The sequence below is a fragment of the Eptesicus fuscus genome, chromosome 8 (genome assembly GCF_027574615.1).
Source record: "Eptesicus fuscus isolate TK198812 chromosome 8, DD_ASM_mEF_20220401, whole genome shotgun sequence".
In the NCBI taxonomy this organism is placed as follows: Eukaryota; Metazoa; Chordata; class Mammalia; order Chiroptera; family Vespertilionidae; genus Eptesicus; species Eptesicus fuscus.
In genome coordinates this window covers 17,826,856-18,115,213 of record NC_072480.1, presented here as the reverse complement: position 1 = coordinate 18,115,213, position 288,358 = coordinate 17,826,856, and the positions used below count along the sequence as shown (strand labels likewise).

The 288,358-nt window shown below is 42.0% G+C and overlaps 3 protein-coding genes and 1 pseudogene across 6 annotated transcripts; 1 reads left to right on the top strand and 3 right to left on the bottom strand.

Annotated features, from left to right (window-relative positions):
• Positions 1-1,739: 1,739 nt before the first annotated feature.
• Positions 1,740-2,063, bottom strand: LOC103289730 (small integral membrane protein 15-like). Its single transcript, XM_054720280.1, has one exon. It carries the CDS (start codon positions 2,061-2,063, stop codon positions 1,740-1,742), a length of 324 nt encoding a protein of 107 aa, XP_054576255.1.
• A 63,566-nt stretch (positions 2,064-65,629) lies between these two features.
• GTF2F2 (general transcription factor IIF subunit 2) lies at positions 65,630-266,947 on the top strand. Of its 4 annotated transcripts, XR_008556732.1 has the most exons (10): positions 65,630-65,879; positions 89,322-89,395; positions 93,615-93,633; positions 95,182-95,326; positions 142,892-142,973; positions 201,391-201,490; positions 216,907-217,050; positions 244,077-244,321; positions 254,489-254,578; positions 254,759-254,858. XR_008556732.1 is itself a non-coding variant. In XM_008145558.3 (8 exons), the coding sequence occupies exons 1-8, from the start codon at positions 65,814-65,816 to the stop codon at positions 244,194-244,196; spliced, it is 750 nt and encodes a 249-aa protein (XP_008143780.1). In that variant the 5' UTR covers positions 65,630-65,813; the 3' UTR covers positions 244,197-244,629. The 4 variants fall into 4 exon arrangements, 1 of the variants encoding a protein (XP_008143780.1); XR_008556733.1 differs by lacking the exons at positions 254,489-254,578; positions 254,759-254,858 and adding an exon at positions 266,538-266,947; XR_003619086.2 differs by lacking the exons at positions 254,489-254,578; positions 254,759-254,858 and adding an exon at positions 264,462-264,744.
• On the bottom strand, positions 106,181-106,533 carry LOC103289691 (transcription elongation factor SPT4-A-like; annotated as a pseudogene).
• KCTD4 (potassium channel tetramerization domain containing 4) lies at positions 127,581-128,580 on the bottom strand. Its single transcript, XM_008145557.3, has one exon. It carries the CDS (start codon positions 128,501-128,503, stop codon positions 127,724-127,726), a length of 780 nt encoding a protein of 259 aa, XP_008143779.1. The 5' UTR covers positions 128,504-128,580; the 3' UTR covers positions 127,581-127,723.
• Positions 266,948-288,358: the final 21,411 nt, after the last annotated feature.

The window sequence follows — 288,358 nt, the reverse complement described above, 5'->3', positions numbered from 1 at the left end:
GTTCAATTCTGGTCAGGACTCATGTGCATTCGATCCCTGGTAGGGAGTGTGCAGGAGGTAGCCAGTAGATGTTCTGCTTTCACACCGATGTTTCCCTTTCCCCCTTTCCCTTCCTTTCTCTCTAAAAATCAATAAAAATATATATTTTTAAAGGATATGACTGCCCTAGGCAGTCTGGCTCAATGGATAGCGTGTTGGCCTGAGGATTAAAGAGTCCCAGGTTCAATTCTGATCAAGGACACATACATTAGTTGCAGGCTCAATACCGGGCCCTAGCTGGGGCTTGTGTGGGAGGCAACCAATCAATGTGTCTCTCTCACATTGATGTTTCTCTGTCTTTCCCCCTCCCTTCCGCTCTCTCTAAAAATCAATGAAAAAATATCCTCAGGTGAGGATTAACAAAAAATAAATAAATAAATAAACTATATGACTGCAAGTATGTAACACGATACCTATTTTTCTTCTCTTTCTAGATTTAATCAAGGTCTCTGTTCACAAACACCCAAGCACTATGGCAACTGAATATTATCAGCAGCAAATTATGCAATCCCCTGCCAATGTTTCCTAAGTAATTCGTTATATGGGGCACTGATTTCCTGAGTAAACTCTGCCCCCCACATTTTGATTCAAGGGCTACTTATTCGGTTGACAAGTATTTATGGAGTTATTGGTATGTGCTTGGCACTGCACTAGATGGCGGTGGGCATAGAGCAGTGAGTAAGATCAATAAGTAAGGCGAACAAGGCCCCACTCTTCTCAAAGCTTATCTTCTAGCTGAAGAGAAACATACTACACAGCCAATTACATATGTGAATAGTATTTCTATTGTGATAATATACACATAACAGAACTTGTTTAAGCTACTGTACGGTGTCTCCTATTACAGCAGCCTATACAGTAAGTGCAGAGTTAAACATTCTTTTCCTTGAAAAAAATTTGGCATTTTAATTCTCACTGTGAACTTGTTTGATCAAAAATTACAGGACATCACTACATGAGTTCAAACAATGAGATAAAAACTAAAAGTGGTAGCTACATAATCAGCAAATTATCAGCTAAGGCATTTCAACTACTTCACATTTCTTCTTAGCACGAGTAAGAATAAACTGGTTCCAAAGTACTACGAGGGTTGGCATTTTTACCGCAAGCTTTAAATCACAGTGTTACTCTATTCAACAAGCCATCTCTAAGTAAATGGCCGTGTTCATAAGCACAAAAATTGTTGGTAGGTGGTACTCTATATAATCAAGATGAGAGAACTTTTTATAAAATTAGGTTTTACAAAAGGCAGAATGTCTGATAATTACCAGTCTCTCAAAGGCTAGAATGAGAAAAATGTAGAAAACGAAGTACTCACTGATTAATAATATTTTGTTTTGAGAAAGTCAGAAATGATTCTAAGACATAAGCGACACTGATAAAAGATGTAATTAAAATACTGTATCTCTTTTTAAGGTAAAGCACACTTTTCACCTCAGGACAGTTCTCATTTTTACATTCTTAGTTTCCTTTGTCCAGAACAGGACCCCTTTTTGAGCCCGTATTTAAATAGAGTTCATAATCTGAAGTCATTTTTTTTTCTCCACAGGATGTTTTAAGCTGCAAAATGGCAAATGACTAAGTCAGTTATAAAGCATTTTTAGCATAATAAAAGCCAATTTCAGTCTAAAAGTTGCTACAGTAGCGGTCAGAACTAACATGATTCTTCCATATGCTCAGGCTTCGTTTATTAAACACCGTCATAAATCCAGAAAGGAAACCTTACAGGGTCCTTCCAAAGCTGCGTAATTTCCCAAATGAGTTTCCTCTGGTTGAGGAGCCTGTTCATTCCTGCAGTCCTTTTGCAGTCGTTTCGTTTTTGCAATATTTTCTTGGCGTTTTTTGTTTTGTTTTTTTTTTGCTCCTTTTCCCCTGGCCTCAATCACCTTGGCCAGTTTCCAGGCCAGGACAGCACTTGCTAGAAACAATGGAGTAAGGGCCGAAATAACTGCTGTAAGGAAGCCACCTGGGTCCTTTGCAGCCCGTTCGGCAGCACTCCCAGCCCAGGCCTTTCTGTCCCACATCTCCGTGGCGGTGGTAGGAAAGGGACTTAGGCTGGAGCTGTGACCTCTAACTTTGCCAATTACAGTTTCAGATGGATGACCCCTGCTTGGTTGTCTTCGTTAGCTCCCCTACGCACTTGGAGAGAAGGTTTAAATTCTATATGCTCCCGTGAGCCTCCCACACTTGCAGGAATAAATGTTACCCTCTTTGCTTCCTTTGGGGGTTCACGGGGCTGGGTCTCCGGCCAGCGCCGCCCCGACGCTGCAGCTGCAGGCGCTCCACCGCCTCCGCATCCCACCTCTTCCTGGGGGTTCCCCTCGCGTTCTTCCCTCGTCCCCCACACGGTCCCTGGGCCCCCATTCGCCGACCCTCCCAGGCTAGTGCGGGCCCCGCGGGACTCCCGGGGATCAGGGGGAGGCCCAGCCACACCTCGCGGCCCCGCTGCCAGGCGCCAGGGCCGAACCCCAACCCTCCCCAGCCTCCCGCGCATCGCGCCCAGGACCTTGGACGGGGACCCCCAACTCCCAGCTCACCCCAGAGGGAAACATTTTAGTGAGCATGAAGTACACCCACAGTGTTGTAACCATCACCATCATCCATCTCCACAAGTCCTCTCACCTCGCAACACTGAAACTCTGTACCCTTCCCTCGTCCCCCGCCCCCGGGGACCACCGTTCTGCTTCCTGTCTGTGGACTGGACTCCACGTGTGTAAGTGTGTCTTCTTGTGACGGACTTTTTTCTCTTATCATAATGTCCTCAAGGTTCATCCATGTTGCAGCATGTGGTGACAGGGTTTCCTTCCTTCTTAAGAAGGAACAATATCTTATTGTGTGTATATAGACTGTATTTTTATTTATCATTTATCAGTGGGTATCTGGGTTGCTTTCACTTTTTGGATAATATTTTAAAATATTTTTCCTCTGCTTTTTTAAAAACAGGTTTAGGATTCCACACTAGACTTACAGAGCTGGTAAAAACTGGCAAATTATTTCTCCTACATAACTTCCACTACACATTCACAAATAGTAAATGCATGTTGTTGTTGTTGTTGTGTTTTGTTTTGTTTTTTTTTTTTAAAACATCTTTTTAAAATATATTTTTATTGATTTCAGAGAGGAAGGGAGAGGGACAGTGAGATAGAAGCATCAATGATGAGAGAGAATCATTGATCGGCTGCCTCCTGCACGCCCCCTACTGGTGGTCGAGCCTATAACCTGGGCACGTGCCCTTGACAGGAATGGAACCCGGGACCCTTCAGTCCGCAGGCCCAGGCTCCATCCACTGAATCAAACCAGCCAGGGCTGTAAATGTATGTTTAATCCCCGCCCCCCCCTTTTTTTTTTAAATGTGAACCAGAGTTTTCTCTCTCTAGCTATGTCCTTTCCTCTTCTTGCTTTCTCCCTACTGAAATGGTGAGGCTATGTTCTTTGCCCCAGAGGAGGTATGGCAGTGAAAAGCTTTTCTGGGGGTTCCTCTGGCTGCTCTAGTCCCATAGCCTAGGTCAGTGGTTGGCAAACTGCGGCTCGTGAGCCACATGTGGCTCTCTGGCCCCTTGAGTTTTTAGCAAAGGCCAGCTTAGGAGTGCCCTAATTAAGTTAATAACAATGTACCTACCTATATAGATTAAGTTTTAAAATTTTGGCTCTCAAAAGAAATTTCAATCGTTGTACTGTTGATATTTGGCTCTGTTGACTAATGAGTTTGCTGACCACTGGCCTAGGTGATTAAGGAAATAGAACCAGATAGGACTCCAGATATCTGGACAAACAGCTTCCTGGGCAGATATCACTAAAGACAAAGTGGTCACTCCCAGTACCCTCCTTCCCTCCTTTTCCTCTCTAACTATAGAAGCTTAATGCTACAGAACGACAGAACCCTTTGGGACCCCAAATTGACTGAAATTATATTTCTATCACCATGGTTGAATGAGATCTTGAAGTATAAATCAAGTTATATTTCTTTTTTAAATATTTATATTGATTTCAGAGAGGAATGGAGAGGGAGAGAGAGATAGAAACATCAATAATGAGAAAGAATCATTGATGGGCTGCCTCCTGCACGTCCCACACTGGGGATAGAGCCTACAACTCAGGCATGTGCCCTGACTGGGAATAGAACCATGACCTCCTGGTTCCTGGGTCAATGCTCAACCACTGAGCAATGCCAGCTGGGTTACGTTATATTTCTTGATCACCTGAGCTGTAGACTGAGATCTCTACTCCTATGAACAATGAATGATTTAATTACAATGTATTCTGTACTGTGATTGGAGGACTGGTTTCTGTGATAGCCTATGACACAGATCTGACCCTGTTGGGGGGAAGGGGATGGCATGTAATCAGATTAGACTTGCTCAAATTTGAGTTGAGATATTAAGAATGAATATGAAGCATGTTGACAAAGGATGTCAGCCAAGGAGTCATGTCTTTCCTCCAGTGCTGGTAGCCCCAACCTTCCCATGTCCTCTCCCCCCAAAAAATATTCCTACCATTGCTTTGTTACCAGGAAAATTGTCGAGCACATGTCCATGTGATAAATAATTCTTATTAGTATTCTTTTATTTCCATCGCCATTTATTCCCCCTTATACCCTCTTCCATCTCCACCACCTCCTTTATTAGTATTAAGATGCCTACAGCTCCATGTGGATGTCTTCATTTTCTAGTAGTTTTACATTTCAAATTCTCTAGATGTTTTAAGATGCTATTTTGATCTTTGCAGCATATCTACTAAACATCTGAGCATTCTTCACACAATGCAAACATATCAGCTCATATCTTTTTTCTCTTGTAGTATTCATATTCAATTCTAGCAAGTATCCTTCATCATACAGCCATCATGCTGAGAAGCAAATAAAGGAAAAATAGTTTTCCCACATCATTAATTACTCCATTTTTAAGCAGACACAAACACTTTCTCTCTTTGGCTTTGGAACAGCTAGTAGGCTGCCAGCTGGGACTCCTGGGGGCTTTAAGAGCCTTAATCACCAGAATGAGCTTTGTTCTTAAGGAAAATAAGGTTAAATTAAAGGCACATTCAGGTATTTCCCCCCTGGTTAGAATAGGCACAATTGGTGATTTATTTTCATGCACCCACCACTGATTTTACTATAATTTTAGTAAAATTTTATTGAAATACAAGCAAATTATAATTTAACTATTTAAACTGAATCTATTTTCTGAGCTCCAAACTCATATCCAGTTACTGTACTTACTACATTCCTTTTAAATATCTCATGGGATCTAAAGGGGGGGGGGAGTGTTTTGGATTCACAATGCTTCTGATACCAAATGGGTGGTTTTTTTCCCACACCAAGAAATTTTCTAATTCTCTGTGGACACTGACTAGGTGTTCTACAATTCATTTTTTTAAAAATATACTTTTATTGATTTCAGAGAGGAACTGAGCCCGCAACCTGGGCATGGGCCCTGACTAGGAATCAAACTGTGACCTTCTGGTTCATAGGTCGACGCTCAACCACTGAGCCACGCTGGCCGGGCTACAATTAATTTTAATTCTGACATGATCTACCTGGAGGTAGTGTTAGATGCCACAAGTTAAGGGCTCAGTCCCACAAGACTGCCCCCACTCAGAGACCAATCACAAGTCCCAGGTTGCCAACTGGTTGTAAATCAAAGGGTCTCACCACGCCCTTTCTGGGTTTGATGATTTGCTAGAAGGGTTCACAAAACTCAGGGAAACATGTTCATTACCATTACCAGTTTATTATAAAGGACACAACTCAGGGATAGCCAAGTAGAAGAGATGGGTAGGGCAAGGTATGGGGGGAGGGACTACTATGTGTGCAGAGCCCCATGCTCTCTCTGGATGTGCCACCCTCCCATCACCTCCACGTTTTCTCCACCTTGGAAACTCTCTAAACCCTGTGTTTTAGGGTTTTTATGGAGGCTTCATTACATAGGCATGACTGATTGGTTCGTTGGCCTTTGGTGATTAAGTCAATTTCAGCTCCTCTCCTCTCTCCAGAGGCCAGAGTGTATGTATGGACAATGGGGAGGAGAGGAGGAGAAGGGAAAACAGGGACTAGAAGTTGCACCCTCTAGTCACATGGTCACTTCCTCTAGTGACCAGCCCCATCCTCTAAGAGCCATCTCCCTAGAATAAAGTAAGGTATGGTTGGAAAGGGCATATTATGAATAAAAGATGCTCCTCTCGCCCCTATCACTCAGAAAGTTGCAATGGTTTTAGAAGCTCTATGCCAGGAACTGGGGACAGAGACCAAATGTATACTCCTAATTATGTCACAGCATCTCAAGGTAATCATGTCCAAAAACTGAAATCTCGACCTTCTTCCCTAAATTAATGATTATTATCGATATCATCTATTTGCTATTTCCAAACCCTGGAAGACATTTACACATGCTTACTTTCCTGCCTAGAATGTTTCTCCCCACTCCTTACCTGACTGGCTTCTACTTACCTTTCAGACTTGAGCTTAAATATCACTTTGTCAAAAAGGTCTTCCCTGACGCTCTCCCAGTCTAAATGAGATTCTCTCATAATTCCTACAGTTCTCCTTCATAGCACATCACAGTTTTTAATAATGTGTTCGATGATTGCTTGTGTGTTGCCTGGCTCCCCCACTGGTGTGCATGAAGAAGCTGGATTCCTGACTCTTCTTATGAGCACCCAGCAGAGTGCCTGCCATATATAGTGGGTGCTCATGTTTGTTGAATGTACGAATGAACTGTCTATACCTGTGTTTCTTAAAATGAGCTCCTTAGAAATTGTTCTTCTTGATAATAATATATATTTCCTGACAGAAGGGTTTGCAATTAAATAAATGTAATAAATGGATTAAACAAAGTTAAAAGGTTTCTGTACTGTAGGATATCTCAGAACCTACAATTTGCTAAGGATCACTGTGACTACATTACTCAAGAGGGGAAATGGCCCTGATCTTTGTGGCTCAGTTGGTTGAGTGTCACCCCATATGAGAGATTGCTAGTTTGATTCCCGGTCAGGGCATATACCTGGGTTGCAGGCTCCATCCCCAGTAGGGGCTGTGCAGGAGGCAACTGATCAGTGTTTCTACCCTCTCCCTTCCTCTCTCTCTAAAATCAATAAAAACATATTTTTTAAAAAAGAGGGGAAATGAATATGAGTTTTTGCAAACAAGTTAAATCATAGAGCCCTTACATCACAGTATCTTTCAAGATGAGTGTTCTATGAACCATATTAGGAGACATTCTAATAAACCGTAATTATTTGGCATTTAACTTAATAAATGCTCCATATTATATAGAAGGTGGAGCAAAAGTAGGTTTATAGTTGTGAATATGCAAAACATAAAGTTTACTCTTGTATTATTATTTATTTAATTGTATTATTTTCCATATGAACAACTGTAAACCTACTCTTGCCCCACCCTGTATATTAATTTTGCGGTCACTATTTAAGCCTTCTATAAATATTATTTTATTTACCTTCTTTTGAGACTATTTTTTAGAGCTGTTTTAGATTTCCAACAAAATTGAGAGGAAGGTACAGAGATTTCCCATAAACCTTCAGCCCCCACACATGCATAGCCTCCCTCATATCCCCGACCAGAGGGTACATTTGTCACAGTTGATGAACGACATTGATTAACACAACATAATCACCCAAAGTCCTTAGTTTACCTTAGGTTTTACTCTTGGGTTTGTACATTCTATGTGTTTGGACAAATGTATAATGACATATGCAATTAAGGCTCCTTCATGTCTTTGCATGACTTGACAGCTCATTTCTTTTTAGTGCTAAAATAATATTTCATTATCTGGAAGTACCACAGTTTATTTACCCATTCACCCTACTGAAGGACATCCTCACTGCTTCCAAGACTCAGCAGTTATGAATAAAGTTACTATAAACATCCATGTGCAAGTCTTTGTGTGGACGTAAGTTTTCAATTCCTTTGGATAGATGAGTGCAATTGCCAAATTGTCTGGCAAAAGTATGTTTAGTTTTGTAGAAACTGCCAAACTATCTTCCAAAGTGGTTTATACCAAATTTGCATTTCCATCAGCAGTGAACTTTCAGAAGGAACTCTCATTTCTATTACTCAGCATTCTCACCAGCATTTCATGTTGTCTCTGTTTAAGATTTTGGCTCTTCTAATAGGTGTGTATATTTCATTTGTTTTACAGAAAATTCCTAGATATTATGTAATTTATGAAACATCCAACAGCTTATAAGAGGCAGAATTTAAATCTTGTCACTTAGACTGCAAAGCCTGAGGTCTTAGCTATGCAACCACACAGACTCTCAGTTACATCCTGCAGAATCTTCCACGTCATCTGCACACATGTACTCTGTCAGGGAGACAGATGCAGCTCCACGTGCAATACGCAGCATGTCTGATGTGAAAGCTTTCTTGTGTTCTTCTTCTTCTTCTTCTCTTTTCATGCAATTAGTAGTTTTCCATTGCTGTGTAACAAATTACCACAAACTTAGCAGCTTAAAACAACCCTCATACATAAGCTCACAGTCCTATAGTTCAGAAGTCCAGACAGGCTTGATCGAGTTCTCTGCTCAGGTTTTTATATGGCTGATATCAAGATGCTGGCCTAGCTGCGTTCCTTTCTGTCAGTAGCAAAAAAGTTACTTCCACGCTCATTCAGGTTGTTGGCCCAATTCGGTTCTTTGTGGCAGTTGAACTCAGGTCCCTCTGTCAGCCAGGAGTTGCTCTCCCTTCTAGAAGCTGCCTGCATTTCTTGCCATGTAGCCCCTTCCATCTCCCACGAAGAACCTTCTTCATGTTAAATTCCAGTTGCATTTTAAGTCTCAGACATCCTGTTTCTGATCTCTAGACATAGATTTAAAGGGTTTGTATGATGAGGTCAGGCCCATCTGGATAAAATTTCTGTAACTTAAGGTCAACTGATCTGGGATCTTAATTCCACCTTCAAAATCTCTTCACAGCAGTACCTAGAGTATTGTTTGATTTACTAACAGGGAGAAGGTGTGTGTACACCAGAGGCTGGTGTCTTGGGAGTCGTCTTAGATTTCTGCCTATCACAGTGCATGCAAACTATTTCTTCCATAGATTATAAGCCATACAAAGGCAGGGACCTCATAGTTGTTTCCTCTGTATCATTCATATCAGTACTTAGCATAGAGAAGGCACTTATCATTTTTTAAAATCCTCAGCTGAGGATATGTGTGTGTTTTTAAAATAGGTTTTTATTGATTTTTTTTTTTTTTTTTGAGAGAGAAAGAGAGGAAGGGAGAGGGATAGAGAGATAGAAACATTGATGAGAGAAACATCATTGATTGGCTTCCTCCTGCACACCCCCTTCTGGGGATCAAGCCTGAAACCTGGGCATGTGCCCCGACTGGGAATTGAGCCGTGATCTCTTGGTTCCTGGGTCGACACTCAACCACAGGGCCATACTGGCCAGGCTGAGGATATGTCTTTATGGTTTGTTTTGTTTTGTTATGTTTTGTTTTGTTTTTCAGAGAAAGAGGAAAGGAGAAGGGGAGAGAGAAAAAAACATCGATGTGGGAGAGAAACATCAGTGGGTTGTCTCCCATATGTGCCCCGACTGAGAATCAAACCTACAAGCTTGGGTATGTTCCCTGACCAGGAATTGAACCCATGATCTTTCAGTGCACTGAGCCACACCAGCTAGGGCTCACTTAACACTTCTTGATGGTTAGTTACCATCACCATGTTACCAGTATGCCAATTTTGCATAGGATCCTCATTGAAAATTTTTGTCCTTAAGCTTTCATTAATTTAGTTTGCTGTAAGTCATACTGTTCAAAATAATTTAGGAAAGTTGAGTTCTAAGATACAGATTCAACTTTTTTTTCAGTAATTTCTGTGAAGCTTGGTGTCAATACTCTAGGAAATTGGAGGAGAGTTTTAAAACTTGATGAATTTTACAGAATGTAACTGTGGACCAAGACCTAGGAAATTCCATAATTTCTTCCCTTGGCTATTTTAGAGTGAAAATGTCAGAAAAGAAGTGTACTGGTAACCTTGAGTACATTCATTACAAATTTCTTAAGTTCATGAATATGTGCTAAGTAGGAAGAAGAGTGCACTATGTACTTCCTTGATAACTTTCTGTCCATGAAATCTGGTGCCTACAATGGATACTACCATATGCAAATTGATGGATGTTGCTCTGTTGTGACCAGGTGGGTCATATCTCTGAAACCTCTCTCAGAGTACTTTTCATGAAAAGAGGCAATGTCAATAATAGCTCCCCTATTTGGCACATGTTGGACCATCAGTACCCTACAGTGACTTTCCAACTGAATTTGGAAAAAGTGAAGTGAGACAATCTGATAGTAAATTTTTTAAAACTTAGACTGTCACATTTTTATACTTGCAACTTGTGACTATAGGCCAGGCCTAGCCATGCTCTACTCTTTGTTACAAAAATTTAGAGAGGAAATGTAGGCATGAAACCTCAATGAGAATAGCTTTCAATTGTGACTAAGCTAAAATGACTAGGATAGATAAGGAGGTAAGAAGGGACAAAAGGAACTCTGAAGATTTTATTACAAGTGAATTACAGCTATCTAGATCCTTAGAGGTCTAGAAGCTCAGTTTTTATGTTGAACAAAATGGGCTATTTCTACTTCCACTCCTTCACATTTCTTTGGCCTCCTCATACCTCTCCTTTTTTTTTTTTTTTCAGGTAAAATACACTATTTAAAATTAAATTTATTGGGGTGACATTGGTTAATAGGATCATATATGTTTCAAGTATACATTTCTCTGATACAAAATCTGTATATTGCACTGTGCCCACCACCAAGAGTCAAACCATCTTCCATCACCATATATTAGGCACATACCTCTCCTTTGCACCTGCCACGCTGACCTAGTTCCACCTCCTCCTTTCACCGACACAGCACCAGAAGCCCACTGTGCTTTCCCACAAAGAATAGAGGTCCACCTGGGCCTAGAACCAAGTTTCCAGATTCTCAGCTCTGTGGGCATGGCCTTGTACCAGGTCTCGTGTTGTCCTTGAACTATGTTCACTTTCTTTCACAGCAGCATTTGCTCAGATTGAAACCCAGGTGGACATCTTCAGTTTCATCTTGATTCTTGGGGACTCCCATCCATTTCTATCCTGCAGAGGAATGACAAAACATTAACATTTAGTAGGTGAGTGGAAGAAGAGGAGTTCATGCAAATCACTAAATGAGAATAAACAGCTAGAGGGAAAGCAATTAAAAAAATTTTAAGCCTTTGGGAGAAGAGAGAATTGTACGGAGAGAGTGATCACAATGACAAATGCTACATTGATTACAAGCAAAATATGTGTCCATTACATTTAGAAATTGCAGCATTACTTTTAGGAAAAAGAAATCACAAGGAAATTAGAAAATACTTTGAGATGAATGAAAATGAAAACAATTTTGAGCTTGTAAATTTGCTTAGATGGAAATTTATAGCTATAAGTGCCTTTTAAAAAGAAACCTAATAATCTAAACTTTCACCTTAAGGCACTGGAAAAAGAAGAGCAATTAAACCCAAAGCAAGCTGAGAAAAGAGATAATAAGAATTAGAGCAGAAAATAATGAAATAGAAAAATAATGGATCTCTTACCCTTTGGGACAGCATGGATGGATCTGGAAAATGTTATACTAAGTGAAATAAGCCAGTTAGAGAAAGATAAATATCACATGTTCTCACTTATTTGTAGAATCTAATGAACAAAATGAACTGACCAACAAAATAAGACCAGAAGCATGGAGGCATGGAACAGACTGACATACCTCATTGTGGGGTTGGGGGGATGAGAATAGATAAACCAAAGAACTAATATACTTATATGCATAGCCCATGGACACGGGCAACAGGGTAGTGAAGACATGGGGGAGGGGAGGGGCTGGGAGGGTGTAGAGTGGGGGAAATGAGAGATATCTGTAATACTATCAACAATAAAAAATATATTTAAAAAAAGAAAACATTTATTGAGCACCTGTTAGGGACCAGGTGCTTTAGATACTGGGGATATACCAGTGAGCAAAACAGTCAAAATCTCTATCCTCCAAATTTATAAGAACAGAAGCAGATCAGTGGTTGTCTAGGACAGGGGTGGAGTGGAAATTAACTGCAAAGGGGCACAAGGAAACTTTTTGGGGTGATAATAAATTCTAAACATAATGATGATTGAACAATTCTATAAATTTACCATGTTTAAAAGAACCCATATTCTGCCCTGACCGGTTTGGCTCAGTGGATAGAGCGTTGGCCTGCGGACTCAAGGGTCCCAGGTTAGATTCTGGTCAAGGGCATGTACCTTGGTTGCGGGCACATCCCCAGTAGGGGAGTGTGCAGGAGGCAGCTGATTGATGTTTCCCTCTCATCGATGTTTCTAACTCTCTATCCCTCTCCCTTCCTCTCTGTAAAAAATCAATAAAAATATATATATATATATTTTAAAAACCCATACTCTAATGGTGGAACAGACAACAAATAATAAAGAAGTAAAATATATACTATGTTTGTGGTAATAAATAAATGCTGCAGGGAAAGGGAATGGAGAGGGAGAAGGAGCTGCAAGGTTTTTTTTTTCCCATTTCTAAATCATTTTTATTTTTCAATTAAGTTGACATACATTATTATATTAGTTTCAGGTGTACACTGTGATTAGACATTACATAACTTACTAAGTGATCATCCAGATAAATCTCACACCCATCTGACACCATACATAATTTTTAGAATATTGTTGACTACATTCCCTATGCTGCACTTTACATCCCCATGACTATTCTGTAACAACCAATTTGTACTTCTTAATATCTTCACCTTTTTCATCCATCCCTCCAACTCCCCTACCATCTGGCAACCATCAAAATGTTCTCTGTATCTGTGAGTCTGTTTCTGTTCTGCTTATTCACTTATTTTTGTTTTTCAGATTCAGAGATGAATACTTTGAGATGTATTTATTGCCACTTTATTGTTCACATTTTTTATCTCTCCTTTTTCTTCTTCTTAAAGAAGACCCTTTAACATTTCATATAATACTGTTTGGGGGTGGTGAACTAATTTAGCTTTTTCTTGTGTGGGAAGCTCTTTATCTGTCCATTGAGTCTAAATGATAGCTTTTTAAAAATTTTTACTTTATTGTTGACAGTATTACAGTTGTATCCCATTTTCTCCCCTTTTGTACCCTCCACCCAACCCTCACCCACCCCAGGCCTATTGTCTCTGTACATGGGTTATGCATATGTGCATATATGTTCTTTGGTTAATTTCTCCCTGTTCCCTCCCAACTCCCCTCCACCACCACCACCACCACCACCACCACCACCATCACTGAAGTCTGTTATTCTGTTCCATGCATCCATACTTCTGGCCCTATTTTGTTCGTCAGTTAATTTTGTTCTTTAGATTCCACTTATAAGTGAGATCATGTGATATTTATCTTTCTCTAACTGGCTTATTTCACTTAGCATAATAATCTCCAGGTCCATCCAGGCTGTCTCAAAGGGTAAGAGATCCTTCTTTTTTATAGCTGCATAGTATTCCATTGTGTAAATGTACCACAGCTTTTTTATCCACTCATATGATGGGCACTTGAGCTGTTTCCAGATCTTAGCTATTATAAACAACTAGAGGCCCGTTGCACGAAGATTCATGCAATAGGCCTTCCTTTCCCTGGCTGCCGGCACCAGTTTTCCTCTGGCACCTGGGACCCAGGCCTTCACTCTGGCCACTGCCTTCCATCTTTGCTCCGGCCAGCCGGAGTCTTAGCTCAGGCTGGAGCCTTCAGTCTTCTCCGCTCCGGCCCGAGCACCGCTCCTGTAGCTCCCTCCGCCCCCCGCCTTCCCCTCATAGCAGATGTCCCACCCCGCCCAGCAGCTCTGCACCTGCATATGCAAATTAACCACCATCTTTGATGGGTTAATTTGCATAATCACTCCTGATTGGCTGGTGGTCGTCACAGAGGTATGGTCAATTTGCATATTTCTCTTTTATTAGTGTAGATACTGCTAAGAACACAGGAATGCATGTATTCTTTCTGATTGGTATTTTGAGTTTCTTAGGATATATCCCCCGAGGTGGGATCACTGGGTCCAATGTACCAGTCTGCATTCCCACCAGCAGTGCACTAAGGTTTCTTTTTCTCTACATCCTTGCCAGCACTTATTGGTTGATTTGTTGATGGCAGCCATTCTGACAGGTGTGAGGTAAAACCTCAGTGTTGTTTTAATTTGCATCTCTCTGATGATTAGTGACTTTAGTGGCATGTTTTCATGTGTCCATTAGCCATCTGTATGTCTTCTTTGGAGAAGTGTCTATTCAGGTCCTTTCCCATTTTTTTTTAATTGGATTGTTTGTCTTCCTAGTGTTGAGTTATATGAATTCTTGTATATTTTGGAAATTAAATCCTAATCAGATGTATCATTGGCGAATATGTTTTCCCATACAGTAGGTTCCCTTTTCATTTTGATGATGGTTTCTTTTGCTGTAAAGAAGCTTTTTGGTTTGATGTAGTCCCATTTATTAATGTTTCCTTTGTTTCCCTTGCCCTAGGTCCGTGGTTGGCAAACTGCGGCTCGCGAGCCACATGCGGCTCTTTGTCCCCTTGAGTGTGGCTCTCCCACAAAATACCATGGCCTGGGCGAGTCTATTTTGAAGGAGTGGCATTAGAAGAAGTTTAAGTTTAAAAAATTTGGCTCTCAAAAGAAATTTTCAATCGTTGTACTGTTGATATTTGGCTCTGTTGACTAATGCATTTGCCAACCACTGCCCTAGGTGATGTATTGGTGAAAATACTACTCTATGAGATGCCTAAGATTTTGCTGCCTATGTTTTCTTCTAGAATTTTTATGGTTTCTTGACTTACATTTAAGTCTTTTACTCATTTTGAGTTTATCCTTGTGTATGGTATAAGTTGGTGGTAAGTATGGTCTACTTTCATTTTTTTGCATGTACCTGTCCAATTTTCCCAAAACCATTTATTGAAGAGATTATCTTTACTCCATTCTATGCCCTTACCTTCTCTGTCAAATATAATTGGCCATATTGGCATGGGTCAATTCCTGGGGTCTCTGTTCTGTTCCATTGGTCTATATGCCTATTATTGTGCCAGTACCAGGTTGTTTTGATTACAATGCCTTTGTAGAATGGTTTGATATCTGGTACTGTAATCCCTCCAACTTTGTTCTTTTTTCTCAAGATTGCTGCAGATATTTGGGGTCTTTTTTTTTTTTTTTTTTTTTGGTTCCATATAAATTTTTGGAATATTTGTTGTAGATCTGTGAAATATGCCGTTGCTATTTTAATAGGGATTGTTGAATCTGTAGATTGCTTTGGGTAGTATGGACATTTTAATGGTGTTAATTCTTCCAATACATGAACACAATATATACTTCTACTTTCTTGTGTCTTCCTCTATTTCCTTTTCAATGTCCTGTAGTTTTCTGAGCACAGGTCTTTTATCTCCTTGGTTAAGTTTATTCCCAGGTATCTTTTTTGTTTTTGTTGCAATGGTAAATGGGATTGTTTTTTTAGTTTCTCTTTCCGAGGGTTTATTATTGGTGTATAAAAATGCCATTGGTTCCTGGGTGTTAATTTTGCTACTTTGCTGAATTTGTTTACTAAATCTAGCAGTTTTTTGGTGGATTCTTTAAGATTTTCTATGTACAATATAGTGTCATCTGCAAATAATGAGAGTTTTACTTCCTCCTTTCCAACTTGGATGCCTTTTATTTTTTCTTCTTGTCTGATCACTGTGGCTAAGACTCCCAGTACTATGTTGAATAAGAGTGGTGAGAGCAGAAATCCCTTCTTGTTCCTGATATTAAGGGAAACACTTTTAGTTTTTGCCTACTGAGCATGATGTTGGCTGTAGGTTTGTCATATATGGCCATTGTTACATTGAGGTAAGATCCCTTTATTCCCACTCTGCTGAGAGTTTTAATCATAAGTGTGTGAATTTTGTCAGATGCTTTTTCTGTGTCTATTGCTATGATCATATGATTTTTGAGAAGAATAAAAGTGGAAGAAAAGGAAATATGAAAGGACAGAGGTTAAGGAAAGAAAATAAGCATAAAGAATAGGGGAAGGAAAATAGTATAAAAGAAAAGAGGAAAAGTGTCTATTTAGGTCCTTTGCCCATTTTTTTAATTGGATTATTTATCTTCCTTTTGTTAAGTTGTATGAGTTCCTTGTAAATGTTGGAGATTAAACCCTTAGCGGAGATAACATTGGCAAACATGTTCTCCCATGCAGTGGGCTTTCTTGTTGTTTTGTTGATGTTTTCTTTTGCCGTGCAGAAGCTTTTTATTTTGATGTAGTCCCATTTGTTTATTTTCTCTTTCGTTTCCATTGCCCTAGGAGCTGTATCGGTAAAGATATTGCTACGACAAATGTCTGCTATTTTGTTGACTATGCCTTCTTCTAAGATTTTTATGGTTTCCCATCTTACGTTTAAGTCCTTTATCCATTTTGAGTTTATTTTAGTGTGTGGTGTAAGTTGGTGGTCTAGTTTCATTTTTTTGCAAGTATCTGTCCATTTTTCCCAACACCATTTATTGAAGAGACTGTCTTGTCTCCATTGTATGCTTTTGCCTCCTTTGTCAAATATTAATTGAGCATACTGGCTTGTGTCGATTTCTGGGTTCTCTGTTCTGTTCCACTGGTCTATATGTCTGTTCTTGTGCCAGTACCAGGCAGTTTTGAGAACAGTGGCTTTGTACTATAGCTTGATATCTGGTACTGTGATCCCTCCAACATTGTTCTTCTTTCTCAAGATTGCTGCAGCTATTTGGGGTCTCTTTTTATTCCAAATGAATTTTTGGAGAATTTGTTCTAGGTCTTTGAAGTATGCCATTGGTATTTTAATGGGGATTGCATTGAATTTATAGATTGCTTTGGGTAATATGGACATTTTAATGATATTGATTCTTTTCGAAAGAGGACATTCAGAAAGCCAAGAGACATATGAAAACATGCTCAAAGTCACTAATCATCTGAGAGATGCAAATCAAAACAACAATGAGGTGCCATCTCACACCAGTCAGAACGGCTATCATCAACAAATCAAAAAATGACAAGTGCTGGAAAGGATACGGAAAAAAAGGAACCCTTTTTCACTGTTGGTGGGAATGCAGACTGGTGCAGCCACTGTGGAGAACAGTATGGAGTTTCCTCAAAAAATTAAAAATAAAACTGCCATTTGATCCAGTAATCCCACTTCTAGGAATGTATCCCAAGAAAACAGAAACACCAATCAGAAAGGATACATGCACCCCTATGTTCATAGCAGCACAATTTACAATAGCTAAGTTTTGGAAATAGCCTAAGTGTCCATCAGCAGATGAGTGGATTAGAAAACTGTGATACATCTACACAATGGAATACTATGCTGCTGTAAAAAAGAAGGAATTCTTACCATTTGCAACAGCATGGATGGATCTGGAGAGCATTATGCAAAGTGAAATAAACCAGTCAGTGAAAGATAAATACCACATGATCTCACTCATTTATGGATAATAAAAAACATTACAAACTGTTGAACAAAAATAGACAGAGGCAAAGAAGCATTGAACAGACTGTCAAACTACCGCGGGAAGGCAGGGGAGGGTTGGGGATGGGGTGGATAAGAGATAAAATGAAGGACTTGTATGCATGCATATAAGCACAACAAACAGACACAAGACACTGGGGGCGGGGGGACGAGGGCAAGTGCCAGGGGGTAGGGGAGGCCGGGGGAGGGGAAGATCATGGGGGAGCGGGGGAAGGAGACATATGTACTACTATTTATAATACCTTAAACAATAAAATTAAATTAAAAAAAGAAAAGAGGAAAAGAATAATTATGAAAAGAAAAATAGAGAAGAAAGCATATAGAGAAACAATAAGAAAAGGAAAAGTGAAGAGAAAGAAGAAAAAATAGGATAAGAAACGGGAAGGGGAAAATTAGATCTATGAAAGAGAAAAGAGAGACTAAAATAATAACCAATCAATAAAGAAGATACAGAAAAGAAAAAAAAAAGTAAAGTGGCGCTTGTCTCTGCAGAGTTAGTACCTCCGGAGAGCTCCCTTTCGATCCTGCTCTTCTGATGACTGAGGCTGACTGTTTTGTCTGCCAATTCTGGACTTCCAGGGAGGCACCTGGGTAATAGCCACTGTCAGAAACTGTTCGTCGTTGGCCGTCAGCATGACCAAGTAGAGTGTATCCTAAGAATGTAAGAACAGGACAATACTCAACTTCTATCAGCGGGTGCCTGGAATATGCTAAGTGCTCAGTATCAGTTACTTATTGGCCATTAAAGATGGTGGGAGTCTAAACTAGTACAATGATTTTTAAAAAAACAATTTCACATTATCTTGTCAAAGTGAATATCTGCATAACCTCCAACTCAGCAATTCCACTCCTATAAGTATATCCTAAAGATTCTTACTTATGTGCATTTATAGACACATATGAGAGTATTTTCAGTGGCTTTCTTTGAAACAGCAAAAAAGGAAATGGGGCGGGGGGGGGGGGAGAGTAACTTAAATGTCCATGCATAGGATAATGGATAAATGACTCATGTTATAATTACAGTGGACTGCTCTCCAGCAGTGGGGTTATAAGTAAGAAAGTGGGAATTGAAGATGGAAGAGGAAAAGTAATTTGCACCATCAAATGTGCCTAGTGTACTGTAGTTTGCAAATGAATAGGGAAAAAAAAAAGAAAAGGCAAGGATTTATTATAAGGATTTGGTGTTATTTCATGGACTACATGAACAGGAATGTGGCTGGGATATGCTTCAGAAAGGAACTAAAATTAAGGCCTGTGAAGCTTCCAAGTCAACTTCTCCGTCTCTCCTCTCTGATCCTCCATATGGACTTGTTTTACTCCTCTCTCTCCATGGACTTGTTTCTTCTGCATCCCCTGAGGGTTCACAGCGGAAATGGCTGCTTCACAGCTGTCACATTTATAAGTGGCAGTTCCAGCCACATAATGAGCATGATCTAATTATCCCAGTTTAAAATTTCCAGGAAATAAAATCTTACAGGTTGCCAAGCACTAGCCCTAAAAACTGTGGGTGCCATGATACAAATACAGCTGCCAGAGATCCATTCCTGAGACCTGGGGATCAGGGTGGCAATTCCCAGAGTGAAGAATCCTTGCGAGGTGGGCAGGTATCTATTTGCAGATGACCAATGCAAGAACGAAACTGGCATTCAGGTATAGGACCAAGGATATGGGCTATGACTCCCCAATCTGGTTTTCCAAGCACAGTCATTTTATCTATAGCCGCAAACAAACAATACATCATTTCAAGTGCAACTTAAAAGACCCAGAGAGTTTTCCAGGTAGAGTGGCAGGGCAGTCTAGTCAGAGGAAACAACATGGTTAGAAATAAGGAGGCGCAAAATGGGCCTCCTAGATGAGGGGTGCAGGGCCCTGATGGTGATTACTGCGCTGATTCCATATTGAGATCCCACACGGGGGTGGAGGGTGGGGAGCAGGCAGAGATCAGATGGTGAAAGACTTTGTATGCCAGACATTTGAACATAATTTTGAACATAGAGGGAGCCATGGAAGGTTCTAGAGCACAGGATTGCCATGTGTCATCTACAGTTAAGAAAAGAAATGCGAAGGTAGAAGCATTTGCATAGTCACTCATGTTAAGCTATTAAAAACAAACATAGTTACTGATGGAAATTAGTCTTGAATTTATTCTGGCTTTTACTTAATTTGTACTTATTGGCAAATACCTCCTAGATAAATCAGAGAAGTTGTTAAGCAATCCTTGCCCGGGACCAGCAAATAATGCAGTTTACGCACAGATTCCTCCTCCTCACCACCTGCAAAACAGAAGGCGAAACACGGCACCTCCACTCGCAGTGTGGCTGGAGAACATTGCAAATCAAGTCCATGGAGAAGGTTCATTGTGTCTCCCGGGAGAACGCAGCACACTGAGAATTCAAGGCAGATGGCTGATGGGCGGTGAGTAGGAAATGCTCTCACTGAAGTGACATGAATGAGCCAGACTTTAAGTGCACTGCTCTACGTGTGCTGCACTTCTGTCCGAACACCAGCCGTCAGCCTAACCCGTGGATGAAGGTAGCCTGTCTTCTCTACGCTGCTCATCTTTTCACACTGACGTTCGAGCCAGCATCTACTTTCAATACGTTTTTGTATTTCCCCCTTGACTTTGACTAGTTAATTACATTCCTTTAGTGATAGTACTACCTATGCGTATATGAATTCTTCTGATTGTCCATTTTTATTTCAACTAATACCATAACAACTCTTGTATGACGGTTGCTGGAGTAAAACTTGAGTGCATTGTGCAGTTCTAAGTAGCTGGTGTGTGGTCATGGTTCACCAAAGGGAAGACCATAGGAGCCAGAACAACACATTGCTGGCCAGTGGACCAATAAGGCAATGGAGACCCCTTTATGCACAGCTTTGCCACGTCTGCATGTAGAAGGCTGGAGAGCATCTCTCCCTTTCTCTTTCTCTGGCATTGCCTCCTGTCACAGGCAGGAAGGCAGTTTAGGTCCCTTTATGTAGTGAGGAAGTCCTGAGACACAGATGAATTTTACCACAGAAATAATAACAGACGCCCTTCCTTCCTTGCTGAGTTATTGCAAAGATCTGATGAGCGTAGTTGAAATTCCTGTTTAAGCTGTAAAGGCAAAGCTGCACCTGTCACAGCCTTGCCTGAAACTTTCCAATGTCTCCCTCAGGGCCTTGGAATGAAGTCTAGAGTCTGTGCACGGCTTAGAGGTGACCGGGCTCACCCCTGCAGGTATAACCTGTTTCTCAGCCACCTGCACTCTAGGCTTCACCGTTTGGACCCTTCACAGGCCAGGGACCCCATGGGTCTTTGTTCAAGCCAGTCCTTGTCTGCAACCTCCTTCTCTGCTCCTCCATTCACCTCTGTATGGGCAGGTCCTCCTCCTAAATGCTCCCTCCCTTAGCCACCTGTGCTTTCCCAAGGCAGCATTTCTCAACGGCACCACTGACATTTGCTATTGTACAGGTGAATGTCCTGTCCTGTACACGGCAGGATGTTTAGCTGCATCGATGGCCTCTATCAATTAGGCGTCAGCAGTATCCACCTCTAACTCTGACAACCAAAAATGTCTCCCAACACTACCCAATGTCTGGTGGGGAGCAAACTTGCACCAGTTGAAAACCACCACTCTAAGGTATTGCTTATATTGGGCCAATTATATACTCCAGACACATTCGGATGCTGAAGAAATAAAAGAAGAGGAGGGGTAGCGGCGGGGGACGGCGGGAGAGGGAAGGGGGAAAAGAGCTTTCTTTATTAGCAAATAATGGTCTGACCTCGTATTAGAGCCACCATAACACTAGTAAGAGAAAACACTTGATCTTGCTAATTAAAGTTATCCTGTTCTCTTCTGTTTGAAAGCCATCTCTTTCGTTGTGTGAAGTGTGAAAAGGTCTTCTGTGAGACTTGATTTCATGTTTACTCAAGAATAGCAGCTGCTTACAAAAGTTCATTTGGGGTAAATTATAAGTTTGCCTCTGAGTACATAAACATCCTAAAAGTTTATTTTGTTTTGTGTCTCTGGAGAAATAAGTGGGACTGAATGAGCTGAGAGTTGGTAAGTTTGCAAATAGGAAGGGCTGGGCAGTGTGGAGAGAGGAGGGAAGGGGACTCTATTTCTGGCCCTCCCTCTGCCTAGATCCATTTACAAATTACTGCCTAAGCAAGACGGTGTTAAATCCAGCAGTTTTCTAAGGTCACTTAAACATTTCCCAGTATTTACCCAAAGAAGAGAGGGATATCTCCTACTCTGAAATCTCCCCAAAACCTTCCTGGTTGTTGAAAACCTCTCTCCCCCCCACAACGTGGGGGAAGAAGACAAGCCCTCTGCTTTCTTCCTCCTCTGCCTATCCTTTCGGAGCCAACTGGCATTTTCTGGAAAGGATCCCCTCCTGTTATCTCCTCCTTCTTCCTGCATTCCCTGTTTCCCTTCCCATAAGGGCAGAAGGGCGCAATGAGAGAAGCATACTCACTGATGAAGAAGCGACAAGAGGAGTTGATTCAAAAGTACTACTTCACTCATTCCTCAGGCAATCCTTAGTTATCCTTGCTTGTGTTCCCTGCCGGCAGGCTTGTGCTTGCATTGTTGACCACTGGATCCGCAGTACTTAGCATGATGCTCCGTAACAAATTGCTTGGAATGCAATGACTAAAAATGACACACATTTTATTATCTCTTGGTTTCCATGGATCAGGAGTCCTGGCACAGCACAGCTCAGAGTCTCATAAAGTTATAATTAAGGTGTCATTGCCAGGGATGGGGTCTCACTGAGGCTCCGGGTCCTCTTCTAACTTGCCACGGTTGTTGGCAGAATTCATTTCCTTGCAGTTACAGAATTCATGGTGGCTTCCTTCAAGGCCAGCAAGAGAATCTTTCTGACACTTTCAAGGCTATCATGTGATCCAGAACCACCCAGAATAATTTCCCTTTTGATTAACTCAAAATCAACTGATGAATAAAGTTTCTTAACGTTTGCCATAACACACAGCCTCATCACAGGAGTCACACCCGTCACATTCACAGATCCTGTCCAAATTCAAAGGGAGGCATTTTTACAAGGGCATGAGTTGTTGGGGAGTCACCTTAGGATTTTGCCCACCACAGCACCCAAAAATATTGGTTGAGTGAATGCATGAAAGAAAGAAGGAATGCATCCATTTGTCTTCACAATAATCCTGGGGTGTTGATAGTACCTCTGTAATTTGTAGGGATAGACATTCAATCTAGACATTCAAGAGACAGCGAATGACTGAAGTCTGTCTGAGTCTCTCTTAAACCTCAGTCCTGCCACCAAGTTTCTGCCAGAGCCCTGGCACAACAGGTCTGGCCCCTCGGTTCCGGCGAGAGCAGGATGTGAGGTGGAGGCAGAGGTCCACCGGGCCAGGTCATTTTCCTCCTTCACACAGGTGGAGTCTGCAGGCACTGCCACTCAACAGGCTCCCGAGGTGAGTCCCAGCTATGCCAGGGCTTCTGAGCACTGAGGGAGAGCAAGGAGCAGCTTGCTCCGACCTGGGGGTTTTGCCTTCAGATCCATGCCTAGACCTCGGCACCAGCAGGTTCTCTCTTCTCCAACACTTTCCCAAGATGGAGATGGGAAAGCTGGTGAGCCATGTGTTGTTCACTCCTCCCTTTCAGAGGCTTAGTAAGCTGTGCCCCTTGCTCTGGTGGGAATGGGGTGGGAAGAGTGTTTTCCAGACCACAGAGAGGCAAGAGTCCTCGGAATCTCTACGAAAGATTATGAGGCGAGTATGGACAATGATCATGTTGTAATTAAGTAAAAAATAACTTGTGGGTGAATAGCAGTAAATTAGGCTCCCCATTTGATCTGCTTCCCAATCACCTCTTCACTATGCACCAGCTAGTCTACACCTTGTCTGGGTCTGGCCACAGTGGCCTCTTTTTCCTCTCTGCCCCTTAGTTTTTCCTATCTTATCTATAACCTTTAATAAGCAATATACTTTTCCTCTGCCTTTGCGTTGATAGACTTACATTTTTATCACATATTACATATTAAAATCCCTCCATTATAGTGTAATATGCATAATACATAAGCAATCATATCCCATTATAATTTCACAGCATGCCAGGCATCAATCCAAGGTGCAAGATGTTTGTTTGTCTATTTTCATAATTCACTTTCGGCTTTAATTACAATGAAGCAATAAAGGAGAGAGATGAATACATTGATCTTGTGCCTGGCATCCTTGTCCTTCACTGCATGTTGACTATTCTCTTTGAAATGCAAGCATTTCCCCTTCTCAGCTGCTGTTCCTCCGTCTACTGAGAGCATCCAAAACAAGTTATCTGCAGCCTTATGAATATCTAGCTCATTCTGTCCCACTTCTCCTGAGTCACAAAACAACACAAACCTCTGGAATATTTATGTGCTCAGAGGCAAACTTATAATTTACCAAGAGTGAAAGACTTTTGTGAGCAGCTGCTATTTGTGAGTAAATATGAAATCAAATTTCAGAGAGGAACTTTTTTTACATTTCACACAAAGAAACCTGCTAACTGCTACTTACATAACGCCAGACGAAATGTAAAAGGACTTCCGGGATACAGCCAGCTTGTCCAAAACAAGCTTTTATTGATGAAACGTGAACATTTGGAATCAGAGAGTCTGTTTGTCTCATTCCCAAAACGTGCTTCCACAACCACTTCATCCTATCGATTCTCATTCCAACAACCAACGTGGCTAATTAAAATCGAAAGGGAGAACTGCCTGCACAAAAGCATGGAGGCAGGGTGAAACCTTTCGTTTGTGGAAATGAAAGCAGTTCAGCACAGCGTGAGCAGGGGCAGAGTGGAGTTGTGGGACCGGAAAGACAGTGGAGGCATGATCATCAAACACCTTTCGTGAAGAAGTGTGTGCTTTCTCCCTCTCCCAGGGTTCCTCTGAAGGGAGTGCCCTCTGTTAGGAGTTGAATGGTGCCCCTCCCAATATGTCCATATCCTAACCCCCGGATTCTGTGAATGTGACCTTATTTGAAAAGAGTGCCTTTGCTGATGTAACTGATTTAGGAATCTTGAGATGAGACCACACTGGGTAATCCAGGTGGGCCCTAGATGTAACTGATTTAGGAATCTTGAGATGAGACCATACTGGGTAATCCAGGTGGGCCCTAGATCCAATGACAAGCATCCTTATAAGTGACCACAGAGGAGAAAGCCACATGAAGAGGGAAGCAGAGATTCCGAGTGATATGTCACAAGCCAAGGAGGCAGGCAACCACAAAAGGCGGACGAAGCAAGGACTGGACTCTTCCTCCAGAACCTTCGGAGGAAGCGTGGCCCCGCCAATGCCTTGTTTTCAGTCTTCTGGCCTCCAGACTGTGAAAGAACACATTTCTGTTGACCTAAGGCTTAGAATCTAAGCCACCTGGTGTGCGGTCATTGGTTACTACAGCGCTAGGAAACAGACACACCCTTCCGCAGTCTGCTCTTCAGTCACCTGCTACCCACCTTTCCGACGTCACCAGCCAGGTAGTCAGCCCTTCCGGCTCTCAGCTGGCCCAGGCTTTCACAGCAGCTGCCACACTTCCCATGTTGCTTTTCCCATTGCTCTTGTTCCACCTTCTGGCTGTCCGTGGTCTTCTTTTCAGCACAGTTACGCAATGCCTCAACCCTCCAGGGATTGTCTACGAGGATTCCCAGACCCCTTTCCATAGACGCAACCAAAACCTCGAGACCTGTCCTCACATTTAAATGGTTCCCTCCCACCCCTTTACCTGCTCACGTGGGTTTTGAAGTGAGACTAAAAACAGATTTAGATTTGTTACCTGAAACCGTACCTAGAGCGAGCCTTCTGATATGCTTTCTTACCCACCAGGGGCAACCTGGCCTCACCTTCTTCACTCTTGCCATCCGAAATCGGCTCTCCTGGCTTCTCCGCGCTGTGTTGAAACAACTCGTGAAAGCTGTACAGCTGCCTTCCTGGGAGAAAGCCCAGAACTAATCAACTCAGAAAGTCTCTAATAAGAGGTTAAATGCATAATTTGAGGCCCGACTGACACAAACAGAAGGGGATTTTATGAACTCTAGGAAATGTACATTCGCTTCCAAAATCCCTTTCTACTTGCACTGCAGCTGGGTTGACCTCCCTCTCTTTCCCCATCCCAGGCTCATTGTCACTGGCTTCTCGGCCTTCTTCTGAGAGACCCCCTCCCAGGCGCCAACTTCAGATTCTCCCCTCTGTGGTGCAGCAGGGTCAGTTCTGTCTCAGGGCTTGTTCTGAAATGTAAGCTCACCAACAGCCATCCTTCCTGGGGAGTTACTCACCTGAACGGCCCAGAGGGGAACCACTCATCACCTGAGCAGCTCATTCACGCCTTCCATTCAAACACGTGCAGTTCTTTCCTTGATAGATCAAGAGAAAAAAATTTCTCCATCTCCAGGAACTTATATGTCTTTTATAATCGGGGGGAGGGGGAAACCTTTTCAAAAAATTAGACAATGCCTGTGAAAGTGTAATGTGTATCATACCCAGACAGAAATAAGTATGGTTTCGACATAGCCTGACTGTTGATAAAATTATGGTATCAGAACAATCATTTAGGAAGTTTGCCAAGATCTGTCAGTGTTTGAATATGCTTTCTCCTAGACCTGGAAATCCTCCTTCTAAGGCTCTATGCCATCCTATATAATAAAAGCCTAATATGCTAAGTGTCCAACCATTCGTTTGACCTTTAGACCAGTCATTATGATGCACACTGACCACCAGGGGGCAGATGCTCTGACCTGTAGGTTAGCTTGCTGCTGGGGTCCAGCCAATCAGGACTGGGTGAGACAGGCTGGACACGCCTGGAGCCCTCCCACAGTCCCTCCCTGGCCCCTCCCTGGCCCTGATCATGCACTGGTGGGGTACCTCAGCCCCAGCCTGGCCTGCACCCTCTTGCAATCTGGGACCCGTTGGGGGATGTCAGAGAGCCAATTTCGGCCTGATCCCAACAGGCCAGGCCAAGGGACCCCACCAGTGCATGAATCCATGCACCGGGCCTCTAGTATCATATACTCGATGAATATTAGTTTCTCCTTCTCCTCCCTGATTTATATTTTAGGTCTATGTGCCAGTTGGTACACCCTCGGGGAATGCCTATTATCCTGCCAACTATTTTCCACTGTAGATTAATAAGTTGAAATTTGAGTTTGGTGAATTTTGATTAGAATGAGTCAGCTCCCCAAAGCCATAGGACACTGCAATGTTGTATTAGTTTCCTGGGGCCATTATAACAAATTACCACAAACTTGGATGGCTTAGAACATTTATTCTCTCACAGTTCTAGAACTTGAAGTCTAAAATCAATGCGTCAGCAAGGACATGCTCTCTCAAGGCTCTAAGGAAGGATCCTTTCTTGCCTTTTCCTAACTCCTAGTGGTTCCTAGCAACCCTTGGCATTCTTCAAACCCTTGGCTTGAAGATGAATCACTGCTCCATCATCACATGGCATTCTCCCCGTATGTTTGTGTCCGAATATCATTAAATACATCCACAAATCATCATTAAATATGCCACTATAGACTTATTAGCATGCTTACAAACAAAGGAGCAATAAACAAGGAATTCCTTTCTCTAGGCCAGGCGTCCTCAAAATAAGATATGTGCAGTGTGCATAGGAATTTGTTCATAGTTTTTTTTTAAACTATAGTCCGGCCCTCCAACGGTCTGAAGGACAGTGAACTGGCCCCCTGTTTAAAAAGTTTGAGGATCCCTGCTCTAGACCAAGCATGTGAGATGATAGGAGATGATAAAGTTCTGGAATAAACCCAACCAAACTGACCTCTCCTTTAGAAACAATAGGCATAGCATTTCGCTGACATGAAAGAATGTTTACAAAACATTGTTTAGTGTTTGTTCTCCTGTGTCATAGCTGTAAATTCACTCCCACTACACTCAGATCTATAAAAATATAGTTATTTCACTGTGTCCTATTAATATATGTGGTCTAAGGAACTCTCACCCACTGTCAATGTGATATAAAATAAAAAGATTGGAGGAAAAAATTGAAAAATAAATCAAAAGACAAAACATCTCCAGATTATAGACTTTTCCTCCTTTGTATGAGTTAAGTATTCATTATCTCATTCCTGTGGTTTGAGTTTTCCTCTTGTTTGCTTTAGATGTAATGTTTTATGGCAAGTATATTTGTATTTAATACTTCATATTTGATCGATGATGAGATTTTTCTTACACACTCTGGGAGCCAGCTACTTTGTTATTTGCATTGCAAAAGAGGAAATCAAAGCATAGAGACCCTGGTGCCTCAGCTGGAGTAGGGCTCTCACCACTGGCATAACAATGACCTCTAGTGTCTTGAAAACTCAGCCAAATATTTCTTCTTGATAGACTCCCAAGGTCAATGTTAAAGATTGGTGCTTTCTTACAATAGTATATCTTACCATTTAACATTATAGATTCTTTGGAATTAAAGGAGAGTTAGGGGACGTGGCAACCAGTTGCAAATATCTGCTTCTAGATTGAATCTTGGCATGGACAAATTAACTGTAAAGATATTCCTGGAACAACCAGGGGAAACTGAATGTCAACTGAGGGTTAGATAATATGAAAGCATTATTACTAAGTTTAAGGTGGTGATTATTTCAACCACGTAGGAAAATATTTCTAAACTTTCAGCAATACATACTGAAATAAAAGAAAAAAATTTAAGCAACATTTTGAGGTTCTAAAAGTCAAATTGTTAACAGCAGTTATTTATATTGAAGGGGTTGGAGAAGAGGCATTTTTTACTTTCTACGTTACCCATTTGTTCAAATTTTTTGCAATACATGTAATATGTATATTTAAAACTACATCCTCAAGAAACACCCACCCAATAAATTTAATTTTAAAAGAAGAAGAAAGGAAGAAACACCCAACTAAATCCTGGCTTCTGCACTTCAAAAATGTTAAAGTTATGAAAGACAAAGACAGACTGAGGAACTGTTCTAGTTAAGGGACACTAAATTGGCTTGATAACTAAATACAACTTGTTGAAAAAAAATACTGTGTGTATAGAGAAAGACAGAGAAAGGAGATAAAGTGAATGTGGTAAAATATTAACAATAGGGGAATCTGGGTAAAGAGTACAAAGAGTTCTTTATACTATTCCTACAATTTTCTGTAATAAAAAGTTACCTCCAAAATCCATTCTCAACGTTCAGAAGAGATTGGAAAAGTTGCTTCCTCATCTGTTAATAGAAATAAATAATAGTACTTTTATCGCTTGGTTTTAGGGTAAATAATTAGATAATATAGGTAAAGGGTTGCAAAACAAAATTTGCATGTTGCTAAACAAAAATTGAACTGTCAAGTTCCCAAATAGTTGAGAATAGAATCCTCTAGCTAGGTAAGTACAAATGGATTTATTAAGGCGTATAAAGAGCTCACAAAACTGTTGGGGGTGGAGGCGAGAAAAAAACAACTCAGAAATCTGGACTAACAAACCAAAACCACACTAACCAAAGAATTGGTCCGCCCAGATGGCTGGCTGCTGCCCCTGCCACTACTATAGCTGCAGACTCAAAAAGCCACAAGCACAGCTGCTGCCTTACTAGACTGCCTCCACCATCATCCAAACCAGCCAAGAGATGCACATAGCTTGCTTCTTTCTCCACAGTCTTCATCCAAGTCAGCATTTCACATGTGTTCATCTAATCAGGGAAGCCTAAAATATATCTATTAGCTATACAGGAATTTTCCACTGCAAGAGAGGTCAGTGCCCCTAACCCCCAAGTTGTTCAACCATAGGGTCAACTATAGGTCCTAACAGCAAAGAATTCTGGGGAATGTAGTTTGTACTTTCCCAGGCTTTGCAGGGTAGATGCTCATGTCAGCAGGTGGTGGGAATGGGTGTGGAGTGTCAATATCTTCAAACAGTCCACAACTGTAGCTATTCAACCTCTGAACTTTCTTATACGTAAATTTCTGACCAACAAAATACCTGCTTAACCTAAATCTCTCCTCCCTAAAATGTGGCCCAATGCCACATGAGTCCCTGCATCTATCTCTAGGGCGTTTTTATTCATCTTCTAGATTAATCACATTCTGACTTGATACCCTGCAACCTGTGGACTAAATTAAAATTTAACCAAAACACATGTAAAATAATAGGAAAAAATTGCCCTGTCCGGTTGGTTCAGTGGTTAAACATTGTCCCTTTGATTGAAGGGTCATGGGTTTGATTTTGGTCAATGAGATGTGCCTCAGTTTCAAGCTTAATCGCTGGCCCTGGTTGGAGCATGTGCAGGAGGCAACCAACCCATTGATGTTTCTCTCTCTGTCTCTTCCTCTCTCCCGTCCACTCTCTCTAAAAAAAAAAATGGAAAAAATATCCTTGGGTGAGGATTAATAATAATAGAAAAAATTGGCAGGGAGAGAGAAAATAGGGAACAGGGCAGGGCAGGAGAGGAAAAACCATGTTAAACATATAAAAATATATACCTCACAGAAATAGTTAGATACTATTGGCTGAATGCTTAGTGGCCATATGCTAAAATAAGTACTTTGACAAAGGCCAGAGCAAAAATAAATATGGCCTTCATAGGATGGACTTCCAGGTTATGTGAATGAATCTGAAATGTTATTACAATGTTTAAATTATTGTTATAAATTTTAGTGGCCTACTTAAAGTTATTCTAGTGCAAAAAACATTCTCAGCCCCTGGGTTACTCTCATGGTCACAATACTGCATATTAGCAATACTAAATCACCACTCATTTTCAACTGAGGTTGAAAGAGTAACAAGACTCTTTTTCTAGCTCTGCCAATAGTCTTTGGCTGATGGGGAAATTACCACTGCAGTATAAAGATTTTCTTCTTCTCTAATCACAATTGACTAAAATAAAGACTTACCTTCAACTACTGGTCTTGAAGATCGGCAGGTGGTGATAATGCAGTTTCACTGAAGCAGTCTCGCAGACCGAAGCTCTGTGCACTGCCTAGAAATGCTTTCTGCACATTTTACAGGTAGACTTAAGACTGCGGTAGTGATTTGTGCTCTTCTGCTTCCAATATTTTAGCATGCACTTTCAGCTTTAATCACTTGAGAAAATTTTGTCTTTACATCTTGGAAGTAGAAATTTTTTTTTAATTTTTTATTTATGGATTTAGAGAGAGAGAGAAGAGAAACATCATTCATTGGTTGATTCTTGTATGTGCCTTGACCAGGGATTGAACCCCAAACTTTGGCATATCAAGATGATGCTGTAACCAACTGAACCACCCAGCCAGGGCTAAAAAATTTTTTAAAGTTACTAAATAATCTGTTTATTTCAACATCATGTGTATTCATAAGACAAGAGGGTAGGAAGCTAGCTATTTTTATTCTAGAAATGGTTTTTATTATAGGACTTACTGATAAATCATGGGAGATCTTACAAACTTTTGCAAAGTTGGTTAGCTTGCTATAATAAGCCATTTTTTATTTTGGAAAATTTCAAGCATACATATATGAAGCAAATAGAACGGTGTAATGAAGTCCCATGTAGCTATCACCCAGTTTTAACAATTCTCCACATTCTGTCATTCTTGTCTTAAATCCAACACTCACATCTCTACCCACTCCCCACCCACCCCCCATCTGAGTTAAGTTGCATTATTAAATTAGTGCATGACTGGTTGCCTAGCTATCATCCAAATGAAAGTATCTGAGAATTGGATCTGGTTTGCTATGTTGTTTTTATCCTTGGTCACCTTCACAAATTTAACTATTTACCCAAAGTAATCCATCTTCTTTGTGGCCATTGCTTAAATTTCATGACTTAAAAGAGTAAAGGGATTCTATAACTATCCTAACCTGAGTTTGTAAATGCCAAAGTTGTAGATAGGTCATAAAATCCACCTACTGGTGCCTTGACCAGTGTGGCTTAGTTGGTTGAGCGTCATCTCAGTGCATAGAAAGGTCTCCAGTTCAATTCTCAGGTCAGGGCACATGCCCAGGTTTTGGGTTTCTCTCTCACATCTCTCTCTCTCTCTCTCTCTTTTTTTTTTTTTAATGAATCTTTATTGTTCAGATTACAATTGTTTCTCCTTTTTCCCCACATATCTCCCCACCACCCAGTTCCTACCTCCCCTCTGCCCTTACCCGCCCCCCCCCCACTGTCCTTATCCATAGGTGTATGATTTTTGTCCAGACTCTTCCCATACTCCCCACACAGACACCCCTTTCCCCCTGAGAATTATCAATCCACTCCCATTCTATGCCTGATTCTATTAAGTTCACCAGTTTATTCTGTTCCTCAGATTTTTAATTCACTTGACTTTTAGATTCACTTGTTGATAGATATGTATTTGTTGTTCATAATTTTTATCTTTCTTCTTCTTTTTCCTCTTTTTAAAGAATACCTTTCAGCATTTCATATAATACTGGTTTGGTGGTGATGAACTCCTTTAGCTTTTTCTTATCTGTGAAGCTCTTTATCTGCCCTTCAATTCTGAATGATAACTTTGCTGGGTAGAGTAGTCTTGGTTGTAGGTTCCTGCTATTCATCACTTTGAATATTTCTTGCCACTCCCGTCTGGCCTGCATGGTTTCTGTTGAGAAATTAGCTGATAATCGTATGGGAGCTCCCTTGTAGGTAACTAACTGTTTTTCTCTTGCTGCTTGTAAGATTCTCTCTTTGTCTTTTGCTCTTGGCATTTTAATTATGATGTGTCTTGGTGTGGTCCTCTTTGGATTCCTTTTGTTTGGGGTTCTGTGCGCTTCCTGGACTTGTAAGTCTATTTCTTTCATCAGGTGGGGGAAGTTTTCGTTCATTATTTCTTCAAATAGGTTTTCAGCATCTTGCTCTCTCTCTTCTTCTGGTACCCCCATAATTCTGATGTTGGTTCTCTTGAAGTTGTCCCAGAGGCTTCTTACACTATCTTCAACTTTCTGAATTCTCTTCTCTTCATGCTTCTCTGGAGGAGTGTCCTTGGCCTCTTTGTATTTCAAATCTTTGAGTTGATTCTTGCAATCCTCTAGACTGCTTTTGGGTCTCTGTATAATATTTTTTATCTCAGTCAGTGTATGTTTAATTTCTAGTTGGTCCTCATGGAATTTATCGGCCTTTTCCATGAAATTCTTGAAAAACCTTATAACCGTGGTTTTGAACTCTATGTCCAGTCGCTTGTTCTCCTCCATTTCTTTGGTTTGTGATCTGTTTCCTTGCCTTCTCATATTCTCTGCTTCCCTAAGTTGGTAGGGTAGTTTTGTGTACTAGGTGTCCTATTGGTTCAACGGGTCAGCCTCCCAGTTACCTGAGGTGGACACTCTTGGTGTACCCTTGTGTACTGTGTGTCCCCCAGCAGGAGCTACAGCAAGGGCTAGTTTTCTCCTCCTTTGCTTGGGCGGTTTTGGAGCAGTCTGACTGGAGCTGCAGTTAGTTTGGTTGGGCTGCTCCAGAACAGGCCATTTATATGCAAAAGCCGCTGTGTGGAGCCTGGGTGGGTTTGTAGAATGTGCGGGGCGGGTCTCAGGGCTGGGCGGGGTCCCAGGGCGTCACTAGGCTGGGGCGTGGCCAACGGCAATGGCTGCCGTCAGCCATCTCTGCCTTTCCACGTTTCCAAGTCCCTGCGTCCAGCGCTCCAGCGCAGTAAACAATGATTGCTGGGCGCACCTCTGCAAAAAAGTCACTCTCACTTTCCGACCCGATGGCCGAGAGTCCAGCTTCTCCCCGTAGGCGTCTGGGTCCCCCGAGTGTCCCCAGAAACTGGCTTTCAGAGTGATCAGGAGCTTGTCTCCCTGCGGGTTGAAGAAAAGCTGCGCACCCAGCCGCCCGCCGCCGGCCCGATTCGTGTGCCTCCGTACCTCAGCTTTTCAGTGATTGTGCTCCTTTCTCTTCTTAGTTGTAAATCTTCCACTCAGCCAGCTTTCTCGTGGTTCTGGGTGGTAGACGTTTTTGTCTTTTAGTTGTATTTTTGAAATTGTTGTGTGAGGCAGCAGATTAGTTGTTTAACTATGCCGCCATCTTGGTTCCTCTCCTAGTCTTAAATTCCTGGAAGTAGAAATTTTCCAGTGGGCAGTATAATCTGCTTGACTAATGAAAACAAAACATGGCTTGGACACTTCTGTTTTCTCCGCCACTTTCTTCTCTTCTTCATACTTTTCCTATTCTTTAGTACATATGGATTGTGAATAAGTTTCATACTCCACATAATTTTGGAGGTTTTGTTGCTTTATATCATTTTGAGGTGGCGAAGTTGATATTCTACTTTAAAATAAAAATACAGCCTTATAAAATGTGAAAAAAATCTCTAATAGAACTTTTAAAAAGTAAAAATAAACCCATGGCCTAAACTTAATTAAACACACAAAAATTTATATAAATTATTTTTTAAAAATCTTTATTGTCGAGAGTATTACAGATGTCCCCCTTTTTCACCCTATTGCCACCTTCCACCTGCTCCCACCCCACCCCATTGCAGATCTTCACCACCCAATTGTTTGTGTCCATAGGTAATGCAAATATTCATATAAGTTCTTTGGTTAATCTCTTCCCACCCCCTTCCCTCTGAGATTCATCAGTCTGTTCCATGTTTCCATGCCTCTGGTTCTATTTTATTCATCAGTTTATTCATTAGATTCCTTGTTCATTTATTTTTATATTCTGTTGATAGATATGTATTTATTGCCATTTTATTGTTTATATTTCTTCTTTTTCTTCTCCTCCTACTCCTCCTCCCCTCTTCCTCCTCCTTCTTCTTCAACAATACCCTTCTAATGACTCTTGTAATCTGAGCTCCCTGTGCAGTCTGAAGAAGGTATTGCAGGCAGAACCAGCCATGTACTGATGATGATAAAAGCCTCTGGTAGCAATAAACAATGTCCTTTAAAAAAAAAATACCCTTCAACATTTCATGTGATACTGGTTTGCTGGTGATGAGCTTCTTTAGCTTTTTCTTGTCTGTTTATCTGACCTTCATTTCTAAATAGCTTTGCTGGGTAGAGTAATCTTGGTTATAGGTCCTTGCTATTCATCACTTTGAATATTTCTTGCCACTTGCTTCTGGCCTGCAAAGTTTCTGTTGAGAAATCAGCTAATAGTCGTATGGATGCTCCCTTGTAGTTAACTAATTGCTTTTCTCTTGCTGCTTTTAAGATTCTCTGTCTTTAACCTTTGGGATTTTAATTATGATGTGTCTTGATGTAGGCATCTTTGGGTTCATCTTGTCTGAGAGTCTGAACTTTCTGGGCTTGTAAGTCTATTTCTTTTACCAGGTAGGGGAAGTTTTCTGTCATTATTTCTTCAAATAGGTTTTCAGTATCTTTCTCTCTCTCTTCTCCTTCTGGCATCCCCATGATGTGAATGTTGATACACTTAAAGTTGTCCCAGAGGCTCCTTACACTAACTTTATCTTTTTGGATTCTTTCTTCTTTTTTACTGTTCTGATTGGGTGTTTTTTGCTTCCTCATATTCTAAATCACTTATTTGATTCTTGGCATCCTCTACTCTACTGTTGATTCCCTGTAAATTATTCTTCATTTCAGTTAGTGCAACCTTCATTTCTGACTGGTCCTTTTTCATGTCTTCGATGGTCTCACTAATTTCCTTGAAATTCTCACTAAGAAGCTGGAAATTCTCACGAAGCCCCTTGAGGCTCTCATTAAGATCCTTGAGCAACCTTATAATTATTGTTCTGAACTCTTTATTTAGTAGTTTGCTTACTTCCACTTCATTTAGTTCTTTTTCTGGAGGTTTCTTCTGTTCTTTCATTTGTGATATGTTTCTTTGTCTCCACATTTTGGCTGCTTCGCTGTGTTTGTTTCTATGTATTAGATAGAGCTGCTCTGTCTCCTGGACTTGGTAGAGTGGCCTTGTGTAGTAGGTGTTCTGTAGGGCCTAATGGCTCAGCCTTCTTGGTCATCTGTGCTGGGCACTCTAATGGGCCCCTGTGTGGGCTGTGTGCACTGTCTTATTGTAGGTGAGCCTTGATTGCACTGGGAGGAATTGACCCTCAGGCCAATTGACTGTGAGGACCAGGGCGACCACAGGAGAAGAGCTGCCTGTGCAGGAAACATTCCTATGGAGCAGGACTTGCTTCATCGGAGCTTTGGTGCTCACTGAGTCTGCCTCTTGAGTGTATCACTTGTGGATGTGTAGAATTGTAATCTGACATGGCTTACCTAAAATACACTAAGAACCCTTAGAATTCAATAATACAAGACGAACAACCAAATAAAAATGAACAAAATACTTGGACACGTCACAAAAGAAGAGATATGGATGGCAAATATGTACATGAAAAGATGCTCAACATCATTAGTCATTAGAAAATGCAAATTAAAACCACAATGAAATATCATCATCACTCATCCACTAGCATGGCTTAAAGACTGATCATACCAAGGATCTTGCAAGGATATAAATCAATTGGAACTCCCAAACAATGTTGATAGAAATATAAAATGTAACAACCACATTGGAAAACAGTTGGACAGTTTCTTAAAAAGTTAAACATACACCTACCATATAACCCAGCCATTCTAAATCTAGGTATTTATCCAAGAGAAATAAAAGTGTGTATTCATATAAAGATTGTACACAAATTCAGAGTGCTTTATTTCTAATATCAGCCAGTGAATGGGTCAAGAAACTGCACTATAAGCATATAATGAAATACTACTCAGCAATATTACAGAGCAAATTATTAATATATACAATATGGATGAATCTCAAAATAATTATAGTGGGTGAAAGAAGCAAGGCAAAAAAAGTATACATTGTGTGATTCCACCACACAATAAAATATATAAACATATAAATTTGATATATTTTATTTATATAAAATACTAGAAAGTACAAATTAATCTGTAGGGACAGAATGCAGACCAATTTTGCCAGGGCACTGGGGTGGGGACAGGGAGGACTGGATCACAAAGGAGCATGAGGAAACATTTGAGGATGATAGAATTGTTCATTATCTTGAGAGTGGGCTTGGTTTTACAAGTGTATACATATGAAAAAAATAATTAAATTGTACATTTAAATGAGTATGTTAATTGCACCTCAATAAAACTGTTTTTTTTTTTTTAAGTTGATTGGGTTCTCTGTGTATGCAAGTTGATTCAAAGCTTATTGTGTTGAATTTTTCCTAGGAATTTTCTTCCTAGAGAAGATTACTCATTATTTGTATGTTGTCCAACCCTAAATTTATCATTATTTCAATAATCAATATTCCTTTAAATATTTAGAAACCACTTATACAACTAATAAAGTCATAATTTTGTAAATGTCTTCTTCCCAAGTGTTCAAACATTAGTTTGCAAATTCAGTCAATTAAATTCTTTGCAAGCCCTAGCTGGTTTGGCTCAGTGGATAGAGTGTTGGCCTATGGACTGAAGGGTCCCAGGTTCGATTCCAGTCAAGGGTACATGCCCAAGTTGTGGGCTCAGTCCCCAGTTTGGGGCATGGAGGAGGCAGCCAATCAAAGATTCTCTCATCATTGATGTTTCTATCTCTCTCTCCCTCTCCCTTCCTCTCTGAAATAAATAAAAATATAAAAAATAAATTCTTTGCAAGTCTAATGTCTTAGATTTCTTTAAAATGCAGTAATTACTATTTGCTGTTATTTTTAATCCCCACTGGAGAATATTTTTCCATTGATTTTGTGAGAGAGTGGAAGGGAGGGAAAGGCAGAGAAACATCTATGTGAGAGAGAACATTGATTGGTTGCCTCCCACATGTGCCCCAACCAGGGCTAGGATGAAAGAAATTTGCAACCCAGATATATGTCCTTGACCAGGAATCGAACCCGCAACCCTTCAGTGCTGGGCAGGTGCTCTAACCACTAAGCACACTGGCCAGGGCAATGCAGTAATTAATTTAAAGGCAAGCAAAATACTTACATAATATTTCAATGATCAGAAAACTTATCAGAACACTCATAGTAAACAAAATAAGAAGTACTAACACTTTAAATTTACTTTTTCATTATATCTGTTTCTTCATATATGCTTATTTAGCCTTCTCCATACCTACAACTTATTTATTTTTATTTCTTCCCAGGGACACAGTTTTAATTATTTAACCCAAAGAAGCTATGTTTATTCTCAGACAGGCCAAGCTTGTGGATTCAGGTTGACCACTGGCATTTCAGGACCGGGAACACGATGCCTAGGAGCCTCTACCAGGATGATTCTTTCAGCCCATCACCCAATCAGTTAGATCTCTTTTTATAGGCCATTCATTAGGAATTTTACTCATTGGCCCTGACCAAACAGAAGGGTGTGATGTCTTCAGTCCCAGTCTTATTTTGGAAGTGCTTGTCCTGAATGTCTTCTCTAGAACACAGCCTAAATAGCCTATTTCACAACTGCTTGTTTTGAAACAGGACCTGATTTGGTTTGATTATTGTTTAGCCTTTAGTCAAAGTGTTTCACTAAAACTCAGAGAAGCAGAAAGTAGAATGCTGGTTGCCAGGGACTGGGGAGGGAGAAACTGGCAGCTGCTGTTTAATGGGTAGAGAGCTTCAGTCAGGCATGATGAAAAAGTTCTAGCAATCTGCTGCATAGCATTGTACAGATAGTTAACAGTACTGTACACTTAAAGATCCAAGTTGGTAGATTTAAAAAAGTGTTAGAGAATATGTGGGAGGTTTTTAAATAAATTTTATTCACTTTTTTTCATTAACACTAAATTAAGACATAAAAATAATAGCGACAGGCAGTATCGGGAGGTCTGTTCTCTGTGGATATACCTTTTTACAGAACAGAAACTTCGGACTCCTGCTTGGATGGTATACACAGCTGCTGGCATCTGAGAGTGGGACCACTCCTTGGGGTGCTGCCATGCCACTGGGAAACTTTCCCTTCTGGTCTGAATCTTCACCCCTGACCCCTGCTGAGCCTGATGTCCTCTAACCCAGAGCCTCCGCCCTTGCTATTTCTCTAGAGAATTCCCGTCGCCATCAGGGAGAAGAGGGGTGAGATTGAGTGCTGGCAGGATGGGTGTAGGAGACAATCTGCAACAGGTTTCCACCTGGTTTGTCAACAGGTTTTTAACACATTTCAAGGGGTTCAGCTTGCTCATCACCCCTTCCGCAAGCCCTGATGCCCTTTTGGCAAATCATTCGCCTATTGTGGGTTATCTGTGGCCAACACTGTCAGATACCTACTCCGTATCTAGTGCCTTCTCGTTCCTTGCTAACAGTATATCAATCACCTTCTAGATAACCAGGTGCCTCAAGTGAAGTACTTACTTTCCCAGCCTCCCTCGTAGCCATGAGAGACCACATATAACCACTTTCGTTGTAGGCAGAAATCTGCTGAGAGACTTAGAATAAAAAAGGACAGATGGGAATGCCATGCAGCTTCCCCTTTATCTATTCTTTCTTTGAGGCAGATGTAATACATTATCTGAAGCTGCAGGGACCAACTTGTGACCGTGAGGCAAACAAAAGTCAACAAGCCAAAGATTGCTGAACAGAAAGATAGAGCCTGGCATAGGTGAGCGGCTGAACTAATGCTGCCAACTACTTTCCTCCAGGCCTCTTGTGATACGAGAAAAAGAAACCCTCCTCTATTTGAAGCCTCTGCTTGTTCTATATCTGGTTGCTTGCAGCTGAGTACATGCCTACCTGATGCACAGGCCTCTTTGCCCAAGCACTGAGATAGCTTCCACTCTCCATGCAGCTGAGTCCGTTTCCAATCTTTCAGCTCTTCTTTAGCTTCCAAAATGGTGCTGAACGCTTTCCTTATTTGTTGTCTCCTCCACTATTCTGTTTGTACTTTTTAAAAAAATACATGTAGCATCCTTTTAGTGGGGATTTGGGGGAAGAAGCAGTAGGAAATAAATGTGCAGTTAAGCTACGGTGTTTGACTAGAAGTCCTGCAATAATCTTGCTGCTCTTAGTCTTCCCCTGCAGGTCACTTTCTAGTTTGGGAAATCTCTCTCAGTTGCAAATCCTACCATGGTATTCATCTGCTTAAGTCCATTTGTTTTTGTTACATAAGAGCAACAGGGCCCTGGCTGGGTAGCTCAGTTGGTTAGAATGTCTTCCCCATAAGCCAAGGTTGCGGGTTCGATGTCCGTTCAGGTAAAAGAAGCACTGTTTAAAGAGATTTGTGCAAAACGGGAGAGGAGTGGAGCCAAATAGAGATGAATGAGGGAAACATGATGTGAGTAATAAGCTTGTTCTTTCTGCCTGGCATGAAATATCTGGACAGAGTGAGGTTTCTTTTTAGGGAGGAGTGAGAGATAGTAACGGTGTTGTGATGGCCACTGTGCTGTGTTACCCACAGACAGCCTTCAACAAATCAGCCCCTTCAAGCACTACCTGAGCTGCACAGGCAAAGGGTATGCTCCTCCCTGGGCAGCCCGCACCCAGTGACCGATGAAGAGTGTCTCAGTCAGCTTGGGCTGCTGTAACAAAGTACCTCAGACTGGGTGACTTAAACTACACACATTTACCTTCTTACGGTTCTGAAAGCTGGAAGTCCGAGTTCAGGGTGCCAGCACGGTTGGATTTTTGGGCTCTCTTCCTGACTTGCAGGTGGCCACCTTCTCACTGTATCCTCACATGGTGAAGAGAGAAAGTTCTGGTCTTTTCTCCTTCTTACGAGGACACACTAATTTTACCATGGGGTCTCATCCTCCTGACCACATCTAAACCTAATCACTGTTCAAAGGCCTCGCCTCCAAATATCAGCACATTAGGGGTTAGGGCTTCAACATATGAATTTGGGGAGGCACAAAACATTCAGTCCATTACAGAGGGGGAAAAGGCCTGGCCATTTTAGCCCTGTTTAGGACAATCCTGAAGGGCTGTTCTAGCTTCAGAGCTCACAGTAGGGCTGGCTGAGGCTGTTGTTGGGTCTGCATCCATTCACAACTCAACTTCTCCTTCTAGTCATCCTACTTCCTTCCATGGGGGCTGATCTTAAGGGCTCCTTAATAAATATGCTCGTGCTAAACTCCTAAAGTTGGCGAGGTTCCCTGGAACAGTATCTTACCTCTGCGTTGCAATTTACAAGTAGATTTTGACCACAGGTTCTCATTACCTTCTTTAATCCTCACAAACAACACTGTGACAGATCACTATTTTTCTGTTTTAAGGATAAGAAAACTGAGGGTCAGAGAGGTCACTAGCCAAGGGCAAGGAACAAGGCTGGAATTTAATTGTGGTCTCTGGACTTTAACCTTTAGCAGGGTAACTCTGAAAAAAAAAAAAAAAAAAGCAAAGAAACAAACAACAAAGCGGGCCTGTGCCACAGGCCTGGTCAGAGAATTTGGTGCCCAGAGTCTGACCACTCAGGCCTCTATTTTCTAACAAAATGGCACTGTGTTTTCTGAGAATATTCTTATTTAGATGCCTACATGTTCACAAGTTACACTCAAAAGCCAGAGACACTCAAAACATTAAAGAGACGGCAAAATTTTTAAATGGTAGCTTCCTAACAAGTTTTCAGGTGTTCTCTCTGGGAAGGTAGCAGGCGAAGCTGCTGTAATTTTCTCGAAGCAATATGGCACCTAGGCCACAGAGATACAAATAGTATCCTTAGCAACCACCCCAAATCGAGTTGCTAGAAGATGAAATCTTAGACTCTGTTCATGCAGCAGATCACACGGGGTCAGGTCCTGTTTATTTCTCTAGCAGAAACCACCTATCTCTAGGATTTTAATTGCATCCTTAAGGTCAGTGAGAGAGCAGTTACTAATAAGCATGTAGTGAACAGAAAACATTCAGCTAGCTTCTTTGAAGCCTATACTTTTATAAAATATGCTTCAGAAGCCAAGCTCACACACACACACACACACACACACACACACACACACACACACACACAGTCTTTAGGGCTTCAAACACTGCCTTCTCTTCATTACAATTCTAAACTCACAAACCGAGCTCATTATGTGAATGTTTGCTTTGGGAGGATTTTTCAGTTACATCGGTAATTGACCATTATTTGTTTGCCTCATCCAGCATTACTTTCAACAATCTGGCCTCCCAAAAGACCACATTACTGAGCAATCTTGGAGTCCATCTGAAACTAAAAGATATAAATCAATGTTACCCCTTTTCATTAAAGCAGCCTTGCTGGGGGAGCAGGTGGTGACTGGTCATATAACCAATTGCTGAGTCCTTGACAGATGGGGCTTTAAATTACATTCTCTGTTGCCTTTCTGAACTCTATTTCACTTATTTATTTAACAAATGTGTATTGATGTATTCTTGAGATGAATATGTGTCAGACACTCATTAAGATTTAAAAGCACTGATACACAGCAGCATAGTCAGTTTAACAAAAATTACTCCAACAAATAATCTAAGCCGTGTTGTTTGATCACATTCATGTAAATTGACAGGACTAGCGATGTTACAGCAGAGTAGCACCCTGTTTCTCCTGTGCATGAGAAGAGTAACACTATTTAGACGGGTCAAAAAGGGGGCAATTTTATAAAATCGACAAAGTATCTTGTCTCACAAATCAATTTTCAATTTTTAAAAGGAATCACTTTGGAAATATGACCTCTCAGGGAAAGGAAATGACATTTTAAAATAATAGCTTTAGCTTTTTCTTTACTAGCTGCTAAATGAAGGAGCTAGACCAAAGGCAGGCAGCCCGAGGCACCTGGGAACTGAATAGGAATGGAGGTTAGTTTTGTACTCGCCTCTTTCATCTTATTCTCCTTTTTTTCTGTCCTTTTATTCTCCTCCCCGTTTTCACTTTTCCTGCCCAAGGGCCTATTAATGGAATTTTAAAGATGAAAAGGTTTCTGGTTCTTGGCTGGTGGTGAATATAAGCTAGTTTTGGCTTTCTCATTGTGCATGAACCTTCCCGCTCTTTCTGGCATGCCCCATGGGTCATAGTTAGAGATACAACTTCAGAAGACACAACAGTGGATGCTTGACATGCTATCAGAATCTCGCTGTTTCCAAAATACTGTGAAATTGCACAGTGATTTTGGGGGCAATTTTGAAAGTCAAGTCAAAGAACTAATTTATCAAGGCAATTTGTAGCAAGCTGTCAGTGGCAGCAGTGGGTGTTTTAATGTATGTGCACACACTTCTACTCCAATTTTAGGTAAGTAGAGTTCTAACCTTGGGGGAGTTTTCCCTCCAGTTTCTCTGGCACCTGTCTTCCTATGCACTTGCATGATGGTAGGAGAAAAGCCAGAGAAAATTTTTTCTACCTATCAAGGAATTGCTTTAAAAAATATAAAACCTTTCAGCTGAGAGGGAATTGAAAGGTTGTGATGTACAATATATGGAAAGGTTCTTCTTCACTACAATGAATATTCAAGGAATATCTATTGCATTAATGACTGTGTGAATTAACCATCCTCACTCCCACCCTCATTCTCAGTGTTTCCTGTGCATATAAATCACCTGGGAGGTTGTTAAAATACAGAGTCTAATTCAGTAGGTCTAGGGGAAGGCTCTAATTCTGCATTTCTTTACTGGCTGCTAAAAGCTCTCAAATGATCAGATATTGTTAGTCTGGGGACTACACTTTGAATAGCCAGGTTCTAAACCACAAATTTCAAAATTCTCATTAGTATTTCCATCTTAAAACATACACAAACTGAATTTTCCTATGGTAGTGGCTATAATTGGTCCTGTTGTATTACAGATGAGTATTTGGGAACTGTATACTAAATAAACTAGTTTATCCAGTTACAAAGAGGCATGATTAAGAGGATGTTGTTTTTCTTATTATTTTAAATTTATTTTTCAATTACAGTTGAAAAACAATATTATATTAGTTTCAGGCATACAACAAAGTGATTAGACATTTATATAAATTCTGAAGTAATCGCCAGATAAGTCTAGTACCCATCTGACACCATATGTAGTTATTACAATACTAGAGGCCTGGTGCATGGGATTCATGCACTGGTGGGAGGCATGGCCTGCAGGGATCGCCTGCTGTGGGAGTGCCGCTCATCCTGGTCAGCTGAGCGGCTGTGGACCCGCCCTCTGAGTGGCTGCTCGCTGGTCCAGCATCTTCCTTCTAGCTGGAGCACTCGACTCTCCAGGGGACCCAGTCAGGGCCAGGCCCAGGGACAATAGCTCTGAGAGGCGGCGGAGTAGGCCTCAGTCCTGCAGTGGCCACGAACCTACCTCCCAACCTCTGGGGTCAGCTCTGCGAGCCTGGCGGCAGTGCTGCACAGCCTGCGGGCGTCCAGAGGAGGCGGCAGGGAGCAAGAAGAAGGAGCCTGGGTCAAGGAGGCGACAATCACAGTCAGGTTCCTACCCATCGGCCCCCGGGATTCACAACAGGAGCAGCCACTCATCCTGGTCAGCCAAGCAGCGCTTCCACTGTGGTAGTGCACTGACCACCAGGGGGCAGCTCCTGCATTGAGCGTCTGCCCCCTGGTGTTCAGTGTGTATCATAGCGACTGGTCGACCTGTCATTCTGGTTGTTCCACCGTTTGGTTGCTGGGCTTTTATTATATAGGACTAGAGGCCTGGTGCCTGAATTTGTGCACCAGTGGGGTCCCTCAGCCAGAATCATAGTCTACGGCAACAGCTGAAATTGCTTAAGAAGATAGATGATAACAATAATAGCTTGTTCTAGCATTCTTAAACATAAGTATCATAGTTTTCGTTTTTCTTGCCTGGTGGAATTTGAATAACACATAAAAGGTTATATAAATTCAAATAGTACTATAGCAGGTGCAACATATTTGCTCTAGTCTGCCTCTTCACACAAGAAGATATTGATTAAATCTGTCTGCATATGGAGAGGAATTATTATCCTAGCATTTGTTTCTCTACCACCTGTCAAACCCACCACCACAACCAATACAGAAAATCAGGACTTTAAGGTACACTTTGTAAATCATCAGTAACCCACACTTTATGCTGAAAGAGAGAGAGAGAGAGAGAGAGAGAGAGAGAGAGAGAGATGTTTTAGTCATTGAGGGAAGAGATTCTGGGAAGAGCTTAACAGTTAAGGAAGATAATGAATAAGCTGAGTATAAAGATTCACAGTAATTATCTTATTTAAAAGATGTTAGGAGACAAGGAAAAAATCTATTGAAAACAAATTTGTGTTAGAGTTAAATAAAATATGTTCAATTATAACTACTGTAAGTCTAACAATTTTTCATCGGGGCTATTAATGGCTATTGGATTAATGGCCATTGGATTCATGATTTACAAAGAGGATGTTTGACTCCAAGGAAAGTAATTAACATCCCTTTAACAACAAAAGATTCATTGCTCAATGTCTCTGAAAGCTAGAAGGAATTGTAAAAGAATCAATGTAACTAAATCAATTTTAATCAATAAACATGATACATCACATAAACAAAATGAAGGATAGCCCTGGCCTTTTTGTTCAGTGGTTAGAGCATTGGCCCACAGACCAAAGGGTTGCGGGTTTGATTTCTGACCAAGGACACATACCTGAATTGTGGGTTTGATCCTCGTCCTCAGTCAGGGCTGTGGTCAGAGTGCATCTGGGTATGGGCATGGAAGGCAACCAATTGATGTGTCTCTCTCATATCCATATTTCTCCTTTCTCTTTTTTTCACTCTCTCCCCCCTCCATCCTTTCCTTCTACTTTTTAAAAATCAATGGAAAAAATATCCTCCAATGAGGATTAACAACAACAAAAAGGATAAAAATCACACAATCATATCAATAGACACAGAAAAAGCATTTGACAAAATCCATCACCACTTTTTGATAAAAACTCTCAGGAAAGTGGAAACAAAGGGATCATACCTCAACATAATAAAGGCCATATATGACAAACCTACAGCCAACATCATAATCCATGGGCAAAAACTAAAACCATTTCCCCTAAGAACAGGAACAAGATAGGGATCTATCACCACTTTCACCACTCTTATTCAACATAGTACTGGGAGTCCTAGCCACAGCAATCAGACAAGATGAATAAATAAAAGGCATCCAAATTAGAAAGGGGGAAGTAAAACTCTCATTATTCACAGATAACATGATATTGTACATAGAAAATCCTAAAGACTCCACCAAGAAGCTACTAGACTTAATAAATGAATTTGGCAAGGTAGCAGGATACAAAATCAACCTCCACAAGTGGATGGTGTTTTTATACACCAATAATGAACTCTCAGAAAGAGAAACTAAAAAAAGAATCCCATTTACCATTGCAACAAAATATTAAGATACCTAGGAAGAAACTTAACCAAGATGGTAAAAGATCTGTACTTGGAAAACTATAGGACATTGAAAAAAGAAATAGAGGAAGATACAAACAAATGGAAATGTATACCGTGTTCATGGATTGGAAGATTAACATCATTAAAATGTCTATACTACCCAAAGCAATCAATAGATTCAATGCAATCTCTATTAAACTACCAATGGCATACTTCACATAACTAGAATAAATACTCCAAAAATTTATATGGAACCATAAAAGACCCCAAATAGCTGCAGCAATCTTGAGAAAGAAGAACAAAGTTGGAGGGATCACAATATCGGATATCAAACTATACTACAAAACCATTATAATCAAAACAGCCAGGTTCTGGCACAAGAACAGACATATAGACCAATGGAATAGAACAGAGACCCCAGAAATTGGCCCACACCATTTCAGTCAATTAATATTTGATAAAGGAGGCAAGAACATACAATGGAGTAAAGACAGGCTCTTTAACAAATGGTGTTGGGAAAACTGGACAGACACATGCAACAAGCTGAAACTAGACCACCAACTTACACCATACACAAAAATAAACTCAAAATTTATTAAAAACTTAAACGTAAGGCATGAAACCATAAACATCTTAGAAGAAAACATAGGCAGTAAAATATCACATAGCAGATTTTTTTCTGATACACCTCCTAGGGCAAAGGAAACTAAGGAGAAAATTAACAAGTGGGACTACATCAAAATAAAAAGCTTCTGCACAGCAAAAGAAACCACCATCCAAAATGAAAAGGGAATACACTGTATAGGTGAACATATTTGTCAATGATGTATCTGATAAGGGTTAATATCCAAAATATATAAGGAACTCATTTAACTTAACAAAAGGAAGACAAATAATCCAATTAAAATATGGGCAAAGGACCTGAATAGACACTTCTCCAAAGAGGACATACAGATGGCCAAGCGGCATATTCACCTCACACCTACCAGAATGGCTACCATCAGTAAATCAACAAACAACATGTGTTGTTGAGGATGTGGAGAAAAGGGAAGCCTACTACACTGCTGATGGGAGAGCAAACTGGTGCAGCCACTGTGGAAAATAGTATGGAGTTACCTCAAAAAATAAAAAATGGAACTGCTGTTTGACCCAGCACTAATTCAGACCCTGGACATTGACACCTCACTGGGTTGCCACCAAGTGGGGTTAAACTGGGCTGGGTCAGAGTTTATGGGAGTGCCGCTGGGGATAGATCCCAAGAATCCCTAAGCACTAATCAAAAAGAATGTAGGCACCCCTATGTTCATATCACAGTTATATAGAATAGCTAAAATCTGGAAATAGTCCATCAGTAGTGAGTGGATTAAAAAGCTGTGGTACATTTACACAATGGAATACCATGCAGCTGTAAAAAAAGAAGGATCTCTTACCCTTTGAGACAGCATGGAGGGACCTGGAGATTATTATGCTAAGTGAAATAAGTCAGTTAGAGAAAGACACATATCACATGATCTCACTTATATGTGAAATCTAGTGAACAGAATATACTGACAAACAAAATAGGTCCAGAGGCATGGATCCATGGAACAGAATGACAGATCTCAGAGGGGAGGGTGATGGAGGGTACGGAAAGAGATTAACCAAAGAACATATAGGCATATACTAGTATGCATAACCCATGGACACAGACAATAGTGTGGGGAAGGCCTGGGGGGAAAGGGAAGGGGGGAAATCGAGGACATCTGTAATGCTGTCAACAATAAAAATAAATAAATAAGATCAGTTTTAATATATTATTTACATAATGTTTTTTGGATTCAAAAAATAGGCAAATTCTGATTATCTTATTAATGACAGGAACAAAAGAATATAAAATAAGTAACTGCTATTGGCTTCCTCTTCTGCCATAGTTGAATCTGAGTCTTGAAGCCAGATAAATAAATTGCAATGGAGAAATATCACTAACTATTGTCTCCTCGCAGGAGTCATTCCATTTTGATCAGTTCTGTCCCCCAAGTATAGTTTTAGTTTATTGGTCCTGAGGCATTACAGAGATGTGTCCACATGGGGCAGCTGGTTACAGAGCAGAGTTGTGACCCAGCCCAGTATATCCCCACTTGGTGGCAACCAGTGAGATGTCAATGTCCAGGATCTGAATTTGTGTGCAAACTGACTAGGGTTACCGGACACTTGATTCTCTTAGTCTGGCAATCACAGTAGAAAAACAGTAGTTTTCTTTCTGGATGCCTGACAACAAGCAAATGCTGTAGAAATCTATTATACCTAGGAATAAAGACAATTAGGCTCAACTAATTGCTAATTTGGGGGCTCCAATTTTAATGGGGTGTAGAAACTATTCTTGATGGGTGATCAAAGGATGTAGTAGAAAAAATAAAGCAAAAAAACTCTATGGCTTGCTCTGGTTGGTGTGGCTCAGTTGGTTGGAGCATCGTCTGATGCATAGAAAGGTCTTGGGTTCAGTTCCTGGTCAGGGCACATGCCCAGGTTGTAGGTTCAATCCCCGGCCAGAGCACATGCAGGAGGCAGCAGATCAATGTTTCACTCTCCCTCTCTTCCTATCTCTTCTTCTCTCTCTAAAAATAAATAAGAACATATCCTTGGGTGAGGATTAAAAAATAAAGAAGACTATGGGTTTGGGTTTGAGATATAAACAGCATGTGAGCCTGGGAGTCAGAATATTGCAGCTAGATTGAGACCTGATCTTCCTGGGGTACTCTTCCTGTGTTAAAGATGTAGTTTTGAATTTAAGTACTCATTGACCCAGCCTTTACATGATGAAAACCTCACACTGCCCCCGCTCCAGATTGTGCCAGAATCAAGTTTTTATCTTCTAGTTCATGGGAATGATGTTGGGAAAGTTTTTCCAAAGAAAGAATGATAGAATTTGAATATAACAGTTTTTCAATCTCTAATGAATTACTTGGTCTATGAAATAATTATCAATTAATCACACAATCACAAAAAGAAAGAAAACCAGGTGTGATATGTATCATGCTGGAAGTTCTTAAGAGCACATATGAAGTAAATAGTCTTTACCTCCATCCAAATCAAACCTGAGTCTGGTCATGTCTTGAGATCTAAATACCAATTTGTATAGAATGAAAGAGAGGGAGAACATCATAAATGACACCTTGGGGATCCAATTAGCAAAATCCAGAATGTAGAAAACTGTACAGGACAACTAATCTGGTTTTTTTAACCATGAGGGAGAAAGAGAACAAAGAGATATCTCAAACAATCACAATGTATGAGATGTATTTAAATCCCAATTTATATATATAAAAGGCTAAGTGTCCATCCATCCATCCATCCGACCAGTAATTATGATGTGCACTGACCACCAGGGGGCAGACACTCAATGCAGGAGCTGCCATGACACGCATTGGCCATTTAAAAATGAACGGCACAATGGACCTGGCTTCCCCAAGTGGGACACAGGCCCTGCCACCACCCCAGAGCGACACCCCACCAAATCACAGCCAACACTGCCAAGACCCAGTGGCGCAAAATGTGGCCCACAGCCCAGCCCAGCCTGGAAACGGTGGCTGTGGGCGCCAGGTAATGATGTCACGTAGCAATGCTGGCCTTCCTCTCCCTAGCGACTAGCCTCCTTGCAATTCAGGAGCCCGACTTGCTTTATGGCCAGGTGCAAACATTTTACACTGTAACCAAATGTTTGGGAAGCGTTTTCACGTGCCTCATCTCATTTGATCTTCACAGAAGATCCTGGAGTAGGTAGATAGGAGACTCATTAGAATCCTATTTTCTTGTCATTACCTGGAAAAATGGAGATTTAGAAAGTTTAGAAACTTGACCCGACTGAAAAGAAGTAAGAAATGGTGGACCTTTAAAATGACTTCAGGTTTTCTCACTGCACAGAAATAGTCAAACACTGCTGCAGTTAAATATTTTACCCTTTGTTCTCCCTGTGTGATCTACAATAATAACCTGCTTCATGTTGATATTTACTGCTGTGTTGCTGACAATTACCTGAAAGAGAAGTTGTGGTGCTTCACTGGGCTGGAAAAAGTTTAGCTAAATCAGAAAGCAGGTTTAATTAAGCAAGTTTATTCTATATCTATAAAAGGCTAAGTTGACTTGTGCATGTGTGATACATATAAAGCTCTCACTGGTGCCAATCGCACATGTGTGTTTCAATCTGTCATTGTCAATCTTGAATCAGGACACTAGTCCAGACTATAATTTTATTTTTAATTTAAGTGTTTTTAAAAATAGTGGTATATACATAATAATATAAACTTTACCATTTTATCCATTTTTAACTCTACAATTCAGTGGCATCAAGTGCGTCCACATTGTTGTACAACTGTCACCACCAGGCATCTCCAGAACTCTTTCACTTACAAAACTGAAACTCTGTGCTCATTAAATAACAACTCCCCATTCCCTTCACCCCCTATCCCCTAGCAACCACCACTCTCTTTTTTCTACCAGGCTTTTATGAATTTGGCTACTCTAAAAATTTCATGTAAATGGAATCACACAATTTGTCCTTCTGTGCCTGGCTTATTTCATTTAGCATAATGTCCTAAGGTTCATTCATATTGTAGCATGTGTCAGAATTTCATCCCTTTTTAAGTCTGAATAATATTTCATTTTATGTATATACCACATTTTGCTTATCCTCATCCATCAATGGACACTTGAGTTGCTTCCACCTTTTGGCTATTACGAGTAATGCTGCAATGAAAACAATTTTTTTTCAAGCTTTGGCCAAAGTGATGGGTAATCCTTTCCCCTTTCTCTTCTCCTGCTGGCTGGAAAATGAGACCTTGAGGTCTGCCATGCAGATAAGAATAACACCCCAGAGATGGTGAAATAATAAGATGGAAGGACTCTAGGCCCCCAACAACTTCTTGGAACAGAGCCATCATCAACTCATGAGAGAAGTAAAAATTGCATTTACAAAGCTATAGCATGAGCTTTACTTATAGAAAGGAGTCTTAAACTCATCTCTTATTCTACCATTTGATACAAGAGGCATTTCCTTGCTTTAGTTAATATTTTCACTTAACCCTCATGCAAAAACTAACCTGCCCCTGGGGTTTGTATATTTAGGTAAGAAGTCTGATCTATTAATATGGAAACTTCTAGCTCTTGCTCTTAGCAGTAATGTGGACATAATTCCTCATTGATATTCAGCATGTATAACTTCTCTGGCTTTGAAATCTGAACACTAGTGAAGAGCCATCTGTTTAATATGGTATTTTAGGACTTACTGATATTTGTGATTTTTATCTGGGCACTTAGATCAAGATTTCAGTGCTGCTTCCTAACTATAATTTTGTTTAATATATTAACTATGATATAAATATTTGGTAAATCACATATGAAAACAAATTGGATTTTATTACAGCAATGACAAATTTAAATTTCCTTATATTTTATTTAACACATTATTCCCAGAGTAATCCCTAATGGGTAATTAAACAGAGAGTTGTTAGGGTTTGGGCTGGTGATGGAGGCTGTGAAAGAATTCACAACTAAGAGAAAGATGCAGAGAGAAAATTTATTTTACTTTCCAAGGGAGGAAAGGGCTGGTGTATTGCTAGTCAATACAGGGTAGAAAATAAAGAGTGGCTTGCATTTTTAAAGAGCAATTGGTTGTTGTTGCTAGGTGATAAGGAAGGGAGGGGGATTATGTTGAAATTGAGCAGGTACCCCTGGAATTGTCTTGAAAAGTTACAGTTTGTTTGCTTTCTAGGAGACAGGCAGATGTCCTAAGGAGGTGTCTTATTAGTATTTCCCCTGGCCTGCAAAACATGCTTAGAACAAAAGTTATAAAGAGTTCAAAAGAGGCTTGTCTGAAAGGGGAGTGATAAGGGAACTTTCTACTAAGTAGAGACTCCTTGGTGTGAATTATCCTTGAGTTGTGAAAACAGTAGGAAGGAGGGGGATGCAAGAATGTAGGCTTGAGAGTAGTATATCTTGTTCTGCAGTTTGAACAGAAGAGCCAACAATCTTGGGGTTTACTTACCAGGTGCTTTTCATAAATTGTGGAAGGCCACAGCAAAGAAAAAGAGGTCTTTTTCTGTCCTTACAAGAGTGAAGGCTTTTTGCAGGACACAGTTAACCATATGTTACATCAGACACAAGGCACTTACCAAAAGCAATTCAACTGAATTATGTCACCCATCAGACAAAGTATATGCAGTCTTATCTGATCTCCCAGAAGAAGCAATGCTGTATGTATGTTATGTTTTGTTTTATTTTATTTTTTAAATTGTTACAAGAGTTTAATTGAGCCAAAACTGATGACATATTCTGGGAAGCAAGATCTCAAATGCCCCTGTTTTATTTTCTTGTTCTGAATTATCACTTGGTAGATAGTATTTTGCAATACAGCAAGGAATCACAAAACCTTGTCAATTCTGCCTCCTAAATCTATATGTTTCCAGTTCATCCACTTCTCTTCATCTCTATTACCATGTTCCTAATCCAAACCACTATCCTCTCCCAATTGGATTAGTGCAATAATGTCTGAGCTAGCATTTTGATTTCCATTCTGGACCCTTCTAATCATTTTTTTTCCATACAGCAGCTAAAGGGATCTTTTTAAAAATGTAAATCTGTTCTAGCTGGTTTGCCTCAGTGGATAAAGCATTGGACTGTGGACTGAAGGGTCCCAGGTTAGATTCTGATCAAGGGCACATGCCCGGGTTGTGGGCTAGATATCCAGTGTGGAGCATGCAGGAGGCAGCCAATCAATGATTCTCATTATTGATGTTTCTATATCTCTCTCTCCCTCTCCCTTTATCTCTGAAATCAATAAAAAGAAACATTTTTAATGTAAATCTGATTATTTCATACTCAAGCTTAAAACTCTTCTCTAAGTTTACATTTGCTCTGAACAAGGCTTCCAAGGCCCTTCATGGTCTGGCCTCCCATACCTTCTCCAACTGGCGGCACTGTCACTACTTCCCCACATACTCACTGTACTCTGCCCACTCACATCCTCTCAGTTCCACAGACACCAACCCACAAGGTTCTTATCTCTTTGGGGTTTGCAGATGCTACTCCCTCTTTCCAGAACACTAATGCTTCAATAAGTTATATTAAGCACAAAGGTAATAAAAACTCATCATGCCCTAATTATTTTACTATATTACCTATGCTCTTGATGCTATGTACATCTAATATATCTACATGGCGAAATTACTATACAATGGCTATGTACACATCTCTTCCAATTCTGTGTTTGGTGATGTCATGTTGAAATGGGTACCTTGAAATGGGCTATGGTAGAAGTACATACACCACATTCACCACAGAAAATGGCAAACACTACAAGGCAGAGCTTTTTTCGGGGAGGGGAGGGGAGGGGAGGGAGGGGTATGGTGTTAGGAAAGCCAATTATTAAATGTTTACCAGCACTTTACTGACTATAATAAATCTTTTGTGCTTCCTTTTAATTATTTGACTTAATATAATTAATGCAGTTACCACATAGTTAAATATATAACTAGTGTTAAATCCTTTTAATTTGTTTATCATTTATTCATATAAGAACTCTATGAGGTAGGTATAATAATCCCATTTTATAAGCAAGGAAATAGGTACAGAGATGTTAAAATAATTAGGCCAGTATTCAGCAGAGCTAGGACTTAAAAAATTGTTGGACTCCAAAGCTCACTCTTTCTATAGTAAACAATATGAAAATTTTAGGGGGAATTTTTCTGTTTGTGTATGGCTGAGGAAACAAGGAATCTCCCATGGAAAGCAGACATTCTATGAAAGAAAGAACTATTGGGGTGAATGGAAAGGAAGGAAGAATTGAGAAATGGGGTGTTATAGCTCTGGTGTGATGTCAAAGCAAATTCATCTGCCTATAACATCACCAACGTAGGTGAAATCTAATTAATTACCACACTGCCATATTCACTTGTAATTTGTGGATGAAAATCTTTATGTTAGGAACCAATAATTAGTAAGTCTGGATTACTAACAAGGCCTTTTTTAAAAATAATTTTTTATTTTTATTGATTTCAGAGAAGAAGGAAGAGGGAGGGGAGATAGAAACATTGTTACAGAGAACCGGGATAAATCAAGCAATGCTTGGAGAGTGTGGAGTTACATTTATTACGTGCGGGTCCAGAGGAAAATGTCTCCCAAATTCTGGGCCCCAACATGGAGGAATTTTCCCTATTTATATGTTTTTACCTTCTTTGTCTCCCAAATATGGGGTGTTTCCAGCCCCTTTTGCAAGTTCTTAAAGAGCCCCTATGTGCTGGGGCCTTGAGACCTCAACCAAAGGCCTGGCCTGGCGCCAGCACTGATAATTTTGTCTGGGGAAGGTTTAATGGCCTCTCTGAAGTGGGAGTAGTCTTATTTTCCTTATTATTTAAGCAAGCAAGCATTTACAGAAGCCAAATGGCCGGGTTAAAATTTCAAACAGCAGTTTTTATATAAGATGGATGCTTCATTCCCCACTGGTTTTATGTACATGAGTCAAATCATTGACTCTTGGTCATTGTCAGGGAGGGAGTTATATTTACCCCTGAGGACTATAATCTTAATTTTCTGCCTAATAAAGTTAGTGGGCCTGCTTATAAGATAAGGGCCCGGAACAAAAAAATGAAAAAGGATCGCAAGTCAAATTTATAGAAAATATTCCTTTACTAACTTTTGGTTGAGAATATGTTTGTATATTTTCAGAAAACAACTCGGAGACCATGTGGATTCCTGCAACAGAGAGGAATTGACAGGAGCGCTCCAGCCATGAAGACAGAAGAGAAACAGTCCAGAGACGGAAGACGCTGACCATGCCTTGCCATACTAGCAGTCAGCAGATGTGCGTCACTGCAGATTGCCCAGGACCAAACCAGAGAAGGTCGGACCTGCATTACCACCATTTGTCCACCATCCAGAACTGAAATATCATTGCTGTTATGTACACATAAACAACTGTTGGACATAGAAATCGGGACTCAAAAGAACTGTTGGCCCAGAAAGAAACTCACTATAGACTGATTCATTTGTCTCTCAGCATAACCATTATTGCTTGTCTCATTTTCAGTTCCTACAAGTGTATTCCTAGTATCACATGAGCTCACTCATCTAAGGGAAATGATGAACAACATAGACTGAAGAACAAGAACAGCATTGATCAGACTGTCAGACCTCAGAGGGAAGGTAGGGGAGGGTGGGGACAAGGGAGATAGATCAACCAAAGGACTTGTGTGCTTGCATATGAGCCTAACCAGTGATCACGGACAACAGGGGGATGGGGGCATGCGTGTGGGTGGGGGTTGGGGGGGGGGTTGGGGGGGGGGGGCGGTTGATGACAAATATGTGATACCTTAGTCAATAAAGTAATTTTTAAAAAAAGATAAGGGCCCGGAATGAGGGCCAGGAATAATCTTTAGAGAGTCCGAAAAGTCCTGGACTCTCTATTTTTCCTGGGCTGTCTTAAGCCGGGTGTGATGAAACCACGTTGGGATTCCGTTGACCTTGACTGCCGTGGAGGTGGTCCTTTCCAGGTAGGAGTCAGTCCTTAGGTGGCAAATTTCTTTACCCAAACAGAGTCACCAGGGTGGAAGGGATGAACTGAATCAGAAGTTGGTACAGGCAGAGCGTCTCAGATGTGCTTCTGGATTGCTTCCTGGGTAGACTGTAAATCCTGTAAGAACTTGAATAAAGACTGGTTATGGATTTCAGCTTTTCTAGATTGGGTAGGTCAGGGTTTGGAAGAGTCACTAGAATCTGTAGAGGCCCCACTGGTTTTAGGGCAGCCTCCCGGGCAGCTTCATCTGTGGCCTGGTTCCCCCTTGCTTCTGTGGAGACCCCTTACCTTGTAAATAGCACTATGTACTTGAGCCATTGTAAATGCGTAGTTGCTATCAGTATAAATAGTTACAGATTTTTCTTTTGTCCACCAGAGAGCCTGAAACTGGGTGACTCGAGTGTTTGACATTCAGCACTCCAGTGTGTTCCAGAGTAAAGCCTCGAACTCATGTGGGGCAGTTAGGATTAGTTCCTGCCCTAGGGTTAACTTATTTGCTTTTTCGATAAGCATAGGTGTGGCTGCTACCGCCTGGAGGCAAGTATGTTACCCAAATGCAAAGGGGTCAAGTCTTTTGGACAAATAGGCTACTGGCCTTTTCTAAGGGCTGAGACTTTGACTGAGTACCTCTTTGGCTATGCCCCTTCTCTTAAATACTTAGTTACATCTGGTAGCTCTAGTTGGCCCATCATCCTTCCTCTGCTCATGTCTGTCTAACTGTCTAATATATTACTTCAAGGATCCTGGCTCTGAATTTTTTTAGGGAAAATGGACTTTGAATTTCTTCTGTAGCTGCTTTGTGCTGAGGAGGGATGAAGTTTTCTCTCAGAGCCAAGAGATCCTTGCTCTCTGTCAGAGGGATGATGAGGCCTGGGCACAGGAGGAGGTGGGCTTGTGACCTGGCAGAGACAAACTGTAACAAATGGTCCGGTGGAAGGGAAAGAAAACATTTCAGTTTTAATAATCTCTATTGAAATAGAATTTTTCTCCTCAAAATTACCTCTATGTTTATTAAAAGAGCCAAATCAAGACCAATTTACCTATTGTATTTAATTTGGCCTGATTGTTTGCATAAACACAACAAGAATGATAACTAACTACCTTTGCCAGAATTTCATGATTGAATCTTAATGTGCCCCGTAGGGCCAGGAAGCGAAGCCATCCAGCTGCCGTCCAGCCTGCCTGTAGTATCTGCTGAGTTAGGTGAATCCCTCACCTGCAGCGACTCCACCTGGGCCCACGCCCTAGGTTTTAAGGCCCATCTCAGTAGCCCTTCTACTTGTCGTGGCCTAGAGTGCATGGGGGTTCTGCAGGGACTCAGAGGTGTCTTTATTGCTCCCCTTCTACTCTGACCAACCACCAGTGATGGTAGGGCATGGGCCTGACGCTCCAGCGCCAGCCATTTTCAGGGCTCCCAAGCAGGATACCAGGCTTTTCCTTGGCACTCTCATTGGCTTCAAGTCTTCAGAGTTCAGACAGGGCTCTTTAAAACATGATACTCCAGTTAAAGTTTCCGGTCAATAAAACCACTGTTAGAAACCGGTCTTATTGAATTTATGCAAAGAAATGTATTGCCATGATTTATTAAGCATTGCCAAATTTCAGAGGAATTATATAAGGAGAAAAATATACTGATCTGCTTTAAGATCTTCTGATTTTCCTTGTCAGTCCTTTCTATGGATTCTTCAGAGTAATATAACTGTTTTCAAATGGCAAGAAGAAATTCAAAATGTGTCTATATTCAAGTAGACAATTACAGCTGTCCCTGTAGTAGGGTTCCCCCTACTTGACTTGTCCTTAACATTTCATATGGTCTCTGGGAGGGGTGACACGCCCTCTCAGAAAGGACTAAGGGAGCTTTATTCCTTTACAGGGTCTTACATGGCACAGGACCTCACGGCGTCTGTAATTCCTATAACAAAGGGCTGGTACTCACCACTTCCCTCTGTTCCACACAGGCCTTCCCCAGTTTCCTAAAGTTGAGGTTTGTGCCACACCTGACATGGGCATGGTCACACGGGCCTGCAAGACAATATACAGGCTGCCAACTGTCTTTTAATAGAGACCAAAACCAGATGGGTATTTTCCTTGCCCATTTGGGCACCTGCTCTTTTGGCAACTGCATTCAAATCTGTAAGGTTAATGCAATATTATTAACACAATGAAGTACAATATTGGCACTGTGGCCACCTTAGGTAGCCAAATCTTCTGCTACCATATAAGACACATGGTAGGGCTATACAAATATCTTAGAGAGGTGACTAAAGTCTATTCTTGACCTTCCCACACAAAGCAAAATTGTCCTTGTCTCTCTGGAGTCATGTCCATGAAGACGCAGGCATCATCTAAGTCTATTATACAGTTTTCTGCAGGCCACTGTCAGGGCTGTGCATGGTGGCCAGTTCTTCTTTCTAGCCACAAACACAGCCTGTCTAATTTCCCTAAAATTTATTCCGGCATGGCAGAAAGTTGTTTTGCTGTAAACAGGCAGCTTAACCCCTACATAACTGGGCTTGGACATCTGCCTAGAAAGCTGTAATCTATAAGTTTAACATGTGGCCTTAGGTCCTTCCAACCCAACAGGGTCTCTGCCATCCCTCAGGCAGACTCCTCCTCTTTTGGAGAATCTCAAAGTCCTGAAGGCTCCCCGGTCCAGGGAGAGTGCCTTTCCTTTGCTCTTTGACTTTAAGCTGCCAGTCCAAAACAGCCAGAGTTGCAGTTAGAAACAGCTTTGCATATTGCAAAGCGCTTCTGTGGCAGTGGCTTGGGTATTAGGCCCCTTGTCTTCCCGCCAGTCCCCTTTGTGGCAGAGCAGCGACCAGGCCTCTCCCAAGGGAGTGCACTGGGAAGGGATCTCAGCCCCTCCTCTTCCAGCAGCAACAGGTACTGAACCCTTTCAGTACATTTGCAAACAGGGAGCTTCCACTAGCTCTATCTGCTGCTTTCACAGATCCCGGGCTCACGGCTCTATTCCTGGGGCTGCCGGAAGGCCAGTAGCAGTCACTGGCTTCCAGTTTAACTGTTGTAGCCAGCAAGCCAAAGGCCTAAGTCTTTTTTTTTTTTTTTTTTTTGCGGGATGGGAGTAACTTTATTAAGATCGGCTTCCAGGGTCCAGGTGAGGCCATGTGTCCCTGGATCCGGGTGAGGCTGGGTCCCGGGTCCGGGTGAGGCCACGCGCCCCTGGGTCTGGGAGAGGCCACGCACCCCTGGGTCCGGGTGAGGCCATGTGTCCCTGGATCCGGGTGAGGCCTCGCGCACCTGGCTCCGGGTGAGGCCACGCGCCCCTGGGTCTGGGAGAGGCCACGCGCCCCTGGGTCTGGGAGAGGCCACGCGCCCCCGGGTCCGGGTGAGGCCGCGTGCCCCTGAGTCCGGGTGAAGCCGTGCCCCTGGGTCCGGCCAAGACCAAACCAGAGGGAGTCGGACCTCCGTTACCACAATTTGTCCACCATCCAGAGCTGAGGGGTCAGTGCTGGCATGTACACATAAGGAACTGTTGGACATTGAAATTGGGTCTCTAAAGAACTGTTGGTCCAGAAAGAAACTCACTACAGACTGATTCATTTGCCTGTCAGCATAACTATTATTGCTTGTCTCATATTCAGTTCTTATAAGTATATCTCTAGTGACACATGATCTCGCTCATCTAGGGGAAATGATGAACAGCATAGACTGATGAACAAGAACAGGACCAGAAACAAGGAGGCATCGATCGGACTATCGGGCCTCAGAGGGAAGATAGGGGAGGTTGCGGGGAGGGGGAAGAGATCAACCAAAGGACTTGTGTGCATGCATGTGAGCCTATCTAACGGTTGAGTTCAACAGGGGGTTGGGGCATCCGTGGGGAGGGGTGTGGGATGGGAGTGGGGGGGTGAGGACAAATATGTGACACCTTGATCAATAAATAAATTTAAAAATTTTTCATAATAAAAAGGTATGAATACCCTCAAAAAAAAAAAAAAAAAAAAGATCAGCTTCCAGCCTCAATTTTGTTCGCCCAGCCCTGACCCTGGTCACGCCCCCCCCCCTCCCCCGCCACCCTCCTCCTCGTCGTCGTCCTCCAGGTCAAGGCCGGGGTTGCCACAGATCTCGTGCTGCAGCACCCCGCCTAGCAGGGGCACGGCCTCCTCGTCTTCCTCAGGGGGTGGTGGCGGTGGGGGGGTGGGGAACGAGGCGCCAGGGGCTGGTTCTGGGAGTACCAGGGGCTGCGCCCGCATGCTCTCGGCACCCTCCGTTCCTCCTGAAAGGCCTAAGTCTTATATTGCTTGTTGTAAAATGCTCATTACTCACTGGGCAGCAGCGGGGCAGCTCTAGTGTCAGGTAAATGTCTGCTGTCCACCGCTTTTCTCACTGCTGCAACTTCTTCCAGGGCGGTTGCAGGCAGCTCGGGCATCCAGCCCCCCTTCTTTTACCTGGCTCTCTGGGGGGCTGAGTCTGCCTAGCAACCAGTTTTAAATCACCAGGGCAGCTGCAGACTTCAGCTCCGTTCCTCCTCCGCTTGGCTCCTGGGAGGTTAGTTTTTTTTAATGTATTAATTATGCTTGCAGAAAACTTGCGACCTTGAATCTAGTGAAGTTCTGATAAGACCCCTACGCCAGCAGAGTGATCTGCAGCCAATAAAAATTAAAAAAAAAAACCTATCTCTCCCTGCTTCATAATTAACTGCCGACCCCCCACCCCTTTCTTTTTCTGGATTAACCATTTACTCTGTCCTGAAACAAGGCAAATGGTCTGAGATCCTGTATAATTAGGCTTTTTACATTTAAGGATACTTTTTTCTTTCTGTAACCGTTGTTTTCCCTCATAGATGTTTACTCCAAGCCCCTAGAGGATCTTAAATCCTCCTCCTTTACTACCTTGATTTCTCCGACCACCCCTCACCCCCACCCCATCCTGTCTCCCAGTCCAGTTGCTTGTCTCCCTTTCCGATTGTTAGTCAGAGGAAGACAATTCCTACAGAGGGGAGAAATAGAAACAGTGGGAGTTTCAGAGAAAACTACAGACTACCGCTGTAGTAGTCCTCCCTTTCGAAGGCTGAGGTTCAACCTGTGGAGAAAAATGACTCTTAGCCTGGAAAGATAGTGGATGAGGATAAGGGTGTGTAGGAAATTTCTTGCGAACTGAAAGTCTGGATGGCTTCCTGAAAGAAAAGATCTTTAATCCAGTTACAGATACTATTAGAATCAGGATGAGAGAGGAAGGGAAAGACCAGGTTATGTCCTCTATGAGGATCCTAATAAATAACTGAAAACAGCAAGTCAAACAAAATATACAACCACGAAGACAACAGACCACACAAGACACACAACCAGGGTTAACGGGGTCCATAGACAGTTAATAATAACTTCAGCCTTAGTTCTGCCTCAGGTGGCTCAGGTTGGACTATGATGTCACAGGCAGGGACAGGGCCTGTAAATCTCTCCGCCCTGCAGAGCTGTAAGCACTGCCCCTGGAAGTCTCCAACCACCAAAAGAGATAAGAAAGCCATAAATAAAAGTTCTTTGTTCTTTGAAATGTCACAAATTTATACCTTTAAATTAACCCTAGGACTTTAAGATTTCAATTTAATACAGCAAATTCACAAATCTGAGCAAACTGAAACCCTTACTTATACAAACATAGAGATAAATTTTTATTAGCTAAGTGGGCTGATTCCCTCTCTGACTGAGAGCAAAAAGACTCTGAGAAAAAGAAATTTCGCAGCTGCTAAAGACTTTTGCATTCCGTCACAGCAGGTCCGCCCTATCTTTAAATAAACAAATTAAACAATAGAAAGAGATAACAAATACTCTCCTGTATACAGCCAGAAGGCACAAAGTGGCTTTCGGTTCACACAGACCAGTTAAGGAGCAGATAATTATGCCAAGACAGACAAACATCCTACTCACTCTCTCAGTAGAGTAGCCCAGACTGGAGCTAAGCAGATAAACGAAACAATGCCCAACTCCCCAGACAGGCTTGGGGCACTCCAGGCACCCATGCCCCAGAATCTGGAGGAGTTAAGACTGCGTCCAGTCCCCCTTCTCGGTAGCAAATTGGCTAGTCCCACACAAACAAACAGCAGAGTGAACTCAGAATTCCTTAATCGAATCTGAATTCATTCACCTCCAAAGTCCCACATTTATATACTAGCTATTCCGAGTTTTTTACTTCTACCAGATATTTACCCAGAGTTTAAACAGTCCACCTGATTCCTTGTCCTCCTAACCAAACGGGGTCTCGGCTAGTCCCCGAGGAAGTCCTTGACTTCCGGGGAGGTGATCAAGCTCCCTCTTCCACTCACTTGGAGTGGGCTGAACTGACAGAGCCCCTACCTTACCAATTCTGTCGACAGGTCCAAGTGTCCGCCCAGTCTCTCCAGATGCCAGCCAGGTCCTGGGCTGAGGTCCGGGAGCGCCCGGAGTCCCCCGGTTCAATTCTGCTAAATCAGCAGAGCGGCACCTCCTGGAGGCCTATCCGGCTCCCCCGGGCCCCAAACCCGGTCCTCTCACCAGAGGCTAAAAAGCCAAGCATGGGTTGGTTTTCCCAGAATCTCAGGGAACCAATAATGTTACAGAGAACCAGAATAAATCAAGCAATGCTCGGAGAGTTTGGAGTTACATTTATTACGTGCGGGTCCAGAGGAAAATGTCTCCCAAATTCTGGGCCCCAACATGGAGGAATGTTCCCTATTTATATGTTTTTACCTTATTTGTCTCCCAAATATGGGGTGTTTCTGGCCCCTTTTGCAAGTTCTTAAAGAGCCCCTATGTGCTGGGGCCTTGAGACCTCAACCAAAGGCCTGGCCTGGCGCCAGCACTGATAATTTTGTCTGGGGAAGGTTTAATGGCCTCTCTGAAGTGGGAGTAGTCTTATTTTCCTTATTATTTAAGCAAGCAAGCATTTACAGAAGCCAAATGGCCGGGTTAAAATTTCAAACAGCAGTTTTTATATAAGATGGATGCTTCAACATCAGTGATGAGAGAGAACTACTGATTGGCTGCCTCTTGCAGGCCCCCTACTGGGGACTGAGCCCGCAACCCAGGCATGTTCCCTGACTGGAATCAAACCTGGGACCCCTCAGTCCACAGGCCAACACTTTATCCACTGAGCCAAACAGACCAGGATATAACAAGGCCTTTTGGGTGGTATTGTCCTGAAGGTAATAGTTCCACTTGCTAGAATGTTTCTGAATGAATGTGAAAAAAGACAATATCTGGCCCCGAGAGGCACTGGGTCCATGTGTAATAGTCAAGGACAAAATTTGAGAGTGGATTCAGCTACCTGTTAATATCATTCTAATTCTTTCAACTTACTTGTAACATCTCCTCTAATGGCTTTGCTGCTTATAACCCTAATGGTTACATGATAGAATTGTGATGTTCTGAATTTACTAGGCATATGGGGGAATTCTAGCTGTAAGGCAAATGACAAAGAGAACATTTTCTGCTAAAATTTATCTCATGCCTCAGACCTTGGAGTCTGACCTGGTTTTAATAAACTCTATCAACGTGGGATTAGAACAATGATTCTCAGATTTTGATGTGCCTAAAAAATACCAGGTCGCTTGCTTAAATGTCAGTTTCCTGACCCACTTCCAGACATTCTGATTTTGTTCATGTGGATTGGGCAGTAGGTGTCTGAATTTTTAGCACATCCCTCAGAGGATCCTAATGAGCTTGTCTAGGGACCAGAAGCTGAAAACATCCATCTTGAATGAAGCATGTTTGGTGGTGGTTGGGGGATTTGTTTCTGCTGCAGCTGGTCTAGAAGACGCACAAAGAGAATATAGTTCTGCCTATTAAGCAGGTAGGGCTGTCTTGAGGTTTGAACCAGAATTCAAACCATAAGTAAAGGTGGGGTCATAGGTTGGTCTAAGCCAGTGATTTTCAACCTTTTTCATCTCGTAGCACACATAAACTAATTACTAACATTCTGTGACACACCAAAAAAGTATATTACATTTTTGTTGCTCTGACAAAAAAAAAAGTAGGTATAATTTTGACTGATTAAAAAAATGATAGTAGTAGTAATTAGCTACCCTTAAAAAAAAACAACCCAGGAACCTATACTTCTATATAAGGATTTCTGTTACCTTGAAGGAGGTGTGCTATTCTCCAAAAGAACTACTTAAGTTTTATAATTCACTAGAGGCCCCGTGCACGAATTCGTGCATTAGTGGGGTCCCTCGGCCTGGCCTGCGGGATCGGGCTAAAACCGGCTATCTGACATCCCCTGATGGATCCCTGATTGTGAGAGGGCGCCGGCCAGGCCGAGGGACCCCACCAGTGCACGATCGGGCCCGGGGAGGGATGTGGTAGGTTAGCCAGCTGAGGAGGGACCGAGGGAGGATTCCAGGGCATGTCTGGCTTGTCTTGCTCAGTTCTGATCAGCCGGACCCCAGCAGCAAGCTAACCTACTGGTCGGAGCATCTGCCCCCTGGTGGTCAGTGCACATCATAGCAACTGGTCGACTGGTTGATGGTCTGCCCCCTGGTGGTCAGTACACATCGTAGTGAGCGGTTGAGCGGCCTTAGCATATCATTAGCATATTACGCTTTGATTGGTTGAACAGATGACCAGACAACTGGACACTTAGCATATTAGGCTTTTATTATATAGGATATGAGCAAAAATCCAGGGAACATGTGTACGAATGGATATTAAAGGTGTGGGATCATGGTGGAAAAAAAACATAAAATTGTATCAGGCTGAAATTATCAATGTCTGGCATATTATAGGCCCTTAGGAGGGGCCGGGTCTGGCTGCAGTATCTGTTACACTATCAAGTCTCCAGAGTAAGTCTGTGAATCTGATTCAAATAGCCCATGTCCTTCTTTTCTCTCACAGCTTGTAAGTATCCCTCCTTAAGCAGGAAGGGGGCTTGAAAAGCACAGATAGGGGAAGTGTGTTCTTTATTCAACAGTGGGTGAGGGCTAGGTACTCAATACATTGTGAGATTTTTCCTTCTTTTCTATATAATCATTTTTCAATACTCACCTCTTCTTTTCTTTGTCCATCTCTTCTTTAGCTATTGTGTTTTCCCCCAATCCCTGTAAAGACACACACACACACACACACACACACACACACACACACACACAAAACCCATAGATCAAGGCCAAGGTTCTAATTCTTTACTCTAAAGTTCATTACCAGGGTGCTCCAGACTAGTTTAATTTCCTTCTTGCCTGGTCTCATATTTAAATTTATTCCTTGTATATGATCAAAGCTTAAAGCAGCTCTCATCACACACTTGTCCTTTATACATTTTAAGGCCCTCTCCCAAGCTGTGGCACAAGAATGCAACCTTTCTTTTCAACACATGCATCGTCTTCCATCTTTCCTATTAGTTTATCCAGCTGGTCTCAGAGGCCTACTGGCTTTTACTGGCCATATACTCACAGACATAGAATTTCTTCAATTATGTGCATGGATCAGATGCATGATTCAATACATTACTTGCCATTCTTGCAATATCTTATTGTTTGTTTTTCTTCAGGAAATATTCATTCAGCCAAAGCCTATTGAAATCTGTCAATAGCACTGTGCTAGATGTTGTGGATATAAAACAAATAAAGCACTATTTCAGCCTAGGAGGTGCTCATAGTCTAGAAAGAAAAGGCAGCATGTAAACATGTATATTATAATGTGATGTCAAGTAAAATGAACTTCCGCTGGAGGAGTTGATAGAAGGCCTCAGGGGATGTGACACTTCTATTTGTCTTGAAACCTAAGTGGGAGTTGGCCCATCAGAGGATGGGGAGAGAGTTAGGGTAAGGGCAGAATAGAACATCAGAGTAAAAAGGATCCAGTGTGCAGAGGCTCTGAAAAAAAATTGAGGAAGATACAGACATTTTTGGGGAGATCTAATGGGATCAGTGTAGTTGGATGTGTGTTGGACTGAATAGTAGTGATCAAATTGAGAGGACCTGTGTAGAAAGGATTGAATGTTATTCTAGAGGCAAGAAGAGAGAGAGGAAACTGTTTAAGCAGGGGAGTTTAACAATCAGGTTTGTCTCTTTCAAGTCTATTGTCACTAATCTAATTTCATGGACTCTGGGTTTTGGAGTCTTGAGTGTCCTCTGTTTACTTAATCAGAGTTGCTCAGGGTAGCCTCTCAGTTGAGATACTGCTTTTTCTTCAGGTCTAGAAACAGCATGTTTTCAGTGTACCCAAGGGCTACTTGGTTTGATGCCAGTGCCCACTTGTGCTAATTCACATAATTTATTTATTACTACAACACTGTCCTCCAAATGCTGTTTCTCCTTGGCCAGGTTGCACATGTATTGACAGCCTGTGTCTCTTTGAGCTCTATTTTTCTGTCTTGCCACTTTTCCTCTTGCAGTTCTGTTGGCTAGTCTTGAAATGCATTGCCGACCTTATTTTGTCCCGTCCCCTCCAGTAGCCACGCCCACTCAAAAAAGTTGCCGACAGGAAGTTTGTCTGCACCCGCGAGCCGTACTGACGGTGGAAGTGCGCAAGCGCAGTTCCCGGCTCCCAGCGGCGTGTTCCTCTTTCCCGGGGTTTCCACCTTCCTGGTAGGTGGGCGCCGAAGCGTCGGCCTCTCACCTCGGCTCGCGTCGTGCTCCGGCCACTCGCCCCCAGCCCCCAGCCCCCCAGCCTCCAGCCCCCGGAGCCCTGCGGTGGGTCGCACTCCTCTCCCGGCAGCAGACCCATGGCCGAGCGTGGGGAACTCGACCTGACCGGCGCCAAGCAGAACACCGGCGTGTGGCTGGTCAAGGTAAGGCTCGCGCGGCTCTGGCTTGCGCTCCTCCCGGTGGGAGTAGTTGAAGTTACGTGAGACCGCCCCACCTCGTGCACCTTTTAAAGGTCTTCATGGTCATCCTCACAGATCCTGAGAGGCATGACTCAGTGCTGAGCTCGCTTTCAGGCAAGGAGGTTAGTTTAGGGAACTACCGTGTCTTCAGCCGGAGCCCGAACGTGCCTGGAATGGGTTTCCATTCCCCACGACCTGGGTTTTCTGGGGCTCTGTCCCGGGGTCCCGATTTGAGCGGTGCGTTTTACCCGAGACTGGAGAATTTCTACATCTTCTTTTGGTGAAACTGATGTTGGTCATAAACCTGTCAAGGAAGTCGAGAGTGTCTGCTTCCTGTAGAATTTCTCTGCCGGAAAGGAGAACGGCTCTCTGCGTGCCCTCACAGTGTTCTGCTGGGTCGCTGGCCCCTGCCGCAGTTCTCCGGAGAGCCGAGGGCGCGCTGAGCTCACGGAGGGAGAGCCACTGGATTTGAGTGTTCTTTCAGAGCACGGCTGGGTCTCCTCAAACAGACCGTCAAGAAAAGTTTTTTGTACCCTGACCGGTTTGGCTCAGTGGATAGAGCGTTGGCCTGCGGACTCAAGGGTCCCAGGTTCGATTCCGGTCAAGGGCATGTACCTTGGTTGCGGGCACATCCCCAGTAGGAGGTGTGCAGGAGGCAGCTGATCGATGTTTCTCTCTCACCGATGTTTCTAACTCTCCGTCCCTTTCCTCTCTGTAAAATTCAATAAAAATATATTAAAAAAAAGAAGAAAGAAAAGTTTTTTGTAAAGAGAGCAATCTTGATTAGCTCTTAGTGAGCACAGTATTTGTGCTTTACTTTTTCATATCGGTGAGTGTTGTTTCTTACGAGAATTTCATAAGATATATGTATGTCCAAAATGTGATTACGGGTCTTTGAACCTCTAGTAAAATGGTTTGTTAAATTTTAAAAAACTTTTATCATACGGCTGGGTTATCAAGTAGATCCGAGAGGCCCTTCCTGTCCACCTTTCTAAAATAGCTCGTTTGCCAGCATGTCATAACCTGGTATTCTTCAAAGCACTTTTCACTTCTGAAGTGATTCTGTGTTCTTGTGTTCAGTGTTGGTCACCTCCCTCTCCCTGCGCTTGCACACCTCCGCACATTCCATGAGCACAGGATCCTTGCCTGCCACGCCCAGAATTATGTTACATGATGATTGCCCAACAGATAGGTGATGAATGGAGGGATGATGCCTTACTTTTCAACTCTAGCCTTAGTCTCTGGCACTCATTTGACTTACCACAGCTACCTCAGTAAGACTTGAAAATATGGAATAAATGAGCAATTCTCTCTCCTGGGTGCTAAAGGGAGAAGAAACATTAGGGAGGAGATCTCTCTTGAAGATTGAAAAGAAAGAGTTTGAAAATAATATGGTAGAACTGGAGGTGGTACATTTATGATTGGAGCACAGTAAATGCTCAGTAAATGTTTACCTTCAGGATTTGGATGGGTGGACAGAGGCATAGCATAGGATACCATGGAGAGTGGAACAGAGATGCAATACTGAAATTAACGTGGTGTGACCTGGAAAACAGATTATTATGCCTAGAGCAGAGGGGCTGTGTGAAAAAGGTTGGGACCACATACTTATATTGTGAAATGGGAATATCTTTAGTCCATAGGAAGTGAGGAACCTTTTGGAGTGTTTTGAGTAAGGCAGGGATGCAAGTGATTCAGAAAAAACATTAAGCTTGAGGGGAAGATAAACAGACAAAATTAGAAAATTATCATAGGACTAGAGGCCCGGTGCACAACATTTGTGTACTGGGGGGGGGGGGGGGGTTGGGGGGAAGGAGGTCCCTCAGCCTGGCCTGCACTCTCTCTCAGTCCAGGACCCCTCAGGAGATGTCCGCCTTCCAGCTTAGGCCCCGCTCATAGTGACTGGTTCTGTCATTTGGTTGATTTGCATATTAGGGTTTTATTATATAGGATAATAGGTATGTGATAATGAATTCTGAGAAGTTAGGGAAACTTTTTCAGTAAGTTGTTAGGATCTGGTGATTGACTAAACGAGAATATGAAAGAATGTAATGAATCTAAAATGAAAAAGTTAAAAAAATTTAGTGATCTCATAGTCATATAGCCATTTGAATACATTTCGTCTCTTTAAAAAGAACTCAAGCCAGTGATTTGTTCTTGTTTTATAAAGGTAGTCGTAATGTTTCATTGTTTATTGTTTGCATTATCATTGTTTCCTCATATCAACTTGGCATACAGTATTTCTTTTTCTAATCTTATGTATCAAAGAAGATTTGTTCAGTGGTTAGAGTGTCGGCCCTCTGGCTGAAGGGTTTTGGGTTTGATTCTGGTCGAGGTCACGTACCTCAGTTGCAGGCTTGATCCCCAGCTCTGGTCAGGGTACATGTGGGAGGCAACCAATTGTGATGTGTCTCTCTCACATTGTTGTTTCTCTCTCTCTCTGTCTCTTGCCCTCCTTGCACACTCTAAAAATCAATGGAAAAGAAATAGCCTACGGTGAGAATTAACAATAAAAAAGAAAATACATAACAGGTTTGCAAATCTTTCCAGGGTGTTGTGAAAGGACTTTCTTGCCAGTTCTTGTCCTCTTTCAACCTTATCTCTGAAAGAAGACAAGAATTGCTAGCAAGCACTTTTTCTTCAAAAATCCATTCTTCTTCTACCTTTATTTGACAACTCTTATGTCTGCTTTAGTTTAAGGAGTTCCTAGTTTGTACTTGTTTCATTTCCACTGGTGTAACATCCAGTGTGATTTTCATGCCCATATCTTGAGCATACTGGATTTTCATCTCTGAATTATAGGAATAAATTATGTGAGTGAATCAAATTGTAATGGTGAATTTCATTTTCAGCTTCCTTTGTGTGATATTAAAATATAATACTTGTTTAGAAAGTGAATAGAACCATATACCACTTTCCAGTCTTTTCTCTATACCAGCGATTTTCAACTGGTGTGCTGCAAGAATTTTTAAAAACTTGCAATACCTGACTATTTAGTCAGGGCACTGACCTCTTTTTCCCTTAAAAGATTATCATATAAAAAAAATGACAACAGCCAATACAACAATAACTGTTTGGTGTTAATGCCCTGTCTTGAACCATAAATATATAGGTCATATAATAGAGTTGCATATTAAGCTTGAGTCTGATTGGTTAATTCTTGGTACCAGATTAATAGAAGTATAGGCATCTGATTTTTTAAAAAATCACTTTGGAGCAAAAGGATAGGTAATTACTATTATTATTTTTTTGTAAATCAAGATTATACCTTTTTTTTTTTTGTCAGATCGGCAAAAAGTATATATTTTAGTGTGCTGCAGAATTTTAGTAATTAGTTTATGTGTGCCATAAGATAAAAAAGGTTGAAAATTGCTGTGCTATACACATTAATATTTCTCATTATAAATAACACCTGAGTTCTGATCTTTCAGGATCATTTGTTGCAAAATAGGTGAGTTACAGCGTGGGGAGTGGGGCAGCAGCTTGAAAGGCACCTGAGACAAACGGGAGGAACGGAATTGTTTGGTGAATCAATTCTGGGTGAGAACTGGAGACTGGAGGGGCAGCTTTCTCCCTGACAGAAGTGCTAGCAGAAGCCATTGTTCCTTTGATGAGCCCTTCCCCTCCAAAGCCAGCAGATGGGGAGCCATATCTGAGACTTCATCAACCTGGCTCACACTGTTGGCCCCACCCACCCAATTTCCAGTCCCATCCAAACTGTTTCTAGTGGCTTTTCCATACCAATGGCCTGTCTTGGCTCATGCTTCCGATTTTCCTAAAATCTCATCAATAGGCAGCATCTGGCCTCAGTGAGCCCTGTACATCTCACTAAGTGGCCCCAGGCTTGGCACTAGCAGAGGCCGGCCTTGGTTCGTAGCTTGGCCTCATCTGGGCATCTCCAAGCCCAGCACAAGAAGCAGCTGTCTGCAGAACACTTTGTAGCTCAGGCCAGGTGGCCCTGGGCAGAACCCAGGTAGTAGCTGACCTTGACCTGCACCTCCCGGGAGGCCCCAGAGCCAGCATACCCAATGGACAGCTTCAGACCATGTTGAAGCACCACCACCCAACCACCTCCACAAGCAACATACTCAAGGGGCAGACTCAGCAGACACCAGAGCCCTGCAGAAGTAAGTCCTGCTCTGCATGGTGGTCCCTGCACAGCTGATCTCCACAGTGGTCAGAGGTTGGTGGTTCGTGGTCATCGCCAGCCCTTGAGGTGTGCTCTGACCCCTCCACCTCCACCTCCCGTTGAGCTTTACACTCTCCTGTTGTACTTGAGCCTTTATTGCTGTTGGTACATCAATGGGAGGGATTTACCCAGGGATATACTATATTATTCCTCTTCCACATTTGTGTCTGAGCAGCTAAAGAAAAACTCAAGTACCCAGCTCAGGTGATCGGGGAGGCTGTGCCACCGACCCTACAGGTCACTTACTTTGTTAGTTCATGCTACCAAGCCTGTGAGACGTAGCAGCTCTACTTAATACATAGAAACAAACACAGGGAGGTTGCCCAAATGAAAGAACAGAACAGAACTCCAGAAAAGAACTAAACAAAATGAAAACAAGCAATCTACTAGATGCAGAGCTTAAAACACTGGTTATAACATTGCTCAATGAACTCACTCGACAGCATAAAAAAGGACCAGTCAGAAATGAAGGATACACTAACTGAAATAAAGAATAACTTACAAGGAATCAACAGCAGGAAGCAGGACTGCAGCCACCTAATCACAGGAGTAACATCATACCACCTTTGCCATATTGTATTGAATAGAAAAAAGCAAGCAGAGGAGATTATACAATGGTATGAATATCGGGGGCGGGTCGGGGGGGCATCTTAGAGTCTCCCTGCCACATTCAGTAAGCACTCTGAGTGTTAGCTGCTCTCCTTATTTTTCTGATGGAATGAGAAGGAGATGGAGGAGAGAAAGGGTAGAAATTTTTGTTGTGGTTAATCCTCACCTGAAGACATCTTTTCCATTGATTTTTAGAGAGAATGAGAGGAAGGGAGGGGGAGAAGAGAGAGAGAGAAAGAGAAAAACATCCATGTGAGAGACACACATCAATTGGTTGCCTCCTGCATAAGCCCCGACTGGAGCCAGGGATTGAACCTGCAACCCAGGTACGTGCCCTTGACTGGGAATTGAACCTGAGACCCTTTGGTGTGTGGGCTGACACTAACCATTGAGCTCATAGGCAGGGTGAGAAAGGGTAGAATTGAAAGAAAGATGTTTAAACTACAGGGAAAGAAATTCGTGTACAAGTGGAAGCCATATTTTATGTAATGTTTTAAGAGGGGAAAGCAAAGTAAAAGGCCCCAACTGTGGCTAAGTGGTATTAGAGGTTCTCGGTTTTTGTTTTCTATAATCCTCACTTGAGGACATGCTTATTAGAGAGAGGAAGGGAGACACACACACACACACACACACACACACACACACACACACACATTGATCAGTTGCCCTCCTACATTCCTCCTACTGTGGATCAAACCCACAACCCAGGTATGTGCCCCGACCGGGAATTGAACTGGCAACACTGGTGCCTGGACAACCCTCAGCCAACTGAGCCACTTCAGTTGGGCGAGGTTCTCTTTTGATTGCTGTCTTTCCTCAGTGGAAGAGGAAATCAGGTTATTAGCACAGAGGGAGCAGGAAAGGAAGAGGTTTATAGGTTTGACAAGAACATGTGATCATCTGCAGTGGGAGAGTGAATTGATTAGGGAGATGGAATTAAATTGCCAGGCATCTTAAAGGGCTTACTTGATGTTAGTAGTCATATATTTCAGGTGAGACTATTTAGCATGATTGTGAGTTTTTCTTTAGCTCCTCAGATACAAATAGAATATAGTAAATTCAGATAATCTATAATAATAAAAGTGTAATATGCTAATTAGACCAGATGTCCTTCCGGACATCCTTCTGGACTAAGCAGGGGCTGCAGCCGCCCGCAGTTTCGAGGTAGGAATCCAGGCAGCTGGCCCCGGCTGCGAAGGCCCACTCTTGCACGAATTTCGTGCATCTGGCATCTAGTAAATAGATAAATGAATTAATGAGATAAGTAGTAGTACACATTGGCTTTAATCAGGATTAAGGTTCTGCCAGGCCAGTATGATGGAGATAGGAGCAATGGAATTATAATGATGAACTATGAAATGTAGATCCTCTAACGAAAGAAGTGAGGATAAGCAGTGTAAAGACATTAAGAGTTAGTGATTTGAAGTGATGGAAGGATTGTTGGAGTCAAAGTACTGAGGAGAGAGCCAGGAAGTTAGGAAATGGTGGTCAGAATGGTTGCTTGAATATACAGGTTGTGGAAGGTATAGTAGGTGTACCAGTTAATAATTAGGATTTTTTTCAATAGATGGAGTTACACAAATGTTGATATATATATGTGATTTGATATGTATGCTATTTTGTTATATTGACAACAAGCTTTAAAACTTAATATGTCATATTTGCTGAAGGTGTTAACATCATACATATTTTTACACTTAAAAATGTCGAATTACTTGCCAAAAAAAGCATTTGTGGGAAGTTATAATTCATTATTTTATTTTGAAGAAAAGTGCTGCTGAATACTTCGGGAAGCTTATGGTGAACATGCTCCATCTCAAGATACTTGTGAACACTGGTTTAAACACTTTAAAAGTGATGATTTTGATATGAAAGACAAAGAACATCCAGGTCAACTGAAAAAGTTTGAAGATCAACAATTACAAGCATTATTGGATGAAGATGTGTGTCAAACTCAAAAACAACTTGCAGAAAGATTAAACGTTGCTCAGCAAATAATTTCTGATCGTTTACAAGCAATGGGAAAGATTTTTTTTTTTAAATATATTTTATTGATTTTTTACAGAGAGGAAGAGAGAGAGACAGAGAGCTAGAAACATCGATCAGCTGCCTCTTGCACACCCCCTACTGGGGATGTGCCCGAAACCAAGGTACATGCCCTTGACCGGTATCGAACCTGGGACCCTTCAGTCCGCAGGCCAACGCTCTATCCACTGAGCCAAACCGGTTTCGGCAATGGGAAAGATTTTAAAGGAAGGAAAATGGGTGCCACATCAACTGAACGAAAGACAAATGGAAAACCGAAAAGTCATCAGTAAAATGTTGCTTCAGTGGCATGAAAGAAAGTCTTTTTTGCATTGAATTGTGACTGGCGATGAAAAGTGGATTTATTTTGAGAATCCCAAGTGCACAAAATCATGAGTTGATCCAGATCAACCATCATCATCGACTGCAAGGCCAAATCACTTTGGAAAGAAGACAGTGCTCTGTGTTTGGTGGGATCAGGAAAGTGTGGTGTATTATGAGCTTCTAAAACCAGGTGAAATCGTTAATACTGATCGCTACCGACAACAAATAATCAATTTGAACCACACTTTGATCGTGAAACAACCAGAATGTTCCAGAAGACACAGGAAAGTAATTTTGCTTCATGATGACGCACCATCACACACTTCAAAACCAGTTAAAGACACGTTAAAAGATCTTGCCTGGGAAGTATTAACTCACCCGCTGTATTCACCAGGCCTTGCTCCTTCAGATTACCACTTGTTCTGATCGATGGCACATGCACTTTCTGAGCAGCACTTCAAAATGTACGAAGAAGTGGAAAATTGGGTCTGAATGGTTTGCCTCAAAACAAGAAAAGTTCTATTGGGACAGTATCCACAAATTACCTAAAAGATGGGGAAATGTGTAGCTAGCGATGGACATTACTTTGAATAAAGCACTTTTGATGTTTCTCTTGAAATTATCGTGTCTTCTTTGATTACAAAATCCGCATTAACTGGTACACCTGGTACTGTTATTGAGGAAATCTTAGGGCATCTTTATTATAAAAACCCTTTGGCTGTGATGCTGTCATGGCGGAACAACCAAAGACTGGTAACCAGGAGGCTGCATGTGCAGCAAGGCCCGTGGGTGGGCAGGGACTTGACTCTGGATCCGCATCCCGCCCAGCGTGGTGGGAGTCAGTCTGGGTCTTGCGCGATATTGCGTGCTGGGCCTCTAGTCTAAATATAAGGCTCATTTGAACTAATAACTTGAAATATGATGAAGAAAAGACACCATCTTTCCCCTAAAACCTTTATTAGGGAATAGAGCTTGTGAGTGATTGGTAGGGTTGCTGCTTTCTGCAGAAGATAGTTTTCTCTTTGCGTTAGAGTAATTGACATGAAGATTCCCTGGAAATCAAAGGTTACTTAAAAATCAAAGACAAACCAAGAAGCAAAAGCTAACATTAGGCAGTATTTCAAGATAGAGGCCATAGGTAATAATTTACATAGTCCAAGAATTCAAGGTTTTATTTGATATTGTAACAGTATTTGTGCAGATCAATTTTAGATCTTGTATTTAGTTTTGACAGGTAATGTGTACATCTCTTCTTTGACTAACCAGTACCCACTTATTGTCACATTTTTGCTGGGGATTTTTGACAAGCAGGACTGTTCTTCAGGAGCTACTTCAGCCATCTTGCTATGCAAGGGGAAGGCTGTCAAAGAAGTGAATCTACATGGGGGAGAGAAGAAGTAAGAGATGGTGAAAGAGTCCTGGTGACATCTTTTGAGCCCTTAATCAAGCCACCTTAAAGCTATTCTTTAAGAGTTATCAGTTATCTGGTCAATAAGTCCTCTATATGTTTTAATGAATTTTCTTCTCACCCATAATTAAAGGAGACCAAATAGGTAGATACAGTTACCATAAGGAGTTTGTCATAGTCCTCTAAGCTTGTATGAATACGTGCAGTATAGTTACATTTTTAAGATGTGCAATCTTCAAAACCCCCTTTCCCTTAGACCTTTTACATATTCGTCTTTAGTGGTATAAGGAAGAGGACACCAGACCAATCTGGAGTCAAGTTTTGATACTAGCTAACTGTGTTATTTCAACACTCTGAGTTTCATTTTTCTTATCTATAGAATGAGGAGAATGATAGTAGATTTTGTGGGGTGATTGAAGGGTTAATTGGGATAATGGATGTAAAATGTCTAGCATGGTATCTGACACTGTTGACTTCCTTCCCCCTTCCTCCTTTCCAAACTTTTAGTATTTTGTGTGGCACATAGCAGTTGTTTAATAAATTTTATTATAAAGAATGCATATGTAATTAAACAAATGAGGGTCTCCATTTGACCCTTTTATTTCTGAATTTTTGCTATATACAAAGCACTGCAATTTGTTGGACTAATAGTCAAGTGGTTCTTTTTGCAAATTAAATCTTGCTAAATAGGTTTTTTACCCCCTTCTAGCTTTGGAAGCTCTCTCTGATTCCTTTATACATTCATGTTCATATTATCATTCTAGGATTTTTGTGGGAAATAATGATACTTGACACTCATTGAGTACATGCTTTGTGTAAGGGCATTGTGCTTCATACTTTATATATAACTAGAGGCCCAGTGCATGATATTTTTGCACTGGGGGGGGGGGGGGTGTCCCTCAGCCTAGCCTGCACACTCTCATAATCCAGGACTGCTGGCTCCTAAGCGCTTGCCTGCCTGCCTGCCTGCCTGCCTGATTGCCCCTAACCGCTTCTGCCTGCCAGCCTGATCACCCCCTAACTGCTCCCCTGCTGGCCTGATCAACACCTAACTGCTCCCCTGCCGGCCCTATTGCCCCCAACTGCCCTCCCCTGCCAGCCCGGTGGCCCCCAACTGCCTTCCCTTGCTGGCCTGGCCTGGTGGTCCTCAACTGCCCTCCCTGCTGGCTTGGTCGCCCACAACTGCCCTCCCCTGCCAGCCCGGTCACCCACAACTGCTCTTCCCTGCCGGCTATCTTGTGGCGGCCATTTTGTGATGACATGTGGTGGCCATCTTGTGATGATGCAAGGGCGAGACACCACCTAGGCTTTTATTAGTATAGCTATCTCACTCTTCACAACAAGATAACTGTAAAGGTATGTAATGATTCCAGAGTTCAAACTAGTTCTTAGAAAAAATTAGCTAAGGTACACAGTAGGGCTTTAACATATATTTTCTTTTTACAGTTTTTTTTTTTATTTCAAGAAAAATTTTATTTTATTTTCATTTTTTTATTAAGGTATTATATGTGTACATATCTTACCATTGCCCCCCCCCAACCCCACTCCCATACATGCCCTCACCCCCCAGTGTTTTGCGTCCATTGGTTATGCTTATATGCATGCATACAAGTCCTTCGGTTGATCTCTTATCTCCCCCACCTCTCCCTAACCTTCCCGCTGTAATTTGACAGTGTGTTTGATGCTTTACTGCCTCTATATCTATCTTTTTGTTCATCAGTTTATAATGTTCTTTATTATCCATAAATGAGTGAGATCATGTGGTATTTTTCTTTCATTGACTGGCTTATTTCACTCAGCATAATGTTCTCCAGTTCCATCCAGGTTGCTGCAAATGGTAAGAATTCCTTCTTTTTTATGGCAGCATAGTATTCCATTGTGTAGATGTACCATAGTTTTCTGATCCAGTCATCTGCTGACAGGCACCTAGGCTGTTGTAAATTGTGCTGCTATGAACATAGGGGTGCATATATCCTTTCTGATTGGTGTTCCCAGTTTCTTAGGATATATTCCTAGGAGTGGGATTACTGGGTCAAATGGGAGTTCCATTTTTAGTTTTTTGAGGAAACTCCATACTGTTCTCCACAGTGGCTGCACCAGTCTGCATTCCCACCAGCAGTGCACGAGGGTTCCTTTTTCTCCGCATCCTCGCCAACACTTGTCCTTTGTTGATTTATTGATAATAGCCATTCTGACAGGTGTGAGATGGTACCGCATTGTCGTTTTTATTTGCATCTCTCGGATAATTAGTGACTTTGAGCATGTTTTCATGTGTCTCTTGGCCTTCCTTCTGTCTTCTTTCGAAAGATTCTATTTAGGTCCGTTGCCCATTTTTTTTATTGGATCATTTATCTTCCTTTTATTAAATTGTATAAGTTGCCTGTAGATGTTGGGAGATTAAACCTTCATCAGTGATAACATTTGCAAATATGTTCTCCCATACAGTGGGCTTTCTTGTTGTTTTGTTGGTGGTTTCTTTTGCTGTGAAAAAGCTTTTTATTTTTATGTAGTCCCATTTGTTTATTTTCTCTTTAGCTTCCATTGCCCTAGGGGCAGTATCATTGAAAAAGTTCTTTTGGCATATGTCTGAGATTTTGCTGCCTGTGGATTCCTCTAGTATTTCTATGGTTTCCCGTCTTATATTTAAGTCCTGTATTCATTTGGAGTTTATTTTTGTGTATGGTGTAAGTTGGTGATCTAGTTTTATTTTTTTTGCATGTATCTGTCCAATTTCCCCAACACCATTTATTGAAGAGACTGTCTTGACTCCATTGTGTGTTCATGCCTTCTTTGTCAAATATTAATTGAGCATAGTGGTTTGGGTCAATATCTGGATTCTCAATTCTATTCCATTGGTCTGTATGTCTCTTCTTGTGCCAATACCAGGCTGTTTTTAGAACAGTGGCTTTATAATACAGCTTGAAATCTGGTATTGAGATCCCTCCTACTTTATTCTTCTTTCTCAGGATTGCTGTGGCTATTCGGGGTCTTTTTTTTTTTTTTCCAGATGAATTTTTGGAGAGTTCTTTCTAGGTTTTTGAAATATGCTGTTGGTATTTTAATGGGGAGTGCATTGAATCTATAGATTGCTTTGGGTAGTATGGACATTTTAATGATGTTGATTCTACCAATCCATGAACATGGTATGTTCTTCCATCTGTTTACGTCTTCCTCTATCTCTTTTTTCAGTGTCCTGTAGTTTTCCGTGTATAGGTCTTTTACCTCCTTGGTTAAGTTTATTCCTAGGTATCTTAATTTTTTTGGTGTGATGGTAAATGGGATTGCTTTTTTAGTCTCTCTTTCTGTAAGTTCACTATTGGTGTATAGAAATGCAATAGATTTCTTGGCGTTAATTTTGTATCCTGCTACATTGCCGAATTCATTTATTAAGTCTAGTAGTTTTTTGATGAAGTCTTTGGGGTTTTCTATGTACAATATCATGTCATCTGCAAATAAGGACAGCTTTACTTCTTCTTTTCCAATTTGGATGCCTTTTATTTCTTCTTCTTGTCTGATCGCAATGGCTAATACTTCCAGTACTATGTCAAACAGGAGTGGTGAGAGTGGGAATCCCTGTCTTGTTCCTGTTCTTAGGGAAAATGATTTTAGTTTTTGCCCATTGAGTATGATGTTAGCTGTGGGTTTATCATATATAGCTTTTATTATGTTGAGGTATGATCCTTCTATTCCCACCTTATTGAGACTTTTTACCAAGAAAGGGTGTTGGATTTTTGTCAAATGCTTTTTCTGCATCAATTGATATGACTATGTGATTTTTATCTCTCAATTTGTTTGTGTGATGTATCACGCTTATTGATTTGCGGATATCGTACCATCCTTGTATTCCTGGGATAAGTCCTACTTGGTCATGGTGTATGATCTTCCTGATGTACTGCTGGATCCGATTTGCTAGAATTTTGTTGAGGATTTTGGCATCTATGTTCATGAGGGATATTGGCCTGTAATTCTCTTTCATTGTGTTGTCTTTATCTGGTTTTGGTATTAGGGTGATGCTGGCTTCATAGAAGGAGCTTGAAAGTGTTCCTTCCTCTTGAATTTTTTGGAATAGTCTGAGGAGGATAGGTTTTAGTTCTTCCTTGAATGTTTGGTAAAACTCCCCTGTGAAGCCATCTGGCCCTGGGCTTTTGTTTGCCGGTAGCTTTTTGATGACTGCTTCAATTTCTTCCATAGTTATTGGCCTATTGAGCTGTTTAGATCAGTGATGGCGAACCTATGACACGCACGTCAGCACTTACACGCATAGCCATTTCTGATGACACGCGGCCGCATGCCAAGGATGAAACATTTGCTGCTCCTGAGGATGAAACATTTGCGACTAGAGTCTTGGAGTTAGTTTTTTCATTAAAGTGACACACTACCTGAGTTATGCTCAGTTTTTTGGCGAAGTTTGACACACCAAGCTCAAAAGGTTGCCCATCACTGGTTTAGATTCTTCCTGATTGAGTTTTGGAAGGTTATATTTTTCTAGGAATATGTCCATTTCCTCCAAGTTGTCCCGTTTGTTGGAATAAAGTTGTTCGTAGTATTTTTTTTAACAATCCTTTGTATTTCTGGGGGGTCTGTTGTTATTTCACCTCTTTTATTTCTGATTTTGTTTATTTGGGTCCTCTCTCTCTGCTTCTTGGTGAGCCTGGCTAGAGGTTCATTAATCTTGTTTATCCTTTCAAAGAACCAGCTCTTGTTTTTTTTTTTTTTGTTTGTTTGTTTTTGTTTTTTGATCTTTTGTATTGTTTTTTTGGTCTCTATGTCGTTTATCTCCGCTCTGAGCTTTATTATTTCCTTCCTTCTGCTTACACTGGGCTTTTCTTGTTGCTCTCTTTCTAACTCTTTGAGTTGTAGGGTTAGGTAGTTTATTACCATTGTTTGTTGTTTTTTGCAGTAGGTTTGTAGAGCTATGAACTTCCCTCTCAAGACTGCTTTCACTGTGTCCCATAGATTTTGGATTGTTGTGTTTTCATTGTCTTTTGTTGCCATGATGATTTTTATTTCTTCCTTGATCTCTCTGGTAACCCAGTCATTGTTTAATAGCATGCTGTTTAGTCTCCATGTGCTTGATTTCTTTTGATTGTTTTTATTGTAGTTGATTTCCAGTTTTATGCCACTGTGATCTGAGAAGATGCTTGATATGATTTCTATTTTCTTGAATTTGAAGAGACTTTGCCTATGTCCCTACATATGGTCTATCTTTGAAAATGACCCATGTGCACTTGAGAAGAATGTATAATATGTGGCTTTGGGGTGAAATGGTCTGAAGATGTCAATTAATTCCATCTTGTCTAATGTGTCATTTAAGATGATGTTTCTTTTCTGATTTTTTGTTTAGAGGATTTGTCCAATGTTGATAGTGGGGTATTAAAGTCTCCTACTATGAGTGTATTGCTGTCAATCTCTCCCTTGATATCCTCCAGGAGTTTTTGTATGTATTTTGGTGCTCTTGTATTGGGTGTGTATATGTTTAACAGAGTTATTTCTTCTTGTTGGATTGCTCCCTTTAGTATTATGAAGTGGCCTTCCTTATTTCTTGTTATATCCTTCACTTTGAGATCTAATTTGTCAGATATAAGTATTGCTACCCCAGCTTTTTTTTCATTTCCATTCGCCTGGAAAACCTTTTTCCATCCCTTCACCCTCAGTCTGTGTGCGTCTTTTTTTCTGAGGTGGGTTTCTTGTAGACAGCAGATATATGGGTCTTGTTTTCTTATCCAATCCGTTACCTTGTGTCTTTTGATTGGGGCATTTAATCCATTTACATTTAAAGTTATTATTGATGGGTACTGATTTGTCACCATTTTTATTCTTTACCCCTGTGTTCCTTGTTCGCTTCCTATTTTTTTCTTTTCTTTTCTTTTTTACAACAGACCCTTTAGCATTTCTTGCGTTGCTGGTTTGGTGGTGATAAATTCCCTTAGTCCTTTTTTGTCTGTGAAGCTCCTGATCTCACCTTCAATTTTGATTGATAACCTTGCTGGGTACAGTATTCTTGGATTCAGACCCTTCCTTTGCATGACTTTGTATATTTCATTCCATTCCCTTCTGGCCTGATGAGTTTCTGTTGAGAAATCAGTTGCTAGTCTGATGGGGGTTCCTTTGTATGTAACTGTCTGTCTCTCTCTGGCCGCTTTTAAGATTCTTACTTTGTCGTTGGTGTTTGCCAATTTAATTATAATGTGCCTTGGCGTCGGTCTTTTGGGGTTCATTTTGCTTGGGACTCTGTGAGCTTCTTGGATTTGTGTGGGTTTTTTCTTCCGTATATCAGGGAAGTTTTCTGTCAATATTTCTTCAAACAGGTTTTCTATTCCTTGTTCAGTTTCCTCTCCTTTTGGAACCCCTATTATACGGATGTTGTTTTGTTTCGTGTTGTCCCAAAGTTCCCTTAGGCTCTCCTGCTTTTTAATTTTTTTTTCTAGAAGCTTCTCTAATTGGGTATTTTTTCCCACCTTGTCTTCTAGTGCACTTCCTCTGCTTCTTCTAGTCTACTCTTGATGCATTCTATTGAGTTCTTTACAGCAGCACTGTCATTTTTCATTTCTTCTTGGTTCTTCTTCATTTCCTTTTGGTTCTTACTCATGTTGTCGAATTTGTCTTCCATTCTTTTCAGCCACCTTAAGACCATTTCTCTGAATTCTTTCTCTGACAGGTTGCTTGCCTTCATTTTGTTTACTTCGTTTTCTGGTGATGCCTGCTTTTCTTTTCCTATGCAGGCTGTTTCTTTGTCTACCCATGGTCTCTCTTCTCTGGATGTCTGGTTATGTAGTTCTCTCTCTCCTGTGTTGATTTAAAGGCACAAAATACAACACAACCAGGTACAATGCACAAGGCACTAAAGAGAAATATATTCACAATATTAATAACCTCCAATAAAGGTGACCACCAGAGAAAGGCAAATTAGAGAATAGGAGAGAAAGAAGAGAAAAAAAAAGAGAAAGAAAATGAAAGAAAGGAATGCAAAAAGGAAAAAAAGTAAGAGAGAAAAGAAAGAGAATACGAAAGAAGAGGGGAACAAACTGTTTATGTGGGGAGAAAACTCCAATAGAATAGCCACTAATCCCAACAAATACCAGCAACAAGTACATGGAGATGAATACAAACTAAAAACAACTAATACCAAGCAAGGCAAGGGAAAACAGAAGCAAAAAACGAACAAAAGCAAAACAAACAAAAAAGAATAAGCAAAACAATCTCACAAGCATAAAAATCGATATAATCAACTATCAAGCAAACAATAACAAAAGGAGAGAGAGAAAAACAATTTTTTGGATAGTGAAGACAGAGAAGAGAGAAGTGTGTATGGACTTGGAGCAGGGGATTGGAAATTAGATAGATAAGGAGAGTGAAATTTTAACAGGGGGTAAACAGAAAGAATAGGGAAAATCTAAAGCAGGAAAAGGGTAAGAGAAACAGGACACCAAAAGGGAAAAAGTTAGGAAGAGAGTGATGGTATAAATGTAGAGTTGAGATAGAGTAAAAGGATGCAAAAGGAAAGATGAAAATAGAATGTAGAACACTAATCCCAAATTAAAATAAAAAGAAAATAAAATGACACTTTAAAAAAAAGTAAAATAGTAGTAGTAATAATACTGATTGAAAATAAAAATGTAATAATTAAAAATGTAATATCAAGTGAGAAAAAAAATAGTTTCTTAAGTAAAAGATGAAGAAAAATTTAAAAAAAATTAAAAAATAAAATGTGCAGTAGTGAAGGTCATTCACTTCCTCTATTGTTCTGTTTGGCACGCCTGTTTCCCAGTCAGGACAGTGTTGCAGATCTCTGCATTCCACTGCTCCTCAGTGTTGTAAGCCAGTCCTGATTTTTAAGCAGGTGGTGTCTTAATTTCTCGTATTCCTTTATTTTTTATTACACAAGAGTCAATTTGTGATTCAGCCCCTGGGTGGTAGTGTTTCTGGATTGACTTCCGGGTCTATATGTGGCCTCTCTAGCCTGTGTTTAGAGCCTTCTTTTCCTGTGGCACTCAATACCAGTTTGTGGGAGTCGGCTGCCTTAGAGCTGGCTCTCCAACGGTCATTCCCCCCTCCAATCCCCAGGTTCCAGAAAAACAACTTTCCCCTGCAGTCTCCCAGGGTGTCCCCAACTGGGTGATCCTATGTATTGGGCTTAGTAATCAGAAGCAAGGATTTGAAGAGGAAAAAGCCCAAGTGTGCGAACAACGGGGCTGCAGGCTAGTCTGTGCAGTCCCCCTTTCCTTCTAGGGTCCAAGCAGCCGGCACACTTTTAAGATTTTTAGGCTTTCCTTTTGTGTCAGAACAAAATGGGTTGCTTTTTGGAGATCCCTTCTGTTAGCAGCTCTGAGGACCCCCTTTCACATTCACAGATCACGCCAGCCCCAACAGCCACGGATTTTTCTAGGCGCAGACTTTCCCCGGTCCTCCAGCTCCCACAGTGCGCGCGTTTCTCTCTCCCGTAGGGACCAGAGACCTCACCTTATCCCAGGCGAAATCTGACCTTTCCGTGGTGGAGTGTAGAGCTCCTCTGAATCCGCATGTTTGCACCAAGTGGGGACCGGTGTTCTGGGACTCGCAGCTGTTTGGTGGTTGCCTCAGTTGTAGCTTTTCAAGCTTCCGACAAGATCCACTTTCCCCTTCAAGATGGCGAAGTCTCCATGTCTGAGCCGGTCACTCTGAGAGGGAACCCATTTGCAGTGGGGGCTGCCCAGTCAGGAGAACCCCGTCCAGCAGTCCCCCACCTTCTCCTGGAGTTTAGCTGTCCCTTAACTCGCCAACAAATACTCCCTGTGAGACCCTCTGCTGTTCTTTCTTTCTGCTCCGTGACAAGGCTCGGGACCCGTTTGTCTATTCCGTTGCCATTTTTCTATTCTCCCTCTCAAGAAAAATTTTAAATATAGTAATATTGCATGCAATAAACCTTAATATCTCAAGAAAAATGATTTTAAATATGATAATATTACATGCAATAAACACAATTATTCAAGAAAAAGGACCTTACATTTAATAATATTACATGCAATAAACATTAATATTTCAAAAATAAAAGGATTTTAAGTATAATAATATTATCAAAACTACTAACATAGTATGATATCTCAACAGTTGTAGGAAATATTAAAAATCTGCAAAAACAGGATTACTTCTATTATATTCTTGAATGTTTTTCCCCCTCTGGCTCTATTTTTGTTCATCAGTTTATGTTTTTCATTATATTCCACAAATAAGTGAGATCATATGATATTTATCTTTCTCCAACTGGGTTATTTCTCTTAGCATGATGCTTTTAAAGTCTATTTTGTTGGATATTAGTATTGCTATTCCAGCTTTTTTTTTTCTTTTCCATTTGCGTGGAAAATTTTTTTCCATCCCTTCACTTTCATCCTGTGTGTGTCTTTTGTTTTGAGGTGTGTCTCTTGTAGACAGTATAGAGTTGGGTCATGTTTTTGTATCCATTCAGCTACCCTGCACCTTTTGATTGGAACATTTAATCCATTTACATTTAGGGTTATTATTGAGAGGTACTTATTCATAGCCATTTTAATTCTGTATGGCTAGGTTTCTCTTTCTGTTTCTTCTTCTCAGCAATCCCTTATAGCAGTCCTTTTAGCATTTCTTGTAATGCTGGATTGGTGGTGAGGAACTCCTTTAGCCTTTTGTTTTGTCTGGGAAGCTCTTATTTGACCGTCTGTTTTGAATGATAGCCTTGCTGGATATAGTAATGTTGGTCTTATATCCTTGCTTTCCATTACCTTGAGTACTTCATGCCATTGCCTTCTGGCCTGTTGAGTTTCTGATGAGAAATCAGGTGTCAGCCTTACGGGGACTCCTTTGTAGGTAACAGTTTTCTTTTATCTTGCTGCCTTTAAGATAGATTCTCTCTTTGGCTTTAATTTTTGGCATTCTAATTATGATGTGTCTGGGTGTGGGTCTGTTTTTGTTCTTCTTGTTTGGGATTCTCTGTGCCTCCTGAACTTGTGTGACTTTTTCCTTTACCAGGTTAGGGAAGTTTTCTGCAATTATTTCTTCAAACACCTTTATTCCTTTCTGCCTATTCTAATATTGTTATGTTTCACATTGTCCCACAGCTCCCTTAAGCTGTCCTCCTGTTTTTTAATTGTTTTTTATTTTGGTTCTGTAATTGAGTAATATTTTCAACTCTGTCTTCTAATTCAGTGATTCGATCCTCAATTGCCCCTAATCTGCTGTGTATTCCTTCCAATGTGTTATTTGTGTTATGTCATTCTTTATCTCAGACTGTTCTTTTTTTGTAGTTACTATATCTTTTTTCAGACTGTTTAGCATTTTTAACATCATTACTCTGAACTCTGTTTTAGACAAATTTCTTATCTCTGCTTCATTTTTCTCTTCTTTTGGAGAATTTGTTAGTTCTTTCATTTGGGGTTGTTTCTTTGTTTCCTAATTTTGGTTGTCTGTTTGGGTTTGTTGTAGGTAGATTCTCTATACCAGGTGTCCTCAAACTACGGCCCGCGGGCCACATGCAGGTGTTTTTGCCGTTTTGTTTTTTTACTTCAAAATAAGATATGTGCAGTGTGCATAGGAATTTGTTCATAGTTTTTTTTTTTAAACTATAGTTTGGCCCTCCAACGGTCTGAGGGACAGTGAACTGGCCCCCTGTTTAAAAAGTTTGAGGACCCCTTCTCTATACCTCTCAATCTCTAGTGGAGGACAGTGTTAAAGGCGGTTTCTGACTAATTGGATCAGGCAAAGACTCAAAGCCTCCAGAGACTGCCTCTGTCTACAGCCTAATAGGATTCTGGCTTGAATTGCCCCCAGGCAATCATCCTCAGGTGTAGTGAGAGCTTTTTCAACAGGGTGGGGCAGTTGCTTCTGCCTGGAGGCTAATTGTTACTTTTAGTCTCATAAGTGGCTTCAGGGCAAGGTGTTTTCCAATAGGGTGTGTCGACTGTCTTCCCCCCAGGCAAGGCAGATGTCTATGTGAGAAAGATGTCCTCCGCTGTGTGAGGGAATGACTCAGCCCAGGAAACTAGGGGTGTGTGCCTTCTGAGCTCTATCCCCTGAGTCCCCAATCCTGGGTTCTGCTCTCACAGCTCCACAGGGAATTTTGTGCATTGGCCCTTTAAGAGGGTGCCTGAACTTTCAGCTGCCACTCCCTGGCAGACAGCACCTCACTGCTTTTCACTGCTAGATGTTATGTGGGTACCCTCCTCAGTTTGGTGCTCTCTGCTGGGGAGCCCACTTTGGGATTAGATCCCAGAGTTCTCAGTGGCACCCCCCACAGCTGAGATATCTCTCCAGGACTTCAGTTGCTGTCTGTGAGTGCCCAGCCAGCCCTTTTGCACCTCTGCCCCTCCTACCAGTCTCTATGCGGTCTCCACTTTCAGTCCTTGGGAATCAGGGCTCTCTCCTGTGAGTTTTCCATTTATTATTCAGGAAGCTTTTCTGTATTTCAGTTGTAATTCCAGCTTGTTCCTGGGAGCATGTTTGTGCAACATCCTCCTACTCTGCTGCCATTTTTTTTTTTTTTTTTTGAGAGAGAGAGAGAGAGACCTTTTTTGACAGAGAGGAAGGGAGAGGGATAGAGTTAGAAACATCAATGAGAGAGAAACATTGATCAGCTGCCTCCTGCACACACCCTACTGGGTATGTGCCCGCAACCAAGGTACATGCCCTTGACCAGAATCGAACCTGGGACCCCTGAGTCCGCAGGCCAATGCTCTATCTACTGAGCCAAACCGGTCAGGGCTCTGCTGCCATTTTTAATCTAATGTATATTTTCTTAACTATTTTGAGAATTAAAACGCTTCTGATTGCATATATCTAATTACAGACACAATATAGTGTATTGGTTACATAGGTGCTGAAACCAGACTGACTGGGTTTGAATTTTGGCTCCATCATTTGCTAATTATATAACTTTGGCTAAATTACATAATCCCTGTGTGCCTCAGATCCATCATCTGACAAATGGGGTTTATCAATAGTATATACCTCAGAGATATGAGGATTAAATGCATAAATATATGGAAAGTGCTTGTAACAGTGTCAGGAAAGTAGTATTATGTTAATGTTAGCTATTATGTCTAATAATTTCCTTTATTTCAGCAGATCCTTCATATTAGTCAGAATTACAGTCTTACACATGATGAAACTTAACTTTTGAAATTATCTTAAACTCAGCTGTGTCCTAAATAATGTTATGTCAGAATGTTATGCTTCTTCGAGAAGTCTTTTCTGGTAGCTTTTCTCATCTCCAAACTTCAGCTTAGTTGGGACATGAGTTAATACTTCATTATTGTGAAGTTCTTTGATCTGTGTTAGTTTTGTGTCACCAACTTGATTGACTTCAAGTTCTTTGAGAACTAAAATCATTTCTTACATATCTTAATATCCTTACAGTGCAAAACATATAATGAGAGCTTGATATTAATGATTATTACAGGCAGAAAGTAAAATAGAAGCAGTATATCCTATCTAATAAAGAGGGAATATGGAAATTGACTGTCACTCTGCAACGAAGATGGCGGTTGGGCCGGGGCGCAGGCATTTTGCCCCACCCTGCCCGCGGAGGGCCTCTGGGCCTGCTTTGTCGCCGCTGCCACGGGGGCCGGAGGAGCAGAGACACAAACCTGCAGGGGGGCCCGGCACCCATCAGCGCCAAGCCCCGTGGCAGCACCGGGGCCACTGGGGCCAGAGGAGCAGAGACACAAGCCCGCAGGGGGGCCCAGCACCCAGCAGCCCCAAGCCCCGTGGCAGCGGTGGCGCTGGGGCCACAGCGGAGACAGAAACCTGCAGGAAACTTGTGGAAAGGGAGATAAACTATCGTAACTTTATCTTCCTTTCCACAAGATGAGAAAACTGACCCTGATTTATTTAGTGACATGGCCCACACCTTTCTACAAGCACAGGGTATGTTATGACCACTCCCAGGAAGGTCTGGTCAGAATACTGTCTCCAGGGAATAATGCTACTGTGGCAAGTCATCTAAGAGAGGAAACAAGCTTTTGTTGGGTTTATTCTGAAGGTCAGAGAACATCCACCCCAACATATGCCGTGTTTTTATATTGATGATCTTGAGCTGCAGATGCTTGAAAAACAGCAAATGCATGCAGAGGCTTTCACTGAAGTCTCCTGATCTGCCTAAAATCAGACCCCCCAAAAGGAGCTTAAATGTCATAGGTCCCCTCGATGGGAAAAGTGTCATCAGCCAGTGAATACTGACGCCTGTCACAGTACCGGAGAGTAGAAGTTGACATCACACCCAAACTTTGTTACAAACTATTTCCCCCACCCCCATTCATCTTTCCTAAAAATCATTTACTCTCCTCTAAGAGGCCTACATCTCCCGTCCCCTTTCCCTAGGAGGAAGGTATTTAAATCTGCATACTAAGCCACCTTGGGGAGTTACTCATTTTTCCCTGGGATCTCCCACATATACACAAGGTACACATGTTAATGAACTTTTGTTTTTCTCTTGGTAATCTGTCTTTCATTACAAGGGCCTCCGCTAAGAACTCAGAAGGGTAGAGGAAAACTATTTTTCCTCCTCCATATTTGTATCTTGGGAAATCAAGTCCCAGGCTGAACAGTGAGGTTGGCTCAAGTGCCAAGCAGTCCCGGCTGAGGGGAGGGAAGCTTCTAGGGGGAAATCAATGATACTGGCATCAAAATAGGACATGGCACATGCATGGTTGCTGGTGGGAATTTAAAGTGGTTCATCATTTTTTTTTTTTTTAAATATATTTTATTGAATTTTTACAGAGAGGAAGGGAGAGGGATAGAGAGCTAGAAACATCGATGAGAGAGAATCATCGACCAGCTGCCTCCTGCACACCCCCCACCAGGGATGTGCCCGCAGCCAATGTACATGCCCTTGACCGGAATCGAACCTGGGACCTTTCAGTCCGCAGGCCGACGCTCTATCCATTGAGCCAAACCGGTTTTGGCATGGTTCATCATTTTTGGAGGATTTGGCAAAATCGATAGAAATGTTCAAAGTATATCCAAGAGTCTTCTAGGAATCTCATCTGCTGGGATAAAGCATGAGTGCATAAGCCCTGGTCAGAACCCAGGATGCTACTGTGGGTTCCCCTTCCATGATAGGAAAACCTGCTAACAACCTGCATTTTTAGGACAAGGTAGCATCTATCTATACTAATAAAAGGGTAATATGCTAATTAGACTGAACATCTTCCGGATGACCTTCCAGACAAAGCCATGGTGGCAGGGCTGAGGCAGAGGCGGTTAGAGGCGATCAGGCAGGCAGGGGGGAAGCAATTAGCGGGATCAGGCCAGCAGGGGAGAGCAGTTAGGGGGATCAGATCGGCAGGCAGGTGAGCGGTTAGGAGCTAGCAGTCCTAAGGGGTCCCAGATTGGAGAGGGTACAGGCCGGGCAGAGGGACCCCCGTCCCTGTGCACGAATTTTGTGCACCGGGCCTCTAGTGTTACGTTTTTAAAGATTTGTTAGTAGTACGGAATGACTTGGAGAGTATCGTGCTAAGTGAAATAAGTCAGAGAAAGACAAGTATCACATGATCACACGCATATATGGAATCTAAGTAACAAAATAAACTGATGAACGGAGTAGATCCAGAGAACATGGAAGAATGGAATAGAGTGTGGAATTTCAGAGGGAAGGTGGGTGAGGGTGGGTGGGTAGGAGGTAATAAACCAAAGACCTTGAATACATATATGCATAACCCATGGACACATAATAGGAGCTAAAGGCCTGGGTGGGGAACGGGCGGCGGGGAGGGGGCAGGCTGGAGGAGGTCAATGGAGGAGAAAAGGGCACATATGTAATACTTTCAACAATAAAGAATTATTAAAAAAAAAAGATTTGTTAGTGTCCAAAACATAGTCTAATTAGTATTTTACTTTGTTTTAGGTTCCTAAATATTTGTCACAGCAGTGGGCTAAAGCCCCTGGAAGAGGTGAAGTCGGGAAACTGCGGATTGCCAAGTAAGTTGTTTATATATTTTTGACATATTAAAAAGCTGTTTAAAAATTTTTCATAAGTACTTTTAAATGGAATTACAGTCCTAGCTGGTTTTGCTAACTGGATAGAGCATCAACCTGTGGTTTGAAGGTTGTCGGGTTTGATTCTGGTCAAGGACACATGACCAGGTTGTGAGCTCGATCCCCAGTAGGGGGCTTGCAGGAGGCAGCCGATCAATGATTCTATCTCATCATTGATGTTTCTATCTCTCTATTCCTCTCCCTCCCTGTTTGAAACAAATAAAAATATATTTTTAAAAATTGTCATTCTTTGGAATTGGGTTTGAAATTTATTTTAAAAAAAGTGGAATTTCAGTCCTTTTCAGAATTTTACCTGGAAAATGAGAAGTAATGAGCATGTCAAAGTTAGTCAAGAGATGGTTAGATGCCCTGTAGGGAGCCATGTGTGCATACACAAACACACTTGCACTGCCCCCCTACTGACAGGTGTAAATATAAAGTCAAATTTATTGGGAAAACTTACTGGCAGTAAAGCAGCAGAGTATGCAGTTCTCTCATCTCTCCATCCTTTCCACATCCTGTGAGGAGGTGTACTTTTTATTTATTTATTTTTTACTTTTATTTATTTATTAGTGGCCCAGTGCACGAAATCGTGCACATTGAAAGGAAATTAATTAGAAGAAATATTTTAATATCGCTGTTGGTCCTTTCTCTATAACAGAAGTGTCAACCAAATTCACGATCAACAGTGACAGATCGAAACGCGTACGCTTGGCGGCAGCAAGAGCTTTATATGTATTGCTCATGCGCTAGTCAACTTAGCCTTTTGTAGATATAGAATAAACTTGCTTAATTATACCTGCTTTCTGATTTAGCTAAACTTTTTCCAGCCCAGTGAAGCACCCCAACTTCTCTTTCAGGTAATTGTCAGCAACACAGCAGTAAATATCAACACGAAGCAGTGTAGATCATGCAAGGAGAACACAGGGTAAAATATTTAACTGCAGCAGTGTTTGACTATATTTTGTGCAGTGAGAAAACCTGAAGTCATTTTCAAGGTCCACCATTTCTTCTTTTCAGTCGGGTCAAGTTTCTAAGCTTTCTAAATCTCTGTTTTCCAAAAAGAAAATAGGATTCCACCAAGTCTCCTATCTACCTACTCCAGGATTTCTGTGAGGATCAAATGAGATGAGGCATGGGAAAACACTTCACAGACATTTGGTTACAGTGTGAAATGTTTGCACTTGGCTATAAAGCAAGTCATGTTCCTGGGCTGAAGAAACTGCAAGGAGGCTAGTACTAGGGAGAGAAAGCTGGGTGTTGCTATGTGATGTCATTACCCGGACACACAATTAGCATATTAGCCTTTTATATAGATTTTTTTTTACCATGAATATTGCATTTCTGAAACCTCTGTATAAAGAAAATATCTGTTTGAGGAATGTAAAATTGTTTTTTTGGTGTGGAGAGGAGGGGTCTGTTATGAGAAATAGAGAAAAATGAACCAAGGTTCTGGGAAAGCTAGGCAAACCCTAAGTACTATTTTGATTATTAAAGTAAAATGTTAAAGATATCATGGTAAATAAGTAATAATGGGTGTGCTGCAGTTTTTCTTTATCAACCATTGCTTGATAGAAAAGTCCTAGCCAGTTTGGTACAGTGGTTAGAGTGTCAGCCCATGGACTGAAGGGTTGTGGGTTCGATTCTGGTCAAGGTCACATACCTCGGTTGCAGTCTCCATCTCTGATGCCAGTCAGTGCACATGTGGGAGGCAACCAATGGATATGTCTCTCTCACTTTGATGTTTCTCTCTCTCTTGTCTCTCCCCCCTCCCTTCAACTCTCTTTAAAAAAATCAAAGGGAAAAAATATCCTTGGGCGAGAATTAACAATAGGAACAAAAAAAAAAAAAAAAGAAAAGAATATTCCAAGCTCTTTTTCTCTCTTAGTTTAAAGCTGATGGTTTACATAGTTGCATCTAATATATTAACAAGTGTGTGCCCTTAATATTAACAAGTGTGTGTGTGTTATTTCATGTAGTACCAGTTTGATTGTATCAGCTGGCATTATTGACCCCTCTAGGGGTCACCCAAAGCCCCATACAGATAGAATATTTTGTGCGTGTTTTTCTCTCTCTTCCTAGGGTACATGACCAGTACTTCTATTCCTTGTTTTTCTCATTCCAGTCTTTAAGTTCTCCTAAAAATAAGATCCTCAGTAGAGGTGACTTGAAATGCTGTATTCAAATCAGTTTCCTCAACGGTAGTTGAAGAAAAAGTAAACCACCAGAATTTCTTATAAGAGAACCTTGTGGCTGAAGAGGGGTTCCTGCCCATTGGCCTGGGGTTTGCAGCAGGAGCAGCCGCTCATCCTGGTCAGCCAAGCAGCGCTCCCACTGTGGTAGCGCACTGACCACCAGGGGGCAGTTCCTGCATTGAGAGTCTGCCCCCTGGTGGTCAGTATGCGTCATAGTGACTGGTCATTCCACTGTTCAGTCACTGGGCTTTTATTATATAGGATTTTAGTATAAACTTAAGGATCCCAGTTTTATTCAGTGGGCTATGGTTTGTTATCATCATCATTTATTCTGATGTTCAAATGGTCCAAAATTTAGCCAGTGGAAACTTTTTCTAGTTGGCTCCTGTGCAACCCTTGCATTCTACCATAATCCAGTTCAAGCTTTCTTTACTTTTTACCTGGGTTTTTGCATTAGCCTCAAGTCAATTCAGTAAACGTTATGCAAGTACTGGACCTTCTGCATCTTTGCCTTTGCTTTGCCTACAGTGCCTCTCTCTTAAAAGTAGCTAAATTAAATGCCTCTAGAAGCCAAGTTCTGGAGTGATAGGGAAGGGACTGTAGTGAATTCAGGGCCTGTCTATCTGTATTTACTGAGAGCTGAATTAGGGGTACATTGTTGCCAAACCTTTCAAATATTTAAGAGGAGCTGGAAATTCATATTCATATGTGAAATCTTAAAATTTCTTCACCTGTATTCTAGATACTTCTCCAACAAAAAGTAGATTGACATTGCATTATAATTCATTAAAGACTCTGAGAAGTCCCCCAGTAAAATCTGTCTTAAGATTCTGGACACCTTAGTCTGGCCTAAGAGGCTCTTTACCACTTGACTCCAGCCTACGCATTGATGTTTGGAAGAATGTATTAGATAACTTCTCATTTCTAGTGTTCAGATGGATTATTCTCTTAGCCTGGAATGCTCCCATGCTCTTGACCTCATCCCTCACTCAGTTCATCTGATCCTGGCACATTGTGGCTCTCTTAATTAAATGTTAATAGCTTTTAGACAGAGACATTATACTTAATATTTTGCATATAGTAAGAATTTAATACATGTTTTTTAAAATTGGGCTATTATGTAAAGTCTACATTGATTCCAGATTTGTAAAAAAGACATTTAAAAACATGTCATTCAAACACATAAATAGTCTGGAAGGATATTTATTGTACCAAGATGTTAACAGTGGAATTATGGCTATCTTAAAACTTCTTTTGACTTGTCTGTATATTTATGTTTGGGGTTGTTTTTTTAATATGTTTTTATTGATTTTTAATAGAGAGGGAGAGAGAGATAGAAACATTGATGAGAGAGAAACATCATCAGTTGGCTGCCTCATGCATGCCCCCTATTGGGGATCAAGCCTGCAACCTGGGCATGTGCCCTGACCTGGAATCGAATCTCTGACCTCTTTGTGCATGGCTTGATGCTCAACCACTGAGCCACACAGGCCAGGCCATATATTGTTTTTATAGTGTAGAAAATTGCTTATAATTTTAAAGTATTATTAAATTTAATTTTGATCTTTAAGATTTTGTTAGGTAAATGAAATATCTTCAGCTAGACAAAATAAATAGTAACAACATATATCTGTATTAAACATATATTCACATGCTGCTGAATGCTAAAAAATGTTCAGAAATAAAGATAAGAATTGTAATCAGATCATTATTTGGATAACATTATTAGGGCAGGTTGTAATAGTATGAAGTGACACAAACTTCTAATAAAATACTCATATGGGTTAATGAGACTTGTTTTTCTTATAGAATTACAGATAGGATAGTTAGGAGAGCCATGGGTAAATATTAAGCTCTGTAAATATAATAGTTTATGGAAATATGCAGTAGTGTTATTTCTTTAAATTTTCAGCATAAATTTGGAAGAAAAAACATGAATTAAAATTTTTTCCTTTTTTCTCTTTAAGGAATCAAGGAAGGACTGAGGTAAGATTATTTCTGTTTAAACTTTATTTAAAACATGAGTTTATTTTACTATGCATTAGTAATAGCAAAGAGAGGGTGGTGTTTGTATTCTGGAAAACTCCACATCAAACTAGTAGCTAATGGTCAGGAACACATCTAGACTAATAAAAGCCTAGGTGGCCCTCGTGCACTACGTTGTCACAAGATGGCCACGCGCTGAGCAGAGGCGGGGCCCGGCGGAGGAGGCAGGTCACGGAGGAGGCAGGTCGCGGCAGGGGAGGGCAGTTGGGGGCAGTTGGGGGCGATCAGGATGGCAGGGGAGCAGTTAGGTGTCAATCAGGCTGGCAGGGGAGTGGTTAGGGGATGATCAGGCTGGCAGGTAGAAGTGGTTAGGGGCAATCAGGCGGGCAGGCAGGCGAGAGGTTAGGAGCCAGTGGTCCTGGATTGTGAGAGGGATGTCCCAGATTGGAGAGGGTGCAGGCCAGGCTGAGGGACATCCCCTCCCCCCATGCACGAATTTCATGCATCGGGTCACTAGTAGTATAAATGCCACTTGTGTGTGAATGAATGGGCTCCTTTTTAGTTGTTCCTTCCTAACATTTTTCTACTTTGACCTAAAATATGCCCTCTCTCAGTGTTTACGGAAGTTAGTATTACTTCAGTAATATTTTAACATTATTTCATTGTGGCAGAGGCATTTGATTTGGATCTTTGAGGGCTTTAGATTTTGACCCATTAAGTCCAGGACATAATTTTCAGTACCTATCACACAGCAGAGAGATATTTAATAAATACTGCATAATATTCCTCCGTGGTTGGGAGATCAGTATTTTGTTTATAAATCCCTTCGATGTAATATTTGATACTCTTTTGGTGAGATCTAGTATGTAGTAAAAATCATTCTGAAAGAATGCATACTATGTCTTTTTCCTAAACCTCAACATTAAATTATCCTTGTCAGTATTCAGTTGTACTTATTAAAGTATTCAAAAATAAAACAGCACCATGTAATCACAGTAGTTAGTTATTAAGACCTAAAAAGGAAATGTGCATGGCTTTTTTTTTCCCTCTGCTTATGGGAATGTTTAAGCTTTCTAAGTAACTCACTTTTCCCCCTTCACAATTGCTTTCTTAATTTACTTTAAATATTCACTCATTCAGCAAATACTGTTTTCCTTCTCTGTGCTAGGCACTGTCTAGGAGATGTATATATTTTAAGGATATAAATATAACAAGGCATGGTCTCTTGACCTCAGAGAACTTAGGGGTAAACATTATATTCCTATTTTAGAAATAGAATTTCTTCAGCCATAGACCAGAGAAAATATTTGAAAGCTATTTGTATTTATAATGGTAGATTAGCTCCATTACTCTGACAAATGGGAATAGTCTCTTTTTATGACTAAGTATTAAAATTTTGGATGAAGTTTAAAAAATGCTTAAATGACTGGAAGAAATTCACATTTAAAAAAATTATTTGACTTACCAGAATTTCTGTACTTTTTTTTTTTTTTGTACTTTTGAATACAAAAGTCTATTGTAATAAGCTTTACTTAATGTGTCTATTAGGTGTCATTTACTTTGAATGAGGATCTTGCAAATATTCATGATATTGGTGGAAAACCAGCTTCAGTAAGCGCTCCTAGAGAACATCCATTTGTCTTGCAAAGTGTTGGAGGACAAACTTTAACAGTGTTTACTGAGAGCTCATCAGGTAAGTGAGAATAGAATTATTTAAAGTGATTCCTGTACATGTTGAATAGATTTTCTGTCTCAACATGCACTCTAAGGTCATTACCAAGGCTGTTCCACCTATTGTTCTACCTCTGTTATTCATATCATGCTATTTCTCTTTACCATGATTGATGAATTTTGGCTGCTACTTGAACTGTTTAATTTCCACTTGGGGCATAAAGAAATAGAACAAAGCAGATGGAAAAGTGTGGTACATCAAGCTGTCTTCTAGGATGTTGAAGAAACAGTATTTTGAGTTTTGCCAAGATAAGGTCATCCTTGCCTGTTTTGGTAAATTGATATTCAGCAGTTATAACTTTTTAAAAAATATATATTTTATTGATTTTTTACAGAGAGGAAGGGAGAGGGATAAAGAGTTAGAAAAACATCGATGAGAGAGAAACATCGATCACCTGCCTCCTGCATACCCCCTACTAGGGATGTGCCCACAACCAAGGTACATGCCCTTTATCGGAATTGAACCTGGGACCCTTCAGTCCACAGGCCGACGCTCTATCCACTGAGCCAAACCGGTTAGGGCTATAACTTTTTTTTTTTTTTTTTTAATGCTGCTTGAAATTAGGGAATATTTTAGTCTTAATTTTTGCTCTTGTATGCTTTCTATGCTAAGAGGGCCTGTGAAATGCAGAGATTAACTTTTTAAAATTGGTACTGACTTCCAGGAAGCTCTGTGTAAAATATAGTTCAATTTTGTGTGTTTGGTATGAGATATTTTATCAGTTCAGTGACTCAGGAGCAAGTGTTTCAGCTTGTTAGTTTAATACAGAGGGAACTTTTTTGCAGCAAATGTATATGAATATATGTTTATTTTCATAGTTTCTTGGTTTTTAACCTTCACTGAATCTAGAATATTGCTATTGAAGCAGCAAGCCACCTATTTAGTGGAGCTGATTTCTCATATGTATCAAAAAGTTTTTTAGTGATATAAAAGAAATGATCCATGATTTTGTTGTATCTTCATTAAACATTACAAAGAAAGCTGTACAAATTATGGTATATTAAGAACGTCATTGTTTTAAAAAAGGAATATGCTCAGATAAAATTTTTGTAGTGTCTTGGTTTACTAATAACTGCATAAATTGAATTTTCAAAATTATTCTTGTTCTTTTTTTCCCTTTGGACATAGAATCTAAAAAATTGTAAATTAAAACTTTTCAGTAATGTGATTTAACATAAAAGAACTGTTTTATTGCATTATTCTGATGCTATTGTAATTTGTAATGTAGTATTATGGGAAGTAGAAAATATTAAACATGCATTTTCTGTCCTGGCTGGTGTGGCTTAGTTGGTTGAGCATCTTCCCATGCACCAAAAGGTCACTGGTTCACTTAGGGCACATACCCAGATTGTGGATTCAGGTTAGTTCCTGGGTTGGGGTATGTGCAAGAGGCAGCTCATTGATGTTTCTCACATTGATGTCTCTCTCTCTTTCTGTCTCCCTCAGTTCCTCTCTCCCTCCTTCTCTTTCTCTCCCTTCTTCTCTTCCTCTCCCTTTGCTCTCTCTAAAATCAATAAAGACAGGTTTTTTAAAAACAGGCATTTTCTCATGGAGAAGATTTGACCATTCAGTAGATGTTTATTGTATGCAACATTGTGCAGGGCATAGCATAGGCACCTCCAGGGAATCTAAAATTTGTCTTGTGATTGATGGGATTTAGTAAGACCCATTTAACCTGCAAGATTTTCTCTACCTTTGTGATTATCCTGGAATGGAAGAGACATGGAACCAAGATGGTAAAAAGGAGGTGGAGCCTTGAGGAAAGTTTGAGTTAGTGGAGCTTGATTTTCCCCTGTAAATAAGGTGCTCGGTTTCAGAATTTTTACATCTTGTTGTATTGCTAGTTTTTCCAAAGCATCATTTATTGCGGGTCCACAAAAGGTAGTAATTTAGAAAGCTAAGTTTTGTTATCCTCAGAATTAATCTTCCATTGTTAGTTAATCTTATAAACCCTTTGTGTTACACTCTTTTTGAACATTTTTTGTTCACATTTCTGGTTACAGTATACTTCAAAGTGAATATGGTATAAGGCAGCGGTCGCCAACCTTGCGGACCTCATGGACCACCATTGGTCTGCGGACCACCGGTTGGCGACCGCTGGTATAAGGATTATCTTGCCAAGAATGGAAAGGGATCAAGATTGTCATCCTTCTTCTGGAGTTTGGACAATATGTTCTGCTTTGTAGAACTGTGCTAACCCAAATACAGGTCTAAGTTGCTATTTGATGGTATACACTATCAGGGAATTTTTTGCTTCTTAATCTCATTAATCATTTCTGTTTTGTGTCACTGTTATTTGACACTCTTTGTACTTTTCTGTGCTTTAATTTCCATATTAGTGAAATGAAAATAACAATGATTTACATTTATGTATAAATATAAGTATATTTAAAACACAAGACAATACAGTATTTAATAAATGCTCAATAACTATTACTACTAATAACAGATATTATTTTTAAACACTTTAGGTTACAAGGTTATTTTAAGGCATGTGCATGTTCTATTTGGGTATATATCACTTGATAAAATCCAGCCAATAGAGATTTTTATATTCAGTGTTTTTGATTGGATGACCGAGAAAAAATCTCTAGAGTTATTTTTTTTTTTTCCTGAGGAGTCTTACATTGTTTGCTATTTCTGTTCATTAAGGCATCAGTTCTACAAATGAGTTCCATGGCTCTGTGAATGCTATGACATATTTAAAATCCTAGGTACATATGTATATCTGCATGTTTTTCTTCAGGATAGGACCATAACTCTCATTGGAGTTTCAGAGAGGTCTGTGACCCAAAAAAAGCTTCAGAGCCACCACTTAGTGTTACTTTTGTTGGTCATGAACCTGTCAAAGTATAAATAACTGAGCCATTTTACATTAAGTGTTTATTTTACAGTGAAATATACATGAGGTAGGCATTATCTTAAATATTTTTAAGTTTTCCCTCAAGCATACAACTGTATTTGCTTATAAAAATTTCTTGTTAGGTTGTTCATTTCTTTTTAATAGTGCAACAGGTCTATAAAACAGAATTTTCTAAGAAGAATTAAAATCTAAGTACATTGTATTGTGTTTTTATTTCAATAAGAGAAATTTTATTTAGGAAGTCACAGAGGTAGAAGAAGTAAGTGGCAGAAGAAATGGGCTCAGGAAACAAGTTACAGAGGTGAAAAGTGGCCCTTAGAGCTTAGGAGAGAGAGGGGCAAAGGTAACAGGCCTGGGGGAAGGGGGAGGGAGGGGGAGAAAGGCGCAGTTGTGCTCTAGGAAGGAGAGTTCCCATTGTGTTCAGTTTAATTTTAACCTTTTGCACTCGATGTCGAGTGTGACTCGACACCGTTAGCATTAGAATAAAGGAATCAAGAAAAAAGCAAGCAAGTGCAAAGGGTTAATAACTTCATTCCTTCTGTTATCATACTGGGCTGGTTTTTGAGAGGCCCCTTTTGAACCAGTTTTTCTAATGACTGAATTCTACGCATTTGAGTGTCTTTGGGGGATGGGATTAGAAGGGGATGTTGGTTTGTTTTACAGTGCTTTCTTAATGAAAACAATCTACCATATTTCATGAGCATTTTATGAATACAACTAATTTGTGTCTAATTTGAGTATGCCTATTTGAAAGAACATTTTTTTTGTGTTTTTTTTTTTTTAATCCTCACCCGAGGATATGTTTTTTCATTGATTTTAGAGAGCAAGAGGAAGGGAGGGAGAGGGGGAGAGAAACATCAATCAATTGTCTCCCATACATGCCCTGAGCAGGAATTGTACCACAATCTAGGTATGTGCCTTGACCAGTAATTGAACCCACAACCTTTTGATGTATGGGACAACACTCAAACGAACTGAGCCACCCAGCCAGGGTGACATGTTTTATTTTTAAGGGCTATTTTGAGTTAGCCCTCTTCTACCTCCACATTTCTCTGTGAAATTCTAAATAATTTATTTCTCTATTAAATATTTTCATTATTACCTAGTACCCATATCTTTTTAACCTTAGCTAGGTGGAAATGATTCATGTGTTTGGCCTTTATTTTTTCTCCCCTTGGGTCTTCAGTTTAGTATTTTTATCTACTGTTTATTGGTAACTAGATAACTTCTTTTGGGGGAGGAGGGGTCCTTTTCACCTGTTTGTTCAAACTTAGGTTTTCTTATAATTGCCAGTTCTGGACTAAGAGTTGTTCCTTCTTTCCAACAAATATTTTTAACTACAGGCCCGATGCATGAAATTCGTGCAAGGGGCTCGGCCCTCGCAGCCCCGGTTTCATCCGGAAGGATGTCTGGTCTAATTAGCATATTATGCTTTTATTATTATAGACTAGAGGCCTGGTGCATGAAATTCATGCATGGGAAAGGTCCCTAGGCCTGGCTGGCTATCAGGGCCGATCTGTGGGGAAATGGGGGGGAGGGGGGGAAGAGGGACCCTCTCTAGAAGAGGGACCCGCTGGCATCTGCCTTGGATGGCCTGGCACTGCCCACTTGCCGGCCCCGTCACCACCACTGGTCACCTCCCTCTGTGGGGTGACTGGCAGGGCGATTGGGGGCCCCCATTGGCACCCGCCTTGGCTGGCCTCTGGCCTGCAGGCTTGGAGCAGCTTCTGCGTTGAGCGTCTGCCCCCAGGTGGGTCAGTGCACATCATAGCAACTGGTCGTTGCACCGGTTGATTGATTTGCATATTAGGCTTTTATTATATAGGACTAGGGGCCGTGTGCACGAAATTCATGCACTGGGGGTGGGGGTCCCTCAGCCCAACCTGCCCCCTCTCACATACTGGGAGCCCTCAGGGGATGTCCGACTGACGGCGGGCCTAAGCCGCAGTCTGGCCTCCCTTTGTGGGAGGCAACCGGGCTGATCAGGGGAAGGCACCAGCCCCATCACCCCACTGCTGCAGCCACTGCCAGTCACCACAGCCACTGCCAGTCACCACAGCCACCAAGGTGTTTTCATCAACACTGACTCCAGTCCCTTCACCAAGAAAAAATGACAACTTTCTTTAGGCATTTTCAAGATGTGTCTTTTATAGGATATGCATTTCTTTCTTTCTTTCTTTTTTTATCCTCACCTGAGTATATGTTTCCATTGACTTTTAGAGAATGTGGAAGAGAAAGGGAAAGACAGAGAGAAACATCAAAGTGAGAGGAACACTTTGATTGGTTGCCTCCTGCATGAGTCCTGATCTGGGCCCCGGCCAGGGAGGAGCCTGCAACATAGGTACATGCCCTTGATCAGAATCGAACCCAGACCCTGCTGTCGGCAGGCTGAGGCTCTATCCACTGAGTCAAACCGGCTAGGGCAGGATATGTCATTTCTTAGCCTTCCAGCAGCAGACCTTCATTTTTTTCTCCAGAAGTGTGGTGGAAAAACCTAGATCACCTTTTTGGATTCTTATTACCCAAGTTACTAAGAATATTACAAGTGGCATACAGGGAGCTTAGCCAATGTGCAGTCAGAAAAGGTGTTTCCTCTAGAGTTCACACCAGTCAACGGCTGGCCCTGCCCAGGCCTAAAGCCTCTGGCTGAAGTTTTAGGCCTGGGCAGGGGCCCTCCAGCTCCCTCTGATCTCTGGCTCCGCCCCTGCCCAGGCCTGCCCTGGGCAGGAGCGGACCCCCAGATCCCTGCGATCGATTGCAGGCTCTGCTCCTGCCCAAGGCGGAGGCTTTCAGCCTTGGGCAGGAGCGGACCCCCAGCTCCCTGCGATGGATCGCAGGAGCGGACCCCCAGCTCCCTGCGATGGATCACAGGTGTGGACCCCCAGCTCCCTGCAATCGATCGCAGGCTCCGCTCCTGCCCAAGGCTGAAAGCCTCTGCCAGGTTTCGGCCTTGGGCAGGAGCAGACCCCCAGCTCCCTGTGATCCATTGCAGGAGCGGACCCCCAGCTCCCTGCGATCCATCGCAGGCTCCGCTCCTGCACCCTCGTTCTGATTGCAGGCTTGGCCCTGCCCAGGAGCCCCCTGGCTCAGGCCCTTCCCAGGCTGCTCTGGGCCCACCTGGCCTTACCTCACAGTGACCTGGGTGCCAGGATGTTCCTGGGAAACAGGCGCTGGGTGCCTATGTATGCAAATTAACCACCATCTTTTTAAGGTTAATTTGCATACTCACTCTGATTGGCTATGGGTGTAGCGAAGGTATGGTCAATTTACATGTTTGTCTATTATTAGGTAAGATGCTAGGCCCAGTATAATACTACATGTGCCTTGGTTGCGGGCTCCTCCCCAACCCCGGCCCTAGTCAGGGCTTATGCAGGAGGCAATCAGTTGGTGTGTTTCTCTTATATCAATATTTCTCTCTGTCTTTTCCACTCTCTCTAAAAATCAATGGAAAAATATATTCTGCCGAAACTGGTTTGGCTCAGTGGTTGGAGCGTCGGTCTGCGGACTGAGGGGTCCCAGGTTCGATTCCGGTCAGGGGCATGTGCATTGGTTGCGGGCACATCCCCGGTGGGGGGTGTGCGGGAGGCAGCTGGTCGATGTTTCTCTCTCATTGATGTTTCTAGCTCTCTATTCCTCTCCCTTCCTCTCTGTAAAAAATCAGTAAAATATATTTTTTTAAAAAAAAAGAAAAAAATATCTTCTGGTGAGGTTTAAAATAAATAAATAAGAATAGTGTTTTAAAAAAACCTAATTGCTATAGAAAGTACTCTAGTGGAGTTATGTACAAAGAGAAAAAAAGTATGCTCTTTGCCTGAAAAAACAGGGAACGGCTTCAAAAGTGGAGATAAAATTTGAGCTGGACCTGAAGTATATGAATAAGTGTGCATGAATAGAAGGAAAGAAAGTGAAGATAAAATTCATTTTTCTCACCTTCAAGTATCCTATTCTTCACTTTGCTTTCTCACCTTTCATACTCTGTCATATCTATCTAAAATCTAGTAAATAGTTCCAGTTAGATCTAAGGCGGAAACCTCAGTTGTGGACTTCATAATTTAGTTTAGAGATGAATAGGTTTGAACTGATACAAGGGGAGTGCCGGTCTTGAGATAGAAGTAATTTTGACAGCTTTTGGTGATGAGTTGATTGTGGGGAGTTGGAAGAGTGAGAAGTCTTGAATGGTTTCCAAACTTTTTTGGCTTGAACATTTGGATGAATAAGAGACCACTGCTAAGGTAGAAAATATTGGGGAAAATGGGCAGAGTAAGAACTGACAGAAACATAGTGACCTTTTGCTGTTAGTTTTCCTTATATTTGACCACTCTGTAGCTGTTAATTAATTTAAAAAATTGATTTTTTTGCAGGCCCTCTTTTATTTAGACTTGAGATACTCTAGTAACCAAAATTTCAGCCTTCATGGTATTTTCATTTTAATAACAGCAACAAACAAATATAATAAGTAAGTTCTGTCACCGATAATAAGGTGTAAGTTCTCTGGAATAAAAGAGGGAAGTGGGATCAGGAGTATTAGGGTAGAGCTTGCAATTTTTAATAGTCTGGTTAGCTTGGGCCCGTATTGAGAAGATGGGGTATAAACAGTGTCTTGAACACCTTTAAAAGAGTTAGCCATGTGGAATTAGCCAACTAGAAGTTTTCAAGACAGAGGTAACACATTTGCCCTAAAGGGGAAGCAAGCCTGGCATGCTCTAGGAGTAGCAATGAGGTCGGTGTGGGTGGGATAGATGGGCAAGGGAAAGAGTAAGGAGTAGCTATTAGGCTGGAGAGAGGAAGGGGGTTGGTGGTGGCAGATCAGGAAGGAATTTGTAAATCGTTGTAAGGATTTTGGATCTTACTTTGACTGAAATGGGGAGCCACTGGAGGGTTTTGAACAGAATAGTGATTTGACCTGATTTACATTATAAAGGCTCACTCTGGCTGGCCCATGACAAGAATTGATTGGAGACTATTGCAGTAATCCAGGGGAGAGAAGACAGAACCTGACCAGGGTGGTAGCAATGACAAGCCTAGTCTCTCGTCTGATGTCCAGTACCATCTTCAGCTGATTTAACAAACAATCCACTTGGATTTCTTTATCAACTAAATCCTGAAGATATGAAATCAAATTCATTTCTTTATTCTTTTATTCTCCATCTGTCCATATTTTTGTCTATAATACATTCTCTTGGCCATAATAATTATTAATCTCCTCTTATGCTCACATGTAGTCAGTTGCCTCATTTGGTGATTTCTGTAGTAGAAATCACACATACACATTTCTTTATCCCATTTAACCCAAACAGTCCTTTGAAAACTTCACCATTCTCTCCACCCTCTTCTAGTTCATTCTGCTGGAATCCCTTATTTTTTACAGTAGTTTCCTGATACCTGTCTGCTTTTCCTCTTGATTTTCTTCACCCAGAGATTTGTTAACCTTTTACAGTCATAATCATTCCCTTTACTGCTCTAATCTTTGTTGGTTCTTCCTTCATCTGGACTAGTATGGCACTAAGGTTTGCATACTTATTTTGTCCCTTGATTAAACCTTGTGGGCAGGGCACCCTGCCTCATGCTTGTCTCCACAGTGTCTAGTACAGGACTGGCATATAATGATGGGCTTGTTAAAGCAAACATGTGTCGAAATATTTTATTTTCTCCTAAGAATTACTAGTACTCTAAAGGTATTTTTTAAGAGTGGTTTTTAAGTAGGGTGACTTGTTAGTGACAAAAGGATGGGTTTTCATCCTTCAGAGTTAATATCCTTTTCTTATGACATTTGAGGTTCAAAAGTGAGTATTAAATGCCTTTGTTCCCCACTTTACTTCTTGCTCATTACATATATATTTTTTTGGTATAGGTGATCTTTTTATCTTATCTTTCTCTTTGCTAATCAGATGAGTTCAGCACTGTGTGCTGTGACACTTGGTTAGCCACTGTGCACATTATAATCTATACTTATAATAGGGTAATATGCAGATTGGTCGGGATGCCATCACATAACGACCAAACAGCAGGAGGGTGGGGCAGCAGGCGGAGAGCTACAGGGGGGCGGGGCAGCAAGCTACGTGCGTGCGGCGGAGAGCTACGAGCGGAGATGGGCTGGGTGGCCAGCTGAGGCAAGCGGAAGCAAGCTACTTGTGCACGGATTCATGCGCAGGGCCACTAGTAAGATATATTCCCCAGATAACATAGTTGCTGAGCTAATTGGAAGTATGTGAGAATTTATTTGGTGGTGGCCTGCCTTATTTACTTGCAAGCTTGAACTTGGCAACATATACCAATATACATATGCCTTAGAATGTGTTTATTTGTATTTGAAGAAAAATGTATATATGGAAATGTTCTTTGAAGATGCTGAATTACCAGTCATTTTGAAAACTAAACTGATACCATAGAATTTATAATCTGCCTTGTATGTTATTGTTCAGTAAGTGTGGTAAATGAAGCATAAATAAAGGTAATGTTTTCATTTTAACTTGAATTTTTGAGTGCTTATGGGAAATATTAGCTTGGTGCATATCCCCCATTTGTTGAGAATGGAATATTATGTATACAATTTTCAGAGGTTGGAATTAAGCTTTATGTGTATGTGTGTGTGCTTGTTAGCATTCAAACTATAGCCATTTTCTTTGTCGAATTTTCTTATTGCTTTTAAACTTGAATTACAGTGTGTTGCCTAAATTATCACCATATGCATATTACTAATTGCCTTGCAATAGGACAGGGAGGTTTTATTTAGCCTTATATCTATCATAATTGTAATTATTTTATATCACTTTAGTACAGTACTTCTCAAACTTTTTGGTCTCACGGCCCCTTTATACATTACATGTTAATATAAATAACATTTTAATTTAAAAAAATCCATAAACCTGTTTTCCAAAAAGAATTAGTGGGAAGAGTGGCATTTTGCAAATCTCATGAATGTCTAACTCAGCTATTTTCAACTACTGAGCCACAAGAATTTTTAAAACATGCAATACCTGACTAGCCAGGAATATTGACTTCTTTTCCCTTAGATTGTCAAATAAAAACATGACAACAGTCTGCAGGCCGATGCTCTATCCACTGAGCCAAACCGGCTAGGGCACAATTGAGTATTTTAATTAAAATAGTTTTAACTTTGTGGACACCCAAATGATCTTGAGGACCCCTCCATAGACCATGCTCTGAGGAATGCTGATTTAGTGTGCTGCAATGAGAAAAGTTGCAGGTCCCATTTTCAGGTATCTTGTGATGTGCTGAAGTTTTTTTTATTGGCTATATCTGAATGGAGACATCTTCTTCCTCTACTGCTTCTTAGGGCAGCACCATTCATAGCAATGGATTGCATGCCTGTTTTAGTGCTTGTTGTTGGTTATATTAAGAGTTTAGTACATATTTTTAATTGGATTTGAGCCTCTGTTAAACTATATTCTTTAAGTATTTATTACACTTTTATGTTGGTGTATAATCTGCCTTCATATGTACTGTATATTATTCTCCCCACAATCTGAAGAGGACATCACTTTTAAATTAAATCTCCATTATGTAGGTGAGAGAATAAAAGTTCTAAGAGATTGTGTGACTAGCCCCACTGTATTTCCTTATATTTTGAAATAAATTTTTAAAACAAGCTCCTTTTTTTTTTTTCATGGGCTTTGGGTTCATGTTTATTGGAATTTGATAGAGTCCTGGCCATGGGCAAGGAGGCAGCCAGAGGTGTGGGTAGGAAAAAAACATCCTACTCTACACTCAATTCACTCTATTAATCCACCAACCCACACCACTCCCACCCCCACTAGTAGTCCAAAGAAGGTAAAATGGCCCAGGAACACGCTGTGCTGCTCTCTCATCAGGCTGTTGAGCCTCAGAATTGGAGAGTGAGGAGAATTTGAAGTTCTGTCCATTTAGTTTCAGAACAATAAATAAGCAGAGGCAGGAAGCCGTGGCAAAGACACTGGCAGCCTTGCATCTTGCTAGGCCTTTATAGCTGTGTCTCTGGATTTGTAGGCCACTCCTCGACTTTTCAGCTCCCTCACGATTCCTGGGGTCAGGCAACCAGTGATTAACACTGCATATACACCAGGCTTACAGTTACTGACTCCCTGCCACTTGGAGACCCAGCTGTCCTCTGGACTCATCATTGCAATGATTCCATCAAAGGAAGAGCTGGTGCAGTCATATACCATCTCTGGTTACCCTTCATCTGAAGGGATGCATCACAATTGTCACAACCATCATATTCAAACTGGTCTGTAGTCTGGACCAGCGAACACAACAAACAAGCTCGCAGATGCCGCAGGTCCTTGGGCACCGTCTCCAGAGCCATCCTCTCAGCAGGAACAAAACAGCGGAATGCTCACAAGCTCTGTAATATAGGTAACAGAATTGCTGCTATGTCTGCCTGAGTAAATGCCTGCTTACTGAGCTCTGATGAATTCTTTGACAACTCCAGGTTCTCTCTCACCTCCCTGCACTTCCATGGCAGCCAACTCTAAATCCCATCCAGGCTTTCCAACTCTCCCAGTGAATTACATGTAAAGGCTCCTGTGGAAGGAATAAGGAAGCTCTATTTTTTGCTTTCTGAGTAACAGCCATGCTACTGAACATTTGGAATCATAACAGTTTCTGACGATCTTATGTTTGTGAGAAATAACAACTGAAACAAAAATGTATGACGTTAGTGTTTTGTCTATTTCCTGAACCTGCCACCAAGGTTTGTGGCTGACTATAGAGATTCATCTTTCAAGTGTTACTGTCAACTGCCTAAGCCATGTCTACTCTCTGAAAAATTAAGCCTAATAGTAGAAAATGCTTCTTATTCAGTGGCTGGAAAGAGTGAAAGGCATGTTTTATATGCTTTCATATTTGGGTATGCATGCATAAATATGTGGTTGGTGTGTATAGCTTTAGTAATCTGGGGATAGGGTGAGAAGGAGAAAATTTAAAAATTGGAATGTAAGGATGTTTATAATGAAATATTTCAGTCCTCTGGAAGTGGAGAGAATAGTGTAACCTTTGGCCAATAGCCATATTTTATAATGGTTGACATTTGCCATATTTTTTTTAAGGAAATAAAACACGTTACACAGTTGACATCCATTTCCTTTTTCTGGTCCCACCTCCACCTCACTTTTCAGAGGTAATCATTGTACTGGAGTTAGTGTTTATTATTGTGACTCATTGTAAAGAGTCTGCAATTGCCTACAACAAAAACTTTACAATTTAACAGTAAGAAACCAACAGCATTTTTAGAGATGGTTTAAGCAGAATGTCATCCAAATTTCTAGCAATTAAGGAAATTCAGTGCTTAGATTGAATAGAGATTTTTTTAGGATAAGCTATGTTTTGACAAGCCTTTTTGTTTGTTTCTTTAGTACCTGAATTTTTTTAATTTCCTGAATTTTAACATAAATTATGTGATCAAATGTAATTATTGAGAAACTTTAAAATTCAGTCCCATGTTTTCTGGTGAGAAAAACTGATTGATCAGTGAAGAGTATGAGGTTGAAAGAAGATGTTTGAATTCTGTTTTAGCCTTGGCACCATGCGTTTTCTATTTTGGTAATGTAGTCCTATATCTGCAGTGTAAAAATCACACCGGTAGCGTATGAATTAGATAATATTTATAGTACTACTAGAGGCCTGGTGCATGACATTCGTGCACTGGGGGAGGGGGGAGTTCCTCCACCCGGCTTACACCCTCTCGCAGTCCGGGACCCCTCGGGGGATGTCCGCCTGCTGACTTAGGCCCGCTTTGGCTGGCGGACATCCCCTGAGGGGTCCTTAGCCCTGCCTTGGAGGCGGGAGAGCCTCCCGCCACCACTGCTGTGCTCACCAGCTGTGAGCCTGGCTTCTGGCTGAACACACTGACCACCAGGGAGCAGCTCCTGTGTTGAGCGTCTGCCCCCTGGTGGTCAGTGCATGTCATAGCGACCAGTCGTTCCGCAGTTCAGTCGATTTGCATATTAGGGTTTTATTATATAGGATTCCTCCAAAGAATTGATACGTAATTTATAAAAAGAATATTGGCACATTTGTTTTTCGCTTTAGTCATTGCTATCTGTTTATTTTTTTTTTAAATATATTTTATTGATTTTTTTACAGAGAGGAAGGGAGAGGGTTAGAGAGTTAGAAACATCGATGAGAGAGAAACATCGATCAGCTGCCTCCTGCAACACCCCCTACTGGGGATGTGCCCGCAACCAAGGTACATGCCCTTGACCGGAATCGAACCCGGGACCCTTCAGTCCGCAGGCCGACGCTCTATCCACTGAGCCAAACCGGTTTCGGCCCGTTTATTAATATAACCTAAATTTCCACTTTCAGTGCTCATGATTTCCACTTAAATATTATTGCTGAAAATTTACTGAAGTTTCTAATAACTTTATTTTGGAACTCTATTTTCTGTATACCCTTGTGTATGATTTTTATGGAGAATGTCAGAAAGAACGTTAAGCCCTAACTGGTTTGGCTCAGTGAATAGAGCATTGACCTGTGGACTGAAAGGTGGCGGGTTCAATTTTGATCAAGGGCACATGCCCGGGTTGCGGGCTTGATCCCAGTAGGGGACATGCAGAAGGCAGCTTATCAATGATTCTCTGTCACCATTGATGTTTCTATCTCTCCCTTCTCTCTGAAATCAATAAAAATATGTTAAAAAAAAAAAAAAGAATCAGCCCTGGCTGGTTTGGCTCAGTGGATAGAGCATCGGCCTGCGGACTGAAGGGTCCCAGGTTTGATTCTGGTTAAGGGCATGTACCTTGGTTGTGGGCACATCCCCAGTAGGGGGTGTGCAGGAGGCAGCTGATCGATGTTTCTCTCTCATCAATGTTTCTAACTCTCTATCCTTCTTCCTTCCTCTCTGTAAAAAATCAATAAAATATATTTAAAAGAAAAGAATCATTAAGTAATTTTTAACTTTATTGTATGTTGTATTTGCCTATTCCTAAAATCTGTGATGCTCAGCTTTTATTATCAAACCTGTCTGTTTCCTGTTATGTAAAGCAGTTGAAAATAATTTAGGATGTTTTCATCATACCTGGAAGAAATAACAGGCTGTACAAACACGTTTCTTTTTTTTCCATTTTGATCTTCTATAGCTTCCAGGTTATAAAGCTGGTTATTTGTTTTGATTCATGTATACTAAGATCTTTGATAGAACCTGGCTTTTTTTACAAACCAAACTCAGCTTAGTAAAACCAATTTTACAGTGTAAACTACTTACTTGGGATATTAAAATGAAGTCATTGAAAAAATTTTAATTTTTAAAAACTCATTTTCTTTGGCTTTTCCAAATAATTTTATGGCTTTGTGGATGTGTTTTGTTTTGTTTTGTTTTGTTTATAAAGAAAGAAAAAACCTCACTCAAGGTTTTGGTTGCACACAGGCATTGTACCTTCGGTAGTGCTTTGGGCATACGTGTATTGTTCTTATATCAGAATTTGAAAGGGAGAAAATGCTATGTAACTGATTTTTCTTTTTCTGCCACATAGCTTCTTATTACAGAAATACAAGACACTTTACTTTGTTGGCTTTATATTTTTGTTGCTTGAAATCTTATTTTGTTGATATGGTGATAGTACCAGTATAATAATTCCCTGTGGAAAAAAGAAGCCAACACTTTAAAATTGGTTCATTACTTTAAAAAGCAACACATACCTCTTCTCCCACAGCCTCACTGGTCCCACTTTTGGGGGCCACCCAGTGCTGACAAAAGGTTCTGCAATGAAAGCTACATCACAGCAGCTACCAAGATGAATTTGAAGCCTACATTTCAACTGTATTCTTATGCCTTGTGTCATTTTATGTTTTTGTAACATTTGGTTTGGAAGAATTAAAGAAACTTTTTATGCAGACATATAAATTTACAACGTTCACATCTTACCATTAAGCAGTTAACAAATAGGTAATCTGTTGAGCACTTTGTTCACTACGGTGAGCACTATGCATAAATTATTTCATTTATTTCATGCAAGGAGCCTGTGAGGTAGGCACCGTTGTGATTTAATTTATTGTAAGAGGAATGGGTTTACATAGGGTGTAATTTGACCAACATCATCCAGTTTGTAAGCCTGTACCCTAAATCATTATACTAGTTTTCAGAGTGTGGATGCACAATTTCATGAGTAATGCGCAGCAATGAAAACAGAAAGAGAAATAGAATGGAAAAATTTGCCTTTTTATGTTTGAATATTTCAAACATACCCTGAAGTAGAATAATATAGCAATCCCTATATACCCCCTCCCACCTTTAGGGATTTATGGTAGATTTCTTCCTTCCCCTCCCCTGGCGTTATGGTAGATTTTTTAATGTGCTGTCAGTGATTAGAGCAAGTTACTTTTATTAAAGGATATAATTTTACTTTATTCATATATATTGTACCCCTCATTGCCCTGCTGAATTTTATCCCCAAAGGCTCTACAGGGCTGTATATTACTGTGATATATAGTTTCACTTACTATACACTGTAGTAGTTCCTTCATAAATTCCCTATTGGTTTGTCCTGCAGAAATGAAAATAATCTGTCTGATCATTGTCCGCAGATTATGGCTATGTTTTTAACCTGCCACTTTCTAGATGTAGATGTCTAGTGTAGTGATTCTCACCTAAGGGCAACCTTGGCAGCATCTGGAGACATTTTTTATTGTCACAACTTAGAGTGTATTACTGGCATCTAATGATCAGGACATCCTGCTGTACACGAACAACCCCTCACAACAAAGAGTTATTCAGCCCAAAGAGAATAGAAATCCTGTTCCAATATAAGAGAAACGATATTATTTTTAGTGGACAAGCAATTTATTATAGCTACTGATGATATTATTAAAGTTATAAAATACAGTAGTCTCCCTCTCTCACCCCCATCTGTAGGGGTAACATTCCAAGACCCCCAATGGATGTGTGAAACTATGGGTAGTACACTATGTTTTTCCATATACATACATACCTATGATAAAGTTTAATTTATAAATTAGGTACAGTGTGAGATTAATAATAACATAGAACAATTATAGCCGTATACTGTAATACAAGTTATGTCAGTGGCTTTGGGGACATTATTTTTTAAATATGTTTTTTATTGATTTCAGAGAGGAAGGGAGAGGGAGAAAAAGATAGAAACATCAATGATGCAAGAGAATCATTGATCGGCTGCCTCCTGCACGCCCCCTCCTGGGGACCAAGCCTGCAACCTGGGCATGTGCCTTGACTGGAATTGAACCTGGGACCCTTCAGTTCACAGGCTGATGCTGTATCAACTAAGCCAAACTGGCTAGGGCTGGGAACATTATTAAGTAAAATAAGAGTTATGTGCACACAAGCACTGTGACATGGAGACAGTTTATCTGATAACCTAGACAGCTACTAAGTAACTGGTGGGCGGGGAGCGCATACATGTGGATGCACTGGGCAGAGGGATGGCTTGAGATTCATCATGCTGTTCAGAACATGCGATTTAAACGTTACGAGTTGTGCATTTCTGGAATTTTTAATTTAATATTTCTGGATAGCAGTTGACTGCGGGTGACTGAAACCACAGAAAGCAAAACTGGACAATGGGAGGTGGGGGGAGTTCTGTAAATGTTCACCTCCCCAGTGGTCGTTTTTGTTGTTTTCCTCTTATTCTTTCATCCTGTCCCTCCTCCTGTCTTTTTACTTCTCTTTTGTCATATCAGAAGAAATCTAAGTCCTTACAGGAGACTGTTTTTGAGGTCTCATCTTCTGTTTTTTAAAAATACCTACTCTTAAGTACCCTATTTTTTCACTAGCCATTGTTTGTCAGATTGCTCCTTTAAAACAAATTTGGGTGTTTACCACGATCATAAAAGCACAGTTTTCTTATTCTGTACAAGTCCTGACTGAAGAAAATTTATGGAGCAATAAATATGGTGTTTTAAACATTTCACTACTTTTGAAAAAATTTTTACGTTTAGAAAGATATGCCTTCTCTGCTTCTTTCTCACAAAAGTTTACCAGAAAAAGAAAAATACACTTTATTTTCTTTCCCATCCCACTCTCTCCCCTCTCCCCCCTTTCTTTTTAACTTTCATTGTGGAAAATTTTAAAGCATATATAAAAGTAGGGAAATAGTATAGTGAACTTTAATGTACCTATCATCCAACTCAGGTTATCAACATGTGGTCATTCCTGTTTCAGCTATACCCCAGCCACTGCCCTTTTGTACCTCACTGGATTATTTTAAAGAAAATAATTCACATCATTCCATCCTTAAATTCTTCAGTACATGTCTCCATCAGGATTGTTTTATAAGAAATACATAACCGCGCAGCCTGTGTGGCTCAGTGCAAAATGACGTAGTAAACATTTTTTTAAGTTGTGAAATAAAACCTCATTCTTCCACGTCCTTACCAACTGTTAGAAATAGGCAGCTGTGGCCTGGCCGGAGGCGAAGCACTGACAGAGCCTGCCAGCAACTCTGAAAGGCTGCTGTGTGTGAAAGAAATGCAGCTGACGTCTTTGTTTTTTAAGGGCTCTGTATGTGCATCAGTCCAGTTTCTTGCTTATATGGTGTCGTTAGCGATTCCAAAAGAAGGAGGGGGAAAACTCTACAGACACATACTGTTTATATAGATACTAGAGACCCGATGCATGAAATTTGTGCGCAGGTACGGTCCCTAGGCCTGCCCTGTGATCAGGGCCATCTTCCCCCACTGCCCACAGCCAGCCCCTCCCCCTGCCGCCACCTACCCCTGGTTCCCCGTTCACCATCGGGTGATCAGTGCCTGATGGCCGGGGAAAGGGACCAAGAGGTGGTCAATGCGCCTCATAGTGACTGGTCCAGTGGCCATTCTGGTTATTCTGCCCTTATGGTCAGTTTGCATATTACCCTTTTATTATATAGGATAGAGGCCTGGTGCATGGGTGGGGACTGGCTGGCCTGCCCTGAAGGGGGCCCCAGATCAGGTTGGGGGTCCGTGCTGGGGGGTGGGGTCAGCCAGGGCAAGGGGCCACGGGGTTTGCAGGTTGGCCATGCCCCTGATCAGGGTGGGGGTCCCCACTGGGGGTGGGGCTGGCCTGTGTGAGATGCCTCCGTCAGTTTGCAGGACGGCCATGCCCCCGATTGGTGTGGGGGGTCCCTGCTGGGGGGCGTGGCCGGCCTGGGCTTAGGGCTACCAAGGGTTTGCAGGCTGGCCACACCCCCATTGGGGTGGGGGTCCCCGCTGGGGGGCGGAGCCGGCCTGGGCAAGGGGCCACAGGCGGTTTGCAGGCCAGCCACACCCCTGGCTTTGTCAGGAAGGACAAGACATCCAGCCTATCTGATCTAATTAGCATATTACCCTTTTATTAGTATAGATATATTTGGTTCCCTCTAAAAGAGCCTTTCTTTAAAATATATTTTATGGTTGGAAGTTGTGGCCTTCTCTTCTAGCCTTCTCTGCTCAGAGAGAAAAAAAGCAAACCACACAGGGCTGTTGACTGCATCCGTTTCTTTTACTATGCAGAATTTTTTTCTTACTCTATAACTTGCGTGTCATTGTTAAGCAGTTTCTTGAGAGAAACACCTATACTGTTTAGCAATGGCAAATGTCTGAGGACATTTAGAGCAGTTCTCAATCCCTTTTTTTCATAGCCTCTATGTAAAGAGTGATGTTTCTTTCATTCCCAAATTAGGGACAGACTCCCATGGACCAGGGACTGTGGTATAGATGCCTGAGATGCTGTCAGTGCCTGCCCATAGTCCTTCAGCCCCTTTCATTTCTGTGCATACTAAATCTTAGCGTCTCCATCTCTGCCTGGGAGCTAAATCTTAGCATCTCTGTCTCTGCCTGGGAGCTTTCTCTCTGGCAGCTCCTCTGCCCATCTGGAGGGCAGGTCAGAACTGCCAGGACATTAACACACCCTCTGGGAGCAGCCTCAACCAGTATCTGACAGGAGCTGGTGTGTGTATACTAAATACCCAGCTCTCGTAACCTCATGTGGGATAGATAACTCCAGGCACACGTCTTAACCTGTCTTCCCGAGTTCTGCAGCAGGGTTAAGCAACGGTTTTCCACAGTGGTACACAGCTAGTACCAGTGTTCTAAACTCATCTCCTTACTGACTTCTTTCCTCTTCGTGTCTTTCCCCAGTTCTCTTTCAGTTTTCCGGGGTCACTTTGGAAATAGACTACCTGAACTTTAAAACCTTGTCTCCGAGTCAGCTTCTGTCTTTTTTTTTTTTTTTTTTTTTGAGAGAGAGAGAGAGACCTGATGTGTTCTTTGATCCTCTGCCTTCTCTTTGAAACTCTGTGCATCCAAATGATTTAAAACCCTAATGTAATACTTGGGGTATAATGCAGTATACTTTAATAGACCCAAATATCCTAAGACTGAGGTTCAGCTAGATTTAAATAGGAAGCTAACATGTATCTAACATGTATCTAACATGTATAAAAATGGTATCTTGGGAGCATACCATTTTTTTTTATGGCTGTCACTGCAAGCGTTGCTTTCTCTCCTCTTAATTGCTGCCTATTTCTGCTGCTTCCCAGTCAGCTCCTTTTACCATTCTGAGCACCATCATCTTCCTCAGCTATCTCTCCTCCCACCCTCTGTGACTGAGCACACTGCTAGTGCCTTCTCTGGGCTTCATTACAACCTCCCTCAGTCCCACTGGGTAAACATCCCTACCCTTCTCTTCATTTGGACTTCTTTAATTCTGCCATTAACAGTCGTTGCAGTCTCAAGAAGGTTTTCTCAGATACCACCTATCATCCCTATTTCTGACTTATAACCACTAGTCTTTTATATATGCAGGTTCTCTATATTCCTAAAAGCCATTAGAATATAATTTACTGAGGAAGACACGTGCAAGGGAAAAATATACTGCATTAACTGAAAAACCTCATTTTTTGGAAATAGTTTCATTTCAAGACTACAAAATTCATGAAAAATAATTCAAATAAATTAACTGCATCATTGATTCAACTGACATTCACTTTCCACAAAAGCCATTACTTGCTTCTAACTGTTGTCAGAAAAAAAAATATTAAAAGGCATTAAGTGAGAGAAAGAAAAGTTAATTGGAGCCTATGTAATAAGTTTATTCAACTGTGTGTCTCACAAAGATAACCAGAGTCTCTTCATGTTAAAAAATAAGAAAAATAAATGTTTTAAACTGGAAATATGACTCGTAGTTTTATTTTTTTAACATGTTAGTCTTTAAGAATTTTAATGTTTCTAATATTGCAGCATTTCTAAACAGTACTGGTTGTGTCCACTGTAACACTTTTGCTTAAAAGTTAAAAAAATAAATAATATTAGGAAGGAACCAAAATTACTCAGGATATATAAGAGATTAGTACAGAAAATTTAATATTGAATCCATGAATTAAAAATCAAAGCACAGCTACCAGTGTTCTATATTTTATTTGTTTTTTATTGTTGACTAGAGGCCCAGTGCACGAAATTCGTGCACTCAGGGGATGTCCCTCAGCCTGGCTTGCGCCCTCTCACAGTCTGGGAACCCTTGGGGGATGTCTGACTGATGGCTTAGGCCCACTCCTTGTGGGGAGCGGGCCTAAGCCATCAGTCAGACATCCTTGGCACTGCTGTGGATGTGGGAGAGGCTCCCGCCATCACCGCTGCGCTTGCCAGCCATGAGCCTGGCTTCTGGCTCCTGACCACCAGGGGGCAACTCCTGCGTTGAGCATCTGCCCCCTGGTGGTCAGTGCACGCCATAGCAACCAGACATTCTGCTGTTCGGTCAATTTGCATATTAGCCTTTTATTATATAGGATAGTACAGTGTTCTATATTTTGATTGGAGTAGTGGTTACATGGATGTGTTCACTTTATGAAAATTCATCAAAGCTATAAATTTATGATTTGTGTATTTTTTTTAAAATGTAGATTGTATTTCGATAAAAATATTAACAAAGAAAGCAAAGCACAAGAGGAACACACATTTTATTAAAAATCCATCAACCAGATCTCTTAGTTGGTTCGAAAAATTAGATCACATGTGTTAAATCATATTGTGTTAGTTTGCTAGGGCTGCCATAACAAAATACCACAGACTAAGTGGCTTAAACAACAAATACATTTTTTCACAGTTCTGGAAACCAGAAGTCCAATATTAAGGTGCTGTCAGATTTAGTTTCTTCTGAGGCCTCTCTCCTGGGCATGCAGATGGCCACCCTCATGCTGCCTCTTTATATGGTTGTTCCTCTGCACATGTACACCTGGTGTGTCTCTGGTTGACCAAGTTTCTTCTTATAAGGACACCAGGCACATTGGATTAGGGCCTCCCTAACTAGAGTTACAGTTTACTATTTCTGCATTGATTAGGGTTTCTCCTGAAGCTGACTCTGTGGGTTATATGATATTTGATTGGGAACCTGGGAATGAAATCTGCAGCACAAGATTATGTCTGTCCCATAGTTTACTAGTATGCATTATTGGAAAGTAGTGCATGATTTTTTTTAAGTATGTTAGCTTTAGCATTAGTGTAAAAATACAAGCAGTAGCTTTTCTTGATCCTTCTGTTGACATATTGGAGGGGGGGGGGCGGTATCTAATTGTTTGAGTAGTTTACCACAGAGTTATTAATTTAGAAACTTGAAGATGGTAATATTAGCCAGTTAGGGAACAATGGCTGCCCTGCTGGTTAAAGCCTCAGACTCTTCTTTCTCTCTGTCTGAAGATAGCATTTTATGTAACTCTTTCTTCATTCATCCCTTACTTACTGTTTCTTAAAAATTGGCAATGCCTGTCTTCCACCAGTTCCATTTTTCAGACTACATTTATCTTTCTTAGTTTACTTCACTCCTTCCAAGAGAACTCTAAAACAGCATACCAGATGCTTTAGATCCTAAGCAGTTTTTAATTGCTCAAAACTACAAGGAAACAGAGGAGGATTGTGCCCTTCTCCATCCACCTTCACACTCCTCCTCCATCCCCAAAGCGAGGGAGGGGAATATGGTACAAAAGTTGATTGTATCTCGGAACTCTGTAAAGTTGTTCCTTTGCTTAACTAGTATATAAATACCCTCTCCATTCCACAGTTGCTTAAATATATTATTTTCCTTAGTTGTTCCCATAAGAATTTTTAGTTCATTTCTAAAAATTAGTTTGGTGGTAATTCCCAGGTAGCTATTCTGGATTTAATCCAGTAGTGATTCTGTACCTGAATGAGGAAAATTTGCCTAGCTCACAGGGGTTTCTTTCTTGGTTAGATTTATTCCCTGACCTATGAGTCACCCCCTTTTCCTTTCTGTGGTCGTAGCCCCCACATGTCTCAGAATTGGGTTCTTTGTCCTAGTTTTTTCTTCTTCCAAACTCACTAGACTGACTGGATTCCCTCTTGGTTAACTTATTCCAGTATTTTAAGCCAAGTCTTGACCTAGTCTAATGAATGGAACTGCCAGTCTTTCTTTAACATTATCTTACCTTTTTCAAGGCTTATGTTCTCTGCTGAGTCTCTTACTGAGTTGCTGGTTTCCAGTCTGAAGGAGGTATCACACAGTGGTCAAAAGCTTGGCACTTTTGAGGTGGCTTACTAGCCGTGTGACTGTGGCAAGTTGCTTAACTCCATGGATCTGTTCACTCATCTGTAAAACAGGGGTTCTTCCCAGCTCTTACCTCTTATGATTAACAGGCATCCCAAATAGCAGTGATTAAACATATTTTTCTTTGTAAAGGAAATTCTGATGTTAGAAGTCCAGTTCTGGGATGGCGATTCCATGGTTATTAGCACTGTCTGCTATCATTAGTTTGAGGCTTCCATCCTGAAGGTGATGCAGACTGACTTCTGCAATTAATAATCATCACATCAACATCCCAGGCAGCAAAATGGAAGCAATAGAACAAAGCAAAAGGTTCGCCTGGCTTTATAACCCTTTACAGGACCATATCCAAAAGTCACACCCTATGAGTTTTTGCATATATTCCCGTGGTCAGAACTTGATAACTTGGCCGCACCTAGTAGCCACAGAACACTGGGAAATACAGGCTTTTATCTGGATACAATTGCCACACTGAACCAGGATTCAGTTACTAACAAAGCAGAGAAGAATGGGTATTGGATTAATTAGCAGTCTCTGCACCTCACTTTAAAGGAGATAATGCATGTAAAATACTGAGTACTGTGCCTGAAACCTAGTAACAAACACCTCAGCGAATGCCAGGCATTTTTATAATCTCTGCTAAAAGGACAGATTATCAGCGCATTCCACTTTTTCTTATTTTTCCACTCTTTCATATTCTTTACCAAGGAAGTGACTTTTATAATTCCTGAAACTTACAGAAACAACCATAGATGATTTCTTTGAAGGGAAAAGGTACAAAGTAGTAGCTATTCCCTTGTTGGAAAACCATTCATTTCTGTAGAAGAGGTTTCAGTGTTTTTACTTATTTAGCAATTCTTAACATTGGTGGAGTTGATATGTCTCTTTTTACTTTGATTTTTAAATTCTCAACCGCTTTTCTTTCCCATTGTCTTAAACCAAAAAGACCATTGTTTTGGTACATATTAAGATAAAGAGAATTAAAAGTAATTCTACTTAAAATATTTTATTATATCCTTTAGTTATATTTAGTCTTAGTGTGATACTGAATGAAGACTGGGAATGCTTTTACTTAATGCGTAGTGTTGGCTTCACCAAATACCTAAGTGTTAACTATTTTAAGTTTTTATATCTAGCTTTGTTATTTTTCTATATACTCATCGTTTAGTAAATTTTACAATATACAATTTTTGTTCTTTTATTAGCAAGAGATATAGTTAAACCTCCGTTTCTTGCCTCTTAAGTACAGTCAACCTTATCTATAATAATAAAAGGATAATATGCTAATTAGACCAGACGTCATTCCTGACCCGGCCGGGGTTCCTGCCTGTGGGCCGCCCGAGGGAAGCCAGCCGGGGTCCCAGGTGCCTGCGGGCGGCCCAGGTGCCTGTGGGTGGCTGGAGGAGGGAAGCAGCCCAGGTCCTGGGTGCCGGAGGGAAGCCGGTGCCGGCAACCGGGGAAGGAAGGCCTACTCTTACACAAATTTTCATGCATCAGGCCTCTAGTATTCAAATAATCTAAATGTTGATAAGATAGAAGAGGAGAAGTTATATTTACCTGGGAACCAAATATAAATATAACTGGGAACAAAAAAATAACTCCTGCTTCCAGTTTTCAAGATAGCTGAATATTTATATACTGAATTGCAGTGCGTTATTTTTTGTAATATTGTTGTAACAAACATATTTATCACAGATGTCTGCAGTTGACTTTTTTTGGTATGTTTTATAAATCAGTCACCTGTGACTTTTAGATTCTTTTGTTTGCTGTTTTCTCTCCCGTAATTATCAAACCTTAATTAATAATTATTTGTGCATACAGCCAAGCAGGAGTTATACATTCTTTTTCTTTCTATAAATGTGTTTTTTTTAATATCTATACATAGATAGGAAAAGTATGTAAAAATGTTAGAATGTATGATCATGGGTGTCTGCATGCATACTTATTTCTAATATGTGTTTTCCCCCCCCCAAAAAAAAATATATAAATAAAAATTTATCAAATGGTATGCTATGTAAAGTAAATGCTAAATGCTCTAGTTTTTTTTAAACCGTGTTAAGTCGTAGAAAGTTACCAAATTCAAGCAACAATTGAGATTAAAGTTAGTATCATTTAAAAACTCTTAGCCTTAAAAATTAATTAATAAACATCTGTCATGAAGCAAAATCAATGGGGGTGGAATTAAGAAGAAATCAGTGTACTTGCTCAATTTTATTGTAATGATGTAAAAATGTGCTAAACATCCTAGAGAACAGCAATCAGAATTACTTTTGAAAAGTTGGGCCTGTCTTCAAAAAGGAATTTTTAAAACTTAACTGGATTGTGTATTGTTGTTTTAAAAAAGATATATCTATACTAAAACTTGCTTTTAAATGTCACTGAATACTTAGAATCTGGGTTTGGAAAAACTTGTCATACTATTTATATGACACTTCAGGTATTGTATCATTTGATGAATTTATATTTTATGCTAGGAAACAGTTTTTAAAGATATATAATAAAGAAATATATTTTTATCTTACTCTTTAATATCCAATTCAGTATTTTTTCTCAAATGACTTAAATAAAACTAGTTTCCACATTTTATATACAAAAGGCTTAATGTATATTTTTGCATTGTTGGGAAATTTAGTTAAACGTGGGTAACTTATAATAGTTTAAAATATTCTTATCAGTAATTTCTGTCACTTGATAGAAATTCTTGAACTATTATGTATTTTTATCAAGAGAATTAGGAATACAGTCACCTCTTTATAAATTATTTTAGGCAAATTTAAATTTTATCTTAGATATTTCTCTCTACCTGGTATACTTTTCTTTTTCTATCTTTTTTCCTTTTTTAAAAGAAATATATTTTTATTGATTTCAGAGAGGAAGGGAGAGGGAGAGAGAAACATCAATGATGAGAATCATTGATCAGCTGCCTCCTGCACACCCCCTACTGGAGATCGAGCCCATAACTTGGGCATGTGCCCTTGACCAAAATCGAACCCGGGACTCTTCAGTCTGTCGGCTGACGCTTTATTCACTGAGCCAAACTGGCTAGGGCCAGTATACCTTTCTTTATCACTACTCCCTGGGTGTTTGTTCACAGAAGCAAATTAATTTTAATATTAGTTTAAGCAAAATATGATTAGGAAGTCAACTACAGACGTAGCCATTATATATTTCAAAGCTAAATACAAGTAATTTCTAAGTTGTATTCTGTTTCGGGTAGTCCATGTTACATCTCTGCTTATCAAGGACTAGAGGCCCAGTGCACAAAATTTGTGCACAGGTGGGGAGGGTGGTTCCTCAGCCCGGCCTGCGCCCTCTAGCAGTCTGGGAGCCCTCAGGGGATGTCAGACTGATGGCTCATCCTTAGCGTTGTCATGGCTGCTGCGCTCGCCAGCTGTGAGCCTGGCTTCTGGCTGAGCGGCGCTCCCCCTGTGGGAGGTGTACTAACCAACAGGAGGCAGCTCCTGCATTAAGCCTCTGCCCCCTGGTGGTCAGTGCGCATCATAGCAACCAGTCATTCCTCTGTTGGGTCAATTTGCATATTAGCCTTTTATTATATAGGATAATTATGATTCAGATATTCTTACTTGTTTTAATTCTTTATTGTTTAAAGTATTACATATGAATCCTTTTCCCTCCCCATTGACCTCTCCCCATTACCCCCCCCCCCCCCCAGCATATGCCCTCACCCCTACTGACCGTGTCCATGGGTTATGCTTATATGCATGCATACAAGTCCTTTGGTTGATCTCTCAACACCCCCCTCCCCGCCTTCCCCCTGAGATTGAACGGTTTGCTTCTGTGTCTCTGGATCTATTTTAGTTCATCAGTTTATGTTGTTCAGATACTCTAATTTTAACCTTGATTGACATCGTTGCAATTTAAGACAGTTAAGCACAATTTAGTAGATAGGGGTATCTTTAAGATTGTGTTATCACATATATTACTGCTTACTGATTTTAAATTGCTGAAGAAGCAGCTGCAATAATAATTTTGTTCTTATGGTTTTTGTACATGAAGCTAGAGAAGATGACGTCCCAAGAAACTTCATATGTAATTTTAAACTAATACAATTGAAAACTGTATTTGCATGTAGCAATTTAAAGTATATTCTATATCTTATAGTATTCATCACAGTATTAAGCCTGTGTTTGTTAAAAGTTATCCATTCTGTTTATATCTAAGTTGAAAGTCTTAATGTGCATGTGCATTTTTGTGCCTATTATTCATGGTTACGTCATGAAGATACCTTTACACAGGATAATAATCAGTGCTTATTGAAAGTCTGTGATGGGTGAGGCACTTTATAGATAATTTAGAATTTAATTTAAGCTTTATCAAAACTCTATCAATTAATCATTATTATCTCCATTTCACTCTGAGAATGTTAAAAATCTTGGCTCAGTGGTAAGCATTGACCTATGAATCAGGAGTTCACGGTTCGATTTCCCGTCCGGGTTGTGGGCTTGATCCCCAATGTGGGGCATGTAGTAGGCAGCTGATCAATGATTCTCTCTCATCATTGATATTTCTATCTCTCACTCTCCGTTCCTCTCTGTAATCAATAAAATCCTATATAATAAAAGATTAATATGCAAATTGATCATACCTCCGCTACACCCACAAGCCACGCCCACCAGCCAGTCAGGAGCAGGTATACAAATTAACCCAACCAAGATGGCTGCGGCCACAGAGAGAGCAGGAGGGAGGCTTGGGTTTCCCCGGCGATGGAGGAAGCCAAGCTTTCCATACACCTTGGCCAGCCGAGGCCTCCACTCGAGGCTACAAAGTTTCAATTATAGAAGATAAATAAATGCCAATAAAAATGGCAGCAGCCATGGAGCTGGAGAGAGCAGGAGGCTAGGGTTGTCCCCGATGATGGAGGAAGCCAAGCTTTCCGCACACCCTGGCCTGGCTTGGCCTCCGCTTAAGGCTACAAAGTTTCAATTAGAGTAGATAAATAAATCCCAACAGAAATGGCTGCTGCCACGGAGGGAGCAGAAGGCTTGGCTCCGCTCCAGGCTACAAAGTTTCAATTGTAGAAGATAAATAAATCCCAGATACCAGGGCCTCCGCTGGGGTCACTGGGGGGTGGGGGTGGCTGGCCTGCAAACCACCACAGGCCCCTCGCCCAGGCTGCCCCACGCCCCAAGGGAACCCCCACCCTGATCCGGGACACCCTTCAGGGCAAACCAGCTGGCCCCCACCCATGCACCAGGCCTCTATCCTATCTAATAGAGGAGTAATATGCAGATTGACCATCACTCCAACACACAAGATGGTTGCCCCCATATGGTCCAAGATCCTGCCCCCATGTGGACACAAGATGGCCACCACAAGATGGCCAGCAGGGGAGGGCAGTTGTGAGGGACCAGGCCTGCAAGAGAGGGCAGTTGTGGGCGATCAGGCCAGCAGGGGAGGGCAGCTGGGAGGGACCAGGCCTGCAAGGGAGGGCAGTTGGGGGCAATCAAGCCAGCAGGGGAGGGCAGTTAGGGGTGACCAGGCTGGCAGAGGAGGGAAGTTGGGGGCGACCGGGCCTGCAGGGAAGGGCACTTGGGGGGGACCAGGCCTGCAGGGGAGCAGTTAGGCATCAATCAGGCTGGCAGGGGAGTGGTTAGGGGGTGATCAGGCTGGCAGGCAGAAGCAGTTAGGGGCAATCAGGAAGGCAGGCAGGCGAGCAGTTGGGAGCCAGCAGTCCTGGATTGTGAGAGGGATCGGGCCTAAACGGGCAGTCGGACATCCCTCAAGGGGTCCCAGATTGAAGAGGGTGCAGGCTGGGCTGAGGGACACGCCCCTCCCCGCTCTGTGCACGAATTTCATGCACCGGGCCTCTGTGTGTGTGTGTGTGTGTGTGTGTGTGTGTGTGTGTGTGTGTATTTTTTAATCTTGATTACAGTCCTGTAAGCAAGTTAGTGGAAGTTAATTGTATTTAAACCCTGACTCCAGAACCCATACGTGTTTCACTGTGATGTATGTTTTTCTTCATAATGTATCAGTTCTGTTGACTATACATGTCATAAAAAGATAACTTCATTTTCACTTAACCTGATATGTGAAAATCTAGATTAACCAACAGACAGATTTGGGATATTCTTTGTTCTTGAGAAATGATTCACGTCATGTTCTTTAAATAACATCACATTAAAAATATTATTTGCTTTCCCAAAATTGAACTTTTCACTCAAATTTTAAGAGTTCTGCATTGTGCCCTGGCTGCTGGCTCAGTGATTAGAGCATTGGTGATTAGAGCATTGTCCTTTGCACTGAAGGGTCTCGGATTCTATTCAAAGTCCAGGGCGCCTACCTGGATTGCAGGTTGATCCCTGGCCCTGGTCGGGGCAAGTGTGGGAGGCAACCAGTTGCTGTATCTTCTCTCCCATCGATGTCAGTCTCTCTCTTTCTTTCTCTCTCTCTCTCTCTCCCTCTCTCTCTCCCCCCCCCCTTACCTCTTCCTCCTTTTCTATCCCCCTCCCTCACTCCCTCATTCACTCCCTTCCACTCTCTCTAAAAAAATCAATGGAAAAAAAAAATCAATGGAAAAAATGTCCTCCAGTGAAGATTAACAATAAAAAGAATACCTGCATTGTGAAGTGATTTTTATGAAGTGAAGCAAACCTGTATTTTATTATTCTGTGTCCAGCGCATACTTCATAAATGCCTATTTTATGCCAGTTTGTAGGTGTTAGAGATATAAGTGGCCTACAAAAGCAGACATGGTTCCTGCTGACTCTGGAACTAGTGTATGTGGGTTTCAAGTCTTGATTCCACCTTTACCTCCTGATAACTGTATGATCTCAGCAGGTTCTTAGCCTTCTAAGCCTCTGTTTCAAGCTGTAAGAAGGAAAGAATAATAGTACCTTTCTTAGGGTCAGTTGAGGTTTAATTGAGATAATGTATGTTAATAGCCTGGTAGCTGGCATGTGATAAAACAGTAAGTGTTACCTTTTATTGTCATCTTAAATATAGCATTTGAAGTAAAAGTAATTTTCTTTTAAAGAAGTAACAGCCAGTTTAATCAGTATCATCATCTTCAGTCTGGGATAGTAGTCATCTTTCTTGAATTATTTGAAAAGTCTCATAAGTGTTTCATTTGTTCTACTTGCTTCCATATACATTTTAGAAATATAGTACACCATAGCCATGTTTTATTTTTCATATTTTAAGGACAGTGCTATAATCACTGTTAGACAATCCCAAATGCAAGAGTATATATGATTGGCTCATGGCAGGTATAGTAACCTACTTTTTATTACCTGTTTTCTGAAAAAAGAAGATAAAGAGTCACTTTGTGATTTATTCTTTGGAGAAAAGATTTGAGGAAGAAATTCTTCAGTGACTGCAAACAAAAATATTATGACAGCTTTACTCTGACTTGCAATTGGCATTTTGTATGATTTCTTGAGGGTTGTGTGTGTGTGTGTTGTGTGTGTGTGTGTGTGTGTGTTTAATCCTCACTGAGGATATTTTCCAGTGATTTTAGAGAGACTGGAAGAGATGTTTCACAGAGAGAAACATCGATGTGAGAGAAACACATCAGTTGGTTGTTTCCTACACGCGCCGGGACCCTTTGGTCTGCAGGCCAGTGCTCTATCCACTGAGCCAAACCAGCTAGGGCTCTTGAGTTTTTTAAATGGAAAGTATTTCCAGATATTCGTAGAAAACAGTAACATTTAAAAGTAGATATTTTCTACACTTACAACACATTATGATTATGTAAGTCCAACTGCAAGTAATTTTTAATTTTAAAAGATACATTTATGAAAAGTTATACAAGAGTGATCAACCTAGTCAAGTTTACTTTTAGATTATCACATTGTTTTAGGATATCATGATTTATTAAAAGCTTGAGGAGGAATTAAATACATCCAAATACAGCCCTGGCTGGGTGGCTCCATTGGCTGGGGCATCATCATCCTGTACACCAAAGGGTTGTGGGTTCGATCCCCAGTCGGGGAGCATATGGGAGGCAACCAACTGATGTTTCTCTCCCTTCCTATCTCTCTAACAATCAACAAACACATATCCTTGGGTGAGGATTTAAAACATTTTTTAAATGTATCCAGATATATTTTTTTTAGAGACAGACATAAAAATGAATGACAAATTTCTTTAAGTGGTGGTTTCCATCAACAATAATTTGTTACTACAGTTAAATTCTCATTTGTGAATTGATGCGAAACCTGACTTATAATACTTCAAAGGAGATTTGTTCAGTTTTCTCCTGTTAAAAGATATGTCAGGGCTATTTTTATTATCTGTAATGAAATTCTGTTAGAGAAAATCTTGCTTTGACATTAAATCACTACAGTTTTTTTTATTACCAAAGTCCAAATGCCCAAGAAAAGTCAACTCCTAAGCTGAGTAGGTATATAAACAGTTCAATTTCTAAACTGCTAAAGTAGATTTCACTATTTTTCCTATTTTCATAGTTCCTTTAAATCCTCATTTAAAAGTACATTAAATTTTCAAGTACATAAGAGAAAAGTTGATGTTTTCGTTGAAGCATTTTCTTTCTTGTTATACATAAAATTGTATGGTTGATGTGAAGTGTATTGTGGTTTTTTTAATGTGGATTTTTTTAAATGACTTCTTTATATAATAGATTTTAAAATATTTCTCCTAGTATGTACAGCCACCTTTTGTGTTATCTTAAATGTTGTAACTGGAAGTAATATTAGTTTTGTTGCTAATTCTAATTTTACATGTGTAAGCCAACTTTTGGCACATATGCTAATTTATGTAATCTCAGTAAAGATTTTCAGAAATATCTTGTTAATATTTATTAAAAAATTAAGATTTAGTTGCAAGTTTTAATGGTTAAATTTGAAAGGAGCAAATTTAAGATATAATTTATTCTTAGAATACAAAGTAAATAAGTGGTATAGAAATGACTAGCTGTTATTTGGTAGGGAAAAATGCACTCACATTTAAAGGTGAGTTTCTACATTATTTCATTGAGGTAGCTGTATATAAAACTTAATTTAAAAAAACAGCTTCTTAGTTAGCATGAAGTAAAAAAATTAAACACAACTCAGTGAATAAGAATAATGTGTAGTGATGTTCATTTAATATTGTTGAGCTTGAAAAATGAATAGATAAGGTGATTCTGAAAATGAACTCCTGCCTGTATTATTCTAATACCATACTCTGTTGAGATGAAGTTATTTGTGCTGTGTTGGAGCTCAGCCTGCAAAGAAGTAAATTTGCTGATTTTTGTCACTTGCAAGACCATCCAGTTACTAGCCTGCCAGTTCATTACACCCGTGCATAATATTGTGTAAAATCATCAAGTGGTACTATTTGTTTTAAAGTGACACATGTAACTTTTTATTATAATGATTAATGCAAGCAAAGAAGCTAGTAGTGCTTTTATTTTTTATTTTCAGCAAGCAGTTTTCTAGGAATTTTCAGCAATATATCAATTCAGCTATAATTCAAGTATTTAATACAGAAATTATAAATAAGCTTTTGGTGCCTACCATTAAAAATTAAATTAATAGCTTTAATGCCTTCTTACACTCTTTTTGGTTTCACTATGCTCTGTTTTAATAAATCTGCATATCTGTGTTTCTCTCAATGGTTAATTTTACCAGTTCAGTTTCTTTGTAGATTTTTGCCATAAGTAAAAAGGATTTTAAATCTTGTAGCCCCTTCAAATATTTTATTACCATTTACTTAAATGAATGATAATTTACATACTTGTTTATTATAGAAGTACCCAAGACATTTTGATTAAAAGACAGCTTAAGGAAAAATAAACAAATACAGGCATTCAGTCTTTATTTACAATATGTAGAAGATCACTGTTTACATTTTAAGTTAAGAGTCTGATCAGCAGGAAACCCTAGAGAAGGACATTTTTAGCAATAGAATTTACATACCGTTAGCTCACAGTATTTGATTAGCGGCAGGGCTCTCAGTACAGAGCTAGCACATTATTTGGGATGCCTTTATGCTGTGGTTTTCCGAAGCTTGCTGGCTGCATGCTTGTTGCCTTTGTTCGTGACACAGGTAATTACTTGATAAAATGAAGTGCATCGCTGTGAACAATTGACCCTTTGGAACAATCCAGGCTGGTCAGCAGTCTGAAACCACACTTTAAAGCCATCATTATAGCCTCAAACTTAAGAGTTTCCAAGGTGCAGACAAAGGTGTTGTCTTCCTTCAGTACAAGTCGAGTGCCATTTTCAGACTTTATGAAGTATTTAAATTGAATGATATTTGACGATATTGAAAACTCCTCTGGAAAACCATCCAGCCTGCTTTTGGACACCAGAACAATGCGAGATTTGATTTTTGATATGAAGTCAGGAGCATTACAGAAGATTCTGAGTCCTTGTGAGCGATCATGGTTATCTGTTATTTCCAAGAAAGTAGTCTCTCTGGATGTCAGCTGTTCTTTCTCCCACCTGGATTTCACTTCCTCTGCCAGTCCCTTGAGCTGAAAGAATTCTGCTTCTTGTGCGAGAAGTTGATTTTCTCGAAACCCTTCGGGCAGCAGAAGTTCTCCGTTTCGTAGGAAGTTTAGGACGTGCCTGAAGAGGAGCCCATCCCTGTCTATGAAATAATGGCCATCAGCATCCAACGGGCAGAGGATTTTCCCATTTACTATTCCTTCAAGGAAAGTGTCGGGGTACTTGGTCAGTGTTTGCTTTTGAGTCATGTATAAATATCCCCCCACGTTGAGGGTCATCAGTGCAGATTTGCGGTTCTTTCCTTGGTCAGCATCTTCCAGGCTGTTGTGTTTCCCTTCATATTCCTTTTCTTTCTCTCTTCTGTTTACTTTACACTCCATTTTGGGAAATGCTGTTTCAGCTTGTTCTTCTTGGATTTGAAATTTTTACAAAAACTGTCTCACAAACACGCCTTATTCAGCTGCAGCCTGGTGATGGAATGGAAGTGCTAGCAGCATCGCTGCTCTGTCAGCTCGGTTTTGCAGTAGGTGGCGTGTCAGCTGTGTGTGCGGAGCTCTCTGGAGTAAGATGAGGGAAAAAGATAATTTGCATTTAACTGTATCAGGGAAGGAATTGGTTGTGAAAAGATTTTCATGTATATTCTTTGAAGTAATAAAAGTTACTCAGAATAAATTGAATTTTCTCTTGGCAGTTAAGCAATTATAATTGTTTAATTCTCCAGCTAAGTGTGAGTTTTTAATCTATTTCTAAATGTCTACTAAGATATTACTTAATAAGGCAGGCTCTTCATATTGAATAATATTGTCATCTTCTGGAGAGTACTGTATATTGAATTAGTCTCATTTTTTAAAAGTAAATTATAAAGAGAAAACCTAAAGAGAAAGGAACTAGGTATATACGATTTTCTCTTATATAAAAAGCCACACATTTCACAGTGGTGTAGTTATTTAAGAAACCCAAATGAGAACATTTAAACCTGTTATTTGTGACATTGCACTTGAATTTAATTGTATTTGTATGTGATTCTGGTTTTGGGATCTGTAGCAAGTGAGAAGACTTTTTTAAATATCTGGGTTTTTTTACCCTAAAAGTAAAAAATTAAATATATAGCCTTTGCAGTAATCATTTACATGTTTTTTTGGTTAATATTTCCTATAGAATATGTATAAGCTTGTTTCATCCTAAACCTGCTTCAGTGCTGAACAAAAGACTTGGGCTGATGTAGAAAATATAACTGTGTGTGTGTGCACGCGCGCACTTGTGCTTGTGAAGACAAAAGACAAATTCAAAATACCTACTATAAAATAGTGACAAGGGAAAGTTGATTTTTGTTGTTGTTTTCAGTGTTTGCAAAGGATGGAGAGAAGGACCATAACCTAGGCTTTTGTTTTTTAATTTGGCAACTGGAATGACACGTGAGTGTTCCTTCTTCCCTTATAACTTGCCTTCCAATGCATTTTAGTGATCTGAGCTTTCAGTTCTAGAATTTAAAGGCCCATGAGAAGTATGAACATTGTTCCCAATACACTATTATTTGACTGGTCTGACTGCTAAATTATTCTGGGGAACTACATTGTTTTCAGAATCATAGGACTAGATTTTATATTACATTGATTTATATTTATTTTACATTAAAATAGACATTTTTAAATTCTTCAACAGTATGTTGATAGAAATATTGGAGCAGATTCTTCTTAACATGCATACCTCACATGTTCTCTAAACAATGTTAGATTTCTCAGTCATAAAATAATTACATTAGCCCTGGCCAGTAAGGCTGTTGATTGGAGGAGACAGAGGGGGAGGGAAGAAGAGGGAGAGGGAGAGGGAGGGAGGGAGGGAGGGAGGGAGGGAGGGAGGGAGAGAGAAGGGAGGGAGGGAGGGAGGGAGGGAGGGAGAGAAAGAGAGAGAGAGAGAGATCGCCCCCCCTCCCCCCTCCCGCACAAGCCCCAACCAGGGCTGGGAATCCAACCAACACTTCTGTGTGTGGGCTGACACTCAAACCATTGAGCAACACTGGCTGGGCCATTATGAATATTTTGAATTTAACATTTATATGTCATTGAGATTATCAAAAGCCCATTGAAATCAGACTAGAAATCTAAAACAGAACATTTTTTAGGGCTGGTTATTGCTTAGAGACCATGAGATTTAACCTCTTCGTTTTACCAGAGACACAATTGCATTCCAGAGAATGTTAACTGTTTTATCTAGAACTTTATAGCTTGTTAATGGCCAACACTAAGTACTAAAGCTTCCTCTCCGTCCTGTCTCATTTAAGAAGAGTTTGCTGTTATATTCAGTGTGTGTTGACTTTTTTTTTTTTTTTAATCAAGTCTTCTTTTTAAGACATAGTGAATAGATTGGAATTTTTAGTACAACTTTGGAAATATTTTCATGGAATTCTTATGTTCATCATCACTGCACATGAGTAGCACCATATAATGGCAGAATCAACCAAAGTTCTTTTCATGAATGTTATGCGACATCAGAATCAATAGAACATAACTGTAGTATAGTGATAGAGACTGTGCTGGTATTTTCTGTGTATGTTTAAAGTGATGTAGTCAAATACTGTGTGATGCTGGATCTGCTTCCTTTCACCCTGTTACTGGAAAGGAAACTAGTGCTGCTAGAGGATGGGCTTCCATAGGGTGGGAAGGTGAGGCAGCAGAAGTGGAACTTCTGACCTCTTCGGCCCTCACTCCAGGGCGCCTTACATTTGCTAATTTGCTCACTTCTGGTTTCGGATGCCTGTTTTTAAAACTACTGATGCTTGCTCTTTGTTTTTGTTGCTTGTTTTGACAGACTGAACTATCCCATCAGGTGCCTCTATCCTGTGGTCACTTTTTCTCACTCTAGTGTTCTTGGCTTCCGCAAACTTGACGTGTATGATTTGTTTGCCACCTGTGGCTTGGCAACAATAGTGTAATGGAAACCTTGTCTTAAGTGCCTGACTAGGATCTGATATGAAACTATAGGACTCTTATTCTGTGTCCTGTTGTCCCCACTTGCAGTCTTAAAAATGAAAAATGGCACTCAGTAGGCCGTTTTGCATGTAACTTCATTGCAAAATGGCACACAGTAGTCCCCACCTTACCCTCATCACTCCATGTTATACCATAAAACAAGAAGATTGAGGTTTACAGAATTGCAGGGGGTTGTTCATCATTGCTGCCTATTGTGGTCCACATGCCCCTTAGGAGAAAGCACCTTGGTTGTTTGTTGTTGTTGTTGTTTTTCAGTCTATTCTAAACGTATGTTTACTTGCTTGGGGCATGTGGGGTAGGGGAAGCTTGTCCTAGGTAATGTCAATCAGGTCATAACTATGAAAATGGTGTTTCAGGACCAAAGCTAATGGAAATATCCATGGTTTATGTGACCACATTTCTCTGCCTTACTGTAGATACAAACTGGAATTAAGCAGATCAGTAGATTAAGCAGAAGAGCTTACCCACACATCAATGATTAGCTCACTTAGTTCCACTAGACTTGAGAGTTTCATCTGCTTTGCAGACAGTTTTTAAAAAATATATATTTTATTGATTTTTTACAGAGAGGAAGGGAGAGAGATATAGAGTTAGAAACATTGATGAGAGAGAAACATCGATCAGCTGCCTCCTGCACGCCCCCCATTGGGGATGTGCCCACAACCAACATACGTGCCCTTGACTGGAATCGAACCCGGGACCCTTCAGTTTGCAGGCTGACGCTCTATCCACTGAGCCAAACCGGTTTTGGCTGCTTTGCAGACAGTTTTACTGGGGTTAGATTACCTCTATTTTAGACATCTGTAAATCACACATATACAGGGCTCTTTAGCCAACTTTGAGGGTTTAAACAAAGCCATTGTCGTCAGGTTCTTGATACGAGTATATCCATTGGTTAGGCCCAATTCCTACCCAAATTCTAGCTAAACCTTTCAGTATATAGTGATGCTAATTGTTCACTAGGCCAGTTGGAGTCATTCCTATCTTATCTACCAATTCCTGACAGGAAATGATGTCATTGTCATTACCATAATTCAATATGAGAAACATTCATTTTGATACTCAGCTATGACTATTTCACTTTAGCGTCTTCTGTTAAAAAAATAAAAATAGCTTGACTACTGTGGCTCAGTGGATGAGCATCAACCCATGAACCAGGAGGTCAGGTTTTGATTCCCGGTCAGGGCACATGCCTGGGTTGTGGGCTCGATCCCCAGTGGGGGCCTTGCAGGAGGCAGCTGATCAGTGATTCTCTCTCATCATTATTGTTTCTATCTCTCCCTTTCCCTTCCTCTCTGAAATCAATAAAAACATTTAAAAATAAAAATAAATTGTACAGTATAGTATATTAACATTTTTAAAGAATCAAGAATTTAATTCATTTTAATAAAAATCTACTTAAGTGTCCAGACTTTTGTTTTATTTTGAAATATAAATTCATCTACATTAGATGTTGTCTGGTACCGGGATTGTACTAATACAAGTGCATACTACCTCACCTACCTTCTATTGCTGATTAATCAGTGTCTAAGTAACTATGCAGATTACTTGTATCCTGGGTCTCACTGGATATATAACCTTTGGCTAGAACAGTGATGGCGAACCTATGACACGCGTGTCAGCACTGACACGCGTAGCCATTTCTGATGACACGCGGCCGCATGCCGAGGATGAAACATTTGCTGCTCCTGAGGATGAAATATTTGCGACTAGAGTCTTGGAGTTAGTTTTTTCCTCAAAGTGACACACTACCTGAGTTATGCTCAGTTTTTTGGCAAAGTTTGACACACCAAGCTCAAAAGGTTGCCCATCACTGGGCTAGAAGGTGATGTGGATGGGTGGTCCTAGTCAGATGAATACACTTGTAAATGTTTTACAGTATTAAACTGGGCCTTCAAAGAAGCCCAGGAAACTGCTACACCAGCAAATTTTTAGCCTCTTTTGAGGAGTTAGAGAAGAATAAAGCGCTATGTATCAGAAGGTGCACAAATAAAAACGACAAACTAAATGAGAAATTCAGGCAAAATTCTATCCATATTTCTTTGCGTTTCATTACAGAGGTCATCTTGAAAACAATTTACAAATCATATTAACTAATGTTTTAAATGTACTTTGGGAGCTGAGTGTTTCAGGGAAACCTATGTTTTATAATTCTGTAAGCAGGAGTCATTCAAGTTTTTTTAAATGAGTTTTCTCTTTTTTGAAGTGTAACCTATGGTTATTATTCACTAGAAAATCTTATTGTAATCAGATAAGCAAAGCACTTCTATAAACCATCAAGTGAACTTTGAAATTGTATTGAACTCATTTATATATTGCTATTTGGCAAAACAGAATTTTGCATTCTCTTTGAAAAGATGTTATAAATTAATTAGAGGCCGGGTGCACAAAATTTGTGCATGGGGGTGGGGGTGTGGGGGGGGGGGTGTCCCTCAGCCCGGCCTGCACCCTCTCGCAGTCCGGGAGCCCTCGGGGAATGTCGGACTGACGCCACCACCGCTGCGTTCGCCAGCCCTGAGCCCGGATTCTGGCTGAGCAGCGCTCCCCCTATGGGAGCACACTGACCACCAGGGGGCAGCTCCTGCGTTGAGCGTCTGCCCTCTGGTGGTCAGAGCGTGTCATAGCGACCAGTCGTTCTGCTCTTCGGTTGATTAGCATATTAGCTTTCTATTTTAGAGGATAACCATTATCTACATTCTCAAAATGAGGTATATGACTTAAACTTATGAAAGTAATATTACTTTGAAATCAGTGACCAGACAGGTCTCTTCTCCCAAATGCTGTCCCCTACCATGTTCCTTCTATTGTCCTCTTATCTTTAGATCCTCTTGTGTCTTTAGAAGTGAGATGGTGTGGAGGAGAGAGAAGGGGGCCTGAATAGCAGAACAAGATATGATAGTTCATAGGAGCAAATGCAGTTTCTTATTCATAGAGAGTAGAGTGATTGGGAATTAGGAATGGAGAACTTTATTATATTGCACATTTTGACATTTAACATTTCTGAAACATTAAGCATTTCAGGGTATATGTTAAAATTATTGGCTTATAAAAGTTTCATGGCAGTATTTTGTCTTCCTTTAGTGACACATAAAAATGGTGAATATTACAATTGACAGTATCTTAGATTTGATGAAATATTTGATCAGCACTATGAGTTATTACTCCATAAAATAAAACTAACAGAGATATAGGCAGAGGGAAAGTGAGAAGGGGTGGTGCATATTAAATTATCTAGGGAGGTTATAAAAATACCACTTCCTCTTGCCCTCACAATGCAGTTAGAAAATAATCTCTGGGAGTGAGCCTCTGCAGTTGATTCTAATGGTCAAACAGAGTCGAAGGACTACTTTATAAAAGACAATGAGCTCAGGAAAGGGAACTTATCTCAAAGGAGTTCTTGTTGGGGACATAATTTCTACACTGTTATTTGTGAGGGCCACTTAATATTAAAATATCATAAAAATCATAAAGAACTAAACTAGTGTATAGTATTACTACTGTCACTAATTAAACATGATGAAGAAAACAGGATGAAATTAATAAAACTTGGATCATAACCAGTGATTTTAAAATGTCAGTGATTGCCTATAAGTATTTCATTAATAATATTGATAATATTAATAATAATAATATCCCCCAACTATGTTATAATCTTTCTAAGCACTGTGTCTGTGTTTTGTTTTGTTTTGTTTTGTTTTTTCCTTTGTGCCCCTCATCACAGGTAGCACAGTTTTTGGCAGTATTTAACTAAAATATAGCACTATAGTAAGAGTCTTTTCTCTGGGAGACTTAATCTTTCCTGGAAGGATTTGTTTTTTTCTATTTAATCACTTTTTCTGTTGTTTTTAAATTCTTTCTCATTTCAAGTACTGCAGCCAAAGCTGGATTGCAACCTTTGATGAAGATCTGAATAAAACAAACTATTACAGTACTATGATTTCCCTGCCCTTTTGCATTTATTATTATATTAGAGGCCTGGTGCACGAAAATTTGTGCACTCCACGGGGTCCCTCAACCTGGCCTGCTCCCCAGGGGATTGGGCCTAAGCTGGCAGTCAGACATCCCTCTTGCAGCCCGGGAGCCCTCAGGGGATGTCCAGCTGATGGTGTAGCCCCACAGGGAATGGGCCTAAAACCACAACCGGAAATCCTTAGTGCTGCCACTGCGCTCACAGCTGTCAGCCCAGCTTGTGGCTGAGCAGAGCTCCCCCTGGGGGAGTGCACTGACCACCAGGGGGCAGCTCCTGCATTGAGCATCTGCTCCCTGGTGGTCAGTACATATCATAGTGACAGGTTGTTCCTGGTCATTCTGCTGTTAGGGTCAATTTGCATATTAACCTTTTATTATATAGGATTACAGCATTCGTATTTTATTGCTGGGTTTATTCAGCCGCTTATTCGTTAAAGCAGCTTTGAGATTAGAGATTATGATTATTTATACAACAACATAACATCATGCCCATATCTGTAGGTAAGAGCTTTTTATATTGGATTAAGTATACGTGTGGTGTAACAAGCGAAAAGGAGACTAGCATGAAGTATAGGAGGAATGATAACTTATGAACTTGCTTTGAAAGTATTAAAATAGACAAATGTTTGTTTTTAAAATGCTCAGTCACTAAGTTATTTCTTTTATCAGAAGTCTCTTATGGTTTCTATAGACTCATATAAAAAACTCTACATACTTACAGCCACTGCCTTTGATTTTGTACCGTGGCTAACCACTTTCCTTTCTATTCCTAGGCAATCAGTTTTGTAGTTCATGGGTGCCCTTTGATCAGCACTACAACATCCCTTTCTTTCTCCCAGTCTGTAGGGGAAAAGTTGAAGAGTAGTAACTGTGAGTGAAGAAGTTGAAATTTTTTCTAAATTCTAAATATAGTTCTCAAAATAGGTTACAATATTTGGTTTAAAATTAGGAATTCCCAGGGCATTAGGCATATTTGTAGTTTGAATATTACTATAAGAAAACATATTACATTAACAGATAACTTTTGGGAATATTTATATGACTGCTCATTTGTTACTTTTGAAGTAAATAATCAAATCCTAACTCTGTAAGTTTACTGAAATCTGAGCATGATCTTTTACTCCTAAAATTTCTGAAGATTAAATAGAGATTAGAGAATCAATTCACAAATTTGAATAAAGATTTCCTTCTTAATTTAAAGGGACTGCAAGTTTACCTAACTGGCTTGTTAAGATGCCAAGTAGCTTCTTACCTGTGAATCACAGGCAAAATCTGCTAGGAAAAGATTTTAAAAGAGGATAATGGCAACTACTAGGAATATTGAAAATGATTTACCTTTTAAATGCACCTGCTCTTCATTACTTTTCCAGACAGGGTAGACAGATTTGATATAAGTGTGAATCCAGAAAAGTAGCTTCAGAAGTCTCGTGGATCAGTCCAAAATCTTGGTTACTAGCCCAGTCATCTGTATTTTACTTTGAGTTGTAAGTACTCTTAAAAGCCTCCACATTGAACTGGATCCAGAGTGATCTTGTGGAAATGAATGCCTGTAACTTCCTGATGCCTAACATGTTCCTAACATGCTGGCTCGAATTACTTACATGCCGATGCTAATAAGCACCCTTCCTGCTTACTTATTACTTTAACTTGTTCAAACTAGGAATGCCCTTAACTTGTAAAAAGTGCCACTTAATTCTCTTGAATTCTTCAACACAGAGTATATCTCAAATTGAGATATAGAGTTGAAAGGTTCAGCTTAGAGCAGAAATTTGTGTATTATCAGGTCTTGGGCAGCTTCTCAACATTTTGTCAATCTAAGAAACATTTTCTCACTAATTTCTACTCAAAGAAAATTTAATTATATCTAGATCTTTTAGAAAGTGTTAGAGCAAAAAAAATAAACACTGATGAAATAATAAAACTTTACCAATTAGATAGGAAGGCCAGTTATGTGTTTCTTCTTTTTTTTTAAAGAGATCATAGAGATTCCAGTAACTTCATTGCTGAGGCCCAGAGATGTGAAATAATGTCTCCAAAGTAACACTTTGAAGATGACAGCATCAGAACTAGAAGTCTTCAGTTATTTTTATGGGATGTGCTTTGTATACTTAACTTTTAAAAATCTTCCTTCAAATTTTTATAGATAAATAAAACACCATCACCAAAAGTGTGTTCATACTCATTAAGATTCTTTTTGATACAATTGGCAGAAACCAATTAGTAAAACAATTTAGCAAAAAAGGAGGGGTAGAGGGTTAGGGATAGAATTTAAAAAGGATTTGGAATAGTTCCCAGAATCCAAAGAAGATTTGAACAAATAGCTAAGTCTAGGAAAAGGTAGGAATTGAGCCATTCCAAGACTTTCAGTAGAATGAGCTTAAGTGGCTTCTCTTAAAAGTGGTGTCATGACCACGTCATTCCAGTGATTTCTGGTGTGGTCCCTTAGTTTAAAATTTCAAGTGACAGAGAGGCAGAGATGAAAGCCATTGCACACACTGTTCCCACAACCTTCAGTGCCCTTCTGATTTGCCTACCAGTCGAAATCCTATCCATTTTTCAAGGTCCAACACAAACATTGCTTTCTCTATCACAGCTCTTTGTGATCCCCAGCTAGACATTGTGTGTGTGTGTGATATGCATGTGATTTCCAGTACTCTGTGTATATCTTATACTCCTTATGCATTAACAAATTCTACTTTATACTAATACAGTAGAATTCCATACCCATATGGAAGGAGCTATACTCAGTTAAACTCAAAGGTAGGGAATCATAAAATGATATTAATATACATTCCTACTGCTTTAAACATTATATCTTAAAACTTATAAATGTACATTTAGTTACCAGTGTTCATGTAGGTCACTGCTTTCAATATAGTATGCGGATTGAGCATCTGCTTTTTCTTGTGAAAATTAAACCTACAATCGAGTTAGATTTTCAATTTTTGTTTCTCTAAAAAGGAGCAAATACTTAGACACTGGGAAACAAATTGAATGCAGAATCTTTCTAGACTTGTTTCTTAGAAGCATCTCCCTTCCCCATACACATAATTAATGGGATTAGCCTATCTAATAAAAGAGTAATATGCAAATTAACCATCACTCCGCTACATGCATAAGCCACGCCCACCAGCCAATCAGGAGCGAGTATGCAAATTAACCCAACCAAGATGGCTGCAGCCACAGAGAGAGCAGGAGGGAGGCTTGGGTTTCCCCAGCGATGGAGGAAGCCAAGCTTTCCGCGCACCCTGGCCGGCCAAGGCCTCCACTCGAGGCTACAAAGTTTCAATTATAGAAGATAAATAAATCCCAACAAAAATGGCGGCAGCCATGGAGCTGGAGAGAGCAGGAGGCTTGAGTTGCCCCTGGCGATGGAGGAAGCCAAGCTCCCGCAGCCCTGGCCTGCCTTGGTCTCCACTCAAGGCTACAAAGTTTCAATTATAGAAGATAAATAAATCCCAGATCCCAGGGCCTCCACTTGGGTCGCTGGGGGGTGTGGCTGGCCTGCAAACCACCACACGCCCCTTGCCCAGGCCGCCCCACGCCCCAAGGGAACCCCCACCCTGATCCGGGACACCCTTCAGGGCAAACCAGCTGGCCCCCACCCATGTACCAGGCCTCTATCCTATCTAATAAAAGAGTAATATGCAAATTAACCATCACTCCAACACACAAGATGGCTGCCCCCATGTGGACACAAGATGGCCACCACAAGATGGCCAGCTGGGGAGGGCAGTTGGGAGGGACCAGGCCTGTAAGGGAGGGCAGTTGGGGGCGTTCAAGCCTACAGGGGAGGGCAGTTAGGGGTGACCAGGCCGGCAGAGGAGGGAAGTTGGGGGCGACCGGGCCTGCAGGGAAGGGCAGTTGGGGGGGATCAGGCCTGCAGGGGAGGGCAGTTGGGGGGGATCAGGCCTGCAAGGGAGGGCAGTTAGGGGTGACCAGGCCTGCAGGGGAGGGCAGTTAGGGGCAAACAGGCTGGCAGGGGAGCAGTTAGGCATCAATCAGGCTGGCAGGGGAGTGGTTAGGGGGTGATCAGGCTGGCAGGCAGAAGCAGTTAGGGGCAATCAGGCAAGCAGGCAGGCGAGCAGCTGGGAGCCAGCAGTCCTGGATTGTGAGAGGATGTCCGGCTGCGCGTTTAGACCGGACATCCCTCGAGGGGTCCCAGATTGGAGAGGGTGCAGGCTGGGCTGAGGGACACACACCCCGTGCACGAATTTCATGCACTGGGCCTCCAGTGTAGTATATAATCAAATTGCATAATTACTAACAGAGCAAAGCTAGCATAAGTGGATTCTAGCATAGTTGGAGCAGAAGTGTGTGCGAGTGCTGAGGATTAACCTGCCACTCAGTAATGCAGAGTAAGCTGTGGGCACCTGTCATATTTAAAAGAGAGGAGTTGAGAGTCTTGGTAATCTGGAAGTGTGTCAGGTGGAAGTTTTTCAAAAGTGCTTCTAGGGTATTATAATGATTTGTATACCTATCTTATCATCCTACTAGACCAGCAGCTCTGAATATATGATCTGGAAACTGCTGGGAACAGGAGTCCCTGAAACCCTTTCAAGGGGTCTGTGAAATCAAAACTGCTTTCATAATAATGCCAAGGCTTTTATGTCTTTTTCACCCTGATTTTCTAAACATTTTTTCAGTTTTAGTGTCTAATATGGTAAGTATTGGTGGATAAAACCCACATAAATGAAAACTCTTGGTCATTAATACTTTTTAAGAATATGTGCCACAGACCATTTGTGATTAGCTGTAACAGAATCCACTCCTTGAGAGCAGGAGCCATGTTTCATTTATCTTTGCTATTCTCGATGTGTTTTTGCATTATCTTTTACTTGAAAGGCACTCAGTAAATATCTGATACATGTATGAGCAAAATAATGGATTATTTTTCAAGTATTTATGGTCTTTCAAAATGGGTTAACAAAGTAGTCTCAAGAAAGGGTTCCTATATTTAATAAATATGATCTATAATTAACAGCATTGGTATTCAAATGCTTTAAGTAATTAAATATAATATTTAATACCTTTCCCCTAAAATCTTAAGCAATGTCTTGAGGAAGAAAAGAAATATGGTTTAGTGGAAAGAATATGAAAACATGTTCCTGTGAAGCTTTAAGGTATATGAAGGCTTTACACTTTGCTTAGTGAGCTGTATCATAAATAAATTGGCTTTTAAATTTTTATTTAAGAGGAGAAGGGAGAAAGGATAACAGTGAACAGAGATGTGATGTTAAGAACAGCCAATTAATCGGTACAAAGACTTCTCTTTTCCCTTAAGAAGCATATAAAAGCTATTTTAGATTTAAAGAAAAAGTTATTTTTTTGTTGAAAATGTAATATAATGGTCATAAAACTATGGTTTTGGAAAGTGAATTTTATTGCTTTGTGCGAGTGACCCTGATTAAAGAATAGTGATGAGAGTGGTGGCCATGTTAAAATGGGCCAGGTGCTTTGGCCACTTCTTACCTTACCAGTGTTATATGGAGAATATTGAAACTAGAAATTAAATTAGCCTGTTAACGTGCAGTAGTAGATACTACTAAATTTAGGTGAGGAGCATTCACAGGTGGTATTAGATACCTCTCGTGGTATTCAACATTAATAAACACATGGATCTATATAAATAAATTTTTTTTCAGGAACAGTATTCTAGATGTATTTTGTTTTTAAAAAAGTATTACTGCCCTGGTTGTTATTGCTCAGTGGTTAGAGTGTTGACCCGCACACCAAAGGGTCTCTGGTTCGATTCCCGGTCAAGGTCATGTACCTACCTGAGTTGCAGGTTCTATCCTCAACCCCTGTTGAAGAGCGTGTCTCTCTCACATTGATGTTTCTCTCCCCCTCCCTCCCTTCCACTCTCTCTAAAAATAAATAGAAAAAAATACCCTTGGGTGAGGAGTAACCAACAAAAAGGATTAATATGTGTTTTAATAGTGTGCTTTTCTAATACATTTATGATACTTTATACATTGAAATTTCCCCAAATCTTGTTATTGTTAAGTTGGTTTTCTAGATAGAACTTTCAGCTTCAGTGAGAAGCAAACTCGAATATAAGATTTGTTTTTGTTTTAAGAAAATTGAAATTCTAATCTTATTAAATCCATTAATAGGAAAATTTTTAGATGTTTTAAATTTAATATAAAATAATTAATAAAATAGGGGCTTATTATTTCCTTCCTGGCATACTTTGATGTAAGGTAGGCATTTCTCATCATTGCTCTTTTTGTCATCTGACAGATTGTTCTTGAGATTTGTTGCGTATGTTGCACTGATGGACTCTTGAACCATTGAATTACATAGTGTGTTCACAATTATTGCATATGGGCTACAACAGGGAGTCTCCTGGATTTTGAAGACAAAATTAAGAAAGGTCATCACCCTATGAGAGTTTTTCTAGTATAAATCTTGTAAGTGCGGTTCTGTCTGCACTTTACAGTTTGGTCAGTTTATCTCTCTCCCCCAGGGAACTGCATGTTTCCTGAAGATAGTACTGTCTTAATCATCTTTGATTCCACAATGCCTAGATGGTGCCCTTCACATAGTAGGCATTTAGTTAATGTTAGAGTAGTGCATAAAGTCATTCAACCTGAAGAGCTGAGTCATAAATGCATGGCTGATGAGCCAAAGGATTTCCTGATTCTCTTCTCAAAACCTGGATGAATTCTCACAGAAATATGACTGAGCCATAGCTTTTTCTAACTATAGTCATATATTTCCAGGCTATAGCAAAGCTGATACTCTCATGGGATAGTCATATATATTATCAAATAAGATACAGTATTTTAAGTGACTTTACCACAATGCTTGGTGCCTAGTAGGCACACAGTAGTGCTAACTTTGTTTCCTTTTTCTGTTTCTCTTGAATTTTGTATGAGGGTCACCAAGAAAAATCTTTTTAATGGTAAGAAAAATTGTCCTTCTGTTTGGACAATTATTCATAGCACTTCAGCGTCTAGTTTGGACACACCCAAATTAATGATTCTGCTGGAAAGAGAAGTCAGAGCAACTGGCAGGCAGAACTGGTACATAGAATGACCTAGACAATGGACCTGCGCAGTTTCACAATATTTTCTAGGCTGGCTGTTCAAGTCACTGTGTATTCTAGGATTTTATTTACATATATATGGATGTGTACACATGCCTCTTTTATATTCAATTTTTAAAATTTTATGTCCTTTTAAGCTATTCTCTTGAGGAAGAGCTAAGTGCATAAAAGCTATTTTATTGGCAAGGAGTTGCAGCAGCCCAATAAATAAACCTGACAGGAGCCTGTTTTTTTACTAGCCAAGAATAAAGTTTTTCTCTATTCTGACCAATGACTCTACTATCAACTTTAAACTATTCATTTTGAAAAAAATGAACAAGATAGAAACAGACTCATAGATACAGAGAACAGACTGACAGTTAACAGAGGAAAATGGGGTGGGGAGGATGGTGAAACAGGTGAAGAGATTAAGAAATACAAATTGGTAGTTACAGAATAGTCACAGAGATGTAAATTACAGCATAGGGATATAGTCAATAATATAGTAAGAGCTATGTATGAGGTCAGGTGGTTACTAGACTTATCGGGGGTATCACTTCATGAATTATATAAATGTCTAACCACTGTACTGTATACCTGACATTATTACAGAATAATACTGAATGTAAACTGTAATTTTAAAATATATTCCTTTTGTTTCTTTGATTTTTATTATTTCTTTTATTTTATTATTACTGTGGGTAATGTGACAGAATACAATCTTGAATATGATAAATGTTAACTCTGATACATTTGTTATTTTTTTCTTTCCATTCAAGATAAGCTTTCATTGGAAGGAATAGTGGTACAAAGAGCTGAATGCCGACCTGCTGCAAGTGAAAACTACATGAGATTAAAGAGGTTGGTGTTTTTTAACTTTAAAATAATACCTGGTATTTCCTTTTAGGGATTGAAATGCATATGTTAGATTGCCTATTGACTACAACTATGGTTATAATTGAAAGGGTTTTCAAAAACTGTTTGGTTTTAAAACCAAGTAAGAACAAACTTTCAGTTATAAAATAAGTCATAGGGAGGTAGTTTACAGCAGGGTGACTACATTTAATAATACTTTATTGCATATTTGAAAGTTGCTAAGAGAGTAGATCTTAAAAATTCTCATCATAAGAAAAAATGTTTTGTAACCATGTATGGTAACTAATGTTAACTACACTTATTGTGGTGATCATTTTGCAATGTATATGATTATCAAGTCATTATGTTGAACAACTAATACTACACCTAAAAATATAATGTTATATGTCATTTATACTTCAGTTTTTAAAAACCCCAAGTAAGAGTTTCTTTGGCAAGGGAACTTTCAGAACATGGGTTGTTTATTTGTGGTATTTTAAGATACTGTGTATTATAACATGGAATCAAACATTTTAAAACTTCTTTTTCTAGTTATCCATATAAATCTTGATTTTCCAAAGCTGTGTAATGATATCTTTGTACTATTTTAATTTCAAAGGTTATAATCTTCCCATAATATCTAAAATACTATACTGTATAAAGCAAGTGTATTACTAGAATATCATCCTTTACTTTTGATCTACAGAGAACATTTTATAAACTTATTACTTTGTTAGAGCTTTTGCTTCAGGGTCCTCACTTTCCCACTTTTGTATGTGGCTAACATTTTATAATATTTAAAGATAATGATTACAAATTCTTGATACTTTAAATTTTGTGACTTTCAGAGTCAGCAATTTTTAAACCTTGAAGAATTGTATTATACTTTTATAGTTTATATTGAATGTATTTCAGCCCCATATAGTTTAGAATCATAAATTTGTTTGTTTTAGTACTTACTATGTGAAACAAAACAGACAAAATTCTGCCATGTGGAGCTTCATTTTAGTAGACTAACTACACAGAGCTGGTAGTTGAGCACACCTGTTGATGTGGTAGTGGCAGCCTCTCAGATTTCATTATTCTCATTTAGGGGCTGGTTGAGCTGGATCATCTCTAAATTGCACATCATCTTTTTAATTTTTCTCCTTTTCTCAATTAGAGTTTTATCTCTTGGGAATGAAAAAAAAGAGACTGGTTTTCTTGTCCAATAATTCCTCTAATTTAAATGCCTCCCCACAGCAAATAAAAGTATGACAATCAAAATGAAAAATTTTTTATAACTTTGGAACTTAGGCAGAAGATGTTTCTCTCTTTGTTTTTAACCTGTAAAGTCTTTTTGAAGATTTGTCTTCAAATAACTACTGAAATTGGAAAATGCAAAATCTGGTTACTCACGTGCCACGATTTTTTCTGTGGTCTTGATTTTCTTTAAAGATTTCTGATAATGAGCAGACAAGTAGCTGGTGTTTATGAAATGGCTGCTTTTTTCTTAACAAAAAAGAAATTAAAATTGTGTAGCCTTTAGAGTGTGTTAAAACACCAGCCATTGCATATTTTAGTTACTTAAGTGACTTAGGAAATAGGGTGCGTCAGGAGATGATAATCATCTGAGTTTCATAAAACAGACACCTACCGTCAGTTTGAGGAGGTGGAATTTTTTACCACGTGGGAAAAGACAGGAGTAAGAACACTCTACACAGAGATATGAAGGCACAAGGACTTGGGGAGCACAGTAGAGACTTGCTTATAGTTCTGCAAGCCTGGAATGCAGGATTTGTTGTAGGCAGAACAAAACAGAAGCTTCAGCCCAGAACTTTTCTTTGAACTCCAAACTTATACATCTCAAAGCCTGGTTCATTGTCCAATAGATATTTCGAATATGTCAAAAATTGAACTTCCCATCTTTCCCCAAAAACCTGCTCCACCAGCAGTCTTTCTCATTTGAGTTAACTCTGCCCTCCCATTTTGTCAGTCCAGAACCTTGATCACATTCCTGACTCTTCTCTCATACCCCACATCCAATGTGTCAGAAAAATCTGATTAACACTACCTTTAAAATATTACACATCTGCAGTCTCACCGTTTCTCATCACCCACATGATCTGTCATTTCTCACCTGGATCACTGCAATAGCCTCCTAACCAAGTTCCTGCTTCCACCTTTGCCCCACTGTAGTCTGTTGTCAGCACAGTAGTCAGAGTAGTTCTTTTAAAATCTGTCAAATCATGCCATTCCTCTACTCACATGTCATTTGCAATGTTTGCTGTATTATTCAGAATAAAATTAAAGCCCTTGCAGTTGTCTGCAGGGTCCTACATGATCACTCTTTCATTCCTCTCCCTTCTCTCCACATTCATCTCCTAATCTATACTAATAAAAGGATAATATGCTAATTAGACCAGATAGACCAGACATCTTCCAGTTGTCCAGTCCTTCTTCTGGACAAAGCCACAGTGGCAGGGGCTGAGGCAGAGGCCGTTAGGGGCAATCAGGCCGGCAGGGGAGAGCAGTTGGGGGGCGGGGGGATCAGGCTGGCAGGGGAGGGCGATTAGGGGAGATCAGGCAGGCAGGTGAGCGGTTAGGAGCCAGCAGTCCTGGATTGGGAGAGGGATGTCTGACTGCCAATTTAGGCCTGATCCCACCGGGATCCTCCGAGGGGTCCTAGGTTGGAGAGGGTGTAGTCTGGGCTGAGGGACACCCTCCCACTCCCGTGCACGAATTTCGTACACAGGGCCTCTAGTAGTCTGTAATTACTCTAGGCACACTTCTGTATTAGGGCCTTTGTTTTGGATGTGCTTTTCTGCTTGCAACATAATTTTTCCAGATTAACTGCATGGCTCAACTCCTCGCCACTTTCAAATCTCTTTTCAGATTCTACTTTAATAAGGCCCACCCTGACTATGCTACTTCCTCCTATACTTGTATTTTCTTCATAGCACATAACACTTTCTAATGTATGTACCCTATAACTTATATTTATTGCCATCCTTGCTCTAGTACAGTTTAAGTGTTTGAGGACAGAATTGGCAATTCAGTACTTGAGCTATCCTGTACCTAGATATATCACACACTGGAGGCCCGGTGCACGAAATTCATGCATGGGGGAGGGCGGTGTGTGTCCCTCAGCCCAGCTTGTATCCTCTCCAATCTGGGACTCCTCGAGGGATGTCGGACTGCCTGTTTAGGCCTGATCCTTAAATGGGCAGTCGGACATCCCTTTCACAATCCAGGACTGCTGGCTCCCAACTGCTCACCTGCCTGCCTGCCTGATTGCCCCTAACCACTTCTGCCTGCCAGCCTGATAGATGCCTAACTGCTCCCCTGCCGGCCCGATTGCCCCTAACTGCCCTCCCCTGCTGGCCTGGTCACCTCTAACTGCCCTCTCCTGCCAGCCCAGTCGCCCCCCAACTGCCCTCTCCTGCTGGCTCGATCACCCCTAACTGCTCTCCCTTGCCACTCTGGTCGCCTCCAGCTGCCCTCCCCTGGAGCCTGGTTGCCTCTAACTGCCCTCCCCTGCTGGCCTGGTTGCCCCCAACTGCAGGCCTGGTTCCCCTCAACTGCCCTCCCCTGCAGGCCTGGTCCCCCAAAACTGCTCTCTCCTGCAGGCCTGGTTGCCCCCAACTGCCCTCCTCTGCCGGTCCAGTCACCCTTAACTGCCCTCCCCTGCTGGCCATCTTGTGTCCACATGGGGGTGGACATCTTTGACCACATGGGGGCGGCCATCTTGTGTGTTGGAGTGACGGTCAATTTGCATATTACCTCTTTAATAGGTAGGATATGCTCAAAGTTTTTCAGGGACTCTCTACCTACTTCTTAATGACATTCAAGTTTTTTATAACTTGGCTCTAGTCTCACTTTCTGACTTCATTTTCAAATAATCTCCTTTACCTAGACATCACATGGCTGTATCACATTAGAAGTTGTTACCCCAGATGTTCTAGGCACTTTTACATCTTATGCCTTTGTTACATGCTGCATATTCTACGTAGGACGCCTGTCTACCTTCTGCTAAGATCCTTCTGAACCTTTAAAACCAAACCAGTTGTCACTTAGGGAAACCTTCTCATAGCTTCTACTCCCCACTCCAGCTAGGATCTGCCACCCTCCTTTTCTACATTCCACATACTTACTTATTCTTTAATGGTTTATATAAGTGTCTATTTTCTACCGTTTACTTGAATGTAGTTGCATCTTCTACAAAATTATGAACTTCATAAAAATAGGGACTGAATTTTATTTTTCTTCTCACTCTTCCTCCCTCTTTTTTATATTCTCTGCACTTAGCATAGTGTGTTTCAAATATTAAAAACCCAAAAAGATTTGTTGGGTTGAAATAGAAACTCCAGGTATAAAAACATAGGACTCAACAACACTCAGCTTCTTTAATTTTCTTACACTGAACTGCACTTGAAACTGGAGTTGATTTTTCAGTCCATATACACATGTATGTATGCACACATGTGCATATGCATGCACACACATCTTGCTTTGAAAAGAGGAAATGATTATAAAACAAATGTAAATCTATTTCATCAACAATTAAGAATTTTTTCAAAATATAAAGTGTTGAATAGTCTTCCACTTATTTATCAAAGACCTTTTCTTAAGTCAGTAAGGTTTTTTTTTGTTACTCAGTGAGTTTTTTTCTATATTGTATTTTAGCAAATAGTGGTTGGTACCATATATGGGTATATTAAAAAGTGTATTTTATATCTATATATATAAAAGCCATGCAACCAGAACGCCAGAACGACCGGTTGCTATGGTGCACACTGCGGCCGGCCGGATCAGGGGCGGGACTGGCCAGCCAACTGCCTTTGGCCCCTCCCCCCAGCCGGCCCTGCCCCCATTGGCCCACGGCCCCTCCCTACCACTGGCCCGGCCCACTCAGCCCACATGGGGTAGGGGGTGGCCAGACCCCACCCGTGCACAAATTCGTGCACCGGGCCTCTAGTCCTATATAATAAAGAGGTAATATGCAAGTTAACCCTAAGCCCTCACAAGATGGCTGCCTATGACCAGGCCAGCAGGGTGGCTAGTGAGGGATGGCCAAACGACTAAACAAGCAGGCTGCATGGGGTGACCAGGCTGGCAGAGGGGTTAGTGAGGGACGACCAAATAACTGAACAAGCAGGCTGCGTGGGGCAACCAGGCCGACAGGGGAGGGGCAGTTGGGGGCGATTAGGCTGGTGGGGGGGCAGTGAGATGCGACCAAACGACTGAACAGCAGGCTGCATGGGGCAACCATACTGGCAGCGGGGGTAGTGAGGGACAACCAAAAGACTGAACAAGCAGGCTGCATGGGGCAACCAGGCTGGCAGGGGAGTTCGTGAGGGACAACCAAATGACTGAACTAGCACACTGCGTGGGGCGACCAGGCCGGCGGGGGGGGGCTGTGAGGGGTGATCAGGCCAGCAGGGTGGGCAGTTGGGGGCAACCAGGCTGGCAGGGGGCGCAGTAAGAGGTGACCAGGCGGGCAGGGGGGGCAGTTAGGGGTGACCAGGCCAGCAGTGGGGGGCAGTTAGGGGCAATCAGGCTGGCAGAGGGAGGCAGTTGGGGGCAACCAGGCTGGCAGGGGGCGCAGTAAGAGGTGACCAGGCCAGCAGGTGGGGCAGTTAGGGGCGACCAGGCTGGCAGGGGGATGTGCAGTTGGGGTGATTAGGCTGGAAGGGGGCAGTTGGGGGTGACCAGGCCTGCGGGGGGGGGGCAGTAAGGGGTGATCAGGCTGGCGGGGGGGGGGGGCGGCAGTTAGGAGCAACCAGGCCAGCAGGGAAGGGGCATTTGGGGGTGACCTGGCTGGCAGCAGGAGGGCAGTTAGAGGCGACCAGGCCGGCACAAGGGGCAGTTAGAGGCGATCAGTCCAGCACACAGAGGCAGTGAGGGGTGATCAGGCTGGCAGGTGGGGGCAATTAGGGGCAACCAGGCAGGCAGGCAGGTGAGCAATTAGGAGCCAACGGTCCATGATTGTGAGAGGAATATCAGACATCACCTGAGGGGTCCCGGATTGGAGAGGGTGCAGGCTGGGCTGAGGGGACTCCGCCCCCCCCAACCCCCCCGTGCACAAATTTCGTGCACCGGGCCTCTAATTTATAAATAATGCTCTTAAGGATTAGTGTTACTTAACAGGACTTTAATTTTAGTAATAAATCCTCATAGCACTCTGCTATTAAGTTTTAGTCAGATTTTATGAGAATTACAACTCTCATGTTAATCAAATATAAGATTCTGTCATTCATTTAGATAAAGGTAGAAATTAGTATTGCAGTAACCCCAAAAAATATGTAAACACTTAAATCAATGAAATTCAAGTCAAGAAAGAAGAGAATCTTATGCTATAAATTTTTTTTGTTCCATCTCATAATATAAAATCCCATTCCATTTAGCCACCAAGTAAATAATAAAAAAAAAAAACGAAGGGGAAAAATTGCAAATATATTTAATAATAGCTCTTATCTGCCATACTAATTAAATTGTTTTAATTTGCCTTTTTATTAAGTATAAATATTAGTTAAGCATCTTGAGTTTTTTCTTAATAGTTGAATGATAAATTATGTAATCACCCTATTTGTAATATATGTTGTATGTCTTAAATTTAGAGGGACATAAATATTACACAAGCATCCTAATGTGCGTTTTCTTGTAGGAAAGTCACAGTACTGGGAAAATATAGAACTCTAACTTCTACATGTTTGTGTCACTCATCTAAAAATACTTGTCTCAAAAGTTTTTATTTCATACCGTGTTTGTGAGTATTCTTCAAAATCCTAAGGAAAGCCTTTCCCTTTGGGAACAGAATATTGTCTGTGGGAAAGAGAACAATCAGTCTCTCTTCTATGCTAAGACACCAGACAGTAGGAAGCAAGTTGTGATTCACACTCTTTCCTGGGGAGAGGTTACCATGTTGAACCTGCCTAGATTCCTAATGTCCCGTATTATGGTAAAAGATGTCTTAGAATGTCTTATTGTAAAGGAAGAGGGAAAGGATCCCCTCATTCAGTAGATCTTTCCATAATTTCTTGGTGATGCCATTCATGTAGGTGAACTAGACTTGTCCCCAAAGAAGTTCTGCAAATAAAATTTTTGCTTAACATAATAACCACACTAAAGCATTTTTTCCCACCACATTTAAACTAGTATTTGAATATATTTAGTACTGTAATTTTGACTCTTCTCCATATATAAATTTCTCAAAGGATAATTATTTTATAAATGTTTTTATATAAGGATGATTCTCTTATAGCTATATCCTTTTTTTAAATTGATTTTTCCTTAGAGAGAGAATAGAGTTAGGGAGGGAGAAGTGAAGGGAGGGAGAGAGAGAAAAAAAGAGAGAGAAATATCGATTTGTTGTTCTACTTATTTATGCATTCATGGGTTGATTTTTGTATGTGCCCTGACTGGGGATCAAACCCACAACCTTGGGGTATCAGGACCATGCTCTGACCAACTGAGCTAAGTAGCCAGGGCCTAGCTATATCCTTTTATATTAAAAAGATACAAGATGAATTATAAATATGTTATATAATTTATTGTTCAAAGCCAATTACTTTTGAGAATGAAGGTGGGCACTAACCAGAAAGGACACCATACTGAGACAATACTGTCCCAGATTAAGTGAATGTAAGATCACCCTTAGTGTGGATAGCCTGGATACACTAAAATGATGATAACCTTTTAAAACAACAACTAAAAAAGTAAGGGTCAAATAATAAAAGTCCTGGCAATCAAGAAATGTATACTAGAAATTCTAGACTGGAGCAAACTGGTATGGCTAACCATAAACTGTTGTGTTTCCCAGTAGTCACAAAATTGGTAATATGATAGCACTGTGTTAACATTTTCATGTAAATTTTTATATCAAGTTTATTAAACACCAAAATGAATAATAAACTGAAAATGGTTTTATAGAAAAACATTTTTCTATAATCCTCAGAGTTAAGGTCATAGCAGTAACTCGGAATTTTATAATTTCATGACCAGGGAAGTACAGCATTACATTTTAGCTTTCTGTAATCTTATTTGAAACAACTTGCATTGAATAGAGTTTTTGGAGAATGTTGACGTTAAGGGTTAATATCCTAGTGTCAGGATGCATTCATTTGCAAGAATCAGAAAACCCGAAGCAAAATGGCTTAAAATAAAAGGAACTCACTGACTCACATAAATCAAATCCAGTGGTACTGGGTTTTAGCCATGGCTTTCTCTATATCATCAGTGTTCTAGCTCTGTTTCTAATTTTATTGGGTCTTTTCCAGCTTGATTATTCTCAGGCCGGTTTATCTCCTGGTAGCAAGATAGCTGCATGCAGCTCTCAGGATTACCTGCCTCTTTATTCATATAACCCAGAAGTTAAGTGACCTTGTCTTTAGCCATTAAACAGAATCCTTCACTTCATTCAATGGGCTAACATAGGTTCTGAGTCTATCCCTGAACCAATAAATGTGTCAGTGGAGATGGGATACATGGACTGATTAGGGCCTACCTATGGAAATATATAGTCAGTGGGGTCAATCCCATCCACAGCATGTGACCACTCCTCAATAGGGAAGGGGTGGAGTGGGTGCTAGGGAGGCAATCATAAGATCTGCAGCAAAACCTTTTTTCCAGAAAGCATCTTAGGAATGTGAAATACTCATCAGGGAAATTCGCACTCTTGATTGCTTCTCTGGATTGAGGGCCAAGACTTTTAATAGAAAGCAATTCTGGATCTATGAAGATGCTTTGATAATAGGTTGAGGTAGTTAAAAGAGTTGGGCTCAGTCAGATTGCCTGGTTCAAAGACTGGCTTTCCCATTTACCAGCTGTGTGATCTTAAGCAAAGGACATGATCTCTCTGTGCCTTTATTTATTCATCTCAGTATTAGGATAAAGATTAAATAAAATAATACTATATAATGCATGAGGTATCTGACACAGAGTAGATACCCAGTAAATAAACACTAAATAAATATGCTTATGACAATTACCTGAGCAAGAATTCCTGTCCTAAAACTCTCCTGGAGGTATTCCCAGTCCTATCCAGTTTTCATGATAGAAGAGACATACACATAAGGATTCTTTTAGAATCCCTGCCCTAGGGTAGATATATTAATTTAATAAAGTTTAGTTAGAAATAGAGGAGAAAGATAAGTAGAGCTGAAAGAAATCATCTGAAGATTTTGTTATAGTCCATGATAACAATCCTTTCTTCAAAGCAGAAATCCTAAAGTAGTTTAGAACCACCTAGATATTATTCACAGTCAGACCTGGGGACCTGAGTTAATTCTCACTTTACAGTCTTTCCTTCCACTCTGTCCTCAAGGACTCATTAATGTGGTCACCATTAATTGCATGATTTATAGTTTATAGTTTATAAATCTACTGAATGTTCAGAATCTTTCTGGAAAGTAAAAGATAATCTTGACATTTTCCCAAGTTGTCCTTGGAAATAGTCTTATCATCCTTTTCTCTTACAGTGATACTTTGATGACTCTCCTGAGGTATCCAGATGGGTGATTTTTAAAATGTGGAGCTATATGTCTTTTTTTTTTTTTTTTTTTTTTTTTTTTTTAATTTACTGGGGTGGAAGATGGCGACCGGCAAGAAGGTAGGGAGGGAAGAGTGTGTGAGAGAGTGAGGAGGTGATAGAGGAATGTGTGGACGTGTGTGGATGTGAGTGGGTGTGTGAGAGCTAGGGACAGTTAGATCATGCAGGTCTTCCAAGGCGCTGCCAAACCGGGCAGTCTTAGACGGCGAATCCCCGCTGCCACTGCAAACACTCCAGGGAGGACACTGCCGGCAAAGAGACCACACCAACTTGAAGAACAGAACTGCTTGAGACTAGGATCATATCTTTGCCACTACCCAATCTGGTCTCAGTCGCAAACCGGGGCCCTACAGCCACTTGGGTAAAAGACCTGCGACCACAGCTGCACACCCACGGACACCAAGACCCCAGGCACCCTGGCCACAGATTTCTGGGAGTCACAGAGTCAATTCCCCTCCCCTCTGGCCTGAGGCAGTGGCATAGGAACTGCCAGACCCTCTCTGCGCAAACAGGCCTCCTGCCCACACACAGCAGCGGCGGCTCTACCTGAATTGGAGCCTGGGTGGCAGACATGGGAAGTTTGTTTCCCGCAACTACACCCCATGCCCACACAGGGAGGCTGCACTGAATTTGAGCCTGGACGTGCGATCTTGGGGAGTTTGTTTCCCACGACCAGACCCCGCGTCCATACAGGGAGACTGCGCTGAATTTGAGCCTGGGTGCGCGAACTCGGGGAGTCTGTTTCCCACGACCAGACCACACGCCCACGCAGGGCGGCAATGCCACCTGACTTTCATTCAGGGCAAGTGCACACAGAAGTCTGTTTTCCACAGCGCAGGAGTGGACCTCCTACCGACACAGTGTGACTGTGCAACCCGGTCCCCAAAGCAGACCGGGACCCAGATTCTCCTCATGAGAGGCAGCACTGAGCACCAGTGACTTGACTCTGTTTCTCATCGCCTGCACTTGGGATCTCTGATTCTCAGTGCATTCACTCTAAGAGCCAGTGACTCCAATTCTTGGCGCGTGCACACACAGGGACCCGGATTCTCAGCACGAGGCCGCACCAAGCAACAGAGACTCTGACACTTGATTCTTGGCGTAGGCATAGAGGGTCTCTGACTCCTAACACGCATTAGGGGACTCAGATTTTCGGCACATGCTAGCAGGGTCTCTGTTTCAACACGGTGCAGGCGGGGTCCCTGATTCTAGGTGCACACACGCCACACTAAGAGCCGGTGACTGATCCTGGACGAGTATGGCTCCCACCAACCCACGGCAGCCACAAAACAGATTTCTGTGTTGGAGCTCTTCAGTGACACTCAGGGGGTGTGAAGCTGCACATGGCTCAGGCCCCCGCAACTCAACATTTGAACCTTCTGATGATAGTTAGAATGGGGAGACAACGAAACAATCCCCAGAGGAAAGAAAAGGAGGAATCGCCAAGAAAGGAAATGAGTAAAACCAAGGCATGCAATATGACAGAAAAAAGAATTCAGAGTAATGGTCATACAGTTCATATACCAGATGGATGAGAAAATCAACAACCTATGCAAAAATCAAAAAGAAATCAAAAGTGATATGGCTACAATCAAAAACACCATGGAAGGTTTCAACAGTAGACTAGAAGCAGAGGACTGAATTAGTGAATTAGAAGATAAAGTACAGAAACAAGCCCAATCTGAACAGCAACTGGAGAAAAAAGTAAAAAACAGGAGGAGAGCCTAAGGGAACTTTGGGACAATGCAAAATGAAGTAACATATGTATAATAGGGCTGCCAGAAGGACAAGAAGAGCAGCAGGGATTAGAAAATCAATTTGAAGAAATAATGACAGAAAACTTCCCTGATATGGGGAAGAAAAAGGTTACACAAGTACAGAGAGTCCCAAGCAAGATGAATCCCAAAAGACCCACATCAAGACATGATATAATTACAATGGCAAATATTAATGACAAAAAGAGAATATTAAAGGCTGCAAGAAAGAGACAGAGAGTTACCTACAAAGGATCCCCAATTAGATTATCAAATGATTTCTCAACAAAAACTCATCAAGCTAGAAAGGAATGGAAGGAGGTATACAAAGTAATGCAAAGCAAAGGACTGAATCCAAGAATACTCTATACAGCAAGTCTATCAATCAAAATTGAAGGGGAAATCAGGAGCTTCACAGACAAAAAAAGGCTAATGGAGTTTATCACTACCAAGCCAGCAATGCAAGAAATGCTAAAGGGAATGCTGTAAAAAGAAGAATTAGAAAGGGAGGAAGGAACACAGGCATAAAATACAGAAATAGCTACAAACAAGTACCTATTAATAATAACATTAAATGTAAATGGATTAAATGCTGCAATCAAAAGACATCAAGTGAATGAATGGATAAGAAAACATGACCCATATATATGCTGTCTATAGGAGACCCACCTCAGAACAAGGGACTCACACAGACTGAAAGTGAAAGGATGGAAAAATACCTATCAGGCAAATGGAAATTTAAAAAAAGCTGGGGTAGCAATACTTACATCTGACAAAATAGACCTCAAAGTGAAGACCATAACAAGAGACAAGAAAGGCTACTTCATAATTCTAAAAGGATCGATACAACAGGAGGATATAACTCTGGTAAACATTTATACACCCAATGCAGGAGCACCCAAATACATAAAAAAAACTTCTGGAAGATAGGGGTGAGATTGACAGCAACACAATCATGGTAGGAGACTTTAATACCCCATTAACATCACTGGATAAATCCTCTAGGCAAAAAATTAGGAAAGAAACATCAATCCTAAACAACTCACCAGATCAGATGTACTTAATCGACATTTTTAGATCATTCCACCCCAAAACTACAGAATAGAAATTCTTCTCAAGCATACATGGGACATTTTCAAAGATAGACCACATATGGGGACACAGGAAAGGTCCAAATTCAAGAGGATTGAAATCATATCAAGCATCTTCTCAGATCACAATGGCATAAAATTAGAAATCACCTACAGTAAAAACAATCACAAAAATTCAAACACTTGGAGGTTGAATAGCATACTATTAAACAATGAGTGGGTTACCAAAGAGATCAAAGAAGAAATAAAACACATCATGGAAACAAACGACAATGAAAACACAACAATCCAAAATCTTTGGGACACAATGAAAGCAGTCCTGAGAGGGAAGTTCATAGCATTACAGGCCTACCTCAAAAACCAATAAAATCTGATAATATACCATCTAACTTTGCAACTTGAAGAATTAGAAAGAGAACAAGAAAAGCCCAGAGTGAGCAGAAGGAAGGAAATAATAAAGATCAGAGCGGATATAAGTGACATAGAGACCAAAGAAACATACAAAAGATCAATGAAACCAAGAGCTGGTTCTCTGAAAGTTTAAGCAAGATTGATGAACCTCTAGCCAGGCTCACCAAGAAGCAAAAAGAGAGGACCCAAATAAACAAAATCAGAAACTTAAGAGGTGAAATAACAACCGACCCCACAGAAATATGAAGAATCCTAAAAATGTACTATGAGCAACTCTAGTCCAACAAACTGGTCAACCTAGATGAAATGGACATATTCCTAAAAACATACAACCTTCCAAAACTCAACCAGGAGGAATAAAAAAATCTGAATAGGCTGATACCTATGGAGGAAATTGAAGCAGCAATAAAAAAACTTACAACAAACAAAAGCCCTGGACCAGACAGCTTCACAGGGGAGTTTTACCAAACATTTAAAGAAGAAATAAAGAGAGAGAAACCAAGATGGCGGCATAGGTTAAACACCTAACCTGCAGCCGGGCACAACAATTTCAAAAATACAACTAGAGGTCAGAACGGACATCGTCCAGAACCACAGGAGAGCTGGCGGACTGAAATGCCCACACCTGGGGGGAAGGAGAAGGCCACGGGGACAGTCGGGGAAGCCGTAAAAGCCTGAGGCCCCCGGATCCGTCCCCGCCGCGCAGCCCCCCGCGCGCCTGGTACCGCGGGCCGCGCGCCCCGCACACCGGACGGAGGCCCGGGCGCCCTCTCCGTGCACCTCCCGGCGGCGCTAGACTTCAGTAGAGTTGACTGAATTCAAGGGATTAAGAAGTATAAATTGGGGGGACGCCGCGGCGGCGACGTCCGGAACGCGGCGATGGCGGTGCCTGGAGCTCGGCAGCCGCCCAGCGCCCGTCCCAGCCGCGCGGCCCTCGCGCGCCTGGTTCCGCGGGACGCGCGCACCGTGCACCGGACGGAGGCCCGGGCGCCCTTTCCGTGCACCTCCCGGCGGCGCTAGACTTCAGTAGAGTTGACTGAAATGAAGGGATTAAGAAGCACAAATTGAGAAGTTTGAAAAAGATGGCGGCGGAGGTTAAAGGCTGTTCTGTTGCCTCGCACCCAGCGAAATCGGAGGGGATGAGGTGTGGAGGTGCGTGGGTCTGGCTGGTGGCGGGGGAAAGGGGCTTTTGTTCCAAACCTAAGGGAGATTAGCTCTCCATCACCCTGAAACCCATCTTCTGGCGAACCCCGGGAGACCCAGATGCCTGCGGGGAGAGGCGGGACTTTTGCGGAGGTGCGCCCAGCAATCAGTGTTTGCTGCGCTGGAGTGCGGAACGAGGGGACTTAGATACGTGGAAGGCAGAAGGACCAGACTCACAGCCATCGCGGCTCGCCGCACCATGGCCTGTTGGCGCCCTGAGACCCCGCCCCGCCCTGGGACCCGCCCCGCATGTTTTGAAGACCCGCCCCGCAAGTCTTGCAGGCACACCTGCGCCCCAAGCGACGGCTTATGCATGTGGGTGGCCTGCCCTCTGGCAGCGGACCAGATGATCTGCTGTTCTAGTCGGACTGCTCCAGGGCCACTCAGACAGGAGGAAGAAACTACAGTTTTTGCTGTAATCCTTGCTGAGTGCCTAAGGCAGTAGCTGATCTACACCCCATTGGAGACCCAGAAACGAGGGCATCTAGTGGTCTGAGGGAGATGACACCAGATTTCAACCACGTGCATAAGGGACACATTCAACGGGAATATTCAGTGAGCGCCAAAGCTTTGCTGCACCAAGACCCGGCCCATAAACGTGTCTCCTGCACAGCAACTCTTCCTTTATAGACAAAGAGAGCCCCCCCAGAGACACCAACAACAATCAAGACTTAACTATACAAAGGAGGACCAAGGTGGAGGCATAGGGCGGAAGCCTGATTGTTTCCTACCACAACAACTTTGAGACTACGACAAGAGAGCAGAGCAGACACCATCCAAGACCACCATAGGGCTGGCTGAGTAGATGCTCTACAACTAGAATAAAAGAGGGGTATGTGGGATGATGCTGATGCCGGTGACCCAAAGACCACACTTTAAGAACTATGGCTCAGGCGACACAAAAGAACTATGGCTCAGGCGATACAACAGCGGCCTGGAACGTGCTGGGCGCAGTTCCCCCGGCGGTCTCCGGCTGAGGGGACGGCTCCACTGGCAGCCAAGCACGGACAGACGAGCCCCTATGAGACATGGGGTGGGAGACTCCGCGCTTGCTGACCTCCGAGTCCGTCAAGAATCTCAACGCCCCAGAAGCGGCCAGGTGCGCATGCTCGGCGACCGGCCACCGATGCAGACCCAAGGGCCGACGCAGCGACGCCAGACTGGCCCACCGCCATGCACCGGGTGCACCGGAGCTTCGCCGAGCCGCCGCCTGACGAGTTCTGCAGCAGCCATACTGGAGCTCTGGAAGGATGGCCAGGGGAATTGCTGAGGGGGGATTGACCGGCAGGAATTGGGATCGGGAAGACGGGGCCCCGCTGAGACCCGGGTGCGGGCGGGGTTGCGCGCCTCTGGGTTCGGGTGTGGTCACAAGCCTCTGGGTATAAGTGAGGTCTCAAGTCCCTGGGTCTAGGTGAGGCCACATGCCCCTGGGTCCAGGTGAGGCCGGATTCCGGGTCCGGGTGAGGCCAAGTGCCCCTGGACCCGGATGATGCTGGATCCCGTGCCCGGGCAAGGCCAAGCGCCCCTGGGTCTGGGAGAGCCCACACACCCCTGGGTCCAGGCGAGACCATGCGTCCCTGCATCCGGATGAGGCCTCATGCACCTAGGCCCGGGTGAGCCCAAGTGGCCCTGGGTCTGGGAGAGGCCAAGTGTCCCTGGGTCCGGGTGAGACCATGTGTCCCTGGATCCGGGTGAGGCCTTGTGCACCTAGGCCCGGGTGAGCCCAAGTGGCCCTGGGTCTGGGAGAGGCCAAGTGTCCCTGGGTCCGGGTGAGACCATGCGTCCCTGGATCCGGGTGAGGCCTCGTGCACCTAGGCCCGGGTGAGCCCAAGTGGCCCTGGGTCTGGGAGAGGCCAAGCGTCCCTGGGTCCGGGTGAGACCATGCGTCCCTGGATCCGGATGAGGCCTCGTGAACCTAGGCCCGGGTGAGCCCAAGTGGCCCTGGGTCTGGGAGAGGCCAAGCGTCCCTGGGTCCGGGTGAGACCATGTGTCCCTGGATCCGGGTGAGGCCTCGTGCACCTAGGCCCGGGTGAGCCCAAGTGGCCCTGGGTCTGGGAGAGGCCAAGCATCCCTGGGTCCGGGTGAGACCATGTGTCCCAGGATCCGGGTGAGGCCTCGTGCACCTAGGTCCGGGTGAGCCCAAGTGGCCCTGGGTCTGGGAGAGGCCAAGCGTCCCTGGGTCCGGGTGAGACCATGTGTCCCTGGATCCGGGTGAGGCCTCGTGCACCTAGGCCTGGGTGAGCCCAAGTGGCCCTGGGTCGGGGAGAGGCCAAGCGTCCCTGGGTCCGGGTGAGACCATATGTCCCTGGATCTGGGTGAGGCCTCGTGCACCTAGGCCCGGGTGAGCCCAAGTGGCCTTGGGTCTGGGAGAGGCCAAGCATCACTGGGTCCGGGTGAGACCATGTGTCCCAGGATCCGGGTGAGGCCTCGTGCACCTAGGCCCGGGTGAGCCCAAGTGGCCCTGGGTCTGGGAGAGGCCAAGCGTCCCTGGGTCCGGGTGAGACCATGCGTCCCTGGATCCGGATGAGGCCTCGTGCACCTAGGCCCGGGTGAGCCCAAGTGGCCCTGGGTATGGGAGAGGCCAAGCGTCCCTGGGTCCGGGTGAGACCATGTGTCCCTGGATCCGGGTGAGGCCTCGTGCACCTAGGCCCGGGTGAGCCCAAGTGGCCCTGGGTCGGGGAGAGGCCAAGCGTCCCTGGGTCCGGGTGAGACCATGTGTCCCTGGATCCGGGTGAGGCCTCGTGCACCTAGGCCCGGGTGAGCCCAAGTGGCCCTGGGTCTGGGAGAGGCCAAGCGTCCCTGGGTCCGGGAGAGACCATGTGTCCCTGGATCCAGGTGAGGCCTTGTGCAACTAAACCCGGGTGAGGCCACGTGCCCCTGGGTCTGGGAGAGGTCAAGCGTCCCTGGGTACGGGTGAAGCCAGATCCTGGGTCCGGGTGAGGCCGTGTGCCCCTGGATCCATCCGGGTGAGGCTGGGTCCAAGGCCCGGGTGAGACCACGCGCCCCTTGGGTATGGGTGAGGCCACGTGCCCCTTAGTCTAGGTGACGCCGTGCCCCTAGGTTCGGCCGAGACCAAACCAGAGGGAGTCGGACCTCCGTTACCACCATTTGTCCACCATCCAGAGCTGAGGGGTCAGTGCTGACATGTACACATAAGGAACTACTGGACATTGAAATTGGGTCTCAAAAGAACTGTTGGTCCAGGGGGAAGCTCGCTACAGATTGATTCATTTGCCTGTCAGCATAAATATTATTGCTCGTCTCACATTCAGTTCTTATTAGTATATATCTAGTGACATATGATCTCGTTCATCTAGAGGAAATGATGAACAACATAGACTGAGGAACAAGAACAGAACCAGAAGCAAGGAGGCATCGATCGGACTATCGGGCCTCAGAGGGAGGATAGGGGAGGGTAGGGGGAGGGTGGGGGGGAGGGGGAGAGTTCAACCAAAGGACCTGTATGCATGCATATAAGCCTATCCAACGGTTAAGTTCAACAGGGGATTGGGGCATGCGTGGGGAGAGGGGTTGGATGGTAATGGGGGGATGAGGACAAATATGTGACACCTTAATCAATAAAGAAATTAAAAAAAAAAAATAAAAAAAAAATAAAGAAGAAATAAAACCTATTTTTCTCAGACTATTCCAAAAAATTCAAGAAGAAGGAGCACTTCCAAGCTCTTTCTATGAAGCCACCATTATCCTAATCCCAAAACCAGAAAAAGACAATACAAAGAAAGAGAATTACAGGATAATATCTCTCATGAACATAGATGCCAAAAATCCTCAACAAAATTCTAGCAAATCGAATCCAGCATTACATTAGAAAGATCATACACCATGGCCAAGTGGGATTTATTCCGGGGATGCAAGGATGGTACAATATCTGCAAATCAATAAATGTGAAACACCATATAAACAAACTGAGAGATAAAAACCATATAATCATATCCATTGATGCAGAAAAAGCATTTGACAAAATCCAACACCCTTTCTTGATAAAAACCCTCAGCAAGGTGGGAATAGAAGGATCATAATAACAGCCATATATGACAAACCCACAGCCAACATCATACTCAGTGGGCAAAAACTAAAGCCATTCCCACTAAGAAGAGGAACAAGACAGGGATGCTCACACTATTCCTGTTCGACATAGTACTGGAAGTATTAGCCATTGCAATCAGACAAGAAGAAGAAATAAAAGGCATCCAAATTGGAAAAGAAAAAGTAAAATAGCCCTTATTCGCAGATGACATGATATTGTACATAGAAAACCCCAAAGACTTCATCAAAAAACTACTAGACTTACTACTAGACTTAATAGATGAATTCAGCAATGTAGCAGGATACAAAATTAACACCCAGAAGTCTATGGCTTTTCTATACACCAATAATGAACTCAAAGAAAGAGAGATTTAAAAAGCAACCCCATTTACCATTGCAACAAAAAAATTAAGATACCTAGGAATAAACTTATAAAGGAGATAAAGTACCTGTACTCAGAAAATATCAGAATGCTGAAAAATGGGATAGAGAAAGACATTCACAAATGGAAGAATATACCATGTTCATGGATTGGTAGAATCAACATCATTAAAAAGTCCATACTGCCCAAAGCAATCTATAAATTCAATGCAATCCCCATGAAAATACCAACAACATACTTCAGAGACCTAGAACAAATTCTCCAAAAATTCATCTGGAATAAAAAAGTACCCCGAATAGCTGCAGCAATCTTGAGAAAGAATAACAATGTTGGAGGGATCACCAGATATCAAGCTATACTACAAAGCCATTGTTCTCAAAACTGCCTGGTACTGGCACAAGAACAGACATATAGACGAGTGGAACAGAACAGAGAACCCAGAAATCAACACAAGCTAGTATACTCAATTAATATTTGACAAAGGAGGCAAGACCATACAATGGAGTCAAGACAGTCTCTTCAATAAATGGTGTTGGGAAAACTGGACAGATACTTGCCAAAAAAAAAAAAAAATGAAACTAGACCACCAACTTACACCGTACACAAATATAAACTCAAAATGGATAAAGGACTTAAAAATAAGATGGGAAACCATAACAATCTTAGAAGAAGCCTTAGGCAGCAAAATAGCAGACATTTGTCATAGCAATATGTTTCTAACGATACAGCTCCTAGGGCAATGGAAACTAAGGAGAAAATAAACAAATGGGACTACATCAAAATAAAAAGCTTCTGCACAGCAAAAGAAATCTTCAGCAAAACAACAAGAAAGCCACTGCATGGGAGAACATATTTGCCAATGCTATCTCCGATAAGGGTTTAATCTCCAACATTTACAGGGAACTCATGCAACTTAACAAAACAAAGATAACCCAATCAAAAAATGGGCAAAGGACCTAAATAGACACTTTTTGAAAGAGGACATTCAGAAAGCCAAGAGACATATGAAAACATGCTCAAAGTCACTAATCATCTGAGGGATGTAAATCAAAACAACAATGAGGTACCACCTCACACCTGTCAGAATGGCAATCATCAGCAAACGACAAGTGCTGGAGAGGATGCAGAGAAAAAGGAACCCTCCTTCACTGCTGGTGGGAATGCAGACTGCTGCAGGCACTGTGGAAAACAGTATGGCGTTTCCTCAAAATTTTAAAAATGGAACTGCCATTTGACCCAGTAATCCCACTTCTAGGAATATATCGCAAGAAAAGAGAAACACCAATCAGAAAGGATATATGCACCCCTATGTTCATAGCAGCACAATTTACAATAGCTAAGATTTGGAAACAGCCTAAATGCCCACCAGCAGATGGTACATCTACACAGTGGAATACTACACTGCTATAAAAAAGAAGGAATTCTTATCATTTACCACAGCATGGATGGAACTGAAGAACATTATGCTAAGTGAAATAAGCCAGTCAGTGAAAGAAAAATACCACATGATCTCACTCATTTATGGATAATACAAAACATTATCTGATGAACAAAAATAAATACAGAGGCAGAGAAGCATTGGACGGACTGTCAAACTACAGCGGGAATGCTGGGGAGAGTCGGGGGGTGGGTAAGAGATCAACCAAAGGACTTGTATGCATGCATATAAGCATAACCAATGGATGCAAGACATTGGGAGGGGGGAGAGGGCATGTGCCAGGGGGTAGGGGAGGCTGGAGGAAGGTCAATTGGGATAAAAAAAGGAGACATATATACTACTATTTGTAGTACTTTAAACAATAATAAACAAATTTACTGGGGTGACAATCTATAATAAAAGCCTTGGGGGTGATCAGGCCAGTAGGGGAGAGCAGTTGGGGCGATCAGGCTGGCAGGCAGAAGCGGTTAGGAGCAATGAGGCAGGCAGGCAGGCGAGCTGTTAGGAGCCAGTGGTCCTGGATTGTGAGGGGGATGTCCAACTGCCAGTTTAGGCCCAAACCTGCAGGGATTAGACCTAAACTGGCAGTCGGACATCCACCAAGCGATCCCAGATTTGAGAGGGTGCAGACCAGGCTGAGGGACACCCCCTCCCCACCCCATGCACGAATTTCGTGCACCAGGCCACTAGTGGTTAATAAAATTATATAAGACTAGTGGCCTGGTGCAGGACATTCGTGCACAGGGTGGGGGGGTGCATCCCGGCCTACATCCTCTCCAATCTGGGATCTGATCCCACCGGGCCTAACCCGGCAGTCAAACACCCCTCTTGCAATCTGGGACCACTGGCTCCTAACTGCTCCCTGCCTAATCGCCCCTAACCACTCTGCCTGCCAGCCTTCTCGCCCCCAACTGCCCCCTCAACGGCCTGCTCACTCACCCCCAACTGCACCCCCTGACGGCCTGATTGCCCCAACTGCCCCCTACTTCTAGCCTGCTCACCCCCAACTGCCCCCCCACACACTGGCCTGCTCACCTTCAACTGCTCTCCCCTCCTGGCCTGATTGCCCCTAACCGCCTCTGCCCCAGCCCCACCACCATGGCTTTGTCCGGAAGGACGTCCGGAAGGTCTCTCAGAAGGTCTCCTAGTCTAATTAGCATATTACCCTTTTATTAGTGTAGATGTGGTACATATATACAATGGAATACTATTCAGCCGTAAAAAATATGAAATGCTGTCATTTGTAACAACATAGATGGATTTTGAGAATACCATGCTATGTGATGTAAGTCTTTTTTAATCAAAGATTTTTGTCAAGGCCTGGGAACAGGAAGTTCTTCTGAAGAACTAACCCAAGAAGCAGCTTTCACTGTCATAAGCGTGTCCTTGTTTTCTTATCCTTTTTCCTTGAACTACTCCTGTTTTTGTGAAGGATTATGTGAAAGAAGCTGGATGTCTTCATTAAAATGCAATACATTTTTTTTTTATAGTAAAAGGTGAAAATTTATTGAGAAACAAGCAGACTCCCAGGTGGGGAGGGGTAAAGAGTCCCCAAAATGCAATACTTTTAAAAAATTGTTTAAATAGACAGGTGAAGTAAAAGTGCAAAAATACCACTGGGATAAAACTACCATAAAAAGTGAGGCAAGGTGTTTTACCCAGTGTTCCTTAAAAGGCAATGCAGGAAGACTTCTTGGGGCGATTGGCAGGGAAAGATTGCTCTCTTTCCTCGTTCTGATCATAGCAGCCGTCCCCACAGCCCTTGAGCCGTATACTGCCCCTGTAGGTTTACTATTCAGATGAAATAAGGATTTCCAAAAGATTGTAAGAGGCTATTGGGAGTATATATAAAGATTTTAAGATAGGAGGAGGAGAGGAATTTTTTATGTATCTGGGTACTGTCTCACCCTAAACTTCTCGCCTTTGGAATTCCCCACCTCTTCTGCCCAGTCTTTTGGTGTTCCTCAGGGTTCTGGCCTCTTCTGCCATTCCAACTCACCACCAGTCATTTTCACTCTTCCCAAATGCATCATGAGTTGTCATATCACAGTGTCTGCAGTGTTCTTTACTTTCTTTTCTGCTGCCAAACTCCAATTCATCCTGTAAGATTACCTCAAATGTGAAATCAACCCAACTATTTTCTCCACAGGGGATAATCATCTCCACCAAGTTCCTGCTATCCTTTTTCTAATAGTCTACTAATTAATTACATTTTATTCTTTATTTTACTTTCATTACATTTGTTTTTGTCTATAGGGACTGTATCTCATTTATCTTCTAACAACTTTATGTTCAATAAATGCTAGTAGAGTAATTGACCAAAAATCACCAGTTTAAAGTTAAGGTTTCACAGTTATACTTTTATGAATGATTCCCTTCTGTGTTAATACTCTTTGAAGAATGCATTTAGCTATGCTTAAGATTCAAATTATAAGTCCTGAGAAGCAATATTGGCATGTGGTGGTATTTCTATAAAGACTCCCAGCTACTCAGGATAAAAATACTTTAGTACACAATTTCTCTTTGTTCACTCACACTTGAAAATCAACAGGGCTCACCTTAGGCAAAACTATGAAGCATGCTAAGTTTACCTTTATGATCTAGGCATCTCCTGTTTTCACTCCTTTTCCCTTTAGTAATATCTATCTTTAGGTATCTACTTTTTATATCGTTTTGATTCTTTTTATTCTATCAATTCTAAATACATTTTAAGAATGAATGGACATTGCCGAAACCGGTTTGGCTCAGTGGATAGAGCGTCGGCCTGCGGACTCAAGGGTCCCAGGTTCGATTCCGGTCAGGGGCATGTACCTTGGTTGCGGGCACATCCCGAGTAGGGGGTGTGCAAGAGGCAGCTGATCGATGTTTCTCTCTCATCGATGTTTCTAACTCTCTGTCCCTCTCTCTTCCTCTCTGTAAAAAATCAATAAAATATATTAAAAAAAAAAAAAAAAAGAATGAATGGACATAGATTGGGCATTTGATTTTAAGCTTTTTATTACTAAACTAGAGGCCTGGTGCATGAAATTCATGCACTTGGGGGGTCCCTCAGCCCAGCCTGCGCCCTCTCGCAGTCCGGGAGCCCTCGAGGGATGTCCAACTGCCACAGAGGTGGGAGATGCTCCCGCCACCACCGTTGCACTCACCAGCCGTGAGCCCAGCTCAGGGCTTCTGGCAGAGCGGCGCTCCCCCTATGAGAGCGCAATGATCACCAGGAGGCAACTCCTGCATTGAGCATCTGCCTCCTGGTGGTCAGTGTGCGTCATAGCGACCAGTCGTTTTGCCATTCAGTCTATTTGCATATTATCCTTTTATTATATAGGATTATATAGGACTAGAGGCCCGGTGCACAAATTTGTGCATGGGTGGGGTCTGGCCAGTCCACCCCCAATCGAGGTAGGGGAGGCAATCGGGGATGGGGTGAGGGGCCGATTGAGGGCGGGGCCAGCGGGGGGGCAGTTATTAGTGTCAAAGATCTTTGCATGGTGTATACACGTTTGCTGTTGGCTTTCGGATGAGTTGAAGTTTCAAAGGCACTTTAGTGTCAGGGACACTTACAGCTTCCATTTCTAAGCCTCTACCTAGACAGGTAATGCGGTTTAGTTCCCTGCTGACAAACCCTCTAAAGAGAGGCTGTGGTGTGATGTGGCTGCCCTTTTTGGTAGTAAGCAGTGGAGAGAGAATGCAGGAAGATGGTGATTGTGCTGGGCACCTCTCCTGGACACCTGACTGACAGTCCAGACCATGAGCAGTTTTTCTCCTGATCACTCATCATTCAGGTTCCTGGTCTATGAAGGCTGGAGAGTGTTTACTTACTTAGAATCACTGAAGGTCACACTTCAGTGATCGGGTGCGGGGGGTGCCGGCAGTGTGGAGGGGCCACAGGCGGTTGGCTGGCTGGCCCCGCCCCCGATCGGGCCACTTGGCCACCGCAGTGCATGTCATAGCCACCAGTCGTTCTGGTCATTCTGCTGTGTGATTGCTTGGCTTTTATATATATAGATGTGAAATGATTAGCCATTAGATTACCTCTTCAAGGTATTTGAGTAGGCAGATATTTTTTTATGGAAAAGGCAGAAAAAATCATTGAAATTATACCATTTATAAACACAAAATTGGATAGTCTTTTTAGTTTATGGGAGGACTTGTCACCAGGACCACCATCTCTGCTTCCTGGGCCACGTGGGTAGATCTGGTCTTGCTGCATTTGTTAGAGATCTGTTGGGAGGATTTAAAATTTGCTACTGAATGTGACCCACAGAAGTGGCAAAAATTTCCTTAGATAGGATTAAGAGCATCACTACTAGTCTATCTGGTAGTTGTACAAGTATTTAAAATATGATCCATCCTCAAGTATTTTTATCTGTCAGAAATAATGGTAATTTATAGATTTTGTTACAGAAGACATTATTACTATCTTTTAGAAAATTATCTCAATAATTATACAAATCTATACTGTCTCTGATATGAATGTGCCCTTTCAGTATGGAACCATTGTGCACTTCAAAATGGGCAAACTTGGAAAGTTAGTGCATTCTCCAGTTTGCTGCAGGTCTACATGTCCTATTTTCTTACCAATTAGCTTAAAAGATAAGTTGTTTGCTTGCTCCCTGCAGGCACCAAAATTTTTCAACCTTTGATCTATGATTCCCTAAAGCACTTAAAGACTAAAGGAAGATACCACATGCTTCTTTATTGGGAAACGAGGGTTCCATTTAGTATACCGAATCAGAAGGAATGATGATAATCAAATCTCTCACTTATTATTAGGAGGAACTAATTTAACCGAAGTACAAGAAGACCTTACTCATAGATGTCTTATATTCTATCCCTCTTGCTTGAGACTAATACAATTACCATGGAATATATTATAAAGAAAATTGAGTTATAAAAAAGAATCCTCAGTTTATACTAGTTGTATCTATATAAATAAAACCCTAATATGCAAATAGACAGAACAGCAGAATAAATGAACAACCGGTCGCTATGATGTGCGCTGACCACCAAGGGGCGCCCGCGGAACATGGCAGGCATCGGCAGCAGGCGGCAGAGCACGGAACATGGCAGTGTCGGCCACAGCGGGATGGTGGAGCAGGTGAGCCGGGGCACCAGACCAAGGCAGGCACCTGTCGCTGTCATTGGGGCGAGCCTCTGGTGGTTACTGAAAATTCTTTGCTCCTGCACACCACGGTCCTGCCCGGCACTCACACATGCTGCTGGCGCCAACCCCACTCACACCCACTGCCAGCACCGGTGCTGCCGCTCGCACCAGCAGGCACTGCTGCCCTGATCACCCCTCAGGAGCAGGGGGAGGTGGAGAAGCCCTCAGGGGCGATCAGGGCCAGTAACTGCTGCTCACACCTGGCGCCGGCCTGGTCAGCAGGTATGAGCAGCAGTTACTGGCCCTGATCGCCCCTGAGGGCTTCTCCACCTCCCCCTGCTCCTGAGGGGTGATCAGGGCAGCAGTGCCTGCTCGCACCCACTGACGGCCCCGGCCCCGCTCACACCTGCTGCTGGTGCTGGCCCTAATCGCACCGCGCCATCAGGGGGTGTGAGTGAGGCTGGCGCCATCAGTGCGTGGGAGCAAGGGTGCTATTAGAGAGGGGACCAGGGCCTGAGGCGGGAGGGGCCGGGTAGGGGAGCGTAGGATGGGCCGAGACCCGCCCCTGTTCCCACCACAGCCTCACGACACACAGTTCCTTTCAAGGTGCACGAATTTGTGCATTGGGCCCCTAGTTGGTTAATAATGCAGATTTTGTAATCAAAGAAAACACGATAATTTCAAGAGAAACATCAAAAGTGCTTTATTCAAAGTAATGTCCATCGCTAGCTACACATTTCTCCCATCTTTCAGGTAATTTGTGGATACCATCCCAATAGAACTTTTCTTGTTTTGAGGCAAACCATTCAGAGACCCAGTTTTCCACTTTTCGTACATTTTGAAGTGCTGCTCAGAAAGTGCATGTGCCATCAATCAGAACAAGTGGTCACCTGAAGGAGCAAGGTCTGGTGAATTCAGTGGGTGGGTTAATACTTCTCAGGCAAGATCTTTTAATGTATCTTTAACTGGTTTTGAAGTGTGTGATGGTGCGTCATCATGAAGCAAAATTACTTTGCTGTGTCTTCTGGAACATTCTGGTCGTTTCAAAATCAAAGCGTGGTTCAAATTATTTGTTGTCGGTAGCGATCAGTATTAACGGTTTCACCTGATTTTAGGAACTCATAATATACCACACCTTCCTGATCCCACCAAACGCAGAGCATTGTCTTCTTTCCGAATTGATTTGGCCTTGCAGTCCATGTTGATGGTTGACCTGGATCAACCCATGATTTTGTGCATTTGGGATTCTCAAAATAAATCCACTTTTCATCACCAGTCACAATTCGATGCAAAAAAGACTTTCTTTCGTGCCGTTGAAGCAACATTTTACTGATGACTTTTCGGTTTTCCATTTGTCTTTTGTTCAGTTGATGTGGCACCCATTTTCCTTCCTATAAAATCTTTCCCATTGCTTGTAAACGATCAGAAATTGTTTGCTGAGCAACGTTTAATCTTTCTGTAAGTTGTTTTTGAGTTTGATATGCATCTTCATCCAATAATGCTTGTAATTGTTGCTCTTCAAACTTTTTTGGTTGACCTGGACGTTCTTTGTCTTTCACATCGAAATCATCACTTTTAAAGCATTTAAACCAGAGTTCACAAGTATCTTGAGATGGAACATGTTCACCATAAGCTTCCCGAAGTATTCAGCAGCACTTTTCTTCAAAATAAAGTAATAAATTAAAACTTCCCGCAAATGCCCTTTTTTTGGCACAAAATTCGACATTTTTAAGTGTAAAAACAACTTCAGCAAATTTGACATATGAAGTTTTGGAGCTTGTTGTCAATACAACAAAATAGCATATATATCAACATATGTGTAACTCCATCTATTGAAAATAATCTGCATTATTAACTAGTATACCTAGTAAGTAGCAAAAGATATTGTTTAAAAATGCTTAAAGACTGCTTAGGTTCATGGCTTTATATTATACTAGAGGCCTGGTGCATGAAATTCATGCACGGGTGTGTGTGTGTGTCCTTCAGCCCAGCCTGCACCCTCTTCAATCTGGTACCCCTAGAGCAGTGATGGGCAACCTTTTGAGCTTGGTGTGTCAAACTTCGCCAAAAAACTGTGCATAACTCGGGTAGCGTGTCATTTTGAGGAAAAAACATTATTTCGCAAATGTTTCATCCTTAGGAGCAGCAAATGTTTCATCCTCAGCATGTGGCCGCCTGAGCGGCCATGTGTCATCAGAAATGGCTACGCGTGTCAGTGCTGACACGCGTGTCATAGGTTCGCCATCAATGCCCTAGAGGGATGTTCGACAGGTGATCGGATATCTCTCTGACAATCCAGGACTGCTGGCTCCCAACCGCTCGCCTGCCTGCCTGCCTGATTGCCCCTAACTGCTTCTGCCTGCCAGCCTGATCACCCCCTAACCACTCCCCTGTCAGCCTGATCAACACCTAACTGCTCCCCTGATGGCCCAATTGCCCCTAACTGCCCTCCCCTGCCAGCCTGGTTGCCCTTAACTTCCCTCCCCTGCAGGCCTGGTCGCCCCTAACTGCCCTCCCCTGCAGGCCTGGTCGCCCCCAACTGCCCTCCGCTGCAGGCCTGGTAGCCCCAACTGCCCTCCCCTGCAGGCCTGGTTGCCCCTAACTGCCCTCCCCTGCCAGCCTGGTCGCCCCTAACTGCCCTCTCCTGCCGGCCTGGTCGCCCCTAACTGCCCTCCCCTGCCGGCCTGGTCACCCCTAACTGCCCTCACCTGCAGGCCTGGTCCCCCCAACTGCCCTCCCCTGCAGGCCTGGTCCCTCCCAACTGCCCTTCCCTGCAGGCCTGGTTCCTCCCAACTGCCCTCACCTGCAGGCCTGGTTCCCCCTAACTGCCCTCCCTTGCAGGCCTGATCACCCCCAACTGCCCTCCCTTGCAGACCTGGTCCCTCCCAACTGCCCACCCCTGCCGGCCATGTCGTGTCCACATGGGGGCAGCCATCTTGTGTGTTGGAGTGATGGTCAATTTGCATAGGATAATTAGGTGTTCATTTTAGTTACTTTTTATTTTAAAAACCTTATTTCCATTTTCACAGATGAGAAAATTGAGTCATAGAAAACTTAAGTGCTTTGCCACAGCTCACAATTTATAAATGGCAGGGCTAGAATTTTAACATAGTCCTGATTGATTCCAGGGCATTAGATGGACAACAGGCTATCTCTTTAAACCCTAATAGTTTCAGAGGTTGCCTGGCTTATCAGTAGAAAAAGGGAAGGGAACTTGTTCTCTTTCTCTCCTCTCCTGTATTGGATAATTCTTGCTCTAACACCCTACAACTTAAACTAATATTACCTAATCTATCTATATATATAAAAGCCAAGCAACCGGAATGCTGGAACGACTGGTCGTTATGATGTGCACTGAGGCCAGCCAACTAACCCGATCAGGGGCACAACCCCCACCCCCCGACTGGTCCCAATTGGGGGTGGGGCTGGCTGGCCAACTTCCCATGGCCCCTCCCCCCTTCCGGCCCAGCCAGATTGGCCCCCATTGGGGCAGGCCAGCCGGACCCCACCTGTGCACGAATTCATGCACCGGACCTCTAGTAATACCATAATTCTGTTACATCCTATATAATAAGGAGGTAATATGCAAATTGACCATCACTCCAACACACAAGATGGCCGCCCCCATGTAAACACAAGATGGTCGCCACCGATGGCCAGCAGGGGAGGGCAGTTGTGGGCAATCAGGCCATCGGGGGGGGGGGCAGTTGGGAGGGACCAGGCCTGCAGGGAGGACAGTTAGGGGCAACCAGGCCAGCAGGGGAGGGCAGTTGGGGACAACCAGGCCGGCAGGGGAGGGCAGTTGGGGACAACCAGGCCGGCAGGGGAGGGCAGTTAGGGGCAATCAGGCCAACCGGCAAGCAGTTAGGCATTGATCAGGCTGGCAGGCAGAAGCGGTTAGGGGCAATCAGGAAGGCAGGCAGGCGAGCGGTTGAGAGCCAGCAGTCCTGGATTGTGAGAGGGATATCCGACTGCCCCTTTAGGCCCAATCCTAAATGGGCAGTCGGACATCCCTCTTGGGGTCCCAGATTGGAGAGGGTGCAGGCTGAGTTGAGGGACACGCACTCCCCTCCCCGCCCCCCCAGTGCACGAATTTCATGCACTGTGCCTCTAGTTATAAAATAAACAGGATAACACAGGATTTATGTAAGATATATAATGTTTCAGTTTATAATTTTATATCAAATTTCAGATCCTACAATTTAAAAATGAACTTTGATATAGTAAGTTAATTAAATTTCTGAGCTCCATATATCTGCAGGAGAGAGATGGAATATTAAGTGATTTTACATGCCTGTGGAGTGTGTTGCTTTATTTTTGTGTATGTGAAATCTGTAATGCTTTGGGTAATTTTGATAAACTATTATTTTTGCCATTTTGAAGATCTTCTCTTTAATGGACTCTACCATATTACCGTTGTCACATACTATACTTAGTTTTTTCTTGTGTAACTTTGACAGCCTCAGGAGGTCTAAAACTCTTTTCTTGTAATGGGTTGGCGAAAACAGAAAGAATGGAATTAATAATAATAATGATAAAACAGAAACTTTTGAAACAGAAAAATAGTAGACATGTGGGGAAAAACAGGAGAGGAAACGTGTGGGCTTAGTGAGTTTATGTAAAACAAAGTATGGCAATGAATGGTATTCCCAATGGCAGCTTCCTGAGGGCAAGACTTTTTGTCTGCTTTATTTACTGGTCTTTCTCTAATGACTGGAAGAGGGCCTGGCACCTAGTAGGTATACAATAAATGTTTTCTTAATGAAGAAAAGTTGGAATGAAAGATATGAGACTTAGATTTTATGTCTTCTATCTTACAGGCTGCTCAGGACTTTGATCACAATGAGTCTTTTTTTTTTTTTTTTTTTTGAGCTTTTGCTTGCCAAGTTGATTTATCTACTTCTGTTACTTGCCCATATTTCATAGTTTCAAAGTGTCATTTATTACTCATTTGTTCAACAGATATTTTTTGAGCATCTAATGTAATCTAAGCAGCATAACATTAAAAAGTAGCTAGAGCTTATCTGTTTTGAGAAATGGATCATACACGGGTATTAAATAATAATTTAGAATGTTATATTGTTATATGCAATATGAGAGGCTGGCACAAACAGTAAATACCTGATTTCAGAAAATGCTGATTTGGTGAAGTCAGAGAAAGATTCATAGACTTTCAATAGATAAAGAGGGGGAGGAAGGAATTCTGGGAGGAATGGCACAGCATAAACTGGGATAAATCACTAGGAGTATTTTATTTTATTTTATTTTATTTTTATTTTTTATATATTTTATTGATTTTTTACAGAGAGGAAGGGAGAGGGATAGAAAGCTAGAAACATCAATGAGAGAAAAACATCAACCAGCTGCCTCCTGCACACCCCCTACTGGGGATGTGCCCGCAACCAAGGTACATGCCCTTGACTGGAATCGAACCTGGGACCTTTCAGTCTGCAGGCTGACGCTCTATCCACTGAGCCAAACCGGTCTTGGCAACTAGGAGTATTTTAGAAGTGTAGTAGAATCAGCCTGGTAGGTGAGTAAACAGAGGGCTAATTGTAGGTATTTCTGTGTTAGACCAAGCAGACAGATGATCCAACACATTGATTGAGCATATTCCACTCTGAGGGAGAATCCTAAGTCCCCTTCAGGGTTCTGTCCTTGGTACACTCTCCTCTGTTGTTTACTAAGACCTCTTGAATTTTCTTCTTTCCTTAATGATCTTTGTAGATCCTGCTTATCTCTCTCTCTCTCTCTCTCTCTCTCTCTCTCTCTCTCTCTCTCTCTCTCTCTCTCTCTCTCTCTCCCTCTCTCCTTCTCCCTCTCCCTCTCTCTCTCTTTGTTTTTTAAATCCTTACCTGAGGATATTTTTCCCATTGATTTTTTTTTTTAAGAGAGAGTAGAAGGGAAGGCGGGGGGAGAAATCGAGGTGAGAGAGACACATCAGTTAGTTGCCTCCTGCACATGCCCCACTGACCTGGCCTGGAATTGAACCAGCAACTGAGTTATGTGCCCTTGACCTGAGACCCTTGGGTATGCAGGCAGAGGCTGTAAAGGGCTCCTGCTTATCTCTGGAACTCTTTCCCCATACATTGTCTTGCTAAGTGATCTCATTCACTTTAAAAATATCCTGGCTGGTGTGTCAACATATGAATCAGGAGGTCACAGTTGGATTACTGGTCCAGGCACATGCTTGGGTTGCGGGCTTGATCTCTGGTGGAGGGAGTGTGTAGGAGGCAGCTAATCAATGATTCTCATCATTGAAGTTTCTGTCTCCCTCTCCCTCTGATATCAATATATTTTTTAAAAGAAAGAAATCATTTTCTCTTTAATAATGGCACACTACATGTATTATAGGTTGGACAAGGAATTAAAGTTAATGTTCAGAGTAATCCTCTCAGGATCAATATTTTACACTATTATACCAAAGGTTTCACACCCAAGCTGCACAAATTTATGTAAACCCACTCATTCAGTAAACATTGAACATCTATTATGTACCAGTCACTCAAGAACAAAAAGATGACGTTTTCCCTGCCCTTGAGTTGCTCACTGTTGATAATTGGTTCTTTGATATGCAACATTCTGTGTAGTTTCAAAAAGAAAAATACTAAATTAAGCTTCATGAACTATGCTTAATCTTCTAGCTTTTAAGTCTTTACCACATAGTCCAAAACGATGCAGTTGTATGGAAGAAACACACATGCATACACTTTATGAGGCTAACATGAATGTGAAATATTTTAAATTAATTTACAAATCTGTTGTTTACCTGTACTGTCTGGTACACACACCAATTTTGGAGGGGGTGGGAGTGGTGATAGCCAAATGCTATTCACAGAATTTTCAGTGCTTATTACATAATTACATTGAATACCTTATGGCGTTTTAGTTCACCTCATTAAATTACTAGGAGTTTGTTCTTATTTTTTGTTATTTTTAGTGCATTTCAGTAGCACTATGTTCTGTTATAGAAACCTTAGATATTTTTCATTAAAAATTATCCTTCAAGATAGAAATAATTCATGGAATATAACATCCTGACTTTTCCAGAAATAATCCACATGTGGATTCTAAATGGTGACTACATGGTAGTATAAATGCTATATAGTCCTTCAAATATAGAAATTAAGAGTAACTATTGCCGCACATGGCAACAAAGAAATAACTGAAATTACTTTTTTCAAGGACATTTTGTTTTTAAAATTACCTCTACTGGTTTGGTACATTAGTCTCTTTTTCCTCCCTGGAACTCTAAAGTTGTTTCTAATAGTTTTCCAAAGAGCTGCTACTGAATTCTCTATAAATTTGTAACTTTGCCCAGCTGGAGTGGCTCAGTGTGGTTGAGCGAGCGTAAACTCATGAACCAGGCGGTCACAGTTCAATTCCCAGTCAGTCGGCCTGCAAACTGAAGGGTCTCAAGTTCAATTCTGGTCAAGAGCACATGCCTGGGTTGTGAGCTCGATCCCCAGTAGGGGACGAGCAGGAGGCAGCCGATCAAGGATCTCTCTCATAGTTGATGTTTCTATTTCTCCTTCTCTCTTCCTCTTTGAAATCAATAAAATATATATTTTTTAAAAATAATAATAAAGTTTGTAACTTTAAAAATTGTAATTGGTTGTTGTGAATAAAAATCTTTCTGAAATAGATTACATACCTCAAAATTTATTGGGCATATGATTTAGCCTTCTCTTTAGCTTGGTTTTTCTTGTGAACGCCTATTTTTAAATTATGTGGTAGATGCCTTGAGATGCTATCAAGAAGAGTAAGGTTTTTATCCTATCACAAGATGGCCACAGATTATTGTCCTGTGTGAATTCTTTTGATTGTTTTATATAGTTTTTCACTCCCCTCAGCAGCTATCATTTTGACATGTTGATTGTGTTACTGTCTGTTGCAGTCTTTTCTTTGTTCTGAGTTAGTGTTTTTAATTTCCTGTGAACTAAGAAACCACTTTTAAAATTCTATTAGAATGAATAACGTGTAAAAGAAAACTGAATAGACTGAGTGAAGGTCTAATGGGCTCGCCTATGAGTCAAGTGCCCAGAGAGCTCATGGTTGGCCTTGTGACATCTGTTTTCATTGCTGAGATGCTTTTCTTTTTTCTAATTTCCTGGATCTGGTTAGAGCAGGTGTAACTGTATCACAAAATAGAAAATATGTAGACTATCTCATATTAGAGCCCTTCTTTTGGGTCACTCTGTCCTTGTTAACATAATATACTTATGTCATCTCAAAACTTAGATATATGATCAAGTATTACTAATTAAATTCCCTGACATGTTTCCAAGTGCTTTGCTGTGAAACTAAGTCATACAAATAAATGAACTCTGTTAGAGACAAGAAAAAGCTAAAGGAGTTCATCACCACCAAACCAGGATTATATGAAATGCTAAAGGGTATTATTTAAGAAGAGGAAGAAAAAAAAAAAGGTAAAGGTAAAAATTATGAACAACAAAAAGACATCAAATACATACCTACCAACAAGTGAACCTAAAAATCAAGTGAATAAAAAATCTGAAGAACAGAATGGACTGGTGAATATAATAGAATCAGGGACATAGAAAGGGAGGGGACGGACAGTTATCAGGGGGAAGGGGGCCTGAGGGTGCAGGAAGAGATTGGACAAAAATCTTACACCTATGGATGAAGACAGTGGCGGGGGGTAAGGGCATGGGGTGGGGTGGGGTGGGGAATCAGGTGGAGGGGAGCTATGCAGGGGGGCGAGGAACACCTGTAATAATCTGAACAATAAAGATTTATTTAAAATAAAATAAAATAGGATTCACAGAAGAAAAATAAATGAAACCAGAATGAAAAAAACAAAAAAAAGAAAGAAAGAAGGAAGGAAGGAAGGAAGGAAAGGAAGGAAGGAAGGAAGGAAGGAAGGAAGGAAAGAAGGAAGGAAGGAAGGAAAGAAGGAAAGGAAGGAAGGAAGGAAGGAAGGAAGGAAGGAAGGAAGGAAAGAAAGAAAGAAAGAAAGAAAGAAAGAAAGAAAGAAAGAAAGAGAAAAAAGAAAAGGAAAGGAAAGGAAAGAAAGAAAGAAGGAAGGGAAGGGAAGGGAAGGGAAGGGAAGGAAGGAAGGAAGGAAGGAAGGAAGGAAGGAAGGAAGGAAGGAAGGAAGAAAAAAGAAAGAAAGAAAGAAAGAAAGAAAGAAAGAAAGAAAGAAAGAAAGAAAGAAAGAAGAAAGAAAAAGAAAGAAAGAAAGAAAGAAAGAAAGAAAGAAAGAAAGAAAGAAAGAAAGAAAGAAAGAAAGAAAGAAAGAAGGGAAGGGAAGAAGGGAAGAAGGGAAGAAAGAAAAGAAAGAGAGAGAGAGAGAGAGAGAAAGAGAGAAAGAAAGAAAGAAAGAAAGAAAGAAAGAAAGAAAGAAAGAAAGAAAGAAAGAAAGAAAGAAAGAAAGAAAGAAAGAAAAAAAAAAAAAACTTTGTCAGGCTGTGGATTACCAAAGCTTGTTTCTCTGCTCTTTATTCAAATTTCTATCATGGATGAAGCCTGCAGTTTCAAAATTAGTTGAGTGTTAACAACATATTAAGGTATTCTGTAGTCGATCCCAGTATACATCTATTAAATCTTCAATATATATTATAGAATACCTTGTCAGGCGTTGTTCTAGGGACTATGCCTACAATGAATAAGAAAAGACAGGGGCTCTGTGTTTATGGGTCTTATATAGTACCTAGTCATTCTCAAACTTATGTATGTATACAAGTCACCTGGGAACTTTATTAAAAATGTTGATTCCAAGGCCAGGCTCCCTGAGTTTTTGACTCAATAGGTCTTGAGTTGGGACTAGAAATATGCAGTTAACAGGCAACCCAATAATTCTGATGTAAGTGTTCCTCAGTGCACATTTTGAGAAATATTAGTCTGGTTGATAAGGAATTCATTTTTCTTCTTAAAAATTTTTTTGGCATATTTTTATTGATTTCAGAGAGTAAGGGAGAGGGAGAGATATAAACATCAATGGTGAGAGAAAATCATTGATCGGCTGCCTCCTGCACGCCCTCTCCTGGGGATCGAGCCCACAACCCAGGTATGTGCTCTTGACCAGAATCGAACTTGAGACCCTTCAGTTTGCAGGCCGACACTCTATCCACTGAGCCAGCTAGGACAAGGAATTCTTAATAAGGAGGTGGAGTTTTCAAATAATTTATGGACAAGAACAATATAATGCTATATTTAACCCGATTGCTATTTCATCTGTCATCAAAACTATCTCAAAAGTCTATTTTTTAAATCACTGGTTTATGTTTCTACTTACAGTGGAACCTCGGTTCGTAGACTTAATTAGTTCCAAAAGACTATTTGAGAAGCAATTTGTTCAAAAACTGAATTATTTTTTTCCATTACAAATATCAATTGAATTAATTCATTTCAGACCCCTAAATGATTCCCTGTTTTAACCTTTCTTATATACAGTACATGTCTGATGTACTGCTTAATCTATAAACAAACACTTCTTTTCTTAAATTTATTGAAACACCCTCTACCAGCCTAAAGGAACACTTTCAGCACTTGTTCCAAGGGTGCAGCATCTTCGCTTTTTCACATATCACTAAATGCTGTCACCAGCTAACTGCTTTTCCTTTATTCGAATCAACAACAGTTTTTCTGCCTCTTTCATTGCCTGTGATCATTGTTTTATGAGTACTTCATACCATTATCAACATCAGCATGCTTGTTTATGTTTTAAAATTGTGCTAATTATCCATTTCACCAGCAACAAAAGCAAAAAACAAAAACAAAAAACAACGAAAATATTCACAACACAATTTCCTTGAGATGTTAACAATACAAGGTTTAGCAGTACACTGACTCACATTCTCTCCTTTGTTTGTGGCCTGAGAGATACTTTTTGTCTTGCTGATGTATCAGCATGAAAGGGTTGTCAGATCTAGAACTGAAGTTTTGTTCAAAAACACATTTTTCCCCGTGAACAACTTGGTCAAGAACCAGATTGTTCTAGATGGGAGATGTTCGAGATCACGGTTCGACTGGATTACCTTTGTGTGGAGATAAAACGCCTGAAATCTATGATTAAATCTACATATGCCAGTTTTTTAATCTCTTAAATACCTGTCCCACCAGCAATTATTTTTCATAAGAATAACATTGGTTTATGACCTGCTGTCTCCCAAAGACAGCAGTTATTAGAGATCTAGAGTAAAGGTGGAGCATGTCCACCCAATGACTTATTTAAAAATGAAGTGTCATCGAATGCATCTTGAAGTGTATACAAGAAATTGTGTCATTGGTTGCCTCCTGGGAGAGGATATGGATGTCTGGGAGAAACATTTTTAATCATGTGTTCTTTTGTGCTCTTAAAATTATATACCACTAGAGGCCCGGTGCACGAATTTGTGCACCAGTGGGGTCCCTCAGCCTGGCCTGTGGGATCGGGCCGAAACCGGCTCTCCGACATGATCCAAGGGGTCCCGGTTTGCGAGAGGGCGCAGGCCAGGCTGAGGGACCCCACCGGTGCACAATTGGGGCTGGGGAGGGACGCAAGAGGTTGGCCAGCTGGGAAGGGACCACCGGAGGGCTCCAGGGCGTGTCCAGCCCATCCCTATCGGCCAGACCCAGCGGCTAGCTAACCTACTGGTTGGAGCGTCTGCCCCCTAGTGGTCAGTGCACATCATAGCAGCTGGTCGACCGGTCAACTGTCTGCCCTCTGCTGGTCAGTACACGTCATAGTGAGCAGTTGAGCAGCCTTAACATATCATCCTATATAATAAAACCATAGTATGCAAATTGTCCCCTCTACCGGAGTTCTTCCGGGAGTTCGACGGGGGTGGGCTGGCTGGGGGAAGGGAGGAAGGCCCCAGCCGGCAGCCGCTAGGGACCCATGAATTTCATGCACTGGGCCTCTAGTCATTAGCATATTATGCTTTGATTGGTTGACTGGACACTTAGCATATTAGGCTTTTAGTATATAGGATGTGACTGCGTTACCTAATCAAAAATAAATTTTCCAATATATGTCATGTTGTAACCATAGCTCTAAAAGTATACTGTTGGTTACCATTCACTCAGATGTCTCAAGCCTGCCTTACTTTTTGACATCTTTCCCTAACAGCATATTCTAGAACAGGGACAAGGAACCTCTGGCCTGCAGGCCACATAAGGCCCTCGAAATCATTTGGTCTGGCCCTGCCAAGGCATTAGGGGTGAATTAATTAAATGCTTGGCCAAATGTAGCAGGCTGATTTTTAAGTTGATAATTTTGTATGACCTGCAAGTGACGTTATAAGTATCCAAATGGCCCTAGGCAGAAAAAAGGTTCCCCACCCTGTTCTAAAAGGTGGAGCTTTTCCTCATATAAGCATATTATTTGAATCTCTCTTCCCTTAATCAGAGGTTTGTGATAACCACTTGATTATAAATTTCATTATTGCACATCATAGGGTCTGTTTCTAAGCAGTCTCTTCTACTTCATCTTTCTTATTTTATACCAGAAATGTACTGTTTTAATTATTGTGGCTTAATAACATTTTAATGCCTAGAATATTATGGTCCCCATTATTATTGTTCTTTAAAGTTTTTTTCTTAATTCGTCTTACCTGTTTAGTCTTCATGTAAATTTTAGAACAGTTTTTTTAATTCAAAATACTCCAGTAAAAATTTATTTTTTTAATAAAATTATTTAGGGAGAATTAATTAGCTTCTTAGCATATTTAATCTCATTCAGAAACACAGTTATTCTCTCCATTTACTCAGGCTTTCTTTTATATCTGTTAGTAAGTGTAGTTTTCTTCATATAGGGTTGAACATTTTTGGTAAGGATTGCTTTGTGTATTTACATTTTTATTGATATTACAAAGTTTTTCCTTTAAAAATTACTTATATAGCTGGAATATAGGAAAGCTACTTTTGTACATTTGCACTATTTCTAGCTTATCATTGTTCAGTTGTTTCTCTTTTTTTAAGTATATTGCTTGAAAGTGTATACTAACTTTTAAAATGTTTCATTAGCATGTGAAATTTAGAAGAGTTTTGTTAGTGTAGTAGTTAGATAGTAATAAAGGAAGAAAGCAAAGAGAGTCAGACATTATTAAAAGCATAATCAACAGGGAGCATGAGCCTGCTTGCTTCACTGGGAAATTACAACTCTATATACTCCCCCAGGGAACCACCGAGTTTCTATGAGGCATGTGTACATAGCAGTGCCAACATGGCTGCCATAGTAGCCTCTCAGTCTCATCTGGGAAAAGAATGGATTTGTTAGGGGGTGGACCCACTAGAAGCCTGTGAAAACTTGGGAAGTTAATTGGTTATTTTGAAAAAGTGCCTGGTCCTTCCCAAGCCCATGATAATATAATCCCAGGGAACAAAGCCTTTCTCCCTCACCCAGTAACACACAAAGCCATATAGGTATAGTGGCCACCTGGGGCCCACAGCAGAACACGTGGACTCCAAAGGACTAAGTTTTAATATGAATTAGAAACTATGGACACTGGCCTTTGTTTTGGCCTTGGTGAAGACAAGATGGAAATTTTTCCATGGTGGGACAGACAGAGATGAGACAAAGGGGCAGCCTTCAATTTCTATCCCAGTAAATATTGCTGCACCATAATCTCCCATGCAAGGGTCTGTAGAAGCTTTTCTTGCGATCCCATGAAAGAACATGATTTCCCTGGCAGCAGTTTGATATAAATATGTGTGTGTATATATACATATTCATAGTTATCATTCTGTGAAGAATGTAAAATAAAATTTCTGTGTCCTTAAGTTCCTGAAATTATTTATCAAAGATAGAGAATAACTTAAAATTATGTATATTCAGTTTGGGTTTATTGATTTCTCCACAGGGAAAACAATTCAGAAGCACCTAGGGTGTAAGGCTGGGCCATTTTTCTAAAAACAAATATAGCAGCTTTCACGGGTATATACATATGTGAAAATTTATCAAATTGTATACTTTAAGTATCCTCAGTTAATTATATTTCAATAAAACTGTTTTAAGAAAACAGTATCACAAAACTTTTGCTTGAGGTAGGTTTCCTCTCTAATAGTCTTGCCTTCATTTGCTTTCAATGAAGATCTCCATTATAGTGTTTGCTTATGGACTTTAAAATGAGTGTAAAGCAGTTGTTAACACTACTCCCTGATAGATAATAGACACTCTGAATGTATTAAGTGGAATATAATTGATTAACATATTGGATCTACTCAGTTTTCCTTTAACATGATGCTTGCAGCACTGACTTTTTGGGTAGCTGTGGGGATACTATAAACCTCTAGGGAGAGCTGCAAGATAGATGAGTGAAGTATCTGGAAAATGGAGCAATCAGCTAGGGAGTAAGAAATGGCTTTGCGCCCTAACCGGTTTGGCTCAGTGGACAGAGTGTTGGCCAGTGGACTCAAAGGTCCCAGGTTCGATTCTGGTTAAGGGTATGTACCTTGGTTGCGGGCACATCCCCAGTAGGGAGTGTGCAGGAGGCAGCTGATCGATATTTCTCTCTCATCAATGTTTCTAACTCTCTATCCCTCTCCCTTCCTCTCTGTAAAACATCAATAAAATATTTTTTTAAAAAGAAATGGCTTTGCTGGGGAGGGGTGGCAGTTTGCTCAAAGGGTCATGGATTTGATTCCTGGTCAAGGGCATGTACCTTGGTTGCCGTTCTATCCCCTGCCCTGGTTGGGGTGCATGTGGGAGACAACTGACCAATGTGTTTCTCTCATATCAATGTTTCTCTCCCCTCTTCCTCCCTCCCTTCCAATTTCTCTAAAAAAAAAAAAAAAATAGTGGAAAAATATATATCCTCAGGTGAGGATTTTTTTAAAAAAGGAGTAAGAGCTAGAAAAGAAGGTGGCAAATTCCAAAAATGATGAGTCCTCAGAAGTTTTTCTTGCCCACTCCTCCACCAGCTTGTAGCTTTTTCATTTTGGTTTCTCCCACAGTACCTGACACTTGGTCTGGCTTATATTAGGTCTTCAGAACCCTATTGAGTTCATTGTCATATGTACAGTACTCACCATTCTGTCCTTCAACTGCTACTGTGTAGCTTCTCTTCATCCCTTGTTTATTGTTTTCCCTGACACCAGCCTCTTCCTACCCTGGTTCATTCTCTTTATTGCTGCTGAATTAATCTTTTTTTAAAGTGAACTCTTTCCTGTAGTTCCCCTGTTTTAGCAACTGACTCCCAATAGCTTAGTTTGGCATATATGAGCTTTTATAGCCTGAACTAGGGGCCCGGTGCATGAATTTGTGCACAGATGGGATCCTGAGGGGATGGGGGGGACCGGGACACAATCGGCCTGGGCCAGTGGTGGGACGCCCTTGCCAGCCTGGGATACGGATCCATCCTGCTGACTTTCACGCTGGTTGTCGGGAGCCACCTGGTGGCCGCTTTTATATCCTTTCTTCCTTGCGGAGCATCTAGGGAGAGGAAGCAGCCGCGGTGCTCGGTGCTTTGAGGCTAACTTCCAGAAGGCCAGCAGTGCTGGTCCATCGGTGCCTGGCCTGTTCTCCAGAGATTGGACCTGCAGGACTACTGAGGGAATGAGTGGCTGCCGACAGGCTGGTGGGCCGCCAGGACGAGTCTCAGCTGAGCAGCGCTCCCACTGTGGGAGCGCACTGACCACCAGGGAGCAGCTCCTGCATTGAGCATCTGCCCCCTGGTGGTCAGTATGCATCATAGCGACTGGTCGTTCCAGTTGTTCGGCCGCTTAAGCTTTTATATATATACTAGAAGCCCGATGCACAAAGATTCGTGCTAGAATGGACTTTCCTTTCCCTGGCTGCTGGCACCGCCTTTCCCCTTAGGCCCTGGAGCCACCTCTTTCTGCTCCGGGAGCTGCCTCTTTCCACTCTAGGACCCTCCTCTTTCCGCTCTGGCCCCACCTTCCCACGCTGCCCAGAGGCCCTGAGAGACCGGGGGTGGGGCAGAACGCCTGCGTCATCGCCATGGCGACAATGCAAACGTCCCGCCCCGTCACTCGGCACCTGTGTATGCAAATTAACCACCATCTTTGTTGGGTTAATTTGCATATCACTCCTGATTGGCTGGTGGTGTAGCAGAGGTACGGTCAATTTACATGTTTGTCTATTAGGTAACATAGATAACAATCTTTTTAACTCTTTTCCCCCCGTCCTTCCCTTCTTGCCTTCCTCCCTCTCTCTTCTTTCTTCTCCTCCTCCTCCTTCTAATTCTAGCATTATTTTGTCACTGTATCAGAGAAGTTTATGTCCAACTTTTATTTTTATTTTTGAATGTAAAGTTTGAATTCTTCCAATTTGAAACATGTACAGAAATCTTTCTCACCCCTTTTTTCATCCGCTTGATGAAAAGAAATTGAGACCATATGGCCTAAAAGCCCATTTACAGTGGAAAGTCTGAAGCAGTGAATCATTAGGGAGTCCTTCTTTCTCTCTTTGCCATTCTAAGTGACTTTCCATCTTTAATATTAATATCAGCACCACAGCAGCTGCTCCTAAACAGAGCATTCTTCCTTGAGCCTAACCACTCCTCTAAGTTGTTCCCCCTGGCTTGATTTGGTTCTAGTTAGCACCAGAACCTCTCTTCTTCATGTTTGAAGGTTGCTAAAAAACAACTACTTAAAATTTACCTATCTTTTCAGAAATTCTCTCTGAAGCTCAGTGCACATTAGTGGCCAAATAGTGCCAGATTATTCCCATCTATTCAGCATTTATAATTTTATGGAATCACTAATGAAGTAGCCATTTGCTTATTTGCTTAGTCATCATAGCAATGGTGTCTTGGTTAGCGTAAGCCTAAGTAGCTTCCTACAGTTTGACATGATATGCAGCTAAGCTAATAATTCTGATTTCTACTCAGAGGCATCTGGAATTTTGCAGAATTGTATTTTTAAATTTGTTGAAAAGAAGTTATTTGACCCCACTGCTGTATTCTGTTGGCACCCATCATATAGTCATAGGGTTATAGAAATTGTAATTTGGAAAAATGATTATACTTGCAATATGTATTACAGTGGCTAACTAGGGAAACATTGTTTCTATCCAATAGGCAGTTTATTTAATCACTAATGTAAGTATTTTTAGGAGTTAGAGAAATTGATGAGAAAGTTAGCAGTTGGGGCTATCTAATAATCTTAGGTGCTTAGCTTTAAATCACCTTAAATAATTCTGATTATAAGCCTTTGATTTATAATATAATATGTATATATATATATATATATATACTAATATAATATAATATAATATAATATATATAATATAATATAATATAATTGCAAAGTACTTCTCATCACAGTAATTTTCCTAGTTTTTTTTATTATCTAACTAGAGGCCTGGTGCACGAAATTCGTACACAGGGGCAGGGGTGGGGTGTTCCTCAGCCCAGCCTACACCCTCTCCAATCTGGGATCCCTCTCACAATCCAGGACTGCTGGCTCCCAACTGCTCGCCTGCCTGCCTTCCTGATTTCCCCTAACCGCTTCTGCCTGCCAGCCTGATCACCCCCTAACCACTCCAATGCCAGCCTGATTGATATCTAACTGCTCCCCTGCTAGCCTGTTTGCCCCCAACTTGCCTCCTCTGCCGGCCTGGTCACCCCTAACTGCCCTCCCCTGCAGGCTTGATCGCCCCCAACTGCCCTCCCTTGCAGGCCTGGTCCCTCCCAACTGTCCTCCCCTGCTGGCCATCTTGTGTCCACATGGGGGCAGGATCTTTGACCACATGGGGACATCCATAGTGTGTTGAAGTGATGGTCAATCTGCATATTACTCTTTTATTAGATAGGCTAGAGGCCTGGTGCATGGGTGGGGGCCAGCTGGTTTGCCCTGAAGGGTGTCCCGGATCAGAGTGGGGGTTCCCTTGGGGCGTGGGGCGGCCTGAGCGAGGGGCCTGTGGTGGTTTGCAGGCCAGCCACGCCCCCTGGCAACCCAAGTGGAGGCCCTGGTATCTGGAATTTATTTACCTTCTACAATTGAAACTTTGTAGCCTGGAGTGGAGCCAAGCCTCCTGCTAGCTCCGTGACCGGCAGTGGCCAGCCACCGTTTCTGTTGGGGTTTGTGTATATCTTCTATAATTGAAACTTTGTAGCCTTAAGCAGAGGCCTGGGCTGGCCAAGGTGTGCGGAAAGCGGGGGGCAACCCTAGCCTCCTGCTCTCTCCAGCTCCGTGGCTGCCCCCATTTCTGTTTGGATTTGTTTACATTCTATAATTGAAACTTTGTAGCCTTGAGTGGAGGCTTAGGCCAGGAAGGGCAGGTGGAAAGCTTGGCTTCATCCGTTGCCTGGGAAACCCAAGCCTCCCTCCTGCTCTCTGTGGCTGTAGCCATCTTGGTTGGGTTTATTTGCATGCTCGCTCTGATTGGCTGGTGGGCATGGCTGGTGCATGTAGCAGAGTGATGGTTAATTTGCATATTACTCTTTTATTAGGTAGGATTTCTGTTAGGTCAGCCTTCTTGACCTACATTACCGTAATTCATTTCCTCTCCTACACACTCACTTTAATTTATTTTATTCACTACTTAAACTAGCAGTTACATGAATCTTGTTTGTTTGTTTGTTTGTTTGTTAATCCTTACCCAAGGATATTTTTCCCATTGATTTTTTTTTCTTAGAGAGAGTGGAAGTGGTGGGGGGGTGGGAAGAGAAACATTGATGTGAGAGAGACGGGGATCGAACCTGCAACCCAAGTAATCACCCTTGACCAGGAATCAAACCCGTGACCCTTTGGTGTGTGGGCCAGGGCTCTAAATCCACTGAGCCACACTGGCCAGGGCTACATGAATCTTTCTCCATTTTTTAAAAAATATGTTTTTATTGACTTCAATTTAAAGGAACAGAGAGGGAGAGAGAGATAGAAACATCATTGATGAGAGAGAATCATCGATCGGCTGCCTCCTGCACACCCCACTACCAGGAATCGAGCCCGCAACCCAGGCATGTACCTGACCTAGAATTGAACTGTGACCTCCTGGTTCATGGGTTGATGGTCAAACACTGAGCCACACTGGCTGGGCTCATTTTTTTAAATGTGTTTCCTTCAGATTTCATATAGTATAACTTACAGAAAATGCACATTCTCTAATATGCATTATTTGGAAAAGATAGTCTTTTCATGGTGAAAGAGTTCAGTGTCAAGAATCTGATCCAGTCTTAAATGATGTAAAGATTATTTCTGTACTATCTACTTTAAACATGCGAAGGCTCACGTTAACCCACCAGGTTCATTTCACATCTAAATCGCTTTTATCAAACACATTCCATACTTTTAACCCCTTCCTATGAATTTTGATCCTTATTAATTTCTTCCTTGGCTCTGTATATTGTACCAGGAGAAACATGCATTTGTTTTAAATATTCTGTGTTTATTCAAATGTATATATGTACACATATATAATTTTTCATTTGGTCCTGCCTAACTCAGTTGTTGAATGTATTGTGCTAGAAGAAAGGTTGTAGCGTCAGTTGCTATTTGAGCATGTTACTTTGGACTGTTCCATGGATACAGACTTTGCTTTTGCCTTCAGCTAGCAACTCTAGAGGGAACTGAGGGAAGGAGCTTGGTATAAAACCATTACAACTGGAAAAAATAATATAGGAGTTTCTGCTTTCTTAGTATTCATCCTCATCCTCCTCCTACTGGTATTCAGCCTAATCAATATGTCTACAAAGCAACATTTACAAAGATAAATGACCCAGATCCAGATCATATCAACAGCTTACCATAATAAAATAGATTTTATCCATCACTTCTCGAATATGCATCATGGCTATAAGTAGCCTATATCAGTTTGTATCATTCATGCATGTTGATGATGCAGAATACATTTTTATACATTTCTTTTGGCCCATAGTAGTAGTCATTCTATGACTAACCAGAAGCACATGAAGAGTAGCCTGATATCCCTAACATTTTACAGGAATTATAGACTATTGAATAAGTAATAAAAGATAAAGCTGCTTTTAAGTATAGCTAGCAATGCCAATAAAATAACTTAAGAGTCTAAATCTATAAAGCATCAGGGCTGTTTTTACCCAGATCTTGTTTAGAAACCCTTTTTCTATATGCTAAGTTTATTGTTTTTTGTACAAAGACCAATATAAAATAACCTAGGTTTGAATTGAACCAGGTTATATTTTATATACTTAGAAAAATCAAACTGAAACATTTTTTTTTAAATATATTTTATTGACTTTTTACAGAGAGGAAAGGAGAGGGACAGAGAGCTAGAAACATCGATGAGAGAGAAACATCGACCAGCTGCCTCCTGCACACCCCCCACCGGGGATGTGCCCGCAACCAATGTACATGCCCTTGACCGGAATCGAACCTGGGACCCTTCAGTCCGCAGACCGACGCTCTATCCACTGAGCCAAACCGGTTTCGGCCAAACTGAAACATTTTATGATGCCTTCTTCCCTCTGTTGATAGCAAGAAAATTATATTATTCAATTGGTAATGTGATATATTCAGTTATTAATAAATCTATTCATGGGCTCTGTGTTAGAGAAAATATGCATGTTGGTCAGGCAACTTTGTCACTGTTGCACAGTGCACCACCAAATAATATCAAACCAGAAGCCTGTTTATCAATAAGTTAGTGGATAAGTACTTTGGGGAGCTTACAACAAAGTATTTGCATGTTATTGAGAGGGTTGGCCACATGAACTGACAAAATTATCTATACTAATAAAAGGGTAATATGCTAATTAGACCAGGTCGACTGGACATCTTCCGGACGTCCGACTTCCTTCCGGACAAAGCCACGGTGGCAGGGGCCGAGGCAGAGGCGGTTAGGGGCAATCAGGCAGGCAGGCAGAGGCGGTTAGGGATGATCAGGCAGGCAGGCAGGTCAGCAGTTAGGAGCAAAAGGTCCCGGATTGTGAAAGAAATCCAAACTTTCCAAGGTGGAAAGCAGTTTGCTTTTATGAAATGATATAAGAAATCATGTCTGTCTAGGCTAAAGAAAAAATATTGCAATGGATAAGGTACAGGTGACCAAAAGTTATAATTATTTGACCAAAAACTTCAGGCAGTGAAAACCTTGACTATGCTATTGCCTCCCAGATTCATAAGAACCAGTTGTTGTGTGCTTTGCTTTCCTGGTCCCCTTCCTCCAGCTGGGCATCTATTGTACTTTCATGCAACCAGAATGCTAGTAACTTAGAAGTACTGCTTCTGCTTCGGTTAAAGATGTCCACTAAGCTTGACTTAAAGTTCAAGGTCATAAGTAGAATACATAAGGAAGGAATATAAGATAGTAAAAATATTCTGGCTCTGAGATAAGATACTTATATTTGGACTATTGAGTGGAGTTTTGTTGTTTAGCTAACAGAGATGAAGAGGTACTCTCTGGAATGCTGACAGTGTGCTCTTCCTGAAGATAAAAAGTTGAGTCTTACATTGTTTCAGTGGAAATAAAAAATTAGGCAGTAATTAGAAAAATAGAAACACATAAAAATCTTCATTACACTGTCACTGTCATTTATTTTTTTCCTACTCAACACATACCAAAAACTTGTTGGTAGCTGTTGTTTTTAACAAACGTCCAGTGTGAATCATCATTCCCTTGCTGGGTATAACCCCTTCTGTACACCTTGCCAGCTATTGTAATGGACATATTTTGGACATAATTTCTTCTTAAATAGCTTTAAATATTTTAAATTGGTATAGCATACATTTACCAACTTGAGAAGATGTCTGAATTACTTCATTACATTTAAGATGCAATTATGGTGTAGAGCAGTGGACAAGGAATCTTGAATTTTTTTTCCTGTCTGCCTCTGTCAAACTGTACAATCATGGGCAAGTCACCATTACAATGGGACTTAATTAGTGATTTGAATATTGTTCTCATATAAGAGAATTCAAGTCAGTATTAAGTCTTTCATTAAGAGGGAGCTATCAGGTTGAATCATAATGAAATTGCTAATTCTATAAAAAGTAAAAAAGATCACATTTCTGTATTATATAGAAAATATTTTCCAGTTCTTAGTCTGAGCACAGTCTAGGAGAGTTTGTCAGCCAGAGCATGGATTCTGCTCTGGATGGGAGCGTGGGATTGGAAGTGGAGGGAATTGCTGGTCCTTCAACAAAACTATAGTTTTGATGCCAGGGGTTATGACACACTTGTGTCATGGCCTTCCTACTTTTAGTAATAATTCTTAATTGTTCATTGCTACTTTGCTTAAAACAAAACCCTGGGGTGTAGATATATAAATCAGAGGTTTGCCACCTAGTGACCTGGTATAGCTGGTGTATAGTTTTGGTTTTGAGGGGGTTTTGTTTGGGGCGGGGGTGGGGGTTGCCTTTTTTTTTTTTAATTGAATCAGTAGACAATCCTATCTAATAAAGATGGAATATGCAAATTGACCGTAACTCTGCAACAAAGATGGTGGCACCCACAGCCAATAGGGAGGGAATATGCAAATTGACGTGACAAGGCGAGTGGCAGAAGGTGGCTCCGCTCCGGCCCGAGTGAAGGCGGAAAGGCGGGGGCCAGAGCGAAGGCCCAGGTCCCGGGTGCCGGAGGGAAGCCAGTGCCAGCAGCCAGGGAAAGGAAGGCCTATTCTTTTTTTTTTTTTTCTTTTTTTTTTTTTTTTATTAAAATAACATTTTTATGCTTTTTCAATTACACACTTGAAGAATAACAGCACCTTCAACAGAATTATCTTTAGAACAGTGGTGAACTATAGAAAAACACACATACAATACAAATACTTCCATTGGGGGATTAGCTACCAGAGGGTCACAAATGTACTTTTTCCATCTAGGATGAGCATTATCTGATCTATTATTGAGATAACTTACTCCCTGGAAGGATCCCACCCCTTTCTGCCTGTTTCCACTGCCCCTGAATTACCTCCCTTCCTCAACTACTCTGGTCTGGGCTGTGTCAGAGTACCCCCTTTGGTCTCCTGGTTTCTACTCTTTCATGGTGTTGCCAGAGAGGTATATGGCTACACAGCTTTCCTGTCTAAAATTCTTCAAGGACCCTGCTTCTTTTGGGATTCCATGGCATTTTGTACATGTCTTTTTTTCTCTCTCTCTTTTTTTATTTATTTATTTATTTATTTATTTAATTTTATTTTTTTAATTTCTTTATTGATTAAGGTGTCACATATTTGTCCTCATCCCCCCATTCCCATCCCACACCCCTCCCCACGGATGCCCCAACCCCCTGTTGAACTTAACCGTTAGATAGGCTCATATGCATGCACACAAGTCCTTTGGTTGATCTCTCCCCCCTCCCCCCACCCTCCCCTATCCTCCCTCTGAGGCCCGATAGTCTGATCGATGCCTCCTTGTTTCTGGTTCTGTTCTTGTTCCTCAGTCTATGGTGTTCATCATTTCCCCTAGATGAGTGAGATCATATGTCACTAGATATATACTTATAAGAACTGAATGTGAGACGAGCAATAATAGTTATGCTGACAGGCAAATGAATCAGTCTGTAGTGAGTTTCTTTCTGGGCCAACAGTTCTTTTGAGACGCAATTTCAATGTCCACCAGTTCCTTATGTGTACATGTCAGCACTGACCCCTCAGCTCTGGATGGTGGCCAAATGGTGGCAACGGAGGTCCGACTCCCTCTGGTTTGGTCTCGGCCGGACCCAGGGGCACGGCTTCACCCGGACTAAGGGGCACGTGGCCTCACCCAGACCCAAGGGGCGCGTGGCCTCACCCGGGTCCGGGACCCAGCCTCACCCGGATGGATCCAGGGGCACACGGCCTCACCCGAACCCAGGATCCGGCTTCACCCGTACCCAGGGGCGCATGGCCTCACCCGGGCCCAGGGACCCAGCCTCATCCGGGTCCAGTGGTGCGTGGTCTCACCCGGACCCAGGGGCGCGTGGCCTCACCCGGGCCCAGGGACCCAGCCTTACCTGGGTCCAGGGGCGCGTGGCCTCTCCCAGAACCAGGGGCGCGTGGCCTCACCCGGAGCTAGGTGCGCGAGGCCTCACCCGGATCCAGGGACACATGGCCTCACCCAGACCCAGGGGTGCGTGGCCTCTCCCAGACCCAGGGGTGCGTGGCCTCACCCGGACCTAAGTGCTCGAGGCCTCACCCGGACCCGGGACCCAGCCTCACCAGGATCCAGGGACACATGGCCTCACCTGGACCCGGGGGCGCGTGGCCTCTCCCAGACCCAGGGGCGCGTGGCCTCACCCGGACCTAGGTGCGCGAGGCCTCACCCGGATCCAGGGACACATGGCCTCACCCGGACCCAGGGGCGCGTGGCCTCTCCCAGACCCAGGGGCGCGTGGCCTCACCCAGACCCGGGACCCAGCCTCACCCGGATCCAGGGACACATGGCCTCACCCGGACCCGGGGGCGCGTGGCCTCTCCCAGACCCAGGGGCACGTAGCCTCACCCGGACCTAGGTGTGCGAGGCCTCACCTGGATCCAGGGACACATGGCCTCACCCAGACCCGGGGGCGCGTGGCCTCTCCCAGACCCAGGGGCACGTGGCCTTGCCCGGGCCTAGGTGCGCGAGGCCTCACCCGGATCCAGGGACATATGGCCTCACCCGGACCCAGGGGCACGTGGCCTCTCCCAGACCCAGGGGCGCGTGGCCTCACCCGGACCTAGGTGCTCGAGGACTCACCCGGAACCAGGGACACATGGCCGCACACGGACCCAGGGGCGCGTGGCCTCTCCCAGACCCAGGGGCGCGTGGCCTCACCCGGACCTAGGTGCGCGAGGCCTCACCCGGACCCGGGACCCAGCCTCACCCGGATCCAGGGAAAGGAAGGCCTATTCTTGCACAAATCTTCATGCATCGGGCCTCTAGTATTTAATAAATTATTTCACCTAAAAATCTGACTGAGTAACTATCAACTAGTGCTGAGGACTTGGGATGGAGCATGTACTCCATTTCCAGTTCACCAGAGCCCCTACCTCTCTCACTATTACTTTCTACTTTACTTGACAGGTCCCTGTAGACATTTGAGTTTGTGATTCTCTTGCACTGTCCAGTAGGACTTCTGTGGTGATACAAGTGTTCTATATTTGTGTTGTCCAATATGGTAGGGGCTAGCTACATGTAGCTCTTGAGCATTTAAAATTAGCTGGTGTACCTGAGGAACTGAGGTTTTAGTTTTATTTAAGTTTACTTAATATAAATTGTTGCAGCCTGGCCGGCATGGCTCAGTAGTTGAGCCTTGATCTATGAACTAGAAAGTCATGGTTCAATTCTGGGTCAAGGCACATACCCAGGTTGTGGGCTCAATCCCCAGTGTGGGGTGTGCAGGAGGTAGCCAATCAATGATTCTCTCTCATCATTGATGTTTCTGTCTATCTCTCCTTTTCCCTTCCTCTCTGAAATCAATAAAAATATGTTTCTTAAATAAATAAATAGTTGCATATTGCCAGTGGCTACCATATTGAACAGTGCAAGGAGATAATGGAGTATTTTCCTTTATTGGATATTTCTTACAGAGTGAAAATTAAACCTTAATACATTTTACACTCTCTTTTCTTAAATGCCAAATCTAAATGTTAGCATATATCACTGTAAATCATATGATTTGACAATCAAATTACCATCTCTTATTAAATACAGTCTAAAACTTCTTGTCTCTTTCCTCCCTGATTTGTTTAACACTTTATATCACATGCCTGTTCTAGGCCCTGGGGACATAGGCTGTTTTCATAAAGCCTGTGAATAATAAATATTTGTAAGAAACTCTTATTCAAGTAATTTAATATTTAGTATCTGTAATCTTTCCAGTAGCTCTGCAGATAAGAATTTAATTTGATTACTTGTCAATTGCAAGCCCTAAAATCTTTTTATTACCCATTAAATCCACATTCTAATAAGCTAAAATGTACTACTGTTACAATTCCTCTGAGAATCTCTCCTTGTCCTAGTCCCCAAATACTGAAACTTCCTATAAATTTACTGTTTTAAATTAGGCATCATCAGAGCCTTTTCATATCAGTAAATCAGCTCAGTGTGCACCTGTTTATTACCTCACCTGGTCTTTCTTTCAGCTTTCTTTCCATCTGCTCCCAAGCTGGTTCTTCTCCTGAAATTTCCTTTTTGGTTATCTGACCTTGGGCCGCCACGTGTATTTGTTTTCTCTCACAGATAGTCTCAGTGCTCTGATGTGTTCCTGCTTCTCTTTGCCATGAAACTTTTAAGTATGTCATTTTAAGTACAGCTTATCACTTTAAGCACCCAGTCAGTCAACAGTGACTGACACTTTATACTTTGCGTCCGGAAGACAAAATAGGCTGGGCGCTTAACGTGTTAAATTGCAATCAAGTGTAGCTATAGCACAAATATAGATGAATGCTAAAAAAAAAAAAAAAAAATGATATTTACATTATAAAATAACTTCTACATGGCAGTTGCTCATGTAAACACTTGTTGTTCAATTTTTTTGTAGTTTTTTAATTCTGTAGTTGATAATCAGATTAGCAAGGCATTATTACTTAGGGTTTTCTGCTTAGGCATGAAAATAGTCTACTTATATAAAGTGTAATGAAGCTTTTTAAGTAATTTTGATAAAGGTGATTATGGACTGTGATTATAGCCTAAAGACCAGTGACATTGACTAAATAGGAATCTTTTTTATTTTTCAGTGTTGTAAAGGAGAATGTACTCTTCTCTGTGTGTGTGTTTAGAATTGGGTTAAGTAGAGATATTATTCAGTTCTTTGGCCCTTTAGGAGACTGTATAGAAGGAATTGTATACTTTTAGGGACTGTATAGATTAACTGCTTGAACTTTGAAGTATACAACAAAGACCTGAGTTCCAGTTCTGTTATTGCTTACCTAGAGGCCTGGTGCACAAATTTGTGCACAGGTGGGGTTCCTCAGCCTCGCAGGCAATAGGGGCCAATCAGGGCTCCTCTTGCCCAGTCCCGATCTGGCCGGCCAGAGGTTGGATGTAGGAGCGCACTGACCACCAGGGGGTAGCTCCTGCATTGAGCATCTGCCCCCTGGTGGTCATTATGCATCACAGCAACCGGCCATTCGGTTGTAACTGTCACTTAGGCTTTTATATATATAGATATGAGGAAAGAGTAAGATTGAGATGGTAGGTAAAACTTTTAACAGTTTCCAGCACATAGTAAGTGCTCTTTAAATGTCTGTTATTATTTGTAATAGTTGTAATTTTATTAGTGTTGTAGCTTTAGTTATGTAGCCCTTGAGCTTTTTCTTTATTGAGAGGAAGAGATAAAACTCTTAAATAATAATTCTAGGAAGACTAGTAATTCAGTGAGTCCTAGCCTTCTAAGAATGTGGAAGTATCATAATAATAAAAGGCCAAGAGGCATCACGACCAAAACGACCAAACGACCGGTCGCCATGAGGTGGCATTGACCACTTCTCGGTCCCTCCCCCCAACCCCCACAAGCAGGGGCGGGGCAGGACTGGCAAGTGGGTGAACTGCTGACCTCTCGGTCCCTCACCCTGGCCCGCAGGCTCCGATGGATCAGCGATGGTGAACGGGAGGACCGGGCTGGCTGTCAGGCTGTTGGGATCACCAGCTCATCCCCGGCTGCTCAGGGGATCAGGCCTGTAGGAAAGCGGGCGCCTGCAACTTCACTTCCATGAGCGTGCCCGGGCGGCCGCTGATAGAACGTGCTGCCCGTGCCGGGCCGCTCACACCGGGACGGGTAGGTGGCAGGCGTGCCCCGCAGACTCAGTCAGTTCCTCAAGCCCCCACAGCAGCGGCAGTGGCGGCACCCGCTTTCCCTCAGGCCTGAGCCCCAGAGCAGCTGAGGATGAGCTGGTGATCCCAATGCCCTGACAGCCCAGCAGTGGAGACGGCATTTGGCCTGGGGACTGGTGAATAGGCAGAAAATGGCCCTGATCGCAGGAGGCTAGGCCTAGGGACCTTACCTGCACGATTTAATTGTGCTCTGGGCCTCTAGTATTATATATTGTCCTGAAGTGGTAGTAGTAATTAGTGCCAAGTGTGTGTTTTTGAATGGTTTATAAAACAAAGGTCAAACCAACCTAACTGAACTGAATAATCGCAGAATATTATTTTTCTATTACTGTTCCCTTTTTTTCATTTTTTAAATTTATTGATTAGAAAGAGAGAAATATCGATTTGTTGTTCCATTTATTTTTGTATGTATAGGTTGATTCCTTTTTTGTTAAACAACTATCCTTTATTTTACCACGTATTTCCTATCGATTATCAAGACCTGTCTAGTCTGCCTTCAGAGACAGTCTCTTATCTATCCCCCTGAGCAGCTGTCTTCATTCAAACACACATCACCTGTTACCTGGATGTATAGTGACCTTCTAATTAAGCTCTTGTCCCTTGCCTCTCCAGTCCATTTCAAACCATCTCACATGTTGATTAACTGAGTAATCTTTCTAAAACACAAACATAGTCTTCCCCAGGTTTAATCTCTACTTTACCCTTTCCCACATTGGCTAATTCTTACTAGTATATGTGCCCTTACTGGGGATTGAACTCAAAAACTTAGTATATCGGGACGATGTTCTAACCAACTGAGCCAGGGCCTCTGTTGCTGTTTCTTGAAAATAATAGCACATCTTAAATTTTTCTGAAAAAGGTAAGGCCCATTTTTTAAATGGTCAGGATAGTGAAGCTTTTAGCTTGTTTTCAGTCCTGCCTGAGCAGCCTGTAGGCATACAGTCCACCACAAATATTTCCAAATTATATTATTTGGTACAAGCCCAGATGAACCTTATTTTCACTTTGAAGGCATGTTGAGGTCAATGATGTTTAAATTGGTGCATTGTTCAGTGGTGAAATAGAGTTGCAACTTGTTCTGACACTCCATGAAATAATGTTAAATGAATTATTTAGTGTTAAGTAAAGAACCCTGCTAAATTATTTTAAACTATTCAAGGTTAATTAAACTATTTTAAGGTTTAGTCTTTAAAAATTTGTCATATTTTCAATCCATATATTAACCTTTTAAGTTTTGAATCATAAGATTCTCTTTTAATTAAAACAAACTTTAAATGTATAATAAAAAGGTTAAAATTTTACATGAGCTTTTTATTTTTAAAATGTTAGTTAAGTGTATTTCTTTATATATTTAAAAGATTAATAAATACTTTGAGGATAAAATGGCATGACACTCTTTGGATGATGGCATCGGCTTATAGAACTGTTACATTAGAATTGAAAGTGTTCCGCATGAACTGAAATCAGGATGCAGTGGCTGCAAATAAATTCTTCAGATAAATTCAAGTATAAGAGTATGACAAGAATAAGCTACCATTTATAAAGACACCTAAACAAACTGAAACCCTAAGGAATTTTCAAATTGTGAAATAGTGGGAAAAATCATTTAATGTGGATGGAAGGAGCTGGTAAATGCTTCCCTATTTAAATATCTCAAGGTTAAATTGTGAAGTGAGACAATTGAAACAGTGAAGATGATTTAGTGGCAGCATAACAGATTACCATTTAGAGAGGCCATACCCCTGAGAACTGAGTGTTTTAGAGGACAGGACCAAGGTTAGAACACAAAAAGGTATTCAGGAAAAGGCTGCCACTTAGCTATATATATATATTTTATTTTTTTTTTTTTCTTAATGAGTTACCCAGGCTTAGTTCTAACACTTTGTAAACATTCCTATTTGTTTCCACTTTTTTACCTCTAAAGATTTTATCTCGCAGTCACTTTGAGACATCCTGTCTGCTTGGAGAAGTTATTTGCACTCAGTCTTCTTGCCTGACCTCTTGTAAGCATGAGCAGTCCTGCTCCAGCTTACCCTCAAGTGCACACCTTGAAGTTAACTTTTATGTCATGCCAGCATGCAATCATTTGCCATAATACCACTGCCCGGTCTCTCTTCAGGACTGCAGTAAATTAATTATGGAGAAGCATTTGTTTAATGTTGGCCTTCCACTAGAACAAGTCTTTTCCTCACTGCAGCATTCCCAACCTCTGACCTAGCGCCTGGCAGAGATAGGCACCCAGGAAACACGTGTTGCATGATTTCCAGGAGGAGGCTCCTTCTAAAATCTGGTCATGGCACAACTGTAACCTGATGTAGATGTGGGAGATAAGCAAGGACTAGAACCCAGAGGGATGTGAAGTCATGTTGAAGAAGCTTGTGGTTTATCTAAGAACAGTTAATAGGCCATTGAAGGATTGTAAGTCAAAGTCCATCTTTGGGTGGACATCTATCTCCCTTCTAGACCTCTAGGTAGTGCTTTCTTCATGGTTCATAGAAAATGTATTTGTCACATGAAAAGCAAAGTAATATTTGATTTATAGTTATATAAATAATTTCTATAGACATTTCCAGAGTACTTTTCTTACACTTTATAAATACAATAATTTTATGTATTTAAAGATTAGGGAAGGATTTATAAATAATTAGAAGAATGAAAATATTTATTTTTCAATGCAGAAATTACTATACTGAATTTGGATTTGTTGTAAAAACAAAATAGTATTTATTAGTATAGTTTTCAAATTAAAAAAGCAATTAGTAGATATATAATATCTCCTGAGTAATTTGATATGTCTAAGAATAGCCAGAAGCAAATAGATAATAAACTTCATCCAAGGAATTAAATAATCTACACTAATAAAAGAGAAACATGCAAATTGACCATCACTCCACTACACCCACCAGCCAATCAGGAGTGAATATGCAAATTAACCCAACAAAGGTGTCGGTGGCCACGGAGCTGGAGTGAGCAGGAGGCTTGGGTTGCCCCCGGTGAAGGAAGAAGCCAAGCTTCCCGCCTGCTCTGGCCAGCCCTGGCCTCCGCTCAAGGCTACAAAGTTTCAATTATAGAAGACAAATAAATCCCAGATACCTGCTTCCAGCCGGTCTTGGCGTCCGCTCAAGGAGGCGCTGAAAAAATAAAAATAAAAATAAGGAGGGCTGGGAGCTTGGGTCACCGGCGGGTGTGGCCAGCCTTCGAACAGCCATCAACCCCTCACCCAGGCTGGCCAGGCACCCTAGTGGGGACCCCCACCCTGAAGGGGTGTGGCCAGCCTGCAAACAGCCCTCAGTCCCTCACCCAGGCTGGCCAGACACCCCAGCGGGGAGCCACACCCCCATGGCCCAATCCCTGTAAACAGGCAGTTGAACATCCCTCGAGGGGTCGCAGATTGGAGAGGGTGCAGGCTGGGCTGAGGGACAACCCCCCGCCCGCCGTGCACGAATTTTGTGCACCGGGCCTCTAGTAAATATTATTAGAACTGCAAGTTGTGCTTTGGTAGGAATTTTAAATGAAAATTATGTTTAGTTCCTATTCTAATGAGCCAAAGAATTTAAAGTCCCATTCAACTAAAGTAATATATGATGTTAAATGTGTTGCTTTTATTTATTTAGGCTTAAGCAACAGGAATTTATTTTCACACAGTTCTGGATTCAAGACTAGAGTGTCTGCAGGATTGGTTCCTTCTAAGGGCCATGAGGAAGGGATCTGTTCTAGGCCCCTCTCCTTGTCCTGTGGACAGTCATCTTCTCTGTGTCTTCACATTGTGTCTCCTCTGTATGTGTCAGTGTCTGAATTTCCTCTCCACCGTCATCTTGGATCCTTGAACATGCATTGCTTTTAAATGACCAATGTTTTTCTGCTTTTAAACTACCGTATTTTCCGGTGTATAAGACGACTGGGCGTATAAGATTTTCCTGGGTTAAAAAGTTGTCTTATACGCTGGAAAATACGGTACACACACACACACACACACACACACCGTATTTTCCGGCGTATAAGACAACTTTTTAACCCAGGAAAATCTTATACGCCCAGTCGTCTTATACGCCAGAAAATATGGTAACCTTCCAGGAAATTATTTTTTCTTTAAGAAAATATACTTCCTTTCTGATTATAAATGTAATAGATGCTTATTGCAGAAAATTTAGAAAACATAGAAATCTTAAAATGAATTAATTCTGCCTTGGCGGGTTTACTCAGTGGTGAGAGAGATGGCCTGTAGACCAAAGGATTGTGGGTTTGATTCCTGGTCAAGGGCATGTACCTGGGTTGCGGTGTTTGATCTCCATCCCCAGTAAGGCAGAGGCAACCAATGGATGAGCCTCTCTCACATTGATCTTCTCTCGCAAAAAAATCAATGGAAAAAATGTCCTTGGGTGAGGATTAACAAAACAAAAGAGACAGAAATGCATTAATTCTGATCTCTTCCTTCCCACCTTTCATGCACTTTATTTTCTTAATAAAAAACAACAAAACACCTTTTTTGTTTATTGAGTGGGCAACTTTCTATCATGGTTGTCAATTTCTTTGCTATGACCATTGCATCCCACTAGTTTCTTTTGGGTTCATTTTCCTTCTTACTGAAAAAGTTCCTTGATTAGTTCTCTCAGTGGGGATCTATCAATGATAGACTTACTTTTTGTTCAAAAATGCTTTTATTTCACTCTTACCAGGTACTCTTCAATTATAATTTAGCTAGATGTGGTTGGCAATTGTTTTCCTTGTAGTGCTTTAAATATATTCTTTTATTCTGATCTTACTGATGAGAATTCTAAAGGTACAATGATACATTTTGTTGTTTAAAAATAGTCACTATGAAAAACTGTACTTTTCCCCCCTTAAAACATTTTTTTAGATTTACTGTGCTGATATAAAAAATGAATTCATGTAATTTTTAAAATAAGGAGTAAATGGTAAAATGTGAGTCATACAATATGATAACATTTAGTCCAAAACAAAATTACCTTCGATTGCTACTTGAATATATACATATACTGGTCAAGTATTATGTTTTATAATATGTTGTACACAGTGTCATGTATATTTTTGGCTTTTTTTCTCTCCAAAAGTGGTATTTTGAGCCGTGGCTGATGTAGTTCAGTGGTTAGAGCCTCGACCCACACACCAAAGGGTCGCAGGTTTGATCCCTGGCCCTAGTTGGGTTGGGTGCAGGAGGCAACCAATCAATGTGTCTTTCTCACATCGATGTTTCTCTGTCTCTCTTCCCTAACCCCCTTCCTTTCTCTTAAAAAAAAAAATCAATGAAAAAATTACCTCAGGTGAGGATTTTTTTAAAAAGGTGGTATTTTGAGTTATATTTTAATTTAGAGGGAGTCCTAAAATAGACTAGTGCAGTCCAATAATAATTGCTTTGATGATGGAAATATTCTATGTCTGTATTGTCTGATAAAGCAGCCACTAGACCATGAGTGGCAATTTATTATCTTTTTATTTACCCTATCTCTTACTAAGTGAATAGAATTTCTGAATTAATAACTTGATTAGTTTTAGGCCAAATGATTTAAGATACAGTAATTCATTTTTACATGCAGATTTTTTTCCAGAAATAATTTGTTTTAATAAAAGTTTGACTATCAGTATATGGTTAGAAGGAAGTTGTAGAATCACAGTGAGATTGTATGTTTAGCCTATGGTCTGGTTTCTACATTATAGTCGTATATTCAGTGTGTTTTTGAAGTATTATATTAAGGTTGGTATGTCTTCTGAGGTTACTTTTTACTTATTAAGTATTAGTTCTTGAGGAAAAAGAATTATAGGACTAACTCTTCAGATTTCACTCTAATAATAATAAACAAGGGAGTTTGTTAATAGTGCCTTTTATTTTTCAGATTGCAAATAGAAGAATCTTCTAAACCTGTACGGCTATCACAACAACTGGACAAAGTTGTGACAACCAATTACAAACCTGTTGCCAATCATCAATACAATGTAAGTCTGTCGTCATTATGTTATACGTTTTCTGTATCATAGACCATGCTATCATGTGCTTGAGTTATCCAGACTTAGTAAGGGATATGATAGTTTGCCAAGCTTAGAAAAGATGTTCACTCTGTATCCTAAGTTATACTGTTTAAACTACTCTTGTAAGTTTTTCAAAGAAATAAAACACTTCATTTTTTCAGTGTTTCTAATGTTTTAAATTATGGTATCCCTAATAAATAATAGTTTTACTTTTTTTCATTTTTTAACAGAGTTTTTAATGTTTTGACAAAAAAATTTAAAGGTCATGAAACAATGGTAATTTTTCCCATTGATTATTAAAATTACTTTGCATAGTTTCAGCTTGCACAGGCATTTTTACGGTCTCACATGACCATGCAAAGTGAGGACTGCCCTTATGTTCATAAGTTTTGTTTTCTATGGGGTTTTTCTTGTTAATCCTCACCTGAGGATATTTTTCTTACTGGTTTTCAGAGAGAGTGGAAGGGAGGGGAGAGGGGAAGAGGGAGAGAAAGAAACATCGATGTGAGAGAGACTCATCAACTGGTTGCTTCCTGCATGCGCCCCAACTGGTGGTGGGGATCAAACCTGCAACCCTTCAGTGCGAGGGCCAAGGCTCTAACCACAGAGCAGTACTGGCCAGGGCTGCCCTTACATTTTAAACCTTTTTTTTATTGAAGCATATCATATATACTATATATATTGTATTCTACAATGTATAATACATGCATATATCCTATATAATAAAGAGGTAGTATGCAAATTGACCATCACACCCTCACAAGATGGCTGCCTATGACCAGGCCGGCATGGGGGTTACTGAGGAACGACCAAACGACTGAACAAGCAGGCTGCATGGGGCGACAGGCCGGCAGGGGGAGCCATGAGGGGCGACCAAATGAACAGCAGGCTGCATGGGGCGACCAGGCCAGCAGGGGGGTTGGTGAGTGACGACCAAACGACTGAACAAGCAGGCTGCGTGGGGCGACCAGGCCGGCAGGGGGGTTAGTGAGGGACGACCAAACGACTGAACAAGCAGGCTGCATGGGGTGACCATGCCGGCAGGGGGGGGGGCAGTTGGGGGCCATTATGCTGGCAGGAAGGGCAGTGAGGGGTGACTAGGCTGGCGGGGGGTGCAGTAAGGGGTGACCAGGCCAGCGGGGGGTGGGGTGCAATTAGGAGCGACCAGGCCAGCAGGGAGGGGGCAGTTGGGGGCGACCTGGCTGGCAGGGGGGGCAGTTAGAGGTGATCAGGCCTGCAGGGGGTGGCAGTTAGGGGCCACCAAGCAGGCCGGGGAGGGGGGTGGCAGTTAGGGGCGATCAGGCCGGCACGCAGAGGCGGTTAGGGGCGACCAGGCAGGCAGGGGCAGCAGTTAAGGGTGATCAGGCTGGCGGGGAGGGGCAGTTAGGGGCGCCCAGGCAGACAGGCAGATGAGCGATTAGGAGCCAGTGGTCCAGGATTGTGAGAGGGATGTCCGACTGCCGGTTTTGGGATCAGGCCTAAACCGGCAGTTGGACATCCCCCAAGGAGTCCCGAATTGAAGAGGGTGCAGGCTGGGCTGAGGAGACACCCCCTCCCCCGTGCATGAATTTTGTGCACCGAGCCTCTAGTTGTATACATAAATCTACTTTGTGCCAGGTACTATTCATTTAATCATCATACGTACCCTATGAAGTAACTATGGGTATTATCCTCATTTTATAGATGAAGTAACTGAGAGACACCCAGGTTAGCTTACTTGAGATCACACAGCTGATAATTAAGCGATCCAGGTATTGAACCCAGGCAGCCTGGTATAGGAGTTTATTCTTAATTAACCAGTGTGCTATGTTGCTGCAGGTCATTAGCAATGTTACCAGAACTAAGGGTTTTGAGTCTTGAAGTACCTGTTATGTAAGGAAAAATGTGATGATTCTCTGAAAATAAAATGAAACCTAAGTTAGCAATAAACAGTTGATATCTTGTGTTGTGCTTTGTTGATCAATATCTTCTTAATACTGAGTTTAAGAAGAAATTAGACTCTTTAAGACTGGCCTGAACTACTACTTTGTCTTTTCTTTTGTTTTTATTTAGTTTTATTTTTTTAGTTTTTGAACCACTACTTTATGATAGTTGAATTTCTTACAGTTATTTTAGATGAGGTGGCAAATGTCAGGCCGGCATCCTCAGTAAGCAGAATGCTGAAATGTAAGAAGGTAAAATCCTGAGGATTGTGATTAACTGGAGTGCACATGCCCTTTCTAAAGACATTCAAATTTTAAAAATTGCTACACTATGTAGATTAAATAAAGCAAGTCAAAATTCAGTTACATCCAAGCAGGCTTTAATTTAACTGCCTCTGGTTATGCTTTAGGAAAAAAATTAAACTAAAGAAGAGGACAGGCAAGATAAGTGAAGACAAAATTGTCAAATTATCCAAGAGATGTATTTTTCTATTTTCTGTTGAGACAGGTTGATAAAAGTCTAATTTTTCACCCTCTTCTATTTTCATCTTGTCTACTCTTAAATGGGAATACATGCAATTTTCTGAAGCCAAGTGGAAATACAGAAGTGTAAAATATTACAGGTCTTAATTGTCTGCCTTTCTTCATTAGTGTGCTACTCCTATAGCCCCTAACTATGCTTTTTTTTTCCAATTATGGGCCAAACTTCTGTATACAGTTTCCACTCCTGTATATGTTTTTCACAGTGAGGACAAGGAAGACCGCACTTTCCATAAGCTGTAAAGAGATGTAATTTTTCTGAGGAGAAGTTTGGTCAGAAAGACAAGTGCCCAAAGATGTATATGCAGTAGTGTTTATCTCTATTCTTTAAGATAGGAAAAGATTGAGACAAATGTTCAAAAATGAAGATTAGTTAAATACTTTAACACTCATTAATTTTGGATAAAAGAAGTAGAGTGTCTTCTAATTTTTTTTCTTTATAGATATATATAGATATAGATATAGATATATATAGATATATATATTGATTTCAGAGAGGAAGGGAGAGGGATAGAGAGATAGAAACATCAATGATGAGAGAGAATCATTGATCGGCTGCCTCCTGCATGCTCTGCATGCTCCCTACTGGGGATCAAGCCCGCAACCCAGGTATGTGCCCTTAACTGGAATCGAACCCAGGACCTTTCAGTCCACAGGCCCATGCTCTATCCACTGAGCCAAACCAGCTAGGGCTATCCCTTTATAAACGTTTTTTGAATTGTCACAGTGAGTACATATAGTTTGAATTGTTACAGTGGGCAGTAACACTTTTCTGTTGGGATGGTGTTGCGGTCCTTGTCTTCTTGAAGGAACGATTTCAATCAAGAGACAAAGTGCAGCAAAGCAAGCAACATTTAAAGGCCACAGCAAAACACACTTAAGACAGTGAAACAAGGAAGGACATAGAAGAAGCAACAGGAGAGCCTAGGCTGGGCCGCTTTGGCTCACTGGGAAGTCAGAGAAAGGGGGGCCTTAGAGACAGGTTCAGGGACTTAGCCCAGGACGAGCTGCCACTGCCCATTACTCCCCTGATTGTAAATCTTGTGGGGTCCCTTAGAGCAGCAGTCACCAACCTTTTGGACCTCACAGACCATCAGTGGTTCGTGAACCACCGGTTGGCGACCGCTGCCTTAAGAGGGAAGGAGACGGGGAAGGGAATGGCACAGGTGTGCTTTCCAGAGCTTGCGCTGAGAGTATTTATCTTTCTCTCACAGGCAGAAATCTTAAGGGAGGTCTTTGAGGAGGGTCTCAATAGAATTTCATCAGCTTTCCAGGTGTGCTCTTTCAGGGTCATAGTCTCCACTGATTAGTTCACACCATGGCGGGGGTCATTCGTCAATGCAGTTGGTCCTGAGGCAGCCCCAGTGTCACTTGTCTGGTTTTGGTGCTTTTCTGAGCCTGGAGCTGAAATATAACTGAGGCCTACATGTTATCTTTTGAGAGACAAGTCCAGGGGTCTAAATCACATGACCAGTAATGTGAAAGGTCGAGGGGCCAAACCACATGACCAGTGATATGCTGAGGGAGAAAGATTAGTGTGGGGGTGAGATCCTTATTTTCTCGGTTCTGCCTGTTGCTAGACACCGAGGGCTTTCTGCCCTGGTGATTCCCGGTGCATGGTCCATCATCCTTGCTCTGCTCGTGTCTGTGTAACTACCTATTACAATGGGAAAGTTAAAAAACTATGGAAGGGTATTAGTACTTAGCCATGACAGTATCCTACCATAGTTATCTAAGAACTAGAGACCCAGTGCACAGGTAGGGTCCCTAGGCCTGGCCAGAGATCAGGGCTGATCGGAGCCTTCCAGCTGCCGGCCAGGGCCTTCCTTCCCCAGCTGCTGGCTCCTGGCCAGGGCCTTCCTTCGTTCCACGCCGCCCTCTGGTGGTCAGCGCACGTCATAGTGAGGGATAGAACTCCCTAGGGGACACTTTGCACATTAGCCTTTTATATATATATACTAGAGGCCCGATGCACAAAATCTGTGCACAGGGAGGGGGGTGTCCCTCAGCCTGGCCTACACCCTCTCCAATCAGGGACCCCTCAAGGGATGTCCGACTGCCCATTTAGGCCCAATCCCGGTGGCCCAATCCCTCTCACAATCCAGGATTGCTGGCTCCAAACCACTCGCCTTCCTGATTGCCCCTTACTGCTTCTGCCTGCCAGCCTGATCACCCCCTAACCACTCCCCTGCCAGCCTGATCGACACCTAACTGCTCCCCTACCGGCCCAGTTGCCCCTAATTGCCCTCCCCTGCGGGTCTGGTCCCCCCCCAACTGCCCTCCCCTGCAGGCATGGTTGCCCCAACTGCCCTCCCCTGGAGGCCTGGTCCCCCCAACTGCACTCCCCTGCAGGCCTGGTCTCCCCCGACTGCCCTCCCCTGCAGGCCTGGTCCCTCCCAATTGCCCTCCCCTGCAGGCCTGGCCGCCCCCACCTGCCCTCTTCTGCTGGCCCGGTCACCCCTAACTGCCCTCCCCTGCCGACCTGATTGCCCACAACTGCCCTCCCCTGCCGGCCATCTTGTGACAATGTGGGGGCAGCCATCTTGTGACGACATGGGGGCGGCCATCTGTGACAATGTGGGGAGGCCATCTTGTGATGACGTGAGGGCACGAGGGCCACCTAGGCTTTTATTAGTATAGATAGATATAGATTGTCATCTCTCAACAACAGATGTTTTTTAAGTGCCTGCTTGTACCTCAGATACCTACTTCTGCTGAACCAAATATATAAAATTCCTGTCTTTGAGGAGTTATTGTTTCTTTCAGTCTCTGGTTGTGCCTTTTCAGACCCAATAGGGTATATCTCTATTTCCTTTGAAGTAGTGAGTCCACATTTCTACTATAACCATTTTTTTTCTAAATTCCACTACAAGAATCGGTCTTATTATACAGCTACATATGATAATTTCTGATGCAAAAGAAAAATCTCTTAGGTCAGTCAAAGCTGGCACCTTGTTACTATCAAATCTCTGATCTTCCTCTAGTTCATATTCTTAGTGACATTGGCACTATAACTTTACCTGGCAGGTATAGAAGATAGGTTCCAAATGTTGTATTTTCAGGATGTTTTTACATTTATTTATTTATTTATTTTTACTAATAAAATATGAATACATTGTATTCTGAACTCCTTATTAGGATATAAATCTGTAACATCCACTTTAAAGACTTTTTAACATTAAGTGACCTTTCAGTTCATTAAGATTTTGTTTACACATAAACAAAGATGGACTATAACTTGCCACATTGCATTATTTGCATGTTTATTAATTTTCCCATGGAAGTGTATCAGAATGGATGGAGGTACCTGCATAGCTTTTAAAAACGTATTCAGTATTACAGCATAATATCAGCTATAGGAAGAGTATAAAACTTTTATTATTGTTAACAAAAAAGGACATTGATTTTTTAAAAGATTGTGAAACATCAACATAGTTCAACAAGAATAACTTAGTGGTTGTATAATTAAGACATTAATAAAAAATGTTAAACTCAATATAATGTTTTCAAGGTTTTGCCAGATAGAGCTATATAAACATGAATCCCAGTACTTTATTTTAATAGTTGAGGTTCTTTGAATACATTTTCAGGATAAAAGTAAGGAAACAAATGAGTGCAAAAAATAAAAAAGGGCCCAGCTCAGTGGTAGAGCGTTGACCCATGAACCAGGAGGTCACGGTTCCATTCCAAGTCAGGGCACATGCCTGGGGACATGCAGGAGGCAACTGATTAGTGATTCTCTCTCATCATTGATGGTTCTGTTCCTCTGTCTGAATTCAATGAAAACTTATTAAAAAAATAAAAGAGGGGGTGGAAAATGGTATATGTATTTGTAAAAGTATATCTCTGCATTTGATCAGAAAGAAACCATCTTGCATTTACCCCTAGAAATTTTCCATCCACCTATATAAAGTAATCTCCCAGTATTTAAATTCCCACTTTGTACATGAAGCTATTCTAAGCATTACATTTAAATTTATCTCTTTAGTTCATGAACTATCTGGGATATAATACCTACATACTTATCATTCAGAAAACATTTATTGGATTAAAAGGAAATATACAGCCTAGCGGTTTCACAGTGGTTAGAGTGTCAGCCTGTGGAACAAAGGGTCATGGGTTCATTCCCAGTTAAGGGCACATACCTCCCTTGCAGGTTCAATCCCTGGCCCCCAGTTCAGAGCATGCGGAAGACTACTTATCGATATGTCTCACATCAATGTTTCTCTCTCTCTCTCTCTCTCTCTCTCTCTCTCTCTCTCACACTCACTCACACACACACACACACACACACACACACACATCCTTCCCTTCCATTCTCTCTTAAAAAAAAAAAATCAATGGAAAAAATATCCTTGGGTGAGGATTTAAAAACAAAAGAATTACCGTATTTTCCGGCGTATAAGACGACTGGGCGTATAAGATTTTCCTGGGTTAAAAAGTCGTCTTATACGCCGGAAAGTATGGTAATAGTAAATAGGCTTTTCGCCCAAGTCTCTCTCATGAATAGAGTGTCAGGTACCATATTTTCTGGCATATAAGACGACTTTTTAACCCAGAAAAATCTTATACGCCCAGTCATCTTATACGCCGGAAAATACGGTATATAATTAGCCTTATATCTTAATTTACTTCTTCCTTGAAAGCGTGACCCTGAAAACTCTCCCCTTACCTATGACCTGTCAGGTTTCTTCCCTAGTGGCCTTTCCTTTGTTTTAAATCTTCATTAAGTTTATGAACCTTGAACCACTTCATGTAGGACATTTTCCAAAGTAAGATTTTTGAAACACTAATTTTGTTTGAATCTCTTTGGGGGGGAAAGGTTGTGTAAAAAGGATTCTCTGTTAAAGGAACTTGTAGCTTCTGATTATATCCTCCCCTCTTCAAAACTGACACAGCATTTAATATACAGTGGAACCTCAGTTCTCAAACTTAATTCATCTGGAAGGCTGTTCGAGAAGCGATTTGTTTGAAGATGGAATCATTTTTCCCCTTTAGAAATAATGTAAATGGAATTCATCTGTTCCAGACCCCCTTGATTCCTTGTTTTAACCTTTCTTATGTACAGTACATGTCAAAGGTACTGTTTACTCTATACATAAATACTTCTTTTCTTAAATTTATCGCAATACGCATTACTAGCCTTAAACTAGTCATTCAGTCCGGGATGTCTTTTAGGTCAGTATGCAGCATCTTTGCTTGTTCATATATCACTGCCTCCAAAATGGAAATGTTGTCACTGACTAACTGCTTTTCATTTATCCAAATCAACAACAGTTTTTTAACATCGTCAATGGTCTATGATCATTGTTTCTTTCACACCCTTAGCACCATTAGCACTCTAGATGACCACTTTATGTTTTATAATTGTGCTAATCATTGATTTTGCCAGCAACAAAAAGCATTCTCTCCTTTGTTGCCTGAGAGAGGCTTTTTGTCTTGCTGAGGTGTCAGCTGGGAAGGGTTGTCAGTTCAAAAACCGAAGTTTGGATTGACAGCGGAGGCATTTTTTCCTGTGAAAACTTGGTTGAGAACCAAATTGATTGAAATGGGAGACGGTTGAGAACCAAAGTTTGACTGTATTAATGTTGGAAACCTTTAGGAATTTGTTTAATCCTGCACTTTGCAAACATTTTAATATTAAATCCCCTTCCCCATTATTTGAAGTAGTGAAAGCAAACTTTCGAAATAATATGTTGTTGCTCTGCAGCAGTGGCTCAGTGGTTGAGTGTTGACCATGAGCCAGGAGGTCATGGTTGGATTCCTAGTCAGGGCACATGCCTGAGTTTCAGGCTCGATCTACGATGGGAGGGCGTGCAGAAGGCAGCCAATCAGTGATTCTCTCTCATCATTGATGTTTCTATCTCTCTCCTTCCTATCTGAAATCAATAAAAATATAAAAGAAAAGAAAAGTAATGAAAACTAAGCATTCAAAACATGACAGATCACTGTATTTTGAGAGCAAAACAAACTATTTTGTAATTTTGACAAATTAAAACTTACTCTTAAAATGTTTTCTTTTTATTTCATTCCTTTAAATGTTTTTGTCTAAGTTTTATAATATGTATGCATATTAATACAGTACATTTTTACAATTTAAAAATAGATATACATAGTTTATGCTGTTATCAGAGAAATGCTGAGAGCGGGGTTCCTGGGATACCACTAGAATAAGCATTTCCAGAGGCCCACAGGAAAATGAGATGTGTGGTAAAAAGTTATTTTTGTGGAATTACATTGTTTCCAAAGCCCCATTTCCCTTAACCCAGTTTTGGAAGGTATGCAACTGAGGCTACAGTAGAGCTAGAAGCAAAGCCAGTGTCCACAGTTTCCATTCAATGGTAGAACAGGGTCCAGTACAGCATTAGGCTAGTTACAGTCCATCAGTCCATTGTGTGGGGTTCACATGGCCATGAGCCATATGGGCGAATGCAGGAGAGACAGGAGAGCATGCCCCCTGCAACAGGAGTCCCAAGAGAATCAAGAGGGCACACTCCTTTGTTTAGGAGATTAAATATAGAATCTTCCCAGGCTTGCAGTGGCCACGCTTACTCTGGCCAATGACCTGTTCCCAGGTGTGTCTGACAGGCAAGTACCTTCCCTATGTCACCCAGACTTTACTGGGCATGCAGGGGACAGACCGGTGGCTCCTGGGGAGTGTTAAACTTCAGCTTCCTGGGAAAACTGCACAAATGGCATGCCTGTAAAATTTGGCCTTCCCTTTGCTCCTTTCCAGTTATTCATAACTAGGTTAAATTACAACAGTATCAATGCTTTAAATTTTTCACTGACAGAGCTGTGTAATCGAAATATGGAGTCCGCTGGTGTGAAAGATTTTTCCAATTCCCTCTATCTCTGATTGCAAGTAAGGGTGCGTCTGTATGTGTGTTTTGATGGATTTTATGGACATTATCATCTAGCCTGTGTAAATTTCACCGCATTCTTATTAAGTAGTCCACAGTCTTATGACCTTTTCTCATAAGGAATCATGTTTCTGTTGTCTAGATAGTGGTCCCCAATGCTAGCTGTACCCTAGAATCATCTGGGAAGCTTTTTTAAAAAGAAAAATACCTCCAGAGATTGATTTAATTGGTATGATGTGAAGCCAGCTGTCTTAAAATTTTCAAGCTACCTGGATAATTGTAGCATGCAGTTACTGATCCAAATAGACAGGAACTTTTTATAGGTCTGTTTGCCATCTTCTTTTGGGGGGAGACCAGGAAGTCTCTTTCCTCCAGACCTGAGGTTTTTAAAAAGAATATTTTCTTATCTTTATCATTCCCTTTGTGCACTCCAACCCCAGCTTGAAAAAAAAAGATTTCTCTCCCCTAGGAAAACTTAACTAGAAAATTATTCTTGGAAGGAATAGAATTATTATGTAAATCTTGAGATAAGCCCCTGGGAACTAGAAAGAAGATTCATTTTTATGTATACTCTAGTCCCTTTAATGTGGCAACCAACTATTAATCTTCAGAACTAAGGTTATTGAGGAGGGAGGTTTATTATTGTTTTTTTAGTTATATGTGCAAATTTAGAATTTTGCTGACTAATATAGATGCCTGCAGGACTATATCATAAAGGCCTGTCAGCAATAATTGCCTTTTGTACTGTAGTATAATTATACTACATGCTTTTGTCCATTTGAATTTGCACACCAAGGACTGGCTTACTTTAAAGAATTACTTTGGACATAGGTAGAAATGGAAGTACTGGGGGTGGGGATCTTTTATAAGGATTTAAAATGCAAATCATGATAATCAAGGCTGTCATGCTTACTTCAGAAGTTAAAAGCCTGCACAAAGACTGCCTTGACAAAGCAATCAAAGTATTTCTGCAAACAACAATCTAGAATTTGCAGACATTTGTATTACAATATTTTAATTGGCAGTGAGTGGCATTTATAATTTTAGTGATTGAGATTTCATAATGATGGTTGAACATCTCTATATCACATCCACACTGGATTTTAAACATTTGGTTGCATTTTAGTCTTGAATAATTTTTTTTCTCTAGTGAGGATAAAATTGTGTATGCTGGATATTTTGGATTGTAAAAATTTGTAACTGGAGACTACATTTAAATTTCTTTCTGAATTGACATTTCTATTTAGCTGGTTATACAGTGGTCACTAAGGGCAGATATAGGCTAGGTAATGCAAATTCACATAATATAAAAGCTATTTCTAGTCTAATAACTGTCCTACTAATATTTTCTGGTAGCTGCTAACAACTTAGACATCTCTGACTGCTTTGAGTATTATTTTCTTACAATGCCAGTGCACCAGTGCAAACAGGATGCCCAAAGGGAAAAGAGCTAAAAAGAGAAGAAATGGCATTGTCTCAAAACTGTAGTCTTCCAAATAGTCTAGTTCATATCATTTGTAGTTTATTTATAATATTAAGCTTATCATTTCTGCTCTGGCTAGGTAGCTCAGCTGGATAGAGCGTCATCCCCATGTGCTAATGTTTCAGCTTTGATCCTTGGTCAGAACACATACAAGAATCAACAAATGACAAATCAATCTATCTCTATCTCTCTGTCTCTGTCTCTCTTACTCTCCCTACCCCCTCTCTCTCAAATCAGTAAATAATCATTTTTAAAGAAAGTTTATCATTTCTACACTGTTTAGTTTTAAAAAGAAAAGTTAGGAACATTAGTTTTGTTCTGAGTATAAAATTATTAATAATTTAATGACCATGGAAATAATTTAACTCCCTTTTATAATTACACTAGAGGCCTGGTGAACAAATTCATGCACCAGTGGGGCTTCTCGGCCTGCGGGATTGGGCCGAAACAGGCTCTCCAACATCCCCTTAGGGGTCCCAGATTGCGAGAGGGCGCAGGGCAGGCTGAGAGACCCCACCGGTGCACGATCAGGGCCGGGGAGAGACTGCGGGAGGGCTCCAGGGCATGTCTGGCCCCTCTCACTCAGTCCCAGTTGACCGGACCTCAGAAGCAAGCTAACCTACCAGTTGGAACGTCTGCCCCCTGGTGGTCAGTGCACGTCAGAGCAAGCAGTTGAGCGGCCTTTGCATATTATTACGCTTTGATTGTTTGAACAAACAACCAGACACTTAGCATATTAGGCTTTATTATATAGGATATACATTGGAACTACCAGATATCACAGAGCAGAATTTGGATTGTGAACCTGTCTTGGAAATTATCAAAAGATATTTAACTAATATTATAGTATAAAAATTTTGTATTAAGACAATATTTTATAGGTTATCCCATAGTGTAGGCCCTGAAGGCATTAAAGAGATATTCCATTTTTTGTTTTTAAATAAGTGTAAGGTTAAATTTCTAATACTTAAATTTCTCTGATGAGGAATACTTCCATTTTTGTCATTCCTATTATTATTTTATACGTCTGGGTTTTCAGATTATACTTTTAAGTGTTTTAATTTCACTGGTCAGAGTAAGGTTAGGCTGCACTGCCCTTAGGTATTGATCTGTTTTTCCCTCTTGCTGAATCGGGGTAGACTTTATATTTCTGTCTTTGTCCTTAAATGCATTTTGTCATCTGTTTCTCCATCTTTCCCACACTGGAAGACTTGGATTTTCTTCTTGGTCATAGATTTCTCTAATCTCTCCCTTCTAGTCTTTCTTCTAACTCTTCTAGTCCCTCTATTCTTCTCTAATAAATCCTCTTTAGCTTCCCATAGTTGTTTCTTTCATGCTCTTCCCTCTCAGAAAATGTTGAGACTGGCTGCATTTCATTCCTTCCCAATATAGTCTGTGTCATGCATGTACTTTTTTTTCTTTTCAGCATTATGATGTTGTCCTAGGAGCTTTGTGATCTATCACATTTAAAATGCTCAAGGTTGAGTATCCACCAATGAACCAGGAGGTCACTGTTCCATTCCTGGTCAGGGCATAAGTCCAGGTTGTGGGCTCAATCCCCACTGTAGGGCATGCAGGAGGCAGCCAATCAATGATTATCTCTCATCATTGATGTTTCTATCTCTCTCTCCCTCTCTCCTCCTCTCTGAAATCAATTAAAAAAAATTTTAATAAAATGCTCAAGGTCCCCTATATACATTTTAGTACATGAGCCCTAAGAAAGGGATACATTTTGTAAGATGCTTCCTTATTTGCCTTGTATCTTAGTGCAGTGGGTATCCCATAGTCTATGTGTAATATTTTAAAGTGATGGATTTATTTATTTTCTAAATTGAATAAATTTGACATATAACATTGGGTAAATTTAAGTTGTACATGTTACTTTGATATATGTATCCTATATGATAAAAGGCTAATATGCAAATCAACCGAACAGTGGAATGACTGGTCACTATGATGCGCACTGACCACCAGAGTGCAGACACTCACTGCCCCCTGGTGGTCAGTGTGCACCCACAGGAGGAGCGCCGCTCAGCCAGAAGCCCTCAACTGGGCTCATGGCTGGCAAGTGCAGCGGTGGTGCCGGGAGCCTCTCCCGCCTCCGCGGCAGCGCTAGGGATGTCCGACTGACGGCTTAGGGGAGCAGGCCTAAGCTGTCAGTTGGACATCCACCGAGAGCTCCCAGACTGCGAGAGGGCACAGACCGGGCTGAGGGACCCATCCAAGTGCACGAATTTCGTGCACCGGGCCTCTAGTATATTATAATATGACTAGAGGCCTCCTGGTTCATAGGTGGATGCTCAACCTTGAGCATTTTAAATGTGATAGATCACAAAGCTCCTAGAACAAGATCATATTATAATATCCTAGAGGCCCGGTGCACGAAATTTGTGCACTGGGGGGGGGGGTGTCCCTCAGCCAAGCCTGCACCCTCTCCAATCTGGGACCTCTCTCACAATCTGGGACACCTGCCTCCCAACCGCTCACCTGCCTGCCTGATTGCCTCTAACCGCTTCTGCCTGCCAGCCTGATAGCCATCTAACCACCCCCTGCCAGCCTGATCAACACCTAACTGCTCCCCTGCAGGCCCAATCGCCCCCAACTCTCCTCCCCTGCCGGCCTGGTCGCTCCTAACTGCCCTCCCCTGCAGGCCTGGTCCTCCGCAACTGCCCTCCCCTGCTGGCCTGATCACCCACAACTGCCCTCCCCTGCTAGCCATCTTATGGTGGCCATCTTGTGACCACATGGGCATGGCCATCTTATGACCATGTAGGGGCGGCCATCTTGTGATCACATGGAGGTGGCCATCTGTGACCACATGGGCGCGGCCATCTATGACCATATGGGGGTGACCATCTTGTGATGACATGGGCGTGGCCCTCTTGTGCGTGGGCGTGACGGTCGATTTGCATATTACCTTATTATATAGGATTGTCCTAGTGATGTTTACCATATTACATAATTATAGTAAATGTTATCTATATTCATACTACATAATTAAAGTACAATATTGTCTATATTCATTACACTGTGCTCTAGATCTCTATGGCTTATCTACTGCTTGTTGCAAGTTTGTGCCCTTACACACCATCACTCTTCTCTACTTCCTGAGATGAATAAATTTTGAATTTTACTCCCAAGGTCTACATATCAAAAAGATTAAGTCGGTTTTTAGACCTTTTTCCTTGTCTGGTTTCTAGTTTTATTTACTTGAAAGACAGATATTCTTTGTTGCCACTAACGTGAAAATTTTTGATTAAGTATAAGGTACATTTTTAGTCTTAACATCAGTAGAAACTAAATATTATCTTTTTAATAAGAAATCTTTATTGTTAAAATAGAGTAAGACCAACTGTATGAGGCTGGAATTTATGTAGTGATTTATTGTAAGTTTTGAAAGTATTTCATTACTTTGGACGCAAGCCCCTAGATTATAGTTATTCCAGTGGATGCACAGCAGATTGCTCTCTGGCAGCTGTCACTTGCTGATGCTTTATTTACCAGGTGGGCTGGCTGCTGCAGTTTATATATAGTTCTTCTAACAAGTTCCTGATGCCTTATTAAAATGAAGTTGTTTCTAAGAAAATTAAAAGCTTAATTAGCTGAAAGTTTGCATATTTTCAATAAAAAGATAATTTTTTACAAATGAATGAGTCCCTGGATGATAACACTAGAATTAAATCTATACCTCCCCTTAGTGTCATCGTTTACTTCATTTTATAGAAGAAACGAGTTCAGGGAGGTCACCCAGTCGGTGAGAAGCAGCCTCCTGTTACTGCCCACATTCTTGGCTTTTTACCGATGCTTCCCAAACTTGTCACTTCCTAGAGAACCTGCTCTATGACCTGCCAGTCTCTTAACTTTCTGGCTGCCCCTAAGTCCCCCAAATTTGAAAGATGTTACCTACTAACCTACATTTCTTAGATAAATGTACTGTATTTTGGACAATCAAAAACAAAAGAACTTAAAGTTAGACTTCCTGATCAATATGAGCTAACAAGTAGCCACACTGAATTGATAGAATTTTGGCAAAGAAAGCCCCCCCCCCTTTTTTTTTTGTTTTTTAGAAATGGACACATTGCATAAAGCTAAATTTAGGAAATAATGAAAATGGTTTATGGATAAACATTAATACTGACCTAATACTTTTAGAGCCTTAAAGATCTGAGGACCCCTGGGAGCAGTGAGGACCCCAGGTTCTGAACCACTGCTCTTAAATCTGCTCCCTTACAGTTTAAAATCTAATTGTTATTTGTATGGCTAAAAAGAAAATGCCTGGCCCAGCCAGTGTGGCGCAGTGGTTGAGCATTGACTATGAACCAGGAGGTCACGGTTCAATTCCCAGTCAGGGCAGATGCCCGGGTTATGGGCTTGATCCCCAGTAGGGGGCATGCAGGAGACAGCCAGTCAATGATTCTCTCTCATCATTAATGTTTCTGTGTCTTTCTCCCTCTCCTTTCTTCTCTGAAATCAGTAAAAATGTATTTTTTTTTTAAAAAGGAAAGAAAGGAAATGCCTGTTTCAGAGTGAGCATGTTGAATTGATGCTTTTATTTCTTTTGCTTTTTGCACATAGATTGAATATGAAAGGAAAAAGAAAGAAGATGGAAAACGAGCTCGAGCTGATAAACAATATGTTTTAGACATGCTATTTTCAGCTTTTGAGAAACATCAGTATTATAACCTTAAGGACTTGGTGGACATCACAAAACAGCCTGTGGTATGTATATGCTCACATTGATCCTTTAAATGTGTCCTTCATTAACAGTGCACCACTGAAGAGAGGTGTATCATATGTAAGTTCACATGCACCATGCTAAAGGCAGAAAGGGTGTCTTAATGCAGCTTTCTTTTGTTTATAACATCAGCTTCATTATTTTGAATTTCAAGTATATTTAATATTAATAGTTGCATAAGAAATAAAGGTGAGTTTATCCTCCTTTTGACTGATCCTGAACATTAAGCTTGAAGTCGTTTTTTATGTAATTTCTAGTCTTTCTTATGTTCTCCTAGCTTCCTCCGAAAAAGCTCAGCTCCTTTTTTTAATTGGAAAATGTGTCTTAGAAGAATCATATTCTTTTAAGAGTCATACTAGTCTGTCACAATGAGAGAGTTTATTCTGCCTTGTGGGCTGTTCTGTAATGGATTTTTAAAATCAGAATCTACCTAACATTAGCATTAGGTCCTTTTAAACTGGCAGTACTGCCTCCTGATGCTTGTTGAGACTAGTTAGGTCTGCCTGTTCTGCATTTTTAAGGAAATAAATTGAAGTTTTTGAAATCTTGTTTGTTCTTTAAACCATCATTTTTTACCAGTTCTCCAGACTGTTGTGCATATTTGGTAATAATTTGTATTTCTAATCCATTTAAAATGCTGGAATCCAAATCCTTTCTCCAGCCTTTGACATTTCCTTCTGTTTCTCTTTCTTATACTTAATGTTAGCAAAGCATCAAATTGAATTATAACAGTATTTATTTACAAGTTTTAAATTTAAATGCAAAACCTTTTATTTTCTGTCCTTTTATCTAGTTTCTTTGATCAGTTGTCCACTTTGCTAGTATGCTCAAGGATATGTTAATTCTAACTGTCCTGTTTATTTGCTTCAGAATATGTAGCAAGATAAACAGTTTTTAAAAACTTTTTAACATAACCAAATCATTTCTTATTAAAGGGCTTGGTACTTTTTTCCCCTATTTATTCAAAGCTGTAGGAAATGATTTATGAAACTTCAGTATTGATTGTATAGTTTCTCACTTCTGTAGAAATTTCTCTGCTGTTGTACTTCAATCTTTTACTTTTTTATTAAGAAATTAATTTAAATTCCAAAATATCTAAATAATTTTTTTAATAGATAGCAGGAAAGTGCTCATACTACATTATTATCAACTCATCTTAATGACTTCATTCCCTTCAGCATCAAAGCCTCAGAAACGGCATTCCAAGCTAGGAAAAAAAAGTTGAAATAGAATAATTCATTAGCTAAGCCTTGTTTTTTCCAGTTTTAATGAAGTCTATCTTTGTGTTTTATGTAAATATGAAAAAGTCAATCTGGAAACTCTGAATACAAACAACATATTCTCATTGAATAATAATACCATATATGGAAATAGACATTTATAGAGGGACATTCAGAAGGTACTAGCAAAAGAGTTCCTTTGCCTTAACATGCAAAGGCACTTTTTTTTTTAATGGTGATGCAACAGATCTATTTCTATGTCATACATAACATTCATACTATGTACACATAAATACAACATGCCTTTATAGGCAATTCGGGATAGCCTGTTACTCCTAGGCTACGAGAGTGTGCAGCATGTTACTGTACAAAACAGATTAAATTAAGCACAAAAGGAAATGATACTATCAAGAGATGCAATAAATATGAGATGTGTGAGGCTGCTGCTAGCAAAACAAGGCATACTGGGGTTTTTTCAAATATCTTATTGATTTTTTACAGAGAGGAAGGGAAAGGGATAGAGAGTCAGAAACATCAATCAGCTGCCTCCTGCACACCTCCCACTGGGGTTGTGCCTGCAACCAAGGTACATTGCCCTTGACTGGAATCAAACCTGGGACCTTTCAGTCCGCAAGCCGACGCTCCATCCACTGAGCCAAACCGGCCAGGACATGGCATACTGTTTTATAGCAAACTTTTTTAATGCTTTTTTTAATAACTACTACTAGTTCTATAACTACTTCAACTACTACTACACAACAAATACGGCTACTTGCGCCCCCCTAGTTCCTCAGGGAACTAGAGTTTTCAGAGTTGACAGGCCAAAGGGACAGCTAACTCAGGGATGATTGATTGAACTCAGCTTACCAATGGGTGTTCTTGATTGAGCTAAACTGACCCAAACTTATATTTAATGTCTTAACTGGGACAAAACTATCTGAATTTAGATGATTAATTTTTTTATTTAAATTCTTTATTGTTTAAAGTATTACATAAGTCTACTTTTTCCCCCATTGACCTCTCCCCAGCTGCCCCCACCCCCAACAATGGCATGTTTTTAAAGTTTATTCATCTGCATCAAAGAAAAGGGATAACTGGTGATTCTCTCAATTTTGGTTCTTCAGATAATTTTTATGTGTTGGTACTCAGTGAATCTCTTATAATGGAGCTTTCTTTAATTCATTGGCTTTAAGAGGATCCAGTAATCTCTTGAATATGTACAAAAAGTTATGGATTTTTCTGGGGAGTAGATCCATAGTTTATATCAGGTCCTCATAGAGGACCTAGGACCCTCAAAGAGCTTGTGAACCAGTGATCTAGAAACAATTATTTTATAATCATTTTTAAAATTTTTTTTATTGATTTCAGAGAGGAAGGGGGAGGGAGAGAGATAGATACATCAATGATGAGAGAGAATCATTGATTGGCTGCTTCCTGCACGCCCCACACTGGGGTTGGAGCCTGCAATCTGGGCATATGCCCTGACTGGGAATCAAACTGTGACTTCCCGGTTCATAGGTCGACATTCAACCACTGAGCCACACTGCCTGGGCATAATAGTTTTATTATTTAGAGACTGAATTGCCTCAGCAAGCATAAGGTTCTTAAATACAGAATTGTATATTCACATCCCTAAATATTTATATACTCTGCAACACAGTAGGAATTCAGTAAATATTAGATGAATTAATTTGGAAAAAGGGAAATGGTTATATCCTCAGTATCCAGAGCCACCATATTTTCCTCAGATGGATTTTTCAAGCCTGATCTCATTTATACCAGGAATGGAGGACAAAAAGCTCTATCATTTCTAATGTGTAGAGCCAGAAAGTGTAGAATATCAGGGCTACAATTATACTTGCTTAGAGGAGAAGGCAGGAATTAGTTCCAGCCTTGCCATTTCCCTCAGTAGGGTCTAGGGAAGTCACTTCCAGTTCTAAAATTAAGGGAGTAGATTATCTTTGTGATCCTTTCCAGCTCTAAATCTGATTCCCCCTCCTATTTCATCTCCTTCTCTCTACCTCCCTCTCACATTTGAGCTGAGTTGGCAAAGCCTATTGATTGACCTAGAAAAAAGTGGCCAAAGTCCAACTCATTTTCATATAGGTAACTGTTCCCTGTAAAAGGTACACATTACATTAAGTGAGTCTGTTCTAATGGTCATCTGTACACTCCTACTAATTTGATTTTAGTCTGAGCAGCAATGAGAATGAAGGAACCCAGAGTAGCATAAAGATCCAGGAAAGGGCCAAACCGGTTTGGCTCAGTGGATAGAGTGTCGGCCTGCAGACTGAAAGGTCCCAGGTTCAATTCCTGTCAAGGGCATGTACCTTGGTTGCGGGCACATCCCCAGTAGGGGTTGTGCAAGAGGCAGCTGATCGATGTTTCTCTATCATCGATGTTTCTAACTCTCTATTCCTCTTCCTCTCTGTAAAAAAATCAATAAAATATATATTTTTTTAAAAAGATCCAGGAAAGGGGCAGAGAAACCAAGACGGCGGCATAGGTAAACAAACACCTAAACTGCTGCCTCACACAATTTCAAAACTACAACTAAAGGACAAAACGAACATCATCCAGAACCACAGGAAAGCTGGCTGAGTGGAAATTCTACAACTAGAAGGAAAGAGGAAAGCACACGGAGAAACAGAGGAGCTGCAAAAGGCTGAGGTATGGAGACACGTGCGCGGGCAGCTGAGTGCCTGGCTGGCTTTCTCTAGCAGGAAGGAGACAAAAGCTCCCGACTGCGCTGAACCCCAGTTCTGACTGCACTGAACCCCAGTTCCGGGCGAGACCATGGGGACCCAGGCTTATACGGGGGGAATCTGGACTGTCAGGCGGAAACTCGGAAGCTGTGAAAGGCAGAGGTCTGGAGGTGCACATGTGAGTGCACGAAGAGAGGACTGACTGCTGAGTGTGCCGCTGGCTTTCCCTAGCGGGTGGGAAATGGAAGCTCCCCACTACGCTGAACTCCAGTTTCGGGCGAAAATCTGGGAATCCAGATTCATTGGGGGAGAAACTGGACTGTCTGGCAGCAGGCGAAACTCAAGGGCGGCTTACTCTTAGAGGTGCTTGCAGCGATTACCAAGGGACACTGAGACCCAGGGGCCTCATAGGACAGGGCTGACAGGAAGCCAAGACTGTCTGCTTAGCCCTGAGACTCTGCCCCATCCAAGCTAAGCACAGAGGATTTTGCAATTTTGCAAGTCTTGTCTCATAAGGCTGCCTCCCGCACAGAAGTTCTCCCGGCGTAGACACAGCTGATCCTCACAGCCAACTGGCCTGGAGGTCAGTTCCTCCCAGTGATACCAACAACAATCAAGACTTAACTACAGGCCGAAACCGGTTTGGCTCAGTGGATAGAGCATCGGCCTGTGGACTCAAGGGTCCCAGGTTCGATTCCGGCCAAGGGCATGTACCTTGGTTGCAGGCACATCCCCAGTAGGGGGTGTGCAAGAGGCAGCTGATCGATGTTTCTCTCTTATCGATGTTTCTAACTCTCTATCCCTCTCTCTTCCTCTCTGTAAAAAATCAATAAAATATATTTAAAAAAAAAAAAGACTTAACTACATCAAGGCTGTACACACAGTCCACCAAGGGGTGCACCAAGAGTGTCCACCTCAGGTAACTGGGGAGGCCAAGCCACTGTACCATATAGGACACCTAGCACACAGAGCTACCCTACCAACTCAGGGAAGCAACGAAAATGCGGAGACAAAGAAACAGATCACAAACTAAAGAAATGGAGGAAAACAAACTACTGGATATAGAGTTCAAAACCATGGTTATAAGGTTTTTCAAGAATTTCCTAGAAAAGGCCAATAAATTTAGTGAGACCCTCGAGGATATGAAAAAGGACCAACTAGAAATTAAACATACACTGACTGAAATAAAAAATATTATACAGAGACCCAACAGCAGACTAGAGGAATGCAAGAATCAAGTCAAAGATTTGAAATACAAAGAAGCAACAAACACAACCAGAAAAGCAAAAAGAAAAAAGAATCCAAAAATTTGAAGATAGTGTAAGAAGTCTCTGGGACAACTTCAAGAGTACCAACATCAGAATAATGGGGTTGCCAGAAGAAGAGAGAGAGCAAGATACTGAAAACCTATTTGAAGAAATAATGACTGAAAACTTCCCCCACCTGGTGAAAGAAATAGACTTACAAGTCCAGGAAGCGCAGAGAACCCCAAACAAAAGGAATCCAAAGAGGACCACACCAAGACACATCATAATTAAAATGCCAAGAGCAAAAGGCAAAGAGAGAATATTAAAAGCAGCAAGAGAAAAACAGTTAATTACCTACAAGGGAGCACCCATACGATTGTCAGCTGATTTCTCAACAGAAACTATGCAGGCCAGAAGGGAATGGCAAGAAATATTCAAAGTGATGAATAGCAAGAACCTACAACCAAGATTACCCAGCGTAGCTTTCAGAATTGAAGGTCAGATAAAGAGCTTCACAGATAAGAAAAAGCTAAAGGAGTTCATCAACACCAAACCAGTATTATATGAAATGCTGAAAGGTATTCTTTAAGAAGAGGAAGAGGAAGAAGAAGAAAAAGATAAAGATAAAAATTATGAACAACAAATACATATCTATCAACAAGTGAATCTAAAAATCAAGTGAATTAAAAATCTGATGAACAGAATAAACTGGTGAATATAATAGAATCAGGGCCATAGAAAGAAAGTGGACTGAAAATTCTCAGGGGTAAAGGGGTGTGGGGGGTACGGGAAGAGACTGGACAAAAATCGTACACCTATGGATAAGGACAACAGGGGGGAGGTAAGGGCAGAGGAGGGGTGGGAACCGGGTGGTGGGGAGATATGGGGGGGGGGGGAAGAGAAACAATTGTAATAATCTGAACAATAAAGATTTATTAAAAAAAAAATCGTACACCTATGGATGAGGACAGTAGGGGGGCAGGTAGGGCAGAGGGTGGGGTGGGGACCGGGTGGAGGGGAGCTATGGGGGGAAAAAAGAGGAACAATTGTAATAATCTGAACAATAAAGATTTTTTAAATTAAAAAAAAAAAAAAAAAGATCCAGGAAAGGAAAGAGTACTGGATTTGGAGTTATGGAATCTGAATTTAAGTCCCAGTCCTACCATTTAGCCAGTTAGTCCTGGACAAGATACTTAAATATGTTTAATGTATAATATATCATCTATTTAACATTTAAATTATTTAACATATGACATACTTAATATAAAATGTACCTATTGTTTATATTAAATGTTTATGATATTATTAAATTAAAATATGTGTTTAAAATAATACAATTTATAGTATCCCTATAAATTATTAATGTTTATGAAAGATGCATTAACTGTCAAGTATTTTGCAAATAATTATTTTTAATATTATTATGAAACACATTTTTTAGTCCCATGTAAAAGGGAAGAAAAATATCTTGTTCATGTTAATAATCATTTTTTTAGTACCTGAATTTAATGACATTCTCTCATTTTCACATGGTTTCCAATACAACTTTTGAGAAGTTTCTAACCATGAAGTGTATCACTTCAACACATCCTCATTAATACTACTACCATATTCTTAAGTTACCATCTGCTTTCTGGCCTTTCAAATGTCATTTTATGCATTCTGAGTGAATTTTTAAGTATTTTCTTGATTTTTCTAATCCCTTCCTTTCCATATTCTTCTTCCTGAAAGACTTTACTTCTGTAAGCAAAATTATTAATTAGAGAAGCTGTTCTCCGGGCCAGTCTTTCTTTCTCATTCGTCAGTATATGACTTGCATAAACAATCAAGGAGTTAAAGGGCAAATAAGCTGATTTAAAAGGCCAAGCTCCGGTAACTGATGTAAAGTCAGAAACACTGTCAGTAACATTTAAAGGAGTGTTCTTATAGTTTAAATGTTGGCTACCCAAACTGAACTATCAGAGGAATTCTATTTTTTGTCACCTGGCAATTTTTGATCTGTCATTTTGAATGTGTTATGTCTAGTCTTTTTATTATTATTATTTATTGTGTCTAGTCTTCCTTTATATTTTATTATATCTTTAAAATAGAAGCATATGTAAAATAGGATTCCTTCAAAAATACAAATCATTGAAACTTTATCTAATTGCTCCCTTTGGAACAGTAAACTGCCAAGATCACTTTGAGCACTAACACTCTTTTCTAGCACAGAACCCATTTACTGGGGTTCCTTTAAACACATTTCTATTAAAAGTGTCATCCAAAATCAGCTCTCCTGATAACTGAACCATTTAATTTCTTTGTGCTGCATCCATTGAATTTCAGGTCAAGAATTAGGGAAATTTATCTTTAATTATTAGTAAGCCCCTGTAAATCAACATACCCAATCCTGTCAATCCAGTGAGTTATTTTAGTTTAGTTAAGAATGTTATTGAACTGTTTGTGTGCTTTTGTTAAGGTAAATTTAAATCAACAAGAAAACCTAGGCAAAATTTTTATTTTGAGGCAGCTTGACTCCCATACTTCAAGTTCCCCAGCACTGAACAGTGCTCAACAGGTTGTTGCTTATTTACACAAAGTAGGCTTTTCATTAAGTAGTGTGGCAATAAGGTAATGTTAACCTAATCCTCAGAGTTTATTTTCAGACAGGCCAGAGTATAGTTAAATATAAGTAATTTAAGCACAATTTGGCATCAGGAAGATACGTGTGTTTTTTAAGGATAAAATTACTAGAAATTTTACATATTGAGAATTTCTCCTGTCAAAAAATAAACTTTTATTTACCAGTATGTGCTATTATAGATCTGTGAATTGGTTGGGACTCTCAGTTGTAAGGAATAGAAACGCAACTCAAACTAACTAGCTTAAACAGAAATAGAATTTATTGGCTACAGTAGCCAGGAATTCAGGAATGAACCTACCTTTAAATATGGCTAGATCCAGATACTAATATTTTTTAGTTAGAACTGTCCCTTTCCATCTCTCATAATCATTCTATGTTTCTTGTGAGTAATCTTTATTCTTAGGCAGGATCTTGCCATGTAGTAGCCAAAATGATCCCCTAAAGCAGCCTATAGCTAGCAACCCCTAAGCAAGAAGAGAATATCTGTCCTGACTATTCCAGTAAAACCCCAGGGAAGATCTTATTGACCTGGTAGAGGTTTGTGCCCATTCCTGAACCAAGAGGTTGGGATAGGAGTACTCTGCCAACCAGGGCCCACTGCCTGTCCCACCTTGTGCCACACTGCCTGGTACAGAGTTAACACCTAATCAGTGTTAATCATTTTATTGTAGTCTCAAGTTTAGTGTGCTCAAAGCAGAACTTTTGATTTCTACACCCCTCCAAAGCTTTCCCCAGACTGCTCCATTTAAAGTGACACCACCATTCCCCAAATTGCTCAAGCCAGATACCAGATACCCATATTCCTATTTCCTCTTCATTCTATAAATATAAGCGCATATATATACACATACACTTTTATTATATAACTTATATAATTAAAATTATATATATACATTTGACTCAGGATCTTAAAGGTAACCTTTCTAATGTATAGAGCCAGAGAAGCGAGTTGCTTGGTGGCTTAAACCCAGTTGTCCTGACTTCAGTCTAGGAATATCTCTTACTACATTGCCTCTTCTATATTCTGACACACACACACATCTACACTAATAAAAGAGTAAGATGCAAATTGACCGTACCTTCGCGGTGCCACCAGCCAATCCGGTGTGAGTATGCAAATTAACTCAACAAAGATGGCGGGTTAATTTTCATATGCAGGCACCGAGCGGCCCGGGGCGACGACGCAGGCATTCTGCACCGCCCCAGCCGCTCTGGGCCTCTGGGCAGCATGGGAAGACGGAAAGGCGGTCCGGGCCGGAGCAAAAAGGCGGCTCTGGCTGGAGCAAAGGCAGTGATGGCAGCCAGGGTAAGGAAGGCCCATTCTTGCACGAATCTTCGTGCATCAGGCCTCTAGTGTGTGTGTGTGTGTGTGTGTGTGTGTGTGTGTGTGTGTGTGTGTAGATAAACAAGGAAAATGTTTTTCTAACAGTCTTGGCCAAGTGGCTCAGTTGGTTGGAGTGTCATCCTGTACATCAAAAGGTTGCGGGTTCATTCCCAGTTAAGGGCATATACCTGGGTTGAAGGTTTGATCCCTCATGGGAGGCAACCAATCGATGTTTCTCTCTCCTTCTTTCTCTCCTCCCTCCCTCCCCCTCTTTCTACACTCTCTACAAATCAATGGAAAAAAAATATCCTCGGATGAGGAATTTTTTTTTCTCCTAACAATAGGAATCCCTTTTAATGAAAAAAAATAAAAAGCTAATTTCTCTCTCAGGCAAACTCCTTTCTAATTTCTCTGTTATTAAGAATTAGAGGCCTGGTGCATGAAAATTCATGCACTGGAGCGGATGGAGGGGTCCCTCAGCCCGGCCTGCCCCCTCTCACAGTCCGGGAGCCCCCAGGCGGGAGGCGACCTGGTGATTTGGGCAAGATGACGCCCCATCACACCTCTGCTGCTGCCACTGCCAGCAGCGCAAGCCTCAGCCAGCCCTGGTTACCTGAGCCTCGGGCGGCCCTGAGCAGCTGGGCAGCCACCATCCAAGGTTTGCCTGCGCCTCGGGCTAGCCCTGGGCAGCTGGGGGGCTGAGGGGACTGGGGGACTCCAGAGGCAGGCGCCCTGGTAGGGCTGAGAGGACTGGTCACCGCCATCATGTGGCTGTGGGCGCTGCCATCTTTGAGGGTGTGGCAGTCAATTAGCATATTCCCTCCTTATTGGCTGTGGGCGCCGCCATCTTTGCAATGGCATGAGGGTCACTTAGCATATTCTCTCTTTATTAAATAGGATCATCATCATTAATCTAAAGCAGGTATGTAGAGAATAGAATTTAAGCTTTACCTCAGCTCATTTAGTTCCTAATCCAAAGTAAAAATAGGTATTTTTAAACGTTTGAAACTCATTCCTAAATTTACTACTTAGTAAGTTTTTTTTTCTCTTTTTTCCCTCCTAAATATTTATCATCTTTTTTGTTCACATATTTTCTTTCAGTTCTCTCTTTCATTTTTCCTATAACTGGAAATTATTATTTTTGAATGGTAACTATTAAAACTAAAAAGACCACCAATTTCCCAATAGAGCATTTTAATTAATGACAGTCCTTTGTGAGACTCCTGTTACTTTTCTTTCTTTCTTTTTAATTCTCACCTGAGGATATTTTTTCTACTGATTTTTCAGAGTGGAAGGGAGGAAGAAGAGGGGATGGAAGGAGAGAAACATCAATGTGAGAGAGACACATCGATAGGTTGCCTCTCGCACATGCCCCAACTGAGGCCCAGAATCAAACCCACAACCCTTTGGTATGCAGTCCAATGCCCTAACCACTGAGCAATCAGCCAGGGCTGTTGTGTTGGGTTTTTTTTAAGTAATTATTTGCTAACTTTATGAAGTAAAGCCTTAATTGCAAGGTTTAAAATATGAAATGTCATGCTAAAATAAATTATTAACTATGTTGAATATAAATGGATGAAATTTAAATATTTATGAGATTTTAATATTTTCCCTATGAATAAAATGTACTAATAAGCAATAGTTCTACCAAGTTTATTATGGGATAGTACCATTTTCTCTTTCAACTTATATGGTTTGTTTCAGCCTTTTTTTTTAATCATGTTTCTGAATAAGGTAAAATTTGGGTTAATTTACTAACATGACCAATTGAGTTTAGATTTTACATGAGATATTATGTTGATAAAAGCACTATCTGAGCCCTAACCCGTTTGGCTCAGTGGATAGAGTGTTGGCCTGCGGACTGAAGGGTCCCAGGTTGATTCCCATCAAGGGCATATACTTTGGTTGTGGGCACATCCCCAGTAGGGGATGTGCAGGAGGCAGCTGATCGATGTTTCTCTCTCATCGATGTTTCTAACTCTCTATCCCTCTCCCTTTTTCTCTGTAAAAAAATCAATAAAATATATTTTTTTAAAAAGTAATATCTGACATAGGCATCCAGAAAACAAAAATGGGCATTTATTTATGTACAAATTTACATAGAATTTTTAATTAATAGCAGTAGGTCACAATATTTATATTTTATCTGAAAATCGCATTACCCATAAACTCTTACCCCCCCCCTTCCTGTCCCATTTGATTTAAAGGAAGGTAAAGTAAGTTTTTAAGCTTATTAACCTCTTTCTCCTGATTTTATTTATTCCCTGAGCATGCTAGGACTTGTTTTTAGGCTTGCAATTCTTATGGGAATTGCCTCAGGAAAGAGATCATTTTCTTTGCATTGGTCTCTGAATTAGAGAAAATACAGATTTAGATAGGTGTTTGAAGCCTCCCAGTTTCTCCATCTCAGACGGGGCATTGAGATGCCCCTGTAAATGGCAGACAGATATTCTAGTTCCATCATGTTTTCCTGTATATATGAACTGACACACAGAGCCAGCCACTGTTGGACACATTACTTTACCCATGATAATTTAATACTTTAAAAATTGTGTTATCTCAATTTGTTGTTATGATCTGGAGAGGTCTCCTTTTTTTCTCCAAATTTAAAAACTTTATTTTCAGTACAACTTAAACTTTTTAAGTTATAGTTCAGTGGATTTTAGTATATTCACACAGTTGTATAACCATCAACCACAATCAATTTTAGAACATTTTTTTCACTCCAGAAAAAAACCCCATACCTATTAGCAATCACTCCCCCTTTCCTCTTTTCTTTCATCTTTTTAAAATATTTTTTAATTGATTTCAGGGAGAAATAGGGAGAGAGAGAGAGAAACATCAATGATGGGAGAGAATCGTTGATCAGCTGCCTACTGCATGCCCCCTGCTGGGGATTAAGCCTGCAACCCAGGCATGTGCCCTTGACTGGAATTAAACCTGGGACCCTCCGTTCACAGGCTGACGCTCTATCCTCTGAGCCAAACCGGCTAGGGCCCCCTTTTCTCTTACCCCAGACCCTAAGCAAGCACTAGTCTACTTTCTGTCTTTATAGATTTGCCTATTCTGGAAGTTTCATGTAAATGGAACCATATAATATGTGATATCTTATGAATGGCTTCTCTCATTTAGGCATAATATTTTCAAGTTTTATTCATGGTGTAGCACCTGCCAGTATTTCATTCCTTTTTATTGCCAAAGTAGAAGCCCGGTGCATGATATTCGTGCACTTGGGGGCAGGGGTCCCTCAGCCCAGCCTGTGCCCTCTTTCAGTCCAGAAGCCCTCGGGGGATGTCTGACTGCCGGCTTAGGCCCGATCCCCCAGGGTTCGGGCCTAAGCCGGCAGTCAGACATCCCTCTCACAGTCTGGGGCTCTCGCAGTCCGGGACCCCTGGCTCCTTACCTCCAGCCTCCAAGGCAGCGCTAAGGAACGGTGAGCCTGGCTTCTGGCTGAGCGGCGTTCCCATTGACCACCAGGGGCAGCTCCTGTATTGAGCATCTGCCCCCTGGTGGTCAGTGCTTGTCATAGCAACCTGTCATTCTTCCTTTCGGTCAATTTGCATATTAGGGTTTTATTATATAGAACTAGAGGCCCGATGCACGAAATTCGTGCAAGAGTAGGCCTTCCTTTCCCCGGCTGCTGGCACCGGCTTCCCTCTGGCACCTGGGACCCGGGCTTCCTTCACAGCCCAGGCTTAGTCCGGAAGGTCATCCAGAAGGACATCTGGTCTAATTAGCATATTATGCTTTTATTATTATAGATTATTATAGATAATACTAGTATACCATTATATGGACATAAAACATTTTGTTTATCCATTCACCCATGGATGGATGTTTGACCTGTTTTCACTTTTTGGCTATTATAAATGAAGCTGCTGTGATCATTCAGGTACATTTTTGTGTGAACATATGTTTTTATTTATCTTGGGAGTAGAATTGCTGGATCATTTTGGTAACTTTTTTTAGCCTGAGAAACTACCAGATTGTCCTCAATCCTCCTTTAACCCTTTGCACTCGCTTGCTTTTTTCTCGATTCCTTTATTCTAATGCTAACCGTGTCGAGTCACACTCGACATCTGAGTGCAAAAGGTTAATCCTTAGCCAGCAAAAGTTTATCTGCTATTGCCCTAAGGTAAAAAACTTTATTCTCTATTCCAAATATTTTAAGGTGATTAATGCTTCATCATTGGGAATGCTAGGTAATTTACTGAAAATTCTCTATTGGTAACAATCCAATTAAAGAATGGGCAAAGGACCTAAATAAACATTTCTCCAAAGAGGACAAACAAATGGCCAAAAGACATGAAAAAATGCTCAAAGTCACTAATCATCAGAGAAATGCAAATTAAAACCACAATGAGATATCACCTCACACCTGTAAGCATCACTATCTTCAAAAAATCAATAAACAACAAGTTGCTGGGGAGGATGTGGAGAAAATGGAGCACTAGTTCACTCCTGGTGGGAATGCAGATTGGGGCAGGCACTGTGGAAAAATTGAAAATGGAACTTCTGTTTGACCCAGCAATCCCACTTCTGGGAATATATCCTAACCCCCCCCCCCAAAAAAAAAAAAAAAAAAAACAGTCAAAGAATATATGCACCCCTATGTTGATAGCAGCATTAATTACAATAGCTACGATTTGGAAACAGTCCAAGTGCCCATCAGCAGGTGAATGGATAAAAAAGCTGTGGGACATTCACACAATGGAACACTATGCAGCTGTAAAAAAGAGGGATCTCTGCCGAAACCGGTTTGGCTCAATGGATAGAGCGTCGGTCTGCGGACTGAAAGGTCCCAGGTTCGATTCCGGTCAAGGGCATGTACATTGGCTGCGGGCACATCCCTGGTGGGGGGTGTGCAGGAGGCAGCTGGTCGATGATTCTCTCTCATCGATGTTTCTAGCTCTCTATCCCTCTCCCTTCCTCTCTGTAAAATATCAATAAAATATATTAAAAAAAAAAAAAAGAGGGATCTCTTACCCTTTGGGACAGCATGAATGGACCTAGAGAGCATTATGCTAAGTGAAATAAACCAATCTGAGAAAGACAAATATCACATGATCTCACTTATTTGTGGGATCTAGTGAACAAAATGAATTGACCAACAAAATAAGACCTGAAACAGAGAGGCATAGAGCAGACTGACATACCTCGATGTCAGGACTGGGGGGATGAGAAGAGATAAATCAAAGAACTTACATACTTATATGCATAGCCCCTGGACACAGGCAATAGGGTGGTGAAGACCTGGTGGGGGGGGATAGAGGCTGGGTGGAGGGGGTAAAGGAGGTGAAAATGGGAAATATTTTGATACTATCAATAATAAAAAAATATGTATTTTAAACATTTATTTTAATGCTCTATTGGTAAAATATATACCTACAGAGTCTCTTTGCTTGCCAGTTAGATTCTAGCAACATTTTCAAGTATACAAATAATAACTATGAAGATATATTTTGTACTTTAAAACTATACCTCACACCAAATGCAATAATAGATAGTTGCCATGGTTCTAAATGCAAGAAATCATACTTAAATTCCAAAAGGAGTTGTTTTCATCTTCATGGGATCTCTGATTGTATTTTTCTTTTAACTACTTCAACATTAACTATATATGTGTATTTTTTTCTCAGTTGGAAGCCATCATATCTCAGTCTTGGAATGCCTTGCAGTATTCTAAGGTTATATTATGTTCAGCATGCAAATGAACTAACACAATTTAGAAAGCATGTCATTAAGCAAATAGTTAAAATTAAAAGTTTTGGCCCAAAGGAAGTGAACTTTATCTGAAATATGCAAACATGAATATTTTGCCAATTCCAGATAGATGAAGTGTTTCTGAAAGTAAGATGATTTACCAGCACACAAATATTAATGCAATAATAAATTATTTTCTCACAACTTGGGTTAAGCCATAAGATAGGGCAGGCATTGGTAGGGTTTGTGCCTTGACCATTTCATCACCATCATCTTTCTGCTTCTTAAGAGTATTACAATGAGAGGAATGCATCCAACAGGGCCCTGAGGGGAAGATAGGGCGCAGGGTCTAGTAAGACAGCAGAAGTGAAACCAAAAGAAGGAAAAGAGACAAATGCCAAGGTGGCTCATGTTCCAGAGATGTCCCCAATTCACTTTCCCCCTCCTCTTCCCAGTTTTCTGTATGCAAAGGGGTGAAAAACCTGTGTTGCATTTCTTCGCAGCTTATGCTTAATGTGTAGTTTATTTTTTTTTATGAAACAATGTGTGCTTTGAAGCCACTAACAGTTTCACCAGTATCAGTAAGTCCTCTGTTCTGTTGACCTTGCTTAAAGGAGTCACAGTCATTCACACAAAAATCATACGAACATGAAGTGATACTCTGATAGCATCACAGAACTGATAATGCCCTTCTTGCCCTTGGGTCACTTTATAAGAAGCATATGGTGACTCCTTTTGGTGACTACATTAACCAGTGCTGACTTTGGTGTAGATTTGCATATTCAGTCCAACTTGGGAACATTTTGTGACTAGTAGGGTCATAGTATTGGCTTACTACCTAAAGCAGTATTACTGGTGATCAGCTTTTTATCAAAGCTATATCTTTTTTATCAACTTGTAGGAATTTAGATATAGTTAATTTATTATTTATGTAACACACTGAAATTCCTGATAAAATGAAATGCAAATAAATCCTTCATTTGGTTGGCAGAGCAGTAGGTGGAAAACATATGAGAAATAGCTGGGGGTGCAGGAAGGGAAGGAAGGAAGGAAGGAGTAAAAGAGACTAAAATAGGTTTGTCTTGATCTTGGGGAGGGGAAGGGGGTAAATTGGGACTTTGATCTGTGGATTTCTGGCTTTTTGGCCACCGCCATTCTATCTTGACCCACAAATGCAAACCACATCCTATGACTTCTTTGGTTCAGTATGTGTTATGCCTTTTCCTTCCAAGGAAGCGGTAATATTCTATCCCTTTTTTCTCTGCATGCGGACTTACTATAAATACTCTCCCACACATCCCTTTGGTGAAGAACTGCTAGACCTCAACCAATTTATTCAAATCTTATTCTGCAGCACTGCACAGAGTCAGCAGTGAGAAATCTCCCTGCTCTGCCGTTGTGGCTCAGTAGTTGATCTTCGACCTATGAACCAGGAGGTCACAGTTTGATTCCTGGTCAGGACACATGCCCGGGTTGTGGGCTCAATCCCAGTGGGGGGCATGCAGGAGGCAGCCAATCAATGATTTTCTCTCATTATTGACGTTTCTATCTCTCGCTCTCCCTTCCTCTCTGAAATCGGTAAAAACATATATAAAAAAAGAAAAGAAAAAAGAAATCTCTCTGACCCTATGTCTTGTAAAGGTTACCTACTCAGTTCTAGAATCCTATGTTTAGAATAAGTGAGAGGAGAACTAGTTTCTCTTGATTTCTGCACAGAATTGCCATTCAGTTTAAATGATCAAATGTATACCCTCAAAGAACCTAACATCTTGAGGTAGGTGCCCCTTCTCAGTGCTCCCATAACATCCTCTCCCTGCATCCTTATTACTGTGCTCATATATTATTTTGATTGTCTATTTATATGCCTTAGTCTCCACCCCACATAGCCTTACCTTAAACTGTGAACTCTGAGGATAAAAACTGACTATACCACTCTACCTGGCACATAGTAGGTGCTAAAATAAATATTCATGTGAATATATGAATTTTTAAAAAGGAGCATTAATCTTCAAATATCCCTCTCAGTTGTCCCCAACAATATTTTAGCAATAAATATCACTCAGACTCAGGTGATACAATTTAATCAATCAAGTTTTATTTCTCAAACTGGGCCATTGCTTTATAAGTTAATTAGAGCCTGAACTCTAAAAATGAACTAGAGTTAGCTTCGTTTATTCTTATACCGTCTAAGTGATGTCCCCTCAACCAAACCCTTCTCCAATTCTCTTAGCTCGCTTGTTTATTCTTAGCACAAGTGCACTGGCCCTCTGTAATGTGCAGGCAGTCACTATAATATGAACATAGTTTGATGGGAGAGATAGATATGAAAGTAAAGGGTTATAATATATTATGAGGGCTATATTGTTGAGAGCCGGGACTGTTAGGTAAAGTTTCTCTGAGAAAGTGACAAATCTTAAAGGTTGAGCTCGGATTTCAGGGAAGAGGACAAGCATTACAGGAAAAGGGAACAACATATGGAAGAAACAAGAAGCCTACAGACACAGAAATGACAATCTTCTCTAATAATAGACAAATATGCAAATTGACCATACCTCCGACACACCCACAAGCCATGCCCACAAGCCACACCCACCATCCAATCAGAGCGAGTATGCAAATTAACCCAAACCAAGATGGCTACAGCCACAGAGAGCAAGGTTTCATAGGTAACAGAGGAAGCCAAGCTTTCTGCCTGCCCTAGCCAGGCCTAAGCCTCCACTCAAGCTACAAAGTTTCAATTATAAAAGGTAAACAAGAATCTCTTTTGGTTATGGTTACTTGATCCCAGTGAAATGCTGAGTGACAGTGACAAGAGTTTCTTCTGAGCCTTTTTAATCATGACATTGAGCACGCTGGTAAGAGGTGGGTAGCAGGACAATAGAGGAGGAAGAGTAAATGCCTAGAGGAAAGACTTAAAGGAAAGTGAGTGAGATTCAGAAGCAAGAAGAAGGAGACAGTAAAGACAACAGCAGGCAGAAGAGCGCTGGAACAAGAGACAGTGACACTAGAATAGTGAGCGAAGAATAAAAGGGTGTCAGAGAAACGTTGATGAGGCTGGAAAGTTTAGAGGAGAGACAACACAAACAGGAGAAAAGTTGGAAGAAAAAGAGAACAAAGAATTTTCCTTTTCTTTTCTTTTAGTACTCTTATCTTTTTTCCTCCCAAGTATTGATAAATGTAAATTAAAAGATGAAAATTGAACTGACGATTTGCTCTTTGATCCACTAGTAGAAAGAGCACTTTAAAATGCAATGTTCAAAGTGATGGGAAAATATATAGAATTGTGTTAGCAATATAGTAGTCCAATCCTCTCTAATAAAGTAATCTTGAAACATGAAAGGTGAATTTTTTACTATTTCAAGAGTCATCTAAAAAATAAAAACAAACTATTTTCTTCTATCAATTTATAATTAATATTAAGAATACAGATAATCCTACAAAATCAAACAGATATTGCACATAGTAAAATTTGTTATTGACTACAACTTCACAGAAACAAAACTCTTGGATAAAATTTCTCTCTTCAAAATTCGGTTTAAAAATAAATGGACTTGGTAGACATAGTGTCCATAAAACAAAAATTTTAATTGTAGATGCTATAATTATTGGCATGAATAAAAACTTGATTAGCAAAACTCATTCCCATTGAAAAATTTTAGATGGAATATGATCCCTATGAGAATATCTTTAGCAGAATATAAATAAACATTTATTAAAAAAAAAAAAAAAGGTAAACAAATTCAAACAAATGGCGGCAGAGTGGAGCTTGAGAGAGCAGGCCAGGGTTGCCGGCGGCAACAGGGGAAGCAAAACTTTTCGCACACCCTGGCCAGGCCCACCCGCTTAAGGCAACAAAGTTTCAATTATAACCCCAACACAAATGGCTGCCAGCCAGCCTCGGAGGGAGCCCCAGGCTTGGCTCCACTCCAGGCTACAAAGTTTCAATTGTAGAAGGAAAATAAATTCCAGATACCAGGGCCTCTGCTTGGGTCGCTAGGGGGCGTGGCCGGCCTGTAAACCACCACAGGCTCCTCGCTCAGGCCGCCCCACACCCCAAGGGAACCCCACCCTGATCAGGGACACCCTTCAGGGCAAACCATCTGGCCCCCACCCCTGTACCAGGCCTCTCTCCTATATAATAAAAAAGTAATATGCAGATTGATCATCATCGCAACACACAATATAGCTGCCCCCATGTGGTCAAAGATCCTGCCCCCATGTGGACACAAGATGGCCACCACAAGATGGCCAGCAGGAGAGGGCAGTTGGGAGGCACCTGGCCTGCAAGGGAGGGCAGTTGAGAGGGACCAAGCCTGCAAGGGAGGGCAGTTGGAGGTAATCAACCCTGCAGGAGAGGGCAGTTAGGGGTGACCAGGCCAGCAGAGGAGGGAAGTTGGGGGCAAACAGGCTGGCAGCAGAGTGGTTTAGGGGGTAATCAGGCTGGCAGGCAGAAGCAGTTAGGGGCAGTCAGGAAGGCAGGCAGGCAAGCAGTTGGAAGCCAGCAGTCCTGGATTGTGAGAGGGATGTCTGACTGCCCTCAAGGGGTCCCATATTGGAGAGGGTACAGGCTGGGCTGAGGGACCACCCCCCTCCGTGCACGAATTTCGTGCACCGGGCCTCTAGTTATATATAAAGGGGAGTATTAGAAGATGAGGCCAAAGGTAAAAGGCAGGGCTGAATGGATTCCTATAAAAAGTTTGGAATTTCTCCGAAACCGGTTTGGCTCAGTGGATAGAGCGTCGGCTTGGGGACTGAAAGGTCCCAGGTTCGATTCCGGTCAAGGGCATGTACATTGGTTGCAGGCACATCCCCAGTAGGGGGTGTGCAAGAGGCAGCTGATCGATGTTTCTCTCTCATCGATGTTTCTAACTCTCTATCCCTCTCTCTTCCTCTCTGTAAAAAATCAATAAAATATATTAAAAAAAAAAAAAGTTTGCAATTTAACCTGTAGGCCAAAGGGGAAGTCGTTGAGAACATTTTTAAGCAGAGGAATGATATGATCTCACTGTTCTCTACTTGCATCTTTCTGACCTTGTTTTTCAATACTACTATTTTCTCTGCTAATGTTTTATGCCAAGTTAATTCATTTGGTTAGAGTTAAATGGTCTTAGGTTGCATTTGGGAACATTCTAAAACCCCAGAGGTTTGCTCCCCATGCCCCCCCACAAAAGAATTCTCTACCATGAGAATGTGACCCTAATCACATCTTGTTACCGAACAAATTGACAAACTGAATATCTTATACCATTCTTATTATAAAAAAGGGAAAAAGTGACATTTTCCATAAAACAAAATACTTCATAACCTTTTAATATACTAGTTAGTGAAATAAAGGTGGACTACACGTGAAAGCAACTGAATTTTTACTTAATATTTTGTATGTAACACTTTTTTAGGCTTTTCATGGTTCTATATGTAGATTATAAATGGGCACACTAGACTTGAAGTCAAGAGGGCATCTATCAGCCCTGGCCAGTGTGGCTCAGTTGGTTGAATATTGTCTCATGCACCAAAAAGGTTACTGGTTTGATGATACCCAGTCAGGGTACATGGCAAGGTTGTGGGTTCAGTCCCTGGTTGGGGTGCATGTGGGAGACAACTAATAGATGTTTCACTCTCACATTAATGTTTCTCTTTCCCTCTCCCTTCTTCTCTCTCTAACAAAACAAACAAAAAAAATCAGTAAAAACATACTTGTCAGGAGCACTTGCTCCTGAGCCCGCACATACTCCTGAATCCTGCTCACCCTGCTCTCTGGGCTAATTGTTAGAGCAAGTTCCTCCTATTGTTGGAGTACTTACTCCTTGATTCTTGCTCGCTGTGCCATTTGTCGGATGTACAAGTCCTTGATCCTGCCCAACTATGCCAACTTTTGGGTCCGAGTCCCTCTGCCAGGGACTGGACCTCCTTGGACACCAAATATCGGATGGAAAAGACAGAAGTGAGGCATATGAGAGTTTATTGTAGGAGGCAGTGGCCATGTAGCCATTGCTAGTAAAGAGCCATTAGACAAAGCAGTTCTTCAAAGTAGCCTTATAGAGGCAGTCCTTGCTAATACAGTAGCAAACACAAGAGCCATCCTAGCAAAAACAGCCAGCACCGGCTGGTCAGTAATACATCTTCCCTACAATATAAGCCCCAACATAGGAGCTGTACAGGAGCCAGCCACACTGGCTGGTCATAACATACTTTATACTAACTTAGACAAAGGAGGCTTCTTGCCAAATAGTGACATTAATCTTTTGGGTTATAGAAGGGCACGCTTGCACCATGTATACAGTGAAACTGCTGTGTCCTTGCACCTGCCTATGGCAACTTGGTCTTGAACATCCTGATTAGGATTTCCATGCTTAGATTGGCCTTGAACATCCAGCATACACTGACTGATTGGGGTTTTTACACTCTACCCCTTATGCCTAATGGTCTTGTAAGGTCACCCTAGCCCAGTGGTCAGCAAACTCATTAGTCAACAGAGCCAAATATCAACAGTACAACGATTGAAATTTCTTTTGAGAACCAAATTTTTTAAACTTAAACTTCTAACGCCACTTCTTCAAAATAGACTCGCCCAGGCCATCGTATTTTGTGGAAGAACCACACTCAAGAGGCCAAAGAGCCGCATGTGCCTCGCGAGCCGCAGTTTGCCAACCACGGCCCTAGCCTATTTACTAGCACCTTGAGTACAGAGTCTACAGTAGCAATACAGGCTATGGTAGACTCTGTACAATACTCAGGCCCCAAGAGTAAAACTCACAAATGCCCAGCACTATGCCTCTAATAGTCTATCCTACTAAACTCGGAGGAAGTTATGGGACAGGGCTTGTATGGCCTGTACTTCCCTGTCTATCTCTTGTAGGACACTGGTTACATTCCCAGGGCTGGATCAAGGGGTATAACTGTAATTTATACCCTCTTCCCCACGGGATAAGAGGGCGACCTAGGGCCCTTCCCTGGTAACAGTCCATGGCCAGGTCCACACTGCCTATTCCCCCTCTGCCAAAGGGGAAGGCCTTGGGTCGCAGCAGTTCATCTGCTGCTTTTACCTGCACGTGTAGTGTCTGAGGATACCTCCATATATACTCATCTAACCTAATCTTTTAGGCCAGGTGGGTACATCCCTAGGTGAAGCTCACACTTCCTGTCTCCACGTGGGGTGATGGCCTACTAGTCACTGTTGCTTGTGCCGTCATGGCAACTACAAAGACAGCCCAACTGTCTTTTCTAATGGCCATAGGGCTACTTTGCCCAGTATCTGAATCAAACTACATAGTTCATCAGTATCCAAACAGTCACAGCTGTCTGTGTAGCAGGGTTCTTCCCTACTAGACCCATCTATATATCACATGGTCTCCGGGAGCGGAGGCATACCCTCTCTGAACGGACTAGGGAGTAGCTCCTTCATAGGAGCTTTATCCCTTGACAGGGTCTCATATGTCACAGGACTCAACAGGGCTTGCAGTTCCTGTGACAGAGGGCTGGTACTTATCACTGCCCTCTGTTCTAAATAGGCCCCCACTTTGCTAAAGTTGGGGTTTATGCCCTAACCGGTTTGGCTCAGTGGATAGAGCGTCGGCCTGCGGACTGAAAGGTCCCGGGTTTGATTCCAGTCAAGGGCATGTACCTTGGTTGCGGGCACATTCTCAGTAGGAGATGTAAGGAGGCAGCTGACCGATGTTTCTCTCTCATCGAATTTTCTAACTCTATCCCTCTCCCTTCTTCTCTGTAAAAAAATCAATAAATATTTTTTTTAAAAATAAAGTTGGGGTTTGTGCTACTCCCGCCATGGGTGTGGTCACAGGCCTGTAAGGCAGTACACATGTCTGGCTGCCAACTGTCTCTCAACAAGAGAGTATTGGCTCCCAGTTTTCTTCTATAACTGGGACCAAAACCTGATAGGTACCCTTCTCCGCCCACTTGGGCGTCTGCCTTCTTGGCAACTAGGCACCCTCTATTTCTGGTTCAACCCTACATTGCCCCCTTCCAGGACAATTGACAATTGGCTGTAACAACCGCACCAAGTGGGAACTGAACACTCCCTAATAACTCAAAAGACCAGCATAGGTCTATAATAACTGCTGACAAGAGTCAGAGGTTAGCACAACATCTTTAATACAGTGAAACTTTGGTATGTGCCTTCCCTCCCCCCTACCTCCCCCCAGGTAGCTAAATCCCCTGCCATTAAACCATGACAAATGGTAGGGCCATGCAAACATCCCTGAGGGAGGGCAACCAAAGTCCACTGTCGACCCTCCTATGCAAAAGCAAACTGTCCTTGACTTTCTGGAGCCATGTCCATGGAGAAGGCACCACGCAGGGCTGTGCATGGCGATGATCCTTATCTTCTCCAGCTGCAAACACCGTCTGTCCAATCTCCCTAAGATGTACTCTGGCATGGAAGAGAGTTGCCTGCCTCACATGTGGATGGCTTAACTCACACCCGTCAACATTAGTAACTGGGCCCATACATTTATCCAGGCCACTACAGAGCAAACTGTCAGACTGTTGTCCACATCAGCAAGTTTAACATGCGGCCTCAGGGAGCCCCAACCAGGGCCTCAGCCTGCTCCTCAGTCTAGAAGATCAGACTCCTCCTCTCCAGGAGAGTATAAAAGTCCCGGAGGCCCGCTGGTCTAGGGGTATTGTCTTTCCTCCACACTCCCTGGAATGGGATCGGGAGCGCTGCTCCACCCCTGTGGCCAGCAGGCATTGTCCCACAGTCAGTCTGCCCATCCCCTTTTCTCACAGCTGCTTGGCCAGCGAGCAGAACACAGCCCAGGGCCAGTTAAATCTTTGTGCGAAGGGTTCTGCTGCAGCTGCACGCCATAGCCTGAGTGGTGGCCAGGTGCCGCCAATGCCAGCTCCACCTTTCCCTCCACCAGGCTCCGGCGCTTAGTCTCTCAAGCTGCGCCACTCCGAGCATCTCCTTGGGGACCCTACCGCCCTGTTGGAGGAAACATAACCTCTGTGGGGCAGACGGAGCACTTACCCCTAAATCCTGTTCCTGATGCCAAGTGTCAGGAGCACACTTGCTCCTGAGTCCGCACATGCTCCTGAATCCTGCTCACCTGCTCACTGCGCCAATTGTTGGGGAGTAAGTATTCCCACAATTGCTGCAGCGAGCGGAGTCAAGGAGAAACTTACTCCCCAACAATACTTTAAAAGAAAAATAAAAGCTGTCCAGCTAGCGTGGCTCAGTGGTTGAGCATTGACCTATGAACCAAGAGGTCACCGTTAGATTCCTGGTCAGGGCATCTACTCCGGTTGTGGGCTTGATCCCCAGTGTGGGGCATGCAGGAGGCAGCCGATCAGTGATTTCTCTCTTATTATTGATGTTTCTCTCTCTCTCTCTCTCTCTCTCTCTCTTTCTCTCTCTCTCCCTTCCTCTCTGAAATCAATATAAATATATTTAAACAAATAAAAATAAAAAAAATTTTTAAAGAGTTTCTATCAGGAAACCACAATGCTCCTGGTGATTGCTCTTATCACTCTTGACCCATTGGAAAGCATCCACAGTTGTATGATTGTTATGCCCAGGGTCTTAACCAGTCTCACAATAAACTATTCTTTGGTTGTTGTTTTTTTTATATATATATTTTTATTGATTTCAGAGAGGAAGGGAGAGGGAGAGAGAGATAGAAACATCAATGATGAGACAGGATCACTAATCGGCTGCCTCCTGCATGCTCCCTACTGGGAATGGAGCCCACAACCTGGGCATGTGCCCCCGACCAGAACCAAACCCGGGACCCTTGGGTCCGCAGGCCGGTGTTCCATCCACTGAGCCAAACCGGCTAGCGCCATTCTTTGGTATTTTACAAAGATGTCATTCTTGGCGTCTAAACTGAAAATCGTTTGTGCCCAACTCATCATTTTTCATTTATACATCCTGTTTAATTAGAGAGTAGTTTCTAAAGTGTCCCATTTTTTAAAATATATTTTTAATGATTTTAGAGAGGGAGGGATAGAAGTATCAATGATGAGAGAGAATCATTGATTGGCTGCCTCCTGCATGTCCCCTACTAGGGATCAAGCCCACAACCCGGGCACGTGCCCTTGACTGGAATGGAACCCGGGACCCTTCAGTCCGCAGGCCAATGCTCTCTATCCACTGAGCCAAACCAGCTAGGGCAAGTGTCCAATTTTTTAATCTAACTTGAAGTGGCAGATGGCAGACATGCACATGACCTAAATGTCTCAAGCCTTTTTGCTTACTCATGCACACAGGTCCTTTGGTAAAGCCAGCTGCTGGTGGTGGAGGCAAGCAGGCCTCTGGGGAAACCCAGGCCTCATTTGTTTCATTGCTGCCACTTGCTGGGGCCTGGACTCTGGACTGGGAAGGCTGCGCAAGTGGTGGAACTAAGCCTGTCCAGATCCAGATAAGGAACCCGTTTGTGGTTCCAGTGCTAATCAGCTGTTGTTCCTAGGTGACAGCCTACCCCTAAATGAAAGGACTTTATAAACTGTAGAGCATTATACCAGTGGAGGGTATAATGTTAGGTTATGTTGGTTGATGCAGTGGTGGGGCTCTGGAGAACACTTCAGGGACTCAAACATCCTGGAGTATTAGAATTGTGAGAATCCTTAAAGCAGATGCTATGGAACGACTTAAATCGCAGTCTCTTAGGGGCTTTTGAAAATGCAGATTCCAAGACCTGACCCCAGAGATTTTGATTCACTAGGCCCAAAATTGGGTTTATTTAACAGGCTTCCCATGAGGTTCTGATACAGGTAGTCTAGCACCACACTCGAGAAGGGCACTGCCTTAAACATTATCTAGGCCAGGGGTCCTCAAACTTTTTAAACAGGGGGCCAGTTCACTGTCCCTCAGACCATTGGAGGGCCGGACTATAGTTTAAAAAAAAACTATGAACAAATTCCTATGCACACTGCACATATCTTATTTTGAAGTAAAAATACAAAACGGCAAAAACACCCGCATGTGGCCCACGGGCCGTAGTTTGAGGATGCCTGATTTTAGGCAATATCACCATTTTTCTAATTAGTGCCTCATTTCAATAAATTAAAAAAAGTATTACATCTTTCATCAATGGGATGAGTCACTGTAATACTACAACTTGTTCTTTGAAGCATACACACAAAAGTTATTGTTGGATTGGTTTGTTCTGTAGCAAAAAAATCACTGTCAAATAATTAACTTTTCTCCTTCTAGAAAGAGGTACAGAACTATAATTTATGCTGGTCAGTTTCTAGTGGGATACTTTTTGGCCTTGGGCATTGGCAAGCAGAGGTCAGATTTAGCATTACATTTACCATCGCTATCATTTCCATGAGTCATTTGGTTAATAGCTATTGAATTTATGCAGGATGCCCTACATGGTCACTTACCTCTCTCTTTCAGAGGAGCCAAGCACAGGAAAGCTGCCACCCCCATGGTTTTTCCCTTGTCTCATTATCACTTCTTTCTTTTCTTCTTTTTTTTTAATTATTGGGTTGACACTGGTTAACAAAATTATTCAGGTTTCAAGTGCACAATTCTATAATACATCATCTCTACACTATCTTATGTGTTCACCACCCCAAGTCAAATCTCCGTCCATCCTCATTAATCCCTTCCTATACCCTCCTCCACCTCTCTCAACCCCCCGCCTCCCAGGCAATCACCAAACTCACACTTCTTGTCCCTCACCCTGTCTTGACAAGCTTGGCCAAGAGTATACAAATAATGACTTCCTTTATTACACAGGAAAAACAAGTGTCCTGATAGCAAGTTTGAAAACTCACCGTAGAACTGAGAATTCTAGATACCTATCATGTGCTTGCCTCATAGAATATTATTGTTCCAAAAATATTTGTCACTTTTTACATGTTTCTGAAATGACTGGTTTAAGAATAACCCTCTCTGACTATGAACTGAGTGAGGCTACTGAATTCAGGGGCAGATCACACTTGGTGTACAGTGTCATCTTAATAAACATCGGGCACCAGTAATTTTCTAGTGTAATTTCATCTAGACTTTTTTAGCTCTTGGGTTGTTGGCACTTAGCTCTTCCAACCCCTTTAATGCAGATGATCATATGTTGAATACAGTTATCATGTATTGCATATGTAGAATCAAAAGGTAACATTGAACCTCTTTATAAAGAAATCTTGTACTTTCAGGATAATAATTTTTATTACTCAAATGTGGTTATCTCTAGGTTTTTTTGTTTGTGTTTTTTCTTTTCCAGGTGTACCTGAAGGAAATCTTAAAAGAAATTGGTATTCAGAATGTGAAAGGGATCCACAAAAACACATGGGAGCTGAAGCCAGAGTATAGGCATTATCAGGGAGAAGAAAAGAGTGATTAAGAAGACTCCAAGCCAGCATGCTAACAGAACAACTAAGGGTGATGTGTTAAGCATACGACATTGATACTTGAACTTGAGCACCATGTGTTATAGGGGCAAAATGACTGATATTTTAATTTCTCTAGGTAAATTTTTTAAACAATAATTCTTGAAAAATTACTTAAGTGGGTTTTTTTTTTTTAGGAGAAATAACAAACTTATTTATAGACTTAACTTGTATTAAACTAGATTATTCATGATGGGGTTAGGAGTTGGGGGTTAAGAGGTTCTGTAATTAAAGCAAATCAAGGAAATAACTATCCATTGAGATAAATATTTTTCTGTATTATTAGTTTTCTTAATAGAACACCAGAATGCTGAGGTTGAGTACCACTGTATTAGGAAAATTTTTATCCTTGCATTCCCATTGTAAAGTAAAATTCTGATTAAGGAAGGTGGTCCCATTTCCTACCCTGCCTCCAGTTGTCTTATCCTGCATTGTTCTGGTGCAGGAACCAAATCTTGTTTCACCATTGCCTTCCAGTTCCTAATTATTTGAGGCTCAGTGTCAAGAAGCAGATAGATAATCCTGTATAATAAAGATGTAATATCTAAATGGTCATTACACCGTGAAGTGTAATGACTGACCGTGTAACGACTGGATCATGGATCAGCAGGAGGGTGGGGCAGTGAGCTACTGGCCACAAGCGGGTGGCAGAGAGCTACAGGAGGGCAGCAAGCTATGAGGGGAGGGGAGGGGAGGGGAGCTACAGGAGGGCAGGGCAGTGGGTGGAGAGCTACCGGAGGGTGGCAGCGAACTACTGGTGCACAGATTTGTGCGCAGGGCTACTAGTCTATACTAATAAAAGGGTAATATGCTAATTAGACCGGGAGACCTTCCAGACAAAGCCATGGTGGCGGTGCCAAGGCAGAGGCGGTTAGGGGCGAGCAAGCCGGCGGGGGGGTGGGGGGCAGTTGGGGGTGAGCAGGCCATCAGGCAGAGTGGTTAGGGCCGATCAGGCAGGCAAGCAGGTGAGCGGTTAGGAGCCATCGGTCCGGGATTATGGGATCCCAGATTGGAGAGGGTGCAGGCTGGGCTGAGAGACACACACACACACACCCCATGCATGAATTTTGTACACCGGGCCACTAGTGGTGTGATAAATCTGTGTACAACTGAGAAGTCTGAATGCCTGTCATGCTTGGTTTGTAGCACATATCTTCCCCAGACCCTGTCTTTCTATGTGTAGACTGCCCTGAAACACCTGGGTCTTCTACCCCTGCCTTTTGTTTTTTGGTGACAGTGTCTGCCACGTGGAGTGTTCCCAGAGCAGAGCTGTATGTCATTTGAAGTTATGCTTTGGTATTTCTTCAAACCTGGTTTTTTTTTTTTCAGCTTATTTTAGTTACTTTTACCTCATCACAGTATCTGCTTGAGTCTTTTAAACATATTTTTTAGTTTCTTAAACACTTGTTACCTTTTCATTCCTGATTAATTTTTTGGAATTGCTTTCTCATTCAATACTAAAATATGGCTGTTGGTCATGGAAGAGACTCCCTTCGACCTGGGTTTCCACATTGTTTTATTTCAGGACTCTCTAGCTCTGATAAACACGCTTTTGACCACTGTGAGATTGAGAGGAAGGCTGATATACATCTGGTTAGATGTCACATCATGAGGGCAGGAAGGCCATAGTTAATAGATGAGATTGTTAAACTCTGCCAGTACACGGGATGTTTTAATTGTCAAAATGTAGTAAGATTATGGTTGCTGGGCAATGGCAAGATTTGAAATTACATGTTGCCACAGTAACTTCTAAAGAGATATATCTTGAAAAAAAAAAAAAAAAAGGTTTGCTCTATTGTATCATAAGCAGGCCTTGTGGATTTCAGCAGAGTTTCAGTTGTTCCTAATGGTCTGTGAACAAATTTTCTTTGAAGCATATTTTGATCATTGTTGATACATATCAGTGAAATGAGAGTAAACATTTTTCAGGTCCTTATGTGCCTGATAGTGTGTTAAATGCTCTAAAATATCTCATTGAATCCTTAGAAATAGTGCTGAGAGATAATGTCCATTTTATAGAACCTTTTCCTACCCAACATACATACCTTCATAAGTACTGAAAGAATCCTGCCCTTGAGGCAAAGCGAGTGCCAGGGTGTACTTTCCCAGAATCCGCCCCCGCCCTAACACCCCCAGTCTCACCTCCAAACCAGGAAAGTGGTGCAGACCCCAGATAGAGTTGTGAAGGAGAAGGAGTTGGGCGTCCCCGCTTGAATTCAGACATCTAAACGTCCCTACCCACCAGATGAAGACTAACCTCCCCTTTTAAAGTCAAGATCCTTTGGCTAAAGTTTTAATTCCTATCATGCTTCAAGTACCCGGGGGAGAGGGGTGACTTTATTAGACACCCCCGTAGGACTTAAGGAGCCCGGGGGGTGGGGCACTGAGCTGAAGGGGAACTGCCTTATGTTCAGACTTCACTTGCTGCAGACACCCCTTTCGTCTCAATACGTTGGCCATCTTCCCTCTCATTTGTGTAAGAGTCCAGGATTAGCTGCTTCTCTTTTTTACGGTGTTTTCTTTCTGACATGTGTCCATAACAGGTTCCTGAGCCTAATGTGTAAGAGAAAGTATCAGCGATCACTTTTGAATCTGATTTTTCTTCACATATTCCCATTTATTCTTCCTACTTTCCTTTGAGCCGCTGCTACCATCCACAACACAATAGTATGATGTAACATCTGACAGACAAGCAATAAAAGTCTTTAGTAGTTTATTATAAAAAAAAAAAATCACAGCTTTACCCTGCCAGTGTGGCTCAGTTGGTTGGGTGTTGTCCTGTGCACCACAAGGTTGCAGGTTGGATTCCCGGTCAGGGCACTTGCCTGGGTTGCGGGCTCGATCCCCAGTAGGGGCATACAGGAGGCAGCTGATCAGTGTTATGCTGTCACATAGATCTTTCTCTCTCCTTCTACCTTCCTCTCTCTCTCTAAAAGAAAATCAATAAACTATTCTATAAAAAAAAAAAAAATGAACAGCTTTTATCTAATTTTGTTAGAAATCATCTAAACTTTTTAGTTGCTTAGCTTACAGTTTAGAGTAGATTTTGTAAAGTCATTTAGTCTTAAATTTTAGGGTTTTAAAGAATGATTTTCCTAAAGTATATCATATTTTTAAATGTTGAAATTTGTATTTACAAGGTCTTAAGAACATACAAGTTTTTATTGTTTTGTGGAAATGTAAGTACACCAAAAGCATATGTTGCTGGACCAAAAACTTTAATCTGGTATGGTCATGGAACATGATGGCTGTTAATTAGGCAATTATTTATTGACCATGAATATATTCCAGGCACAGTAGATATAAAAGCACTATGCATATGAGGCGTTCGCCATCTAGTGAGAAATACAAAAGGTAGACAGGGAACAATACGTGTGGGTAATAAAGCATAAACTAAGTATTGCAATCAATCAAAATATTCCAGTTAATTCATCATTGTCATTTAGACTCTACATGGATTTCCAATTTTAAAGCATTTGAATACAATAATATATACTTAATTTTAAAACTTCCTTGAATAATTTAACCATTGATAATTTATAAGCACAAAAGAATTTCTATAATGTGTAGGAATCATTATTATGAATTTATATAGTGGCTGTCTTTAATACATTGGTCTCATTAATAGAATGCTAAATTTTGAGTTTACTGTGCTTGTCCTCTTGACATTTAAGCCTTACTTCTGATTGCCATTCTAGTTTCTCTCTTTGAATAAAAGTCTGTGAGCCACTTTGGCCATTCATTCACCCAGTGGAAATCCACTGAAATGCCCACTGTGTGCCAGGCAGCAGGAGTAAAGGTGATGGGTGCTTGCGGTAATGTGCCTTATATGCTACCAGTTCTTTGCCTACTTTACTAAGTAAGCAGGAAGAACAATAGCCTGTGTTTGTTGGACCCTTGCTATGTGCCAGGCACTGTGCTAAGTGTTTGATTCATATGACTCAGTTAATCCTCATGGCAACCCTGCAACATAGGTTTTCTTATTATCCTTGTTTTATAGAGGTTCAGGTGCTAAGAGGTTAAAGAACCAAGATCATACAGTCGTCAGGGTCAAAGCCAGATTCAGATCCCAGAACAGCACTCCGGAGTGCAGGCCCGTCATTGCCTATGTGTATATAGGTCATGGGCGCTATCTGCTGATTGTCCACAGCTGTAATTTACCTGTCCAGAGTCTTTCATGTTTGGATTTGTTGTTCTTGTTTTAGTTGTTATTATTATTGCGATATAATTTACATATCTCTTTTACATTTGACTTCTTCTCATGGACTAATGGGTAGCAGAATCTCAAGAGTTATCACTCCTGAATCAAAAAGAGTTGAGCCCTAGCCAGTTTGGCTCAGTGGATAGAGCATCGGCCTGTGGACTGAAGGGTCCCCAGTTTGATTCCGGTCAAAGGCACATGCCTGGGTTGATGGCGTGCAGGAGGAAGTCGATCAATGATTCTCACTCATCATTGATGTTTCTATCTCTCGCTCTCCCTTCCTCTCTAAAATCAATAAAAATATATTTTTTTTAAAAAGAGTTGATTCTGCATACTAATTGAGTGGTTTTGACTTTAGAGATTTGGTTTCTAATTCTTTTTCAGGTTCTGGAGTTTCTTACTTGTGGAATGATGTTCCTTTTTTTTTGGCTCTAGAATCAGATGAGCTGTTTTCCAAAAATGATTGCAAATGGCCAATGTACTTTATTTACTTACATCCTAGACCACCCGGGGAATGTTCAATCCCCGGCTCATGAGAAAGTTTCTGACTGGGCTGGTCACAGTTGAGGGTATCTGCCATGGCTGAGTGAGCACTCAGGATGTCCATTAGCTTGGGACTGCCAAGTGTGGGAACATAGAGCTGAACAAATAAAATGGTCTTTTTGCTTTCAGGAACTCCCAGAATTGAAGAGGACTTTGAAATAAATAAATGGCAGTATAGTGTATTAAGTGCAGCAATAGAAATACCTGGATTGAAAACCTATGACATAGAGCAAGTTGTTTACCATCTGTGCCTTAATTTCCTCATCTGCAAAATGGGAATATTAAGAGTATCTATCACCCGGCTGGTGTGGCTCAGTTGAGTGCCCTCCCATGTACCAAGAGGTTGCCGGTTTGATTCCCAGTCATGGCACATGCTTGGGTTGCAGGCTTGATCCCAAGGGAGGGGGAGCGTGCAGTAGACACCCGAGCAATGTTTCTCTCCCATCGATGTTTCTATCTCTCTCCCTTCCTCTTTCTGTCTAAAAATCAACAAAAACGTGATTTTTTTTTAAAAAGCGTATCTAGCCCTAGCTGGTTTGGCTCAGTGGATAGAGCATCGGTCTGCAGACTGAAGGGTCTCAAGTTTGATTCCAGTCAAGGGCACATGCCCAGTTTGTGTGCTCGATCCCCAGTAGGGGGTGTGCAGGAGGCAGCCAATCAATGATTCTCTCATCATTGATGTTTCTATCTCACTCTCCCTCTGCCTTCCTCTCTGAAATCAATACAAATATATTTTTTAAAAGAGTGCCTATCTCATAGAATTGTAGTGAAAATTAAATAAGTCAATATGTGTAAAGCTCTTAAAACACCATGACACATAGAAACTACTTATCAGTATTAGCTTTAACATATACAAAATATGGAACTAGTACAGAGAATGAAATGATTAATTAATTACATCTTTGGGGAATCAGGAAAGCCTTAGAGGAGTGGGTATCTGAAGTAGGTTTTGAAGGGGTCTAGGAGTTCACTAACTGTCAAGAGGCAGGAAATACAGAAGGAACAAGTACAAGGGCATTACGGGAGCAGCCTTACTTCACAGGGTAGTTGGAGTGAGAGTCCACACACATATTCGGTTTACAATTGATCCCCTATTTGCAACACCTTTTTTCACTTCCAGTGATACATAGTGCTCCACGTCTACCCCATGGGTGTGAGGGTTAAGGAATACTTTAAGTCCTGCCATCAAGGAAGAACCTTCCCCTAGAGAAAATGTAAGCTAAGAGGATAGACCGCACTCCATCAGATGTTTCCTGAATTTCACCCTGCTGCATCCTAGGCACCACTCTGGGTGCTGGGGTCGGGAAGCCAGGGGCACCAAGTGAGACTTGGTCCTCATCTTGCATTACACTGCCCAGGTGTCTACAGAATGCTCCTGTCAGAACAAGGTGAGAAGCTGGTCAGGGCCTGTTTACAGTGTTAGAGGGCTGCTCTTTTGCCTTGAGAAATTCTAGGATTAACAGGTAAATTCCATCTCCAAAAGGGAAGAGATGTGTATAGAGATGGAGGCCTTGAATTTTATCCACTAGGAGAAGTCCACAAAGCCAAAAATGGAGTTAGTCATACTCCCACAATAAATGTGGGAAATGAATATCACTTCTCTGATTTGCTAAATGCTTGAGAAAGCAATTTTGAATAATTATTTCCTATAGTAGTAGAGAGGTAAGAGATCTGCTGTTTTCAAAGCAGAGAAAACCAAGGCAAATTCCTGACCCGGTCACAGTGGAACTGTTGGAGAAGCTGAAGCTAGAACTCAAGTCAGCTTGAGCCGAAGCTTTTCTAGTGTTGCTAGCCCAACAGCATGCACTTTCGCAGGTTTCCTGCCTTATCTCCATGGAGCCAGGATCTGAGAGGCAAGCAAGTGGGCCAGCCTCGCAGTGAACCAGGCAGATGGGCCTGTTCAATTGCAACTTCTGGAGCTAGTGAGTCCTTATTACTCACCCAGCTTTATGTCCTCTTAGAAAATAAAACCCTTAATCACCTTCAGACAGCATTGGCAGGTGAAGCCTTCATAAAAATGTCAAACAGTCTGCTCGGAAATCACATTTTGTTAACCACCTACACAAAGATTCATCTGAAAGTCTACAGACCTCAGCCTGCAAGCTTAGTATATTGAAATGAAAACACCTCTGCTTTGTGGATGTCTCAAGGAGCATGCAGTTGAAAATGGATACCAAGTAATCAACTGGGAGAGGACAGAAGAGAAAAACAAGATTATTTTAAGTAACTTTTTTTTTAAGCACTTTCCAGTTGGGCCCAGTTGGTTGATTTCCTCATAGAAAAAATAAGAGTAAAACTCTGATTTGGAAATTATTCCCAGAGCCCACTAGGGTTAATAAGCGGGGTCCCTCCCTTTCTCTAGGAAGTGTGCTTGGTATTTCTTTGGTCTTCTGCAACAGTAGCTTTGCCTTAAAACAATAAATTCAGCCCTAGCCGGTTTGGCTCAATGGATAGGCAGGCGTCCTCAAACTACGGCCCGCGGGCCACATGCGGGTGTTTTTGCCGTTTTGTTTTTTTACTTTAAAATAAGATATGTGCAGTGTGCATATGAATTTGTTCATAGTTTTTTTAAAACTATAGTCCGGCCCTCCAATGGTCTGAGGGACAGTGAACTGGCCCCCTGTTTAAAGTTTGAGGACCCCTGGATAGAGTGTTGGCCTGCAGACTGAGGGGTCCGGGTTCGATTCCAGTCAAGGGCACATGCCTGGGTTGTGGGCTCGATCGCATGCAGGAGGCAGCCAATCAATGATTCTCTCTCATCATTGATATTTCTATCTCTCTCTCCCTCTCCCTTCCTCTCTGAAATCAATAAAAAATATATTTAAAAAAAAAAAAACAACAAAAAATAAATAAATAAGAGTATGTCGATCCAGGCTAGAGCATCACATGTGCTAGAAAAGACGATTGAAGAAGCCAGGAAGTTAGAACTGGAGTTCACATTCTCCATCGTGTCTAATACTTATTTTTGCCAGTTTTTTTAGTCAGTTGCTATCACCAGTAATCTGGGATGGAGAAACTTGTGGTTTAGAGGAAGTGGCTGGAGAGGGGCTGATCAGCAGAAAAGAGTATCAGTATTTGTTGAGAGGTTGGTGACGATCTTTAATGTCCTTCTGGTTTTAAGGTTCTGTCATTTGCCCTGGCCGGGGTGGCTCAGTTGGTTGAGCATCATCCCATGCACCGAGAGGTCACTGGTTCGATTCCCAATCAGGGCACATGCCCAGGTTGCAGGCTCAATCCCCAGTAAGGGGTATGCAGGAGGCAGCCGATTGATGTTTCTCTTTCATTGATGTTTCTCCCTTCCTCTCTCTAAAATCAATAAAAATATATTTAAAATTTTTTTAATGATTCTGTAATTCTAAACCGTGGACCTGGCCAAATTTGCCTGTCAGTCTTGCCCATCCCACACTGGAAAGGGATTTGTTTCATTATTCTCACTAGGGGCTTCTACACGTGGCACAGGCCCAACTGCAACTCACACTGAGTCATACACATCAACATCCCACTGTTGACAGGATGGCAGGCACTAGACAGGCATGGGTGTTCTAGAAAAAAACATTCACTACTTGACTTCGTAGCATCACTTGCCCCCCCTGCTGCTAGTCTACCTGCTTCCACACACTCTTGCATGCACCCAGAAGTATTTGTCTATCACCCATTCTTTACTCCATCCTACTCAGGGTTCTCAGTTGTAAGAAGGAGAAATCCACTCAAGTTGGCTCAGAGTCAGGAAGTCAGCCCTCCCAGGGACTGGCCCTTCCCTGCCGCTCTCAGGGGCAGCTTGGTCTTTGTCATCGGCCTGCCTCTGTTCACCTATTTCCTACTGTTCTCTGCAGCTTGGCTTCCTGGTTCCACACAGTTCATGTTCCCCCATAACTTCAGCATGCACTTTGCTTTGTCTTGACACAGTGCCAGCTCTGGCCTCAATTTTATATCACTTTTCAGCTCAGCTTCCCACAGCTGGCTGACTCTAATTCTGGATCCCAGCTCCAGATTTCCCAGAAGAATCTGAGTGCTACCCATCTTAGGGCAGGTGTCCACCCCTAATATGATCAGTGAAAAGAAGCACGTATTGTTACTGAAGACCGGAGAAAAACCTAGCAACGCTTAGAGAAATGGAGTTACACAGATTTATTACGCTGGTGGGCTCAGAGCAGAATAACTCTCTCAAATTCCGAGCCACAACATGGAGGAAGATGTCTCTTTTTATCTTTCCCAGTCTTTTGTCTCCCAAATATGGTGTTTTCCAGTCCCCTTTGCAAGTTCTTAAAGAGCCCCCTGTGCTGGGGCTTTGAGACCTCAACCAAAGGACTAGCCTGGCGCCAGCACTGATAACTTCGTCTGGGGATGGTTTATGGCCTCTCTAAAATGGGAGTAAACAGGTCTTGCAGGACCAGACAATTAAAGGGGCAGTGACTAGATTTAGATTGCCAACCCCAAAAAATGTCTCTTTTTTCCCCATCAGTATGGCCACAGAGGCCCCCTCCGGTGGTGGCTATAGCTGTAGGGGGCAGGAGTGGTTCCCAAGGAAGGGCTTATGTCTGGGAGCACTCCAGAAAGTGACCGCAGTACCCTCCATCTGAGCCAGTTATTCCCAGATGTGCAATACAAGTATTCTGAAGTCACATTTTGGTAACCATCAAGCCATCATTTCATTATATTCCTCTCTAGTTAAGAAACCTACAACTAAGGAGATAGTAAGAGTAGTAGGGGAGAGGTTCACCAATGAATTTCAAGGAAATGGTGAAAGCTCTGAGGAAAAGGCCCTCCAGTGATTCCCATGTAGTGGTAGAAGAACAGAGTGCTCAACCAATAGAAGAAAAGTGGATCGTGTTTATATACAGTTTCAGCATACAGTATAAAGGGCTAATGCACTGGGTGCATAATAAGATGCAAGAGACTAAATTGCAGTAAAAGCAAGAGTTAACCTACCATTACACACATATGATTAGCAGCAATTTAAAAGTATTTGATTCCCAATTCTAAAAAGGTTGAAATAATGTGTGAACTTACACACTGCTGTGTGCACTGAAAAAGCACTTTTAGCATCTCGGAGAACTTGACAGCGATTTCTATCCCTATTCTACAGACACAAAAACACAGGTACAGAAAAGGTAAACCATTAACATCGCCATCCGCTAGTGGCAGAGCTGGGCCAGTGCATATACACTCCCAGCCAGGGCCCTCTCCAGCCTCAGGGTTCTCAGCCTGTCTGTCTGATCATCAGAACCATACGGGTTGGGTGGTAAAATGCAGACTGCTAGGCACTACCTGACAGCACTGAAACATCCCTTGGGAGGGGGCCCTACCTCTATATTTTTATAAAGCTCCTCAGTTACTTCTGATGATCAGCCAGGTCTGGAAACAATTGCATTCACCAAAATTTTCAACCAGAAACTGATAAAGGGTGGACGTGTTTTCCTGGCCATGAACAGCCTACAGGAAAGTATCAGGCTTTTCTGGAAAACACAGTGGTATCTTCCTTTTACACATCACACTCCATAGCCTGCGCTGAGAACTCGGAATGAACCCACGCTGACGCTGTGACCTGGACCCCTTGTGAGAAGCCCCTGCCCTCATCTGAAGCCCAAAGATGTGAGTACTTATCCCCAGCAGGGACTGGGAGGGTGCTGTGAGAAGAGTTTGTAAAGTGGCTCAGCGCCTGCCACATAATATGTTTAGTAAGTGTTTATTGTTAACTCTCTTTCTGGAGCTACTGTCACTGATGATAAGATAACTTGAATTTCACATCTTTTATTTCTGGGTTTTTCACAGGAAATAGCCAAAAGCCATTAACAGGGATGAAAAAACTCAGGACCTAGGAAAACCAATATTGGCTAATGGCATTTGTTTTTATCAAACAGACCAAATGGTAACTCCAGTTTGGGATAAAGCAAAGGTAAATATTGACTGGTCTTAAAGCCCTTGCTAACTGGTTTAGAACCCTGTATGTTCAGGTGCCCCAAGACCAGATTTCCCTCCCCTCTCCCCCCGCTTGCTGCACCCACCCACCCCAGGGCCGTCAGAGCAGGCAAGAGTTCTGTCCACCCCTGCATAGCCAACCCTGTATCCCCTCTTTCCCCCCACAGCCTGGTTTTCCTGATTCGGTCCCTCCTTAGGGTGAGTGTCCCAGTGGAAACTGAGAGGAGGGAGTACTTTTGCCCTGAGCATGAAGTTACCCTTGGAAATACCAGTCCTGTCATTTGGGGTTTTAGGTCTCTTGGTTCTTTCTCTTACGAGGTCTACTCCCAATTTCCTTGCCCTTCAAGGTTCAGCTTCTACATTTGAGAAGATGAGAACACAAAGAATAGATGGAGAAAACACTTTTTCAGGGTCATTCCTTGGAAGATAGGCACTTTGAATCATACCTTAAGTCCTATGCGCTTTGGGGTACACCAAGCATGTCAAACGCAAAGGCTAACACAGGCCAAATAAACAAGGTTTAAGTTTATGTGGGCCGCAAAAAAGCAAAAGCTTCAATTTTCATAGAAACGTGGGTTTATTTTGATAGAGACATGCTGAATACAAAGGGCTGAAATAAATGAGTAATAGTTAGCATAAGATAATAGAACATTTTAATCAAAGTTAATGTTTTTCTTGAACATTAACTTACCAGACACTGAATAACTGCACAAATTAATAAGCATAATGCAAATAAACCTTCTTGTTCTCCGAAAGCGAAATATTTCCTGTTGCGCACACCAAACAAGTCAGTCCAAGACTAATGACCTGGCAATCGGCTGCTAAAATATTCACTGCTAGTATTAGTGGAGAGAAATGGTGCACCTGCGTGTAAGGCGCATAAGGGAAATGAATGCAACATGATTATAGTAATCAGTCATTAGCGAACGTTGTAGTTCGTTATTAATAATCCTATATAATAAAGAGGTAATATGCAAATTATCCCTCACAAGATGGCTGCCTACGACCAGGCCAGCAGGAGGGTTAGTGAGGGATGACCAAAGCAGGCTGCGTGGGGCGACCAGGCCAGCAGGGGGGCCATGAGGGGTGACCAGGCCAGCAGTGGGGGCGACCAGGCTAGCCAAGGCGGCAGTTAGGGGTGATCAGGCTGGCACGCAGAGGCGGTGAGGGGCGATCGGGCCAGCGAGGGGCGGGGAGGGGGGAGTTAGGTGCAACCAGGCAGGCAGGCAGGTGAGCAATTAGGAGCCAGTGGTCCAGGATTGTGAGAGGGATGTCCCGAATTGGAGAGGGTGCAAGCCTGGGCTGAGGGGACCCCTCCTTCCTGTGCACGAATTTCATGCACTGGGCCTCTAGTTATGTATAACAGGATATTGTAAAAATTAAGTTATAAAAATTTTATTAAAATGTTTCTTACATACCATTATATTGGCTGGGCCGCAAAAATATTCGTTGTGGGCCGCATGCGGCCCATGGGCCTCGAGTTTGATACGCTTGGGGTACACAGTGGTGAAAATTAGAAGGGCATATGATGCTCAGAGTTCTTACTGTTTGTTTTTTTATTTTCTTTGGTGAGATACACCTCACTGGATAACAGAGGGGGCACATTTTTGTTTTGGTGCAACAGCTGATTTCTCATAACTTAAACCAGCTTGATCTGAGAAGTTGTTCCAGGTCTTTTCTTTTTCTTTTTTAATGATGAATAAGTCTTCTTTTGAAAACAACTGTTTGCTGCCTTCCATCCTCAGCTGAAATGAGTGCACAGCTCTGTTATTTACCAAAGTGGAGGCTACACCTACACAGGATCTACTTTTGGGCTTGGAGAGGGTGGTAATGCTGCAGCTCATGAAAATGGACTTGCCAAGTTAATTTAAATTGGTGTGAAGAGCAATTCCAGTATGCTGGCTGACAACACTCAGACTGACCTCAGAGCTGGAGATGGTGAACAATAGTATTGTACAGTTGAGAGCAAGCAGTGCAATCAGCCTGGGGTGGTTTTTCTAAGTGTCTTTTTCAAGGACCTGACAAAGGAAATTGTAAAGCTCCATCACTCAGACCTGTGGGCGCTTCATTTCGTTGTCCTCACACCTGGCAGTGTCCCCTCACTTGGTACAGAGAGATGATAACGGATGAAGAAACAACTCATTCCTCCAGAGGGAAAGGAAGGGGGGTGGGGGTGCTGGGCTGAGAAGTTAGCAGTTACCTGGAGGCTTTTGACTATTTGTGTAAAGCGAAGTCGGGGGTCTCAGAATGACTGTTTAGCTCAGGCCCATTTCAGAATTAGAAATTAGAAGGGCTTAAAGAAATTAGAGGAAATATTCAAATTAATGATTATTAAAAGCATAACTCCTAACTGCACTGCTGTAGGTTATCATGTACAGAGAAGGTGAACCATGCCCACTGAGAAAAATTGAAGTCACTTAAAACTTTCTATGCAGAAGAAGGGAGTTTGAATAGAAAGAGCATAGGTTCTGGGCAGGAACACTGGTTCATTTTAGCTGTTTCTCTGCATTTCATTTCTTGCTTATAAAGGCTACTACCAAAGTGCCTACCTTATGCTGTTTATTGTGAGAATAAAGCAGTACTTTAATCTGTAAAATAATATGCAAATGTTAATTATTTCATTGTTGTGGGCACTTTGAGTTGCAAATGACAGAAACGCAAACTGGCTTAAGCCAAAAACCATCTGCCTCATGAACCCTAATATAAGGGATAAAAATGCAATGGTGGAGTTTACAGGCCCATGTCTCTGTACACTCATTCCACAGTGTTATAATGTATTGAAGGCTTACCAATATGGAACTAAGCCATGCTTTCCAGAACACCACATTCTGAGACTGATTTAATACGAGTACTGAGCTTACAAAACCTACATGACTGGTGGTTAGCATCCCCCCTACACTGTCTTTCTCAGATCATGCTTTTAGAGCCCTGTCTTCCTCAGTGGTGTCACCCTGCTAGCAAACATGTTCAAGGGGACGATTGAGAATTCTTGCTATATTTTAAATTTCCTTCTTCAAAAAATGGTGCTAGAGTAACATGTTATAGGGAGATGTGAGAATTATAAAGTAGTGGCACTATCAGAACTCATGGGCCCTTGGGAAGAATTTGTGATTGGAACTGCTCTGGAAGCTCCGTCTGCTTGGCCTGGCCAGTCAGAAGAGATGCAGGAGGGATGAGGGGGAGACATATACTGCCATGTATGAAGGCCACATGTGTATCGCTTTCCACTAAATTGTGACCATCTCCTACCAAGTTGGAATTTGTCTTTTTGGGGGGGAAATTTGGAATTAGTGTTGCCCCTTCATCTAGCACTGTGCTTGGCACACAAGACAAATTTAATAAATACTTGTTAAGTGAATGAAGTGATAAGTAACAAAGTTGAGAACTAAGATGGAAATAGACAAGAAGAGTAGAACAAAGATGTTCTAAAGAAAGCAGTAACCAGAATTAGTAATGCAGCCCTGGCTGGTTTGGCTCAGTGGATAGCGCATCAGCCTGCGGACTGAAGGGTCCCGGGTTCGATTCCGGTCAAGGGCACATGCCTGGGTTGCAGTCTCGATCCCCCGTAGCGGGCATGCAGGAGGCAGCCGATCGATGATTCTCTCTCATCATTGATGTTTCTATCCCTCTCTCCCTCTCCCTTCCTCTGTGAAATCAATAAAAACATATATTTTTTTAAAAAAAAATTAGTAATGCATATGGGAGATGAAGGAGAAGAAAGATCCAAAGTGAAATGATGATAATGGGCTATTATTTATTTACTATGAATTAACATAGAAAAGCACTGACAAATTCCTTCTGGACTTGATGAGTCTGAGCTGCAATAAGGACACAAAACTTCAAGATGTGGAGCTAGAGATCTGTAGTCAGTGCCATGGAGGTGACAGTTCTGGGAACTGGGAGAGATGGGCCAGAAGACTGAGATTGGAAGAGTTTGACAGTGAACCGAAACTGTAAGATAGATGGTGGTGGTGGCGGATGATGATATTTTTATTTTATTTTGTTTTTATTTTTTGAAACCATTATTGTTGAGAGTATTACAGATATCTCCCTCCCCCGCCACTCACCCTTTCCACCCAGTTCTCGCCCCGCACCAGGCCTTCACCACCCTATTGTCTGTGTCCATAGGTAATGCATATATGCATATAAGTTATTTGGTAATTTCTTCCTGCCCCTCTCCCTCTGAGATTCCTCAGTCCCATGTTTTTATGCCTCTGGTTCTATTTTATTCATCAGTGTATTTTGTTCATTAGATTCCTTGTTTGTTTATTTTGATTTTTAGATTCAATTGTTGATAGATATATATTTACTAGAGGCCTGATGCACAAAATTCATGCACGGGGGGGGGGTCCCCTCAGCCCAGCCTGCACCTTCTCCAATCCTGGACCACTGGCTCCTAATCACTCACCTGCCTGCCTGCCTGGTCGCCCCTAACTGCCCCCCCTGCCATCCTGGTCACCCCTAACTGCCCCCCCCTGCTGGCCTGATCGCCCCTCACTGCCTCTGTGTGCCAACCTGATCGCCCCTAACTGCACCCCCCTGCTGACCTGGTCACACCCAACTGCCCCCCCCTTGCTGGCCTAGTCGCCCCTAACTGCAACCCCCCCCCAGCGGCCTGGTTGCCTCTTACTGCCCCCCCTGCCAGCCTGGTTGCCCCTAACTGCCCCCCCTGCTGGCCTGGTTGCCCCTCACAGTCCCCCCGCCAGCCTGGTCACCCCACGCAGCCTGCTTGTTCAGTCGTTTGGTCATCCCTCACTAACCCCCCTGCCGGCCTGGTCATAGGCAGCCAACTTGTGAGGGCGTGAGGGTTAATTTGCATATTACCTCTTTATTATATAGGATTGCCTTTATATTGTTCATGTTTTTTATCTTTTCTTTTTCTTCTTTCTCTTAAAGAATACCCTTCAATATTTCATGTATTACTGGTTTGGTGGTGATGAACTCCTTTATTTTTTTCTTGTCCGTGAAGCTCTTTATCTAACCTTCAATTCTAAATGATAGCTTTGCTGGGTAATCTTGGTTGTAGGTCCTTGCTATTCATCATTTTGAATATTTCTTGCCACTCCCTTCTGGCCTGCACAGTTTCTGTTGAGAAATCAGCTGACAGTCGTATGGGCATTCCCTTGTAGGTAACTAAATGCTGTTCTCATGCTGCCTTTTTTTTTTTTTTTAATGGGTCCAGGCCTCTGTCTTGAGACCTGGGAAGCCAGGTTAGGCTTATTATTATTATTACTAGAGGCCCGGTGCACAAAATTTGTGCACGGAGGGTGGGGTCCCTCAGCCTGGCCTGCACCCTCTTCAATCCGGGACCCCTCAGGGGATGTTTGACTGCTGGTTAGGCCTGATCCCTGTGGGCCTAAACCGGCAGTTGGACATCCTTCTCGCAATCCGGAACCACTGGCTCCTAACTGCTCACTGCCTGCCTGCCTGCCTGATTGCCCCTAACCACTTCTGCCTGCCTGCCTGATAGCCCCTAACTGCCCTCCCCTGCCGGCCTGGTCGCCCATAACTGCCTCTGCCTTGGCCCCCACCATCGTGACTTTGTGCAGAAGGACGTCCAGATGGATGTCCAGAAGACATCCAGTCTAATTAGCATATTACCCTTTTATTAGTATAGATTATTATTATTATTATCATTATTGATTTCAGAGGGGAAGGGAGAGGTTAGAGAGAGAGAGAGAAACATCAGTGATGAAAGAGAATCATTGATTGGCTGCCTCCTGCACACACCCTACTGGAGATCGAGCCCGCAACCCAGGCATGTGCTCTTGACCAGAATTGAACCTGGGACCCTTCAGTCCGCAGGCCGACACTCTATCCACTCAGCCAAACCAGCCAGGATTTGTAAGTCTATTTCTTTCACCAGGTAGGGGAAGTTAACTGTCATTATTTCTTCAAACAGGTTTTCAATATCTTGTTCTGTCTTCTCCTTCTGATATCCCCATAATGCAAATGTTGGTATACTTGAAGTTGTCCCAGAGGTTCCTTACACTATCTTCATATTTTTGGATTCTTTTTTCTTTTTGCTCTTCTGATTGGGTGTGTTTTACTTCCTCATATCCAAACTATTGATTTGATTCTCAGAATCCTCTACTATTGATTCTCTATAAGTTATTTCAGTTAGTGTATGCTTAATTTCTGACTGGTCCTTTTTCATATCTTTGAAATTCTCACTAAGATCCTCAAAAGTCGCATTAAGTCCCTTGAAGCTCTCATTAAGATCCTTGTGCAACCTTATAACCATTGTTTTAAACTCTACATCTAGTAGTTTGCTTGCTTCCATTTCATTTAGTTCTTTTTCTGAAGATGATTTCTGTTCTTTCATTTGTGACATGTTTGTCTCCACATTTTGACTCCTTCCCTGTGTTTGTTCCTATGTATTAGGTATAGCTGCTATGCCTCCTGGAATTGGTAGAGTGGCCTTGTATAGTAGGAGTCCTGTAAGTCCCCCAGTGGCTCAGCCTCCTCAGTCACCTCTTCTGGGCACTCTAGTTGGGCCCCTGTGTGGGCTGTGTGCACAGTCTTGTAGTTGAGCCTTGATTGCTGTTAATGTCACTGGGAGGAATTGACCTCCAGCCCAATTGGCTGTGAGAACCAGCTGCAACTACAACAGAAGAGCTGCTATGTAAGAGACATCACTATGGAGCAGGACTTGCTTCAGTGGGGCTTTGGTGCTACTGCCAGGTTTTGGGCCTCATTGATAGGTACATGCCAGCTGCTGCTTGTTTGAGAGATTTTAGGAAGTCTGAGGCCTGAGCCTGGACAGATCATTCACATGGAAAAACCATTGCAAACAGCTTGGGTGGGGCTACAAATTGAATGGGGTGGGGTCTCAGGGAATCACCAGGGTGGAGCAAACAGTGTGAGCCAGGCTGATGGAAACTCAGATATGGCTGCCAGTCAGCTTTGTGACCAGGGAGCTCCCAGCACAGGAACAATGACCATTGCAAGCACCCCTGTCTAGGAGAAAGCTGCCCCCAAGTTCCTGCCCTGATGCCAGACAGTCCAGTTCCTCCCCGTATGTCCCTGGTTCCCTGGTGTTTTCATTTAGATATGCAAGAAGCTTGGGCATGGTGGAAATAGAGTGAAAATATCCCCCTACCCACCTCCCTCTTCTGAAATGGCCCACTGGGATCACTGCCCTGCTTCATATTAACATGACAAAACTCGACATAGTGTTCATGAGCACACTCGTACCCACTTCAGCCCCAGAGCACTCAGGATGGGCTTCTTGGAAGAGCAAAGGTTCATCTCCCTTAATTTGGTTTGAGGAATGGGGGCCTGTTGTATTTCCTGGATGAGGGAGTTTGGGGCAGGTTAAAAAATTTTAAATCTAATCTAACTGTTGTCCTGGTGCCTAGCAGCTCTAGAAGGTTAATCCTTCTCACATGCCTGCCCTTCTGTCTCTGAACTGAAGGAATCCAGCCAGCAGGCAGTGGGCAACCTGGGGCAGACAGTCTCAGTTAGGCATCTGTGCAGCCGGCCATGATCTGACATCAGGCTGGACTCAGGGCCTGGACAAAGCCCCTTTCTCTCTACCTTCTCCCTTCCATCATCCTTGTGTTTGTATCTGGGTCCTCAGAGTTTTTTCCTTCCCTTTCTGTCCCCGTTTTCTACTTCCCCTCTGCTCCTGTGTCTCCCCATTCCTAGCCCTCACCTTCCCACAGGTCCCTGGCCCCTCCCCCAGCATCAGGCCAGTCCCTATGCTCAGCTGCATGGATAAACTTCCCACCTAGAACCTCCCCTGATAGGGATTTACCAGGATATAATTTTTTAAAATATATTTTTATAGATTTCAGAGAGGAAGGGGGAGAGAAAGATAGAAACATCAGTGATGAGAGAGAATCGTTGACCAGCTGCCTCCTGCATACCCCACACTAGGGGTTGAGCTTGCAACCCAGGCATGTGCCCTGACAGGGAATTGAACCGTGACCTCCTGGTCCATAGGTCACCAATGCTCAACCACTGAACCATGTCAGCCAGGCCAGAATATAATTTGTTTAATTTTTTTTTCTTTTTAATCCTCACTTGAGGAAATGTCTTTCATTAATTTTAGAGAGAGGAAGGTGGGGGAGAGAGACAGAGAGAGAAACGATATGAGAAACAGTAATTGACTGCATCCAATACACATTCGGACCAGGGATCAAACCTGCAACCTAGGTAGTTATGTGCCCTGGTCGGGAATTGTACCCGCCACCTTTTGGTGTACGAGACCACATTCCAACCAACTGAGCCACACCAGCCAGGGAAGTTTGTTTAATTTTTAATTTGATTATCCACTCCTGCCAATCAAGAATGCATGTCCTTTGTAGAAAATTGGGAAAGTATAGAAAAGTATGACAGGCAGAAAAGATCATTCATGGGATAAGTAGTTAAGTCTTTTCCTAGGTTAGCATCTGTATCTGTTTGATTCTGAGCTCTGCTTCTTACACATCCATGTGACCCAAGACCAGTTACCTACCTTCTCTATCTACACTTGTCTGCATAATTGTGACATTTGCATCTGGAAGCATTGTCTGAGGATAAAATGAGCAAATACTTAGGACATAGTAGGACTTACAAAATGATAGGCATTGGTCTCAATTAAGTGGTAGCCATTATGATTGGGAGTTGTGACTGTTGCTGTCATAGCTCAGCACCCCCACTGGAAGTCCTCTCCGGGCCGGACAACACAGGAACTGCTCCCGCTGAGCTGCAGGTGTTGGTAAGATGCTCTGGTTTTGAACAAGCTCCCAGTGGAAGGTGGACAGGTAGGGTTGGGTCCCCAGTACTGTTGGCTGCCCTCGGGACATGCTGATCCTGGAATCCGATTCCATCTCCTCATTCTCATTAACAACTATGCATCACTTCCCGTCTCTGCCAGTTCTTTCTGGTTCGCCCTCCAGCCCCCACCTCTGACCTTCTTTTCCCCTCCCTGGTCTTTTTTCTTTATGTTGTTGGTTTTTATTATTATTGATTTTAGAGAGAGGGAGAGAGAGAGAAGCATCAGCGTGAGAGAGAAACATCAATAAGTTGCCTCTGGTATGCACCCTGTTCAAAGGTAGAACCTGCAACCTGGGCCTGTACCCGGACCAGGAATCCAGCTGGCAACCTTTCGGTGCACAGGATGACCAACTGAGCCACTCCGGCCACGGCCCTCCCTGGTCTTTTAACTTTACTTTGTTGCTTCTCTGACTCCCTACTGCTTCTCTTGACTCTTGCTCCCACAAAAAAGCTAATGACAAAAGTGAGAGACCTCATACATTTTATCTTACTAACTAGTATTTTTCATTATAAAAATACGTTGTGCAATCTGTATATACAGGGAATCCCAAAACATGTACACACACTTTAACAGCTGATAGCTCGATTGATGTTTCTTTTCAACCAGACTAATCTTTGAACAAAGGAAATTCATCCTAAAATGCTGCTGGAAGTTTGAAAACACAGTTGAAGTACAAACACTGCCTTTATAATTATTCAAAGTGTCCCATAAAAATGTATACACACTTTGAATAATTAAAATGAGTATACATTTTAATAGCTGATAACTTACTTAATTTTCACTCTTTTTCAGGTTCAACTGATTTGAAATAATGGGTGAAGCCAGACTAAGCTTTGAACAAAGAAAATTTGTACAGTAGATTTTTTTTATGCCAGCAACAGTTGACGAATTGAGGGCATACAAATACCAAACAAAATGATTCTTGATGTTTGCAATTTCATTGCTTCACATTATCAGCAATGCCTGGACCAGAACGCTCATCAGTTTGAAAATGGGCATTGACCAAAAAATAGTTATTCATTTCTGTAGATTCTTTTAAATTTTGAAAATGAACTGTATGTTAATAAATACTGACTTTATAATCATCCTAAGTGTGTATACATTTTGGGGGGACACCCTATGTATATATGTTTAACACAATTAGATTCAGTATATATACTCTTCTGCAGACTGCCTCTTTTACTTAATATATGGCAGACATCTTTTCATATTGGTTCATACAGCTCGGCCTCCTGGATACTAATTAGAGGTTTTGTTGTATGTTGTTGTTTTTTCCTGCCTCTGAATTATGTCTGTTTTCTGCTTGTTCATCTTGGTCTTTCTGTTTTGTGCTGAAGGCTTCCTTGATAATTCTTGCCTATTCACATTTTTTAAGTGAGGGAGTTGATATTTGATTAGGAGCCCTCTGTGTGTGGGCAGGACTTGTCAACTGGCAAACTTTGCTTTATGGTGAGCAGGTGGGAACCTGGCCATGGTTCTGGGGATTCTAAAATGCCAGCATGTGGAGGATCTAAATTTGGGGAATCACACATTCTCACTGCCTTAATTCTCCCCAGAGAGTTTATTCAATTTTTTTAAAGAGAAAAGTACTATGTCATGTCATGTTTTAGGTAGATATGTGATAGGCAATTATGTTATCATAGACAGCTAGATATAAATAAAGGGAGCAAAGGAAATCAGACATGATGTATAGTCAGCTAGGAAGCATAAGCCTACTTAATCAGGAAGCTACAGCTTCACACCCCAGGGGATCGCAGCATTGCCCCGAAAAGGGGATTAACACAACCCCTCCCCCCGCCCCCCATATATAGGGAGGAAGGACCCGCTTTTCAGTCTCCACGTTCTACTCACCCAGACTATGGGGAAGGTAAGCACATGTGCTGTAGGAGCCAAGATTGCAACCATAGAGGCCTGTCTGTCTGGCCTGGGAAAGAATTGGATTGGATAAGGGACACAGGACCCCAGAGTACCTGGGAAATTGGTTGGTTAGGGGGAGGACCCATCAGAAGCCTATGAAAGCTTGGAAAGTGGATTAGTTAGTTTGAAGAAGCCCCTGGTCTCTCCCAAGCCCAAGTTAATATAACCTGAGCCTAACAAAGCCTTTTTTTCTCGTGGGATAACATGCACCTGCCCTGTTTGCTTGCACCTTTTTTCTCCATAGCAAACATGTAGCCACTGGCAGGCAGCCGTGTGGACTTCAAGCAGGCTTCAAGGCAAGCCTGGGTACTGGGTACAGCAGCGCCAGCTGGCTGGAGCACAGCCAGGAACTGGACTAAGCTTTGATATGGACTAAGCTTCGATTTGGCACAGAATCCCTGGACATTGGTTTTTGTATTGCGCTTGATGAATACAAGACTGGACTCTTTTCATGGTGGGATGGTCAGAGATGGAATATTAAAAATCTAGGGACAGCCTTCTATTTTCTCCCAAATAAATCTTACCACCAGACCTCATCCTCCCTTGTGGGTGTCCAAAAATGCTTTTCTTGAGACACCATAAGGACTCCACTTCTACCAGCAACATCTAGCCAGGCAGGAGCAGAGCAAGGACAGGTACAGAAGGTCACCAGGGCAGAAAGCCCCAAGTACCTAGCAACAGGCAAAACTGGCCTGGGTCCTCTCCCCCAGGGTGACCTTTGCTCCCTTGGCATATCTCCAGTCATACAGTTTAGACCCTCTGACCTGTCAGCGCTCGCTGATCATGTGGTTCAGATCCTCCCCTGACCTTTCTTCCCCTGGCCTGTTGCTAGTCATGCATGTTAGACCCCCATAGAGGGGGAATGAACAAGTGGACCTTAAGCATTAAGTCCTGGGACTGAGTTTCTGACCTGTATAAAATACATCTAAGCCTCAATTTTGTTTCATTCAGCTCCAGGCCCAGAAAAGCAGCGAAACAGATAAGCAACACCAGGGCTGACCTCGAGACCAGCTGCATTGACTAATAACACCCCCCACCTCCACCCCCACTCTGGTGACAACCAATCCATAGAGACTACGGCCCTGAAAGGACACAACTGGGAAGCTGATGAACATTATATTGGGCTCCTCCCCTGAGACCTCCAGATAAATACCCTCAAGACAGAGAACCCAGTGGGGTCTCCCTACTCCCTTTCCCAGGAGCATTTTCCTTGCCTCTCTGTTTCTCCTAAGTTCTAAGGGTCCTTCCTTTGCCTCTGTAACTTGTTTCCTAAGCCCATTTCTTCTATGGCTCACTTCTCCTACCTTTGTGACTTTCTAAATGAACTTTGGCTTATATTTGAGTCTTGGATCTGAGTTCTTAGCCAGAAGTCAAGTACCAAGGTTGCTGAACCAAGGTCCAATTGCCAATAACATTCTAGTGCCGTACTGCTGCCGATAGATAGATAGATAGATAGATAGATAGATAGATAGATAGATAGATAGACAGACAGACATACTCCCTGGGAAAATAAATACTATTATTTCCATGTTCTCAACCAATGAGAAGTGAAGGGAAAATTTAAATTCAGGTCTGTTTAACTCAAAAGCCAAATTCTCTTTAACAACTATGATAAACTGACCTGGATGATCCTGTAAACTGGGTACATAAATGTGTGGACAAAAAGGGGCCACATACTAAATCTGACAAGCTCAGGGGAGGCCTCCACGGTGGACTTCACAAACTCAGAGACCTAAAGTAACCACATAGGATGGTCTGAAATTAAAACTTTACAGCTAAAAGGGAGGCATGGCAGGTAGTCATGTCCTAGGCCAGTCTGTTCCTTGACAGAGGTCAATCTTTACCTTACCTGAGCTGGTCTATTGTCTTTTTGCATCTATATAACACTAGAGGCCCGGTGCACGAAATTCGTGCACGGAGGGGGGTTTGTTCCGCAGCCCAGCCTGTACCCTCTCCAATATGGGACCCCTCGAGGGATGTCCGACTGCCCGTTTAGGCCCAATCCCACCAGGCAGTCGGACAGTCGGACATCCCTCTCACAATCCAGGACTGCTGGCTCCCAACTGCTTGCCTGCCTGCCTTCCTGATTGCCCCTAACTGCATCTGCTTGCCAGCCTGATCACCCCCTAACCACTCCGCTGCCAGCCTGTTTGCCCCCAACTTCCCTCCTCTGCTGGCCTGGTCACCCCTAACTGCCCTCTCCTGCAGGGTTGATCACCTCCAACTGCCTTCCCTTGCAGGCCTGGTCCCTCTCAACTGCCCTCCCTTGCAGGCCTGGTCCTTCTCAACTGCCTCCCTTGCAGGCAGGGTGCCTCCCAACTGCCCTCTCCTGCTGACCATCTTGTGGTGGCCATCTTGTGTCCACATGGGGACAGGATCTTTGACCACATGGGGGCAGCTATGTTGTGTGTTGCAGTGATGAACAATCTGCATATTACTCTTTTATTAGATAGGATAGAGGCCTGTTACAGGGGTGGGGGCCAGCTGGTTTGCCCTGAAGGGTGTCCCTGATCAGGGTGGGGTTCCCTTGGGGCGTGGGGCGGCCTGAGCGAGGGGCCTGTGGTGGTTTGCAGGCCGGCCACACCCCCTGGCAACCCAAGCGGAGGCCCTGGTATCTGGAATTTATTTACCTTCTACAATTGAAACTTTGTAGCCTGGAGTGGAGCCAAGCCTGGGGCTCCCTCCGAGGCCGGCAGCCATTTGTGTTGGGGTTATAATTGAAACTTTGTAGCCTTAAGCGGGTGAGCCCTGCCAGGGTGTGCAGAAAGATTTGCTTCCCCTGTTGCTGGGGACAACCCTGGCCTGCTCTCTCAAGCTCCATTCTGCCGCCATTTCTGTTTGAATTTGTTTACCTTCAATAATTGAAACTTTGTAGCTTGAGTGGAGGCTTAGGCCTGGCAAGGGCAGGCGGAAAGCTTGGCTTCCTCTGTTACCTAGGAAACCTTGCTCTCTGTGGCTGTAGCCATCTTGGTTGAGTTAATTTGCATACTTGCTCTGATTGGATGGTGGGTGTGGCTTGTGGGTGTGTCGGAGGTATGGTCAATTTTCATATTTGTCTATTATTAGGTAGGATACCTTTGCAATATGCGGGCACAATCTCCCACCACTGCAGGAGACCACAGAGCCTCTCATTGTTATCGTGTTAGTTGTTAACCATTAACCAATAGGAAAAAGAAGTATGTGTCTATTTGTTTTACTTTTTATCCAATCCCTGAGATTCCCTCACTTTGCTTTGTCCCACCTCCCTAATCTGTCACCAGTGAATTTCCTGTAACACTCCTTCTGCCTCCTGCTTTGATTCTGGTGTATAAAATCAGTGGTAAAACTGGCGGCTCTCTATGGAGCACACATGCGCCTCTCCCCACCCCTTCTTTCCCCAGCGGGTGTTCTCTCTCTTCCCCCACTAAGCTCCAAGGGCCCTTCTTTTGCTGTAACTTGTTTCCTGAGCCCATTTCTTCTATGGCTCACTTCTACCTCTGTGACTTTCTAAATAAACCTTTTCTTATAGTTTAAGGCTTGGCTCTGAATTTTTCTCTTAGCCAGAACTCAAGAACTGAGGCTGCTGAACAGAAGTTAACAGCTGGTGCCATTTTTTCCACTGCTAACATATGGTGCGTGATTCCCATTGCCTGCTCGCCATTCTCGATGGGGAACCACTCATAGTGCCTGGAGATACCCATAGGGGGTACATACTTGCCAACTGGGAGAAATTTGACCATGAGTCCCTCAAGAAAAGGAGGCTAGTCTTCTTTTGCAACATGACCTGGCCCCTATATAAAGTGGGCAATGGAGAGGTTTGGATAGTCAATGGCACTAATAATTTAATTTTCTTTTATTTTTTATAAGGTTGCCAATTTTTTTTTAAGATTTTTTTTTTAATTGAGAGAGAGGAAGGGAGAAGGGTAGAGAGAAACATCAGCTGCCTTCTGCACGCCCCCTACTGGGGATCGAGCCCACAACCTGGGCATGAGCCGCTGGCTGGCCGGAATCAAACCCGGGACCCTTCAGTCTGCAAGTCGACGCTCTATCCATTGAGCCAAACCGGCTAGGGCTGCACCATTAATTTTGATACTATCTTGTGGCTAGGCCTATTTTGCTATTCCCAAGGGAAATGGATTACCTGTAAACTAGATCTCTCCACAATTGCTGTATTGTACTCACAGCCCCCGCCTCCTTTACCTCCCCTGGGTAATTTCTCAGAAAATAAGAAAATAAACAAGTAAATAAGTGGTAAAACTGCCATTTCCAGAGATTTTGTCAATTTGTTGAGATTTTGCTTCCTGGCAATTATCAGTTTGACTCAAATAAACTAATAAAAATTCTTACAGGTTTGGATGTTTCTTACATCAACAGGTAGATAGATTTGGTATAATTTGGCTTACCCTGGACCCTAGCCTCATTCCCCACAGAAGGATCTTGGTTAGTGGTCTTGTATAGAAATTGTAGAGCCTTAGTGTTGAGAAAATCACTTTGCTTTTAGCCTCCATTCAGACTTATTTCTCATCCTCAAAAGAAAAAAACATCTGAGAGAGGCAAATCAAAACAACAATGAGGTACCATCTCACACCTGTCAGAATGGCTATCATCAACAAATCAACAAATGACAAGTGCTGGCGAGGATGCGGAGAAAAAGGAACCCTTGTGCACTGCTGGTGGGAATGCAGACTGGTGCAGCCACTGTGGAAGCAATATGGAGTTTCCTCAAAAAGTTAAAAATGCCCCTGGGTCCGGGTGAGGCTGGGTCCCGGGTCCGGGTGAGGCCGCGCGCCCCTGGGTCCGGGTGAGGCCGCGCGCCCCCGGGTCCGGGTGAGGCCGCACGCCCCTGGGTCCAGGTGAGGCCACGTGCCCCTGGATCCGGGTGAGGCCACGCGCCCCTTCGTCCGGGTGAGGCCACGCGGCCCGGGGCCCGGGTGAGGCCGTGCCCCTGGGTCCGGGCGAGACCAAACCAGAGGGAGTCGGACCTGCATTACCACCATTTGTCCACCATCCAGAACTGAAAAGTCAGTGCTGACATGTACACATAAGGAACTAGTGGACATTGAAATTGGGTCTCAAAAGAACTGTTGGTCCAGAAAGAAACTCACTACAGACTGATTCATTTGCCTGTCAGCATAACTATTATTGCTCGTCTCACATTCAGTTCTTATAAGTATATATCTAGTGACATATGATCTTGCTCATCTAGGGGAAATGATGAACAACATAGACTGAGGAACAAGAACAGACCCAGAAACAAGGAGGCATCGATCGGACTATCGGGCCTCAGAGGGAGGATAGGGGAGGGTGAGGGGAGGGGGAGAGTTCAACCAAAGGACTTGTGTGCATGCATATGAGCCTAACCAATGGTTAAGGACAACAGTGGGTTGGGGCATCCGTGGGGAGGGGTGTGGGATGGGAATGGGGGCATGAGGACAAATATGTGACACCTTAATCAATAAAGAAATTTAAAAAAAAAAAAAAGTTAAAAATGGAACTCCCATTTGACCCAGTAATCCCACATCTAGGAATATATTCCAAGAAACCAGAAACACCAATCAGAAAGGATATATGCACCCCTATGTTCATAGCAGCACAATTTATAATAGCTAAGATTTGGGAACAGCCAAAGTGCCCATCAGCAGATGAGTTGATTAAAAAACAATGGTACATCTACACGATGGAATACTACACTGCGGTAAAAAAGAAGGAACTCTTACCATTCGCAACAGCATGGATGGACATGGAGAGCATTATGCTAGGTGAAATAAGCCAGTTAGAGAAAGATAAATATCACATGATCTCACTCATTTGTGGAATATAATGAACAACATAAACTGATAAACTAAGATCCAGAGACAGAGAAACATCCAATAGACCATCACCGAACTTCAGGGGGGGGGGGGGCGGGGGGGGTTAAGAGATCAACCAAAGGACTTGTATGCATGCATATAAGCATAACCAATGGACACAGACACAAGGGGGTGAGGGCATGTGCTGGGGGGTCAGGCTGGCTGGGGAGAGGTCAATGGGGGGAAAAGGAGAGAAATGTAATACTTTATGTAATACTTTAAACAATAAAGAAATTTTTTTTTAAAGAAAAAGAAACAACCAGCCCTAGCCTGTTTTGCTCAGTGGTTGGAGCATTGGACTGAAGGGTCTCGGGTTTGAGACCCGAGGGCTCCCACCTTGGTTGCAGGCTAATCCCTGGCCCTGGTCCTGTATATGCATTTACAGGAGGCAGCCAATCAATGTGTTACTCTCACATCAATGTTTCTACCTCTCCCCCGCCCACTCTCTCTAAAAATCAATGGAGAAATATCCTCCATTGGATTTAAAAAGAAAAAAACAAATTTTCTGAATGTTTGTTAAGCTTCACTTTCTTGACACAAAGAGAAGCTCTTGGCATTTATCCTTTCAGGCCCTTTCCATTGAAGGGCATTGAAAAGGACATTGCACTCTGGTACATTTTTTAAAATATATTGTTAGTGATTTCAGAAAGGAAGGGAGAGAGAGATAGAAACATCAATGATGAGAGAGAATCATTGATTGGCTACCTCCTGCATGTGCCCTTGACCGGAATCAAACCTGGGACCCTTCAGTCCGCAGGCTGACGCTCTGTCCACTGAGCCAAACCAGCCAGGGCTCACTCTGGTACATTTTGAAGCCAAGAACCACTCTGTTGTAATAGTTGCAGCATCCATTCTGTGTTGAGATCAGTTGCATAGCTATTTGATGCCTGGGCACTGCCTCTTCTGTTTACGGAAGTGGAGGCTCTCTGCTAAATGATTATTAATCCTGCTCTTTCAACTTTTAAAAAACTGATTTGGGAGAGAGAGAAACATGGATTTGTTGTTCTAGTTATTTATGTGTTCATTGGTTGATTCTTGTATGTGCCCTGACCGGAGGTCAGACCCACAACCTTGGCATATTGGGATGACACTCTTAACCAACTGACCTACCCAGCCAGGGCTCCTCTTAACTTTTTTTTTTTTTTTTAATATATTTTATTGATTTTTTACAGAGAGGAAGAGAGAGGGATAGAGAGTTAGAAACATCGATGAGAGAGAAACATCGATCAGCTGCCTCTTGCACACCCCCTACTGGGGATGTGCCCGCAACCAAGGTACATGCCCTTGACCAGAATCGAACCTGGGACCTTTCAGTCCGCAGGCTGACGCTCTATCCACCGAGCCAAACCGGTTTCGGCTCCTCTTAACTTTTTAATGTCATTCAAGGTCACTGTGAGTTTCAGCCATTCTTTCATTCTGAGGTTGCTTGAAACCTCTCGGCCTTAGAAGACCTCCTTTGTTAAAAGATAATATAATAATCAATCCAGTGACCTTTCAGGTATGGTTAGTGTCAGGTCATACAGAAAATGTCTTGGGATAGCTAATTATGAAGCAAATTGACCAGTAACTCCCTGAATTACTTTTATTGAGTTTTATTGTTTAATATAACTTGTCATATCCTAGAATGTCATTCCCAATCAGAAAGTAGAAAGCTTTACCTTTTTTTTTTTTTTTAATCCTCACCCAAGGATATGCTTTATGAGGAAGGGAGGGAGGAACAGAAGGGTTGGGAGAGAGGGGTGGGTTACATCAATTGGTTGTTTCTTGTGCTTAGACCGAACCCCCAACCTGTGTATATGCCCTGACTGGGAATCAAACCTGAGACCCCTTGGTGTACAGGACAACACTCCAACCAACTGAGTCATATGAGCCAGGACAGAAAGAGGACGCTTTTAAAGATAGGACATAAACCCCAACACACACCTCTTCAAAAATTGTTTTCTGATCTGCATAAGAGGGAGGCCTTTACTCATAGGAAAATAAACTTCTGCTATACCTTTTTAAGTTGACTCAAGTGTGTGTGTGTGTGTGTGTGTGTGTGTGTGTGTGTGTGTGTGTGTTTTATTAATTTCAGAGAGGGAGAGAAAGATAGAAACATCAATGATGAGAGAGAATCATTGATTGGCTGCCTCCTGCACTCCCCCAAGTGGGGATAGAGTCTGAAACCTGGGCATGTGCCCTGACCAGGAATCAGACTGTGACCTCCTAGTTCATAGGTGGATGTTCAACCACTGAGCCATGCCAGCTAGGCTCAAATATATTTTAAAACAGGAAGAAAAACATTAAACAAAATGTTTATTTGAAAGATTTAAATTTGCATTTTTAAAACAAGGTGAGTAGTAACCAGCCTCCAAGAGGGTCACCTGAGATCCCCACCTCCTGGTATTCACAGCCTTGGGTAGTCTCCTCCCACATTGAATTGGGGTGCCCTATGTAACCATTGGGATATTGAGGAAATCATGGTGTGTGACTTCCAAAGCTGGGTCATAAAATATATTGTGGCTTCTCCCTTGCCTTCTGTTAGCTCTCTCACTCTGGAGAAAACAAATGCCATATTGTGGAGACACTCAAACAGCCCTGTGATGAGATCCTCGGGGAGGAATTGAGGCTTTCTACCAACAGTCATGTGAGTGAGCAGCTTGGAAGTCGATCCTCCGGCCCAGTCAGACACTCGGATGATTGCAGACTCAGCTGACATTTTGACAGCAACCTCACAATAGAGGCCCCAAGCTAAAACCACCTAGCTGAGGGTGCCTGAATTCTTGACCTACATAAACTACAAGATGAATGTTTTGTTATTTTAAAACACTAAATTGGGGGGTTATTTATAACACAGCAATAGATAATACAGTGAGTCACAATAAACAAGGTGAAAGATTCAGATTATGTATTTGAAAATAAATAGGAATCCGAGGATATTCAGAGCTTTCAACTTGTAGAACATGTGACAAAGTTCCTTTGATTACGTAGGGCTGATTTCACTCATTGTTCTCTTCTGTGGGTGTACACATTCACCCATTTATACCTATATATTTGTTAGGCGGTAATTATACCTTTCCAGGGGTTGTCATTCTTCTCCAACACTATAAAAATCCTTGGAGGAGGAGAAGTTGAAAGAGAGGAGTTAAGGAGCAGCAAATCACAACTGAAAACAAAGTCAAAACTTTCTAATTCAACATGAGCATTAGCCCAGCCATCTTCTAATTCATACCGGTGGTTGTGGGTTGTCAGGCCTACATCTCCATGCCACTTCCCAGCAAGGAGACCTCCAGGTGCTGAAACTGTCACTGGCTGAGTCTCACTGTCTTGAACTGCAACTTACCTTGGAGTTTTATAGGAAGCAAGCTTGGGCACCCTCTGGCGACCTTCCAATGAACTACAAACAAACATTACCAGGGCCATTTTAAGTACTTGCCATGTTTAATTTAAGTTCTTTTTCTATACATATACTATAGATAACAGCAGCTGGGAGTATGATTTCCAAAAAGGAACGCTTTTTACCTACATACTTTTTAAAATATAATTCTTTATTGTTGAAAGTATTACACGTCCCCTTTTTTCCCCCATTGGCCCGCTCCAGCCCATCCCTGCTCCATTGTCTGTGCATCTATGCATGCAAGGTTCTTGGGTGATTACTTCCCACCCACCCACTCTCCCCTACCTTCCCTCCAAGATTCCACATACTGTTCCCTGCTTCCATGTCTCTGGATCCACTCTGTTCATCAGTTTATTTTGTTACTTGGATTCCACATATGAGTGAGATCATGTGATACTTGTCTTTCTCTGACTGACTTATTTCACTTAGCATGATATTCTCCAGGTCCCTCCATGCTGTTTTAAAGGTTAAGAGATTCTTCCTTTTTACTGCTGCATAGTATTCCATGGTAGAAATGTACCACAGCTTTTTTATACACTCATCTCCTGAAGGGCACTTGGGCTGTTCCCGATCTTAGTTAGCTATGGTGAATTGTGCTGCTATGAACGTATGGGTGCACAGATTCTTTCTGATTGGTGTTTCTTATTTCTTGGGATATATTCCTAAAAGTGGGATCACTGGGTCAAATGGCAGGTCCATATTTAATTTTTTGAGGAAACTCCATACTGTTTTTTCATAATGACTGCATCAGTCTGCATTCCCACCAGCAGTGCACAAGGGTTCCCTTTTCTCCACATCCTCACCAGTACTTGTCATTTGTTGATTTGTTGATGGTAGCCATTCTGACAGGTGTGAGGTGATACCTCATTGTTGTTTTAATTTGCATCTCTCTGATGATCAGTGACTTTGAGCATTTTTTCATGTCTCTTTGCCATCTGTATGTCCACTTTGGAGAAGTGTCTATTTAGATTCTTTGCCCATTTTTAAATTGGATTATTTGTCTTCCTTTTGTTAAGTTATATGAGTTCCTTATATATTTTGGATATTAACCCTTTATCAGATATATCATTGCCAAATATGTTCTCCCATACAGTGGGCTCCCTTTTTGTTTTGTTGCCTACATACTTTTTAAAAAAATCATTTGCAGATATTTTTCATTTCTTCCCACATTTATCTAACCGGTGATATAACTAATGGGTTATGGTTATCGGTCATTGAAATTTTAATAAAATCATAATAATCTCATCACCTAGTCTAATTCTCCTGGGAATTCTTGCAGAAGTGGTTGCAAAATTTGTTAAATGTTTCTTGAGAGCTAGCATACTCAACTCATATTTTCACGTTTGCTACTTTCAGAAGCCACTGAGGGCAAGATTTCAGGTATTAACTCTCGGTTGGTTACCCTCCCCATGCTTCTCCCCCACCATGTCCTAACCTTCTCTGCCTTTGCCTTAGGTTGGGGTAGGAAAGGGCAGGAATAGAGAGGGCAAAACAACAAGATACAAAAAGTGATAGCAGATGTATGTATGAAGAGCTTTGTATAAACAAAGGCAATTCCGTGCTTTGCACAATGAGTATTTAATATCTTCAGAAAGGATAAATTCATAATAAGCTCATGCTAATCACTGTGGCCATCTTAGAATGCCCCAACCACAAATTAGTAGGAGAAATTAGATGAACTTAATGTACCAAGAGCCGTGTTTCCATTCACTCCCAAAGAAATGTTTGGTATCTTTCTGCAAGGAAATATTTGGAAGCAAGATTACCACTCCCCAGTTAGCCATCCAGCACTCAATAATGAGCTTTGTACCGAGTCTTTTACTGTAAGTTTTCACCTTAACGGTTTTATTAACATTTTATGTTGCTAAGCAACACGCCAAGTCTGGGCTCTTCTCCACCAGGCTATAAAAATGTCTGTTTAGTCTTCCCGGTTATGAAGGACACTTGACTGTCCCAAAAAGATGCTCTTTACAGCTGTTTTCTCCTGGCCCTTTTCTTTTCCTTTCCCTGGACCGCTTCCAACATGGACATATTGAGGCTTCAGTGCATCTCCAAGCCACAGCCGCGCAGCAGGCGCCCCCTTTGGGTGGATCTCACTGTCGTGGGCGCACAGGGAGAGGCCAGGGGAAGGAAATTAAGTTGTTCGTGCCTTAACCCAGGGCTGTTAGGAGTTCGTTTTCATTGCTCCAACCTACAGCCATAGACCTTTGGTTTATACAATTGCTGGAACCGCGGTGGGCTGGGCTCTGTAATGAGGAAATGCAGCTTCTGGTCCTCGTCCCATGAAGTGGGGTTGACTAGGGGGAGGCGATGGATGTGCCGATGAGTTGCTGCTTTTTCTTTCTTTGACAAGTGCCAGTACATTCTGCTAGGAAAGGGCAGTAGAGGAGAGGCTAGAAAGATGGAGACGTCTGCTGAGCAGCATTTGCTTCTGTAAATATATATATTTTTATTGATTTCAGAGAGGAGGGGAGGGGGGGAGAGCGATAGAAACGTCAATGTTGGGAATCATTTTTTTTAAAAAAAATAATAGGCAAGGATTATATGTTTTGGGGAGAAATGTAAAGCCGTATTTTTATTTTATTTATTGAAATATATTTTATTGATTTTTTACAGAGGAAGGGAGAGGGATAAAGAGTTAGAAACATCGATGGGAGAGAAACATCGATCAGCTGCCTCCTGCACACCCCCCACCGGGGATGTGCCCGCAACCAAGGTACATGCCCTTGACCGGAATCGAACCTGGGACCCTTCAGTCCGCAGGCCGACGCTCTATCCACTGAGCCACACCGGCCAGGGCGATGTTGGGAATCATTGATCGGCTGTCTCCTGCACGCCCCACACTGGGGATGGAGCCCACCACCCCGGCCTGCGCCCTGACCTGGAATCGAACTCTGCCCTTCTGGTTCAGGGGTCCACGTTCAACCCCTGAGCCACACCAGTCCCGGCGCATTTGCCTTCTTACAGGCAGTGGCGCGAGCAAACTGCAGTCCCTGCCTGGGCAGTGGGCGGCACCCCACATGGTCTGTCCCCCAGGAACGCCTTCTCAGTGGGGGCGCCACGCCTCTCCCTCAGGGGCCTTGGGTCCCGGCTCCCCCTCTCCGCAGCCGGCAGAGGTGGCCCGGGCCGGGGTCCTGGGGCGGGGAGGACGGAGGGCCTGGGTCTCCGGCTATGGCGCCTCGTAGGGGTGCCCAGCCTCGTTGGCAGACAGAAGCCTGTTCTCTCCCAGCACAGTGGGTTCGGTTCTGAGCAGTGACCCGACAGGGGCTGCGGGCGGGCTTACAAACCACAGCCACTCCGAAGTCTGTGTGTTCCCAGAATGTTCCCAGAAGACGACACTACACCACAGAGCGCCCGGTGGCACCTTTAACTGTCACAGTCATGGCTGTTCTCCCTCCCCGGGGCAGGCAGCAGTGGGCCAGGGAGGGCTTGGCTCTGCTGAGAAAGTTGGGAATGGGCGGAGCTCAAGCACAGATGCTGTACCAAAATGTGGATTTTAGGCCTTTCCTGGCATTTCTTCTTTTTAGACAAAGTATATTTTGCATAAGGTCAACACTCTTGTTAGATGTTAAGCCCATATTCTTTTTTTTTTTTTGATAGTTCTTGTTTTGCACTTTATTCAGCAAATATTTATTAAGTGCCCAATATGAAGTGCCCACCAGAGAGTATTCTAGACACTAAAACTGCAACAAAGCCTATGTCCCTGTTTTCTGTCTCGTGGAACTTACATTCTAGCAGGTGCAGGGAGAGGGATAAACAGTAGCACATCCTGTATAATAAAGAGCTAATATGCAAATGGTCATCCTGCCCTCACACCATCATGCCAAAACTGCTGACACTCAACACTGGGGAGAGAGGAATGGGGACCAGCCAGGCTGGGGCCCAGGAGAGGTTCAAACCCCCCCACCCCATGGTTCAGGTGCCAGTGGCTGTGCCTGCCCCTGCGCCCTGAGAGAGGGACAAGCCCCGTGGTCCCAGGCGCCTGCGGCTGCGGCCCAGGTGAAGCCACCCACCCACGGTCCCCTGTGGCTGCAGCCAGCCCAGGTGAAGGCAGCCCAGGTCCTGGGTGCCTGCAACTGGCCAGGGGAGGGAAGCCCAGGTCCTGGGTGCCTGCAACCAGCCAGAGGAGGGAATCCTGGGTCCTGGGTGTGGGGTGAGGCAGAGGCAGTTAGGGGTGATCAGGCCAGCAGGAGAGCAGTTAGGGGTGATCAGGCAGGCAGGCAGAGGAGTTAGGGGCGATGAGGCAGGCAGGCAGGCAGAGGGGTTAGGGGCGATCAGGCAGGCAGGCAGGCGAGCAGTTAGGAGCCAGCAGTCCCAGATTGCGAGAGGCAGTCGAACATCCCCCGAGGGGTCCCAGATTAGAGAGGGTACAGGCCAGGCTGAGGGACCCCCTCCCACACCCATCCCCCGCATGAATTGCGTGCACCGGGCCTCTAGTAAATATATAACACATCTGCAGGTACTTCTTGAGGAATGGAATGAAGAAATAAAATGGAGTCACTGTAGTCAAGCTGCTAAATTACTAAAATTAAGTAGATTGGGGCATGAGGAAACAATTCTAGTCTTGTTTTAACTAACCTAGGAACTTAAACTTTCCCTTCCTGAATCAGTGCCTGGATATACCCCTTTGTTCCGCTCCACTGAGGCCCCCCATCTGACATCCATCATCCAGGCTCTCCCACATCTGATGGATAATGTCCTGGACCTTGGGCTAAGAATCAGAACTGATTATTCTCAAATAATAGTCTTTACTATAAGGACTCTTCAGACTGTACATTCAGGGGTCATTTTTATAGTTTGTTACTGTAAGAACTCTAACTTTTCTTTCTTTTTTGGACCACTTCTGGGTTTCTGCCTACTATGTTTTCAGTTTGCAAACCCTAGGACCCTTGACTAAATCTCTATAATTTATTTCTATTCAAAGCCTCCAGACTTTTTTTTTTTTTAGTTTGTTTGAAATACAATATCAAAAAGGGTAAGGGATAGAGAGTGATGGGTTTACTATGTTAGATGGTTGGCAAGGAAAGGCCTTTCTGATAGGAAAGCTGAGACCATAAGAAATGAGCATGTAGCCCTGGCTGGTTTGAGTCAGTGGATAGAGCACCGGCCTGTGGACTGAGGGGTCCCAGGTTCAATTCCAGTCAAGGGCATATGCCCAGTTGCAGGCTTGATCCCCAGTAGGGGGTGTGCAGGAGGCAGCCGATCAATGAGTCTCTCTGATCATTGATGTTTCCATCTCTCTCTCCCTCTCCCTTCCTCTCTGAAATCAATTTAAAAATATAAGTTAAAAAAAAGAAATGAGAGTGTAAGCAACATGGAAATCTGGGGAAGAACAAGCTGAAAGCCAGGAGTGTGTGGGATGTTTGAGTGTGGGGGGGATGTTTGAGTGTGTGGGATGTTTGAGAGTGTGTGGGGATGTTTGAGTGTGTGGGATGTTTGAGTGTGGGGGGGATGTTTGAGTGTGTGGGGATGTTTGAGTGTGTGGGATGTTTGTGTGGGGGATGTTTGAGTGTGGGGGATGTTTGAGTGTGTGGGGATGTTTGAGTGTGTGGGGATGTTTGGGTGTGTGGGGATGTTTGAGTGGGTGGGGGATGTTTGAGGGATGACTGAATCTGAGTGAGAGGGAATATGCTGGAGATAAAATCACAGGGGAGGAGCCAGATCACATGGTAGCTCCTAGGACAGAGTAAGACATTGGGATTCTAAGCTCAGTGAGATGCGGAGTTGTTGGAGGGAGTGCTGGAGAAGTAACCCGAAGGGACTTAGAGTTCTAAAGGCTCACTCTGCCTGCAAAATGAAGAAGGCAGAACACAAGGCAAAGCAGTTAGACAGCCCGTGGATAGTTCAGCAGAAAGATGACAGTAGCTTGGCCCCAGTGTTGGCTCTGAACATAGTGAGAAGTGGTCATCACTTGCCCTGACTGGTTTGGCTCAGTGGATAGAGCGTCGGCCTGTGGACTCAAGGGTCCCAGGTTCGATTCCGGTCAAGGGCATGTACCTTGGTTGTGGGCACATCCCCAGTAGGAGGTGTGCAAGAGGCAGCTGATCAATGTTTCTCTCTTATTGATGTTTCTAACTCTCTATCCCTCTCCATCCCTCTCTGTAAAAAATCAATAAAATATATATTTTTTTTAAAAGAAGAAGTGGTCATCACTTGTATATATTTTGAAGATAAATCTAGGTTTTATAAGACCTAGTTTTCTTATACACTTTAAATGTATGTAGTTGGTTGTATATAAATTATATCTCAATAAAACTTGATAAAAGTGTGTTGAGGACACTTGTACAGGTTTTGAAAGTCAGGTCAAATAGTTTTGCAAGTGTTTGAATAGGGGGTGAAATGATTGGGTTGAGGATTCGGAATTCAAAACTAGATAAACTTCAGGCCAGTCTTGACTAGAGCGTACTTACTCAGCATGTGGCCCACAGTCTGGGGCAGAACTGAGAGTAAGAGTTTAGAAACTTGTTAAGGCGTTTGACAGAATAAGCTTATGTTTGCTGTATATAAAAATAAAATATAATAACCTAAATCTAATAATAATAAAAAAGTTTAAAACTATTTTGTGTGGTTTTGTATTTTTTTTCTGTAATATTGCGTTTTATAACAAGAAATATATAATTTGGTCTTTATCCATGGTTCCCAGCACATAGCTCCTTACACCTTTGTAATTTCTTTCCTAAGTGTTAAGAGAAATAGAGGCTATCTTTTGTTCACAGCTCCTGAAATAGCTCCAGAAGATAAAGGTAAAAAGTGTGTATGTGGGGGGAAGGGGAGTATTTTTATTTTTTTAATCCTCACCCTAGGAATTTTCCCATTGATTTTATTTTTTATTATTTTATTTTATTTTTTATTGATTTCAGAGAGGAAAGGAGAGATAGAAACATCAATGATTAGAAAGAATCATTGAATGGTTGCCTCCTGCATGCCCCCTACTCAAGTCCGCAACTCTGGCATGTACCTTTGACCAGAATCAAACTCTGAACCCTGCTGAAACCGGTTTGGCTCAGTGGATAGAGCGTCGGCCTGCGGACTCAAGGGTCCCAGGTTCAATTCCGGTCAAGGGCATGTACCTTGGTTTCAGGCACATCCCCAGTAGGGGGTGTGCAAGAGGCAGCTGATTGATGTTTCTCTCTCATCGATGTTTCTAACTCTCTATCCCTCTCTCTTCCTCTCAGTAAAAAATCAATAAAATATATTTAAAAAAAAAAAAAAAAAAAAAAACTCTGAACCCTTCAGTTCACAGGCTGACTCTCTATCCACTGAGCCAAAATGGCTAGGGCTCCATTGATTTTAGAAAGAGTGGATGAGAGAGGGAAAGACAGAAAGAAATACTGATGTGAGAGTCTGGGGGCCCTATCTAGAGTATGCCAGATGTTCAAGGCCACTCTGAGTGTGGGAATCCTAATCAGGGTGTTCAAGGCTAATTTGCTATACTCGGGTGCAAAAGCAAGGACGCAGCAAGCTATACACTGCTTAGGCATGCCTTTGTATTTGGCACAAAGACTCTTTTGTTTGAGCTTGTATATAAGTGTGAGACTGCTTGGTCAGGCTACTTAGTAATGGCTCCTGTATAGCTCCTATGTTGGGGGCTGCATTGTAGGGAAGTTATATTACTGACCAGCTGGTGCTGACTGTTTTTGCTAGGATGGCTCCTGTGTTTACTACTGTATTAGCAAGGACTGCTTTGCTGAACTGCTTTGTCTAAAGGCTCCTTCATAGCAATGGCTACTTGGGCTACAATAAAGATTCTCTTATATGCCTGCAACTTCTCATGTCTTATCCGTTTTCTAATGCCCAGTGTCCAAGAAGGTCCAGTCCCTGGCAGAGGAACTCAGACCTGTAATGGAGCAGGATGGAGTGAGTACTCCCACAATTACTGCAATGAGCAGGGTTCAGGAGTATGTGTGGACTAAGGAGCTAGTGCTCCCTGACAGAGAGAAACAAATCGATTGGTTGCCTCCTGCACGCGCCCCAACCAGGGCCTGGGCTGGGGAGGAGCCTGCAAACAAGGTACATGCCCTTGACTGGAATCAAACCTGAGACCCTTTGGTCCACAGGCTGATGCTCTATCCACTGAGCCAAACCGGCTAGGGCAGTATGTGTGTTTTTTAATGCATGATGAGTCCTTTTCAACCACACCTACATCTATGTTAATGAACTGACTTTTGAAAAGCTACATGTGATGGGAAGGAGCTGGTTGAGGAAGGAGTTGGAACTTTTAGCCCACCACCCCAGACGTCTGGGGAGGGGAGAAGGGCTAGAGATTGAGTCCAGTCACCAATGGCCAATGATGCAATTAATCATGCCTATTTAATGAAGTCTCAAAACCCCCCAAAAAATAAAGATTCAAACGGTTAGTGAGCTCATCTACATGCTGGGAGGGTGGCACACCAGAGAGGGCATGGGAGCTCAGCCCCCCTCCCACATACCTTGCCTTATGCATCTCTTCCACCTGCCTGTTAACAGAATCATCCTTTTAAACAATCCGGTAATCTAGTAAGTAAAATTGTTACCGGACTGCTTCCACACCGGGGCTAGCCCAGCCCCAGCACTGTCCCGGACCTTTAAGTTTTTGACTCACGCAGAAAAAATTTCAAGACTTAAGTCCAGGTGAAAGTGAGAATAAGTTTATCAAAACTTGGGACAGTGAGGCGAAGGAAGAGCCCTTGGAGACAGGATCAGGAGGTAAGCCCAGACGAAGTGCTGCTTCCCATTGCTCCCCTGGGTGCAAGTCTCACTGGGACTTTAGAGCTTAGGCTAGCACAGTGATGGGCAACCTTTTGAGCTTGGTGTGTCAGACTTCGCCAAAAAAACTGAGCATAACTCGGGTAGTGTGTCACTTTGAGGAAAAAACTAACTCCAAGACTCTAGTCGCAAATGTTTCATCCTCAGGAGCAGCAAATGTTTCATCCTCGGCATGCGGCCGCGTGTCATCAGAAATGGCTACGCGTGTCAGCACTGACACGCGTGTCATAGGTTCGCCATCACTGGGCTAGAAGAAGCAAAGTACAGGCCTGAGAAAGGGCCGTGGGCGCGCTCAAAGAAGAGCCCACGCTGGTGTTCTTTGTCCTGAGGGTTTTATCTGTTTTCTATAGGTGGGAATTTTAGGGGCGGCCCCAGAGGAGGATCTTGACAGAACATTCATTAGATTCCCAGGTGTGTCGAATAGTACGCTGATGTATTAAAATTACATATAATGTGGTCCGGGATCATTTTCTGGTTAGTTTCACCTTTATCTTGGATTAGTCTGGCTCTCACTGTTTTTTGTTGTTGTTATCTAACTCCCTGAGTAAGGTGATTTAAGCCACCTGCTCTTAGGCGTCTTTGGTTAGGGAGGACAGAGTCTTGTGATTTATCAGCTGGCTGTGAATTGCTCAGCCACTCCAGCCTTTTGTTCAACCATTTGTCTCAGTTTCCTCATTCCATCTGGCAGGGAATTTTCCTAGTTTCTTACTAACAGGCCTCAAATGTTTTCTTGAGGTCTGTGAGCTGCTCTAGCAAATTAATCAAGGCCCAGGAGGGGGTGGGGGGAAACTCTGATTTTATAGCCACTCGGTCAGAATCACAGGTAACCCGGACTGGCACTAAAGTGGGGGTGGGACCATCTTATAGAACAGAGCACTGAGCCTGTGGGGCCTGACACGGTCTCCCGGTAAATGGCATCAGAAGTAAGTTGAATTGTAGGACCTACAACTGGTGGCAGAGAATTGCTTGGTGAGTAGAAAACCTACACACATTTGGTGACCAGAAGTGTCAGAAGTGAAATAAAGGACTGAGAGTAGAGGAGACACACAGGAGTGTTTTACTTTAGATTTTCTAATTCACTTTTCTAGTAATCACCTTTACTGTATTTTACCAACGTTTCCAGCCCTAACCGGTTTGGCTCAGTGGATAGAGTGTCAGCCTGTGAACTGTAAGGGTCCCAGGTTCAATTCAGGTCAAGGGCATGTACCTTGGTTGCGGGCACATCCCCAGGAGGGGGTGTGTGCAGGAGGCAGCTGATCGATGTTTCTAACTCTCTATTCCTCTCCCTTCCTCTCTGTAAAAAAAATTAATAAAATATGTTTTTAAAATTTTTTTCCAGTCCACAACAGATTGCACATTTAAAGAAAATCAGCCCTCTACCACAGATAATTTGGGCAGTACTGGACTAGTGTCAGAATAATGGAAGGAAAGATTTTTCTCTGACAGTGTAGGTTAGATTATTGGGAAAAAGTGGGAGAGCCGGGCAGGTGAGCATTGACCTACAAGCCAGGAGGACATGGTTCAATTCTTGGTCAGGGCACACACCCGCGTTTCGGGCTCAATCCCAGTGTGGGGCGTGCGGGAGGCAACCTATCAATGATTCTCATCATTGATGTTTCAATCTCTCTCTCCCTCTCCCTTCCTCTCTCTGAAATCAATAAAAACATATTAAAAAAAAAACATTTTTAAAAAAGGAGTGGGAGAGCTAATCAAAAGTTGGCCATTAAGAAACTTTGTGGTTTGCTACCCAAGGAGTGGAAATAGGGAAGGAGTGTGAATAGCCAGGGCAAGCAGGATTTAAAGTAGAATTTAGCCTGGCTTGTGTGGCTCAGTGGTTGAGTGTCAACCTATTAATTTAATGGCAGCACTATTGATTGCAGACTCCTGCAGTCCCCCCAGAACCATGTACTATATTCAGATGAAAGTCTAAGTTGCTATTAAATAAATGAAGAACAAAATCATGGGGTGGGGGGGGTGTAAAGGTTTCTGCTATAACCTGGAAAACTAGTTACTTTCAGAATTTTTAAGTTATTTATACAAAGGGAAGCATTTTAAAGAAATCTAAGAAGGAAAAGGAAAGTCTATTGTTACAAGGCACTGCAGGGAAATGTCACTGTGGAAAACTCCTATACGGGGTAGGTGACAGCTGTTAAAAACCTTCATTGCCACAAGCTTTTCTAAAAGAAAGGGTTTATTGAGCCACATGCTAGCCAGAAAAAGAACCGGGTCTTTTGGACCTGTTGCTGGCAATAGTCTGAGAAGTTCATGCTGAAGCAGATGCATCGGCATCTGGTCGTTGGCTATTCTCCTTCAATAACTGAGGAAATAGCCACCTGGAAGTTAATTCAAAGTTTTCACCCACGTTCGGGAATGTAAGCAGTCTTTTGTTGGTTTTCGGCCTGCAACTGTTAACTGATTAAACACTTGTCTCTTCCTTCCACCCTGTGGCCTGCTGTAATTTAATTTAGGATATCTCGGGACTTTTCTCTTGTCACAGGATTCGGGCTTCCTGCCTAACAATGCACTGTGTTGTTATGTAATCGCATACGCCCTGCTTCTGGGCCTCGCTGCCTTGCACAGCAATACCCGGCTTCTGGTGACAGCACAGAACATCCAAGAAGTATGAATACAGACAAAGTCTCAAAGGAAAAATACAATTGATTTTTTATAGGTCCTTTCAATGTCGGGAGCAGACCACCCTCTTGAGGACTGGTGAATTAGGACTCAGGGCTCCCAGTGTGCCTGGGTCAGGGCTCACTTCTCCAAGAGGACAACCAAATAACCTCTTTTGGGACTTTTTAACCCATGTTAAATGAAATAAGTTAATCCATGAAAAAATGCATTTCGATCTATAAAATGCAGTGCGTATATGAGGAAGACATTCTGGTTTTCTCTAACCCCAGCAGCTTCTGTGTATGCTCTTCTCACAGTTCTCCCCAGCGTTGCCCACAGACCCTGAATACGCAGCCACATGCTAACAAGGTGGTCTCTTCACATTAAGTCAGGACACAGAAGCAGAGAGGAACTGAGGCAGGCTGCGGCCTGCCACGTCTTACCCCCTTCTACTCCCCCACCCCCCCCACACACACACCTTATACATACACTGGCCTCCTGGGCGTACTGATAGCTGTGTGATGTCCAGATTGTGCTGAAAATCACTTTCAAGAAGCATTTCTGGAGACCCATCATCTGACTGACAGGAAATCCAGAAAGAAATGCCCAGAGTAAGCAGAAGAAAGGAAATAAAAAAAAGATCAGCATCGAAATAAGTGATATAGAGTTCAGAAAAAAACAAAAAAGATCAATGAAACCAGAAATTAAATCAGAAATGAAAGAGGTGCAGTAAAAGCTGACACCACAGAAATACAAAAGATTGTAAGAAAGTACTGTGAACAACTATATGCCTGGGCAAAATGGACAAATTTCTAGAAACATACAATCTTCCAAAACTAAATCAGGAAGAATCATAAAACTTGAATAGATTGAATAGATCAATAACAACTAATGAAGTTGAACAGTAATAAATAAATAAATAATACCCCCGGCAAACAAAAGTCCTGGACCAAATGGCTTCACAGGCAAATTTTACCAAACATTCAAAGAAGAACTAAGTATATCCTTCTCAAACAATTCCAAAAAATTCGAGAGGAGGGAAACTTCCAAACTCTTTTTACAAAGCCAGCATTATCTTAATTCCAAAACCAGATAAAGACTCTACAAAGAAAATTACAGGCCAATATCCATGATGAATATAGATGTTAAAATCCTCAATAAATATTAGCAAACTGAATTCAGTAACCCATTAAAAAGATGATACACCATGACCAAATGGAATTCACTCCGGGGATGCAAGACTGGTCCAAAATTCACAAATCAATAAGTGTGATACAGCCCTGGCCAGTGTGGCTCTGCTGGCTGGACAGCATCCCATGCACCAAAAGGTTGCCAGTTGGATTCCCAGTCAGGGCACATGCCCTAGTTGTGGGCTCAATCCCTGGTAGGGAGAGTGCAGGAGGCAGCTGATTGATGTTGCACTCTCACATCAATGTTTCTCTCCCTCCCTCTCTCTAAAAATCAATGTAAAACCTTTAAAATAAATAAATAAATAAGATAAGATATATCATATAAACAAAATGAAAGCCCTGACGAATGTGGCTCAGTAAGTTGGAGTGTCATCTCATACCCTAGAAAGTGGTGGGTTTGATTCCTATTCAGGGCACATACCCAGATTGCAGATTTGATCCCCTGTCAGGGCATGTGCAGGAGGCAACTGATCAATATTTCTCTCTAACATTAAAGTTTGTTTTTCTCTCTGTCTCTCCTTTTCTCTCTAAAAGTCAATTAAAAAATTTTAAAGTAATGAAAATTTTAAAAATGTTGAAAAGAGAAAAGATAAAACTCACATGATCATATCAATAGATGCACAGAGCCCTACCCAGTTTGGCTCAGTGGATAGAGCGTTGGCCTGCGGACTGAAAGGTCCCAGGTTCAATTCTGATCAAGGGCATGTACCTTGGTTGCGGGCACATCCCCAGTGGGAGGTGTGCAGGAGGCAGCTAATCGATGTTTCTTTCTCATCAATGTTTCTAACTCTCTATTCCTCTCTGTAAAAAAAAAATAAAAAAATAGATGCACAGAAATCATTCTATAAAATACAACACCCATTTATAATAAAAACTCTCAACAAGGTAGAAATAGAGGAATCATAACTCAACATAATAAAGGACATTTATGGGAAGAGGGGCCAAGACAGCAGCAGAGGTAAGTGTAGTACTTGCCTCATCCCACAACCACATCAAAATAAAAACTAAACCACAGAACAA

What these genes read in the sequence shown, in the direction of transcription:
- LOC103289730 (XM_054720280.1), bottom strand. Translation starts at nt 2,063, where the DNA reads ATGTGGGACAGAAAGGCCTGGGCTGGGAGTGCTGCCGAACGGGCTGCA.
- GTF2F2 (XM_008145558.3), top strand. Translation starts at nt 65,814, where the DNA reads ATGGCCGAGCGTGGGGAACTCGACCTGACCGGCGCCAAGCAGAACACC. An exon ending in CCGGCGTGTGGCTGGTCAAG is followed by an intron (nt 65,880 to 89,321) that starts GTAAGGCTCGCG and finishes ACTTTGTTTTAG; the next exon opens with GTTCCTAAATATTTGTCACA. An exon ending in ACATCACAAAACAGCCTGTG is followed by an intron (nt 217,051 to 244,076) that starts GTATGTATATGC and finishes TTTCTTTTCCAG; the next exon opens with GTGTACCTGAAGGAAATCTT.
- KCTD4 (XM_008145557.3), bottom strand. Translation starts at nt 128,503, where the DNA reads ATGGAGTGTAAAGTAAACAGAAGAGAGAAAGAAAAGGAATATGAAGGG.